Here is a 280,138-nt window from a genome sequence, read left to right on the forward strand (position 1 = left end):
AAAAGTTGAGCAATGCCTAAACAGAAATATATTTATTGTAGTATATATTTCTTCCGAAGAGAAGTGTTGAACTTGTATGGAAAAAAAACACTCGTTATTTCTCCTGTGCATTGCAGCATCCCTGCAAAAAAATGTTGATTTGAATTGTTATAGAAAAAGAATTCCATATGTGATAAGTATTCGACTTTCCTGCTACACGCCTTTTAACCATTGAAAATACTTTTATAAATAATAAAAACAATCATGACATTCATAAAACATTTATTTTACAGAATACTACACCACAAGATTCCAGCTCACCGTGTTTTTACAGTGTTAAAAACAGATTTATCATGAAGTTCCTATATAAAGATACTAAAAACAAATGTATTCGTGTTTAATCTCAAATTATATTTTAAAAACTGGATTTTTGTGTAAATCGTAGACAATCACGTAGGAAACATTAGGAATAAGGAATTGTGTTCTAATTATGTAATGGAATTACTTAACTATGTAAACAGAAAAAAATGACATTTGGAATACTTTATCTGGAAATGGGAGCAGCCAAGACATAGTGACATGCCTTCCAGGGGCGTAGGAATGTAATTCTGGAGTCAGGTTGAGCTAGCTTTAGCAGTATTAACAGCAACATCTAGCTGAATCCAACACTTCAGATTTATCACAAACAGTCTATACAGTTCCTTCAGTTTTTATGGAATAGAAAAACGCTTTCCACATTTATTTCGTAAACGTTTTATCAAATTCAAGTACAGGGAAGTATCTTATTTAAAAGATGGCAGGTTTGGCACTTTTATACTGATGTCACCAATGTTAATGTTTCTTGGGATCTCAGGAAGATTCATATTCTTTACTGCAGATACAGCCCGCGCTGGAGCTCCTGCTAGGCCAGCCTATGAAACACAGAGAGAGAAAAGCAAAACAGGATTAATTCTAGATTAAACTACCTGCGGAGTAACATGGAACATAGTGGATGTTCTAAAGGTCACAGTAGCTGCATGGAGTCTCACGGATTGCATGGAATGGATTTTTATAAATTAGGGGTTAGACGTGTCATAAAAACAAAGACATGAAATGTCAGCTTTAATGGCTCCATGATTATGAAAAATCCTTTGAAATTGCAATAGGACAAAATTATTTTTTTCTTCTTCAAAATGGCATTCCAGAAGTGTTCTGTCATTTACAGTTCAACTTTAGCGCTCTCTGCTAGGACAAGGTTTTCTGTTATTATTTCATGTAGCCATGGAGAATTATCTTTGTAACTTGGAGGACTGTAGCTATAAATCAAAACAATATTGCAATCACGCTATTTGCCTCTGAAATAACAATAAAGGCAGGGCTGAGTTTTCTTAGCACTGTTAAACCAAATGGTAATTGGACCATTCTCATAAGAGCAGTTGAACCCTTATGTGAACACAACTATGAGCTAAATACACAACACTAACAAGCTACAGTGCTAAAGTGCAAATTACAGATCCCAAAATCTACTACAGCTGAAAATTCAGGGGCTGATTTATCAAAGGTCGAGATGCTCGAGCTTAAACGCTAAATTCGCTTTTTATTTTTTTTGCATTTATCAGTCTTTTTCTAATGTTATTGCGCTCTTAAATAAAACTGCAAACGGAAACCACTAGCTATCCATTCAAACCAACTGATTTATCAGGAGGTATAAATTGTTCCTGCAATTTACTGTTTTCTTTTTTTTTTACTATTAGTAAATAGCCAATGGTATATTTTCTCAATCATTTTCTCTACTGAAAATTCACTGTACAATGTCAATGATACTTTTCAGGAGCAGTGAAAATATATTTTGCTTCTCGAATTTTGATAAATTTGCCACTAAGAGATGCTGGAAGATGTAGTTAAGCAACAGCTGGAAACTCACAAAGTGGAGATCCATGAGCTATATCCTTCCAACCCATTTCTCAAAAATTCACAGGGAATTCTGTACTAGTTCATCTTCTACATATCTAAGTATTTTTGCTGCAAAGCATATACATGTACTGGCCAATTCCTTTTTTCAGTAAAACATTTTTGCAACGGCCCTGGTCATGTTCTTAAATACGGCTTATAACAAATGAGTCTATGCTAAAATCCAAAGGCACTCCACTTGTGACAGGAATGGTTAATTCATGTATTAATAGCTTAACAATAACAAATACAGTATGAGATACATTGTGGATTACTTGTCAGGTACTTTAGTATTCCTATGTATCACAGGATAAGTACAACAGATTTTGCAGCAAAAGATATTATACTACAACAGATGACTACTAATTAACTAATACAGATGTAAATTAAACTATTATACTTGTCAGTTGGTTAAATATCATTCTTAAATTAACCAGTTTACCTGCCAACGATCTGCCAGAAATATAGGCCTATAACAGAAACCACATTTGGTGACCAAAACAAATTCTACAAATATCTCAATCATGTGTTGATAAATTGACCATGGTGCAGAATGTATATTGCTACTGAAGTTATCCTAATTTTAATTATCCTAATTAACTTAGGGTCCTAGAGTTCTCTGACTTAAGGCAAACACAAAAAACATGGATCATTTCTGCATCTCTAATCCATGTTACTGGTGTATATGTTTTCTTACATCTAATAATTAATTCTTTCTTTGTATAGTTCTAATGAGAAAAATCTAACATTACGGGGTCACACCTACAACCTGGTTTTCAAAAAAATGTTGGGATGCTGTGTAGAAAAAATAAAAATTAAAAAAAGATTGATTTACAAATCATTTAAACTATATTTAAATGCGAATAGGACGAATACAACATATCAAACACTGAAAGTGAAAAATTGTATTGTTTTCTTAAAAATACATGCTAATTTAGAATTTGATGCCAGCAACATGTTTCATTTGGGAGATGGGCAATAAAATACTGAAAAAGATTTTTTTTTTTTTTTTTTTTTAGTTGTAATATATGCAGCCTCTCCGGTCATTGTGCCTCTTCATGTGCTTTCAGAAAGAGTCAGTGCTGCGCTATGGAACTGCTTTCAGAGAGGCTATTATTTCTCCTATGCAATGTAACTGAAGGAGTCGCATGGGACTTGGATTTTTACTATTGAATGCTGTTCTTATATACCAAGGAGCTGTGACCTTTCGTCAGGGAGGTGTTACTGGTTACCTTCCCATTGTTCTGTTAGGCTGCTGGGGGAAGGAGGGTGATATCACTCCAACTTGAAGTGCAGCAGTAAAGTGTGACTGAAGTTTATTAGAGCACAAGTCACATGACTGACGATACCTGGGAAACTGACAGCATGTCTAGCCCCATGTCAGATTTAAAAAGTAAATATAAACAAAAAAATCTGTTTGCTCTTTTGACAAATGGATTTCAGTGCAGAATTCTGCTGGAGCAGCACTATTAACTGATGCATTTTGAAAAACCGGTTATCCCTTTAAGAACAGCATTCATCATTGGGGATCCAGTCATGTACAGTACATAAATGTCATTAAAAGATTCAGAGAATCCAGAGAAATCTCTTTACACAAGTCCAAAAGTCAATACTGGATGACCGTGATCTTCAGGCCCTTAGACGACACTGCATTAAAAAGACACAATTGTGTAGTGGAAATCACTGCATGGGGTCAGGAACACTTTTGAAAAACATTGTCTGTGAACACAGTTTTTTGCTGAATCCACAAATGCAAGTTAAAACTCTACCATGTAAAGAAGAAACCATAAATAAACATGATCCAGAAACACTACTGCCTTCTCTGGGCACAAGCTCAAATGACCCGAGGTGAACAGGAAAACTGTCCTGTGGTCTGGTGATTACAAATTTGAAATTCTTTTTTGAAACATGGTGTGTCTTCCGGGCTAAATAGAAGGACTATCCAGTTTGTTATCAGCACACAGTTCAAAAGCCAACATCTATCATGGTATGGGGGTGCTGAACAATATACAATGTAGTAAGAGAGTCCAGATGCTAAACTGGCCTGCCGTCCAGACCTGTCAATGACTGAAAACATTTGGCGCATTATGAAAGGAAAAATACCAAGAAGACCTTGTTCTGTTCTGCAGCTGAAATTCTACACCAGGTAAGAATGGGACAACGTTTTACTTTCAGAACTCAAGTGATTGGTCTCCTAGTTCCTAAACGTTTAGGGAGTGTTGTTAAAAGAAAAGGCAACACTGTGGGAAACATGCCCCAGCTTTTATGAAATGTGTTGCTAGCATCAAATTTAAACAAGCATATAATTTTGAGAAAACAACAACATTTCTGAGTTTCAACATTTGATAGGTTGTCTTTGTATAATTTAAAATTAAATATAGGGTTGTGCAAATCATCGCTTTCTCCTCTTCTTTACATTTTACACAGAAATGAGGTTGTAGAAAATGGTTAAGTTCTTCTACTAAGACCACTGTTAAATGCTTCTAGAGTTCATCTTTATTTACTATTATGCAAACGATACGCAATCTTTTCAGTGGATGAACAATGTATAATAGTAAATGTTGATCTTTTCAGATAAGCCTAAAACTTTCTTTTTCTGAGCAACAATCCATTATCTGCATTGTCGAAGGCAAGGCTCATGGGAAGCAGGCATTTGTTATGATTGTGAGAACTGAGATGATGAACATGCCCATCTCCATTTGCAGCCACTTTTATTTTATGTGATCAATGTGTTCATGCCCCATAAACTAAAAGGTAGGTTAAAGAGATACTGTCATCAGAAAATATTTTTTTTTTATCAACACAACATTGTCTTTGAATGCTATTGATAATTTTGTCATAAAAGTATTTGCCTGATGCTTTTACGTGACCTTTCTTACTACCATGTCCCTCTATCAGGGGGCTGCCATATTTGTGCAGCAGGAGTCCGTTAGCATTAGAAACTCTGACCGGTTAAGAAGATGCAGTCAGGTTGGTAAAAGTCAGGTTTAGGAACTTCAAGTGACAATTACTTACAAAAGCAGAACTATCAGCAACAAAATGAACAACATGACCTATAGGTAACTTTTGATGTAGATTAATATTTTGAAAAGTGAATTTTTAGTGTCAGTATCACTTTAATAATACCCTCTAGTTGGATAGGCATAAAAATGACATCGACTATTTTTATTTCAGCATTACATAACAGGAGTTGGTGGCATCTGATTTGTACAGCGCACACAATATCCCTAAATGAAATCAAAACAAAAAGAATCTGAGAAAACAAAATGAAGTCTGAATGCATTTTAAAATGCGCCAAACTGATTGCAGACTTGGACACTCATTTCATTTAAAAGATGTTGAATCACAGGGATAGTAATGCAAGCAGATGGAAATTTTAGAAATTTTATATGCCAGGCCCACAAAATAAAAAAAAAAAAAAAAAAAAGAAAGGAAAATATAACAGCAAAAACTACAAGCAAAACTCAATGTAAAGTTGAAGCTTTAAAAAAAAAAAAAAAAAAGAAAAAAAGATATTTATATATAAACTTCAAACAGGAACTTTTTAATATTAAGATTTTTTAGCTTGTACGGTATATGCAGATTTTTAGAAACCTCCTCAGTAACATTTAGCGTTCGGGCACCCAATGGATACAAGAAAACTAGTTAATCTAAAAGCCAAATGCTGTACTTTTTCAGGCTTAAGCTAACTTTTAAAAGGGCATATCATTATATTACTGAATACGCATTGTATATATTAACTGTGTTTGTAACTTTGTTCAAGCTATATGTTAAAACACAAGCTGATATTTAAGTTGAAAGTTATCATTAAACATCAGCAAATGAGAAGATCTTTGCACGACTTAGGCATCCATGGGTTGGGCCACATTTGGTTGAGCAAGGGCCAACAATAAAATAGCATCATAATGCAGGATTATGAGGAGAAAACACATTAATGGAACTATGCCGCTCTCTTCCCGAAGATTACAGAAGAGAAGAAGATGGCATCCGCGAACACTGGTGCCCTGAATCTGCAAGGAGGGGTAAGTAAAGAGTTAGGGGGATTTACCCAGGGTAACACTTAAGGTGGCCATACACGGACAGATAAAGCTGCCGATATCGGTCGTTTGGACCAATTTGACAGCTTATCTGCCCGTGTATATCGATCGGGAAGGTTTGATTTTTAACCGACCGACCTGTCGAAGCCCCTTGGCGTATCGTAATTCGATCTTTCGGCCATACGACCCACTCTGGTCAGACGAAAAAAAATGTTCATTCTAAATATTCGGAAGGGGTTCTTTACAGCGAGAACTGTGAAGTTGTTGAATTCTCTCCTGGACTGTCACACTGGCTGATAAATTAGATTTTATCACCTTCCTTATATTTAATGTATTGTTTTACATTTAGTTGTGTTTAAAATGTAATAATTAACAGTTCTCTAGAGGTTGTGTGCATACATCCATGCACCTTAATCTTGAATTGGGTGCAGAGCAGTCAAAACCTTGTGCCAGAGGTTACGTATATATTGTAGAAAAATCATTACTACAGCACTCCTGATTGCAAAGGTGGAAAAAGTGAATTATTTAGGTCACATATAAGCTGACTGTATGTGACATTAATAAATCACCTTTTTTTTCATCTTTGAAACCTGGAGTGCTGCAGTATTGCTTTTTCTACAGTAAAATGTAATAAATAATTAAAGCATGACAAAATGCAGATAGTTAGGATAGATTTGCTTCTATGATATCAGCAAATTACCAAATTATTAGAACAGTAAAAGTTATGTTATAAAAATAGGAGCTATCCTTATCCAGAAGCTACATATTTACATGACTACATGAGGTGTTCCTAGTAAAACAAATCTATTTGCATCCCCGAAGGCAGAGCATGGTGCAAATAATTGGCGCAAGCCAACAATTCTTTAGCACCCTCTATCCCACCCTTATCTTGTAAATCTGGTTGGACTCATTATATTCTTGGAAACGGCCAATGGAACAGTCATCATAAATGATCACTCTGGCTTCATCAAGTCTACAAGCAGAAGATTTTTGGAAGTGGAACTGTGGCTTATCAGCAATGCAGAATATTTTGGAACTTTATATACAAATATAAAGTAAAAATAAAGCTTGTAGCTGGACTACATCACCTCCAATCAGAGGAGCCATATGTATGAATCCAACACAGGCAAATTTGATTCCGATTATATATGTTTGCAAGAGCTCCGATTTAGTATATGAAAATGTATTCTTCAAAATATAATCAATTCTTTAAATAGCTTACAATTACAATAATGATAATTATCGTAACTTCATACTTGTTAAGTTCCTATTGATATACACTTTCTAATTCCTGCTAAGAAAAATATGAATAATTGGTGCCTGTCAGTAAGAAGTACTAGGCAATACAATGAAAGCAGTTGAGCTTCTTTTAAATCTATGGTCTTTCTATGCCTGTGAATGATAGCCACTCATTGACCTGCACCAGGGTCGGACTGAGCCTGCGAGACACTGGGAAAAAACCCGGTGGACCCCGCCGGCCCAGACCCGTACCCTGAGGGCGCTCCCCCAGGCCGCTGATCTCCCTCCCCCAATGTGCTAGCGGTAAGTTTAAAGGGATCCTGTCATCGGAAAACATGTTTTTTTCAAAATGCATCAGTTAATAGTGCTACTCCAGCAGAATTCTGCACTGAAATCCATTCCTCAAAAGAGCAAACAGATTTTTTTATATTCAATTTTGAAATCTGACATAAGGCTAGACATTTTGTCAATTTCCCAGCTGCCCCCGGTCATGTGACTTGTGCCTGCAAGTTAGGAGAGAAATGCTTTCTGGCAGGCTGCTGTTTTTCCTTCTCAATGTAACTGAATGTGTCTCAGTGAGACATGGGTTTTTACTATTGAGTGTTGTTCTTAAATCTACCCGGCAGCTGTTATCTTGTGTTAGGGAGCTGTTATCTGTTACCTTCCCATTGTTCTTTTGTTTGGCTGCTGGGGGGGGGAGGGAGGGGGGTCATATCACTCCAACTTGCAGTGCAGCAGTAAAGAGTGATTGAAGTTTATCAGAGCACAAGTCACATGACTTGGGGCAGCTGGGAAATTGACAAAATGTCTAGCCCCATGTCAGATTTCAAAATTGAATATAAAAAAATCTGTTTTCTCTTTTGAGAAATGGATTTCAGTGCAGAATTCTGCTGGAGTAGCACTATTAACTGATTCATTTTGAAAATTTTTTTTTTCCCATGACAGTATCCCTTTAATATACGCATGCTCGTGGGAGGGCAGGTGGCATCAGCCCCTGTAGGGGTTTTTAAGGGCCCTGCACTCACCAGTCCGATCCTGACTTGCACTCTCTGTGCATGTACTCATTTATGTCTACTACAAGATGTGCCTTATGTGGAATTTGGCTACAGTGACTACAGTGATTATTTACTACAAATTCCAAACAAAGGACTGGAGGTTTTGGCTTCTAAATATAGGTATGGGACCTGTTATCCAGAATGCTCGGGACCTGGGGTTTTCCGGATAACGGATCTTTCTGCAATTTGGATCTTCATACCTTAAATCTACTAGAAAATCATGTAAACATTAAACAAACCCAATAAGCTGGTTTTATTATCTTAATTTGGATCAAGTATAAGTTAATATTTTATTATTACAGAGAAAACAGGATAACAGGTGTCAGGATAACTGGTCCCATACCTGTATTTTTCCTATGGTTTTCATGTGATTCTTTGGGTCAATACTGAACTCTAAATGTTCATGTGTTTAACACTCTACTAACACTGATGGCTATGTATAAACTAACAATAACCCAAGTTAAAAACAGTGTTTGTGAAATTATATATCAATCAGTCTAAATCACATTTACATCTACTTAATACAGGAATTTCTATTCGATAGCAAAACAAATAAACAATTTTCACATTTATGAACAGAAAAAGCATGGAATGCTACAAAATCTAGTAAAGCGTGGGTTAATAAAATATAACTAAAATAAGAATAAGATTTGCACTAATAAAATTGTGTGGCTGGCACAAAATTTTATATTAAGAAAAAGTCTTAAAAGTCTGGCCATAATAAGGTATAATGTCAATGACATCATTTTGCTTTCACCTTCTCAGCAGTACACAAAGTACATGTGATCGGCAGTACCTTTGTCTACCTGTCCTGTCTGGGAGACTGAAAGATAAAACTCTGCAAGAGAGAAGAATGGAAAGAGCTAAACATATTAGAAAATAGTCCTTCTTTAGGATCAGTAAAAGAAATGTTCCACAGATAAAACAGGATTTCAGCCCATCCTCGTTTTCCTTATGGGTTTACATTTGCATGTTCTTATTCCAGGACTATGCTGCAGTGTTATTCCACTTATAGTTTTGAGGCCTTTTGAGCCTAATTAAAGTGCCTTGTAATATTCTTCACACGCGTTGGTTTTCATATTCTACTGCCTAAAATTCCATTTCCAAAAGCACCAAAACTGGATAATAAGGTTTTGCACTTTTTCTCTAAAAATACAAATTGTTTCACGGAGCAAGTGAGGATTTAGGTTTCTGCTAACTTGTGTGTCATTCAGTCAAAAGGTTGTGGGGGGGGGGGACTGAGGCAGCTAAAGGCCCTGTACTTACAAGTACAAGGCTGGCTTGAGCCCCCAGGTAAACAATATGCAAATAAATAATGAAGGGCTGGCACAAACCGGGCAACGCTCCATAAGTTGATGCGGTTAAAAAGTATTTATCTTAGCATAGCCTTATGCGTTTCGTGCCGTACAGGTAGTCATCGGCTCACACACTCGACACTAAATGTTTTTCTAGAAGTTACTTGATCCCCCAGGTGTTGCACACTCGTGCCAGGGCAAGGTGCTCAGCACAACCATTAGCCCGGGCAGAAGTTTTCTGTAACGGCACTAAGGGGTGCACTATTGCCCAGGGAGAAACGTAAATGACCCCTTTTTCCTTGATCAGGCAGTGTTTTTAAATCATCAGTTGAACTACACAGGCCTTTGGTTTGGCATGGTAGAAAGAAAAACATCAACTAAACTTTACAATCATAACCAATATCAGTGTGTGCTAAGATGGCAGACGTCACAAAGCCTCACAGGTGAACTACCTACCGTGAAAATAGTTTAGTGGCCTGTTGATACCAAGAAGGGACCCATTATCCTGGGAATAGCACTACTACAGTTATGTGCCTGATGGAACCTGCAGCACTGGGAACAGTAAAAGCATATCAAGAGTATTAAAGGAACAGTAATATCAAAAAATTAAAGTGTTTTAAAGTAATAAAAATATTATGCAGTGTTGCCCTGCACTGGTTTGCTTCAGAAACACTACTATTGATTATATAAATAAGCTGCTGTGTAGCAATGGGGGCAAGGAGAAAAGGCTCAGATTACACAGCAGATGGGAGCTAAACTCTGTAGAACATAATGGTGTTATAGGTTATCCACTATTTAACCTGTGCCATATGGCCTTTTTTCAATTTCTGCCATTGCTACACAGCAGCTTGTTTATATGAACTATAGAAGTGTTTCTGACGCAAACTTAGCAGTTTTACCAGTACAGGGCAACATTACATGACATTTTTATTACTTTAAAACCCTTTCATTTTTTGGTTTTACTGTTCCTTTAAGGTATAGACAGCTTATTAGGAGAAAACCCAGTCCCGTTTGGCAAAAACCCCCGAAGCTTCAGACTGCAAAGACACTAAGGAAAAGTGTATGCCCTTCAATGGCTGAGCTAAATGTCAAACCTGGTTTAATGGAGATTTTACTGACTGCAGCCAAGTTGAAAAAGCATGGCTTAGTCTTGGAAGAATCATACGTAGAAAAATTTCATTTGCACTCGAAGGCTGATTAACGTAGGGATATACCCTTACATTTTACTCTTAGTCTTGGAAGAATCATTATCATCATGCTGAGCAAAGCCAATACGAACTAATGCTGAACTTACAGCAACTGATGCTCAAAGGAATGACCCAGTTCTAGTTTAGGCAGAGAAATCTGAAAATTCTCCAAGCGTGTGAAGTCTTTCACGTGGCACTGAATTAAGGGTTTTCCATGAAAGCAACTCCAGCGTTGTCAATATAAGTTGCGTGACTTATTTTTATAGGGTTTATAGGTTTATGATAATTTTAGTAAATCTCATTATTACAAGGACCTCAAAATCAGTTTGAGCATGTTTATAAATGCCACCATGAGGTGGATGAGATGAAATGTACTGTTTCACGGACAGACGACCACTGAAATACTGTACAAGAAGCCTTGCCTATAGGAGCCAAACTGTGCAGTGATTTAAATAGAATTTGCAACATTAACACACCACAGCAAATACCTGATAATGACATTTTTGAACTTATGCCTTGTGTTTGCATAATTTGTAAATTCCAACTCTTTCAGAGATTTACTGGTAAGCCATTACTGTTATCACAAATATACAGCGTATAGTTTATATTTAGGCATAATTGAAATTATATCTGGTAAGGAGCATCTTAAAGCAATGTCCTCGGAAAAAGCAAAACATGAATGCACACATTGACATAAATGATTAATGAATGAGCTGCTACATATCATCTGTGTGTATACAGTGAGAAATATATTGCTAAAGAGGGCTAGATTTTCTTTAAGGGTAATGAGAGAACTATAGTTTCTTGTCATGTAAATCAACATAAAGCAGTCATGTTCGAATTAAACACCTCAAAATGTGTATATGGAATACAAACAGGCATATTTTGAGTCTCAATTTACTGGAATATGTGCTTAGAAAATGCAAAGACTGGATATGTACACAAGTCAAAAAATATACAGAACTGTGTTATTACAATTTTAGACTATAACTTGTGATTCATTTATTTGAAAATGCGTGTTTAAGAAATAGAGGGATGTGTACAATGCACCAAAAATTAATACAAATTACACCTTATGATAAAACCTTCATCAATAATAATGATTTTTTTTACCTATCTATATAAATAACCTGTACACAGAAAAATAATTAGAAAAGCAGATGTTAACACATTTTTTTATATTCAAAAAACAGTCATACAGTATGTATAAAACAATTACAGTAGAACCCTGATTTTACTTCCCCTGAATTTTATATTTTCCCGGAGTTGACACGGTCTTGTTGTGGTCCCATTCAGAAAGCTGCTTTCTTTCATTCCTAGATTTAACGGTTTCCCAGAATTTACAACGTTTTGACATGGTCCCCTGGGTAATGGGTAAATGTAAAATCATATTTCCACTGTATCTGCCTTTGGCTTTTCAATGTGCTCCTATGGGTACAATCCCCATAGGGAAGAATGGGGTCAGTTCTGAAAGCCAAATCAGAGCAATACCAACATTCCAAGGAAGCTAAGATAGTTCAACGCATAGATGAGTAATGTGGCATATTCTGATGCAGTTCCCAAATGCCCTTTTGGTGCTTAATAGGAAAAAAAATTAGCCTTGTTCATCCATGCGCTAAATCCCATGAATACCATTAAAGGAAACAGCCTTTGGTATTTGGGACACATCTCTGCTATAGCCCCCTCCACAAAAATACTGCACAGTAACCTTAATCATTGTGCCTTAACAAGTTATAATCATTAAGCTGTAATTGGCAAAAATATCAGACATTAGGAGGCTGATCTATTCATGTTTTAATTGAATTTGAAACACAGATGATGGTTACAAAAAACCTTGAATCAAGTTGAAGAAAAAAACCTGCAATGGAATGCATCCAGTCCCAAGGAATAATATCAAAACCCTATTTCAAGTGATGTGGTTATTCGTTTGTTTCAAATGGTGTACACTGAGCGGTGTATAAAAAAAAATAATAAAAAAAAACAAAGTACAATAAAAAATGTATTATAAAGACAATGTGTTTTAAACTTCCGATTCAATGGACTCCGAATACAACAGGGAATGTCATATAAGGCCTCTATGCTGTGAAAAGCATTAACCGAGATTCCAAACAAAATGGATAGTCAGGGGAAATCTAAAGGGCGTATATATATTAACACTGGAGACAAACATCACTGGTAAAGTTGCCCATAGCAACCAATCAGATATTTTCTATTGTTTCCTAACTTGTAGGTGACTGTTGAAATCTAATAGCTGATTGGTTGCTATAAGGGATGCACTGAATCCACAGTTTTTGGATTCGGTAGAACCCCCAAATCCTTTGTGAAAGATTCAGCCAAATATTTGCATAGGCAAATCAGGAATGGGGAGAAATTTACTTCCTTGTTTGATGACAAAAAGTCACATGATTTTAAAATATTCTCTTTCAGTTCGGACAGGCACAAGGATTAGTTTGAATCCTGCTGAAAAAAAGTCGAGTACTGAAATGAATCCTGGATTCGGTGCATACCTAGTTGCTATGGGCAACATCACCAGTGATAACTGTCTCCAATGGTAATAAATATGCCTCTAACTACATATTAACACAGTACCTAAAAACATGCAGTTCTACTGTTCAATAGGAATGGTCATACAATACCTAAAAACGATGCTGCAGTGGGTGTTAAATCAATTGGTTTCATAGTCTACTTTAAAATTCTTTAAATTAATAAGGATTAAAAGTTGAATAGATCATCAAATACAGAGGTAGCCACAAACAGTTAACCTGCAAACAGTTTACCCGCAGCTTAACTTGTGTTGGTGTAATGCAGTTAAAATAATGAAAGCAACAATGCTCGCTAATGTTAAGGGCTTAACAGAATAACAAATAACACACACAACTTGAAGTGAAATACTGATGAAAACAAAAACTGCTTGAAAAAGGTCCCGCTTAGTAAAAACACATTCCTGACTGAGGAAAATGTTTAAAAACTGTGCAAGTAATAAGCTTCACTTTAGATATGCTAATGCATTTGGGATCAAATATTGCTGATATTAAGTGATGCCAACAAATGTTTTCTTGATATTTATTTTGTACTTGACCAGTGGGGTTCTCCACCCCGGTTTACTCCCTAAAACTCTATTTTTCCCTATCATTTTTATATCAACCACAATGCAGCTTTTCATAATAATTAATGAATTAAAATATTGTGTGCTGTACACTTTGTTACAATGATGATTAATGAGCTGCTCTCTTGCTTTGAGGAGAAATAAAAGATGCAAAATTATTACTTCAGAAATGAAATAAACACGCAGTTAAAATAATTATTGTAATACTAACACAGGAAAATATACCATTTATATGCATATGTGAAAAAAATTTATTGTCCCCACAGCATAACTATTCTTATTCTCACCTCTGACTTTTCCATCTTTGTCTGTGCATCAATTTGAGTGACAATTTCATTCATGTTAGTTTCTAGTACCATCCCTCCCATCACCATTTCTGCAAGGATGTTGTGAACCTGAAGGAAGCACAAAATATGCAAGGCATTTATTCACAAAACTATAGCTTTATTTTGATTGGTGGGTGCCATAAGCACTTCAACTTTTGTCGATCACCCACGACATTTAGTTTATCTTGGGAAAAGTATCCAAGACCAAACATCATGGGGATTATAAAACACAAGATGCAATGTTTTATACTGGGTCTAGTAACCACAGCAACAAATCAGCAGTTTGTTTTCAAATAGGCAACTTGTAAATGATGCTTAGATTTTACTAAAACATTTGATACAGTTCCACATAGAAGGTTAATGGTTACATTAAAGGGGAACTATCACAAAAATCTAAATTTAATATAAGCTTCCTCATACTGAAGTAAGAGATTTTCTAAATACAATCAATTAAAAATTCTGCATTGTTTCTGCAATCGAGTTTATATTCACTATTCCTCTTTCGGCATCTGTTTCTCTTCATTCTGTCTTCATTCAGGAGTTGGGTGTCGGATGAATGATACAATATATATTATAGGGGAGACTCCTTTTCTAGCAGATGAATTAGAGCTCACTCAAATAACATGATTCCAGTACAAACAAAATAACTGCCTTTTGCATAAATTTTACACGTAGCGAGACGGGATTTCTGGTGAATAGTGTGAGCTCTATTGCATCTTATAGGCAAAAGGATCCCCCTATAAGATATATTGGATCATTCATCTGACACCCAAGTCCTGAATAAAAACAGAATGAAGAGAAACAGATGCGGAGAGGAATAGTGAAGATAAACTTGATTATTTCAAAAACGGAATTACTGTGTCCGAACGGAATGTGAGGGTCTCCAAAAATACGAAAACAAATGTAAAAAAGTAGAAAATTTATTAGGACATGATACCTAACGCGTTTCGTGCCTATTGGGGCACTTATTTCAGAAACAGTACAACATTTTCAATTGATTGTATTTAGAAAGTTTCCTATTTCACTATGCTGAAGCTAACATTACATCTTCTTTTTCGCAATAGTTCCCCTTTAAGGGGTTTTGGATTGAAACATAGTATTTGTACTTGGATAGAGAAGTGGCTGAAGGATAGATTACAAAGAGTGGTAAATGGAAGGAACAAGGAACTGTTAACCTTCTGCTACGGTCACCATACCTTGTCTACATGGAATATTAAATCCAGCTCACAGACATTTTCAAAGCATTTGTCCAGTGTTTCTACGAACACCTGTGGAGATAAAACAAGAATTTCACATTGGGCCAAACAGCTAAACAACAGAAACCAATGAACGTAAAGGGGACATATACCTTTTTTTATTTCACTCAGCCTAATATGATTTTACATGTTAAAAAGTGTAAGTAATGCAGTTTTTAGCATACCTTTTGGATCTAGTGTCTATATAAAAACATTAACAATAATATATTCTCATTAGCATAACTGATGATGTAAGTGAGTGACAAGCAGAACCAAGTCCCTCCCCCATATCTCTCTGATCCCAGCCTAAAGCTGGCCATAGATGAGCAGATTTTATTCTTTGTGCAATAAATGCTCATTCTTTAAGTCTAACTATCTACCACTTACCATTCAGATATGTTTTTCAGACAATGTTTTGGCCATTAATTGACAGACAGCATTCATATGAAAGTTTTGTCTGACAAATAGTAGTGACAGTCTAGGATACAAAGCACTGTTCACACACGCCTGGTGCACAGGTGATGTAGGGATCGGCACCCTCCAAAATAGATTCAAAAAGAATTCACTGGCACTGGTTTTATCCCCGAAATGTTGCTGTTTTCTGCTAATAAACACGCAAGGGTTGTCTCTGCTTGTAATTGCCTCGGAGTACCAGTGAATTCTTTTTGAAATAGTAGTGACAGTCTCCCATTGATATAGTCAGATAGGCAATACATGCAGAGATATTCTCAGTAGCTAATATAAATCTTTTAACTTATTAGGCAGTTAGTGTGCAGGAAGAAGTGGAGAAGGATGCAACCAATTAAGAGCCATATAATGGTAACAAATTACAGACTATTTGGGATAATTATATAGATGTTAAACATACAGAGTATTATTCCCATTTAACTGCATGAGAAAAGTACTCTGCTAACCCTACACCAACAAAAGTGATCCAAAATGTTTCAGGGTTGTGTTACAAAGGCGTATTCCCTGCAGCTGTAAACACTTACAGAAGTGCCAGGAGTTACTGCTCTTTGTTCCAGAGGTGGTTTATCCATAAACCAATCATAAATAAACAACGTCTATTAGGCAGCTATTGAGTAACAGGGAAGAGCTGAATGTTACAGAGATATTTCAAGCCAATATTTTACTTGCCCTAAAATTACGTTTTTTAAGGACAACTCCCTGTTCTTGTAACATTATTTACACGGGGGACTGATAGAAGAAGAACAGAAAAAGAATGAAAAGAAAACACAGAATCCAAAATTAATAAATAACTGTGGTAACAAGAAAGGACGAGTTCAAAAGCAAATGTACAAAAAAAAATGAAAGGAAGCTCAAAGGACACAGACATGCAAACCATACTCAAATTCAATTACAGACAGATGTGAAATAGGAACCAAATGTGATGTACAGATGCTAGACACGAAGTAAAGAAAAGAAAAACAATGGTACTAGTGAAAAACTCATCTGTAAAATAAATAAACTGGATAGCAGGAACTGATTTGGGAGTTTTCTTTATTTGAACAAAAACAAAATAATCTAATGAACGTTAGAAGCTATAGGGAATAACATACACCCCACTTTAAATTCTAAGAATATATCTTATGTTATTGAGGCGTTTCATGACCATATGTAACTAAACTAAAAAATAACTTTACATAATTTTTAAGTAATAATGGCACATGTATGTATATTACTGTTCATGGGTTTTGTTAAAACTTTCTGTTATGCTAACAGTGAGTAGTGATGTCATTTTTGTCACGACTCACTGAAACGTGTGTGTGTGTGTATGTATGTATATATATATATATATATATATATATATATATATATATATATATATATATATATATATATATATATATATATATATATATATATATATGGTCATGGAACTCTTTGTTGACTTATAATATCCTTATAATACACAAAAGCCATGAGTATCTTGTAAATTATATCCGTATAAACGGTGAGTTCTGATGCCATTTCTGTCACATGACTCACAGAAATTTGTGTATTATAATAATAAAGTACCCCCAGATGCAAAATATGAGAATATTAGAAGTTACCTCGGGGTTTCATGACCTGTATAAAAACACGAGGCCGAAGTCATGAAACTCCTTGGTAACTTATAATATCCTTATATTTTACAAGAGGGGGTAATTTATTCACTATATATTTTACAAGAGGGGGTAATTTATTCACTATATATTTTACAAGAGGGGGTAATTTATTCACTTTATATTTTACAAGAGGGGGTAATTTATTCACTATATATTTTACAAGAGGGGATCATTTATTCACTATATATTTTACAAGAGGGGGTAATTTATTCACTATATATTTTACAAGAGGGGGTACTTTATTCACTATATATTTTACAAAAGGGGGTACTTTATTTACTATATAAATTGATCAAGTTAAATATCTGTTCATTTCAAGTGTCTTGTGCATGAATTTTTCAGAAATTATAATGTGTCTCCAAAACAACAAATAAAGTTGTAGAGGTCCAACAAGTCATGCTTTTCAATGGATGGTTTTGATTTGGGTGCAAATTACTAGAGGCTACTGATATGAACGGGGGGGGGGTTGGGATCTGGGTGACCTTTAAATTAGCTTTTAGTGTGTTATAGATGAACAATGGCAAAATGAGCTAGACAGGCGTTACCCATCCAAAACTAGTGGTCACAGGAGGAACAAAACACTTTCTACCTAGTATTTTATACTTTATACCTAGCATTAAAGGAGTGAAGGGGGTACATACAGGCAACCTGAGGGAGTGCGCACCTCTCAACCCATAACAGGTTGAGGCCAGAGGAAGCCTGCACACCCAGATGGCTTCTCGGTTCCCAGGGGCGCCCCACTACTCCTCCCAAAACAATATTTACCAAAGGTAGTGGCATAACAGCGGGCACCTACAGACTGCCTGATAGCTGCCCACATCTATAAACCAAGCATTTTTGGGCTACGGGCTGGTTCCCCCCCCCCCGGAGTACCACTGAAGGCACACATCTACCTATCACATAAAGCACCTCCGTACGGAGATTGAGGCACAACTTATATTTTACAAGCTGCCACGAACTGCCCACGCCAAACCACCCTGGCTACTCTAATGTTATGCACAACAGGTAGAAATGTGATGTGACAGCATGAGACCATAACAATTCAGGTGTCCAGTGCATTACAATCGGAGAATAATCGGCCTGCCCGAAAGAGCAGAGTGCAACAACCCTGTGGCCTTTATTGAGAGCTGGATCAATGCAAACCTGGGTACTAACACACTATCTGACTTCTTTGTGGTGGAACAAGCTCATCGGGTCCCGGGTAGACCCCCGATTACTAGGGCACCCCCAAGGCCTTTCCTGCTCCGCCTTCTGAATTATAGAGATCGGGACGCCATATTAGCCATGGCGAGAGATAAGCGAGATCTCACTCATGAGGGCAACAGGATAGCCATATACCTGGACTACTCCTCAAGTCTGCAAAAGAAGCGATACACCTTTGTGGGAGTCAAGAGACAGACGAGGGAGCTACAGCTGAAATATGCGATGATGTATCCAGCGAAACTGAGAGTGACCAACGGTTCGCAGGTCCACTTCTTCACCTCCTCGGAGGAAGCAGGAGCATGGCTGGATCGTCGTCCACAACAGCCCTCTCGTGCCAGTTCTAATCACTAAAGGTAACGTGACAATACTCCTGACCTTTAACCTCACAGTATGTTGGGTACAATTAACTGCACTGAGGAACCATTTCTACACTTGCCTGGAAGTCACTTTTAAGGCAGGCCAGAGGTTAACTAACGGGAACCCCACGATATATTTTAGTTCTGTTCTCTTTTCTGCACTTACAAGCATGTAATGGTCGAATAGTCTAACGATTTTTAGTTCGAATCCTTCGATTCAAAGTCGTAGTCGAAGGTCGAAGTAGCCCATTCGATGGTCGAAGTAGCCCAAAAAAACTTCGAATCCTTCACTCGAAGTTAGTGAATCAGCCCCTAAATTTTCATTGCTTTGTTTATTCATGTGTAACTTCAGGTGGAGCACATTCCACGCTCAAGTACAGTTTTGGGAAGAAGCCCGCCAGGTTGGGTGGTCGGGCAGGATGGGTTTGGGAAAGTTTAATTGTGTTTAATTTACCGTCTCCTCTCTCCTGTTCATTCTACTTCACTCCCCCTCTCTCCATTCCCCTCCCTACAAGGCCGTTGGGATCTTTATGGAGCGCACTCTTGGTCACATGGAATAATTAGAGAACCCAAGGGGAAAAGGCCCGTGTTGACAAGACTATGCATGTCTGTAGGAGGTATGTGCTGACCCGCTGGTATCGATTAACACTCAACAGTATTCATGGCTCACCTTAGGCTTATTTCCTGGAATACCAGGGGTCTAAACTACAAAATTAAAAGGGGACTTGTCTTTCAGTACCTTAGAAAACAGTCTCCAGATCTGGAATTATTCCAAGAGACTCAGTAGGGTCCTGGCACTGAAAAAGGCATGGGTGGCATGGGCGGCAGGGTACTTCATGCCTCCTATTCCACATACTCCCTTGGGGTAGCCATCCTCATTGGTAAATATACTGATTCAGCACATATGTACTGACCCGCAGGATAGATATATACTTATGAGGTGCTTATGGGGAACCAAACTCTACATTATCGCCAATGTTTACCTACCTCCACCAACTAATCTAGAGGTTCTCTCCCTAATACGGTCTAAAATTAGCAGCTGGGACCTGGTGCCACTGATATTAATGGGTGACTTGAACCTAGTCCTATCTCATACGTTGGACAGGCATGCCTCAACAGATATGACCACTAGTCCATTAACTAACTGGTGTAATACGTATAATTTTATTGACCCATGGAGAAATACATTTCCAACTCAGAAAGTGTATTCATGCTACTCGACCTCTCACAATGCAGCATCTAGAATTGATATTGCTCTAGTTTCCAGGCCCTTACTGGCAGAGATAACCAATACCGCTTATCTTCCAAGTGTTATATCAGATCACGCCCCCCTCCCTTACTTTACGGTCCCAGGGTCTAACCAGCCCAGTGCAGTGGAGACTTCACCCCAGGTGGCTACAGGTCCCAGAGGTGAAGGATCAATTGATTAAAGAAATGGGGGAATATTGGCCTCTGAATGAAGGTTCAACCTCTGCTCTAACGGTGTGGGAAGCCGCTAAGGCATTTATTATATATATTATATATATTATGGCTGTATCTAGTCACAGGAAATGGCTTAGCCAAAAGTTGGTGGAGATGGAGGAGGACATATGGTTGGCAGAGGGAGAATTTGCTAGGGATCCCTCCCTGAATCACCATCAACAGGCGGCACAGGCCCATCGTCAGTATTATCTTCACTTACTTGACAAAACAAAAAAAAAGCTCTTGTATACAAACTACCTCCTCTTTGAAAAAGGTAACAAGGGGGGCAAGCTGTTGGCCTTTCTACTTAGGGAGTCCACTGCCCCCACCCCAATCACACAAATACAGTCTCCTTTGTGAGACCTGCAGGATACCCCTAGAGGCATTAACAAAGTCTTTGTTCAATACTACCACAACCTCTACAAGTCCACAGTCACTATGCCGTACCAAACCCTAAATGACTTCCTGAGTAACATTCCCTTGGAAATTTTGACACCACATGTAAATACCACATGCAATATCAACCACCGATATTATGGATGCTATCTCATCCTTCCCACCTGGTAAGACACCGGGGCTGGATGGCATCCCGATAGACTGGTATAAGATAAATCTTGACACTATAGCCCCTAGACTACTTTGCTTATATGAAACTGCCCTGGAGGCTGGTTTGCTACCCCCCATCCCTTAGGGAGGCACTTTGATACCCAAAAAAGATGGTGACCCGCTGGACTGTGTAGCTTATAGGCCCATCTTGCTCCTCTGTAATTATGTTAAGTTCCTAGCGAAAGTACTAGCCAATCGCCTCACTAAAGTAATTTCCTCTGTAGTGCACCCTGATCAATCTGGTTTTATGCCTGGGCGGGCAACCGATATTAATATACGAAGATTACACATTAATATTGACTTAGCCAGACTGGGCGGTTACCATGGGGTAATGGTCTCTCTTGATATAATGAGAGCTTTGGATTTGGTTGAGTGGAACTTTTTGTGGGGTGTGATGGCAGCCATGGGCTTTGGCCCTAAATTTATAAATTGGACATAGCTGTTAATCCAACAGCTAGAATCCAAACTAACAAACTGGTCTCTGACCCTTTGGCTTAGGCAGAGGTACTAAACAGGGTGTCCGCTCTCGCTATTTATGTTTGCGCTGGCTATTGAGCCTCATTTGAATGTCAAGTTGGCAACTATTGCTGACTGGTTGGTAAAGAAATCTTTTGATATATTTGAAACCGTATTTTAACTGTAGGAGTCCCTGTTTGGGACCGCAAATAGGGTTTGAACTGTATGAAGGGGAATTTTGAAAATTGGTTATATGTGCATAAATCAGATTTATATGCAGGTGTATTTAGACCACTTGGACATAAAATTGGATGGATGGATACAGAAACATTCAGAAATCACATACTTACTTGTGACTTCTGACATATTTGGTGTGGTTTAATTCACATACATGATTTTTCCACTTACCTCTCTTAACTTATCTTTCTTAAAGGGATACTGTCATGGGAAAATATTTTTTTTTTTAAACACATCAGTTAATAGTACTGCTCCAGCAGACTTTTGCACTGAAATCTATTTTTTAAAAGAGCAAACAGATTTTTCTGTTTTTAATTTTGAAATCTTACATGGGGCTAGACATACTGTCAGTTTCCCAGGGGCCCCCGGTCATGTGACTTGTGCTCTGATAAACTTCAGGTCACACTTTACTTCTGTAGAGCAAGTTGGAGTGATGTCACCCACTTCTTTCCCCGCCAGCAGCAACATAACAACAGAACAAAGGGAAGGTAACCAGATAACAGCTGCTTGACACAAGATAGCTACAAAAATTCAAGTCCCATTGCGACTCCTTCAGTTACACTAAATAGGAGAAGCAATTGCTTGTCTGAAAGCAGTTCCATCAGGAAGTGTTGACTCTTTTGGAAAACACAGGATCAGGCACAATGACCTGAGGTCGCTGCCTAAACGCCAATATTATTACTAAATTTAAACAGTGTAATTTAGAAATAAAAACGACACCATAAAAATCATGACAGAATCCATTTAATTAACATAAACCATAATAACCTGGTTATAAAGTATTTAGCGCCATCTTCTGTTGACAAAGCAGCAGTACCTCATCCTGCAGGTCAAAGACTTTCATAGAAAAGCATTCATTCAAATCTGGTAATTTAATGGCCTTTGGTATGTGTCTGCTATTTGATTGTTTGACTGCTTTAAAGGAACATTATCATAGTGTGCCAAATTATGTATTATGTAAAAATGTGATTGTATATCTCACAGTAGTGAAGCTAAACTGCAAGTGTTTTTTTATGAATAGACTTGCTCAAAAGCTTCTTTATTATTTGCTTAGGGTAGCATGCATTCCAGGCAGTCATAAAGTGGTGCAAGTGTATGAAATCATGTAAAGGCATGATCCTTTAAAGTGGACCCGTCACCCAGACATCAAAATCTATATAATAAAAGTCCTTCTTAAATTAAATATGAAATCCAATTTCTTTTTTTTATTAAAGCATTCATAGCTGTTGTAAACTCATTTAAAAATATCAGCTGTCAATCAAGTATTGCCTACCCCGCCTCTATGCCTAGGCATAGAGGCGGGGCAAGCAATTACTTTCACTTTCCATTCAGCACTTCCTAGATGTCACCGCTCTCCCTACATTTCCCCCAGCTCTCTTAACGATTTAATTGTGTAACCAGGGCATGGGGATGGACATCAGGTCCCCCATTCTGGTGCACAAACAAGATTCTGAGATGATACAAGGCTTGCCTTAATAACAGTGTCCACAAAATGGCTCCTTCCTGGTTGCTATAATTATGAATTCCCAGACTGATGGAAACAATATTCAAATAATTTATACAGTGTAATTAAAGTTCATTTTGCTTGACTAACATGATAAAATAGGATTTGGATAATTTTGTTTGGGTGACGGGTCCACTTTAATGTATTTGTTCATAAGCATTACACATTGCAGAAAAGCCAACTACGGTGTATCAGCAAGAATGTATAGATATCTAGGCCAAGCCAGAATTAATATTTCATGCTAGCTTTGTGTTACTCAATGAATATTTTAATAGCCAAGATTTCAGTAAATTGATATTACAACGATCAACAGCAGCAATGTGAACAGCATTTGCAGCATAATTACCCTGCCTTCAAATAAATTAAAAGAGAAAACATTATCTAAAGCTAGCACTGTCCAACCCTGAAGTGAATTAGTCGACATACAAATACAGAAACCCTTTTACTGAAAGCCAGCAGCACAGTTTAGCAGCTACTACTTTATATGTATTGTCACTGCATATAGAAGAGTTTACATGTACTGTTAAGCCAATGGTAAGGATAAGCAGAGCTGAGCTCCTAGAAAGTACAATTGTGCTTTCAGCAGCAAACAGCACATATTCTAATGACACAAGAGAGGAATGCACATTTACAAAACAGCATGCTTTTATCTTAAAGTAAACAAATTGTGTGAAAAACAAGAATGTTCCAATGTTCCAGTACATACTCTTTTAAATATGGAAGGAATGTGCTTTAAAGAGTAGTGTTTTGGGATGATTTATTGAAAATTCTTCAAAACCCTCCTAGCCCCGCCCATCAGTTCCACTTCCTGCTGCCTCCTTTTCCTGACTGTGCAGAGGTCCAGGTGGCACTCAGCACATTGCACTTTAGGATGGGAACCAATCAGCTGCTAGGCTGACCTAATAGGCAACTGAACGCCACCTACAGTGCTTCTGGCAGGGACCATTAAGACACACCCACCCCTCATTTGAAACAAGAACATGGACTGTAGCAGATACAATAAAGGGGACATTTTTAAAGAAAATACATTTTTAGCTGTATATAAAACCAGCATTATTTAGTATTTATTATTGCCTACAAAATTAGGGTTTTTTAACTAGACTTATTTTGACCTTAAATACAGGTAGTATTGCAACCAACAGAAACAACAATGGTTCTCATACAATTAGGTCAGCTAAATAGGCTTAAAAGCCATTCACGACACTATTATTAACAGAAAGTCTGCCACATACAATTTTCCAACAGGTACAGTGGAAATACCATTTACAGTATTCGTTTTTACTTGGGAACCTGGTTAGCTTCCTATACTACCTTTTTAAGCCCGCAACTCTAAGCTTTAAATCTTATTATTGATGTCCCAATCCTACACTTGCTGTTTCATATATGGATGCACTTTTTACATATAAGCATTACCTTCCAACACTTTTTTCCGTTCAGTTGGTTTCGGATAGTTCACCAGAAATAAACACTTTTTCCAATCACTTTCTATTTTATATGAGTATTTTTCTAACTTTCTTTCTTTCTTTTGTCTTTCTAAAGCAGCTCTGGGATGGGGGGGGGGGTTGCCGACTCTCTAACTGTTCTAAATTGATACATTTAGTTGCAACATCTCTTATCTTTGTCCCTGCTTAGCAGAATTCCTGGGTTTCATTAAAGGAGGATAAATAGGATAAATTAAAAACCCTTTTTTTGTAGGCAAATATGAGTACGGTAATATATGGTGTTGCTTTTATATGGTGCTAAAAATTATTATCTTTAAAAACAGCTCCTTTATTAGAGCTCCCTATAGATGTTCTCTGGTCCCTGTCACTGTTTCAAATGAGGGGTGGGTCCCTTCTAGCAGCACAGTAGGAGGGGGAAAACCAATCACAGTAATGATAATTAATTTATTTCACACTCATACAGAGAGTTGTAAAATCCGGTATAAGCTTATTCGATAATATTTGTTAACTTCAAATTTTTCTCACCATTAAGTTAAACTGGCTCAGGTGCCAATTGCCCCGAGCCTCTCACTTAAGGAAGGGGGGGAGAGAGAAAAGTCGTCCCCAACTACGATAACCCCAATCTTCAATTTAGCTTACCGGATTTCTGCTGTGACCCGGGTGCAGCCGCCCCGAGTCCGTCGCCAAGAAATAAACGCCAAGTTACGATTATTGATGTATGGCAGCGCACTCCAGACCACATTCAATAGTCACCAAGACTCTCTGAGGAAGTGTGTGAACACGAAACGCGTCAGACCTCAGACGCTTTTTAGCCTAATGTTCAAATAAAATTTATCTTTTTAACAAGCAACTGCGGTGTTGGTGACTATTGAATGTGGTCTGGAGTGCGCTGCCATACATCAATAATCGAAAACCAATCACAGCCCTGCAGTCACACAAACACAGACAGGCTTCAGTTCGATATCAGGTCCTGCTAGCTGCTGATTGGTTCCTGTCTTACAGTGCAGTGAGCCGAGTGCCGCTGGCTCTCTGCACAGTCTGGGAATTCAGGGAGCAGGAAGTGAAAGAGAAGAGAGGGATCATTAGGGTTTTTGTAGAATTATTCAATAAATCAGCCTGAAACTCTACTTTTTCTAAGCACAATTCTTCTATATATAAATGAGTATAACGCACTGGTATGTTCTTATTTTTTACACAAAATGTCTCCTTTAAAGACAGCTGATACAATAGTTGCTAATGCTCCACAGATGCTGCTAAGAAATGTATCAACCAATGTAGCAAATTGTTACAGTTCAGAATCTGCACATGAATTACTGAGCTGCCAGACAAACGCCACAGACGAACAAAACCAGTAAAAATAAAAAATGGAAAGCAATTGAAAAAGTGCCTTTATTTCTGGAGAGAAATCTGAAAACAACTCGACTGAAAAAGTGTTTGTAAGGTGAACAACCCCTTTAAGTCTGTATATTTAATATAAAAAATACTTGTACTTACTTGTATAAGATCTAGAATGCCAAGTTCACTTTCTGAAGAATCAACGCAAAAGACAAAATATAAAGTAGCATAATGCCGATATATGAGTTTGTTGTCAGATCCACCTATTAATCTGTAAAAAAAAAATCAAAAAAAAAAATCAGATATACCGGAACAGCACAAGCACTTTAACAGAATCTGCTTTTTAAATTGTTTAATTATAGAAGAAATCATTTGTATTGGTTTTTAACAGCCCCAGTAGTCACAAAACCTACACAGCGTAAATACCCATCCTTGGTTTGGACAGAGAGAACGGTAAAGTTGTTAATCAGAATTGTCCTCTATGAGGTCTCTGTAATGCTTGCCTAATACGGGAGTTGCATGTTAACAAACGGCTGCTTCTGACAATTTTCTTTTGTGGGAATGTTTTTTTTAAAAAATGTGTGCATACAAACTTTAGAGTTGACGTGTTGTCATGACTTGTGTGTGCATACCCCATTCAACACAGATTAAAGGAAACACCCAGGACTAGAACTTCCTTATGCAATAATCAAAATAATAAAATATCCATGTACAGGCAAAACACTTACAAGCCTCCTTCTAAGAAATTGCAAACATTTTCATCTCTTTTGGATACAAGGTGGAATGTTTCTCGAATAATCTGTTGTTGTGTATCTTCGCTCTGCATATAAAAAATAAAAATGAACATGTCACTGTGAAATTTTCACCATTCAGTATGTACAATTCTGGATGGGTCAGTAAAACAAAATGCTTTATATGCATTACATTATCATATCTACAAATAAAACAAAATCTTTCTTTCAACTGTAGAAAAAATTCTACAGCAGTAGCCAAACAAATCAATAGCACCCCATGTATTGTACTGGATGCACTATATTTAGGAGCATTAAAAAAATTTATCTTTTTTTTAATAGCGCTAGCAAGTTTTGCAACGATTTACGCTAATTTATAACGAACAGGGGTCTTAAGACAGTTTAAGGGTTGCAGAGTAAAAAAATAGGATCAAAGGGCCTTACTCACAAGAGCTTACAACGTAAATGGTATTCTTATTTAATCATTTGCTATGTAAACTGAGCCCTGTAAGGGTGGCCATGCACATGCCAAGTCAGCAGCTTATGGCCCAGTGTATGGGGTCCTCCAATGGGTTTCCCCAACCGATATCTGGCCAAAAATTGGGCAGATGTCAATTAGGCAAGTTTAAAAATCCCATCAGATCAAAGAATGCATTGGTTCATTGATGTGGTCTTCACACCTGCATTACTGATGTGGTGATCTGATTGCTGGGTCCTAGGGCCCACAATCAGATCCGCCCGCTATCGTTCACTACATATTGGGGCAAAATCTGCTTGTTTGGCGACCTCTCCAAACGAGCGCATCTGCCCATATATGGCCACCTTAAAGGAATAAAATATACAAATACAAATATAATGCAGTGTTGCCCTGCACTGGTAAAACGGATGTGTTTGCTTCAGAAACACTACTATTGTTTATATAAATAAGCTGCTATGTTAGAAATGGGGGCAGCCATTCAAAGGAGAAAAGGCTCAGGTTTCACAGCAGATAAGCTCTGTAGAACATTATGGTGTTATCGGTTATCGACTATTTGTGCCGTATAACCTGTTTCAATTTCGGCCAGTGCAGGGCAACCGTACATTTTATTTTCATTACTTTAAAACACAATTTTTTGTTGTTACTGTTCCTTCAAGATTCTATAAAATACTGCCCACTGCAACATATGAGCTCATCCGTAAAAAGTATTTAAAATAATGGGGTTATCACAATAATCACAATTGCAGACTAACGTACATTGTGTTTTTTTATATTGTCCATTTAATTATCCTTGACAGGGAGGGCCTCTAGGACTTTCCCAGCCTAGCAGAAATGTAAAACCACAATGTTCCCAATCTGGTACAGCCAGAATTAATATTTCCCAAAAATATCTTTATACAGACATGCATATGCAGCTATTACATTAGATAACTGAGCATATAATAAATATTTTTTGAATATTTAAAACATGTGTGTATTGAACTCTACATAGGGAAGCAACAGAAAAACAGATGTTATAAAGTCAGATGGTTTCAGATTCCAGAGCCTTTATCAAGGATACTGTACACTGTTGACCGTAGCTGAGTAGGTTTTCATAGAATCTCATTGCCAATAACATGAATTAATCATGTAACCACCAGAAGGCTGCAACCAAGTGTAATATGATTTATTTATAAACTGCCAAGAGGACTTGCGACAGCAAAAGATTAAAAACAGCTTTTATTTTATATGCAATGCAATGAACTTGTCCTGTTTTAGCGATAATTACTTTTGGAAGGTGTTTACCCAGCACAAGCACAAGCACAGCTGGGTAAAAAGGATGTTATGACAGTATAATGGCACTGCTGACTACAAAGTCTCATTTAGTAGAGATGCAATGAACAGCACAAAGAAACAACTGTCATGTCAACGCTGGTCACTCATCCATATCCATTAAAACAAGGTCCATTGGAGAACAAATAGCTAAGACTAATGAATGGCTCAGAAATCATTATTGTCCCTATAAGAGCTTTTTCATTTTCACAATCCATTCAAAGACCAAAATTACAATACTTCTTTGTGAATATTGTTTCCTATTATGTCCTATTATGTCTGTGTTGCCTTCTTTCGCATTCACATTGAGCATAACCAGGATTAGTAGTTTCCTTTGGACCAAATAGAACTATTAGGGCAAATACACATACACTGCTTCTTCTGCTCTTCATTTAAACTGCAGTGTGTTTCACTTTTACATGTATAGCAGTCAATGGCTGCACATAGAAGTGTAAGAATTGATTTTTTTTTTTTTGCACTGGCCATAAATCATAATCCCAGAGGAAAACGCATATTCAGTATTTTGTGTTCATGAACTCACAAAATCCTTTTACAGAGTCATGTGAGAAATAGCAGCTATGGGGATGTCTTTACAAGCCCCTCAAGACAAAGCACCATTTGAATGTTTGGGTTTTAACTGGTTATTCATTTTCATAGGAGCATCAGAGTGACAGATAGATGATAGATAGATAGATAGATAGATAGATAGATAGATAGATAGATAGATAGATAGATAGATAGATAGATAGATAGATAGATTTTTAGACCTCTCAAGGCTAATAAGAGTTGGTCTAGAATACTGTAACTTGGATGGTACATAGGGGGTTTACATAAGGGGGTTTACATGGGGTGGCACAACAATCATAAGTATACAAATAAAATAAGCAGATATTTTGCTGGTCCTTCTCTAGCCATTTTACTATTGGTCTGACAGTTCCAATACAGTTTCAGGGTTGTTGTTTGCAGCTGAAACGATAAACATGCATGTTCCATACATGTTTCTATATAGAGCGATTCGTCATTTTTATGCGAACAATAAGAAGTTATTTAAAGACCAGGGGACACTTGTTGTTGACTTTGGTTCCCTCTCCGTCCACCTTTCAGGAGGATGGAGGGGATGGAGTCACATGACCAGGGGCAGCTGGGAAATTGACAAAATGTCTAGCCCCATGTCAGATTTCAAAATTGAATATAAAAAAATCTGTTTGCTCTTTTGAGAAATGGATTTCAGTGCAGAATTCTGCTGGAGTATTACTATTAACTGATGTGTTTTGAAAAAAACATGTTTTCCGATGACAGGATCCCTTTAAAGAGGAAGATAATCAGGAGTTAAATGCCATTAAATGGCATAAATAACTATACAATAAAAACCTCTCCCATATAAAATAGCACATATGTTATCAAGGTACAGTTTATTAGCAGGTACTGGTGGGACAGATACAAACATTACATTTGGGTAAAAATATTTACACTTTATAGGCTACACTGGTCCTTTAAATGGGCACCCACCACCCCCAGGCAATGCCGAGCTGATATTAAGGCACGTGACGTCTGCAGCAAATATAAAGGGGAGGGCAGGTTGTCCATTGACCCCAGGGAAGGAGGAGACAGGACTCACATAGTGCTGGTAGAACTTGCACAGCCGGGGCTTGCCATGGTTGTTGAAGATGAGGATAGCTTTTATCATGATGCTGCGTTGCAGGCGCTACCACAGACTAGCACTGAAGATACAGTCTCAGCACTCGGCTACGGATAAGGGGTCGTTTAATGCTCGCCTGACACACGAGCCCTTATGCCCCAGCTTGGTCTCCAGGGCTGCGCATTAGCGAGTCGCCCTCATATCGATATCAGCACCAGCTGCCACTTCCCGAGACACGTCACTGTGTCACAAGCCAATCCCTGTGTTACTGGCAAAGCTTTAGTCATGACAGCCGCTGCCTCGCGGGATTTACACGTCACAGGAGCTTAGACGGGGAGAAAGACGGGTCAATCTACCAAACTGGCGCAAGACAGGAAGCTGTGCTGTTGCAGCTCTGATGCGTCGAAAGCCTTTTCAAACACGTATAGCAGCCATGCAGGACTAGTGGCAATAAAAAATAAATAAAAGTATCCCCCCGACTTGTGCCACATATGGTTCTACCCATTTTAATAAATTCTTTTATTGAATCTGCATTATTAGGGTTGCCACCTTTGACTTTTGAAAAAACTAAACAAGGGAGCAGGATGATGGAATCGGGAGGAGCAATGACATATGGGGAGGAAGTTATGATATTTGGGGGCACGTTTGTGCATCATATGGGCGGAGTTAACCCTCGATATTAATTAACCCTCGATATTCGACCTTAAGTAAATTTGCCCGTTGTATTTTGGAATTAAAAAAACACAAGAAAATAAGAGACGTACAGAAAATAACTCAGGATGAAAAGTGTGTTGAAAGAGAGAGAATCAGATTAGGAAATTATTTAAATTGGGTTAAATAAAGAATTCAATTTAATGGCCTTTATTTATGATCTGTGTTTTTATTTATTTTAGATAATGTGGAAAAACAACAAAACGTAAACAATGATTTACAGTGCTATAGTGCTACAGTGTAGCAACGGCTATTTAATACTTTTTATTATCATTATTACGTCTTTATAAAGTGCCACCATATTCTGCAGCGCTGAACAATAAATAGGTGTGTACATTGAACATTTCAAAAGCATTCCCAATAACCAATAGAAGAGATATAGATGGATACAATGAAATTAGGTTAAGAAATGTAACAGTTTAACTGAGCCACTAGATGGGACAAGCTATGTGGCGTATAACAAGAAAAGATGTCAACTGTGTTTAGATTGATAAAGGGCATGTTGCAGATTTCGGCCCATAAACTGTTTAAAAGTTATAGATGGCGCTGTCCAAGTCATTGCAATTGGTCAGTGCACTGTTACCTTCGCCTCTTACTACTTACTGCAAGACTTCTCTAAAGCTTCAGCCTGTCTCTGGAACTCTCTGTGTTGATCTATCAGTCTCATACTTCCAAACTTTCAAAACACTCCCGAAAGACCCACCTGTTTAGAAAAGCATATCCATCTTGATTAATCAGACATCCACTTACCATAAATCACCAACTGTTTTGTGTTCCATATGTTTCGAATTCAAAGAGAGCCCTCTGATCCTATTTTTCACTCTGTAACCCTTATTTGTTAAATCCTTGACCCCTGTTTGTTTTAAATTAATAAAGTACAGAGGATTAAAGTAAAGTACAGAGGATGTCTTATGTTTGCCATACATGGAAAACCTCTTTTTTAAGGTATAGTTCCTTCCTTTACCTGTGTTTATTCTGTCTCTACACTCTTAGGGCTCTTACTGACGAGCGGTTGAAGCTGCGCTCCCCTGCGTTCCGTTTTCAGTGTTCAGCCACAGTGGAGCGCAGGAATAGACGCATTTAGCTTTTTTCAATGGGGCTGTACTCACACAGGCGCGTATAGGCGCCGAACGCAGGAAAAATGCAGCATGTTGCATCTCAACCTGCGTTTGGCACCTACACGCGCCTGTGTGTAGTTGACTTTTTCCAATTCCTTTCTATTTTCTATGTGTGACTATTTTTCTAACATTGATGTTTAAAGTTTCATTTTTAACTTTCTAAAGCAGCTCTGGGAGGGAGGGGTCACCGACCCTGTAAACTGTTCTAAATTGATACCTTCAGATCATACATTTCTTATCTTTGGTCCTGCTCAATAGAATCCCTGAGTTTTATTAAAATGTAATAGTTGCCAATACTCCAAAGATGCTGCTGAAAAATGTATCAAATAAATGTTGCACAATTGTAACAGTTTAGAGTCTGCACCTGAATTACTGAGCTGCCAGACTCAAACACCAGAGACAGAGGGACATTAAAGTTAGATTTTGGAAAAACAGTAGAAATTAAAAAAAATGGAAAGTAATTGGAAAAAAATCTTTTATTTTGCAGGTCTATCCTATTCACCCGAATGGGGGAGTTTATGGGAGTTTTTATAAACTCTCATAAACTCGAAATTCAACCCTTGATAAATCTGCTAAAAAAAAAAAATAGCAACAAAACCTACAGCTGTAGTGTTTCCTGGAAATTTGGTATTACTAAGCTATTGCTGGTTCCACTTGGGCGCTGTTAAATTTGTTCACACCCCCCTCAAAGGAAGACCTGGTCCAGGCACTAAAAGACGCTTGCAGCACCTTAGTGCTAGTTACGGAAGCCTCAAAGTGATTTACTGATTTGCACAAAGTTCCTCTCCCGTTACTAGTACTTTGAGGTGGGAGCAAAAGATAACAGCAACTCTTGCATGCAGGTCTCCTTGTGTATCGGCTGATACGGAAGACTAGCAGTCAGCAGCATAGTAGTAGTTCTTTTATAACAGTGATTTCCACAAGGGTCATTGGAGGAGATGCTTGCTTTCAACAAATCCATCACATTAAGGGCAGGATCCTTTACATTCTTTGACATTGCTATCGTGATGCTAGCCTTTTTTACATAGCACTGTGTCATGTATAGGCTCTTCAGGGTTTTCAGGTTTACATTTCAAAACTAGTCAAAGACTATCAAAAAACTAGCCAAAAAGTAGCCAAAAGCCATTTTAAAAGTAGCCCAAAAATAGCCCAATTTGTACACTGAAAAATCTTAAAAAAATAAAGTAAAACCATAAGGTTCACAGAGACACTTGGAAGGTGAGAGACAGTCGATAGTACACAGGGAATTTAATTAATATTATTAGTGAATATGATGCTGGGCAGTGCCGGGCCTTAGGCAAATAGCACCCAAGGCAGTTCCCATACCTCCCAACTGTCCCGTTTTCAGTGGGACAGTCCTGCTTTTAACAGCTCAGCCTGCAGTCCCGCGTTTATACTAGAAAGTCCTGACTTTCTCTGCACTGAACAGCCAGAAAAAGAAACAAAGTTTCTAACTTAATTGGCTCTTGGCAGAGAGCCCAGAACAGCTAACAGGTGCAAATAAGATACTTTGTAACAATTTTGAGATAAGTATATAAGTAATTGTAACAATTTAGATAAGGAGGTCCCTTGGGAAATGTTAGACTCACAACTTAAAGGGCAATTTACCTTCATTAACAAAACAGTAATAACTGAAAAAAACACAGAAATATGCTCAAACTTTCATAAACTGGCAAATTTTGTAAAATTAACATGGTAATTAGGGGGTGTAGCCACAAAAATGGGCATGATCAAAAAAATTGTCACGATATGCGCGACAAATTGTGTGGTCCCTCTGTTTATTTCCAAAATGTTGGGAGGTACAGTATGAGTTCCAGATGCTTATCACACCTCCCCATCTACAAAGAGTTTCCTGTTTCTCCTCACTAAATTAAAAGCAGAAATGACAGGGACAGGGCTACAGTGATTAGCGAGTCATCGGGTGGAATAGCAAGCATGGAGCTAGAACCGTAAACTATCTGCTGTCAGCCAGCATGGACACATAAATCCTGCATACCTGCATACCTGCAACCACTCCGCTCCACACCCCTTGCTTATTACTCCTCCCCCTCCCCAATGAATTGCCCCCACACTAACAACAAGAGAAGGGGGATCGCGGTGGGGAGGGGGAAGCAGAGACAAGCAGGTCAGGGAAAGCAAGAGAAAGCAGGGATAGCAGGGCTGATAAGTGAGGAACTAGGATCAGAACTCAGGGAAAGCAGGCAGAAGAGGTACTGACTAGCACGAGAACACAGCATTTCTCCTGGTTGCAACTGTCAATTGCTTCAGCAGCCGGTTCACAGCAGCCAATGAATGAGCCGACTCAGCTTCACCACATAGTGGCATGGCAGCCAATCTTGCTCTCAGACACAAAGTGGGACATTCACTAAGATTCGTTGTTGCGCCAGCGTCCGCTTCGCCGCACTTCGTCAGGCGTATTTTCGCCAGGGCTACGCAAATTCACTAAAATCCGAAGTTGCGCTCAGGGGAAGCGTAAGGTTGCGAAGTTGCGCTAGCGTTAATTCGCCAAACAAAGCAAAGTTACGCTAGCGATGGTTAAATTGCATACGGCGCCAAATTGAAGTTACAATGGAGGTATATGAAGCAGCACTACACAAGCCTGGGAAACCTTCAAAACAGCAAATACATTTTTTATTTTGCCCTACACATGTGCCCACTGTATAGTTAAGGTGCCATGAGTTAGGAAATGTAGGGGGGAAGGAGGGTAGCCCCAAAAAGATTTTCGATCTTTTTCAGCCTATCACCCATAAAAAATGAAAAAATGCCAGCGTTTTTTAGGGCTTAGAAAATTTTTTAACTTTTTTTGAAGCAATCCCTATCTACTCTATTGCACTTCGCCTGGTCTGAGGTGGCCAAGGAAGTCTGGCGTAAAAGGTAGCGTTCAGAATAATTTGCGCGTCAGTGAATTTGCGTAGTTACGTCCCTTGCGCAAATTCGCCAGGCGTAAGGGTGTGAAGTAACACTAGCGAATTTACGCCAGCGTCCGTTAGTGAATCGCGAATTAACGAAAATGCGCTACGCTGGCGCATTCACGCTAGCGTTAGGCCCTTCGTCAAGCCCCTTAGTCTCACTGTCAAGTTGCTATAATTTGCATTTAAAAAAAAAAAAAAAATTGGGCAGGTTTAAAAGTCCAATCCTGCGGCAACCCCCAAAACTATCCCAAATCCTTATGTTGGCAGGTTTGGGCTTTTAAACCCCACCACCAACTTTTACAATTAGCCCAATTTGGCTATAAACCCACCAACCTGGCAACCCTACAAGTATGTATAGGTCAGCAATAGAAAAGAGAGCTATATGGCACCTTTTAGTCAATCGGAGGGTAAGGTATTCATTCTAAAGTTGTCAGGTATGAATCAACTTCTGGGTGAGCTTTGTCTTTTCTCCTTGTTATGTTAGTTACACAACAAGCCAAAGGCCAATTACATTCTAAAATGATAATTATCTGATAATTATCACCCGAAGTGAGCAAAATGTTAGTGGCAGTATTACACAAATGCAAATATTAATTATTAATATGGACCTGATAAAGGTTCCCTGTAGTATAAACATATCCATGTATATCCACTAGAGGTCACTGATAACTCATACAACAATCTGCTTATATGGAGACTGGCTACAGTGCCAAATCTGTGGACAAATCATAACATCTTAATTTATTATCTGTTAGTTATTGAATATACAGGTAAGAGATCCATTATCATGAAACCTCAAATAATCAAATAATTCAAGTTTTTTAAAATGGTTTCCTCTTTCTCTGAATAATAAAACAGTACCTTGTACCTGATCCTATCTAAGATTCAATAGTGATGCCACATAATATTGAACACTTGCCAGCTACTGCTTTTTGGACGCTGATTAATTAAATATTCTCATGTGTCTGGTGGTGGGGGGTTGCTGCGGCCAGGAGCTGCTTGTGCGTGATAAAGATTTTTGAAGGGGGAAGCGGCACTTGCTTGGTACGCCACTACATGTCCTGAATGCTTACTACGCATGAGCGTTAGGAATTTAAAGAGAACCTGAATAAAAAATTGGGAGAATGCTCAAAATTCAGGAGAACGCAATAGGATGACAGGAGACCAGGAGGAGAGGCCCAAAATCGTGTAACTCCTGAAACAATGGAGGGGGGGGGGGGTTTGACAGCTCTTAAAAGGGAAGGAGCAAGAATAGGTCTGCTCAGTGCTAATTAGAGACATCACAGTAGAGTACAGGAAGGGGAGGATCTGAACATGTGGGTCAGATTTTTTACATCTTACATTCCCTTATCTTAAAGATAAGGGAATTTTTCTTGAAAAGAGCAGAAATGTAAAAGAAATGTGCATGTGCATTTCAAGTTGTAATTGTGTTATAGATAAACTAAATAAAACGTTTCATAAAATCAATGTTTTAGGAAAAACTGATCAATTAACAGAAGTAACAGGAGAAGAGACTACAGTATAACATTTTTACTACCAGTAAAATAACATTTATTATGGGAATAACCATTGCAGTATGAAGGAAGACTCATTAATAGTTTCAGAAATATAAAAGTAAGAGAATGTCTAGTTCTCCTTGGGTCTGGGATAATGATTCAAAAGTTTGAAAGGTTGAAACCAGGGAGAAAACAAGAAGAATGTATTAGATAATCACAACTACTAGGAAATCTGGAAGGAATTGCAATGCTATCCCTAGAACAAATGTTGTTTGCAGATCATAGATTCCATGGAAATTGCTACCTAGAAACAGCTCATGGGAGAGTAGCACACACTTAGGGGCCCAAGTGAATTTTCAAATTCGAAAACTTCGAAGTAATTTTGGGTACTTTGACCATCGAATAGGCCAAAATTCGATTCGAATTAAAAATACTTCACAAATTCGACCATTCGAAAATCGAAGTGCTGTCTCGTTAAAAAACTTCGACTTGGACACTTCGCCACCTTAAACCTGCCGAATTGCTGTTTAGCCTATGGGGGAACAGGAAGGTATCAATATTTAAAATGTATTAGTGGACAGAAATCTACAAATCATGTTTGTTTTGGCAGTCATTAACTGTGAGGCATCTAGCTGGACACACAAAAAGGGATCATTTGTGTCTTCTTATACTATGTGTAATGAGTGCTCTACGAATAATAACCAATAACTAATAACCAAGGGTTAGAAATGTATATTATTTTATATTATTTTTATTATTATATTATTGCTTATTTTACTGTGAAAGCTCAGGCTCAAATACAAGTTAATGTGATGGATAATGAGTTCAAATCTGGCCTCCAGAAACCTTTCATAAGAAACATAATATGAGTTTGATGTCCTATAATTTATTCACAGCAAAGATCAGCCAGACTCGGCAGAAAATACACTCTTCATAGATTGTTGTACAATCAGTGTTTTGTAACTTGTTGATATAATAAAGCCATTGCAAAATGATATCTTTCAGAAAATGCAAGATAACAATTCTAAGACTGATTGGAGATATTGGGACATAATGAATTCCTTAGCTGAAAATATTTATTCCTTTTAGGGGCTGCTAATCACATTGAATAGGTGAATTTCTGTAGAAACTCTTAGGGCATTTTGTTGTAAACCTAAGGGAACTTTGGGAAGATAGCATTTCTTGCAGGATATCATAACACATTTTGGAAAGCTAAATGGAAACACTGTAAGTACATCTGTTGCCATTCCTTAATGTACTGTATGTTCACAAGTGCTCTGTGAATCAGTGCTAGGTGAGGAAAAGTACAAGGCACATCAGGATCTGCCAAGTGAAATAGAATTGTGTAATTCAACAGGCCCCCAGTACAATATCCATGTACATATCTAAGTACATAGCTGGCTTGGGTTGACGTTGGTAAGGCTTCTCTGAGATGTTTGTGGAGGCAGATTACATATAGAATACTTTATACTCTCCATAAATAATATATATCTCTAAAGCAATAGTCTGTCTGCTAATTCTTTTTGCATTGCTGGCATGTATTCTGCTCTGAGCAATATGTTTCTTTTAAAGACCTGGCACCAAAACAAAACTGTGTCTTGGCACAGAAGTGATTCAGCTGTCCTTTTGCCTGTCTGAAAAGTACTCTGGCTGGATATGGGAGAAGTGCAATTTATTGAACTTCTATTTTTGGTAGCCTAGTAAATGTATTGGTACTGTGTCTGTATTTGAGATCAGGACCTTCTTACTGCTCTGTATGAAATTTCCCCAAATTGACAGATGTTTCAGTCGGGACTACAAGTCTGCAAGCTCTTCTGTGATGGAATTGGGATTGGGTGTGGTTAAGGATAGCCACTGAGTTAAGACCTTGTTTTGATCCAGTATGTTGTCTTATAAATTCTGTTCATAGAAAGTTAACCTCATGAACCTCACATATGCCCATTGTTAAATATTGCACTGCAGGATTGAGATATAGAAAACTGTACAGGAAATATCTTTAAAGTCAAAGGAAAGGATCCTTTTATACTACTCTCAATACAGAGGGATCTGATGTTACAGTATGTGTAACCAGTGCACAACCTTTCCTAAAATCTTTTTAGAGATTGTGCCTATGCCAGGAAAGAAGGGTTTGTTGCGTTAGTAGAAGCAGTAGCCCTATTTATTACATTTACATGTTTTTTTTTTTTGGAACATCCATTTTTACTAAAGGGCTTTGCGAAGTGAGGTTTAATTAATGTCTGCAGAGGATTTATTGGACTTGTATCTTGACTTAACTTCCTGGATGAAAATTGGACCATAGAAGTGGGAGGAAGATTGTGAGGCTGTCAGCTAGTGCTGCTGAAGTGAGACTTTCTTCAGCTGATCACATGGTCAAAGGTTTAGCCAATAAATAGAGATGCTATGAGCTAATTAGAAAGCAATAAGAGAGGTTTAAGTCAAGAATTTATCATCCACGCCTGTGTCATGTATGGTGTCCCAAAACCCAGAACAGACCCATGGTTCCGGTCACGGCTCAGGCTTCCACCTATAACAGCTGCCTTTCACTATAGGAGTGGCCCTCGGATGCCACCAGGTCTTAAAGTGAGTGAACCAAGGTGAGCGTGAACCGTAACATGTGACAGGAGGAACAAGGTTAGAAGAAAGCGTAGTCATAGGCTGGGGGCTGCACGATCCTTCCATAGGCTTGAGTGCTTTCATTTGTAATTAGCCTATGGAAGGATTGCGCAGCCCCTAGCTCAGCATGACTAAAACAACCACAAAAGATCCCTTAGTTGTGTTGGAAGGGTCGGCTTCATTAAGGTTCGCCGGGCTGGGCGGTTTTGGGGGCTTTTGGCTGCAAATATTTGGCATGTAGTATCTCTTCATTGATTCAGGCTCGTTCCTATAATTTTTATAGAAACCTGTCAGTATCGCTTTAAGTTTCGAGTTGTGTTTTCCATGAAAATTCGCATTTTCAAGGGTTTTTTTTCCCAAAAATCTATTTTTCTGCTTAAAAAAAACTCACATTTTTCAAGATTTATTATACCCAGACCCTGGAAATAGCTCAATCTGAAAATACACCATCTGAAGCCTGTCAAGGTCATGTAGGAGTCAATGGCAGAGGTCCCTTGAACCATGTTAATAGCCTTCGTGATATTTTGGGTTTTTTCTCAGAGGGTTTTGCCCAAAAACTCATTAAATCCGAATGATTTGAGTTTTTCCCGCCTAAAACTCAATTAATTTGAGTTTTTGGGTTGTTAATCCCGATCTTGCTCATTTGAGTTTTTCTTACATCAGAAACCATTCGAATTGTGAGTTCATTCAAGTTATAAAAACTCTAAAATACTACCTTTGATAAATAACCCTCTTATTGTTGTGTCTTTTGCAGTCTAGATGAACTTTTGCATCTTTTTGCTGACATTTTTTTCCAGATGGGGCTTATCCTTGAAACCCTCTCAATACAGGCTCTTGGTTTGTCTAATCAGCCTTTAGGAAAATTATTCAGGCACAGGTGTATCTTCATTATCTCAGACTTAAAAGCTTCCTTGCTGGTCTCACAAGTGTTTCTGAGCAATGAGTAAGTGAACATGGCTCCACCACTCAGTTGCACATGATGCACATTGTTACTGGGGGCTTAATAATTGTAAAAACTTCTATAAGATATGAGTAAAAAGCATAAGAGAACACAGTTCTAACACTCACACATAATGCACATTGTTGCTAGGGGCTTAATGTTTTTAATGTACTGTAATATACATTACACAGTAGGCAGTGTAGGACTCATCTAAAATGATAGGCCTTGAGGTGCCACGTGAGCTTAAATATCTTGGCCAAAGTGTAGTACTAACACCTTGGTTTTATTAAAATGTATTTAAAGAGATTCACACTGTAATGTGATGTATGTATTTTTCCTCTGTGTATGCAAATAATGGCTGTAGCAGGTTGGTAGCAGTTAGTCAACCCCAGAGTGCAGGTTAATCCGAGTGCTGAAAATGTAGCAGCTGGTCAACACTACAGTGTTTCGATCTTTTCCATTATCCACTTATTTCTTAGTTGGAATCAATCATAGTTACAGTATGTTACTTTGGAAGTAATTTATGCTAACTTGACATATCTTTAGGGATTTAAATAGTTTTGGTATGTAAACACTAATTACTTTTAGTACATTGGGCAAATGCTGTGAATATTGTACAGGTATGAGACCTGTTATCAGAATGCTCTGGGCCTGGGGTTTTAAGAATAACGATCTTTCTGTAATTTGAATCTACTGTACATACCTTAAGTCTACTAGAAAATCATGTAAACATTAAACTGGTTTTGCTTCCAATTAGGATGAAATATATCTTAGTTTGGATCAAGTACAAGGTACTATTTTATTATTACAGCGAAAAATGAAATGGCTTTTAAATACCTGGATAAAATGGAGCTTTCTGGATAATAAAATACTTATTAATAGTATGTGCCATTGGGTGATCCCAAATTGCCATTTTAAGGGCCACCCCCTGGGGTCATATGCTTCACGGTGCACACAAACAAACCAGTGGCACACATACTTGCTTAGTCACATCAGCCTATTAACAGACTGAAGTCTGTCTTTTACTCCCATACTTATTATCTGCAAACATCAGGGACGGCTATGGGATCTAATGTGGACCCACCTATGCGAATGCCTTCATGTATGCTTATGAAACTCGTTATATTTTGAGCAATCACATTTTTCACAAATATGGTGGATATTATAGGCGCTATATTGATGACCTGTTTCTCTTATGGTTTGGGTTAGAAAATGAACTGTTAAAATTTTGTGAAGAACTCAGCTCTATCAATAGCACAGTACGCTTTACCATACATTATAACTGGGAAAATATTGACTTTCTGGACGTCACAGAATATAAACAGAATGGCCAATTACATACAAAGATTTTTTTAAAACCCACGGACAAGAATGCCATGTTGCATTTCCAGAGCAGTCACCCTAGACATATTTTGAAGTCTCTTCCAAAATTTCAGATATTATGAGCTGTACGGATCACCACTGAGATGACAGAAAGACAACAAGTAATTGCAGATATGGCAAATGGCTTCTTAGAAAGAGGGTACCTTTTAGCTTTGATTAATGGGATGAAGGCTTGGGCATTATCCTTAGATAGAACCTCAGTGGACATCGTGAGGATAATAAGTACAATGAGGTTGGCAAATTCTTTTATATGACCACATATGGCCCACATACACTTTTAATCAAGCAATCTGTTTTACAGAACTGGCCAATTGTTGAGACTGATCCTGATCTGAACAAATTGGAAAGTTATGGTTTCACTTAAAGAATTTCGGTTGATGATGTCACAAAAGGGGCAGGGCAAGCAGCAGCCGGCATTGTAAGATCGCGGGCGGGGAGAGCAGGCAGAAGAGCTCAACCCAGACCCGTGACACAGAAAGGGGGGTGCGAGGTCAGCACAAACCAGCCCGACCCGCAGTTAAACTTGTGGGTCCTGCTGGTATCGGGCCGGCTCGCACATCACTAATGCAGAGGGATTATCTATGCACTGGTAATATATAACTCAAAAGGACCAAACAGGGAGTAGCTTAAGTTAGAGTGTTTGCCCTGTTTAGCACAGTTACACAATGTTTGCCCAGGAGCAGAAACCCATAGTAACCAATTAGATGTTTGCTTTTAAACAGGTAACCAGTTAATGGTCCCTGCTGATTGGTTGCTATTGGTTACTGCTCCTGGGCAAATTTAGTGCCTTTTATTACATAACCCCTTAAAATGTATTTTTAAAAAAACTGATTTTTCTTGATTAAAAAAGTAGGCATGAAGTATGTTCAGCACATTGAACTCAAGCTGATGAAGGGGTTGTACTGCACCTTCAATCTTATATAATATATTTATCTATATCTAAATTTATATTAATCTGTATTTTAAACCCTTATTAGCCACTTTTTTTATTTTCCCTTTTTTATTTTTCCTATGCTGTACGGTATTCTTGTGTAGTGAATATATAACCACTAAAAAGGATGTTTGTATGCTGTGCTCCTATTCTTAATCAAATGAAAGACGTTTTTTTATAATTCAAGAATATATTGAAATGCCATACATTTTTGCAATGTCTGTGGTTTATAAACAGGTCCTTTTGTGACATATAGTTTAAAGTAAGCCAATATCTTCTCTAGCAAATGCTTCTAAATCATTCTTATATTTGTCCATCCATTTGTTTAAAGTGTTCATCTAGTCTGTACATTTGCCTGACAAGTGTTACAGTGTGTGCCTTCTCAGAATTGCGGTTTCGTAATTAAGTCCCCATTTGCACTCTCCTTGACTAGAATCATTATATCAAGTGGCCATTTATTGAATAAAACAAGTATGGAATACTTATACCAACAGTCTGTATATCGTTGTTGTGAAACCTCTTTTCAGTATTCAATTTACTTGATAAATAAAAAGAGAAGCCTCTTCTGTCTCACAACAAATCAGCACCTAAATTTAGATTTATACATATATGGCACACAGAGTAAATACAAAGGGGCCAACTCCTGCTTGTTTAATCAGCCGTGATGTAACGTTTTGGTGGCATGCTCCTGATTAAGGGGCATGGCCACAAAATGTTACATTATGGCTGATTATACAGCAGTGCGTTTATTCTGTGTGCCGTGATTTTTTGTTTTATGTCATTAATTGGAAGGTGGGCCAGTCCCCTCTTATACCTGGCACTGAGTGTATTGGATTGAGAGGCTTAGGTGTGCTGACATGAACATTTCTGCAAAGTAATTTCACAACCATAATGCTGAGTTGCTGTGTCCTTTGATATGGTATACTTTGTGTTTCTTTGTATGTCAGAGTGCAGCCTGCACACTCAGCACAATTCTTCAATTCTAATCAATCGCTGGCTGGAGATTGTGCTCATACTGTATGCACGAATGAGATAATATCACAGGGATACTGTACCTAGCACCTTGTAAAGATGAAATACATGTAATGTGCAAGGCCTGGAATAACCTACCTATGTATAGTAAACACAGATGAAAGCATGTCTCTATGCAAACAAGGCAATATTCTTATTATTATTCCACATTTTACCTTACAGACTCAGAGGAAGATTTTATCAACACAAGTCAAACAGAAAGTTTGAAGGAGAAGTCAAACTGGCATTAAAAAAATAGGAAAGGGCTTGTATTTGTTCACCGATGGATATTGTTGAAGTCTATCGCATGATTGGCAGAAAATTGTATGCATTGTAAGTAATAATGTACTACTTACTACTTACTACTTTAATAAGAGGGTAGAAGAAGTCATCTTGGAGTTGATTGACCTTTATAACACTTAGGCCTTAAATCATACAAAGGCCTTATGCCTTTATATGATCACAGAACTCCTCACAGCCTTCTAATAATAAAATGATGTTGGGTGCTTGAAAGCATGTTTTTAAGTCGCCCAAAAACACAGTGCCAAAGTTACCAAAACTACTTCTGTTGACCTGTGGCCTGTAATTATTATGTTTCAGATAAAAGTTAGCTACATGGATGGCACATTGAAAGAGTAAATCTTTTCTCTAGTTGAAACTAAAATAAAAATTCCAGTATTGACTCTCACAGCTGATGCCAAGGATTGTTTGAGCTGTGTTTCTTCCAAACACAGTACAGTACACAATAATGACTTGTCTGCTAAAAGAATGCTTCCTCAATATGAAAGTCTATAAAGATATTTGTTTTCAAAAGTTCATAGAACTCTGTAGCGATTTCTCAGAACAACTCAGTGATATAGCTTTATTTTTATGCTTTATTTATACACAAATTCTGCAGTGCTTTACAGGAGTATACATTATTCACAACAGTCCCTGCCCCAGTCAAGTTTCCAGTGTTAGTCCCTATCACATTCACAAACACTATGGTCAGTTTTAACAGGAGCAAATTAACCTGTCAGTATGTTTTTGGATTGTGGGAGGAAGCCAGATCTAGGAAAACATATAAACTCCTTGCAGATAGCGCCCTGGCTGGAACTGAATTGAGGACCCCAGCGCTGCAAAGCAGGGAGAATATAGTCCTATATCGATATTCAATGTGTTGAAGCTGTGCCTTTGTACAATACAGCCACCAATTGTTTATGCAGTGCAAAGAGCATGCACATTAAATAGTTTAACTATCACTCAACATGACAGGTCTTCCAAAATGTGAAATGTTCCACTGTTTGATCTGTTATGCTAGTCATTGTTTGGCAAGTACAGTAATTCACATTGCATGCATGAAATATGACAGTTTGGAAATACTGCTTCATGAGGACATCAGATCAATGGCACTGTACATTAAAAAGAGCACATGCACAAACAAAAAGGGTGGGGGGGGGGAGACGGCAGAAGCAAGCCAAATGTGAGTGGGCAAGTGCACCGCTCAAGTTCTGCTCTCTACATGTCCCAAGCTAGAACAGAATTCAGCCCAAACTATATAATATGCCTCATTTAACAAATGCAAAGTTTAAAAAAATCGTTTTCTCCACAATGCAGAATTTTTCCTGAGTTCATATTTGGGCTTATTACTGTCTGCAACTGTCGAGCAAATTGACACAGACGTTGCATAACTTCACAGATTAAAGGTACTTGCATTTCCACAAGGAGCTGCATGTAGCACCACTGCATACGTTGTGCATTCTGCTGACACTGGAGAACTCCAGCAGCCTGCAATCGATGCACCATAGTTGCACCTAAAAAGTCATTCAGATTTTCAGCACAATTGCATCCAATATATAGTGAAGCACAAGGACAATCACACACTTTGACACATCACCAGCCACAAAAGGCATCAGGCACATCAACCCCTTGTGGCTGCAATTGCACTGGAATTATGTTGGAAAGTTGCTGTATGGCAACTTGCATCCAAAATTTTGCACTTTGCACACTGCACTTGTTCTCGTAAATGAGGCTTATTGGGGCAAATTCACTAAGCGCCGAACGCTAGCGTTAATTCGCTAGCGTTTGGCATTTTCGTTACTGCGCAAATTCACTAACGAACGCTGGCGTAGTTTCGCTAGTGTTACTTCACACCCTTACGCCAGGCGAATTTTCGCTAGCGACGTAACTACGCAAATTCACTAACTTGCGCAGTGTACTGAACGCTACCTTTTACGCTAGACTTCCTTCGCCACCTCAGACCAGGCGAAGTGCAATAGAGTAGATAGGGATTGCTTCAAAAAAAGTCAAAATTTTTTCTAAGTCCCAAAAAACGCTGGCGTGTTTTCTACATTATGGGTGATAGGCTGAAAAAGATCGAAAAAATTTTTGGGGCTCCCCTCCTTCCCCCCTACATTTCCTGACTCATGGCAACTTACCTAGACAGTGGGCACATGTGTAGGGCAAAATAAAAATTTTATTTGATGATTTGAAGGTTTTCTTGGCATTTATAGTGCTGATACGTATTCCTCCATTGAAATTTGAATTTGGCGCCATATGCAAATTAGCCTTCGCTAGCGTAACTTCGCTTTACATAGCGAATCAACGCTAGCGCAACTTCGCAACCTTACGCTACCCCTGAGCGCAACTTCGGATTTTAGTGAATTTGCGGAGCCCTGGCGAAACTACGCCTGGCGAAGTGCGGCGAAGTTGCGCCTGGCGCAACTTCGAATCTTAGTGAATTTGCCCCATTGTGTCTGCTGCAAGTTTTAGAAATTAGTAGTCGTTAGTCACAATTTGCTACTACAACCATATTGGCAGGATATGGGTGAATAGTTTTACACCAACAATATATGTGCATCATTCCATGGTCAAAAATAAATTAAACACTGGTTCCTCTTCACCTTGCACTTTATTCACATTAATAGCTGTAAGAGGTGCATTGACATGAGGTGGAGGAAAACTGATCCACAACAACTCAATATAAGGCAAATTAACATATACCTGGGGGGACAGGTGTACTATGGTTGAATAAAAACATGGTGCGTTTTTGGCTCCCTTTCAACTCGTACAGCTATATTATTGTTAGTTATTTACCTTATTGAGCTTGCTTAAACCTGTCTGTTATCCCATGTACTGTATACCTGAAACTTGCAGAGCAGGCAGATAGAAAAAAGACACGGTGTTCAGGTTATATATAGAATCTTGTCTGGCCAGCTTAGTGGCATTGAATAAAAACACAATTTTTCAACTAAAACGTTAAAAAACAGAACCGAGTGTAAGTATTGGCAAAGATTATTTTATAAAGCATTTGTTACAGTGATTTGAAAATCATACTTTGGCTAGAAATATTTTGTAAATGACTTCTTATGATTTTGAAAATTAAAAAAAAAATCAACACAAAGCTAAAGATTCAAGGTAATCAATACCTTTGGGGTTGTTGTTTGTTAAAGTTAGTAAAGAATTAGTAAAGTATTTAACTGACATGTGTCTGATTCCCATGAGGCAGCATTGTCTTTTCTTCTTCCCAGTGCTCAGGGGACATTAGTTTAGTATATAGGTACATGTTTTGAATAACTGGCGTTAATAGGAATGGAGAAATGAATAGGAATGCATCATAATCAACTTTAATAACTGCCCCATGTCTGAGACATACAGGAGGAATATTTATCAAAATTGAAGTTTGTGAACTTTTTAGTATTTTTTTTTGAAAAAACTCTAAGGGGCCGATTCACTAACTTCGAGTGAAGGATTCGAAGTTTTTTTTGGGCTACTTCGACCATCGAATGGGCTACTTCGACCTTCGACTACGACTACGACTTCGAATCGAAGCATTCGAAGTAAAAATCGTTCGACTTTTCGACCATTCGATAGTCGAAGTATTGTCTCTTTAAAAAAAACTTCGACCCCCTAGTTCGGCAGCTAAAAGCTACAAAAGTCAATGTTAGCCTATGGGGAAGGTCCGATATTCGAAGTCGAAGGATTCTAATTCCTAGTCGAATATCGAGGGTTAATTAACCCTCGATATTCGACCCTTAGTGAATCGGCCCCTAAAACTCACCAAAATCAAATGTGCACCTATTTATTAAAATACTCGAATCTAGAAAACTTGAATCGTGATCCAAGTTTTACCACGAAAATTACGCCCATAGATTCCAATGGGTGAAAAGAATTGTTGCACGTCAAAACAAATTTGTCACCCATTGACTGCATTTCGGCATATTTTCGCTGTTTCACAAAATTTCCCGAAACAGCTCAGATTTGCCCAACGCTAAGGACTCAAAATTGAATGTTGATTAATTTGCCCCACAGAGTAGCCCATAGAATCCAATAAGATGTGTGTTTTCAATCAACAGACCAGTAAATGCTACCAGCTGAATGGATGCCATTGGTTACTAGACCAGTAGCAAATGTTTCTCCGTTCAGTGGCGTAATTATAAAGGAAGCACTTCCTCTATAGCTGTTAAGAAAACCCCTTCCTCCCCAGCCGCTCTTTTACTGGCGAGAAAGGGGACGCAAGTTGGGACGTTGCCAGAGTTGGAGTGGAAAGTGAGAGGAGTGGGAAGTGGGCAGGAAGATGGGTATAGCAGTCAGGCCCCTCTGAAGGTTTTTATGCAGGGGGGGCCCAGCGCACTCTAATTAGGCCACTCCTTTCCTTAAATTGCCCCCTATCAGTTCCTATTGTTCCTCCTTATTTTTATTTGTATCATCTTCTTAGTAGCTGTTTACTCAGTCACCACTGTCTTTCTCCCCTGTTCACTTTTGTTTTCTTTCCGTATCTAGAATTCTATTCCCCGTTTCCCTGTCTCCTCTACGTGTCATCCTCTCATTTTTTCCCTTGCTATACCCATGTAATTTCCACTCTATCTTTTTTCCCCCTGATGTACCACCCTCCCCTTTTTCACTTTTAATTCCCCAAGTGTCATCCTCTCCTTATATTCCATCATGTACATTCCACTTCTCAATGAAAATTCTTTTCATTCATTCTGTCCTCCAGCTCCATATGAACTACAAATTCCATGACATTGGTTCAGGCACGGCATCACTGGTTTGCCAATAAATTCTAAGTCCATCTACTTAGATCTGGAGTTTTGGAATGGCCAAGTCAAAGCCCTGACCATAATCCTATAGAAATGTTGTGAAAGGACCCAAAAGGGACAGCTCATGCGAGGAAGCTGTTCTGTAAGGAGAATAGATAAAAATACAGTTACCAGAAAGGTTTAGTTGAAGTTATTGCTGCCCAAAGGGGGCACATTGGTTACTGAAAGCAGATGTTCAAATACTTTTTCGACACACAAATATGTAACATTTTCTCAATATACAAATGAACAAACATATTTATGCACAAGTATTTCATTCAAACAGGTTCACTAAATTTCAGGGAGCACAATGTATGGTGACATTACTCTACTATGATTTATCCCCTGTACCTAAAGCATTGCCCCTGCCCCTGTTTAGATTAGGTTGCTATGCATTGCTAAATATATACACCGGCAATATGGTCTTGGTCTCCCTTAGCAGTGCTTCGAGTTTCAGTTTCATCCATTTAAAGAATGTTACATATGATCACAGACAGCGCCATGGCATTGGCACTTCTGACAGTGCTTAGTCACTTCTGGGAGTCTTCCAGCTGACCTGTCCCACAGACTGAGCTTTGAAATTCAGCCTTCTCCTCATAGCTGAGATCAGCAAGCGTCTTCTTCCTCAGATCGTCCCTTGGCCAAGGTGGCAGCTTGAGATTTTTTAAATCCTCATTTTTTTTTTCAAATTCAGGTGGCAAAAACATAATGACGTATAAAAAGTTGTATAAAAAGCAGCAGAAATCACAAAAAGTTTATTTTCAAGCTAATGTACCTCCTCCTACACCAGAACACCCAACATTGTACTCTAACCCCACTTTATAAATATGTCCCTTGATTCATCTAGTGGAGTCTGTATTGGTTTAGATTGACCATTATTACCTATGAAATATGTAAGGCTGAGAGTACTTGTGTTCCAATTTGTTTTTTTAAAAAAAAAAAAGATGATATTATAGTGCTTGAACTGGAGTATTTGCCTTTGAGTGCCTGCCAACTAATTCCGACTTGCATTTTTCAACTAAGTAGTTGCAAGTTGAAATTTAATTATAGTGGTGAAACTGGTTAATCCGCTCTTGTACATAGAGACCAGTTTACAAGGCATACTTGTTTGTTTTCTAGCTTTTTACTGTATATAACAAGTTGAAATGTACAGACACTTAGGGGTATATTTATTAAGGGTGGAATTTCGAATTTCGAAAAAACTTTGAAATCCTAATTCAAAAAAATCAACCGAAATTAAGTCGAAGTTTTTTTTTTTTGGTCCAATAGGTCAGTTTTCAATCGAATAGGTCCGTATTCGGCCGAATTCGAATTCTACAAATCAAATGAATAGCGCATTTGATCTAATTCGATTCGAAGTTTTCCCAAAATATCCTTTTCAAAATCCACCAATTGACTCCAAATAGGTTCTTGGAGGTCCCTCATAGGCTAAAACAGCAATTTGATGGCGAATGGTCAAAGTCAAATTTTTAAAGAGACAGTACATGATAAATTTCAATATTTAAATTTTTGAATTTTTTTCAAATTCTAATTGAATTTGAATTATTCCCTAGTCGAAGTACACCAAAAAATAGCTTGAAATTAAAAAAATTTTCATTCGAAAATTCACCTCGATTTTTGATAAATCTGCCCCTAAGAGGCCCATTTATTAAACCACATTTTGTTCTGGTCAGGGTTTTTAGGGGGAAAACTCAAAATTTTTGTGGAAAAAAATCCTCGAATTTATCACACCCCAAAGCTGCTAAAAATCAGAATCTGGAAATACACCATCTCAAAACAGTCAAGATCAGGTAGAGTTCAATGGCACATGTCCCTGAAGTTGTTTCTTGATATTTTGATCTGCCCTGGATACTCCAAAAATATTTTTTGTCTGATAATCTGAAAAAGTCAAGTTTTCCCTACGAAAAACAATCGAGTTTTCAGAGCACCAATCGTTCAATTCAAATTGACGCTTGCTTTTGTCATGATGTTTTGAAGAAAAATTATTGATAAATGAGTTAGATTCAAGAACGGCGGTTTGGTTGAATTTGTTTCATTAAAAAATGTGATTAATTTGAGTTTTAGTAAATGTGCCAATAGGGGTTGAAAAGGCAGTGTGCATAGAATTACTGCAATTGGCTGTTTTTTGCTCGACCTACTATACCTGCTATCCCACAGCCATACTCTCTTCCCAGAGACTATTATCCCACTGCTACAATAGGCACCATCAATTTTTTGCTCGACCTACTATACCTGCTATCCCACAGTCCTTTCCTAGAGACTTATCACCACTGCTACTATAGGCACAATCTCACCCTACTATACCTGCTATCCCACAGTCACAGTCCCTTTCCAGAGACTATTATCCCAACTGCTACTATAGGCACCATCTCTCCCTACTTTACCTGCTACCCCACAGTCACAGTCCTTTCCCAGAGGCTATTATTTCCACTGCTACTATAGGCACAATCTCTCCTTACTATACCTGCTATCCCACAGTCCTTTCCCAGAGACTTATCTCCACTGCTACTATAGGCACCATCTCGTCCTACTATATCTGCTATCCCACAGCCACAGTCCCTTCCCAGAGACTATTATCCCAACTGCCACTATAGGCACCATCTCACCCTACTATACCTGCTATCCCACGATCACAGTCCCTTCCCAGAGACTATTATCCCTTCTGTTACTATAGACACCATCTCTCCCTACTATACCTGCTATCCCACAGCCACAGTCCCTTTCCAGAGACTATTATCCCAACTGCTACTATAGGCACCATCTCTCCCTATTATACCTGCTATCCCACAGTCACAGTCCCTTCCCAGAGGCTATTATCTCCTCTGCTACTATAGGCACAATCTCTCCTTACTATACCTGCTATCCCACAGTCCTTTCCCAGAGACTTATCTCCACTGCTACTATAGGCACCATCTCGTCCTACTATATCTGCTATCCCACAGCCACAGTCCCTTCCCAGAGACTATTATCCCAACTGCCACTATAGGCACCATCTCACCCTACTATACCTGCTATCCCACGATCACAGTCCCTTCCCATAGACTATTATCCCACTGTTACTATAGGCACCATCTCTCCCTACTATACCTGCTATCCCACAGCCACAGTCCCTTTCCAGAGACTATTATCCCAACTGCTACTATAGGCACCATCTCACCCTACTATACCTGCTATCCCACAGTCACAGTTAGGGTTGCCACCTTTTCTGGAAAAAAATACCGGCCTTCCTATATATTTATCTTTTTTCCTATTAATGACATTGGGATCAACCATAATTTTTACTAGCCATGCCGGTAAAATACCGGGCAGATGGCAACCCTAGCCACAGTCCATCAGTCCATTGTAATCTGGGAACTGTAAGCATCCAAAGTCTGGCAAACTGAGATTCAAATGCTCACAGAATAAGCACTCCAATTGACATTCAGGGCTATCCCTCTTCTTTTTTATATTTTATAGTTACATATTACACAAAGTGCAAATAGTATTGATGTGCACAATGGTTTGGGTGGCTGCCAACTGTCTACAGTTGCAATGACAGTATGCACTTTGTGTAATGTGAAGCTATATTATATTAAAGGGGACCCGTCACCCAAAAAAATTATTCAAAATCCTATTTTATCACATTAGTCAAGCAAAATTAACTTTAATTACACTATATAAATTATTTGAATCTTGTTTCCTTCAGTCTGGGAATTCAAAATGATAGCAAGCAGGCAGCAGCCATTTTGTGGACACTGTTATTAAGACAAGCCTTGCATCATCTCAAAATCTTGTCTGTGCACCAGAATGGGGGATCCGCTATCCATTTCCATGCCCTGGCTACACAATTAAATGATAAAGAGAACAGGGGAATGCGGGGAGAACAGTGACATCTAGGAAGTGCTGAATGGAAAGTGAAAGTAATTGTCTGCCCCGCCTCTATGCCCATGGCATAGAGGCGGGGCAGACAATATTTGATTGACAGCTGGGATTTTTAAATGAGCTTACAACGGCCATGAATGCTTTAATAAGAAATAGAAATTGGATTTCATGTTTAATTTGAAAAGAACTTTTATTATACAGATTTTTGTGTCTGGGTGACAGGTCCACTTTAAAAAGTAGGGGAAACCCCTAAATGTTTACTTGAGTACTTGTCTCTGTTGTGTGAGCACCTGTCAACATAGGCGGAGGTGCCCTCCAGTAGTGTAAGGCAGGGCTGGGCAGTGTAAGGGGCTAGAAGGTCTTTGTTGCTCTGGGCTTTGCCCAGTGAAGGGGGCTATGTTGAGCCTCTTTGAGTTCTTTGTGCAGCAGCTCTTCAATTTGTAAATTTCACAGCTATCCAGTTGCTAGGGTCAAATTTATCTTAGAAACTAGTGCAGGATTACTGTCGTGATCTCCATTTTAAAACTGAAAAGAGACAGAAGAAGAAAGCAAATAATTGAAAAACTATAATAAACAAAAAAAGACCAAACTGAAACCTTGCTAAGAACATGTCATTCTACAACATAATGCAATTTCATTTATAGGTGGAATAACCCCTAAAAAAATCAGCTTTTAATGCTGCATAGAAGGGCTTATTTTAGTTTCCATACTTAACGGTTATCTCCACCAAAAAAAAGTTTTGTTTTGTTTTTTCACATAATGAAAGAAAATATAATTTCTGTTATACATCAATTCCACATTTTCCGTTCGTTTTAAAATGAATTGTAAATGTTTAAACTAATCTTTGTCTGACTGTTTATATTCCCTGCTCTCCTGACTCCTGGAAAAATGTAGCAGAAGCAACTGATTAGCAGACCGTAGGAAACTGATCTCTGCTACATTGTTTCAAGAGTCAGAACCAGAGAAGAGAACAGAGCAAACCTTGTTTTTTTGTCTGTAATTTTATTTACAAGACAAAACTTTACAGATGTAATACGTTTATAGTGGAATGTTGCTTAGCATTATATCAGTTTATTAGTGAGTTACCCTTTAACGAACAAGTACATGGAGAGTTGACACTTCTATGTTATATTCTATGTTTTTCTCAGGTCTGTGCACCAGGGAGTCCTGTTGTTGTTGAGACTGCAGCAGGGAAGGGGTCTGTGTTTGGTGTTGGAAGTTTATTGAAGCACAGCAGCAAGAGCTGGACTGTGGGACTGCGACCAGACATAGGCATCATTGCATGTGGGGAAGGTGGATGTCTCGCAGCAACCCTCATTCACGTGTATTACCATGCAATAAAGAACAAATTGATCTTTTCAGAACAAGCCCAGTTGCTAGCCAAGGAATGTGCTTTTCTTGCCAACAGAAAGGCATAACCGCAACAAGAGAAAAACAGTGGATTTATCCTCCTTTCCACCCCTTGGAAACTTGGTACAGCCCTCTGTAAGTGTGAGAGCATAAATAGTGAAGAAAGCCTGCAAGGCAGCCCAATTGTTCCATGTGAATGAGCTTGTGCAAGTTCCCTCTCCCAGCAGCAGTGCAACATGGACCAGACAGAAGTGCTAAAGCCCAACACCCTAGAAGAACTGATCCAGATCCTGCATGAGATATTTGCCAGTGATAAAGTGAATATAGAGGAGGTGCAGAATATAGTAGAGTCCTATGAAAGCAACCCAAGGGAATGGATGAAATTTGCCAAGTTTGACCAGTACAGGTAATTGCACTAATCTAACTAAGCCTTCTACATGTGCATGTGTGTAATGCATTCCCTAAATCAATGGGGTGTCTGTGAGTGTGACTTGTCTCTGTGCAGAAGCTGCCATATGGGCTGCATTATTTATTTTCTTTGTTTAATGTTCCATTTTGCCTGCAATGCTCTTCGCACATATGAATTAAATAGTAAATACTATGGCATGTGCCATTTACATTTTATGGTGGGGGGGGGGCATCTTGGCTGTGGTCTCTGGCAATCCGCTGAATGAACTTTATAGGCACAGGCTTGGCAGGGGCGCTAGAACAATCCACCAGTGTTGGATACAACCAGGGAACAAAATCTGATCCAAACAACAAGTATTGGGTGTAACTGCAGAACAGGGAGGCTGAGGCACAACTTGTTTGGCAGAAAATGCTGCTTGTTATTCAGTTGTGGCTCCATGCTAGTCCCACAGATAACTATTTTAATTGTGAGTCTGTTTTCTCCTTATTAGACCCATTTGCACAGTTCTGCACCTGTTCTAGTGTAACTTGCGACCTGTGTCAGACAGTCTGACCGCCCTGTTAATTAGTAGACTATTAAATCAACTACTTGTGCAGCTGCTGACCCGTGGGTGTCTGGGATCATCTGAAGGCTTATGTTTAAGGTGAGGCAGGATCATTGATTCATTTAATGAAAATCTAGGGCTCTTTAACCTGTTGTAGTGAAACTCCCAGCATCCTATGCCACAAAAAAGGAAACAAAACGTGGAGAATAACTGCAGTAGCTGCAACAAATCGCAAGTCGCGCTCAGACACTTGTTTTCCCCTTTTTGGCTGCCACGCAGAGTCTGCGAATTCCCGGCCGATCCGGGGGTGTGTAGGGGGCGTGTGCGTGCGAGCCAATCGCGCGTCTCCGAGGCCTGACAACAGCCACATCAGCCCGACTTCGTGGTTCGATTGCATAACTTTCTAATGACAAAACGCAAAGGATGCTGCGACTCCCATTTCTGCAACGGCGGCAGATTCTTTTTCTTTAGCCTGAAGCCTAGAAGTAACAGCGTATATTCCATGGCAGCAATAATGAGCACTTTTCTACTTGTGATTTATGTAGTACAAAAATACGTTTGATTATTTATTTTTTTATCCACTTATTTAGCAGCTGCGACTCTCAAAAGCGATGATACCAATCTGTAGCATAACTTCACTTTCCTGGTACCAACCTAGTGATTCACCTTAAGTTAACTGTTAGTATGTTCTAGAATGGCCAATTCTAAGCAACGTTTCAAATGGTCTTTATTAACTATACTGTATTTTTATAGTTTTTTTAATTTGACTTCTTCTTACTCTTTCCAGCTTTCAAATGGGGGTCATTGACCCCCATCTAAAAACAAAAGCTCTGTTAAGCTACAAATGTGTTATTGCTACTTTTTATTATTATTTCTGTTCAGACCAGGGGTGTAACTACAGAGGAAGCAGACCCTGTGGCTGCATATGTTGAAATGAGCAATTTCAACATATATTGGTAAAAAAAAAACCTCTGGATTTCTTGGGGGCCCTAAAATAGATTTGCTGTGGGGCTCAGTAACATCTAGTTACACCACTGATTCAGACCTTTACTATTCATATTCCAGTCTCTTATTTTAATCAATGCATGGTTGCTAGGGTCATTTGTACCCTAGCAATCAGATTGCTGAAACTACAAACTGGAGAGCAGCAGAATAAAAAGCTAACACACAAAAAAATAACAAATGAAAACCAATTGCAAATTGTCTTAGAATATCACCCTCTACATCATACAAAAGTTAACTTAAAGGTGAACAACACATTTAAGCCACTTGATCTGATGATGTGTGCTAGGGGAAGTGCTACATTTCAGTGCTAGGTATGTCTACTTTCTGAAAAAAAAATCGGAATTCCTATATTTTTCCCTGTAATAACATTGGCATAAAGCATTATTTTACTGGACAGACGACTGTTACCTGAGAGGTGGCAGCCCTATGCAATGCTATTGCTTTCATTCCATATTACTAAAGGTGGCCATAAACGGAGAGATCCGCTCGTTTGGCGGATCTCTCTCAGATATGCCCACCTTGAGGTGGGCAATATCGGGCTGATCCGATCGTGGGCCCTAGGGGGGGAACAGGCGGTCAGATCGCGGGACTGCATCAACAAACAGATGCGGCCGCGATCCAACTGGATTTTTAGTCCCATCCCATCCAGATCTGACCGACTTTCGACCAGATCTCGATCGGGGAAGCCCGTCGGGGGGGGGGCCCCCATACACGGGCCAATAAGCTGCCGACTCGGTCTGTTGGCAGCTTTTATCAGCCCGTGTATGGCCACCTTAAATTGAATTTAACTCAATGTGTTATGAGGTCTGGTTTTCCTATGCAACGGCACAGCAAAGAACCTTGCCCAGGCACTCCGTACATTTTATATGTTACAGGGACCCACAAAAACCTTTCAAAATGAGACATAAAAAAAAATTATCTCTATCGCTATATCTGCTTAATGATTCCGCTGGTGGCCATCTTATACATTACGGGTATGGGACCTGTTATCCAGAATGCTTGGGACCAGGGGTTTTCCAGATAATGGATCTTTCTGTACTTTGGATCTTCATACTTTAAGTCTTCTAGAAAATCATGTCAACATTAAATAAACCCAATAGACTGGTTTTGCTTCCAATAAGGACTAATTATATCTTAATTGGGATCAAGTACAAGCTACTGTTTTAATATTACAGAGAAAAAGGAAATCCTTTTAAAAAAATGTGGATTATTTGATTATAATGGAGTCTATGGGAGACTTTTTTTCCATAATTTTGAACTTTCTGGATAATGGGTTTCCGGATAACGGATCCCATACCAGAAGTAACTTGTGTCAGAACCCAGGGGCCCTTTTTGTTCCTTTTCTTTTAAAGTTCAGACATGTTTTCTCTGTCTCAACCAAGTTTCTCCTCTGCTATTCAGTGTAAATCTAAAATCACTTTTTGGCTAAAGCAGCATTAATATGATATGAATCAAGCAAAGATTTTGCCATACAAGTGATTTTCAAGATGGAAAATCAGCACATGGATGTGCTGGTTCATCATTTTCTATGCTGGTCGGTAAGCACCAATGGGTGTCCTCTGCTAGTCTAGCTGTCCATTTTGGCCACTTAATCTTCTTGCACTAGTGCCTCATCCAGGAAATGTCCCGCACCCAACTAGAATAGTGATAATACAAATCATCCTTCTGTTGCTTTTGATTCTAAAGACAAAATCAAACTAGATCTTTAATAATGCAGTTTGTGAAACCTGAAAGTAAAACTGCATAGATGCTACTGTGTTTCACATGCGTGATAGTACCCATTTAAATTTCATTGGTAAATCATTCACATATTAATACAGGTATTTATTGATTTTCACATTAAAAGGTATCCTTTAATCTTAACTGCTTTTCTTAATCATCCTTTTTTTTGCTCAGGTAGCTTAAATAACCTTTATAATGAAATCTGGTTCTTATCACTAGTTCATTGGCACGCCACCTTGTAAGGATATCTCTTATGCAAGTGTTACACTGTGCCAATGGGCATTCTTACAGGCAACTAATCTTTACTTTAACCCTATACATTTTCTTTTCTAACTGTCGTGATACGTGCACATGAAGTCAAGCTTCATACACAGGAATATATCAATGATATATTAATAACCATGTCCATAATCGCACACAGTATCTGTTGTTTAGAAACAATATGCAGTATAATTTTCCTTCTGAATTGTGCTTTGTACAGAGGAATACCCAGCCTGGATTAGTTTGATGGTATGACTCCATGCGCAAGCTGTGATGTTTCTGCCTTTAGCTATTTAAAGGGAACATCAATCACAAAATCACAAGATCTATATCACATTTCCATTGTTTTAAAGTTTGTTATACATTTTCAATCTGAAGCTTAAACTGTATTTGTTTATCTTTGTTGCTCACCTTTGATTCAGGCCCTTGAAAAAATGTAGTAGAAGACGTCCATTCTCCTACAGATCTGTTAATCGTCTGTCTTCTGCTACATAGATTCACGAGTCCGAAACACCATTGCAAAGACTATAATGAGCCAGGCAGACACTGCTTTCAATAGCAATTATATGCATGTAGGGTTAGTGGGTGTGGTTTTTCTGTCGTGAGCTCTAAGCTCACATTTGGATAAATCTGCCCTTTTGCCTGGGGAAGGTATGCAGAGAAGAACTGGAATAAAAGATGATGATGATGATGCCACACTAAACTACTTATTGTCTAATTTGGAAGAATAGCGGCATCACATAATATCCCGTTTAAAGTATAACCAAAGTACAAAAAAAATTGCTTCTCCTCTTTAAAAACCAATCCGGCCAGGGATACTTTCTTGCAGAGCGCTGCCATGTTTAGACTTGTCCCTGGTATCCCTGTGACATTTTTTACTTTTTGTTGTCTTGGAATAAAATTTGCAAAATCCATTAATAAAACAAACTGTATCTGTTTTGCTTTTCGCTCGGCAGTTTGCCAGACTACAGAATAAATGTATCCGAAATCCATAGGAAATAATACTCCTGTTAGAGATCGGTGTGGTTCTCGTCTGGTCGATTTGGACCTGACCTGTAACCCACATTTTTACCTGCTCTCAGATCCAACTCACAACTGGTTTATCTGCATCCTGACCCATTGGCCAACATACCACAAGTGACATCATCAACTGAAGGCAGGGGAGGTGAAACGTTAACTAAAAGGCGTAAATTATTGAGATCCTCCCTAACGCACACCTTCCCTCTAACACCCACATTTTTGTGAGTACTCCACCTGCTGCAAGACTTTCTATTCATTCCTATGGGATTTTTAAAAACATATTTATCAGGGAGTGTAAGTCAGAGTTCACCAAATGAATAGAAAGTGGGTCTGTTTTTCTTTGGTAAACTGTAATCTCAAATTTTGATATCCCTTCCTTAATTCATACACACCCAATGGCAGTGAAATGTGCCAAAATAAAGACTTGGTTTGCAGTGCAATAAGGCAGTGTATAAAAATACCTTTTTATCAGGTAATTAAGGTGTGACAAACAAATGCTTAAAAATGAATTGATGTACATTTGTGTCCCCTGAGCACCTCTGCAATTTCCATTAATGTTCTATTTGCGGTTGTTAATGAGATATTGGCAATTTTATACTGATAATACAGGTGTTCAGCTTAACGGCTCTCTATGCACTTCCTGTGTTTAGTTAATCCTAGGGTTGCTGACTCTCAAGTGAGTCAAATGCCTGGTATTTAGCAGTCTAAAAGAGGAGCACTCTGAGTACACATCACATCATTTGTTGGCTTGTAGATACCTTTAGAATGGAAAACATTATTTTTCTGCAAATGCTTTATTTTCATAGTTTACATAGGACTTTGAGCATTGGATTGACGTTGACAGCGGAGGGTGCTGTCGGTCACATGAGGGGGCAGTGCACTAGCACACCGCTAATAAGGCTCTCATATAAAGGACCTTTACCCACCTCTTTGGCCTAAACTTTACGTTCCCAACCACAGACCTCATTGTTGTGTTCTAGAGGCTCGTTTGTTTTGGCACATATCTTTGCTCCAGTAAGGTCAGATGTATTTGCCTGACAGAGCTAATGCTTGTTCTTCCACTATTTTTCACACGAAGAACACAAAGTTCTGCTACAAGCTGGGCATCCATTGCAGGGTCATAAAGCTACAGAACTGAAGACATGCCAAACAACGTCTGTTAGAGTATTCTATCTCATAGCACATAAGTGCCAGAAAAACAGGGTATTTAAGCAAACATTAACACTGAAGCAAAAATTGAAATGAACGTTAAAATGCCTGTACTGAACCAAGCAACATGCATCTGCCTAAATACCTACATTTGAGCTTTGGTGAATGAAAAGTAATCCTATTTAGTTGGCCAGTACACAGTGAACTTGGCTTGCCACTTGCCACCTTATCCTGATAAAATACAGGTTTTTCTATTTGTTACCTTTCTTCCCTATTAATAGCATTGGCATCATAAACCCATTATTACAGAAAGTTCTAAGGATTCTGCCAAATGTGAATCATGCAGGATAAAAAACCTGCTATTCTGTAACTGGAAATGATGACCTTCTATTATTGCCTGCTGGCTATACTGAGTGTATGCCATATCAAAACTGGCAGCTGTGGAATTGCATTGAGCCAAACCCTGTGCAAGACATGCCTGCTGTGTTTCTGTGACTTCTGCCCGTGTGGGAAGGCCAGGGGGCAATGCTGGGAACAATGTTTTCAACAAAAACATTAGCTAATATGGGTATTACATTTGGAATAACTGTTCTCTCATGACTTGATTAAAAAAAAAAAAAAAGCCATGAGTTATAGCACTAGCCCTCTGATGTCTGTGCTTACACACCACTGTGTACCCAGGCAAAAATACAGGCTGATAGAAAGCTACTTTCATCTTCTTTCTTCCTTCTTCTCCTCCTCCTCCTCCTTCTCTCCCTGTGTTTTCTTCTTTCTCCCTGCTTCTTCATCACCCCAGTGCTTTGCTGGAAAATTGTGGTAACATGACTTAAAGCCCCAACTCCCCCATATGTTTGCCCAGTAGCAGTAACCCATAGCAACCAATAAGATATTTGCTTTTAAACAGGTGACCTGTAAATTCTACCTTCTGATTGGTTGCTATGGGTAACCGCTTTTTGGCAAACTTGGCGCCTTTTTATTACATAACCCTATTACACTGGTCTAGACCTATTTCTACACCAGAAATGTAATGTGTACCAATGTTTCCTGATAAAGTTAATTCTTAAGCCTCTTGGTGCATAAATAGGTGGATGGCCAGAGGATAGACCACTCTTCTGTGCCAGGTGTAAAATAAAAATACAGTTTACAAAAACAGCTGACCGTTTTATTTTGGTGCAAAGACTCATATCATCACTGCAGATCAGATGCACTAACGGAAGTATGACCAGTATAAGGGCATTGGCACACAGGGAGATTCCAAGTGTTTTGCAATTACCAGCTCAGCAGGTGGGTGACGCATGCTCAGAATTGCCTCTTGTTGTTAATTGGCTGGACCCTGACATGGACTCCCAGGTCAGATAATATGGCTAGGAAATTCACTACAAGGTGCTACTGTAGCTTATCCACTTGCTATCTCTTTCTCCATGTACAGCAATCATCTTGACCATCTCTCAACTCCACTGCCTCGTAAACAATTTCAGGTCAATTTATCTTTCGCTGATTCATAAAATGCCATTAATCCTGTACTTGAGAGACTTGCGCCTTGATAGTGCATGATATTGCACAGATACAAACGATAAACTTGTTTTCTTTTTAGCACTTTAATCACATTTCACTTCCTAAATCTGTTTGGAGTATCACTTCTGGCACAGATGATTGACTTTTTCTTTAATAAAATCATGTTGCATAACCATACTGAATTTTAAAGGAATTCTTATTAAATTAACTTATTCTTCCTCTCGGCGCACTGGAAGATGATGAGCTATATGGTTACTTAAAGACCAAAATCCATCAAAATGAACCGGTCTAAATGACCCTTGGTGTCGGATAGATTTAAGGTTTGAGGTTTTTTTCATGAAAAATTTGAATTTTCAAGATTTATTATACCCAGACCCTGGAAATATGTTGACTCTAAAACCTGTTAATGTCATGTAGAAGTCAAGGGCAGAGGTCCCTTGAACCATTTGAAGATGTTAATAGCCTTCATGATCAAGTTTTTTTTTTTGTTTTTTTTGGTGGGTTTTGCTCATTCAATTTGAACTTTTTTTTTTCACTGAAAACTCAGATCTTTTCAGATTGTTAACCCCAAATTCCCTGATTCGAGTTTTTCCATTCAAGTTTTTTCATAAATTCGCAACCATTCAAGTTGAGTTCATTCGAAGTTTAAAAAAGCTCACATTGCTCTAAAATTTGACCTTATGATAAATGTAAATCACCCCCTAAATGTAATATTTTAATACATTGCTTCTTGTTGCTTAATGCATGATCATCTTATCACCTAACGTTTGCACTACATTCTACATGCTTTCCTTGAGTAGTTGACAAGTATTTCTCCAATGCCATCTGCTTCTAGGTACACCCGAAATCTTGTGGATGAGGGAAATGGAAAGTTCAATCTAATGATCCTATGCTGGGGAGAAGGACATGGCAGGTAATTTCAACCATTCAACTTGCATTCAAAAGTTGCCTTATATTTTGTCTTGAGCGGCTCAGTGCCTCAGGTGCATTCCTTCATTTACACCTCTCTCTCTGTCTCTGTCTCTGTCTCTGTCTCTGTCTGTCTCTGTCTCTGTCTTTCAATCAATCCATCGAATTGCTGGTGGTCCACTTTTTTCTTTAACTTTTCCCTTATGTCCAGATGACTATGGCCGTTCAAGTGGAAGATCAGGTTCCATTTATAAGTATCCACTTGCTTGTTTTCCTTGCCACCCACTGAATGTTTTTGCCAACACCAAAGTTCAAAGGCTTCAGGGTTAACTTAATAAAAGTATTAATGTATCACTCAGAAGTGTTTATAAAATCGGCAATGTTAATCTCATGATATTTAAAGAGACGGCAAAGCTTAATAAAACCACCTAAAGGTTTTTAGAAAGGCTTTTACCCTTTTACCCTGTTATAGTATTCACTTAAAGAGATGCACTTAAACATTCAATTTAACCAAAGGTGACTCCAGGGAGTATACAGCACTGTACATTTAAAACATGACATGAATAGAGCATGCAGGGGGAACAAAATGGTAAAGTGTACATACTTGAATTCAACATTTTAGGGGCAGATTTATCCAAGTGTGAGATTAGAGCTCACCACAGAAAAACTCACCCACTTTGTACTCATCCCTATGGGATTTTAAGAAGTGTATTTATGGATGGGTGAAAGTTTCACCATTTGATAAATACTCTTCTAAAAATCTCATAGGAATGAATATTAAGTGGTTGAGTTTTCCTTTGGTGAGCTGTAATCTCACATTTTGATAAATCTGCCCCTGGGAGGACCATTTATTAAAGGTTGAATTTTAGAGATATTCGAGCCAAGTCCAATAGGATCAGTGTAGCTAACTTTGATTTGTATGGGACCTTGACTGCTTTTACTTGGCACAGTTGTGTGGTTTTTACACACATTTTAAGAGAAAAAATGATTCCAGGTTGAGTAAAAATAATGACTTTGTATTGTAATGTCCTCTGTAAATACTGAGCAGATTATTATTTCCCATCTACAGCAGTATCCATGACCATGCAAACTCCCACTGCTTCTTGAAAATCCTTCAGGGAAGCCTCAAAGAAACTCTGTATGAGTGGCCCAAGAAAAAAAGTAACACTGAGATGGTGAAGAAGGCAGAAGGTGTTTTGAAGCTTAATCAGTGTGCCTATATTAATGGTAATGTATATCAAGGATTCCTAGTAAAGGGACATGTTTTTGATAGTGTTGAATGTCTAAAAGTTGCTCTCTGAACTCCCTTATAATAATAATATCTTGGTGCTTGCATATGGACATAGATTGATAGATGGATATAAAAATCAAAAACTCCAAAACAGTTTTTAAGGCCCTAGTCATTACTCTGGTTGCCTGCCACTGACATAAAGGGCAACTGCCTGGATTTTTGCCTAAAAATACTCCAATTCAGAGACCGGCTTTCCTTCATATGTCGGGCAGTTTGAGCCAACACAAACCTTAGGAGGCCAATTAAGAGAGTTTTCAAATCTATAAATTGTGAAAAAAGTTTCACAAGGTTGTTTTTTTATTTATTTTTTTTCAAAAACAAATTTAAGAACTCTGTCGCATTGAAGGGGATCTGAATACAAACATTAATTGATGAAGGCAATAGACAAAACATTCTGATTTTAGTGGTTTTCGAAACCACAAAATAAAACCTCTTTCTATAAAACCCACGAATGCCAAGTAATTTATTAAAATGGCAAATATATAAAGCACGCACCAATAAAAATACACAACTAACCCGAATACTAATATGAAAACCTTATAATACTCGTGCAATTACAAACTGGGAAAAAAATCCTGAAATCCTCTAAAACCTGAGTTGGAGAAAGATTTTACAATTGGAAAAGGACAACTCCCATTGACTTCTACATGAACCTGACCGCTTTTAAATGGCAAAGTTTTTTGTATAAGTGTTAAGTGGATTTATTGCTTAATAAATGAAAAAAAAACATGAACATTTTTCATTTTAGATTAATCGGTAGAATTCACGGTTTTTAGTGCTAAAAAATAAGATTTGTGGAAAAGAAGAGAAAAATTTAAAATTTTATTAAAGTGGACCCGTCACCCAGACACAAAAATCTGTATAATAAAAGTCCTTTTCAAATTAAACATGAAATCCAATTTCTATTTTTTATTAAAGCATTCATAGCTGTTGTAAACTCATTTAAAAATCTTAGCTGTCAATCAAATATTGTCTGCCCCGCCTCTATGCCTAGGCATAGAGGCGGGGCAGACAATTACTTTCACTTTCCATTCAGCCTTTCCTAGATGTCACTGCTCTCCCCACATTCCCCCAGTTCTCTTAACCATTTAATTGTGTAGCCAGGGCATGGGGATGGACATCAGGTCCCCCATTCTGGTGCACAAACAAGATTCTGAGATGATACAAGACTTGTCTTAATAACGGTGTCCACAAAATGGCTGCTGCCTGCTTGTTATAATTATGAATTCCCAGACTGAAGGAAATAAGATTCAAATAATTTATATAGTGCAATTAAACTTCATTTTGCTTGACTAATGTGATAAAATAAGATTTTGAATATTTTTTTCCGGTGACGGGTCCACTTTAAATCAATCACGAAATTAGAGTGCTCACCCCTCCAGTATCTGCTTTCGCAGTGCCAGGTGCTGAACTGTGAGACCCACTCCTGTCCTTGGGCCAAAATATCATTCAAGGAAAAAAACAGCAGCACACCGGATCCAATTGAAGTAATGTGCAAAATTCCAACTTTTATTAAGCCCATATGTCCACTTTAAATGGCCCCATTAGTGATCACTTCTGCAACTTAGATTTCTATTTTTAGAGGTTTCTGGCATTTTAGACTTCTAATACTAGGATTTTGTTAGGGTTAACTTAATCCAGGAAGTACAAAGACAGTCAGTGGCAGATTTATAGTGTGAAATTTAAACTCACCACAGCACAACTCGCCCACCTTATATTTATTTCTATGGGATTTTACATGCAATTTATCAAAAGGTGAACTAACTTTCACCCATAATAAAATACACTTCTAAAAATCCATAGGAATGAGTAGAAAGTGTATAGGTTTTTCTGCGGTAACCTCTAATCTCAGATTCTCATACATCTGCCCCTTAAGGTCCCCATAGACGCGACGATTCCTCTTGCCGAACGACCGATTTTAGGGAAGTCCGACCAATCCTTCGAAATTATCGTGCGGTTAGTGGTATTCGAACGATCGTACATCGTACGATTTTTCGACCGACATCTGTCGGGAAATTGATCGGCCAGGTCAAAAAATCTTTGTCGGTCCCAGTGCAATCTCTCTATGTTTGCAGGGCCAAGCAGGCAGCTCCCCTTTGTTTTCCTGGTAAATTGGTCTTTTTAGTTGATGGTAGATTCGTACGATCGTTCTGAGAAGATCGTGGTCTCACGATCAGGATCTGATCTTTTAAAAATCTCAACATCTATGGCCAGCTTTAGAGTTGCTGGCCTGCTTAATAGTAAGTACTTTAAAGGGATACTGTCATGGGGAAAAATAAAAACATTTCAAAATGAATCAGTTAATAGTGCTAAATCCATTTCTCAAAAGAGCAAACAGATTTTTTTTTTTATATTCATTTTTGAAATCTGACATGGGGCTAGACATTTTGTCAATTTCCCAGCTGCCCCTGGTCATGTGACTTGTGCCTGCACTTTAGGAGAGAAATGCTTTCTGGCAGGCTGCTGTTTTTCCTTCTCAATGTAACTGAATGTGTCTCAGTGGGACATGGGTTTTTACTATTGAGTGCTATTCTTAAGGTGGCCATACATGGAGAGATCTGCTCGTTTTGGCGATCTCCCTCCCTCCCTCCGATATGCCCACCTTGAGGTTGCCTAACGGGCGGTCGGATTGCGGGACCGCATCAACGAATAGATGCGGCCGCGATCCAACGGGATTTTTTGTCCCATCCTAAAGTCGGCCAGATCTTGATCGGTGAAGCCCGTCGGGGGGGGCCCCATACACGGTCCAATAAGCTGCCGACACGGTCTGTCGGCATCTTTTATCGGCCCGTGTATGGCCACCTTTAGATCTACCAAGCAGCTGTTATCTTGTGTTAGGAAGCTGTTATCTGGTTACCTTCCCATTGTTCTTTTGTTTGGCTGCTGGGGGGGGGGAAAGGAAGGGGGGTGATATCACTCCAACTTGCAATAAAGAGTGTTTGAAGTTTATCAGAGCACAAGTCACATGACATGGGGCAGCTGGGAAATTGACAATATGTCTAGCCCCATGTCAGATTTCAAAATGTTTTTGAGAAATGGATTTCAGTGCAGAATTCTGCTGGAGCAGCACTATTAACTGATTAATTTTGAAATTTTTTTTTTTCCATGACCGTATCCCTAAGTTGTGATAAAAAGCTCATAGCTCCATTAACTTTCAAAATGTGTCTGTTTTAGAAAATTACCTATTTCTATCAAATGTTGACAATATACCTCCCATTGACTTTTATCGAACCGTGCCAAGGTTTAGTTAGTGTGTTCATGAATGTGTCTTGTTTTTTGTTGTTGTTTTTTCAATTTCATAAATCTCCAAGCTTAAATTTTTTTTAAATGGCCAGGTTTTTTTTTGTACCTTTTTTTTGTGCTAAGAGGCATAAAATATGAAATTCTATGAACATGTTAAACAACTTGTAATAAACTGCCCAGCAATACCCTTTCTGTTAAAAGAGGATATACAGTCTCCAGACCCAAACACCAAACATTTTAATTCTCCACTACTTAACAAATGATTTTTGCAGTATATCTTTATTACTTTGTGTGCAGGTCCCTCAAAATTCAGCTTCGTTTAGTGATGCTCCTTCCCTAACCCCTATCTAGAATAACTAGACCCTGAGTATTTCTGGATAAGGGATTACTCTACAATATGGAGTACCATGACTTATACATTTTAAAAAGCAAAAGGATTGTTATTATTGACATGGATTTATGCTAGTTTAGTTGCTATGGACTATAAAGCAATGTCTTATAAATAGATCCCATACACTTACTAAATATTACTAGAAATTAAATGTAGTAGAAACCCTAATGGGAATATTCCTTTTTTTAAACATCGGCCTACCAAGGGCAATACATTATATTCAGCAAAAAAAAGTACAATAATTATTATTTGCTCATCTCAGAGCTAGATATGTTGATTTACAATTAAAATCTTGAGTATAGATTTCTCTCTATCTTAACCTTGAACTTAAAGCATATTACCAATGATTATTTTTCTTTCAGACATTCCTCACTAATCTGTTATGTACAGTAAACTTGCACTTTGTTACGAAAAGTGTCTGTACTTTGGGGCATATTTCTCCAGTTGCAAATCTCGCACTAATTGACAAATATCAATCACATTGTTTTCCCACAACCCTGGTTTTTTTTTTTTTTTTTTTTCCTTTGGTTTTGACCTTTATTTATTAAAGATCTTAAATGGGTTCATCACAATCTCATTAACTTATATTGGCAAACAAATGGGAATTGCATTTTTCGATTAATTTTGAAGCAACTTGCTCGAATAATAGTCATACTTCCCAATGACTTAAATGGCATGGCTACAGGTTTTTAGGAGGCAAGATTTACATTTTTTAAAATGTTTGGTATAAGCCCTCAGTATTTATGATTGAATTGGTAGTCAGGCCAGTATTTGCTCATACAAGGTTATGGACACGTTGCGAACAGATTTTTTTTTAGCAGGAACACTGCAGCAAAGGTTTTAAAATGCAGGAAACCTGTTGAAGTGGAATCTTAACGAGAAGCCGGTTTCCTTACTTCAGCAAGCATATATCACAAACCACAACCTAACTGCCAGTCAGGTTGGACTCCATTACTTTGGATCTTGTATTTGTTTGTATATTTCTACTTTGTCTGACATGCGACACAGGGCTTCAGCAATAGAGGCTCTTCTGTTAGTAACCTTGAGTCCAGCTGCCAGCCCATACTTATCATTGTGAATGGGGCTGATACTTCATATTAATATATGCAGCAATTCCCACTGTAGTTCTTGCACCTTGAAAAGTAAATGCATGGGTAGACCACAAATAAAAACCTAAACTCAGTCTGGCTTGTGGTTAGATTCTACTTCTATTTACCACTGACCTTCAAATGTTTGCCTCATCGCTTTCTTTGACACTGTGCTTATTTAATATTCTTTCACTGAGCAACAAAAATGTGTGGTTATTCTGAATAACTGTGCAAAAGGAGCACAAACCCCATGAAGCCCCTCTTTCTCCTCTCACAATAACCATGCACAAAGTCCCAAACACAGGCTGGACTCTGCAAACACAATTAATTATTCATGCCTTCCTTTTATCAATTAACTCCTTTTATTCATTAAAAACTGAATTCATTTTAAACACAATTGTGTATTTATTTCAGTCAACTGCATACACATGTTTCTGATTTGACATTTTTTTCTATATGACAACCATAGATTCCATTGGCCTCCATCGTGTAGAGAACCCAAGCCACACAGAGACTGCTGTAAGCCTCCATTTATACAGCCCACCATTTGGTGAATGCAACACATTTGATCAAAGAACAGGACACACAAATTCAGTGAAAATGACATTTTGGAGCAAATACGGTGAAAGGACTCCCTTTGTAAGTAGATCACAGGCCTATTGATAGGACATTTTACGTTTGTTAGTATGTACCTTTATGCATGAATGAGTGGGCTTATGTCTTCTTAAATTGTTAAAGATTTTCAGCCAAGGTTCGGCTACTTGTTGACTTGCTATCCATTACAGCATTTGCTCATTGGTTATCTACGCCCTGCTTACAGCTAGCCTGTGAAGAAACTAACCACACTTATTATTACCATTCATGCACCTGTATGTACCTGTACCACCAGAGCTCTTCTTGCAGTCAGGAAATCCTATACTCCACTTACTTTAGCACATACCATATTAGTATGCCAGGATAATGGGCCAGTGGCAATGCAGAAGGTGGGAAGGAAGAAGATGAGATAATTGTGGCATATCATGCTTACTATTTCTGGTAATAACTGTGCAATAACCACAGGCATCTCTCTCCTGTATGATGCTACATTTCTGCTTGTCAGTAAATTAATGCTACTGGTGCTAAACAATCTGAAAGCTACAAGACCTCTAATTCTGTTAGGAGCTCTTAAGGTAATAACAAAAAGAGAATTAACAAAATGCTTACCCAATAACCTTAGTGTGCAAGAAGTTAATGAACATTTACAATTTCTGGAATCGCCAGCCAGAGGGCAGAATGAATATCTGCTAAAACAAGCAGACAGAATGAAATAAAGGATAACAAAACTTAAAAAGATTTAGAAAAGAAATGCCCAAAATCCCACTACCTGTACAAGAGAATAATAAATGCCAGGTTGTTCACATTTGAGTTAACTTTTAGTATGAGGTAGAAGGAGATATTCTGAGACAACTGGTTTTCATTTATTTGTGTTTTTTAAGTTATTTAGGTTTTTATTCAGCAGCTCTCCAGTTTGCAGTTTCAACAATGTGGTTGTTAGGGTACATATTACCCTAGCAACTATGTATCGATGTGAATAAAAGACTGGAATATGAACAGGAGAGGACCTGAATAGAAAGAGAAGTAATAAAAAGTAGCAATCACAATATATTTGTAGCCTTACAGATCGTATTGGTTTTAGATGGGGTCAATGGCCCTCAGTTTGAAAGTTGGAAACAGTCAGAAAAAGGGGAAATAATTTTGAAAAAAAAAAAAAAATGGAAGACCAATTGAAAAAGTTGCTTAGAATTGGCCATTCTATAACATATTAAAAGTTAGCTTAAAGGAGAACCACTCCTTTAAAATACAGGTTCCATATGGGGCACATTTATCAACATTCAATTTCAGGTTTTTACCTTGCTAAAACAGACAAACTTCAATTAGATTTGTGGAAAATCTATTTTTGAGATTAAGGGGCATATTTATCTAGGGTCGAATTTGAAAAATTTTGAATTCAAAAAAACCAACCAAAAATATTTTATTTTGTTGTGTGTTTTTTTTTTTTTTTTGCGAATAGGTCAGTTATCAATCAAATAGGGAATTCAAATCAAAGTTTTCCCAAAAAAATTTGATTTTTCAATCCACCAATTGACTCCAAGGAGGACTAGGAGGTCTCCCATAGGCTATAACCGAAATCTGGCAGGTTTTCGATGGCGAATGGTCGAAGTCAAATTTTTAGAGACAGTACATGATAAATTTCGATATTCAATTTTTTTTTTTCAATTTGAATCTAATTTGGACTATTCCCTAGTCAAAGCTGAAATGTAAAAATTCGGCCTCTAAAAACTATAGAAGGCAATGGGAGTTGTCCCTGGCAAGATGTAAGCTATTTTTCTAACTTGAGCTTCTTTAATTTTTTTTTTTTTTTTTTTTTTAGCTGCTACACTCTTTGAACACAGCAAAATCAATCTGTCAAGAGTTCAGAGGCAACCCTTGAGTAACTGCTAGTGAAATAATTGTAACTTCCAACTGCAGCCTTTTTACAGAGCTATTATATTTCATGAATACATTGTGTATATTTTCAAAATTTCCTGATAGCCCTATAACTACTACCCATTTGCTTCTAGTATCTGCACCACAAAGTAGAAAGAAAATTATCACTAAATGTTTGTAATAAGGTAGGCATTGCTACTGTCTTAGTGATTATATCTACTACTGTTGTTTTATCATCCCTCAATCCCATCCCATCCCAATGCAATGGAAGTGGTGAGTAATTGATGATATAGTAATATGATTGTATTAGTAAAAGTCCAAGCAAGATTTACATCTGTCATTGTAGTGTCGTGTCAATGTAATAACTTTATTTGTACATTTTTGTGTTGATTTATAGGCAATTGCACAGTCACAGGAAAATAACTAAACTGGATCCAAATCACTGGAAACCATGAAAAAACCTGAGGAATGTTGGAAATATTGTAGATTTGCCCAATGTGACCAAACTGCACCTGTAGAACTTGTAAAAAAAAAAAAAAGAAGGAAATATGGATCTATTGGCGGCATTTCTAAAAGAAATTAACATTTTAATTCCCTGTTTAAAAATGAACTGTACAGTTATGCGATGCTTTGAAATTAGAAACCTCTGCATTCAAATTGGAAATTAATGTTTTCATTTTTGTAAAGCTGCTTTCCTGTGAAACTTTGACAATTTCTGCTGAATATCCTTGAATTTTTGTAATCGTTTTGAATGCTTTCGTTGCAACATGTACATTTTCTGATCAAAATATTTTTAGACAAAACCCCGATCCTATGAATTTGGCATGCTCATCCGTGTTATTTTTTAAAGTCTCTTTATGAGTCTGTTTCCTTGTACTGTTGTTCATGTTAAGTTCGATAAGATAACACTTATCATCATATTGTAGTGATTTAACTAACAAGAAGGAAAACAATCCTCCTTCCGTGATTCAGCAATTCATTTAGCAACTTTGATTTGATGTTTCTTGTGTGTGTGTGTGTGTGTGTGCGTATGTCTCTGTTTTTAAAACCATAAAAACGTGTTGACTCCAGTAATCGTAGAGATTTTGATCAATTCTACTTTTTTTTTTCTTTATTTACAACACGGTACCTTGTACTTGTTAAATAAGCCAGCGTAAAGCAATGGCACAAATAATCCTACTGGTTGTTTTTAGTAGCCTTTAAAGCATGGTGCTCCACAATACTGCAATAGCCATTATATGGAACACAGTGGGCCCAAGCATTCCAGATAATAGATCCCATAACTGGACTGTTAAAAAAAAAAAATGGTTGAATGTACTAAGTTTCAATTTAAATATTATATGCTAATCACAATGTTTGTTCTTTTAGAGCTACAGGAAATAATTGTCATGTAATAAATCAACTTTTTAAAAAAAGTGACTTACTGTGTTTTTTTTTTTTCTCCAAATCAGCTTCTAGAAACTCCTATTTCTGCTATTTTAAAACAGTCTTATCTAGAATGTATTTTTTTTTTTTTTCAGCCACCAGTCATGTTTTGCCATGCCCCTTGAAGGGCAGAAAGTGAAATAAAGTAAAACATTCTATGCAAGTAAATAGAAAGCAGTCAAACTGTGGTGGTTTCTTTTTTTTTTTTTTTTCATTATTTTGATAAATATAGTTCATAAAGAGATGGTTCACGTTTAGTTAATGTTTAATATGCTAAAGAATGGCAACTTTTCAATTGTCTTTATTTATTGATAGCTTATTTACATTCTGACATTATCCAGCTTTCAAATGGGGGGGGGGGGGCGCGGGGGCCGGGGGGGTCCCATCTAAAAAACAAATGCTCTGTAAGGCTACACGTGTATTATTGTTGCTACTTTTAATTACTCATCTTTCTGTTCACAATCCAGTCTCTTATTCAAGTCAATGCTGGTTGCTAGGGTAATTTGGACTCTAGTAACCAGATTGCTACAAACTGGAGAGCTGTTGAATAAAAAGTTAAATGACTAAAAAAAAAAAAATTACCCCATAATAATTAAACCAGTTGCACATTGTAAACCATACTAAAAGTTCATCTAAAGGCAAACCACCCCTTTAAATTCAGAGTATTACAAGTCCATATGCTATATACACAGTATTCTACCTATAATTACTTTTATGCGTAAAATAAAAAGATTTCCTCCACTATTCTGTTGCTAATATTGTCTTCCTGCATGCATCTAGCTCATAGTGAAATCATTGTTTATGATCACAAGGCATCACATTCCTCCTTTTGTCTGCTTGCCTCACAGTGTAGGGCTGCTAGGATGCAAGCCAAAAAAAACCCTAATGACATTATTAACAGTCTTGGTTGAGGGGATCTGGAATTTTTGGTTAATTTCCATTTACCATTAGCAGTGCAGTGATTGTGTAATGCTGAATAAGCACAGAGCAAACAAAAGTTTTCATGAATGACAAAGGTCTGATTTATGAAATGTTTATGCTGCAAAGTGTGTTTCATCTAAAATGACCTCACAGACATATGTGCTGCAAGAGTGACCGCATGTAACTGATCTAGAATGTTTGTGCTCCACAGAGACATGGTTCTCTCCCCAGTGTGTTCATTAGATTCATGGGAGGGTAATCCGTTGTTTGACAAACCCATAAGAGGCACCATAGTTGTTAGCCCCACTTAGCTTGGCTTGTCTTAAATTGCATTATATAAAAAAAAAAAGAGGCAAACATTTCATTGCGGAGTTACATTCCTTCTATTAAATATTTTATTGTAAGTTTTATCGTGCAAAGTTTCAGGAGGGGGCTCCTACCTCCCTTCCTAAGGTGCACAAAGTGCAATAAACCCATGCAAACTACAGGGTGTAATGTAATAAATGGTGCAACTTGTCTAGTAGCCAATCGCAACCAGGGCTGTATTTAGGGCTGGTGCCCTTGGAACTTACAGCACCCCAACGTACAGAAGTGACATCACATACACTGATGTGTGTCATGTCTCTTCTGACATATGCCATTTACAGCTTTCAACACAACCAGCCCTGTACTCTTCAGCTCCATCACATCATTTATGCAGGATCCTGTGTGTGTGTGTGGGGGGGGTTTTATTCATTTTTTTAAAGTAATTATATAAGCACTTGAGGGCCACCCCCGAAAAGGGTGCATATCTATATGGCCCTGATAACAACTAATCAACAAGGATCATTTACTGGTCTTCTGTTCTGAAACAAACATCTGATTTGCTGTGGCGTGCTAGACTTGGGCGAATGTGAGACTTTTTAGTACATTACCCTGTTAGTGCTTTTTTATTATATGTCGGGGTAACCCTGGGTTGATTGAACCAATACTCTTTAGCATATATTTTTTTAGGTACATTGGTAAGTACCTATTATTACTACATCCTAAGCAGAAATGTATCAAGTCCATAGCAGCTTCCCAAAACTTCCAAAAAGTTTCCAAGTCATTTGGTGGGTCACTGACCCTGGTTACTTACACTTTTGCAGCATTAAATAACTGGTCACTATTCAAATGTCATAACAGATTTAATTACAGCGTTACTAAGGGTGAGGTATTGAAACTATTTTCAGTTATATTATCAAAGGTAATTTTCCATTTATGAGTGAGTTTATGGAGGTCCATAAAGTTTTGGCAGTTAAGCTGATTGTGGTGCCAAAAAAACAGAGCATGTTTAGTGCCTATGTTGCTCCCTAATAGTAACGTGTGTAGCTCCCATGCAGCACACTAAGTTTCCTTTCAAATGCAATTATTATGCATTAAAGCTGTTGAAATGTAGGGTATAAAAGTCACATGACCACAAGGTAATTCTTTCTGACTGAGCAAATCCCAGCATAATCCTACATTTTCATCCCTAGTTTTCTTAAAGTAATCCTAACATTTTACTCTCTAAAGAATTTGATGTCCCGCGGCACTTGGTTTTTATTGAAAAGAAATCTTGAACTGCATCACCTTCTGGGAAAAGTAGGGTAGTACAAAATTCAGTTAGCGTTTTGGACACACACTGGTTGACAAGATATGAAACCCGAGTTGCCTTACAACTTACATTTATGGTATATAAGTTGTTGTTGTTTTTTGGCAGCTGACCAAAGCTCTTTAAAAGGATTATGAATTCGGCCAATAAAAAAAATTCAATGTGTATCCCTAGGGAAGTCAGCTGAGATATTTGCATGTGTAGTGCAACCCTGGGATACTAGATAGGATTGGAATTCTTCTGAATAAAAAATTAAGGGAAGTGGGGCAGAGTGTCATGCTTTTTTGTCATGCCACAATAAAGCTTTTTCAAGAATGCCAGAGTAAAATTCCTCAAAAGCCATTGCAAAATTTTGTGAAACACAAGCTATGCAACAACAAGGTCGCAAAACTTGAGCTTATTGAAATGTTGCATTGGCATCATTAGGAACACAACATGGGCTGGGCACTGGCATAAACTAATTTATTGCAAGAACTCACAGGAGCAAAGAAAGATTACATGTGTGAAATGCAATGTTTATCTTGCAAGTTCATGATTCAGGGCAGGGCTAGAATAACAAATGATCTGCAGTTACCTTCAGACATTCAGGTTTATCTTCTATAATTTGCTACAAACCACGCACCATCCCACCATAAACACACACTTATAGATACTGTCAATATGTAGGCATTTAAGCCTATGCTGCAAAAGTTATTTTCAGTTGCAAAGGGCCCTTTATTAAGTGGGAAATAGGAAGACATAAAGTGCATAAAAGGCTGCAATGTGCCATTTAGCATTTTTGCACTTTGCACACAGTGTTCAGCTGTGTACACATTTAAATATATTGCCATTATTGGTGTGCAAAGACCTGCAGCTTCCACCATGAATTCAGCACTGGCAGTAAGGACAGTGCTCAGCTGTGCCCACCAAATTTTAGATCAGGCTCTCCGTGCAGAGAGTAGCATCGTAGTTTACAATCTACACCCTCCAATCCAACCAGCCACTTGTAGCCTTGACCATGAAATCACTAAAAATATTGACAATCCACAGTAGAGGGGTTCCTGGTAAATACTTCAAGGGCAGATTTACTAAGGGTGGAAATGAATTTTCAAATGTAAAAACTTCGAATTTCGAACTAATTTTTGGGTACTTCGACCATCGAATAGGCCTAAATTCAACTTAGATTCGAAGTAAAAGTTCGACTTCGAAAATCGAAGTACGGTCTCTTTAAAGTAGTTCGACATCGACACTTCCCCACCTAAAACCTGCCGAATTGCAATGTTAGCCTATGGGGACCTTCTAGAACCTATAGCCAACATTTGGCTAAGTTTTTAGAAGTCGAAGTAAAAACGTTCTATCGATCGATGAAATCATTCGAATTGTTTGATTCGAAGGATCTCAGCGTATGATCAAAAGATTTGACTTCGACCGAAAATGGCCAAATAAGATTAAAAAAAAACTTTGACTTCAACATTCGAAGTCAAAGTAATCCAATTCGATGGTTGAATTTCGAAGTTTTTTCCACTTCGAAATTCGACCCTTGATAAATCTGCCCCCAAGTGTTGTTTTGCAAATTTCAGGGTAGCAAGCAGGGTACAAAGTGTAAAACTACCACCATGTAAGGCACTTTGCATCCAAATGGAGGACCGTTGCTCCGGCCATGAATACAGTGCTGTGGGCATGATTTTGCATCCTTTAGTGCTCCTACACGCCTTTGTAAATGACCCTTTTAAACTACTAAATATTGCAATCGTTCATTATTACAAGTGTAATGCAATAAAAGCTGTTTGATAATTAGTATTTCTAGAGAGCTATGGTTAGTCTCCATGCTATTTTAACTATAAATGGCAGCTGTCTCTTGTATTTAAGGATACACCAAATCCAGGATTTGGTTCAGGAGTCAGCTAGAATTTAGCATATTTAAGCAGAATTCAGTCAAATCTAAGAGCCTGGGTCAAACGAATCCGAAACGTTTAAGTCATGTGACTTTTAGTTACGTGAACAAGGTCATCGCACTGGGGTATCTCCGTAGCATAACTTCAATTCTGCTGATTTTAGCATGATGGTCACCAATCACGGACCCTCCAAAATGAGAGGGGTTTAATATGGAGTGGGTGGATTTTTTATGTCAGAACAGCCAGGTAAGATCAGGGGTGTCCAGATATTTGGAGGTATGTGCTAGGGCCCTGATCCCCAACCAGTGGCTCGTGAGCAACATTTTGCTCTCCACTGCCACGGATGTTGCTCGCAGACGTCTCAGAATAAGTGCCCATTTTGAAATTCCTAATATTAATCAAGAATATAGAAACAGTTTTACTCCAACAGAACCTTCTGCGACCTTCCAGTCAACATGGGGCTGTCAATTGACCCCCAATGAATTCTTTCTTGCTTATGTGGCTTTCCAGCAGTTTTTACGTTTGACTGCGGCTCACAGATAATAAAAAGGTTGGAGACCCCTGTGCTAGGGTCTTGGGAAAGCTGATGGAGACTCAACAGATAAAACCACAGATTCCAAGGTAATTTAAGGGATCAGTATGAAAGATTTCAAACACTCCAGATAATAGATCCCATACCTGAATCCTCACATAACTTGTGTAGTATAAAGTAATACATGTATTCCCAGAAAATTATCCCACTTTTAGAAGAGGTATTCATGGATATTACATTTGAAGTTTACTGTTTCTAAATCATATGAGTATGTGTAGTATACCGTTCAAAAGTACTGCAGTCTTGTTTATATTTCCAGTCCTGCTTGGTGCTTTAAAAAAGACAAGTAGTTGCACAGCTTCAATGAATACTGTAGATTTCTACTGTACAACAGAACATATACTCTACTATATAACTTGATATAAAATTGCCCAGGGAGATAATATTATGAATGTGAAACCTGAACTCCCATACTGGGTCTCCTTAATTGTTATGCCACATTTTATATAACATTATAGGCCAACATTTCCACAAGCCACACCTGAAAAGGAGCCACAAAAGTAACATTTATGTTGTACTATTTAAAAACCACACATTTTGTCATGGTGGACTGTCCTTTTGCCTGACAGATGAGTGGGTGCTATGTGAAATACATGTTGCTAGACAAAGCATAGCTTGCCTTAACCCAGAACTATAAAGCTACAGTTCCCTGCCTACTGGGACAATGCTACTGTCTTCACTAGGTGTGTTGCCTCAATATCTGCTGGAGAGCACTTCCCACCATTATACTGAAAAAACGAAATAATTTAGAATGCCCTATTTACATTACATACATAAATTGACCATATTTAAGATATGAAGACCTGTGTTAGTTTTGATATAGAATAAGGGAATATCTCCAAATTTCCCTCTTTGGGACAACAGTAACCATTCCCATTTCAAGAGCTTTGAATTACAGAAATATTGGCAGGCACTGGGTGTGCAAGAGGCAAGTAACCTTTTTAAAGATGGTAGATCCAAATGGGGGTGGAACATCACAAAACAACAGAGGGCTGGTTACAATATTTTTTAATTTAGGCACACTGATAATGGCCAGTGGCCTAACCCTGACATTTTAATTTTAAAGTCACATCTGGATAGTATCTTAGACCACCACCAAATATTTCACAATGCCATACATCCAAGTGTGAAAAATGGAAGGAGGAACAAAAAGTTCTACCATGGACATCCATTTTATGACCAAACCCCCTATAGCACCTCCATTTTACAAAATTTGGCATTTTAAGATAAGTGTGAACACATTTCTGAGCCATGTTTAATGTAGTATTAAAGTGTTGCTTACAAAGGTGAAATTGCCCTTTAAGCTGCTTTTTTAGTTACAAATTTATTTTTTTAGTTACAAATGTATCTAAGTGCAGGTGCTTAGTATTCTTTATATAGTATAAAGTATTTATAAAGTATACTTTGTGAGGCATCAGTGCAGGAGATGAAAGGCAAATGCAGGACATAAATAATGAACTGGGACTTCCGGCTAAGCTGTCAGCATGGGGACTGTTAGGAGGTATGCAATACAACCTCTGTCTTGGATTAACCCTTTCCTGCTTAAAAATAACAAAACCAGTGCAATTATATAATAAAACAGGATTCATACATACCAGATTTGACAGATAAGGACTGAGAGAAAGAGTTAGAAGCCCCAAGTACAGTATCTATTAATGTTAATGTCGATTCTGCCAAACACTGATTTTACACTATTTATATTACTTTTACAATAATGCAAAAAAACAAAATATGCCTCAATGATTGATGACTCAAATGCCAACAAGGCAGATTTTTTTACATCTAGGGGCAGATTTATCAAGGGTCAAATTTCAAAGTGTAAAAAACTTCGAAATTCGACCATCGAATTGCATCACTTCGATATTCGAAGTCGAAGGTTTTTTTATCGAAATTGGCCATATTCGGTCGAAGTAAAATCTTTTCATCATACGATGAAATCGTTCGAATCAAACAATTAGAACGATTTAAATCGATCAATCGAACTATTTTACTTCGACTTCTAAAAACGTAGCCAAATGTTGGCTATAGGTTCAAGGAGGTCCCCATAGGCTAACATAGCAATTCAGCAGGTTTAAGGTGGCGAAGTGTCGAAGTCGAACTTTTTTAAAGAGACAGTACTTCGATTTTCAAAGTCGAACTTTTTTACTTTGAATCGAAGTCAAAGCTAGGCCTATTCGATAGTCGAAGTACCCAAAAATGAGTTCGAAATTCAAAGTTTTTAAATTCGAAAATTCACTTCGACCCTTAGTAAATGTGCCCCCTAGTATAAAATAGTATAAAACTGTCCTACAATTACCTCTACTAGACTACAGTCTGCAGGTAGCTCAGCCAAGCCACCCCAGAATTTGTGTGAACTAAATATATAGTTCATCAATACATTTAAGATGTTCTCAGTGGAACTCTCTTTGTCGTCTGTGTAATCTTTCTGTAAGCTGTATGTGTAACCAGTCCTGTTATATTGTATTACAGTTACCAAACTTGCTTTATATGCAACAAGGCCTTATCTGGGAGTCTGCTATTTGCAAAGGCTAACGTCACACGGGTCCAATTTCCAGCTGTGAATCAACACTGTGGGATGTCACTGACCTGTGACCTCAGGAATGAGTGGGTACCGCTGATAATATCTCTTTCATCCCCGAGACCTAATGTCCTTACACCTTTTTCTTAAAAACAAAAACATTTTACAGGTAAGTAGCTGGCAGTATTTATAGGATGCAGGGCAGCTGATGGTATCAGATAAAGCAGGTCAACTTCTGTTGCTGAGGGAAATCTAGACTAAAAGTTTGTTTGGTTGTACCGATAGAAGAACAGCTTTTTCTTCTAGGGGAGATCCTACAGGTACACCATTAGCTGAAACAAATCAGTGTCCCATTGAAGGTTAAAGGGATACTGTCATGGGAAAAAAAACATTTTTCAAAATGAATCAGTTAATAGTGCTGCTCCAGCAGAATTCTGCACTGAAATCCATTTCTCAAAAGAGCAAACTGATTTTTTTATATTCAATTTTGAAATCTGACATGGGGCTAGACATATTGTCAATTTCCCAGCTGCCCCAAGTCATGTGACTTGTGCTCTGATAAACTTCAATCACTCTTTACTGCTGTACTGCAAGTTGGAGTGATATCACCCCCCTCCCTTTTTCCCCCCAACAGCCTAACAACAGAACAATGACATGGTAACCAGATATCAGCTCCCTAACACAAGATCTAAGAACAACACTCAATAGTAAAAACCCATGTCCCACTGAGACACATTCAGTTACATTGAGAAGGAAAAACAGCAGCCTGCCAGAAAGCATTTCTCTCCTAAAGTGCAGGCAAAGTCACATGACCAGGGGCAGCTGGGAAATTGACAAAATGTCTAGCCCCATGTCAGATTTCAAAACTGAATATAAAAAAATCTGTTTGCTCTTTTGAGAAATGGATTCTGCTGGAGTAGCACTATTAACCGATGCATTTGAAAAAAAAAAACATGATTTCCGATGACAGGATCCCTTTAAGAGCAGATCATCAGTGTGAGCCATCATAACATAAACATGGATGTCCCAGCAGGAAAGCAACTACTGATGCACGTACTGTGCAATGTAGTTACAGATTATTTTCAGTATAATGCAGGGTTTGGACTGCTCCATCTAAAGTTTCTCCTAGTGGCCTAAGCTTTAGTGGATTCCAACCAAGGACAATTTCCATCAACCTATTCTTATTTCTACAATAGACCTCTATAATACCTATAGTATTTACCACTCTCTACCTCAAATTGGTGAAAGCATGGACCTTGGATACATCAGTAAGGATAAGCATTTTCTTCCATTTTCTTCCGTTAGCTGAGGTTATTGGCAGCAAGCCTCTCTACAGAACATGCAAACCTATTAGCAAAAACGAAATTATTTAGCGATAAATGGATATCAGCTTAGGCACATAAAACTTTTAAACAATTAAACAATTAAATAAAAATACAATTCTGGCTATGATGAAGTCATCACCTGAACCACACCATGTACATGTTGTATAGTAAACTGGAAAAGGTTAATAGAAGACACGTACTTTCATTAAAGGATGGGTTGCTCAATTTATAAGAAAATGATGTTATGTACATGTGTATATTTTGTGTATATATACAATTAAAAACAAAAATCTGTTTAATAAACAAATGTGTAGGCTGGGGGGTAGTCACAGTTCATAGTTTAATGCATGAGACATAACTTCAGTTTTTAGGCAGCTCCATGTCACCCAGAAGATATTGAGACATGTTTAGGGCTTATTCTATGCTACAATGTAAAGTGAAATAAATTAGTTCAGTTCCAGCACTGGATAATGATAATGTGGAGGCTAGCTGATGTCACAATGGCTATCCTCGAAAGTGGTACAATTTCAGTGAGATCAAAAGTATAACAGTGGCCTACAGACACTTGTGGTTCAGAATTGATGTACTTCTATTATATAATGCTTTAGCCTATATAATGCTATAGTTAGAAACATGTGGATTAGAACAAGTGCAGTTTTTTGACAGATGAACGTGATTGGTTACTTATTAACATAAGCACAGTGGCAGTCACTTTACTTACATGTTTTATTGCTGGGACTATACAAACAGACATTGCATCAAACAATGGCCTTGTGGCTCAACGCTATTAATGTGTTCTAATGAAGTATGTACGGCAATATATTCTCTGTGCAGTCAGTCATAACAGAGCTTTGAATTCAAGCTAATAGGATGCAGATCCACATTTTCTAACAGCTTCAATTACAGTAACAGGAACATGTATTAAACACAGGAACATGTATTAAATTGAAATATTTTAGCAGAAATACTGTATATTTCATTGATATACACCATGGGGACTATTTAACAAATGTTCCCACTGACTGAGAAGTTTACATCATAAATATGAGATAAAATAATAACATTAAATACAGTGATTGGGGGGTCATAAAAGAAAACAGGCAGCTTTAATATGTCCCATTTATTTTACACCATTTTTCTCATGTACTTAATAGTATTACATACCATGATAAATAGGCCCCTAAATGTTTGTGTGTGTGACAAAGCAAGGATGCATTTCTCACATTACAAAATTCAGCCTCTTACATCCATTCTACAGCTGCTGTGAAATGTATACAGCTGTGTCCCCCAAAGTGACAGTTCAGGTGGAACATCCCAACCAGTTGTCTCTGGGCTCCTGTTCTGTACCTATATTCACATTATCCCACAGTTGTAAGTAAAGCATTTATTGAAAACTAAAACCATATGATATTGTAGTTTTTTATGTTTCTCAAAATTCCAGGGAACCTTTTTTTTTTAAAGTGTATAGGTAAAGTGTTTCACCAGTTAGAAACCAATAAAAATGTTGGCTTTCATAACCTAGCCAAACCCTTTTTCTCTACTGGGACCAGACATCAGGATTTTTCCAGAGACAAATGATTGTCAATATGACTGTTATCAGTATCAGTCTTTCCATACAAACATTAAAATATAATTCAACAGTTACAAGACATTGTGACCATAGTGACAGGAACCAGATTTGGGATCCCAGTGCCAGTTCAATATCATTACAGATATAATTATGCAGATGAGCTTCATATTATAACTTCTAAAAAAGTTTTAATTATTTTCACTTGTGATTAACTTTTCATTCTGGAAAGCAGACTGCATCAGACAACACGATAAGAAAGGACAATTGGGATCTTCAAGAAAATTAATCAACTCAAAGGAGGAGTCATCCAGTATAAGTAGAGGTTTTAAGTAAGGATTAAAATCATCAAGGCTGGTCTCAGCTGTCAACAGGATAATATAGCTAGGTGGGGTTGTGTGAATAAACTGCATTATCCCTCTAGACTTCAAACCAGAGTCGGACTGGGCTGGTGGGACACCTGGAAAAAAAACAGGTGGACCCCGACCTTCATGAGCCCCAGACAACCCAGTCCTGCTCCCCATGGCACTGCGGACACTCCCCCCGCTGTTCCCTCTCACCTGATCACAGCTGCGAGTTGAGAAAGGAGGTAAAACATATGTGGCAAGGCAAGGTATAGACAAGGCACGGTACAGACAGGGCCAGAGCAGGGAGCCAGAGCTAAGGGCAGTGCCACAGTGCTAAGTAAGGCCAATGCTCAGTCAATGGTAGTTTTGAGGGCTGGCCTTATATACTGTAGGAAATGAAAGTCCAATTAGGGGATTAGGTAGAGGCCCTGGCCTAGCCACTTGCCAGTAATATACAATTTGAAAAAGATAGACTGTGAAGTGTCATGAGCACCATGGAATAAAGATGGGAACCCCCCATTTGCAGCAGACAAGGTATTGGCGTCTATCTTTTTGAAACTTATATAGTGTAGGGTCGGCCCTGATGGCTGACCCCAGCCCACCAATGGATGCTGGGGTGAAATGTCTAAACCTGAGACCCAGCAGAGGAGCCAATGAGAACTTGCTGGCTGCTCTGTTGGCCCGGTGGCTAGGGCGAACAGCCAGTAACCAGGAAATCTCAGGATCAAAGCCCGACAGTGGTGTGGCGCGACAACAGCAACAGGGGAGGGGTAGGAGGGCGGGATGGAGGACATTTGGAAAGGGGGTCCCTTGATATCACATTTACATTTAAAAAGTCCTGCCTAGACACAGCAGATATATGAAAATGATGTATTTGAACGGTGGTTAAAGAACTTGTGTTAAAATATACCAAAACTAGGATTTTATCTGAACATATTTGGTCAATAATTTAGAACTTTGCCCTTATATAAGCAAACAAGTAATCTCTAGAGAACTGAACATATGGTACTTGTGGAAACATTAACAGCTATGTCAATTTTACATTTTTTTTTAGATGGCGTTAGGAGTAGGAGCAATACCTTAAATTCAGACTTTGAGCTGATCTATGTGGCTTACTGTTCCCATTTCTACAGTGTTTCATTAGTTTAAGTCGATAATGAGTGATCTTCACAATGGAATGGGAAAAATTAAAAAGCGAAGTAAGACACAAGTTAGATGACATGACTAAAAAGTTAATGAGGTCAAGATCTTGCAACCCAAATATTATAACATCTTCCCTTTAAACCACTCTTTATATCTGAAAATAAACAAAGATCTCTGTTAAAGAGAGCAGACTAATACAATAATATTTAGAAAAATATGAAATATATGGAAAAAATATGCAGTATGAGGTTGGTTAGTGCAACGAAGATGAGCATGAAGATCTTATGTAATAGGATTTGTTTAGCAATATACAGTAATTTAAATGGATTTAGAATTATAATTTTAGCACAGTGGGAGGCTGTATCTTACAGTGAATATCTTATGACACATTAAAACCAACAAAATTCAACTGAAATTTAAGTGATAAATGCCTGGGAATCTTTTACTACTAACTTTATTAAAGCTCTAACTAAAGAGTTTCAAAAATATCAATGTTTTTGCATAACTTTAATGTTCTTTCTTCATGTGGAAATATCTTGGTATGATGACAACTGTGGACAACTGTAATTAATATAATATTCACCCCTTTCATAGTAAAAGAGTAAAAGGTCAATAATGGAACAGTTCAATAACTTCATCTTGAGCTTTATAATGATCATTTGTTTTGCTGCAAATATCCACCAGGGGAATTAGTTCCCAGCTATTTGAAACTCAACAATTTAGCAAAAGAGAAAGATAAGCTTTACTGAACTTAGAGGCACATTTATCAAGGGTCATATTTCAAATTCATGTGTTTTTTAAAACTCCCATAAACTCTCATAAATTCAACTGAAATATATTAATAAAATCGAATTTATCCAACTCAGACTAACTGAAATGACCCGAAAACTCTAATGGAATTCGAATGGAATTTAAATAGAATTCGATCAAACTCAATTCGAGTTTTTTCTCAGAAAGAAAATGTAAGGAAGGCTGCAAACACCTCCAAATTGATCCCTGCACCTCTCCCATTGACTTAAACAGTAATTCTAATTCAAATTCTTAAAGGGCCAGAGTATGATAAATCTCGAAAATCTAATTCGAATTTTTTAAAAAAACTGTAATCCCTAGTCGAATATGACTATAAAAAATCGAAAATTTTCATTCTAAATTTTCAATTCGACCCTTGATAAATCTGCCCCTTTTTTTAATAAAAATTTATGAAAATTCTGAAAAATCGCCACTAAACTTTACATTTTCAAGTTCCTATCTCCCACATAGCTTTGGGTACCAAGAAAAAACATCCTAAATGTGACAGTTTGATACCCAATGTGTACAGGATTACAAAAGTACCTGGCGTTTAGAGACCCCAAAATGAAGTCAGTGCATACAACTTGTTGAATAATCATCACATTTACTGCTTTTTTTGTGGGGTAAAAACACAAAAAATACATCGATCCCCCCAAAACCAATTATTTTTGGAAAGTACACATTCAGATGAATCCAGAATGGTTAACCATGTCTTTCTACTCCAAACTACGAGTCGTAACGCTTTTACTCAGCTTCTAGCATCTTATCTCCCTCATAACTCGTACCAAGAAAATGCCAGGGGTCCACTAAACAGTTTGATGGCCATTGTGTATAGGATTACCAAAGTATCCGCATAGATCTACCAAACTATGTGGTGTACAGGGTCCCCCAAATACAAATAGTACATATACATTTTCGCAACTGACACTCTGGCTGCTGTAATATAAGCACCCGGTATGTGTATTATGTACCATAAGACCCCCAACTGTAAGGAGACCCTAGAAAGCCATACATTTTTGAAAAGTACACATTCTGACTAATTCAAAATCGGTAAATATGTCTTTCTATTGCAGAGTACCAAACTGCAAAGCTATGCTGAACGTAGTGGGTTTTTATGAAATTTCTGAAAATCTTCACAAAGCTTGCATTTTACCCCACTATATGCCCCACATTATATAACGTATCAGCATAAAACATCCTAAATATGAATGCCATGGGTCTACTGAACATTTTGATGCCCAATATTCATAGATAGATATACTATGTGGCGTACAGAAACCCCCCATACGGATATATAGAACACTAAATTTCCATGGGCAAAACGAAGTAACAAAGAATATTGTGAAATGCAATACAATCACTAAAATCGAATAAAACCAGAAAAATCAATGCTTTTTTTTCCACCTAGTGTAATCAACAGTCAGAATCACAGTTTGAATATTTTATCTTGGCCAAATAGGTTTTACGGACAGAAAAAGGCGTGTAACACAGGGGTGTGCAGCCTGCGGCCCAGGATGGATATGAATGCAGCCCAGTTTGAAATGCCTGGTTCCCGTCGCAAAGGATTTGGCCCCCCTGGACCTAATGGGCCTACAGGCTGCCACTACTTGGTGCCTGACATTGGAAATTCAGCTTGTTGTTACTGATGCGCTCTGGTTGAGTGCATATGTCTGACTTCTTCACGTGCAGGAGAATCAGAGAGAGGCACAGAGAGGTTGAGGGAGCAGCTTTGGAGCAAAATCAGTGCATTTTCTGGCTGCTTGTGCTGAGCACTTCACTGAGTTGGGGCACTGTATTCTCCTAAGCTGCTGCAACATTTAGCATTAGATCTGCCTGGCTCCTCTACTACTTTGGTGAGCAAACAAACATGGGGGGGCAGTGATGGTGAGCAGGTTTGTGGGCCTTAATTCTTTTTTCCCATTCAATCTGGGGGGGAGGCCCGGACTGGCAATCTGTGGGTTCTGGCAAATGCCAGAGGGGCTGCTATAAGGTCCCATAGAAAGTCAGTATTTAGTGGGCTGGTGGAGGCTGTTTGGGCCTCTATGTGGGCTGATTGGGCCTTTGTGTACCTGAAATGCCAGGGCCTATTTTAATTCTCAGTCCAGACCTGGGGGTGGGGTGCCAGTGAAGGAAGAGAAGGGGAAAAAAAAGAAAGAAATTAAGATTAAGAAATAAAGGTGTGGAAATAGGAGAAAACAAGAGAGTGAAATAACACTTTGTGCTCTCTAAGTCCAGACACATTAACCACCTCAGTCTGTCGTCTTGTTAGGAACAGGGTTACTATACCAGGTTGTAACAATGTGGAGACCTATGGAGCTGGGAAGAGGGGGGGACTCTGCCCATTGCCCAGTTATAATAATAATAAGTCTATTTAATTATCCTGCCATATTCTGCCATTAAAGTTCTAAAGTCAATAGCATTCTCACTGGCACTGCGATTCCCCTGCCAGATTTGCAGGAGCCGGGAAGAGGCACAATCGACTCGCCCAGGGGCGTCAAAAACAGTTTGGAACGACTGGAGGAAAGCCTTGACATCATTGATCAGAGGGAAATTTTTTTCCCACAAGGGGGTTGCCCACTCAAGTGGTTTGCCTTCCAGCCAGGTGATTACGTACCCCACCTTTGCCCGCTCAGAAGTATATTGCAAGGGTTATTATTATTATTATTATTATTATTAACATGTATTTATATAGCGCCAACATATTGCGTAGCACTGTTGAAAATCAAACTGTATAAGGCACTGGTTAACAAAGCCTCTGGATCCCCACTATAGTGATTCAGTGGAGGAATGCGGGGCTCACCAGCTGGAGAGACCACAGGCAGTAGTAGAGGTGCAGCGGGGGAACTAGGGATAACAGAAGGCATCCGAGAAAGGAGAACCTTAAGTATTTGCCCAATGTGGTTCTGCAAAGCTTCATAGGCTTCCATGCGGGACACTAATGCACGGAGAGTTCTTTCCACATCAGATGGAGCTTCCTCAGTGGGGTCCATGGCCCCATTATAAGGTATGGGGACTTTTTTTATGCTCCTGTTTCTTATGTTTCAGTCTGGCAGCTCAGTAATCGGGGCAAATTCTGAATGGTTACATTAGTTGATACATTTGTCAGCAGCATCTGTGGAGCAACTATGGTATCAAATCTAACAGCTGCCTTTAATGAAACTCAGTAGTGATGTGCGGGCCGGCTCGATACCGGCAGGATACCTATTTGCGTCTCGCAGACGGGTTTGGGTTGACCTCTTCTGCCTGTCCTCCCCATCCGTGACTTTACTTTGCCGGCTTCCGGTTTTATAGGCTAGCACCTGCCCTATTTTTGACATCATTGGTGGGGCTGGTCTATAAAAAGAGGACAGAAATCCGGTGCAGACTGATTCGGGTTGATTGCGTCGGGTTCGGGTCGGGTGTGGGTCAAGACCCACACATCACTAATACTCAGGGATTCTGCTAAACAGGGCCAAAGAAAAATGTATCAAGTCATATATCATGTTAGAACATAATGATGATAGGTCTGTATATGTATGTGTATACATAAAAAGTGAGGGTTATTTTGAGAGGTTAAACTTAATGCACGCTTGTCTTTTTTCAACCCAAATTAACTACATAACTCTTTATGTGGTAATATAATAAGAAATGCCAGCTTTGTTGTAGCTCTAGTAACCCATAGAAACCAGCAAGTTGAGACTCATTTCATGAATATGCATTTAGGCGTTTCAGCCTTAGAGGATGAAGGGGCATAATGATATAGGAACAATTATCTGAAAGAATGCTGCACTCATGTTTCAGAAGCACTGCATCTACCCATTTGTTAAAGGACACAGGTCTTTCTTGGCCAAGAATATTACTTTTATGCACATGTTTAGGCTGTTACACCAGCCTTTCTCAAGCAGGGTATTTTTTAAATAATGTCCAAAAAGCAAAAAAAGATGTTTGCCCCACTCCGGATCCAGAAGTTAAAAATATATATTTTATTAAGTGGTTAAAAACTGAGTATGGGACTATGGCCTGACGTTTTTCATGTTAAAAACCCTTGATCGTGGGCTAACAATAATGTCTTTACAAAGTTGCAGTGCCATCTAGTGACAATATCATACTATTACACTATCTATCTAATTAATACGTTTGTGCTAAATATATTACAGTTAGTTATTAATACTTTTCTTTTCAAACAAAATGTGAAAAATCCCATCTGAAATTTAATCCCTGGGGGATTTGTGGACCAAATTATCTGTTGGTTAAGTATTCATGCTGAAGGTATAGTTTTTGTTTTAATTGTTACTAGGCGTGTCTTTTCAGCGACAATTTATTTACTAAAAAAAATAATGTTTTTGACAGTAAAAAAGGTGAACATGTCTTTCATGTCTGGGTTATGCTTTTATGTATTAGAACCTCTTCCACTGGCTGTAAGAGACAAAGGAAGGCATGGAAGCACAGTATATATTTAAGCCACTGTTCCAGAGGCAATGGATTCTGGGGCATTCTATGACCTTTTAATTGACTAAAAGACACTGGAGGTGACTAGGGGGAAAGAATAAAATTCTGTGTATGCAGATTCACCCGTGAGCCCCCCTGACATGGATGGATTCTGTTCTCAAGATAGCCTTTGTCACTAGTAGCCTGGTCTTGAAGCAAAACCACCTTTTTTGGCTGTAAGGGCAGTTATTTGTTTTGCTGTGCTGTAGAGCAATATCTCCTTGCACTCCCACCAGTAACTCCCTTTTACTCCTGTACTCTCTCATGTCATATGTTCCCAAGTCTATAAAACTGTGATTCCTTTGTTTTGCATTCTGACTCTTTGTGAGTTCAGAATCCACAGAGCTTGTGTCAAATAAATGTTGTCTTTGCACATCTAGGGATTTCCAGTTCCAGAATTTCCATGACAGTAGTGATGCCCAATATTATTAAAAATGTGCCTTCTATTCCATTTGCTGTGAAGCACAGTTCAGCTGGCAGTTCTGCTTAACACCTCTACCCCACTGCATACTTTTCATCTGGAGACCTGAGGGATGGGTATAGCCTTTCCAAGGCTGTGGCATTAGCCACCAATTGACTACAGTTACATATATGAATGACTAAAGTACTTTAGTCACTTACATGTGAGCAGGTCTGCAGTTACCCTCGTGGTGGCTTCCCGCTGCATGGTCATAATTTGTATAGTTTAGGGCAAGAGCAGAGTAGTTGCTTCTCTCCATCTGAGGAATATGAATGCGACAGCGAGAATTGAATGCATTGAAATCAGCAGCTTCCTGTATCTGCACTTAAAAATACAGTTTCTGTCTGTGCATAGCTAAACAGAGCTGAGCAGAGATCGTCCTGAAAAAAAGCGAAAGCAGCCATTTTCAAGCCAATCTCCACTACGCTCTGCTCTGTGTATCAACACACAGGCAAAAATAACAAATAAAAAAACAAACAAATGCAAAAAGTATTGTAGAAGTGATACCCTATATTGGCTAACAATAAAAATACATTGCAAGCTTTCTGAGCACCAATGCCCCTTCGTCAGGCAAAATACAAATGAAAGCTAGAAAGGCACAGCATATATACTGTTAGATCAGTGAAAGGTATTCGTGGGCAATAAATTAGGAAGTTACAGATAGATATTACAATGAATTAGGGTGGGTTGTAAATAGTCCATGAGTCTGGATTCGATCAGGTCACATAGTGTGACATGAAACCGGACCCTAAATTAAGGCCCTGTCTTAAAGGAGAAGGAAAGCTACGGAGACATTTTATTGCCAATAGATTAGCTGCAATAGTGCAAGCTAGAATGCTATATTTATTCTGTAGAATGTTTTACTATACCTGAGTAAAAAGCTCTAGAAACTCTCTGTTTGTTTAGGATAAGAGCTGCAGTATGAATGTGGTGTGACATCACTTCCTGCCTGAGTCTCTCCCTGCTCTGGGCTCAGATTACAGTAGAGAAGGGAGGGGTGGGGAAGAGGAGCAAACTGAGCATGCTCTTGCCCAGGGCAATGAGGTTTAAGCTGAAGGCAGGAAGTCTGATACAGAAGCCCATGTGTACACAATAGAAAGAAAGAAATGCAGTGTTTCTTTTGACAGGGGACTCAGAGCAGCACTACTTTGGGGGTTTACTGGTATATTTAGATGGACCTTTCTGATAAGGCTTACTTCGTTTTAACCTTTCCTTCTCCTTTAATGTGTTAAATAACTCCATACATTTGAATTCATAAATCTTCCTTTCCCGTTCAGTTTTAAAGTTCCCTTTTAGAATCAAGACCTTCATGTCCTGAAGACTGTGATTTTGATTGCAGAAGCATACCTCCCAACTGTCCCTTTTTTGGAGGGACAGTCCCTCTTTTGACAGCTCAACCTGCAGTCCCTCATTTGTACTGGAAAGTCCCTATTTTCTCTGCACTGAACAGCCAGAAAAAGAAACAAAGTTTCTAACTTAATTGGCTTTTAGCAGAGAGCACAGAACAGCTAACAAGTGCAAATAAGATACTTTGTAACAATTCTGAGACACAAAAAAACAGTTAAGATAAGGAGAAATATTTTCGAAGTTTCATAACCTGCCAAATTTTGTAAAATGAACATGGTAATTAGGAGGTGTGGCCACAGAAAGGCGTGTGGTCAAAAGATGCACTGCGCTACGTCCGAAAATAAATTTTTGTCCCTCTTTTTACTTACAAAATGTTGGGAGGTATGCAGAAGTGTTGCCCCACTGGTGTATCACATGATTTGGTGTTGATTTTATGTCGGTGATGGTTCACAATCGGTTGATTTTTGTCGTGTTTCTCCAATGTATATGCCTCCTGTAGAGCACCTAGTACATGTAATCATGTATACCACATTGGATGAAGTACACGAATAGTGGTCCAGAATGGTGTAGACTTTTTGTGTATTCGGAAGAGCAACTTGATCTTTGCACAGGATGTATTTGCAGGTTTCACATCTGTTGCAGGGAAATGTACCTGTTTTAGTAGTATTAGGAAGAGCACTTCTGACAATCATTTTCCTCAGATTAGGTGGTTGTCTATAAGACAAGAGAGGTAGTTCCGGGGATATTTGTTTTAGTCGGGTATCTGTATGGAGCATGGGTTGCAGGTGTCTGGCTAATTTTCTAATAATGTTCAGTTGTTGGTTGTAGGTAACAATAGGTACCCTGTTGTTTTCTGTCTTTTCTTTGTAATCCAAGAGTGTGTCTCTGGGTATTTGAGATATAGTTATCACTTCTACAATACTTTTTGTATTTGTTTGTTTTTTTATTTGTTATTTTTGCTACTGGCTAACACGGTACCACAGTTTTTGTTTAGCGCTTAACACACAGGCAAAAACTGTATTTTTAAGTGCAGATACAGGAAGCTCCTGATTTCAGCCCATCTGCTTCTCTCCATATCATTAATATTCCTCAAGCGCAGAGAAGTGTCCAATACGCTTGTCTTGTATAGTGAAAAGCAGGCATTTTCGAGGTAACCTCCGCTACGTAACACACAGCTGAGAGAAGCGGCGATCAACTTTGCCTGCTTTTACTTTTTTTCAGGCTGTTCTTCCCTTCTCTCTGTGTAGCTGCTAACAGGCACTGGAAGTTGCTGATTTCAGTGGATCCGCTTCTGTTTGTCGCATTTATATTCCTCAGGTGGAGAGAAGCATTCAATACACTAGTCTGCCCTTGCCCAAAAGAAGTGTATCCTAGTCCGCTGAGTAGAGCAGGCATTTAAAGAGCAACCCCAAGCAGGCGTACAAAATAGGGTTGCCATCTGGCCAGTATTTTACCAGCCTGGTAAAAATAATGGCTGATCCCATAGTTAGTAACAGGGAAAAAAGATAAATATATAGGCAGGCCGATATTTTTTTTCAGAAAAGGTGGCAACCCTAGTACAACATCAGAGTGGAAGTTTATTGTTGAAAAAAAACTTGGTTTTATACACTGGCAAATAGTTGCTCTTTAAGCACCTGCCTAACTGCACATTTCCTTGGGCAATTCTATCACCATTAGGGTTGTCACCCTTTCTGGAAAAAATACCGGCCTTCCTATATTTTTTTACTTCCTTGGCATAAAATACTTTCCAGGTGACAAGCCATATCAATGTTTGTTGCTAATGGCACCACTACTAGACAGTATAAACTGTATTTAGAACCAGGCATTCAGTGGAATTACACTTCCCAGAAAAGTTTCATAAGCACTGTTGATTGCGAACTCCAATGAGCAGGGCCTTCCACCACCCTCTATTTCCCTCTTATGAAGAGAAATTTAAATGGAAACTATTGTAAAAATTAACATTTTAATATGTCATCATGCTAAAATCCAAATTTTTCTTAATATAATAAATGTAAAGAATTCTGACATGTCTCTGAAATAATCTAATTAATATTTGAGCATCTGTCTCTCTTCATGCAGGAGTTGGGAGTCTGATTTTGAATGGCAATTGGTCTAATGCAGCCTTTGGGGGGGAGGGTTGCCGCCATTTAATAAAATTTCCACGGGCCGGTGGTGGGGACGGGAACAAAAAGGGCGGGCCATGATGTAAAAGGGGGAGGGACATGACATAAAAGGGGCAGAACATGGTGTAAAGGGGGAGGAGCAACAGCACACAATGGCCAGAATAAGGCAAAAAGGTAGGCTTTGGGCGGATAGGGGACAGCCCAAGGGCTTTTGTTAGGGGTATTACAAATTTACTGGCAGCTACATTGCCAGTAAATTGCGATACTGGCCATGGCAGGTGTTTTACCGGTTAGGCCGGTAAAATACCATCCGGGTGGCAACCCTGGGGGGAAGGGGGGGACACTTTTTGCCTAGAAGATGCATTAGACCCGTCTTTTATAATCACCATAAATATTTTCTCTCTACATACAGCATCTGTGCCAGAATCAGTTATTTTAGTAGATTGTGTTTGTGCTAGGGTTGCCACCTGGCCGGTAAATATGATGCTTTATGCCAATGTTATTAAAGGGAAACTATACCCCCAAAATGAATACTTAAGCAACAGATAGTTTATATCAAATTGAATGACATATTAAAGAATCTTACCAAACTGGAATATATATTTACATAAATATTGCCCTTTTACAACTCTTGCCTTGAACCACCATTTCATGACTCTATCTGTGCTGCCTCAGAGATCACCTGACCAGAAATACTACAACACTAACTGTAACAGGAAGAAGTGAGGAAGCAAAAGGCAGAACTCTGTCTGTTAATTGGCTCATGTGACCTTACATGTGGTTTGTATGTGTGCACAGTGAATCTTACGATCTCAGGGGGCGGCCCTTATTTTTTAAAATGGCAATTTTCTATTTATGATTACCCAATGGCACATACTACTAAAAAAGTATATTATTATGATAATGGTTCATTTACATGAAGTAGGGTTTTACACATGAGCTGTTTTACTCGGTATCTTTTAATAGAGACCTACATTGTTTGGGGGGTATAGTTTTCCTTTAATAGGAAAAAATGGCAAGAATGCAGAAAGGCCGGTATTTTTTTCCAGAAAAGGTGGCAACCCTAGTTTGTGCTGGAATCAGTTATTTGAGTAAGCTGCTAGGAAAGGGAGTCCCCCCTGAAAATCATATTGGATCTATCAATGGAAATCTAACACCAAGCTCCTGCACGACACGCTTTGAGTTGCCAGCTGGCCGGTATTTTACCAGCCTGGCCAGTAAAAATGATGGTTGATCCCAATGTTATTAATAGGGGAAAAAACATAAATATATAGTTGGGCCGGTATTTTTTTCCAGAAAAGGTGTCAACCCTAGACACAATGAAGAGAAACAGATGCAGCAAGTGAAGATAAACTTGATCACTTCAGAATTTTTAATTGATTGTATTTAGAAAGTTTCTGATTTCTGTTTGGTGAAGCTTATTTTGCATTTTCACAACAGAAGAGGATTATGGGAATAATATTAGCGGTACACAGAGACTTGACACGCACATATTGAGTTTCCTGCCAATAATTTATATTTCAGTGCATTAAAAAAGCAGTGCCATTTATTTCAGACACTTGAGGTATGACAGTAACTATGTATCTCTATTTCTCTTATTCCAACGTGAACCTTCTCCTCTGCCCTTTCATTATGTGAAACTAAGAGATAAGCGCCATCCGGCTGGCACACAACCCCACCCAGCTGTTCCCCGGATGTGACGCGTTACACACGCTCCTTGCGCACGCCTCTTCCCTAAGCAACACGTACACACTGAGCTGAGCGTTTCCGGGGCAACCTTACCGCTTTCCGGCTTTGTGCCTGTACCCTTCTGTCCCAGTCATTCTCCTCCTCTGCCACGACAACAGCGGCTGCCTGTTATCCGTACATCCGGGACATTGCCGCGGTGAGTGACAAGCGGGAGCTGGGGGATATAGTGCAGTGATCAGGCTCTGAGAGGCCCGCGCTGTGTGCGGCAGGTGCAGTGTGATGTCACGGATTATACCTGTTTGGCCGGCAGCGCCTGAATCTCTAGGCCTGATGTGCACAACGCGCTAGTCCCTTGTAGTTCCGCATTGTGTTTAAATTACACACATTTCGCTTTTGGCGCAACAAACTGGCGCTTTGAGTTGTTATTTAGACTGCACTACTTGGTCTATCTATTCCTGCCTTGGGGGAAGTTTGTGAATTCCCACAACAACTTGCTGTACATTAGCAGCAGTCACAGCAGCCCAACAATGCAGTTCTTATCACTTGTATGACACTGGGAGGGAATGTTGTGGGCCTGGAATAAAGAGGGCCCTATGGAAGAATGGTTTATGCCTTACTCTCCAATGTGTTTTACATATACAGACAATGCTACTTGTGATTTATGGGGTCCTAAAAAGAATTTGCAAATGTCCCATTGTGTCACCCTCCCCTGTGGTCTAGATGCTTTGTATGATCTCTATTGTTCGCTGCTAGATCACGTATGTGCGTGTAACCTGTGTATCAGCAGATGGACGTTGATTTTCCATGGGTGATATATCAGATGCCACATACAGCTATGGGATCCGTTATCTAGAAAGCTCCGAATTACAGGATGGCCATTTCCTATAGACACCATTTTAAACATAAATAAATTTTTTTCTGTAATAATAATAAAACAATACTGTAAAAAATAACTGCAGGTTTTAAAAAATCCCTTACTTTGTCAAATGAGTACTTTCACTGAGGGAGTCCATACCGAGACTATTACATGCAAATTTCAGAAGCATGCTCAGATTGAAGCACTGCCTTGAGTATTCTACCCATTTCTTGAGCTTACAGATAGTGTATTTACTTAGTAAATTGTTTTAGTTATGATTGGTGCCCTTTAAGTAAAACAGGAATTAAAAGCAGTAGCCTTGGTGGTTGCATATTCTGTGTTCTTGATACTCTTACATTATCTGCCCTTCTCTGAACACTTTTTTGTGCCCCATAAAGAATTTGTGTTTGAGCATAAAATCTGCTACACATTCTGCAGTTTTTCCCATGTATTCAGCTCAGAAAAGTAGAAATACTGCACATACCGTGTATAAATATTCCTTCTACTTTTGTGCACTGAATGCACTGGAGAATATTCTTTTTAACTGCATTAGTTGTAGCCTGTTTTACAATCAAGGGTTACACCACTAAATTCTGATCTTTTTTTCTATATGCCTGCTATGTTTTTGCCATAGGGTTTGATTTGTATAGCAAATACCCAATTTTAATTTTGAACTGTAATTGTAACCTTGTAACAATGTGATGCAGTTATGGAGACTACAAGCACTTTTCTCTGACTTTAACATAGCTTTTTACCTACAATAGAACATAACATTCTGCATCTCCTTCCATAATTATATACATGCAATAGTCTACAAATGTGCATGCGTAAACCAGCCCCAAATTATGTGTACCCTAACTTATTAGGGGCAGTTCAGGTTTGCTTTAGCATTAGTCATTACCTTAACTTTTTTAAAAATGTCTCGCATTTGTTCATTCTCTGTATCCTTCGTTTTGTTTTAGCTGGTCCTTGAGGCTGTGGAAAGGGGCACCATGTGGAGGTTGCAATATCTAGTGAAGGAGTTCAGGTGGTGGTCATTCCTCTCCTTCATGCTGTTTAGTTTAGGATGTGTCACAGCCTCAGAACTCACTTTTGAGCTGCCTGATAATGCCAAACAGTGCTTCTATGAGGATATCACTCAAGGAACCAAGTGTACACTGGAATTTCAGGTAATATGGATAAAATAATTTGTAATCTTTCTCTAATACCTGCTTTTTTATTATGATTGGATTAGATGATTCTCTATAGCAATAGGGGGATGAAAACTGGGTTAAAATGGATAAATAAATATTTCTTGAGGCAACCTAGAATTCAAGTATGATCATAAGTACAGTTATACACCAGCTATGTGTATTGGGTAAGTTTGATTAGTACAGTAGACCTGTTATAGAAGGGTATTTAACTATTTGCATTAAAGGGCATGTAAAGGCAAAAAAATAAAATCCCATTTTTACTTTAATGAAAAAGAAACCTATCTCCAATATACTTTAATTAAAGTACCGTTTTTATAAGAAACCTGACTGTATGCAGTGAAATTCTCCCTTCGTTTACTGCTGTGGATAGGAATTGTCAGATGGTCCCTAAATGCTGAGCAGGGATACAATCAAACTTATGAACAGCAGGGGGAGCCCCCGCCTTACTTCCCAGCCATGCAGAACTCAAGCAGCTTTGTTTATGACAATCCCTAAGCAGCCCAGACCACACTGAGCATGTGCACAGTCTTAATCTTGCAAAGATGTTTAACAAAGTTACAAGATGGTGACCCCCTGTAGCCAACTTTGAAAGCATAAATTATTTGTTTGATTAGGCTTGTGGTGCAGTAAGTTCAAGTTTATATTTAGTGTACAAAATACAGCATTTCTAGCCTTATTCTATTTTAGACTTTACATGCCCTTTAAGTGATTATTTGTGCACATTACGTAATGAGTTTTATTCTCCTGAAAATGTTGTCTTTGTCCCAGCATGGCATATATCTATCCAATATTAGCATGGGCAAATTTAGGTGTTTGAGCCCAAATGTTGAGATTGTTTTGCACAAGCCTGCAGATCTGTGCTTTAGGGTTATGTCTTGTTAGATTTTTTTTGTTGAGACATCATCTTCGGGATATGTTATGACTAGCAATCTGTGAATATTTTCAGGAAAGGAAGAAGTTGCAATACAAATTCTTCTTCTTAAAGTGTAAGAGACCATAGACAACTGTACTATCTTTCTGATTCAGGGAGGAGGGAGCACCCATGAAACCATACTTTTAAAATATATAAATTTAGGAAAATAGGATCCCTTAAGTACAGCACAGTGCAATGTAAGGGCATTTGCACATTTAAATGAAATGCAGTAATTGCATCTCTTTTACTAAGTAAGCATGAAATGTGGAGCCTATCACCTTCTAAGGTGTGTCTCAGTTGAGTAAACAGAGTGATGGTAGTGACATTTGATTGTAAAGCTGCAAAAAAACAAAAGTACATTAGAGAAGTGCTTGTAATAGGGCGGCGGCACATAATCCGCACTCTTATTAGTCCCTCTAGCATTGTATAGCTCTCACAAAGCAAATTCATATTAACTTATGTTTAGGCTAGTCCTCCGTCCCAAGAACTATCAGTTTCATTAGTTGCACAGTGATGCAGCAAATGCTGAGCTGTCCTTTGCATATTAAGCACCATTAGCAATGGTCATTAATTGTGTTTGAGAATAACCAGTCAAACTGGTTATACCAGAGAAAACCATCAAGCATTATGTGATTATATTGGTCTATTAAAAGTAGGTATACTTTCAAAGGGTTTTTCTCTTTTACATATCTGAATAAAGAGTCGAGTGTTTGCTAAATGAACCTGTCAGCATTTAGAAACTGCAGTTATAATGGTTTAGTAAACTGCTAGAAACTATATACTACTTAAACATAAATTCCAACAGGTTGGACATTCTTATTGTTTGCCAAAATGTGATCTGTATAGTAACAGATGTTCAGCTACAGAACACAATTTGTACAAAGTAACAGGTGCATCAGGCCTTTGTTCTTTAATTTATACAGTATATATTTTATTTAGAGTTAAGAAGACTTGCATGGCTTGATGCATTGTATTGTCTGATTATGGTGACACTGCAGCACAGCATTGTGTTTTTACAAGATACAATGATATTACACACATAGCTACTTTATGTTTTAGTCAGTTGTCTGCATACTAGTCAGTCTTGTTATATCTTCCCAGACTGATTGTTTGTACAACTTGTATAGTAATTTCTGCTTCATTTATCTGATGTTTACATGACTCAAAATCCACTTCTCTATTATAACAAATATCTTGTGAAACAAAAGTACTTCAAGTACTGACACCTGAAATAAGTAGGCCACATCTAAAGGTACATAAATACCTAAATATTTACCTTGAAATTGCCAGAGAAGTTAAAAAAAAAGTATAAACTGACAGTACAGGAGCCTCCCGACTCTGCCTCGGAATGGGTGAAGAGATTCCTATCCATAAGCAAGCATTGCTCGGCTAACAAAAAAAATTCTTCCCAAGTTTGTTTTTAACACAAGAATGGCAAAGTTCTTTGAAAGGATCTCTCGGCTTGCTTTAACGCTTCCCATGCGTGGCACTCCAAACAAGGTGCTGCTGCCGCCATGTAAGGATACATTTGTATTGCTTTCAATATGCAACATTACTAAACCTAAAATCATTTACTGTATTTTTATGACAGTTACCTTTTATCACTCCCTACGCTGTATAATCGTAAGTCATCAAGAATGCCTCATATGTTTAAAACTCTAAACACTACTTCCTCAAGTCAGGACTAAAAGCATTAAATATTAAGCTTCCAACAATCTCATGGGCTTATACCAGAAATGACACAAAGGGGTTATTTATATCAAAGGTCGAATTTTAGAGCTTTTTATACCTTGAATTAACTCACAACTCGAATGGTTTCTAATTTAAGAAAAAACTTTAATCAGTGAGTTCGGGGTTAACGACCAGAAAACTTGAATTGATGCAGTTTTCAGGCAAAACACTCCAAAAAAAAACCCAAACATCATGAAGACTATTAGCATCTTCAAATGATTCAAGGGACCTCTGCCATTGACTCCTACATGATCTCGACAGGTTTTAGCTGGAGTATTTTCGGATTCAAGCTATTTCCAGGGTTGAGATATAATACATTTTGAAACATTTAAAAAAAAAAAACTCAGAAAATTCAAGTTTTTATTTAACCCGAAAAAATTGATTTTTGACCAAAAAATAAACTTGAAAACTCAAATTTTTGTGGAAAACACAATTTGATCCCTAATAAATCTGGCCCAAAGTATATGACATGATATATGTTGTTTCTAAGCAACGATGTTGTTTTACCAAACCTCAATCATTGCCACATAAACCCACAATATACCTACAAAAAGCCTGTGACGTATGCACCGCTGTATTTTTATCCAAAACACTGGTACATACCCTGTGACCATGATCTCAAGAAATATATATATATATATATATATTTTTTTTTCATGGACATTGAACACGGTTTGTGGACACTGACATCTACTGGTGGCAAATGGAATTACACACAGACACTGAAAGAGCCAGCAAATGAAAAAGACTTTGTTCTGATTTTGGTGCCATTTTCATTAATGGGGGTGGGTATTTAATGAACACATCAGTGTTACCCAATATCCTTGAAAAAGGTCCCAAGGTGGGATTGAAACGTCGGATTAAGATGTAAAATCACTTGAATAAATACTATTTTCTTCATCTACAACAATGTGAGTTCTGATCCTCTCTACACTATCGATGCAACTTTGATCGTGCACCACCTGCAAAATAATGATCTGAGTGCTGGTGCTGTGGGATAACATATATATATATATATATATATATATATATATATATATATATATATATATATATATATATATATATATATATATATATAAGATTTGATGTATGTGTGTATATTTTTATATATATATATATATCATGTCTTGAGAAAGGTCCAGACTGGACCGAAACGTTGACAAATAAACTTCACTTTTCTTGATCTCATTATGAAGTCCTGGAGTGCGTCATTCCTTGGAACACGACTATCTGCACTATATATGACAGCACCCAGGCAGTAAAATTCTGCTGGATTGGAGTGCACCACAGCCTGAACTGTGTGTGTGTGTATAGATAGATAGATAGATAGATAGATAGATATGCATTGAAAAGCAAAATAATTTTTTTAATGTCGCTTTGTTTGATGTCAAATAAATACACTTCAGCTTTGGGGCTGATCAATGGTTGATCAAGGCAAATGTGAGCAGAAGGAATCACTGCTATGTTAATATGTGCTAATATATACGAGGCCTGATATTGTCCTGCAGGCAATACAAGTGCTAAAACTTGAATAAAGCATATCATTGCAATGTCAGACCTCTCATTGTAATCAGTTAGAAGAGCCCTACAACATAAACTTGATGAATAGCATTCATTTCAGTCAGCCCTTTTATTTTATTTAAAGCTTTATCATTATAATCTTCACTGAAAGCTTCTTTGTATCTACTTTTGACAGGTGATCACTGGTGGGCATTATGATGTGGACTGCAGACTAGAGGATCCGGATGGAATTGTATTGTACAAGGAGATGAAGAAGCAGTATGACAGTTTTACCTTTACTGCGACCCGCAATGGGACCTACAAGTTTTGTTTCAGTAATGAATTCTCCACATTCACACACAAGACCGTCTACTTCGATTTCCAGGTTGGAGATGACCCACCTCTTTTTCCCAATGTGAACGGGGCGACTGCTCTTACTCAGGTAAGTGTAAATGTGTGCGAACGCTAGTCTGTTGCACTTGTTTTATTGATTTATTTTCAGACATTCAAGGTCGCATGACTTTGAGCAAAAAATTCATTTTTAATTTTTTTTTTGCATCCCTAAACTTTGTAATCTGATGCAGGAAAGCATTCATGTATGTACAATTTGCAGTCTAGTGGATCTTTTGTGTGCATGTGGAGATTTATCTATTTTATGTCTCATTTTTGGTTTATTTATTGGACCTTTTCTATTTTGACAGATGGAATCTTCCTGTGTTTCCATCCATGAGGCACTGAAGTCTGTAATTGATTACCAGACACATTTTCGACTGCGGGAGGCGCAGGGACGCAGCAGGGCTGAAGATCTGAATAGCAGAGTAGCCTATTGGTCTGTAGGGGAGGCCGTTATCCTCCTTGTTGTAAGCATCGGACAAGTATTCTTGTTGAAAAGCTTCTTCTCAGACAAAAGAACCACTACAACCCGCGTTGGTTCATAACCAATGTTTCAAAGGAAGCCCTGCTTGCGATACGATTTGCACCCAACTGCAAAGGTTTTTTTCTTTGTTGTTTTTCCTGGTTACCTGTAAGTAAAGAACTGTATATATTGGTAAAACTATAATTTACCTTTTAGATTCCACTGTAGCTGACCCTTTAAAAAAAGACAATAAAATGGAAAAAAATATATAGGTTTTTTTTTTTGGAAAGGGTGGTAACTTTTATTTGTAATGTTTTGGGGATTTTTTTATTTCTAAATTTTGATTTCCACGTTGAGCATTTAACTCTTAAGGTTAATATATTGTCAGTTTCTCAAGAACACTCATCTCTGCTCTTTATTTATTAGTCCCACATACTCCGAAAATATGGCTGTTCACGTTATGTTCGCAGTTAAGCTTTCGAATGGCCAACCTGACTGAAATTTTAGTTTCACTGTAATCTTATCCTGTTTGCCTTAAGCATCACATACTCCATAGCCAGACAAGCTGTCCTACACTGAGGCGTCTGATAGTGACCGCACTGCATGTTACCCTGAACAAATGGTAACACGTATGTTATTTATTCAAAATATATGGCTCTAGACAAAAACGTTTTCTCAGGCCCCATTAAAAGTGCATGTCTTATTTCAGCAGTGAAATTTCCCTCTCCAGGAAGATTCTTCTCATAACTGCCATCATTCTGAAACATTCACTGAATATTTGCATTTGAGCACCAATATAGGTGACCGAGAGAGAGAGGTGTGACTTGCACAGATTTTTTTTTAAAGGAAACTAGAAAGTATTTTACCAGTTGTGAAAAATATAGCCTAGAGTTTGTCTTTTGATATGGAAAAAGATAATTTTTTTTATTGCAGTGCTTCATGGAATTTTTTGTTTCCTGCTGCTAGAGACCTGGAACTTCTGTTCAGTCCTACACCCAGCAAACACAACTATAAAGGTCAGAGCCACTGAGAAAAAAACAGTGGAATTGTAGTCAGTGGCATTATTAAGGGAAGAACTTCACAGGCGATTTTAAGTGCCATATCATCCGCCCCGACGCACTGAGATGCATTGCAGGAAACTCTGCATGTTGCGTCTTCATCCGACGGTCATGTCGGATGCACGCAGCAACATCATCTGACATTCCTATTACTTACCTTTGATTCAGCGCATCCGACGTGATGCCTGCGTTTCATCTCAGCGTATCGTAACAGACGGTATTGCACTTAAAATCGCCCGTGGCGTTCTACCCTAAAAAGGCCTGTTTAAAAAAAGAAAAGAATGTGAGTCCCTAATGCCTTTCACTACATAAGAAAATAACTTAAATGTGAGTTACTTTGTATAAAATAAAGTACGTTTTCTGTCTAGTTTGACGTTTTGTTGCCATAAATAATGACGCACAATGATTTCCGCTAACCTGAAACACACACTGGGGCTGATTTGTGAACATAGGTGCTAAATTGCACCAGTGCAGGTAACCAGAGTAACCAATCGGATCTTTTTCACTTGTAGTTGACTGTTCCAAGCAAGTTGCTAAATGTTTGCTATTGGTAATTGCACTTTGGCGCCTCTGTGTAAATAAGCCCTGTTTGATCTCACAAACCTGTATTTTTGACCCATTGTCCATGTTGGCAGCATCAGTTCACTTTGAGTTTCAGATCTGTATAAAGATATTTGCTACAGTTGGCTCATTCAATAAATCTGCTAAACCCTAAAACCAAAGTTTTCATATCCATTGCTTGATTGACCCTCTTTTTGCACATCCTTTATCTAGTATGATTGTTACTTTGTTGGACCAACCCATTTCTCCTTTTATTTGATAACCTCTTTCCACATGTGGAAATAAATGTAAACAAACACAAGAACGTTGCCAAAAATTCTATGCAGGGCCCCCTCAAAGACTTCCATCACTTGAGCAAATGTCAGCGGAGACTTAACCTGGTGAGGGTAGCAGCAAATATTTGCTCAGGAAACCCCAAGCTCTGGATCTGTAAAGTAGGCCTTGGTCAGTGTGATGCAAAGTGCTGTCGGCTGCCCTGCAGTCTATGAAAATGCTGTGCTGATTCAGCTAATCTAGATTTCCCTCTAAAGCAAGAATCCTCAAACAGGGAAACACAACTGGGTTGTCCATGTGGTCCAGTAAGTAGGTAGTGGCAATTAGCAGATTAGTTTCTATGATGATTGTCCCCTCACTAGTTTGTAATCTTTAAACAAAACACATTTTGAATTAAGGGGAATTTTATTACCCAATAGCTTTCGTGTATGTACTCTGTATATAAGATAGGAATTTATTAAGTGGCCATTGTGCCCAACTGAGATCACTTACCTCTTGGTCATGTCTTATTCTATGTAGTGGCAAAGAAGCAGAATTATTTTGAATTGTGAATCAACTACTAAAGCTGCGCCGGCCCCATCATTTCTACAACCTCCCTATCTGCATATAATGTTGCATCGATCAATTTTAACTCTGTGGGTGTTTGCAGGGTTGAGAACACCAATCTTGGGGGGATCACTTTATTTGTTCCACACTTGCTGCATAGGTGTCCTATTCTTTTGGCCATATGAAAGAAACATCACCTTTTTATTACAATAAACATCCTAGTAAAAATATCTACATTTGTGGACACAGCAACATGAATATCTCAAATTATAAACGGAGGCATCTATAAGCTGGTACCAAAGTGAATTAATGGCAGCCAAACATGCATTATGGATATTAGAGCTGATATGTATGTTTCTCTTTTATAGTAGTGTGTTCAGTGACTGGTCACACAAGAGGGGTAGTAACTGGTTGTAGTAGTGCACTTAAGTGTGTTTTCTTCATTGTTTACATCTATACATTATCTTGTCCAAATAGAGATATGGAAATAAAGGCAACGATTGTGCAGATTGGTGTTTGAGCCTTTTCATATTAATCCATAAAACTTTAATTTTGGACCTGTGCAAAAAAATCTCACCGATCTGCTGTTGTCTGAAAAAGTATAGAGCTAGGGATGATCATCTTTGCACAGAATATCATGCTTAAATGAAGGCAATGAAATAAAAACATTGAAGAAAATTCTTTGAAGCATTTTGTGTATTTCTGCTGCTTACTACATATATGTCTGGGGTATCACTAGAAGGATACTTAAAGGACATGTAAAGCCTACATTTTCCTACCATGTATATACAGTACGTTGGGCATATCATTTGTACTTAATATATACCCTCCATTTGCCAGCGCCATTACATTTTCCTAAAACAAATAGCAGCTTTCACACGGCAGCCATTTTACCTCTGACACATCATCAGTAACACTGACATCTGCAAACAGGACATGTATGCTGTAAAGTTCATGCAATGCAGAATGCAGGTTTACACAGGCACAACATACTTTGATAAAAAGTTCTGCTGGGGTTGAGCACTGTAATGGTTAAGCTGAGCTCAGGGGAGGTGGTTGGGAGAAAAAGAGCTAGAGTTTGTATGGGAACCAGCAATGCTATATGTTCATTGGCTGTTAGACTGGAGGGTGTGTTTAGTAATCTGAACTGAGAAGAACGGAGCATGTTCATGAGCCAACAGCCAAAGTAAATTCCTGAGGGAGGGGGCAGAGTGGGTTAGAGGAGGAGAAGGAATTCCAAGTGATTAAGGGGATGTTGCAGCCTTACTGTTAACCTTTTAACAACCAGAGTGGCAGTAATATAAAGATTTCAAAGAGGTTGTTCACTGATTACATTTTTGTGTGTGTGGGAGGGTTACATGTGCTTTAAGTGACAAAGTAATGATATCACTTTGTGCAATATTAATATGTCATAATCCCACTGTCTATGTGTTGACAGTGATAAAGTATGTATTGAACTCCACATTACAAGGTGCTATTCAATGTCACGCACAATATATGCAAACAAATTAATGTTCATTCTTCTGAAACTAGAACACTGAGACTGATGCGCTCTTTATAGCTAGGAAACCTGCTTTAACAGGGCCTTAAGATATATGGACACCAGAAATTAATTTTTTTATATCTATCATAACATTATCTTTGCATGCTATTTATAATTTTGCCAGAAAAGCATTTGTCTGATTCTGTTACATGACCTATCTGATCTCCCATGTTTTTCTATGTGGAAGCTGCCATATTTGTGCAGCAGTAATCCATCAGCATTAGAAACTCTTTACAGTTTGAGAACGAACAGGTTCAGGTTGGCAAAACAGTCAGGTTTAGGAACTTCAAGTACCGATTACTTATAAAAGGAGCCCTATCCTATGATGTGGCAGGCTATCCTACAAATGTAAAGGCAAGACATAGGCATATAATGTTAATAACAGTATTGGAGTGCTTCACTTTAGATCTGAAATAGAACAGTTTACATAGAAGGACTCCAGGAGAAAATGTCCTGACGACGGCTCTCTGCGAGTCGAAACGCGTTGAGATGCACCATGCACTAATAAAAATATTTTGATATATATATATATATATATATATATATATATATATATATATATATATATATATATATATATATATATATATATATATATATATATATATATATATATATATATAAACATTCACAAAGTACCTGCACTCCTTCCTTGTTAGTCGAATGTGGGTGCTTGGTCAATCAGCGTATACAGTATTCAAAGTGGACCAGCAACTTCGGTGTGCTGGTCCACTTTGAATACTATATATATATATATATATATATATATATATATATATATATATATATATATATATATATATATATATATATATATATATATATATTAGGGTTGCCATGACAACCAGTGTTTTTTGGCGCCATTCACTTCTGGGGGAGGGTATTTAGCAGTTTGTGTTGGTCACAATCTGGTTTGTTATCCTTGAGAAAGAGCACAGTTGGTGTTCGAAATGTCGGATTTTTTTCACAAGTATTCCCGTTGAGTGCGGTACTATGTTACTTTATTTAACTTATTTACCATCACCTGGGCAATTTGCTAAACAAGTTTAGGGTGTGTTCCTCCATGTTTTTATATATATAGATATAGATATATAGATAGAAAGCAAAAAAACTTCCGCACACATAGGTCTTGATAAGTGAAAAAAAGCTGGTAGATTTATTTCAACGTTTCAGCTTATAAACTCAAGCCGACAAGCCGTCCTGATGAAGGCTTGAGTTTGTAAGCCGAAACGTTGAAATAAATCTACCAGCTTTTTTTCACTTATCAAGTCCTATGTGTGCGGAAGTTTTTTGCTTTATAGATATGAATTTTTGTTCCAGCACCTAGGCATCACCATGACTATCTGAGTTCACCTATCTAGTTATATGTCTATATATAGATATATATATATATAGATGTATATAGATATAAAGATATATATGAAACGCCTCCCAATCAATTTGACTGCATTTAGCTGGATTTGAGCAGACAGTGTCTCTGAACACCTCAGAATTAATTTGGCTGCTTCTGTCCTGTGTCACATCATAGATAAACACTAGTGTCCCAGTGTCACTGACAGCCATGCACGCCCAAGCCATCACACTGCCTCCACCATGTTTTACAGATGATGTGGTATGCTTTGGATCATGAGCTAACTGTCACGTCTTCTCCATACTTTTTTCTTGCCATCATTCTGTTGATCTTGGTTTCATCTGTCCAAAGAATGTTTTTCCAGAACTGTGCTGGCTTTATTTAGATGTTTTTTTAGCAAAGTCCAATCTAGCCTTTCTATTCTTGATGCTTATGAGTGGCTTGTACCCTGCAGTGCACCCTCTGTATTTACTTTCATGCAGTCTTCTCTTTATGGTAGACTTGAATATAGATATACCTTCCTCCCGGAGAGTCTTGTTCACTTGTTTGGCTGTTGTGAAGGGGTTTCTCTTCACCATGGAAATGATTCTGCGATCATCCACCACTGTTGTCTTCCATGGACGTCCAGGTCTTTTTGCGTTGCTGAGTTCACCAGTGCTTGCTTTCTTTCTCAGGATGTACCAAACTGTAGATTTTACCACTGCTAATATTGTAGCAATTTCTCGGATGGGCTATCCCCCTGTAGACAAACATGGGGGGCCTTCTCCCCCTCGGAGAACTAATGAAACACATGCTATCCAGCACATACTTCAAAACGTTCTGGAAACAGAAAGAGGGACAAAAAGATTTGCCACGTTATGACATTTTGAACACATTTTTATTTTTATGTTATTACAGTTTTGCTAATGAAGGTGAATTGCTTTTAAGAATTCTTTTGCCTATCCCCTCCAGTCCCCGGCGGCCGCAGCAGCTAGGAAACTTTCAGCTCTTTCCCCTTCTCACTCTGCTAGTCTGCTGCCACTTTTGTTTTTCACCTTGTGAAACCAGCAACCTGCATCCCAAGCTTCCACCCCGCAGCCATTGTCCTGCCACTGGGAAGCTTCGTGTGAGTGCTCAGCGTAGGGAAAGTTCCTCTCAGCCTGGCCGCCCAGGAGGCGCTCACTCCCACACTCCCTCCAGTCTGTGCATGTGATGTCACTTCCGGGTTCGCGCGGTGCAGCGGTGACCCAGAAGCGGCGGCTGTGGCAGGTCCCGGCAGCTTTAAGGTGGCTGGGCCCCCCCCATTGCAGGGGAATTAAATATGCCACTGTAAAGAGGTGGTTCACATTTAAGTTAGCTTTTAGTATGTTATAGAATGGCCAGCAAGGGAATCTTCTTTTTTGTGCCTTATTTACTATAGTTCTTGAATCAGTTGCCATCTTCTGACTCCATCTAAACACAAGTGCTCTATAAGGCTACAAATGTATTGTTATTGCTACTTTTTATTACTCCTCTTTCTATTCAGGCCCTCTCCAGTCTCATATTTAAATCAATTCATGGTTGCTAGGGTAATTTTGGTCCATGATTGCTGAATTTCAAACTGGAGAGCTGCTGAATAAAAAGCTAAATAATTCAAAAACCACAAATAATAAAATCTGAAAACCAAATTGTTTGGGAATATCACTCTCTACATCATACTAAAGTTTAATTCAAAGGTTAACGACCCCATTAAAGGAGAACTAAACCCCAAAGTTAAAAAAAAAAACCTTCCCCATACACTACATAGACCGTGCCTTCCCCATACACCCCCCAGCCTGGCTGCTACCCTGGACAAATGCCCCTAACTGTTACTTACCCCCGCTGTGCAGATTCTATCCAGTGGTGTTCACAGGCGTCATCTTCAGCCGCTTTCTTTGGAATGAGGCTACGCTTAGGCAATTTTCGTGAGTCGGTGCATGCGCCAACTGCGCATGTGCTGCTACGCCGGTCTCATTCCAAAGATTACCGAAGAGAAGAAGATGGCGCCCGGGAACTCTGTAGGATAGAATCTGCATGGAGGGGTAAGGAAAGAGTTAGGGACATTAGCCCGGAGTTGCCCGGGGGGGGGGGGTAGCAGAGAGGGGGGTCTATGTAGGGTAGGGGGGTAGGAGTTTTTTAGGGTGTGCTTCTCCTTTAAGTGCATATGCATCCTCTTTGCCCTACTTATATGCAGCTTTCTTTTATTGGACATGACACCACCATTCATCAGCCATCATTCAGATGTAGTTCTCAGAATGGGCCACAAGAGGTCCTACCAGATCAGCAGAAAGTCACTCTAAGGGCACATTTATAAAGGCATTGTAGCAAAGCAATAACAAAGTTAAAGTTGCAAAACAAAATTTGCAAGATTAAAGGAAAAGTAACCCCTCAGAATTTTTTCCTTTGCCGATCTTTTTCACAGTTCTTCCACTGAATCAGGATAAAATTATAGATCATCGCCACAGGCTATGGCAAAAAAACAAATAACAGAACCAAGCGCCATATTTATATTCAGTGCAGTCACCAGGGTGTTGCAACACAAATCTGTGTGTGTCTTGAACTTCTACAGAGGAAAAAGCTGTACTTGGTGAAACAGGTCAGGTGTGACATCATTTCCGGCTGCAGCAGTGAGTGGATGTACAGGTGGAACACATGGGAGAGGGAGATCCCAGCAGAACCCATCTATTTGTATTGCAAAGGTTCCCCTCCACAATCTGCACCATAATACTGGAGAAAGTGATTGTTTGATATATGCTCAGAAGTGTGATTTATGTAAGTGCAACAACTTTTAAAAATAAAGGTGAATTACACTATGTGCACTGTTTCTGCTTTTTAATGTCTTTACATGCCTTTCGGCTGTGCACTACAGTGCGCAGGCGCAAGAGCGCTGACGTGAAAGCGCCGGAACACTAGGGAGCAGTGCGTCCCCAGCGCTCCCTAAGGAGCGGCTGGCGGCATGTAGCCCTGAAAAATTTGCTACCCTAGGCCCGGGCCTTACTTTAATTCATTCTACCTTTTGAAGAAAGCACTGTAAGCACCTTGTTTTACTTAATTATAATTTTATTATGGAAATAGATCTTTTTAAAAATCACTACAGCACTTTAGAACGCATAAGAAAAAATCTGTACCTAGAATTTCAATGGTTCAAGACACACACAGATTTGTGTTGCAACACCCTGGTGCTGAATTGAATATTAACAATATTGCGCTGGGTTCTGTTATTTTGTCTTTTTCTGTAGACTATGGCGCTGATCTATAATTGTGTTTTGATTGTAGCTAATCAATATTAGCTACAATTTAAGGAGTCTCCCTTATAGAATCCAAGAAGAGGCATATATACTATGCCCTTTGTGTGCCTTCTCAGTTTTACTTTTCTTGTGTTTAGCAGCACAAGATCTCTATGTCAGGCCTCTTTAACATTTTCTGAAAGTGGGATCTGGTTCTACAGAATGGGGTGCAGAACAGCATTAATACATTCTGTTGGGGGCATCTTTCCAGGGCAGGGGTTCCCAAGCTTTTTCACCTGTGCACGAAAAATGTTCCTGGGGGTTCCAAATAAGGGTTTTGATTGGCTATCGGTAGCCCCTATGTGGACTGACAACCTACAGGAGACTCTGTTTGGCAGTACATCTGGTTTTTATACACCCAAAACTTGCCAACTTGGAAAATTTCAGTTGGTCAGTATGGATGTCATGGGATTTAGAGCTATGAGGTAGGGAGGTCAGCCCTAGTCCATGGGTAGCTCAGGGTCTCTTTCATTCTTATACTCCCAGGGAGATTACAGTGATCTGGAATGCTTTGTCCCTCTGTTTATCAATACTCTACTTTTAGTGAGACTAGGGAGGATAACCACTGTTCTTTTGAACCAGTCAGATCAATCAATCAGAATCAGTACCTCCTGTTTATCTTGGGCATGGTTTGGAGACAGAAGGACATCAGAAGGATACGTTTAGCATTGCAATCTCATCCCTTGAGTGCTGGTGGCATGTCAAAGCACATGCTGAATGTAGTTTAGAAGTTGTACACCTATTAAATGACTGGCCTTTTACTTAGGGAAGCTGCTGTTAGAAGAAGAAAATTAAATTCAATAACATTAGCTTTGTTCTAGAATACGAGTATTGCTTTCTAAACATTGGAATCTCCGAGTCCAATTGGTCAGTTTCGATGGACACAAATCTGAGACAAAAAAAAAGGAACTGTCCTTGGGAATTCAAACAATGATATTAGTGAAACAAAAAAAATCCACAAAAAAGTATGGCAATATGATGTGATATAGTTTCATGATGTCACCCCCCCCCCCCACAACTTCCAGGTCACATGGTGCGTGAGTTAAAAGTTCTTCGATTTTGTGCTGCACTTGTGTTTCAGCATTTCTTTGACTTTCCTTTGTTGAAAGTGGTATTTTAGTTACGTGTTTCTTTTTACTTCCTGTTTCACTGCATTTAAAGCTCAAGAGCCCTGTCCTCAGAGTCAGTTGCTATTAACACATCACAGCGGTAACTTCCTCCAACAAGAGCCGCACTAAGGTAAGTGGAACCTTCCATTGCAGAAAAACGACATAGGTGTGCATTATACACAAGCTACTGGGATCAAGTGCAATATTTACTTTCAGAACTGCCATGCATCTCCTCCCTTTCATGGCAGCCACATATGAAATCCACCTGCTCCATGGCTGATCAAATATGAATGCATTCAGCAGACTGCACTGAATTTAAAGCTACGTTGCAGCCTGAACAGATACCTAATCACTCACACTGCAGGTGGAAGTCCCATATGGCTGCTTTTAATTAAATATGTAATAAGTACTTTCTGCTATTACAGGTTCATGTGCATAATATAGATACATATGTTAAAAAAAAAGAGTCAGGGAAGGGAATTGCTGCTCTCTACACTTCTCTCCTATGTGTTTGGTTTCAGATATCCCTTTTTAATAGGCAAATGCACTAAAGGGCAGAACATGCGTCATAATCAAATACAAGCAGGAGTTTTGAATAGGTGAAAACTAGAAATTAAAACAAAAACTGCGCTGTACACTGGCAATGCAGTATTCGAGATCTCTGTAACCTACAAACCAGACTTTCAGGTATGAGGGCTTCCATTGTTTTCAATGTGTGGGGTGGAGTGAGTTCAAAATGAAAGTAAAATAGTTGCTTGAAGCAGGAAATCAATAAAAAGCAAATCACAACACAAAACTACCAGGAGGATCATCCCATGCTTGCAGACTCAACGCCTAAGTGATCGGCATTCTTTGTAGAGGGGGTGAAGCTGGGTTGGTGTGATCAAGAGCAGTGCTGTACTAACTTGGCTGCCATTCCGCTGCAGTTTCTATCAACACCCCAACAACCATGTCAGCGGTTCTCCGGGTTTGCTGGTCGGGTCTTCTCCATAGCGAGTTTTACTCCTTTTTTTCTGATCACGCCTACTTCTAATGATGTCACTTCCGGTTTACAATGACAGCACTTCCTGTTTCTTGATGGTCAGCGGGTTGCAGAAAAGGTACTTGTGGGTCGGGTAGCAGATCCAAGCAGGTCAGTATGTGGGTTGCAGTTCGCAGTTCGGGTTTAACAAATTGGTTCCACGCAGGACTCTACCATAGACTCCATGTTAATTGAATAATTCAAAATTTTTAAATATATTTCTTTTTTTTCTATATTGTAATAACAAAACTGTATCTTGTACTTGATATAGTTACATAGTTAAATCAGGGTTGGAAAAAAACAAAGTCCATCAAGTTCAACCCCTCCAAATGAAAACCCAGCATCCATACACACACCCCTCCCTACTTTTACATAAATTCTATATACCCATATCTATACTAACTATAGAGCTTAGTATCACAATAGCCTTTGATATTCTGTCTGTCCAAAAAATCATCCAAGCCACTCTTAAAGGCATTTACTGAATCAGCCATCACAACATCACCCGGCAGTGCATTCCACAACCTCACTGTCCTGACTGTGAAGAACCCCCTACGTTGCTTCAAATGAAAGTTCTTTTCTTCTAGTCTAAAGGGGTGGCCTCTGGTACGTGATCCACTTTATGGGTAAAAAGGTCCCCTGCCATTTGTCTATAATGTCCTCTAATGTAAAGTGTAATCATGTCCCCTCGCAAGCGCCTTTTTTCCAGAGAAAACAACCCCAACCTTGACAGTCTACCCTCATAATTTAAGTCTTCCGTCCCTCCAACCAATTTAGTTGCACTTAGTCTCTGCACTCTCTCCAGCTCATTTATATCCCTCTTAAGGACTGGAGTCCAAAACTGCACTGCATACTCCAGATGAGGCCTCACCAGGGACCTATAAAGAGGCATAATTATGTTTTCATCCCTTGAGTTAATGCCCTTTTTTATGCAAGACAGAACTTTATTTGCTTTAGTAGCCACAGAATAACACTGCCCAGAATTAGACAACTTGTTATCTACAAAAACCCCTAGATCCCAACTAAGATTTAATTAATCTTTATTGCTGGAAAAACAATCCTATCGGGTTTAGTTAATATTTAAATGATTTTCAGCAGACTTATGGTATGAAGTTCCAAATTACGAAAAGATCTGGAAAACCCCTTATCCCGAGCATTCTGGATAACAGGTCTCATACCTGTACTTGCAGCTGACTGATAAAATCGAATTATTGTTTGTAGGGATGCCACCTTTTTGGCCCATGGAATCCGGGCAGGGGACAGGAGGGTGATTTGGCGGATGCGCAGTTGGAGCAATTTTCTGTTTCGCGACAACTGCACATGCGCCAAAACTCACGGAAATTGCCCAAAGAACCGGTCTCATTCCGAATCCGCACAGAGGGCTAAGTAAAGACTTAGGGACATTTGCCAGAGGTAGCAGCTAGGCTTGGGGGGGGGGAGGAAGGGGGGTCTATGTAGGGTAGGGTTTTTTAACTTTAGGGTTTAGTTCTCCTCAAGATGTTTATTCATGAAAGATACTCAAACATGCTCATTCCGCTTCCCTGAACTTGTGGCGCCCAACCAGCCTGCTCTGCTACATAGTGTGCAAGTGTCCCTATTTCTGCACCCTTAATATTGCAGTAATTCCATAGTTCCCAGGTTGTGTCAATAGCTGCTACAGCCGTGCACCAGCACACTGCATGCCAACGCCATGGTCAGAAGTGATGCCATTCCCACCATGAAAATGCTAGTCACAATTTATGTCCAATTCACAAATATAATGGGCCTTTCTGTAATTTGGATCTTCATACCTTTTATTCTACTAAAAAATATTTTAAACATTATTTAAACTCAATAGGATTGTTTTGCCTCCAATAAGGATTCATTATATCTTTGGATCAAATACTAGGTACTATTTTATTATTATAGAAAAAAAAATGTTATTTCTTCCCTTTTCTAAAATTTTTATGGAGCCTCTGTAATTCAGAGCTTGTATTTGTTTTTGTAAATACATTTGTTTCTGAAAGGCATGGAAGGAATTCGATGTACTGCAGTATGATGAACACCATCTAAATATGCCTACATAATAACAGTTGTGTGCCAAACTCAACCATATGTGTCTGTACCCACAAATCCAAATAGGCACAGGAAAATAGATGTTGACCTATTTTTCCTACTTTCTATGTTTGTGTGCATGTTGCAATTAAAGAATTTAAGGCCCCCTGTAAACTTAGTTTTGAAGTTACTCCAAATTACTTTATTCAATTTGCACTTTAACACTCCAAAACAAATTGGTACATTTGGTTCATTTTAGCAGTTAGCAAACAGTATGTCAGAACTGGTAATGCCTGCAGATCTCATTCCAGAACAGTAATGTAGAACGTGGAGTGCACTCTGGTAAGCTCAAACTATTTCTGGACATAGCAAAGAGCTAGCAATTCTACTCCTCGGGCATGAACTTTGCCACTGAAAATCAATTCATCAGACACTTGTAAATAGACTAGTGCAGATTTATGATCGTGGAGCGATGCTCAGATTTTGCCAGACTTGCTACATGGAAATATCTGTGGACCTTGCATGTAATGCGGGTGCAGGGTCTAAATGGAGGGGAAAGGCCTCTCAGACCAGCACAGTTATGTTGTGCTAAGCTTTATAAAGAAACCTTTTTCTCATTCACTAGAACAAGGCGCAGCTTCCTGCAGTACACATACCTCCCAACTGTCTTGTTTTTCACGGGGCAGTCCTGATTTTGACAGCTCAGCCCACAGTCCTGAATTGTTAGTGACATGTCCTGACTATCTCTTTGATCTCCTGCACTGAACAGCCAGAAAAAGATACAAAGTTTCTGAAATTAAATTAGAAGCTTTTTGCCAGAGAGCCCAGAACACTCAGGACCTGCACTTTGATACATTTGTAACAATTTAAGATAGGCAAAGATAAAATTGTAACAATTTAAGCAAGTCTCTTGGGAGAACTGAGATTCTTCCAAAAATATTATCCCCAACCACAGGTGCAGGCTAAAAGAGCCCGCACTCCATTTGGGGGTAACAGTAGTTTGTGTTTAGAAAATTGTCCCCCGCCAGCGCTAGGACACTCGCACCAGAAGGGAGCTCCTGGAAGGATCAGCCATGTTGGGGCACATGTATGCACATAAAGAGCGAATGCCACAACTTGCTCATTATGCACATGCACGTGATATCAGAAACACATTATGCGCATGAGCTATGATGAGAAAACTACTGTTACCTGCCAAATATTGTAAAATGGACAATGGTATTAAGGGGTTTGCCCATAAAATGGAAATGTTAAAAAAAATTATTTTTGTTCCTCTTTCCTTGTTGAAATGGAAGGTATAAATGTGTGTAAATAACAATGATTGTCTCTGTTATAGGGCCCTGCCTGCGCGTAGGAGTTCCCTAATTTGCCCCATCATTCAGATGCACAAGTTAAGAAGCACTGGTGGGCACGAGGGCAGGCCCGGGTCTAGCGCAGCAAAAATTGTTTGAATCTCCCACCCACTCAGTCCCCAGTGCAAGAGATCACAATGGGTCCAAAGATGCATGGAAAGGGCCTGGGAGGAGATGTTGGGTGTGAGTGGTGGAGCGGCTTAGGGGAGAGCCATCTTGAAATCCAGCCCTGTTCAAGGGGCAGCAGAGCTCTGTACTGTCTAATTGCCTATTGCAGATATTATGGACATAGCTGCTGTCAGCTTTTTTTTGTTTAAATAAAAGTGTGGTGTATAGTACAACAAAGCCTGAAGGCAAGGGCTGTGTACATGGGCACCAAAACATGCAATTTGGAGCATCTTACTACTCTTGTATTTACATCCAGGCATACATAAATGACCCTTAGGCCACTGATGGATAAGAGAAGAATCACCCCCCACTGGCAATAATAAACCGATGGGAAAACATACAAGTTGCTTTAGCTTTTTGAAGTTGCCCAAAGTTTCCTTGCAAGGCTGCTACACAACATAGTTGGTTGTGATTACACAGGTATTATACTGTATACGTTGAACTCCTGCAAAATACCCTTTTAATGTCAATATATCAAGGAATGTGGAAACTGATGTTGAAGTCTGTTATGAATGCATGATGGTCTCCCATGATTATAGTCGTAACATAATGTCCTTACTACCAGATCAGTGTCACCTAAAGGATATTTCCCTTGGCATAAATACACCAGCAGAGAACATTTTTGGACTAGACAACACGCGTATTCTTTCAGGAGTCAATTAGTCTTTCTGAATATCCTTTGTCATCAGAAACCAATAAACATATTTTAGTTGATCAGGAAACACCAAAACAAACTTGAATTTCATTAAACACTCACCTTTACCTTTACCAACGCACATTAGTATTAAAGTGCTTTGCCTGATATGCTATGACATGATATGGTATCTGTGGCATATGGATTTATGACAACAACATCAACCAACCACAGAGCTTCAGAAGAGTATTTTAGTTGGTGCCTAAAGCTGGCCATAGACGCAAAGATCCGATCGTACAAATCGAGGTTCGTCCGATTTTCGGATCGTGTGGAGAGTCCCGACATTTTTAGTCCGGCGGAGATCGGTCATTTGGTCGATTGGACAGGTTAAAAGATTTCTGTCGGCTGCCAATAATTTCTCTGCGTGTATTGCCGATCGTACGATTTTCAATGCTGTCAGGGGCAGAACATCGGCTGATCTTTTCTGTTCTACTTTATTTGATCTGAATGGTAAGTGGTAGGTCAGGAGATGAGGAAGTCGAGGATTCGAACGATCGGATCTTTGCATCTATGGCCAGCTTTAAACAGGTAATTGCCAGGAACAGTGTCGGACTGGGATCCGCTACTTAGTGGGGCGGCGCGACCCCACTTTGTTTGGGGTCGCGGTAGAATAGAATGTCTGCGCATGCGCACAAATGCGGCACCGCGCGCATGCGCACAAACGCGGCACCGCGCGCATGCGCACTAGCCCCCTGCAGCACTCCGGAGCGGCAGCAGCGGCTGGAGGGGGGCCCTGGGGCAGTAGCTCCGGTGGGCCCCATGCCTCCCAGTCCGACCCTGGCCAGGAAAATAGGGGGAGCTGACAGATCTGCAACCAGCATGATTTCATATGTAATTCAAGTACTGCTATGACGTCTGTCCAGATAGTTCTGTGTAACGTCATTTCCATATTATTTTTATTTCTAGTGTTCCAAGAATCTTTGCACTTACTGGTAACTATCGCAATGTGTGTCGTATGATGGAAGTTAATATCTGCCAAGGAAAATAGCCAGAGAAAAAGAAAAACATTCTACTAACATACTAAACACCAGAAAAGTCCATTGGTTCTGCCTGGCTTTCAAAGTCAAGATGTCAAATGGGAAATGTCATCTGGAAATAAATGAAAAAGAGACCAACGATGCCGTTAAAGACGTGTTTTACAAATTCGTCATCCTTCACGCGGCGACTGATGATAAGGAAGCAGAGAGAATTAAAAACATGTTTCAGGATGAGTTTGATATCAAACCTGGATTTATATTTGCAGAAATGGCTGCTGGCCAGAGCATTCTCAAGACTTTGGAACATGCTATAAATGGTTCCGCATGGACTATTATTTTATTGACTGAAAACTTTCTGTCAGAGGCCTGGTGTGAATTCCAGTTTCATGCTACACTAACTAATTCTTTAAACCTGCACCATAAATATAACTCTGTCATTCCAGTAAGGCCACGGACCAATTACCTGCCCAGGGAGAAGACCCCCATTCCTTTAAGAATCTTTAATGCACTGGAGGAAAATAACTCCGCATTTGAGCATCAAGTGAGGAAAACATTCCAGGAGTCCATGTATCAGAAGCAGCATGCAATATGGAAGGCTGAAAAAGTAAACAGTGGATAGACACTGACTATCTATGTCGCTCACATTTTAACTGTACTTATAACTTCTATTTTTAATGCATGTTACCTAGATTTATGAATATATTTACATAGTTAATTCAGTGCATACATATACACATAATTATACAGATCTATTCCTATGTATATATATATATATATATATATATATATATATATATATATATATATATATATATATATATATATATATATATATATATATATATATATATACTGTCGGAAAATGAACCTGTGAATAAAGACACTTTTATTTCACTGAATTTGAACGAGTGCGGGTCCTGCTTACTGAATTATATATATATATATATATATATATATATATATATATATATATATATATATATAATATAAGGATATTATAAGTCATCAAGGAGTTCCATGACCTTATAAAAGGCACAAGGTCAAAGGCAGAGTTATTTTATGTAGGTCGTGGAACTCCAAGATGATTTCCATGCTAGAATACAAGCAGTTGAGAAATAAAAGTACTTAAATAAAAACTAGGGCTAGTTCATCTTCTTTTTTTTTTTGGGGGGGGGCTAGTTCATCTTCAAGTTCACATTTAATAAGTTATAGATGGCAACATTTTAGTTGTTCTTCAATTTTTATTTTTTTTACGTTTTTGAATTATTTCCCTTCCTTTTCTGATTTTTTTTTAGCTTCATGATGGGGGTCACTGAACTCAGTAGCCAAAAAACCATTACACTGTGTCACTTGTTATTGGTACTTTTTATTACTTATTTTTCTATTTAGGCTCTCTCCTGTTTACTGTATATTCAAATCTCTCATTTAAACCACAGCTTGGTTGCTAGGGTAATTTGGAACCTAGCAATAAGATAGTTGCTGAAATTCCATTGTCCATGTGTCCCCTGTGGGAGAGTATACCCACTGTATAAATATAATGGCAGTGCAAAGGAAAACCTTGATTCTGTTTCAATTCCCTTGGCATTCCCTACCACATATATTATAAGGGCATATTCATCAAAAGGTGAAACAAAGCTGAACTCAGGGCCTAGAGGGGAGAGTAATGGGAGCTGAGAGCAGATAGAGAGAGGAGCAGAACAATGCAAGGATCTGAAGGAAAGGATATAAAAAATCTTTGAAATTCTGTAATTTTTTCTTTGATAAATAGTGTTATAGACAGGGCAATGTTTGTCTCTTAGATCCTCCACATGGAATAAAGGTTATCCCGATTTTGTACTCAAAAGCCAAAAGAAGACAATCTAGGAAATAAGTTCCTGGCTGGAAATGAGTACTAGTAAATATAAGGCTAGTCATGCGGAGAGTACATAAGGAGTGAGATTACAGAGCAGACAGCTGCCTGTTGCCTGAGCTTAGACATCCTAATGATAGGTAATGGCCCTATAAAAATAAGAGCTACTGCATGTATTAAATGTTGCTAAAGAAGCTGTTAGATGGTCATTTGCTGATCAAAAAAAGGAGGAAGATTGCCAGTGCAGTTTGTTTGAAAAAAATGAAAAAAAGTGTTAGTACCACACTTTGGCCAACATATGTATGCTCATGTGCCACATCAAGGCCTCTCATAATACATGAACTCTATCCTGCCTATTAGCATTCTGTCTGCGGTGAATTTAAAATCATGTCCCCCAGCAAACAGTGTGACTGAGTAGTAAGACATGTTGCACCAAACACAGCATTTCTAGTGAGAGAGCAGGGAGCTTTTAAGCCCCAGCCAGTTAACATACACATGTAAATAATTCCTTATTCTAAAGGCTAAATGGCAGCTAGAGGCAATATTTGGCTACATTGGTCTGTAAGGCTACAAATGGTATTGTTACTTCTCTTCTATTCTATTCAGGCCTTTCCTTTGTATTTTGCAGTCTCACATTTAAACTGCTGCCTGGTTGCTAAGGTAGACTGGACCCTAGTAACGAGACAGCTGCTAGATCAGAGTCCAACTGGGATGTCTTGGGCTCACACCAGGACTAACTTCAAGGGCCTGGCACCCACCACTACTCTTTCCCCCCCCGTGCTCCCCAAATGTTTTTACTTAACTTTCCTCCTATCATCAGGAAAAGGGGATGATCCAGGTAGGGAGAGGGGACGGTTTGGGCTAGTCCAACCTGCTAACATTTGTATCCTCTACAATTCCTGTCTGAGAGGCCACAATTTTACAAATTAAGGCAATCTAAATATACTATGCATGCATACCTCCCAACATTGTGGAAATAAAAAGAGGGACAAAAAAGTTGGCACGCATATCGCGGGAAATTTTTTTTTGACCACAGACATTTTTGTGACCACACCCCCTAATTACCATGTCATTTTAAAAAATTTGGGAGGTTATGAAAGTTTGAACATATTTCTGTGTTTTTTTTTCAGTTATTACAGTTTTGCTAATGAAGGTGAATTGCCCTTTAAGGGTAAGGACACACCTGGAGATTCGGGGAGATTTAGTCTCCCAGCGACTAATCGCCTCTTCTTTGGGGCATATAATCTCCCCAAACTGCTTCCCCGTGTCTTCCTCCAGCTTTAATGAAAAAACGACTGCGGGTGACTTCAGAAATTGATGCATTGGCACAGGCGTTTTTTCATTAAAGCTGGCGGAAGACACGGGGAAGCAGTTTGGGGCGATTAGTCGCCCCAAAGAAGAGGCGATTAGTAGTCGGGTGACTAAATCTCCCTGAATCTCCAGTTGTGCCCTTACCCTAAGCTGTGAGTAACTTTCCCCAAGGGGCCTGTTATCTTATCTTGTTACAATTACTTATTTGATTATCTCAAAATTGTTACAAAAGTATCTTATCTCCTGCTGTGGCTGTTCTGGGCTCTCTGCCAAAAGCCAATTAAAGTTAGAAACTGTTTCTTTTTCTGACTGTTCAGTGAAGAGAAAAACGTGACTTTCCAGTACAAATGAGGGACTGTGGGTAGAGCTGTCAAAAGACAGACTGTCCCTCTAAAAACAGGACAGTTGGGAGGTATGTGCATGAGTCGTGTACATTAGTGCAGTCATCAACTAGAAGGCTTCCTAATATCACAGGGTTGGTGGTTCAGGTGGCAGAAAACAATGATACTCTGTGCACCCTACAGCAAACTAGCACCATATTTGCTCTTATAAAGGTGCCGCAACAGTGAGCTGCACATGCACCCGCAACACCTTTGTAATAGATCTCTCTCCTCCCATCAGATTCCATCCATTCCTGTTGGTCCTTGGCCTAATTTGCTGTACTTGGCAGAGTTACAAATGCCTGCTTATGTTGCTTAGCAATTGATATGTTGTTTATTTGCAGGTTCTACAAGGTGTTGCCTGTCCAGCAGCTTCAGGCCTATTTATGGATACCTAAAAATATTTCAAAGTGCCTTGCTTCATTGGCAGCTGGCTTTACAGTGACCTTTAAGCAGGTTGTTTTTTGACTCACTAGACCGTTATTCATATGAAAACAAGCAGATTACAACAGTGGAGAGTAGTCAGGGAAAAAGGGTCCTGTCTGTCACTGGGGCCCTTAATTTGAGAAATTTTTATGCGGATCCCATAAAGTTCAATAAAATAGTGTTTCCTTGGCGTAGTGGCTGAAAAATGCAAATAATGGCGTTGTGTGGCGGATGTTGGCTGGAAAGTGCCCCGTGGGAATTGATATCATGTATATTCCATTATTTTCAATAGTGTGTGTATTTATGCTCTTCTGCACATTAATAAAAACGCAACGTAAATACGCCACGTATAACCTCGCCCTAAGGGGTCTATATATTATGCTGTGTAAAATGAAATTCTCGGGGAAAACAGTATAAAAAGCTGTGTAAAATAAATGCCGAACTTATCAAGGTGTGTGATATTTTAGGCCACGTGAACACCAGATTTTCTGCCGTTATTTTACATTGCTTCAGACCAAGTAAGCGTCAGTTTCTCAAAAAAAGCGTATAAAAAATTATATTTTTTTTCAAGCCGAGGAAAATATTCCAGCATATTTGACTGTCGCACTTACTGATCTCAATGGAACAAATATGGGTTAGAATTGTCGCCTAAAGATAGTACAGATAATCGTACAATTTTATTGGTACAGGTATGTGGCCTGTTACCCAGAATTCTCAGGACCTGGGGTTTTCCAGATAAGGGATCTTTTCTAAACTCGAGTGAAGGATTAGAATTAAAAAAACTTCGAATTTTTTTGGGTACTTCAACCATCGAATAGGCTACTTCGACCTTCGACTACGACTTCGAATCGAATGAATGGAACTAAAAATCGTTTGACTATTCGACCATTCGATAGTCGCAGTACTGTCTCTTTAAAAAAAACTTTGATTACCTACTTCGCTACTTTAAACCTACCGAGCATCAATGTTAGCCTATGGGGACCTTCCCCATAGGCTTTCTAAGCTTTTTTTGATCGAAGGAAAATCCTTCGATCGAACGATTTTTCCTTCGATCGTTCGATCGAAGTATTTGCGGTAAATCCTTCGACTTTGATATTCGAAGTCGAAGGCTTTTACTTCGAGGGTCGAATATCGAGGGTTAATTAACCCTCGATATTCGACCAAAAGTAAATGTGCCCCTTAGTCAACTTAAAACTAATGTAAACATTAAATTAACCCAATAGGATTTTTTGCCTCTATTAAAGGAAAACTATACCCCTCAAACAATGTAGGTCTCTATAAAAAGATATTGCATAAAACAGCTCATATGTAAAACCCTGCTTCATGTAAATAAACCATTTTCATAATAATATACTTTTCTAGTAGTATGTGCCATTGGGTAATCATAAATAGAAAATTGCCATTTTAAAAAACAAGGGCCATCCCTTGGGATCGCATGATTCACGGTGCACACAAACAAACCAAGCATGTTAGGTCACATGAGCCAATTAACAAACAAAGTTCTGTCTTTTGCTCCACGCTTCTTCCTGTTACAGTTAGAGCTGCAGTATTTCTGGTCAGGTGATCTCTGAGGCAGCACACAGACCATCACAAATGGTAGTTCAAGACAAGAGATGTAAAAGGGCAAGATTTACTTAAATATATATTCCAATGTAGGGACCCTGAGGCGTAAGTTCCCCTTTTCATTTGGAGCCTCATGGGATAAAAGGAGATTGCCATGTACTTGCAGCTATTACTGCTGGAAAATTCCTACTTTCACTTTCATGTAGGAAGGTGGACAGAACTCATGCAAAGATGTAAGGGGCTAAAAGGAGTTTGATAGCCATGTGGGCTGATGCAGGGTACTCCACAAAAACCTGGAAAGCTCAACCATGCAGGTATGGAGTTTTACTGGACATCTTTTGTGCTCGCGCTATGGATAGTGCTGGGAGCTGTAGTTCTGCAGAGGAAGATATCTCAGTGCTTGCACTATGTACAGTGCTGGGACCTACAGTTCAGCTTTGGATTTAGCAACAGTGTGCTCGCGCTATAGACAGTGCTGCTTTTGCAAATGGGCCTAGAGATGGAGCTCCATCTGCCCCATCAATAATCAAGCCTCAGCGAGGCCAATTTATGGAGGCCAGCATTTTGGACACATGTAAATACAAGTAGACTGTCACAGTGGTCAAGCATTCTTGAGCCAGCAACCATCTGCACCAGCAGCTTTAAACTTAAATGTAAGTACTAACTCTACAGTATATCTGAAAATTCTTCCTTGTGGGTATTGCTATACAAATAACCTCTAGAAATAGTTTCTCAAAGATGGTTATGTGGAGTCCCAAGAATGCATGTCATCACTCAAAATAGCACTGGTAAATCAATCTGAAATGCAAACATTCTGTCTGCTTATACATTTGTATAAAATATACATTCTTGAAGACAAAAATCTCTGCCCTATGAAAATATTTATGTTACAAAAGGATGACAATTATAAAAACAGGTCCTAACAGTTTGACTCAATCTTCCTATTCTAAGAAAAACAAAGGATAAAAGTATTACTCATGAAAATGGAATTTATTGAACTGGAAAAGCTTTGGCAGGCTATTCCACAATCTCACAAAATCTTTTCTGCAAATGTAGGGTTATTAACAACATTGTAGACTAGTGGCACGTTCTGCATTTGCTCAGAACACACAGAGTGGATTTTTGTGTTAAAATAAATCCTCTGTTAAGCAGTCTTTCCTGCAGCTCCATTGACAGACACCGTTGTTGGCTTGAGTGAAGCTACACTGAGCAGATATCTGTGCAGAAACGTGAAAACGTGCAATATCTGCTTAGTGTAGCTCCATATAAAAAAAACACAGGTTGTTTGGAGCAGCGCCTTAATTAAGTCTGGTGTCCCAAAAAGCCTTCACCAATTTATGGCAAAAGTGCCTACTTACAAGATTACAGCAGGGTTATAGCTTGTATATAGTCAAGTCTAGTATTCCAACAAGCCTTGTCACGTTCGGCACCCTATATCCAGAACCCAAGCTAAGCTCCCTGGTCTCGGCTTTCACTTCTGCCTTTAACCAATGCCTCCCCGGCATCCAATTAGCCGGGGAGGAGCCCCCGGCTAATTGGATGCCGCCAGGTCTTATTTGAGAGAGGAGCAAAGCAAACGATTCTGGACGAGCAAAGGGGCACGATTGTCTCACCAGGATACTGGAAGGAAGGAAGAACACCACCAGGAACAGGCAGGCCGGGCCAGCACAAGTAGAGAATAGTCAAGACAGGCCAGAATCAGGATTGGAAAATGTAGAATAGTCAGTGGACAGGCAAAGGATCAGGATTGGAGAGGTCAGAATAGTCACAGACAGGCAGGATCAGGATTGGAGAGGTCAGAAGAGTCAATCAAGCAGGCAAAACACAGTAGATCAGGATTCAAGTTATAGAGCACCCAGGAACAAGGCAAATTGAACCTAACAACGGGCAATCCTAAACACACTGAATTCCCTTTTTAAACTGTTTGAATTTGGCGCCATTGCACGCTGACGTCACTGCACCTTTAAGAAACGGACGTGCGCGCGGCCGGCACCGGAGAGAAAGGAGCAGCGCAGCGGGCGTCCACGCCGAGGCGCGGTGGTGGACCCCGCTGCCCACTAGACCACCAGGGTAACTTTTCCTTACAAGCCTTCACCGTTTTATGGCAAAAATGCCTACTTACAAGGTTACCATAGGGTTGTTGCATGTAAAATACAATAGCTAGTATCCTTCCTTCCTTCTCAGGTCCTTGTTAGGATTTTTCCATGAGTTATCAGTCATATATATGCAAGTCCTTTCGCAGTTATCACCAGATGTTCTTTTAGGGAGAAGTTTTTTTGCCGGCGTCTCCTTCCTCGTGGTGTTTCCCCGCAGCTTGCTCTGATGTCACTTCCACCTGACGCGTTTCACCAATTGGCTTCCTCAGAGGCATGAAGTGAGAACTCTGGAGCTTCCTTGAAAGGCTGTCCGTTTTTAGTTGTCAAGGGTTCAGGTCCGTTCTAGCTTGTATTCCACCATTTCATTTGGGTTCTAAGTCACTTCCGGGTTGATGAATTGGACAGGTTTCCATGGTGACATTGCATTCTTATATTATACAGAGGTCTATATGCAAACTACACATCCTGCACTAAGTGTCACATAATAAGATATATGGATGTTTTTTTAGGGAACGTCTAACTGTATATACGTAGAAATTGGCTAAAGGAGAGTTAAATGCATAAACAGTGATGATTTCTAAAACAATATGTGATAAATGTGATAAATTAACATTTGGTCCATTGTTATTGTTTTCTTCCTTATGATAGCATATACAATTATACTCTTAGGTGGATTTCTTTATATTAATTAAATATATTACCAAAAATAATTTCTCTCTAGAATAACTAGTTTGTTAAAAAAGGTCTTATCTAAAGGAAAACCCACACTAGAGCCCCTTCTTTCTGGACACAGGGTGCTTCAAGAAGAACAAAAAATACTACACCATATTATTACTTTTGTTCCCTTTTTTTCCTGTTTTTTCACTCTCTTCGCTTGCTTTAGGCGCTGGTCCAAAAAAACTGTGTTTTTTTATGTGACATTTTCGTACAGCTGGGAGACTGCAAAGGAACGGCAGGAGAGAGCTAATTTAAAGGACTAACTTATCCGCATTGTCATTATATTTAGTGTAGCTCCACACAGACCGACACCGTATCTGCAATAGAGCTACAGGAACCCATTACTGTAAATGCTATTTCCTCTGGCTGCAGACAAAACACAGGCGGAGGAATGCAAAGGGTCCGCTGGGTGTGCCCTTGCTCTTTGGGAAGATAGCAGACAGTGGACAAGGTCCACTAAACAGGCCAGACAAGACTGGGCCAATCTAACTAGGTGCCCTTGACAACCTGTCTCCCCTGACCCCCCTGGGTGCACACACATGCGCCATGATGTCATGCACGGTGGCACAGAGGAGAGAGACAGAGGGTAGAGCAGAGGAGGGTGGCAGAGGGGAGCCAACACAGACTAGGTGTAGGCAGAAGACCCTTTTTTGCACCCTAGGCAGGTGCCTATTCTGCTTACCCCTAGTTCTGACCATGAGGCCAGAGGCTAGGGGCAAGTCCAAAATCAGGCTAAAGTCAAAAGCAGATGGCGAACAAAGAGTCTGAACAAGGACTATGGAAGGAACTCACAGTTTTCATGTTTAATGGCCAAGCACAGAGGACAGATTAATTGGAACATCATCTGCAGTTGGCCTTATATGTAGTTGGAAGTGCACTGCCAGCTGAACAAGCACATTATATTTTTAAATGTTGTAAGGGATTCTGTAGAAGATGAGTCCTTCAGGCAAGGACTGGTATTGTGCCAATGGGTACAGAAAAGGGGTGACAAAGGTACAGGAACAAAGTCAGGGTGATGAAGGCAAACAGTCAGGATAGGAACAGAGTGGGCGAAGAGAACAGGAGAGTGCAGGCGGAGACAGAGCAGGACAGTGTGGGTAAATATATGGTGTCTGGAACAGGACTGGAACAAGAATAGGACTGAGCAGCGACAGGGTGAGAACAGGAGCAGGGACAGTAGACGGAACGAAAAGAGCTGGAGAACTAGGGACATTCCACCGTGCTTGGGCCAATAATCAGGCACAGGAAGTGAGGAAAACTGGGCTTAAATAGGGCTGGGTCAGCTGGGACCAGATAGGAAAGGCAGGTGTACATGCAACTCTCACAAGTAACACCTCTTTCTAGGAGTTGCATAACACATTGGATAATCTTATCACAGTAACTACACAGAATCTACACCTCTGTGAATTTTCAGATGTCACTTCTTTGAAGAGTTACAATGGGCCATTGTGATTGGATTAGTGGAAGAGTTTATATGCCGAGAACTTCCCACACCAGCCAGTTGAACTGAAGAAGCTGCTTGGATGAGTAGTGAAACGTCTTCAATGATTACTCAGCAAGTCCAGTTGTTTTTAGATTTCACTTATTGTTGTTACTGTTTCTTTAAACATGAGCTTATTCCCTGAACAAGTAGAAAACACAAAATAAAAAAACAATATTGTAATATGTTTGTAATCAAGGATATTAGCAGCCATGTGTTAAGCTATTCAATGAAATCTCCAGAAAAGCAGAGAGAATCTATTTTCAGGTTTACATACCATGGAAAAGACACTCTTTGCATACATTCTGGCATGCTGTCAACATCATATTTAAATCAATGCAGAAACACAGAGGCAAATGAGTCCCTAACATAACTGAGTTGGTCTAAATCTATGCCCCCCTGTAAGTAAGTCTTGTGGGCCCCTAATTTTTATGAACCTACCTTTTAAAAAGGGCCCAAAGTTGTAACTCTGTCTGCTCTGTTGTTCTTCCAGTGTATGTATCAGCCTCTGTCATGCTCTACAGATTTAATTGACTCCTTGTATTAAAGATAAATGGAAGTTTGTGAATCTCTTTTCCTTAAGTGATCTTCCAAGATTCTAGGTCACTTTCTGACCTGCAGAATATCCTGAATGAAAACCCTGGGGGTCACCCAAATGATGCCTCTGAGCTCTACCACTCTAAGTACAATGCAGATCTCAAGCCTGTCAGTTCAAAAGCTCAGCTCTAATCCTTAATGTCAAGGCATCATAGGTAAACTTAACATCAGATCTTTGAACGCTTGCTGACATTCCTTGGAGATCTTGATCCAGACACAAGAGAAACAGTACAGTGAAATGGAGCTGCAGATTTGCATCTTGTGTTTCCAGCAGTGAATATCACTGAATAGAAATGGAAGATTTAACTGACATTATGCTCTATTTAAAGTGATTATTTTCATGGAATGTATTTTTCTATTAGCACAGTAAAGTGTGTAGGTTATCTTGTCTTGTTGTTCATATGCATTATACATTTCTTTCCAACTCGACTTTGCACTTTTATTGGTAATTGTGCTGCATTATTCATTATTTCCATCTCTGTGGCCCTGCAGATTGCATTTTTGCACTTTGCTTGTGATTCTGCTGCTTTGTTTCTGTTCTCTTTACCATCTTTCCTATTCCCTGGCAAGTTGTAGATTTTATAAACCCCTCATAGACTGCTGTTTTGTAGATCAGACACTGCTGTCTTAGTGACTATCTTCTTGCTTGCACTTCTCTCTTCTATGACGCAGTTGGGTGAGCAAATGGTTAACTATCTTTAGACATTATTTGGAGGAAGTAAAATTGACTGTCTATGAATGAGAATGCTATTGAGGCTGCTCTCTCTTTGGTAGCCTTGCTCACACCAGTCATTCAACCAGCAGAGGTTACAGAGTATGTATGCTCCTATCTTCTTCTTGTCATTTCACATCCCTCTCCACTATTCTTGTTCCCTTCTTTTGAAGCACATAAAGTCCATCTGTTCCACCATCTCTTGCATGCATGTGCATGTGTGGCTTTCATTAAGCGAACCCCCCCCCCCATACACACATTGCATTCTCTGTTATAATAATTTCTGATACAATAATCTCTGACTTTGAATCCTGTTCTCCTTTTTCGTCTCCTCCGACTGCTCTGCAATTATCTTGGCTGATTTCAACTGCCATACTGTTGACCTCTCTCAATTACTTTGAACTAATTCATGATTTTTCTTAACTATGCACAAAATTGCAATTTTTTTTTTTTTTGCTAAAATGAGTCAGATCAAAGTGAGTTAGAACTGGTCATATCAGATATGAGTATCATACATTTGGCCAGCTATAAGGAAAGGACATAGTATTTGCTATTGATAAGGGTAAGGATCTGTTTTTCTAAACAATGTGGTCACACCCTGATTGCATCCCTGCTTTATATTTTAAGGGTGCGATCTACTAGCTACTAGATTACTCAGAAGTCCCAGACAACCCCTTGGTAGTATGTGTTTTGATGTGTGTGGTCAGACAACGGTGTGTTCAGGAGATGTCCTTGCCTGTTTGACTAATACCAACAGCGTTCAGTGACCCAGCAATGGGTTACTTACATGTATTAAAAGCGATCTAAATTCAGAAACATAGTGTTCTTATTTTGCTACCATACAGCAAAATAATATCCCACTGTGTAATATGTTTCCATTATTTCTTCTGTAGCAGAAGAATGTTGTCTGTCACTGAGTTGCAGTGTAGCTAGAGGCTTGGTAGCACTCATTTATGCAGAGCAGAGGGGAAGACATTTCCCTAGCACCTCTTCATTTTCAATTATCTACTGTGCTGCTGAGAAGACAGAAGTACTAGCAAGAGGATCAGAGTGTCTCTCTTTGTTTTTTTTAAAACACAGCTCTAGTATTTCTATGGGTCTATTATTGCTATAGAAAAAAAATAATTATATTATATAGTGAATAAAGTACCTCCTCTTGTAAAATATAAGGATATTATAAGTTATCAAGGAGTTCCATGACCATATAAAAACACAAGGCCGAAGGTCGAGTGTTTTTATACAGGTCATGGCACTCCAAGGTGACTTCTAATACCCTCATATTTTGCATCAGGGGGTGCTTTATTATAATACACAATTTTCAGTGATTCATGAGAGATGACATCACTAAGCTCTGATTATAACCAATGACATCACTAAACACCATTTATATGGATATAATACACAAAAGCCATGAATATCTTGTAAATTATATCCTTATAAACGGTGAGTTCTGATGTCATCAGTTATAAACGGTGAGTTCTGATGTCATCAGTTATAAACGGTGAGTTCTGATGTCATTTCTGTCACATGACTCACTGAAACTTGTGTATTATAATGAATAAAGTACCACCAGTTGCAAAATATGAGGATATTAGAAGTTACCTCGGAGTTCCATGACCTGTATAAAAACACTCGGCCTTTGGCCTCGTGTTTTTATATGGTCATGAAATTTCTCGGTAACTTATAATATCCTTATATTTTACAAAAGGGGGTACTTTATTCACTATATAATTTACAGGATATTCATGACTGTTGTGTATTATAATGATAGTACTTTGTTCTTTAGTAGCAAATTTAACAGATAGGTTTGGTAGGCTTGACATGGTTGGGCATTAGGCATCAACTTCCTCTAACAGTACTTCCACTGTAATGGTGGATTACCTAGGAATGGGTGGTCTGTGACTTCTACTGTTGGGCAAAACTGTCAGCTCCTGTTCAAAACACACAATGGTATAAGTAGCTCCTCTACCACTATAGCAGTAATCCATGGAACTGCTGGTGGTCCAGGGTATATGTTGTACCACCAGATGACTTGCAAATATGTGTGTGTGGAGACCAGGCCACAGAATCAGACTATAAAACTGGTAGGTCAGAGGGGCATTTAACTGTCCATAAATCTTCACTTTAAGTATTTATTTAGTGAAATATTGATCCATGCATGTATTTAATCTGTGTAATAATAAAACAGTACCTTGTACTTGATCCTAACTAAGATAGTATTAATCCTTACTAGCAATTGGGCTTGATTCATATTAAATTATTTTGTAGTAGACTTAAGGTATGAAGATCCAAATGACAGAAAGATTCCTTATCTGAAAAACCTCAGGTCCTGGGTATTGGAGATAACAGTCCCATCCATGTACAGTATATCATTTTCTTTTATATTTTCTGCCCAGGAAAAAAAGAGCATCAGGTTGCTGTGTTTTACTGAGGTGTCTTTTTATATAAAGTAAATAGGTTTAGTCCACTGCACTGCAAGATTTCTTTGTCCCTAGGTAAGATCACAAACAGACCCAATTAACCTCTAATAAAGTCTTGATTACCTTTGTGCACTATACCCAGGATGTATCAACGTCAGACTGGGAGCCGCCCCTGGGATGCACGGTTCTTTTTTAGTAAAAAAAAATCAGTTGGAAAATGGACATTGTTTGGTGGTTTTATGAAAGCATTTGTTTACACTTCAACCATCCTTGCTCATAAGTAATAATAACAGTGATGTGTTAATTGCAAAGGTACTTAACTCTACACAAGTAGTTCAGCAGTTTTTCCTCTAAAACCACAAAAATTCTCCTCTATTTATTTTATTTTTAAGTAGCCCAATAGCCACCTAAGCAGGGGGAAGCACATTGTAGTAGATATGAAGTTGAGATTTATCAAGACACTTGGCATCTTATGTCCCATTTATCTGATACTCCTTGATTTACCTTATGTAACCCCTAGTTATATACCTTTGCTCTTTCATTGGCCTTTTCCAGGATCAGCAAATATGATCTGGTGTTACCAACGAGCAGTGGGCATGTAACTATTTCTGAATCCTGAGAAAGTTCCAAGGACTGCACTGTATAAAATTCACAGGCTGAAACTCTCCCAAGTCAGCTATTGGCACAATATCAAGCTCAGAGCTCAATTTGTATGTATAATAGGAACCTCCTTCAAATTAATTACCGTTTTGTGGTAAGCTGTGCTCTAGGAAACACCTAATTATCATGGGCACAGATGCTTGCTTCTCCTTTTTTCAAAGCCCTATGATATCTTGTATAGGACAGTTTTTTCATATGACTTCTTGCAACAATCTGCAGTGCTTTTGTCTGTGCTGACACAAATGGCTGCATCCATTTTATTTCCAGAGCCTCTGTATTAGAAATAAAGATATTTTTTTCCAAGGCAGAAAGCATTATTTGCTGTTCATATAAATGCAAAGAATATTTTTCAATCAAAATGCTTTTCTAGTGGTTTCCAAGGCCAAACTAACAATTCTTACTAATTATAAATGCCGGTTGATACTGCTTCTTCTTCTCCGCCGCCACTGTTGAAAACATTTTAACCAAATGCCAGATGGCTGACATTTCCTTACAGCAGCTTTGATGGCCATTTGCTGCCTGCACATTTCTAAATAGTGTAAGTAAATTAAGTAAGCTTAAAATTAAAAATGCTCATTATCCCACTTTCTAGCCTCCTGGCCAACATACATATATAAATGGATGACAAAAAAAATATTCAATGTTGTTTGGGTACAGAATCAGACAATATAACATATTTATTTATTATTATAAAATGACTAATGCCTGGGTTCTGCGTGACTCTGGGATTGCACTTGCAAAACAATATTTATGGGTTTTTGTTTCCAGTGATTGAGCGGAACATCAGTAACACCATTAAGTGAAAATAATTTGTTTACATTTAAATGTTATATTTAAATATTTCTTTGCAGCAATAGCCTCATTTTAAATTACAAAAGATTTCATGCCATCGTTGGTTAGAGAGCCTAGAATAACATTTGACTGCTGTTTATTTCCACTAAAGCAGTTGTATTTAGGGAGATTCGGCCATTTTCAGCAGGACTCGGCCGAATCCAAGTGCCACTGCGCTATGCTGGGAGGTATGGATTTGGCAGAATCTTTTACAAAGGATTCGAGATCCCTAGGTTGTATTGTATTCTTAAAAGCTTATCTGTTATGTTCTGTACAAATGCTGGCCTTATGGATAATTGCTCACATGGCCCAAAACCAGACAGGCCACCTGCCAGTTACTAATTGGCAACTGCCTGTCCCTTAACATACAAGCTCATTTTGGCCTGAAAATGTGCACTGAAAATTTCTTGGACTCAAGTACACCTTGAACAGGAATTTGCAGCATAGATGATCAAAGGTCATATATTATTTTTGGTTTGTGGTGTTAGGGAGCAACCATTTTCCCTAAGCTGATATACTGCAGGTGGTGTGGGCTGTTTTTAGGGGTGGAGGTTTATAGTTATTACAGGTATGGGACCTGTTATACAGAATGCCCGGGGCTTTCCGGATAACAGATCTTTCTGTAATTTGGATCTTCATACCTTAAGTCTACTAGAAAATCATGTAAGTATTAAATAAACCAAATAGGCTGGTGTTGCTTCCAATAAGGATAATTATATCTTGGTTTGGGTCAAGTAGACCCTACCTTAGTTTTATTACAGAGAAAAAGGAAATCATTTTAAAACATTTTTGATTATTCGGATAAAATGGCATATATGGGAGAAGGCATTTTCAGTAATTCTCAGCTTTCTGGATAGGGTTTCCAGATAACAGATCCCATACCTGTATTTATTTGCTTTGTCTGCATCTGCATGTGTGTTTTGCTCTCACTATTTGTTCACTATTATTTTTTTTATCTATTATGATACACATTTTAATACGTTTCTCCAACACCCAATAAGGAGATACAATTAATTTTTCATTTCTATCCAACAGATAGATCTTTGGTAGGTTTGATGTTGATATGAAACATTTAGTGCACAAGTATCCGTTTCTTACAAGAAAAATGGATATATACCTGATTGTGACAGTGGAGTAGATAACACACTGCTGAGCCAGCACTAGGTTTATATCCAGTAAAAATGTGCATTGCTTTTTGAAAAATTCCTTTGTATTTTATAGTATAGTACAACATGCTAAAGGTTCAAAGGTTTTGTTGTAGAATTACACTTTCTCTAGCAAGCAAAGTAAACTTTGGGTTAATGTGGAACAGTTACCTTAGAGACAGTTGGCGTGTGTCTGGCATGGGACTGGGTACTTTCACAAAGTCCTTAAATGAACCTGTCCCTTGCTTATTGGCTAGTGCAGTGATCCCCAACCAGTAGCTCGTGAGCAACATGTTGCTCTCCAACCCCTTGGAGGTTGCTCTCAAGGTCCTCAAAGCAGAGCCTTATTTTTGAATTTCAAGCTTGAAAGCAAGTTTTAATTGAATAAAAACCAAGTATAGTACCAAGTAGGCTGCCAGTTCTCATAGGGGCTACCAAATAGCCAATCACAGCCCTTATTTGGCATGCCAAGGGACTTTTCATGTTTGTGTTGCTCCCCAACTCTTTTTACAATTGAATGTGGATCACAGGTAAAAAAGGTTGGGGACCTCTGGGCTAGAGAGTGACATAATGTTAACAGAAACACCCGTCAGCCCAACAGTAGTATATTCCCTTCAGTTGGGTGGTGCTGTGTTGTAAATTAGTACCAGAAAACAATGGCTAGAAACACTGCATGAGAGCGGAACTGTCGCAAAGATGGCGCCTGGCAAAACATACCTTGTGCATGGCAAAGCTGAAATCTGGGCAGCTGCTAAAAAGTTACATTTCACAAGTGCCCCCTTTAAAACAAAAATGTAGGCATGTATGATCCAAGGTGTTTCGCCAGGATATAAGATAATAATACATAGGGGCAAATTTACTAAAGGGTGAAGTGACTAACTGATGTCATTTTGGGACTTTGCCGATTTACTAACGAGTGCTGGCGAATTTGCTAGTGAAGGAGATAGACTGCAGTGCTACTTCACACTCACGTCAGGCGAATTTTCGCTCTGACAAATGGAGGTAACTACGTAAATTCACTAAGATGCGGATTCTACTGAACGTTACTTGCGCCAGACTTGTTACCTCAGACCAGACGAAGTGCCATAGAGTAGATAGGAGTTCCTCATAAAAAGTTTGAGCATTTTTCTTAGTCCCAAAAAACGCTGGCGATTTTTCAGTTTTTCAGGGTGATAGGCTGCAAAAGATTGTAAATTTTTTTTAGGGTACCCGGCTTCCCCCCTAAATTTCCTTACATATGGCACATAAACGATATACTGGGCTCATGTGTAGGGCATTATAACACCTCTATTTTCTTTTATTTAAGGTTCCCTGGGTTTGTGTAGTGTAATGTATTTGCTGCAACATATACGTCCATTGAAATTTAACTTCCTGCCGTATGCAAATTAGCCAACGCTAGCGCAACTTTGCTTTGCTTGCCGAATTAACACTAGCGAAACTTCGCCGTCGTTTGGCGCCCTGGAAGGAAATTCACATTTTAGTGAATTAGCGTTGTCCTGTCGAATTTTCGCCTGGCGAAGTGTGGCGATGTGAGCGAAGCCGTTGCTGGCAAATTTCCGGAGGTTAGTGAATTTGCCCCATAAAGTCAATGTAGGCCAGCCATTAGGGGTAAAAAAAATAAAAAACAACAGGAAAGAAAATGCTCAGAAATAAAAACAGATGTTATACTCTGCATAGAATATGTTGTAGATCTGAAACATCTGTCTAGAATCCAACAGTGCGGATGACTATAAAGAAGAACATGGGGACGGCTAAGCAATATATATATATACAATGTCACAGACACTGATTGATGCAGTTGAACTAAAAAGCTAATTCCCTAACTGTGAACTGAAACTACGCTGTAACAAGTGGGTTCCAGTAAGAACAGGCAGAATTGCCCTTCACTGGTATCTAAATTTAATTCTGCTGAACTGGGAGGGAGACAGTGCTGGCAAGTTCCCAAGGTTTTGCAAACTCCTAAACAGCGGTGGTGCTACAGATATAACAATGAAAGAGCGTTCCTATGAAAACGAACGTTCTGATCTTCGAAAACCTCTAAAACCCACAAAGATCTTTGCAAGAAAATAAGGGCAGCTTTCACTAATTTATACATAACCTTGAAAGCTTTTACTTGGCTTACTTTTATATTCCTGGATTTTATTGATTTTATGCTTAATAAATTACACAAAAATGGATTAAGGAACTATAACAAATATGCGCTAAAAAGCCAGAATTGGAGAAACCAACTTTCCCACAACATTCTAAATTTGGCCCCATAGAGTACAAACACTTGATAATGTCCTTACAAAAATATATAATGCAGGATAACAGAGCACATACAGTTCTGTACATATACGTAAATAACTAGGCATAAAAAGCTAATCGATTTATCCGAAGAGCCATGAAATATCAGAAAAAAGAAATGGCAAAACCACTTCAAATAGCATAATACAGATCTGAAGTTGAAAGATGAGTATTTATGCACACACATACTACTTGTGAGGACTTAACTATGTGCAAAACACTTCTATAGAGGTACACAAAAGATTATTTTTGCTTGCACTGCCTATACAAATTAATTTGTCCTCAAAATGGTCAAATATGCACCTCCCCCCTTCCATCTTACATGGAGTGCTGCCTAACAGTGTTCCATTGAAATTGAAGTAAAAAGGTCTCTAAAATGGTGCACCAAGTCCTGCTGCAATTTGAAAAATGCCCCTGGCAGTAACGAGTAAAAAATGGCTGATCTGCAATTTGTACACTGCATGGGGCATTGCGAATTAACTTTAATAATCCTTGCTGAAATTAAAGACAGTGAAAACTGAAGATAGGAGTCTCCCCTGAAAGTTCATGCTGCTGTTCCTGCTTCTGCACAAGAGGCTTTAAGTGATAGCCTACATTTAAGATCCTCTGCTTCTTCACATTTATGAACAATTATTAGAAATAATGCAAGAATCAGACCTAAAGTAACTTAATATTGTTGGCACCTTAATACTGGCACACAAGCTACACTCCTTCACGGGTCTATTTTCTGAGACTTGTACCTACAACCCATAATTTCCCCCTATCAACCTGACCCAGTCAGCAGCAGGTTAACCTGGTTAATAAGTTTATTCAACCTGGGACCCACAAAACTGGAAGTGACGTTGCAGTGAACCGGTAGTGATGTCACTCAGGAGCTTAATAACCCATATTGCATGGGGATAGGGTTGCCACCTGACTGGTATTTTACCGGCCTAGCTGGTAAAACAACCGCAGGGGCCGGTATCACAAATTTACCGGCAATGTAGCTGCCGGTAAATTTGTAATATCCCTAACTAAAGCCCTTGGCTTGCCCCAATCTACACAAAATCTACCTTTTCTTCAGGCGCCTGGCCATTTGCACGCCGCCCCCTTTGACGTCTTGTCCCGTCCCCTTTGGCATCACGCCCAATTGCACGCCACTCCCCGCCCCCATATGACATCACGTCCCACCTCTTTTTACTGCCCCCAGCACCGGCCGGTGCAAATTTTATTGAAAGGTGGCAACCCTACATGGGGATGGTGGGAGATCAAGCCGCACTTTAACCCTGCACCCATGGACTGCCACTGCCTCCAGGGTCAGGGAATCAGAAATTTCCTAGCCAAAGTCAACCACTTTGCAGTATTCTGCAGGTACCCGACTCAATGCAGGTCTTTAATACAAGCCCAAACAGACCCCCCACTAGGGTTGCCACCTGGCCGGTATTTTACTGGCCTGGCTGGTAAAAATGATGGTTGATCCAAATGTTATTAATAGGGAAAAAAGATAAATATACAGGAAGGTGGTATTTTTTTCCCGGAAAGCCTCCTGGCAGGTAAAAATGGTGCTTGATGCCAATGTTATTAATAGGAAAAAACAGCAAGAATATAGGAAGGGCGGTATTTTTTTCCAGAAAAGGTGGCAACCCTACCCACAGGCCCAATTAATGGCATCTACCGGCCAGATGGCAACCCTAACAGCATCTTACAGCAGCCCTCTGGCATTTGCCTGGATAAAAGGCCTCAATATAAGAAACAATAAGAATATCCATATGTCTCCACCTGTAGTGCCCACAACAATATCTGTAGCACCGACACAGCATTTTGAGCAGCAGGCCAGAAAGTGGCACAAACAATTAAGGGATTATTAGCAATTAAACAATTATATAAAAAATAATAATAACACAGATGAAAATAAACTTTGAGTTGTTTAAAACAGAAATAAAACAAAAGGAGTTTATTTAAGGCTAAATTTTCTCGTCCACAATGAGAAAGTTCCAAAATCTCCCTCTCGGTGACGTCACACACTACCAGCTTCCCTGCCCCGCCCCAGCGCCATTATCCGACCCACCCAACCACTCGACGCCGTTGCTGCTACAACCAAACTCATGATGATGAGAGAACGTCACTCCGGGCCCAGTAGGAAACTAAGCAAAGCGGGGCACAGTTAGGAGCCCGCCCCCGATCCCTGATTGGCTAAGCTCCGGTTTGTTGGTGAGTAACGACGAGCAGCAGGCTAGGTTCACTCCCTATGAGGAGACAGAGAGCTGTGGCTGTCCCGTCACACTGATCGCGGCGCTGCGGAAGCTAGCGCCGTGCTGTTCTTTCACTTTGTGGGGGTTTAAGACCGGGACAGCGAACATGGCAGCGGTAATGTATAAACGGAAGCAGGGACTGCTGGTATTGAATGGAGCTGCTGTGGGGAAGGACGGAGTCTGAGGGCACACACCCAGGAAAGGCATATTTCTTATACAGCCCTGTCAGTCGTGGGAGCTTCGTGCTGAGTTTAGAGTTGTATCTCCCTGTACTCTGGGGAGGCTGACGTTTTTATACTTTGCTTCCAGCCATACGGCTAATAGGTCGCGTCTCCAGTTGCTTCTGGTGCACCCTCACCCCCTCCTTCCTCGGCGCACTCTTCTCTTCATTACATTGCCTGCCGGGACTTGTAGTTCACTTCATGTTTCTGAAGGAAATCCACACGTTCCGTTGCTATATGTCCTGCATCTCGTATCAGCGTCAGGGCTTCCCTACTCTCTAGCATGCCTGGGGCCCAGGGACCCTGTTCTGAATATGGGGCTGCCTTTCCTTCTATCTGTCAGTTCTAAACTTTCCCACACTAAATAATAATCCCCTTAACACCCCATCCCTTCTCTGCCCAGAACCTCATGCCCTGCTTCCCAATACATCACTTTATTGGCTTATCTCTACAGTCCGTTCTTTTTTTCTCTCCTTGGTTAGTTATTGGCTATTTATTATTATTATTATTATGCTGCCTATATTCCTGGAGAAACCCTACTTTCCTTCCAAGTGTTCCAGCTGTATAACATACACAAATACATAAAGCCTGTCATGTTCAGAATGGGATCCAGTTACAATCCCTCTTCATTGTGTCTATGTATTGTTCCACACCAGAGTCACGTGACAGCCTCAGAGGGCAGTTTCAGGCCCGCCCCTTTTCACAGAGCAGTTGCAGCCAATACCAGGGGGATTGTATGTTACACACAAACATGTCTGGATTCATATTTATTATTATTTTACATTTTTTTTAAATGATATTTAATCATGTAAGATGCATTATTAGTAGAATAAAATAAATGGCTTTAACACAATGAGCTTCTAAAGTCAGTTATATAACATAGTAGTAAGAAGGCTTAGTGTAAGCCAGTGGATATAGGGATAGGGCCTCCTGTCCAGTCAGCAAGTTGCATTTCTTTAAATCACTAGGTTTGTTAAATCAGCATTGGAGGAATAGCACGTTTCCATGGGTACCCCCATTTTTTCAGCACCGTAAAATATATACATGTTTTCCTGCACTCGACAAATCATTAACATTTGATCTGTTCCTAGTGCAGACGTGCTTTAGTGAATTATTGTGCTGCAGATGCAGGAGCAAGTGGTTTTTCATTTGTTTTTTTTTTGTTTTTTTTAGTCTTCATATAACCAAAAATGAGTGGATTCTTTAAATGGCATTTTATGTGAATGCTGTTTGATTGCAGGCTGTTTAGGGAAATAGTCTTCTGAAGTATATGCATTACGTTCATGTTTGTTTTACATTACTTATTTCTCTAGTAATACCTCGTTAAAGGCCTGCATACACGGGCCAATAAAAGCTGCCAACAGACGATTCAGCAGCTTATTGGTCCGAGTGTGGGGGCCTCTGGTGGGCTTCCCCGATCAATATCTGGATGAAAGTCGGGCAGATCTCGATCGGGCAGGTTAAAAAATCCCGTCGGATTGTGGCGGCATCTGTACGTTTATGCGGTCCCGCGATCCAACTGCCGGTATTGGATGCATTATGATCTGATCATTGGGCCCTAGGGCCCACGATCTGGTCAGCTGAAATCGCCCACCTAAATGTGGGCATATCGGGGAGAGATCCGCTTGTTTGGCGACATTGCCTATGGCCACGTTAATAATAATGATAGATAGGAGCTGAGATGGCCTTCAGGGAACAATCATATCCGTTATATTAGAACCCAAATGTTTTTCACACTAGACCACATATTCATTATACCACGTGGTCGTGTTTGAACTTTAATGTTCTACAAAGAAATCTTTGGTGGACAATCTTGAGGACATAAAACCTTTAGCTTGGAATATCAGACCCATGAGCCCTAAATTGAATTAAACTACTAAAGAGATTTTGCTTTGGCCTAGTGGAGATTGTATTGTGAGTGTTTTTTTGTATGCCTGTTTACTTTGCAAATCAGGTCCAGTCGCTGACCTGTTTACCCTAAATATCGCATCCATAATGTGCAATTATATTAGACCTGTTTTAGTCTGACTGGTTATATTGCATTCAGCTCCTCGTGTAATATATGCAATTTCTATTGTAAATGTGTTAGAAGCTGGATCTGATTTTTTTCTTTTTTTTTTTACCATATGGGAAGTTGGTTGTGTCAAGTTTGCAGAAACATCATAAAATATGTATGTGACATAAGTTTTAGGGAACAGAAGTGAGTTTTTTTTTAGATATTGCAAAATAAAGCATAGTTTGCACATGGGCACTAGAAGAAGTAGCCTCTGTGTCTGGAAACCATGCAAAATGTCCTCATTTATTTAGCCATTATAAGGTATTACATTGTGATGTTTTGCATAAATGCTAGAATGTGAAATAATATTTTGTTTCTATTTTCTCCAGCTATCTGCATCTGTGAGGCAATATTTATGCTTCTCCTGAAAGGATCTCCCTCACTCTGCTCTTCTGTGCCTTCCATAAATATTTCTAACTGTCCTTGAGGCTTATTTTGTTTCCTTCTGGTTCACACAAATTACTACAGCAGAGCAACCATGGATCTTAAGACAGCAGTGTTCAATGCAGCTCGTGATGGCAAACTTCGTCTACTTTCCAAGCTCCTGGAAAACAAAGCAAAGGACGATGTTGTCTTGCTGATGTCAGAAAAAACAAATGGTGCCACCCCTCTGTTAATGGCAGCTAGGTATGGTCACCTGGATATGGTGGATTACTTACTGGATCAATGTAGTGCCTCTGTTGAGATTGGGGGCTCTGTTAATTTTGATGGTGAGACAATAGAAGGTGCTCCACCTCTCTGGGCTGCCTCTGCTGCTGGGCATTTAAAAGTAGTCCGGTCGCTGCTCGTCCATGGAGCTTCTGTGAACAATACAACACTTACCAACTCCACACCATTGCGGGCAGCCTGCTTCGATGGGCATCTAGAGATCGTTAAGTACCTGGTAGAGCACAAAGCTGATTTGGAAGTAGCCAACCGCCATGGGCACACCTGTTTAATGATTTCTTGCTACAAGGGTCACAAAGAGATTGCTCAGTTCCTCCTGGAGAAGGGAGCTGATGTAAACAGGAAGAGTGTTAAAGGTGAGAGTATTGTGTAATTTGTATAGAAGAAAAAAAATCTGAGTTGAAGATTCAGTGGGATCATGCACCCTTAGAAATAAACTGTCACTGTGATTATAATGCATATCATACTAAACTGGTATAATCATACCTTGAATTCGGCTCTCATGAGGTGTCTTAACCATACTGTCAGGGAGAAAACCCCCTGTCTTTCCTCAAGTGAGATTCACAGTCTAATAAATAGGAAACACTCTGACAGTGGCAGATGCTGACTGTCCCGATATCCAATGTACCATAGTCCATATTCCTACTAACACAGTGGCCAGAATGCACTAGTGTTATTGAGGCCTAATTAAGATATAGTACAGGTAAGGGATCCGTTAACTGAAAACCCGTTATCCAGAAATCTCAGAATTACGGAAAGGCCGCCTCCCATATTTTCCATTATAATCAAATCATCCAACATTTTTCTCTGAAATAATAAAACAGTAGCTTGCACTTCATCCAAACTAAGATACAATTAATCCTTATTGGAAGCAACACCAGCCTATTGGGTTTATTTAACGTTTGCACGATTTCTTAGTATGCTTAAAACATGAAGATCCAAATTACGGAAAGATCCCTTATGCGGAAACCCCCTGGTCCCGAGCATTCTGGATAACCGATCCCATACCTGTATTGTGTGAAATGTAGGAAGTACACTTAAGTTTGTGGGAAAATGTATTTTGTTTTGTTTATGATTATGGCATGTGCAGTGTTTTGATTACTGCTATCCTCTGGAGCTCCTTGAACAAGCATTATGGTGTTTTATGCATAATGGTGTTGTCTAGTTGTGCTTTCCATACATGTAAATGAAATCCATAATAGGCAGCAGCATTTTCTTCATCACAATTGCACGTGTCAATCACATGTATAGCTAACATTTAAAAGGGCATTATAGCAGAACGTTCAGACCTGAAAGATCTATGGTCCTATCAGTATGATTTTTAGTGGATATACTGACGGTGAATCATTGACAGAAATAACCAGACTCATCCTAAATATTTACAAATTTACAATATATTGGTTGAAGATTTGAAATATACTGAAAAAGTGAGATATTAAAATATATCTTGCATTTCTGCCATGTTTCTCAATAATCTGGACACTCGGTTGCACTTTAATTAGAATCCAAGGTTAGGGGCCGATTCATGAAGCTCGAGTGAAGGATTCGAATTAAAAAAACTTCGAATTTCGAAGTGTTTTTTGGGCTACTTCGACCATCGAATGGGCTACTTCGACTACGAATCGAACGATTCAAACTAAAAATCGTTCGACTATTCGACCATTCGATAGTCGAAGTACTGTCTCTTTAAGAAAAACTTCGACCCCCTACTTCGGCAGCTAAAAGCTACCGAAGTCAATGTTAGCCTATGGGGAAGGTCCCCATAGGCTTGCCTGAGATTTTTTGATCGAAGGATATTCCTTCGATCGTTGGATTAAAATCCTTCGAATCATTCGATTCAAAGGATTTAATCGTTCGATCGAAGGAATAATCCTTCCATCGTTCGATCGCAGGATTTGCGCTAAATCGTTCGACTTCGATATTCGAAGTCGAACGATTTTAGTTCCTAGTCGAATATCGAGGGTTAATTAACCCTCGATATTCGACCCTTCATACATCTGCCCCTTAATGTTACTAATGTTAATGTCAGTGCATTCATGGCTCCTTCGAATTTATATAAATAATACGTGTGCCACCACCATCATCAGTAATTTCTGGGTGTTCCGTTTTTAATGTTAAAGGAGCAGTATACCTCCTTCTTCAACATTCGTTCAATAAATAGGACTTGTGCAGAACATACTTTTTGCCTAATTAATACGTAGAATTTTTGTTGTTTATTGCACTCTATCTTATGCTGAAAGTAAAGCCACGTTCTATTTCATGTTGCACAAGTGCACAATCAAAAAGTTCAGTGAAAAGCCCTCTGTATAAACAGACCACCACTTGCAGCCTGATGGGTTATACGATAAAGACCAGTTCATTGTACTGAGGGCTTGGTACTGAACTTGTGATTTGTTTTGCTTGTGTTCATATGAATAAGATAAATTTTGCCTTTCATGTGCAAGGAATAAGAAAAACCATACACACACACAGTTGCAAGCAAAAGTTTGCACTATTGCATTTCATGAACTGTAAAACTTAAGAACAAGGAAATGAGTAATTGCTACCTGTGCATAATTTTGGTCACCATTCCCACTGGCCAATGAAAAAAAAAATGTTTTTGCCAAGTTCCTGGCCCTAATTACCGTATTAGGCCTCAATAGCCATAAAGAGTTGTTACCTAGCAGGGAAAGGCTATAAAAAGATTGCAAAATGCTTCCAGCTCGCAATTTCCACTGCCTTAATTATGGGAGTGGTGTTGCTCCATTCCACTGAGCAGCGTTGCCTGCACAAACATGATCTGCATGGAAGAGTCATCAGCAGGAAGCCTTACCTGCAACTCCCCACAAACCTCTATGTCTGAGCTATACATCATTTGTACGGCATCTATACAGCATTAAGACAAGCCAGAGGCCTTTTGGAAACAAGTTACTATTTAACTCTTTAGCCACAGTCACCAAAGCTTGGTTTGAGGAAACCTTTGATGAAAAATGAATGGTTTTTACAACAAGACAATGGTCCTAAACATACTTGAGAAGCCACCATGAGCTACTTGAAAAAATAGCAAGCTGAAGGTTTTGGAATGGCCCTCACAGTCCACCGACTTAAAGGAAAAGGAACGGTATAATCGCTGTGGTACTCCCTAGTAATTCTATTTGCTTACCGGAAACCCTAGGTCAGTGCTTCTGTTAGCTTAAAACTGCGCTGACCCAGGTAATTCCCACAATGTTGCGATCATCTTGCACTTCTTTGATTGCACCAGTTCGCTCCTGCCTTAAAGTGGACCTGTCACCCAGACATAAAAAGCTGTATAATAAAAGTCCTTTTCAAATTAAACATGAAATCCAAATTCTTTTTTTTTTTTTATTAAAGCATTCATAGCTTTTGTGAACTCGTTTAAAAATCTCAGCTGTCAATCAAATATTGCCAGCCCCTCCTCTACTTCCTAGATGTCACTGCTCTCCTCACATTCCCCCAGTTCTCTTAAACATTTGATTGTGTAGCCAGGGCATGGGGATGGACATCAGGTCCCCCATTCTGGTGCACAAACAAGATTCTGATATGATACAAGGCTTGTCTTTGTAACAGTGTCCGCAAAATGGCTCCTGCCTGCTTGCTATAATTATGAGTTCCCACACTGATGGAAACAAGTTTTATATAATATATACAGTGTAACCAAAGTTCATTTTGCTTGACTAACATGATAAAATAGGATTTGGAATACTTTTTTTGGGTGACGGGTCCACTTTAAGGTGGCCATAGACGTATAGATACGTTAATTTGGCAATGTCGCCCAACGAGTTGATCTCTCCCCAATATGCCCACATTGAGGATGGCTGATCTGATCGTGGGCACTAGGGCCCAACGATCGGATCATAATGCATCCAATATGGGCAGTCGGATCGCAGAACCGCATAAACTGGATTTTTTAACCTTCCCGATCGAGATCTGGCCAACTTTCGGCCAGATATCGACCGGGGAAGCCCCTCGGTCTGTCGGCAGCTTTTATCGGAGTGTGTATGGGGGTCTTTAGGAGCCCAGTAGTGATGTGAGTTGTTTCCCTCGACCTTAACCTGCCCCCTCCCATCCTGAACCTAGCCTGGCCCTCACTGTCCCTCTATTTACAGACCCGTGCCTGCCCCGCAGTGACGTCCTAAAAGGGGCGGGCAGAAGTGAGTTTATAAATTCAGGGAACAGAAGCCGACAGTATGAGATCGCAGGCGGGGAGAGAGGAATTTTTTACTTTTGCGGTAGCCGGGGTCTGCGGGTTTCGGGCCGGCCCGCACATCAATAAGCCCCTGGTCTCAGGGAAATGATTATGATCCCTGCAGGGGGGAATAACATTTTGTCATGCTCTGGTGATTATACCTTTCCTTCACCTTAAACCATCATTGAAAAGCTGTGGGAAGATCTAAGACAACTCAAGACAGCCCAAGATGTTTGTTGTCTGTGTCAGAAGCGATATACAAGGAAGAGTGGGCAAAAATCCCTATAACAAGAACTGAAATTCTCTCTGAAAGGTGTCTACAAGTGGTGACCTCTACCAAAGGGAGTGTTGCCAAATACTGAACTTTTGACCTATTTTCTTTGTGGTTCACCTTTAAGTTAGCTTTTAGTATGTTCTAGAATGACAAATTCGAAGCAACTTTTTAATTAGTCATCATTATTTATTTTTTATATTTTTTAAATGTTTGGCTTTTTTTCTGACTCTTTCTAGGTTTCAAATGGGGGTCACTGACCCTAGCTAAAAAAAAAATGCTCTGTAAGGCTACAAAGGTATCGTTATTGCTACGTTTTAATACTCCTCTTTCTATTCAGGCCCTTTCCTATACATATTCCAGTCTCTTATTCAAATCAATGCATGGTTGCTGGGGCAATTTGGACCCTAGCAATCAGATTGCTGAAATATCAGAATATCACTCTCTTCATCATACTAAAAGTTAATTCAAAGGTCAACATCCCCTTTGTTTCTGAGTCTCTCCCTGCTCGCTCATAGCTCTGGGCTCAGACTACAGCAGGGAGGAGGGAAAGGGAGGGGGAGAGAGGAGCAAACTGAGCATACTCAAGCCCTAGCCCTAGAGGTTTATTTTGAAAACAAAGTCTAATACAGAAGCCCATGTGTACAATATTACCAAAGAGTTAATTCTTGGGCTATTTGATCGTTGCTTTCCTTATCAGTTCCCATGGGCCTCCTGTGGCTGTCTGATATCATCTGGAGCACAGCAAGCAATGGATGACACTATAAAAAGCGTTAAAAGAACCCTACGACTGCTCATAACCCGCATAGAGAGATGCCATAATTATGCCATCATATGAATCCCTATGTGCAAAGCATCATTAATCAGGAACATTTTTAGTGTATGGTGGACATTTAGGGGGTTGTTTATTAAAGGGGTTGTTCAGCTTTAAATGAACTTTTAATATGCTGTATTGATTGATATTCTGACATAAATTGTAAATGCTTTTTATTTTTTATCATTTGTTATTATTTAGAACCACTTCTAGGTCAAATTACTAGGGATGCACCGAATCCACTATTTTGGATTCGGCCGAACCCCCGGCCGGGGTGGGGAAAACTTTTTTTACTTCCTTGTTTTTTGACAAAAAGTCACGCGTTTCCCTCCCCACCCCTAATTTGCATATTTTCCAAAGTTGATTTTGGTCAAAACTCACATTTAAGGGGTTAAAAAAAACCTTGAGAATTATTATACGCCGACCCTTGAAATAGCTTGAATCCGAAAATACACGATCTAAAGCCTGTCAAGGTCATGTAGTCAATGGCAGAGGTCCCTTGGACCTTTTGAAGATGTTAATAGCCTGCGTTCTGAGGGTTTTGCCCTGCGGAAAACTAAGTTAATTCAAGTTTTTTGGTTTTGCAACTTGAACCCAAACAATCAAGCTTTTTTCCATTCCAAGTTTTTTCTTAAATAAGAAACCATTTGATTTGTGAGTTCATTCGAGGTGTAAAAGGCTCTAACATTCGACCTTTGATAATAACCCCCTAAAAGTCAAGCACATCAGTATAGTGCAAGCCACATCCACCTCACGGTTTCCAGCAATATCACAGAATTTCTGTACTTTTTTTTTCGTGTCACAAAAGCTAAGTGAAAGTCTTTTCTTGCTCAATGTTTCGGCGCTCCAAACGGTCGGTCTCTCTCTCTCTCTCTCTCTCTCTCTCTCTCTCTCTCTCTCTCTCTCTCTCTCTCTCTCTCTCTCTCTCTCTCTCTCTCTCTCTCTCTCTCTCTCTCTCTCTCTCTCTCTCTCTCTCTCTCTCTCTCTCTCTCTCTCTCTCTCTCTCCCTCTCTCTCTCCCCTCTCTCTCCCTCTCTCTCTCCCTCTCTCTCTCCCTCTCTCTCTCTCTCTCTCTCTCTCTCTCTCTCTCTCTCTCTCTCTCTCCCCCTCTCCCTCTCTCTCTCTCATTGTGAGCCAGAAGGTAGGATTCAACTGAGCCTTCACTGTGACCTAGCTTTATTGAGATGTCATGTTTCAGAGGAGTGGCTACCTTGTGCCTAGGTCATAGGGAAGGGATAGATTCATCAGAATTCCATGCTGTATGGGTATTTGCCACTTTCTGTGAAGCATTTCCAAAGCTAATTCTTTACCTCATCACACATTGTCGCCACATTTACTCATTATCAGTTTTAAAGCTCAACATTAAATCCGTGCCCTTTCAGATACATTGCACGTATACTCTCTTCATTTGGCTCAGTGACTAGCTTGCATATTTCGAGGACACTAGTAGAATAATCTGTTTTACTGTGAGTCAGTTGCATTGTAAAAAGTCACAAACCCATTAGGACATTCCTATTTCAGTACTGTCAGTCTCGTTTTCAGGCTTGTATAAGAATGTTTAACTTGCACGTATGATGAACTTAAGTACTTTAATTTCTTGGTGTGCCAAATCGGTTATATGACACATTCAAACAAGGGAAAGTTGTGCTCACCACTAGTTTTTAAAAACATTAGGCGGGGGTGCAATGAGGGTGTGACCACAAAATACATATAGACAAATACAAGATTCCTCTGCACTCAACCCATTATCAATATATTTAAGACAGAGACATTTTGTGCATACTGCTACTGAAAAATGCCTTACCCTTTAAACAAAACAGGGATTGTTTGTCCATATATTGCAATATATTTAAGCTGGCCAACTACGTCAAAGTCATCCCATATCTGGCCAGTCCTATGCTCAATTTTCATCTGATTCATTAAGAATTCTATGGTTTAATTATACATTTTATAAAAGGGACGAATACGTTTTACCTGCAACTTACTAGCTGCTTTCAAAGTAAAACTCCCAAACTTGGCTGCCCTTTTATTAGACACCAGTGGGATCACCTGACTATGACTATATGACACATTCAAACAGAGTCTCATTTTAAAACTTCATAATTTAAATTTTCGAATTAATCTTTGCATTTTTTAAACATGTCAAACCAACCCATATTCTGTTGTTTAAAGGGGACCCGTCGCCCAAAAAAATATTCTAAATCCCATTTTATCACATTAGTCAAGCAAAATGAGCTTAACTTACACTATATAAATTATTTGAATCTTGTTTCATTCAGTCTGGGAATTCATAATTATAGCAAGCAGGCAGGAGCCATTTTGTGGACACTGTTATTAAGGCAAGCCTTGCATCATCTCAGAATCTTGTTTGTGCACCACAATTAAATGAGGAAGAGAACAGGGTAATGAGTGGAGATCAGTGACATCTAGGTGCTGTATGGAAAGTGAAAGTAATTTTCTGCCTCACCTCTATGCCTTAAGATGGCCATAGACTCAAAAATCCATTCGTTTGGCGACATCCCCAAACGAGCGGATCTTTCCCCGATATGCCACTAACGGCATGGCTAAATCTGGGGTAATACGAACGTTCGGCCGTATGGTCGAACGATCGTATTACGATACGCCAAGGGGCACCAATGGGTCGGGTAAAAATCAAACCTTCCCGAACGATATCGTGGCCAGATATCGATCGGGAAGACCCGTCGGAAGCCCCCATACATGGGCAGATAAGCTGTCAAATTGGTCTAAATGACCGATACCGGCAGCTTTATCTGCCCGTGTATGGCCGCCATAAGGCATAGAGGAGGGGCAGACAATATTTGATTGACAGCTGAGATTTTTAAATGAGCTTACAACAGCTATCAATGCTTTAATAAACAATAGAAATTGGATTTCATGTTTAATTTGAAAAGGACTTTTATTATACAGATTTTTGTGTCTTTGTGACAGGTCCACTTTAAAAGAGTTGCCTTTGATAAGTTCATGTTGATATCTCCAACCAATCTAGAGCCTCTTACTACCCACTGACAGACTGGAGTCTATCATGTAGAATATTTCCATGTCCTGTATTAACAACCAAGGTTCTCCACCATTAAGTTAACTTTTAGTATATTTAGTATTTTATATATTTAGTATATTATATAGTATATTCAGTATATTTGAAGGAAGCCCAGGACCATTTGCTTTACCCTGTTCTTATACTGGATACAAGAATAACTCTTGGAGAAGGCTTCATCAGGACTTTCCTTTTACAGTTTATTTCTCTGGAGGAGGGAGCTGGATTCACCTGGAATGTATATTACTCTGACACACGTCAAACATCATCTGACTAAGGGCTATTTCAGGACTCTGGAGTAAATGGGAATCACACACCAGTTTGAATATTGCAGTTTTTTTATGGTGTGTTTAAAACCAGATCCCATACATACATTTTGATAGGCACAAATGATTTATATATGTGTGTGTAAAACAGAGTTTCCCAGAATTAGAGATCTCAGAGCTGTGTGTGAGGGTGGGGGTTAGATTGAATAGGGTAAAGTTTGAGGTCTCCTTGTTACTATACTATTAAGAATAAGGGGACCTTAATCCCAAGGCCAGTCAAAATAGAGTGAACTACATCTATGCTGCCCTGAGTACCCCTGAAACTGTAGCAGAGTGGTCCCGTATATCTGCAACTTTGCTATGATCTAAGTGGGGCTCAAGGAATTTTTAGATTCTAGAAGAGGAACTTAAACCCTAAATAAATATGAAAATCTCTGAGCGATATTGTTTCTTTAGAACCTAAAGTATTTGTTGGTGGATAACTGACCCCCAGTCTAATGAGGGAGCAGGTTTGGATATTAGCCAGAGGCTGTATTGTGCAGACCTTAGGGTCAGGGCACATAGGCAGATTCAGGAAGATTAGTTGCCCGGTCACAAATCTCCTCTTCTTCGGGGCGTCTAATCTTCCCGAACTGCCTCCCCTGCCTTTGGAGCGAGTCGTTTTCGGAAGTTGCCTCACAAGGTGACTTCAGAAAACGAGTCGCCAAGCCACTAATCTCCCTGAATCTGCCTGTGTGCCCTGACCCTTAGCCCCTTCCCTCTCTGCTGATAATGTATCAAACTGGTAAATTCATATTCTCTTTTGAATTGTGCCTTACACTTTTCAGGTAGTAAATTGCAGTTTTAAGGAATATTGCCCCACAAGTCATTTTTATGCTAGTTCCCAGAAGCTGGACAGTGCAACCTGACAAATGTTATTACATCTTTTTAGACCACTGCCACATTGGGTAACATTACTTTTCCTTGATCTGAGCCAAACTCTGCTGCCTACGCAAGTCCTGTATGCTCCTGTCACTGTGCCTGAGGCTAGAAACAGCATTGGGGCATGTTGGACTGCAGCTGTATAACTTACATTGCCTGGATGGAATATTTATTATTGTGGAATTAAGTAGACCAGCAGATGCAAATGATTCATTTAGAAATTTAGACTTGGGGCCTGATTTATCATCGCTCTGTAACTGTAAAACATTACCAGTGTGTTCAGAGTGATGATAAACCGGCCCCCAAGTCTAAATGTAACAAGTTGTCCTCCTCTATGCCCCAGTTCGTGAGTATAACCACAGTGTTCCGGGATAAAAGAAATGGCACTAAGCACAGCGAGAGGAGTCAGTAAATAATAAAATGTTTTCTTTCAGCTGTAAAATAACCACTTAATGATTCTTTCTTAAACAAGCACTCTGCGCTTAGGTATGTGTGAAGTTATAGTAAATACAAGTGCAAGTTAATGCTTCTTCCTATTAAGATACACTATGGGGATTATTTATAAAAATCCTAGTTTATCACATTATTTTCTGAAATATACTCCGACCAGATCCACACGGGTTATTTCTCCTTTATTTATTAATACATTTTTCAGAAAATTTCCTGTGCGGGGGAAAAAACTAGAAAAATTTAATGAACTCAAATGTTTACTTATTTAAGAAAAAGCTTGATTCTGCAAGTTTAAGTTGCGAAACCCAAAAACTTGAATTAATCTAGTTTTCTGCGGGAAAAACTTTAAATTATATAAGTTTTCGGGCAAAACTTGAACATCAGGAAGGCTATTAACATCTTCAAATGGTTCAAGGGACCTCTGCCATTGACTCCTACATGACCTCGACAGGTTTAAGATGGTGTATTTTCAGATTCAAGCTATTTCCAGGGTTGGGGTATAATAAATCTTGAAAAATTCACATTTTTTTAACCCCTTAAATGTGAGTTTTGACAAAAAAAAAAACACCGAAAATGTTTCTGAAATATACTCTGACCAAATCTGCACGGGTTATTTCCCCATTATTTATCAATACATTTTTCAGAAAATTTCCTCTGTGGAAATTTTTTTTTGGATTTTTGCCGAAAACCACACCATTTTTGGATTATTGCACGAAACCCAGCACAAATCAGGATATCTTCAGGATTTCTCCCATTGACTTATATACAACCTCAGCAGGTCTGAGATGCCGGATTTTCGGGTTCAGACTTTTTCCATTCTCAGGGTAGAGTCCTGCAGCGGGTCGTGTACCCGCCGGTTACCCGCAAAACCCTGCGGTACTCTGTGGGTAGAAGTGCGGGTATAGACGTGGGTCATCGGTTCAGGCTGCGGGTCTTCTCAGTAGCGTTTTTTACTCCTTTATGCTGATAACGGCTACTTTTGATGATGCCATTTCTGGTTTACAATGGCAGCACTTCCTGTTTTACTCCTTTTTTTTCTGATCACACCTACTTGCGATGACGTCACATCCGGTTTACAATGACAGCACTTCCTGATTTTTGATGGTCAGCGGGTCCGGGTCGCAGATAAGTTACTTGCGGGTCGGGTAGCAACTGTTGATGGCAACTCTATGAGGGAAACACAATAGTATTGGTTATATACACACTATACAAAGGTACTTGAAATACTCTGTAATGAATTGCTTAAACTTGCTACGGCTGATTGCAACCATTAGGAGATGAATTGGCAGTTACTGCGCTGAGGCAAAAACCTGGCACTGGTAAGCACAGCAAAGTGATCTTCATTTGGCCAAAATGGGTAGTGCCAAGGGCTGGCAGAGTGGAAGAGGGCTTAGTCATTTATTACACTTCTCCATGTAAGTACAAAATTCATATAAAGAATGTTAGCAGTATTTCCAAAATGACAGCAGTGATCGTCCCCAACTGTTGAGTAGTTGGGTACTTCATTGGCAATGTCATAGTGTTCGAGTTTAAAGGGCAAATCAACTCCAAAACAAAAATTCTAAGCATGTAATCTAATATACACGTATGAAACAATTGCTATTGAAAGCAGCATCGTCTTAGTCCCCCAGCAAATGCAGATCTGTTTCTTAGAAGCCTTGTCTTACATTGTATCAATAGTCCGAGCCACCAAGGCTGAGAATAGAAAGGGACCAGCACTGATTTCAATAGTAATACATATACAAAAAACTTTAAAACCACAAAAATGTAATTATATGTAATTTATATATAGTGCAACGTTGCTTAAAATTATGTTTTCTTTTATTAAACAAAACAAAATTGGGTTGACATTCCGTTTAATTTTCAGGCTACCAGCAATTGTCAACTTTTGTTCAAGTCCGTCTTCTCTTCATTAAATGGGAATGGTGTGGGTAGGCAAAGGGTACAGTTATTTGTGGGATTTATTCACAGACGCAGTACTAAGGGATAGGGTGCACAACCGTGCATTTTAATTGAAAGGTTGAAGGGAATGTTGCCTGTGACCCATTTTCTGTGACAGACCTATTTATGTAAAACAAAACCTATTTCCAGCCTTTGGAGTGTTTGGATTTCAGTAATGAGTTTACATTTCAATGTGCTCAGTACAGTATGTATTTTGCCTTATATATAAGTTTAACATTAGTTAGATATTAATTTCTAATCTGCTGTGCTTGCACATTGAGTAACACAGTGTTTGGTTAATAGAAGAGTACACAAGGGTGACCTTCCTATATATCTAATGAGCCAAAAATATAATTAATATTTTTCTTTAGCGCAGACAGAGTTGGCAAGGTTGCCAAAAGAGAGAATTTCAATTATTAATCTGATCTGACCACCAGCATGCTGAGCAAAATCAGGTTGTTTTGATCATTCACCCCCCCCGGGCCAATGATCTGATTTGGCTCAGCATGTTGGAGCCAAATCATATTAACATCCAATGTTTTGGGGACCACATTGTAAAGTGTATCGCTTAAAATCTCAATTGCAGTAACAAAATGCTGTTTTCAGTTTTAAAGCACAAGAGAGGGACCAACAATTGGATCATAATGGGGTCACCTACTGGGGCCTGTTAGGAGAGGGCTGCGTCTTTACAACATGTAGTACTCGCTAAATGGGATTTTCAAACCCACTCAATAGATATCTGGCTGTTTGGCTATATATTGGGTGGGCTATATATTGGGTCCGATCACCTACCCAGCCAAGTTTTGGAGACTTCCTATTGGCTGTCTGGGATACTCATTGAAGCCCACCTTGAAGGTAATTTATTGTGACATTTGGGGCAAACCCCTATTTGCTGTCATGAATATTTTAGAAATGATGGTAAATACAACATTCAGCTCCTGCATTAAAGTCATGAGTCTGTCCAGTTTCAAGTTCATCATAATTGTGTAGACTCTTATGGACCCAGGGTCCCTGGCAAGCAACTTAATTCCCTGGGGGAGCCTAATTATCTGGCACCCCCACTGAAAAGTATTCCCTTGTCCTTAACACTAGAGATGAAGAGGCTTAGCGGAGGCAAAGTAATTGAACTGTATACGTGTCTGAAACATGAAGCGCTAATGTGATAGAAAATAACTATAAAAACTTGTATTAAAAATGGCCAATAATACATAAAGGTGGGTAATTTGTATGATGGTCTGCAACAATTCTCTATCTTGCTGAAAGTTATGGCTTAATGCCATGTTTACAATCCTGATGTAACTCACTGAGAAGGTCAGTTTAGGCAAAATCATAACCATTGCAGGAATAATTTAAAAACGATATTGTACGTTTACTCAGGCTTCCATTGTCTTATATTACATTTTATTTGGAGAAACAAATAGGGATGCACCGAATCCACTTATTTGGATTCGGCTGAACCCCCGAATCCTTTGCGAAAGATTTGGCCGAACCCCGAATCCTAATTTGCATATGCAAATTAGGGTTGGAAAGGGGAAAACATTCTTTACTTCCTTGTTTTGTGACAAAAAGTTTCCCTCCCCGCCCCTAATTTGCTTATGCAAATTAGGGATTCGGCCGAATCCTACTGAAAAAGGCAGAATTCCCGAACCGAATCCAGTGCATCCCTAGAAACAAATAAGTGTGACAAATAAGCAGTTTTTGGGAAGGAGGATGCAAAGACTTTTTTTTCCCTGCTCTATTGTTATCACTACTCATTGTTGCTGAAAATGCTGCCCCTCTCATTCTTTTATATGTTGTGTAATCGTGCTACTTATATTACACTGCTTCACATTAATCAATGTGTTCCATTTACATCTGCTTGCAACAGCAACTATGGGATATATTTATCTTGCCCTCTCTAACCGTTGTTTTCAAATTCTGCTTTCTAGGTAACACAGCCTTACATGACTGTGCTGAATCTGGAAGTCTGGAAATCATGCAGATGCTTCTAAAGTATGGTGCCAGAATGGAGAAGGATGGGTATGGAATGACGCCACTCCTTTCTGCCAGTGTCACTGGACACACAAACATTGTAGACTTCCTCACTCAAAACCCACAGACTAGCAAAAATGAGCGCATTAATGCACTCGAACTGCTGGGAGCAACATTTGTAGATAAGAAGAGAGACCTCTTGGGTGCCTTAAAGTACTGGAAGAGAGCTATGGATATGCGACATAGCGATAGGACTAACATTGTCAGCAAGCCTGAACCACAAACTTTAATTATGGCGTATGATTATGCAAGGGAGGTAAATACGGCTGAAGAGTTAGACAACCTCATTGCTGATCCAGATGAGATGAGAATGCAAGCCCTTCTAATTAGGGAACGCATTTTGGGTCCTTCTCACCCAGATACATCGTACTACATCAGGTACCGTGGGGCGGTTTACGCCGACTCTGGAAACTTTAAGAGATGCATCAATTTGTGGAAGTATGCCTTGGACATGCAGCAGAACAACTTGGATCCGTTAAGTCCAATGACTGCAAGCAGTTTGTTGTCGTTTGCAGAGCTTTTTTCCTTCATGCTTCAGGACCGGGCAAAAGGCCTGTTAGGAACGACAGTTACGTTTGATGATCTTATGGGCATACTGTGCAAAAGTGTCATGGAAATTGACAGAGCTGTCAAACAAACGGCACCGCCTCCTGACCAAGTCCAGCTAAACAAGGCCCTCTCCATTATCTTGCACTTGATCTGTTTGTTGGAAAAGGTACCGTGCAGCCCTGACCAAGACCACTTCAAAAAGCAAAATATTTACAGGTTCCTTAAGCTGCATCCCAAGGGAAAGAACAACTTCAGCCCCCTCCACCTGGCAGTAGACAAAAACACAACGTGTGTTGGCCGTTACCCTGTTTGCAAATTTCCCTCATTTCAAGTGACTGCCATCTTGCTGGAGTGTGGCGCAGACGTAAACGTCCGAGATGCTGAGCAGAACAGCCCTTTGCACGTTGCCGCTCTTAACAATCACCCGGATATCATGAATCTGCTCGTCAAATCGGGAGCACACTTCGACTCTACGAATTCGCACAACCAAACTGCCTGTGATTTACTGGACGAGAAAGAAATGGCAAAGAACTTGATCCAGCCTATCAACCACACTACCCTACAGTGTCTCGCCGCACGTGTGATAGTGAAACATAACATACAGTACAAACAAGAAATCCCTGAAAAGCTGGAGAGCTTTGTATTGCTTCATAGATGATGCTTTGCTGGGACCTCTAGTATTCCTGAAGGACGTGCTCTAATACTGTTGGTTTCTTACTCAAGCTCTTTTGACGTGGCACACTAACGCTTCAGCTCGTTTTCTCACAATCTGATCGGCTCCGGCATCAAAATCAACATTTTAAGGATTTAATATCCAGGTTTATACATAAATTTACTATGCTATGTAACATTTTGGTTTTCTACCTGATCTCAAATTACAGTTGCTACATCTGGACTCTCAAATTCATCTGCCAAATTCCATGATTGTTTGTTTTTTTTGCCTGTTGGTGGTAGGGGAATAAGCATTATTATCTTCCGTATGCCTGTGGATTCTTGCTTCTACTTGTTTGTAGATTCTGACATTTATGGTAATTTTTGTTCTCTCTCCAACCCTTTCACTCGGTGTGTGAATGGCTCTCTCGCTCTCTTTCTATGGACCATCGCTCAACTGTAAAAGCTTTATGAACATGTTAATGTTGCAATTACCATAAGTGCTTTATCTCCTCTATGCACTGGCTTAGACATGACTGTTGTGTGTTTGCATACTTCTATGCACCATTCTGAGAACCCAACTAAAATTTACTCTTCACTGATTTGGTTCTTCTCTTCTTCCAAAAAAAAATAGCATGGCACCAGCTATCTGCTTTATGCTTTAATTTATATGTTATTCTAACATCACACAGGCTGTATTTCTTTTTACTCACGTATTCCCTTACTTTGGGATGGAAACGAGAAAGGTGGTTTAGGCAACCTTCTTGTGTGGAGACCCTCATTTTCCTTATTTCACGCAGTACATTAAAGGGGAACTATCACCAAATTGGAAATTTATTATAAGCTTCAGCATACTGAAATAAGTATAACTTTATAAATACAATCAATTAAATATTCTGTACTGTTCTGTACTGAAATACCCAAGTTTATCTTCACTATCCCTCTCTCAGCATCTGTTTCTCTTCATTCTGTCTTTATTCAGGAGTTGCGTGTCCAATATTCATTGACAGTTAGATCCAATATATCTTATAAGGGGCTCCTTTTGCCTAGAACAGGGGTCCCCAACCACCGGGCAGCGGCCTAGAACCGGGCTGCCGACAGTCCTGGACTAGGCCACTGAACAATGAACGTGGTGCACCTAATTTGACTCCGGCGCACCCAAATTGGACTCCGACCCCCTCCAACAGCCTCCCCAACCCCCTTTCCGACCCCCCCAACACCTCCCGACCTCCCCTCCAACACAAATCCCCCCACCCCTCGGTCCTTGGAAAAAAATTGGCTCTTTTTTGGTCCCCAGGCCAAAAAATGGTTGGGGACCCCTGGCCTAGAAGATGTTTTAGAGCTCACTCTGTTAAAATCACCCGACATCATGTCTCTCTACATGCAGAATTTGTGCAAAAGGCCGTTATTTTGTTTGTACTGGAATTAGTTATTTGAGTAACCTCTAATTCATCTGCTAGGAAAAGGAGCCCCCCTATAAGATATATTTGATCTAACTGTCAATGAATATCTCCTGAATGAAGAGAGAATGAAGATAAACAGATGCTGAGAGAGGGATAGTGAAGATAAACTTGATTATTTCAGAAACTACAGAATATTTAATTGATTGTATTTGCAAAGTTTCTTATTTCAGTATGAGGAAGCTTATATTCAATTTTCATTATCACGATACTTCCCCTTTAAGTTTGCGACAACACGTACTGAAATGTAAAGAATAACCCACCAGCACAAGCCTTTTTTGTGACAGGCTGCCTCATCAGTTCCAACAAATGCATATTCAGAGTGACGATTCAGTCTGCTGAGAAGAGTTTCAAGCCAGGGCTTTTTTGTTTTTGTATTTATGACCTCCCTGTTCAGGTAACTTGCATGCCATGCTAAGAAATCCAAGCCTAGGTCCTTTACATGTGTAGCCTCTACAGAGAACTTATTTTTGTAGATCTATACATCATGCGTGTTCTTGTGGGCTGGAAGGGCTCTCTAGATGTGGTCAGGAAAACTGTCTTGTAGAGCGCACGAGTAAGATTCAGGTGATTAACACAGCACTTTATTGTTGGATCTGAAGTAACATTTATAATGGCATATTGGCCCTGCAAATGTCTTACAATAAAATAATTAAAAAATAATTCTTGCTTTTTGGTGCATCCGAGCTATAAATGCATGCGAGACTTGTGTGCATGTGACTTATTGGTTTCTTGACCAATGCAAAATCTGATCCACATAGTCAGCCGTCGTTTGTTGTGTGTGTCCATATGTATGCAATTGTCCAGCAGGGCTTCCATAAGGGATACCAATTATCATTATTCTCAGGCTTTACTTGCCTTTTAAAATGTCTTTCACTTCCTATATGCTCGAAATTATATTTCTGTTGTACAAACAGGGTTCAGATAGGGTTGAGCACATTACTGGCTAAACAAATTTGCACATGTAATGCCTTATAGACAGGTGGCACATGTCCATCAATTCCATTGGCAGAAAACTGCATCGGACATACCTCTTTCCACCTGTCAGCACTCCTAATGTTATTGAATAAAAAGTACCCCACCTGCCATTATTCTGTGATTCCAATATGGCACTTTACTGTTACTGGTTCCCTGCAAAAACCTGTGGTACCCCGAGGATTGCGGGTAGAAGTTCCGGCTGCAGGTATAGACTCGGGTCTGCGGGTCTTCTCAATATCGATTTTTACTCCTTTTTTATGATCACGGCTACTTCCGATGACGTCCCTTCCGGTTTACAATGACAGCACTTCCTGATTCTTGATCGTCAGCGGGTCCTGATTGCGGATAAGGTACTTGCAGGTCGGGTAGCGGGTCCAAGCGGGTAAGAATGCGGGTACGGGTTCCAAAAAATGGACACGCGCATGACTCTACACTCTATTTATAGACCCGTGCCCAACCCACCCATTTCTGATGTCACAAGAGGGGGCGGGGCAGGCGCACACCTATAAATAGAGCCTACTAGAGGTGGAAGCTGGCAGTGTAAGGCTGTGGGCGGGGAAAGTGGAAGAAAAAGCTCAAACCGAACCCACCCGCAACTCTGAATTCTCTTGGAGAATTCAGCCCAACCCTGCAGGTCTCGTCAGTATCGGGCCAGCCCTTACATCACTGCCCTACATGCTCTGTGCTCCATTAGAATGAAGTCTATATCACACATGGAGTTTTTTTCCCGCTGGCAGATGCTTGTTGTGGCCAGGGCTGTGGAGTCACTACATAAATTCTTAGTCTCCTCATTTTATAATATCTCCCAACGACTCCAAAAATTTTAATTGTATCAAAGTAATAAAAATATAATGTTCTGTTGCCCTGCACTGGTAAAACTGGTGTGTTTGCTTCAGTAACACAACTATAGTTTATATAAACAAGCTGCTGTGTAGCCATGGGGCAACTATTCAAAGCTCTAAAAAGGGAGAAAAGACACAGGTTAGATAACCAATAAAACACCATTGTATTGGACCGGGCTGATTTGTTTTGTGCTGTGTATCCTGTCTTTTCTCCTTTTTTCCAGCTTGAATAGCTGCCCCCATGGCTACACAGCAGCTTCTTTATATACATTATATTAGTGTTCCTGAAGCAAACACACCAGTGCCTGCTAACAGTATACAGTATGTTAATTACTTTAAACCCTTAAATTATTTGTCACTGCCAGAGCTCAAAAATATAAACCATATCCTTCGGTAATTCTAAAACAAAATCAAAGTAAGTACATAAGCCAAAAATAATTGGAAAACCTAAAACAAGCTCTATATTAATTGAACCTGGCGTAGAGCTGTAGAATAGCTGCTGCACACAATCCAAAATGAACTAAAGTTTTGTTCTTTGAAACAGAATTGTTTCTGCCAGATCCTCCTTCATAGAAGCTCTTAAATTGTCAGAGCTTGTATGTAAACATTGGGGGTCATTTATCAACACTGGGCAAATTTGCCCATGGGCAGTAACCCATGGCAACCAATCAGATTGCTGCATTCATTGTTCTACTTGCAGCTGGCTTTAAAAAGCTACTCACTGATTGGTTGCTATAGGTAACTGCCCATGGGCAAATTTGCCCAGTGTTAATAAATGAGCCCCAGTGTCTGTACATTTTTGACGACTGCAACCTCAGATACCCAATATTGCTCCCGACTCCACAGTTCTGCTTGTGGATAAAACACCAGTGCTGCAGATTTTTCTCCGAAAACACATCCTGAGACATTAACCTCAGTACAGACATAGCAACAGCAGGAAATCCGATTTGTGTACCTAGCAGCTAATAAAAGCATGTGCTGTCTGTCCAACCTGCAAAAAAAAAAAATGGATTTCCCAGACATAAAGTGGAAAATTCTCGTTTTATTTTGCATACTATACCAGTGTGCAAGTTCAAGCATGGCTTACCAGTGTAAACTGAAGGGGTTGGGAGTTATCTAGATCAGGGGTCCCCAACCGCCGAGCGAAGGACATACCTGAACTGGGCCGCCGAGTCCGCATTTCACGCGAACGCACTGAATTTGATGAGGACACACCGAATTTGACATGGACGCACCGAATATGACGCAGACGCACCGAATTTGACACGGATGCACCAAATTTGATGATGGCGCACCAGAATTTGACGATGCATGCACAAAATTTGACGCTGGCGGGCCTGAATTTGTTGCGGCACGCACAGTTGCCGCTCCCCTGGTCCTTCTGGCCTTACACTGGTCCCTGGGGCAAAAAAGGATGTGGACCGCGGATCTAGATTAAGGCAGGAAAGAAGAAGTCAGTAAAGAACTTCATCTAAAGTGCTCAGTGTGGCAGAGCATTAGAGTCTGGTGAAAAGAGCCCAGCTTTCACACACATTGGCAAATTCCCATACAGCAAATCTGCACAAAAACTCTTACTTCAAAATACTTTCTCAAAACAGCAGGAAATTAATTAAAGAATGAAATTGGTTATGGCTGTTGCTGTATAATATATTGTATAATATATTGACTGAAGTGACACATGGGGCAAATTTACTAAAGGGCGAAGTGACTAACGCTGGCGAAAATTCGCCAGCGTGAAGTCATTTTGCAACTTCGCAAATTTATTATCAGTCACCCTGGCAAAAATTCACCAGCGATGCTGATAGCCTAGCGCAACTTCGCACCCTAACGCTGGCGAAGGGGGTGAAAATACACAAATTTACTAACATTGGTCTTTTTCTGAACGTGACCTCCTTCGCCAGAGTTTACTTCGCCAGGTTAGAGCAGGCGAAGTACAATAGAGTAGATAGTAGTTTAAAAAAAAAAAAGTCCCAAAATAGTTGACATTTTTTCTAAGTCCCAAAAAACGCCAGTGTTTTTTGGGTGATAGGCTGAAAAAGATCAAATTTTTTTTTAGGGTGCCCACCTTCCCCCCCTACATTTGTGGCACCTTAACTATACTGTGGGCACATGTGTAGGGCATTAGAACACCTAAATAAACTTTTATTAAATTTCCCTGCGCTTGTGTAGTGTTCTGCATGCGCTGCTGCATACACATCCATTGAAATTCAAATTTAGCGCCGTATGCAAATTAGCCTTCGCTAGCGCAACTTCGGAGCGCTCATCGTAACTTCGCTAGCGCAACTTCGGAAACAATCTGTAACTTGTGTGGAACTTCGGATCTTCGTGAATTTGCGATGTCCTGACGAATCTACGGCTGGCGAAGTGCGGCGAAGACAACGCTGGCGGATCTACGGAGGTAAGTAAATTTGCCCCATGGGTTTTTACCACAACGATTCAAATGATTGCCTATGGGAACGTTTTTACTGTAATTACAGGAGATTAGTGGCCGTCAGAAGCTGGTGTAGCATTGCCCTAAAGCCTTTGGCAAGCACAGACCTTGTGTTGGAATATTCAGGTTATAGAAAGGATTGAACTAGGAAAAAAGCTGCACTTCAAAAAGAAATGGTGTTTTAGGTTTTTACGAATAGCTGACATTACTGAGTTTTTTTCTACACAGAGGGAGCCGCTCTGGGGCACTTTGGTGCTGTGTGGCTATGAAAAACCACAGTGCTTGAAGCAGGCACAGTAGCCTCATGTCCATGGGATTGGGAGCTCAAAATACTGCAGCCTTAAAAGTCCACATTTGATTGGATGATTTCTACTGTACTCCCTGGCTACCTGGGCATGGTCAGCTAAGGGTCCATTCTTGGCAGAACATCCGAGCAGATCAGTTCAGATTTGAAATTTCAGCTGCCGATTTGCCAAAAGAGGAGTGAATTCATTCAGAGGAGATATGGTTATTGCTCAGAAGTCTCCGTGCAAGCAAGTAGCTGAGACTAAAGGTTGCACCACACACATTCCTCTGTTCAATTGGCTTGACTTTGGACTTTGTTTAATTAAAAATAATTGTCTGGGTCATGTCTAACAGCAGTTCAACTTTTCAAAACCCATTGACACTTCCCACAACGTTCATCTTCATCATATCCAGGTCTGACAGCATGCAAATAGACTCCTGTCTCTTTAAAATACTTACTAACAGCTTCTAATTGCTGGGAAATGTTTTCTTAATTGTACTCAAAGCTTATTCCTGGTCCAGAGCAAATACCACTGCAGCAGAATATCCCAGAAACAAACTCATTCAGATCAAAACCTTAACATCGACTGTATTCTGGGCTCGTTCTTGACCCAAAGTAATAATGTAATGTACAGGTATAGGATCCTTTATCCGGAAACCCGTTACCCAGAAAGTTCCGAATTATGGAAAGGTTGTCTCCCATAGACTCCATTTTATCCATATGATCCAAATTTTTAAGAATGATTTCCTTCTCTGTAATGATAAAACCTTGTACTTGATCAAAACTAAGATATAATGAATCCTTATTGGAAGCAAAAAAAGCCTATTGGGTTTATTTAATGTTGAAATTATTTACTAGTAGACTTAGGGCACGAAGATCCAAATAATGCAAAGATCCATTATCCGGAAAAGTCCCAAGCATTCTGGATTACAGGTCCCATACCTGTAGTAGTATATATACATTACAGGACATTTCAAATTAAACTGCTCTCAAACTGCAAATGCAGCACCCCCCCCCCCAGGCATACTTCCTCCAGTATCCAAATTTCTTCTGGTCTTCTAGCATTAAATACCCTGTCATAGACTGAGAATTGTCTCTGCTAAAACACTCAAATCGCATCATATCCTAAAGATGCCTTTGAATGCAATGTTATTACATGATTTGAGAGTTTTTGCATTGTCCATGGCAGAGTATTTCCTGGCATCCAGTCGGGCGAGGCCAGGGACCCTATGTGAAAGCTGGAAAGAGTCAAATGAAAAGGGCAAATAATTAAAAGATAAAACATGATAAAGACCAATTGAAAAGTTGAATTAGCTATTCTATAACGTACTAAAAGTTAAAGGAACAGTAACACCAAAAAATTAAAGTGTCTTAAAGAAATAACAATTAGGAATGCACCGAATCCACTATTATGGATTCGGCCAAACCCCCGAATCCTTCGGGAAAGATTCGGCCGAATTCACGAATCCGAATCCTAATTTGCATATGCAAATTAGGGGTGGGAAGGGGAAAACATCTTTTACTTCCTTATTTTGTGACAAAAAGTCACTCAATTTCCCTCCCGACCCTAATTTGCATATGCAAATTAGGATTCAGTTCGGCCGGGCAGAAGGATTCGGGCGAATCCGAATCCTGGTAAAAAAGGCCGAATCCCGAACCGAATCCTGGATTCGGTGCATCCCTAATAACAATGTAATGTACTGTTGTCCTGCACTGGTAAAACTGCTGTGTTTGCTTCAGAAACTCTACTATTGTTGATATAAACAAGCTGCTGTGTGGCCATGGGGGCAGCCATTCAAGCACAGGATACACAGCAGATAACAAATAAGCTCTACAGACTACTAGTGTATACTACAGAGCGTATCTGTTATCTGCTGTGTATCTTGTGCCTTTTCCGCTTTGAATGGCTACACAGTAGCTTGTTTATATGAACTAAATTACGGTTGCTGAAGCAAATACACCAGTTTGACCAGCGCGGAGCAACACAAGATTATTATTTTGGATTTTAAATTTTCCCAGAATTTACATCCTTTTCACACTGTCCCCTGGGAAACATAAACTACTGCATATGTATATGGATATATTTAGTTATCCAGGCTTTGATACATAGTATTATATCTATATATACATATGTAACATAAAAATGAGTTTAGGAAGACCTGTCATTTATTCAACCCAAGTGGAGCTTATCCCACTTGTTACAGCACAACAACACTCATATATTTGGGGGCTTATATGTTTTTGCAGGGATTAAGAGACAACTAAGTATTAACCATTGTGATAACTAGGGATTTGTACCAGTTTATTCTGAGTAACAAATATGAGCCCCAGAATATTTAGCAAAATAATTTATTCATTCTTGTGCCTTTTTCAGTGAGTTTGTTGGATACCCCAGGAAAAGAAAAATATCCTCTGAATACAGCAATCATTTCTGTTCTACCCCATAACCTTAAATAATGTTTGTTTTTATGATAGCAATGGTTTCAAACACAAAGGGTAGAGGAGGCTCTGCATACAAACAATTAACACTGTTGAGGGAAACCAAGTTTTTTTTCAAAACACATCAGTTATTAGTGCTGCGCCAGCAGAATTCTGTACTGAAATACATTTTTGAAAAGAGCAGACAGATTTTTCTATATTTCATTTAGAAATTTGGCATGGGGCTAGACATGATGTACATTTCCCAGGTGCCAAGAGTCATGTGACTTGTGCTCTGATAAATGTCAATCACGTTTTACTGCAGCACTGCAAGTTGCAAGATATCCCCCCCTCTCTTCCCCCCAACAGCCCATCAGCAGCCTATCTACAGCACAATGGGCAGGTAATCACCTGGATTTGTTTGCATTGCTGAAAGGGCTCCCGAGCTCCACCTAGTGGTAGACCCCTGCTTTTTTCCTGCTTGTGTGCTATTCTAATGTCTACCACTAGGGGCTTGGGGCCAGAGTGCATGTAAAGTGGTGGGGCGGGCACTAGGACCATGCGGCCTAGGGTACCGCAAAGGGAAATCCAGACCTCAGTCAATGGGAGGTGTATGGTATTGACAGCCAGGGTCCGCTGGGGCCCACTTGGGCTGCTGTCCCAGGGCCCCCCTCCGCCCTCCCTCCCCCACCAACAAGGTTTGTGCCGTGACCTCCCGGAAAAGGGAGGTCGCGGCAGGAAGTAGCCTGCTGATCTTGGTGCAGATCTGGGCCGGCAGGGCCCACTGTTTTTTTCCCGGTGTCCCACCGGCCCAATCCGAGCCTTATTAATAATGTCTGGGGCTCTGCGGTTAGAAATCAATGGGGGGCTTTTATCAACACTGGGCAAATTTTCCCATGGGCAGTTACCCATGGCAACCAGTCAAATTGCTGCATTCATTGTTCTACTTGCAGCTGGCTTTGAAAAGCTGATTGGTTGCTATGGGTAACTGCCCATGGGCAAATTTGCCCAGTGTTGATAAATGAGCCCCGATGTGACTTACTTATATTTAATATACTATACTAAATACCAAACGTTTGTAATCCATGTGGAGAACCAATATTGCTTAGAAATTAGGACAAACAGGTCATTTGGTTTTACATTTCTATTGTGTCTATTGAGGCCCTGAACATTCTGACGGAATACATGTTCCTGAACACATAAGGTGAATTTCTGCCCCCATACATATACAAGAACCCCCAGGGTGAGACCTTAGCTTTAACTCAATTATACGGTACATGTTACAAATACAATCAGTGTGCTCACAAGCAGCAGATGGCTTCACGTGTAATTTTCTATTTTTGCTTAAAGCAGTTCTACATATTGCACATAACCCTTTCACTGCCGGAGCAGCAAAAAATCAAAATCAGTCAAAATGAATTATTCTATGGCAATGTGCAGTATTTCAGAGCTTTTGTGATACAGGTATGGGACCCATTCAAAAAATCATGTAAACATGAATTAAACCCAATAGGCTGGTTTTGCTTCCAATAAGGATTAATTATATCTTAATTGGCATCAACTACAAGTTAGTGTTTTTTATTACAGAGAAAAGGGAAATCATTTTTAAAAAATGTAATTATTTAATTATAATGGAGTTTATGGGAGATAGTCTTTCCATAATTTAGAGCTTTCTGGATAACAGGTTTATGGATACCTGTAGTAGGGTTTTCCCTATACCAGATAGTATACCAGTATAAATGTCTAAAGAACAGATAGTACTTATACAGTACATATGAATGTATACCTACCACACTGGCTATATAATGTATATGTATGTTCTATAATAAACATTAAGAACAACTTGTGTAGAAGGATACTGTTTAGCAAAGAAGCAATTCTGATGTTGCTGATGGAATGAGGTGGATGTACAATACTCAGCAAAGTCTTGGTTGTTTGGATGAATGATTAGTCTAAAGCTGACCATAGATGCACAGATTTGGTTGGGCAGTCTGGCTGATTTTGATTATAATGCCTGACCATTTGGGCATATCTGGCCGGAGCAGGTCTGGACTGAGAATTAAAATAGGCTCTGGCATTTCAGGTACACAGAGGCCCAATCAGCCCACACAGAGGCCCAACACAGCCGCTACCAGCCCACTAAATACTGACTTTCTATGGCACCTTATAGCAGCCCCTCTGGCATTTGCCAGAACCCACAGATTGCCAGTCTGGGCCTGGGCCGGAGGGTTGGTTTTGGTAGATCATCAGATGATCTGTCATGTTGAGAATTTCATCTGCTGATTTACAATGTTGGATGATAGACTGGCAGATGAGGAAGCTCTGCTGGAGTGACTGGGTGTCTGGGAGACTGGGTGTCTAACATAATAACCAGAACACTACTTCCTCCTTTCAGCTCTCTAACTCTGAGTTAGTCAGCGACTTTGAATCTGACCTGCATGCTAAGGTTAAATTGCAAACTCCCTAAACAGTTACAGTATGTCCCATGTGGCCCCCCTTAACGTCACTGACTAACTCAGAGTTAGAGAGATGCAAAGCAGGAAGTTCTGTCCTGTTATGTTACACATTCAGTCACTCCAGCCTTTGTACATTACATTTTTGGTTAACTAACTATATTAGAAGCATTTTAGACAGCCTATCTATTTACCCAGTTTTTATTTTTACACTGAAGTGTTCCTTTAAGGCAAAGTTGTTTTCCTTAGTTCAAGTCTTTGGTCCTTTTCCTAGTGTTGTCATTTTGTAGCTAAACCTCAGCTGGGCTTAGCATGTGTTGTGGATGACACAGGCCCAGGCATTCAAACTTACTCCACTGGCTTGTTGTCCTATTTTCTTCATGATTTTCCACTTATAAAATACTTGAACTAATAGATCTGCTCATTTGACATCAGCAGTGCGACATTCTGGCCAAGTATGTCTGGTTTGTCCCTCAGGCCAATGATTGAATCCTAATATGGGACTAAGTACCAATGGTCCTCACCCAACAGGATTTTACCACTTCATATCAGTCAATCAGATCAGTCAGTCAGTTGCTCCATTTACAGGCCAATAAACTCCCAACTGGGTCTGCAGGGCCAAGCCAGCAGCTTTTATGTTCCAGTGCATAACCCGTTTAACAAGTAAGATAGAACAAGAAAAAGATCATAAAGGCTCTGTTTGACCCATAATGTAGTTTGACCAGCTGCTGTTTGTTCAGCACTTGGACTGACCTACAATCTGGAGTTAACCAGCTACTACAAACAATGTACCGTCATTATTTGCTCAAACAAAAGAGAAAGAAGTTGCCAGTGCGAGTTCATTTAAATGTATTTTACAAAAATTGAGGCCAAAATATGTAAGCTCACGTGCCACGTCAAGGCAAATTCCTACTGTACACTACAAACACATGAAACCCTTAGCAACAATGTGCTTTATATGTGATAGAAAGGAGTGTTCAGGAGCTATAGGAGCATTTACATGCATTAAGCCCCCAGTAACAATGTGCATCATGTGCAACTGAGTGGTGAAACCTTTGCTCAGAAACTCTAGTGAGACCAGCATGGAAGCTTTTAAGTCCAAGATAATGAAGATACACCTGTGCCGGAAACCTTTTGATAAAGGCTGAATGTCAGTTAGAAGCAAAATTAAACTACAATATGTACATGAAACAAAGAAACCAGGGCCGAACTGGCCCAGTGGGACACCGGTAAAAAACCCAGTGGGCCCAGACTTGCTCCCATCTGATTGCAGCTCTAGCGCTCTCCCCCACCTCTCCCTGATCACAACCGCAAGGGAACAGGTACGTGCGAGGGAATGGGAGGGTTGCGGCACTGCGAGTAGGACTCCAGGACTGAGGCAGGGAGTATGTGGGGACCCTGAGCCAGCGGCACTCGGGCCTCCCAATCCGGCTCTGAAAGAAATAGATTGTGAGCTCTGTAGAAATGCTATAGACCAATTATCGAAGCAAACTGCCATGCCACCCCAACTTTTAAAACTGCATCACAGAAAAGCAGAACATCAACGTTCACAAACATTTCTAAAAACAAAACAGAGTAAAGTGCATGATTTTAAATGCAAGAAATGTGTTTTTGTATAGATGTTATATATTTAACAGTTTTTGTGTTTGTAACCATTTGAATTATTAGATGTGCTTTAGCATTCTGGAGCTCTTCTTTCTTCTTGTCATTGTGCTTAGTGGCTGAGCATTGCTGGCTGTGCGTTGGTTAAACAAGCATGGAAAGCACGTTTCATTCCAGTGAGCTCTTTCCAAGACTGTCAGGGGAACAAAATTACTATAATTGAGTGATCTCCTGTGTTTTAAGCATTTGAAAAGGGGAGCTTTCAAGCTTAAGTACACAGCGTGAGAAATGCACATCCTTTCCTGTTTTATATACATGAATTCCTAATCCTCAAGGGGAGCAACATTGTTACTTTTATTCAAAGTGTGAAAGATGTTGCTAAGGAACTGATTATGGAGTGTGATAGAATAGCTTTGCAGAAAACAACGAGAGAAATGAACCCAGCACGGCGTGCGGATCGGTCAAGCAAGGTGAAAAAGTTTTGGAAATAATGGCCAAGGTTCAATTTAGTGGGAAATTCCCGATTTTCTCAGAGATTTCAGTGGAGTTTTGTTTATGTGACAAACCATGCTATGGAGTTTTTCCCATGGAATAGAATCTGACCCAGTATCTGATTATCACCGGTGATAAAAGGTATTGTAGCTCTACAGTGACTGGCTTATTATGTTCTTCTTTTCTTTATCTTTTGACAGGGGCCAGGGGTCTAAGCAACCAAGTAGAAAATGCTGATGTTTTCTTCAGGTGTAGTGCTCACATTCCAGGGAGATGGGTTACAAGGACCAGAAAGGAAGTCATTCAAATTGTAGTGAATTTGTCAGGACTCACCCTGGTGGTCTAGTGGGCAGCGGGGTCCGCCGCGGCTCCTTCGGTGTGGACGCCCGCTGCGCTGCTCCTTTCCCCTCTGTGTTCTGGTCCTGGTTTATGTGCTGGCATGATGACATCATCACGCATGGTGCGAAATTCAAATAGTATAAAAAGGGAATCTAGATGTTAGCACACTCCCTGTTGTTAAGTTCAATTAGCTTGTTTCTGGGTGTTATATTCCTTGTGAATTCTATTGCTCTTTGGTGTTTTGACCCTTGCCTGCCTGATTGACTACTCTGACCTCTCCAATGCTGATTCTGCCTGTCTGTGACTATTCTGATCTCTCAAATCCTGACCCTTGCCTGCCTGGTTAACCCTGAACTCTCCAATATGACCTTTGTCTGTCCACCGACTATTCTACACCCTCTAATCCTAATACCAGCCTATTCTAATCTTCTTGTGCTGGCCCGGCCTGCCTGTTCCTGGTGGTTTTCTTCCTTCCAGTATCCTGGTGAGACAATCGTGCCCCTTTGCTTGTCCAGAGCCGTTAGCTTTGCTCCTCTCTCAAATAAGACCTGGTGGCATCCGATTAGCCGAGGGCTCCACCCGAGGTAAAAGGCGGCGGTTATAAGCATAAGTGAGAGCCGTGACCAGGGAGCTTAGCTTGGGTTCTGGATATAGGGTGCCGAATGTGACAGAATTATTTAGAACCCTCCTTGAATGCAGTCATGAAAATATGCCATTAAAATCGGGCCATAGAGCTGTCATACTCCTTGTGTAGAACAGCAACTCTATGACCATGGCACAGTCTAGAGTCCTGCAGTGGGTTGGGTACCAATGGCTTACTGGCGGGTTGTGGGTGAGGTTGCAGGTCTTTTTCTGTCCCCACCCACTCGTGGTATGCAGCAACCACACTTCCTGTTTAATGGAACAGGTGCAGTTGCAAATAAAGCAGTTGTGGGTAGGGTAGTGGCTGGATCCAAGTAGGTAAAAATATGGTTTGCAGGTCTCAGTGCAGGTTATGGGACGCAGGTCTGGGTCGGGTCCAGGTTTCAAAACTTGGTTCCATGCAGGACCCTAGTACAGTCACTTTAGGCTGGGCTTATAAAGAGATTTGCTTTACCAGTTCTAAGGAAGGTGGGAACCTGGCCGTCAGATGCTATCCCTGCTCTTCAGGACTGTTTTGAGTACACTCACTGGAACAAGTTAGAAGAGGCTGCGACTGTTGAGGATAGTACAAACTTGGAAGAGTGCACATCAACTGTGATGTGCTACATCACCAAGTGCATCGATGATGTCACTATCTCCAAGACCATCACTATACGTCCCAATCAGAAGCCGTGGTTGTCTGCTGAGGTACGTGAACTGCTCAGGTCTCAGAACCTTACCTTCAGATTAGGTGATAAAGCAGCCCTAAGAATGGCAAGGGCAAAACTGTCCCAGGCTATCAAGGCAGCCAAACGTGCATATAGTCGAAGGATAAATAAGCCAATTTCAAGACAACGGGAACACCAGGCGCACGTGGCAAGGCGTTCAGGCTATCACCAACTACAGGATGACAACACCAGCCTGTGGTGATGATGCCTCCCTTACAGACATGCTAAATAAATTCTACGACCGGTTCGATGCAATGAACAACACAAAGGTGTCGAAGACCATACCTCCACACAATGAACAGGTGCTATGTCTAACCAAGACTGATGTGAGGAACACTCAACCCCAAATTCCTTGGGGTACATCTGACGGAGAACCTCTCCTGGACCCTTAACACCAGCTCTATAGTGAAGAAGGCACAGCAGTGTCTCTACTTTCCACCATCTATCCTCACTACCTTTTACAGAGGGTCTATTGAAAGCATTTTATGCAGCTGCATCACTACCTGGTATGGAAACTGCTCTGTATTGGATCGCAAGATCCTGCAGCAGGTGGTGAGGACAGCGGAAAAGATCATTGGGGTCTCGCTTCCCGACATTATGGGTATTTACCACACTCGCTGTCTCCAGTAGGCTACCAGCATTGTCAGGGATAGCTCCCACCCTGCACATGATCTCTTTACCCTCCTGCCATCCGGTAAAAGATACCACAGTATTCAGGCGCTGACTTCCAGAATGCGCAACAGTTTATTTCCACAAGCCATAAGGATTGAACTGAATACATTCATAAGGAACTGAATAAAATTTCTGAAATACTTACATAAATACAATACATAAATGTATGGCCACCTTGTACGTCTACCTTGCCCAGCGGGACCGTGTACCTGTTAGGGTTGTTCACTTCAAAAACACACACTTGATGTACCCAGTATAATCTTATGTATAGCACCATGGGTTCTGGAGGAACGTTATTTAGTTTCCACTATGTACTGTATTACTGTATATGGCTGAAATGACAATAAAATCCACTTGACTTGACTTGGCTTGCCTTTCAGATTTACAGCAATGAAGCAAGGCATTACAAGGGATGGAAGGGATGAAAAACGCTTTGAACCTTGGGCCACTACAATGCAGCTACTGAACAAATGTTTGTGTTGCTGCTAATTAGCAGCCACAACCTTTAGAGCACAGAGGAATGTTCTATAGTGAGGAAACTTCACCACGGTCTATAAATACTTTCATTTAAAGAGCATTTAGCCACAGTGTTGCCTTGCAAGCATTATTCTTTGAGCTGTGTTTAATCATAGGATATTAGGCAGCAATTATAGGGCAGTTGTGCTTGTTAGATAGTATTACTCTTTGCTATCAGTTAACACAAGTGTTTGGCTGACTCCCGATGGGATGGGCAACACAAGATAATACTGTAAATATTGTTCGTACAGTAACTTTTTTTATTCAGCTGGTTGCATTGTATGTAAGGATTCTGCTCTGGGATCTCAGCTTTGTAATGTGATGCCTTTTAACAACCCACTAGAGCAATATAAATTGTCTAGATTGGGGGCCCACAAACCTTTTTACCTGCGAGCAACATTCAGATGTAAAAAGAGTTGGGGAGCAACGCAATCATAAAAAATGTTCTTGGGTGGGACAAATAAGTGCTGTGATTGGCTACTTGGTAGCCCCTATGGGTATTGGCAACCTACAGAAGGCTGGCAGTACACCTGGTTTTTATGCAACCAAAACTTGCCAAGCCTGGAGTTGAAAACTAATCACCTGCTTTGAGGCCACTGGGAGCAACATCCAAGTGGTTGGTGAGCAGGTTTGGACTGAGAATCAGAATAGGTCCTGACACACAGAGGCAGGCCCGGATTTGTGGAAAGGCCACCTAGGCCTGGGCCTAGGGCGGCAGGATTTTAGGGGGGGGCGGCATGTTGCCCACATTGTTTCAAAAACACTGGGGATGCGCTGGAGATACAATCATTTTTTAAATTTCTCCATTGATGATGAAAGTTTGCATGAATTAAGGGTAGGGGAGAGGGGCAAGAAACGGCAGTGGGCCTAGGGGTGCCCTCTATGTAAATCTGGCCCTGCACAGAAGTAAACAGAGGCCCAAACAGCCCCCACCTACCCAAAAAATAGTCACTGTCTATGGCATCTTACAACAGCCCCATTTGCCAGAACCCATAGGTTGCCAGTCATGTTACTCACGAGCCACTGGTTGGGGAACACTGATCTACATTATCCTAGTTGGATAGTTTGCTCCCCTTTTTTGGTGTCTGGAAGCAGCTCAGGTCTACCTCTAATGTGTAAAAGGAAAGAAACTCTGTTTAATCAAAGGCAACTTGGATAGTATCTCATAGGCTTTGTGTATAATGTTTGCTGTGAGTAAGTGAATCCACACGGAAAGTAGTTTCTAGAGCTGAGACAGAGTCCCACTGCAGAGCCGGTGACATTCTTTCCATGGATTTCCTTAGAGTGGGCACATATGCTTTGTTGCCATTACAAAAAAGTTATACTTATATGCAGGGAATGAATGTTCTGGTACAGGGTTAGTTGTACTCTTAGTCGAGATTCTATTTAAGGGAAAATAAATTTCAGACAAGCACAATTTTTTTCAGTTAAAGTTCATCACCCAGTTGTTATAGGTTTGATGTCATCAGAATTCCATGCAATTCCATTTACAAATACTTGATGTGTCTAAGTGATTCCATACACCGTGATCGGCAGCGCAGATAGTCTTGTAAAATTCAGAATGAAGTGTTTGTAAGGAGCCACAGAGTCATTTATAACTTCAAACAGAGAGTTTATCACAATGACAGCAAATACCCAGGAGGAGTACAGGTATGGGACCTGTTATCCAAAATTCTCAGGACCTGGGGTTTTCCGGATAACAGATCTTTCTGTAATTTGGTTTTTCATACCTTAAGTCTACTACATAATAATTTAAAGATTAATCAAACTCAACAGGATTGCCTTCAATAAGGATTAATTATACTTATTTGGGATAAAGTATGAAGCACTGTTACAGAGAAACAGGAAATCATTTTTAAAAATGTGAATTATTTGGATAAAATGGAGTCTATTGGAGGCAGCCTTCCTGTAATTTGGAACTTTCTGGATAACGGGTTTCCGGATAACAGATTTCATACCTGTATATGTACTTCTGCAAGTGAGAAGTCTTAAAATATTCCTTTCCCTATATAATAATACCCTAGGAAAGCAAACTCGCATATCTCCATACCTCCCAACCTATTGGAAGTAGAAAGTTTGAAAATATTTCTGTGGTTTTTATGTTTTACAGTTTCGCTAATGAAGGTGAATTGCCCTTCAAGTCACAGTTTTCCCAAGAGACCTGCTTATCTTAAACTGTTACAATTGTTTCTTTGCTTATCGTAAATTGTTACAAAAGCACCTGCCACATATTCTGGGCTCTCTGCCAAATGGTTTCAGAAACTTTGTATCTTTTTCTAGCTGTTAAGTGCAGGAGATCAAAGAGAAAGTCGGGCCATTTCAGTAACAATCCGGGACTGTGGGTTAATCTGTCAAAATCGGGACTGTCCCACACAAAATGGGACAGTTGGGAGGTATGTTTTTCCAATGGAGCACTAGGTGCAGAGTGTGACCAGGCCCCAGGAGGAAGTACTCGCAGAATTAACACTGAACCACATTTTTGCTCAGTCTGGGCATGTTAATAGCTGCTCTGGGTTACAGTGTCCATAGGTGCAGCAGATCATGATTTGGAATGGAAGGCAGCAAGGACTGAGTGCAGCAGAGTACAACTATATGGAAGTGCAAGAAGCATGTTGTGATGCAAGTACCTTTAATGGGAAAACATGTTTTTTTCAAAACGCATCAGTTAATAGTGCTGCTCCAGCAGAATTCTGCACTGAAATCCATTTCTCAAAAGAGCAAACAGATTTTGAATTTAATTTTGAATTCTGATATAGAGCTAGACATATTGTGAGTTTCCCAGCTACCCCCAGTCATGTGACTTGTGCTTTTATTAAACGTCAGTCACTCTTTACTGCTGTACTGCAACTTGGAACCCCCTCCCCTTCCCCCAGCAGCCTAACAACATAACAATGGGAAAGTAACCAGATAACAGCTCCCTAAAACAAGATAACAGCTGCCTGGTCTAAGAACAGCACTCAGTAGTAAAATCCAGGTCCCACTGTGACACATTCAGTTACATTGAGTAGGAGAAACAACAGCCTGCCAGAAAGCAGTTCCATCCTAAAGTGCTGGTCCTTTCTGAAAGCACATGACCAGGCAAAATGACCTGAGATGGCTGCCTACACACCAATATTACAACTAAAAAAAATACACTTGCTGGTTCACAAATTAAATTTTATATTGTAGAGTGAATTTTTTGCAATGTAAACAGTGTCATTTAGAAAATAAAAACTACACCATAAAAATCATGACAGAATCCCTTTAATGAAGGTGCAACTCCCTGCAGGGAAAAGAGCAAGTTGCCCACTTGCGGACCTCACAAGCCCTAACAAGTGATTGGATGATACAGGTCACTAGGCATTTAGTATCACCCTCTTCTACTACTGTTTCCATCACATGTGGCTTATAACCTGGGAGTGCAGCACTTTGAATAACAGAATGCATAATGTTGTGAGAAAGCACCTTGGAGTTCCATGACCTGAATACAACACTCTTCTCACAGCCCCTGATAATATTACCTACTACTATTTTCTGTGCCTGGGAGAACATTTGGCAGGCAGAGAATATGGCTGTTCTTTTGTACAATGGAGGAAATGGTCCGGCTCCTGTCAGGCTGTCCCAGTGGCAGGTGTTATGAGCTTGTCTTACAACTCACACTGTGTTCTCCATTAGCTGGCACAGATGTCAGGGACGGCCGTGTTACAGTTGTACTATCAGTATCCTCATCCTACAGATCACATCCTATTTATAAATGTGCCTTACCTGAATTTTTCTAGGAAAAGAAATAACACTGTTTTCTAACATAATGTTTTGTTTTGTCTGGAGCTAGAACTTTTGAGGACATTTTGCCAAAATATTCCTTGATAAACTCTGGGAAAAGAAAAAAAGAGGTAAAAAAAAAACACGTGGAAAATGTGTTATTCACACTTTTTTACCTTTAGTAAATCTAACCCTAAAATAGTGGTTCATGAGTGATTTCAGACTTTTACCAATCATTTTTTTCAGCCCCAAATCTCCTCCTGCCCCTGACTTTTTAAATACATGTATATTGGAAAGTTGCTTAGAATAATGTTTTCTTTTATTAGGCAATTTTTATTTTGGGGTTGACTTGCCCTTTAAGCAGTGGGCAGTTACTGAAGACTCACCTCTGCTCAGTAGGAAGGGTATTACGATATACTTGCCAGCTTTCCCATTATTGGGGCGGATGAGCTTTCTTAATAGGGATTCATTTGTCAGTTTAAGTATGGGATCTATTATCTGGAACCCCGTTATCAAGGAAGCTACACATTACAGGAAGGCCACCTTCCATAGACTCGATTTTAATGAAATATTTCAAATTTTTAAAAATGATTTCCTTTTTTTTTATAATGAGAATTCTGTACCTTGTACTTTATCCCAACTAAGATATAATTAAACTTTATTGGAAGCAACACAATCCTATTGTAAGTTTGGAGATCCAGATTACAAAAATCTCCCCAGGTACCAAGCATCCAGGATAACAGGTCCCATGCATGTATAATACATTTCGGTAAATGACTTTAATCGGCATGGTACTGTTGGGAAGGCAGGGTTTTTCAGGTTAGAGTGATACATCTACTTGTCTGTAATAGTGCCTTTGTTACTAGACATACATAAAGCTTTGGTACAACATGCTTAACCCTAATATTTAATATACAAATTCGGGGTTTGGACAAATGTGGTTCTGCAACCAGAGAGTGGTGGTCTACCACCCCCACCCAGTATATGTGGATCTCAGAGCAAGACTATTAGCATGTACAGTGTCGGACCTGGACATCAGGGGCCGGCCCAAAAACCTTAGACCAGGGACCCACTCTCAGTACTATTTTTCTTCTTCTCCTCACTCAATCTCTATTCTCCTAGTCTCTTTTCTTTACATACTATACTCTATTTGTCCAACTATTTAGCCTCTTTGTTCTCATAAAAATAGAGAATGGCCATGAAATAGGCCAAATGTATAGCAGCATGAGGGGCCATTGACACCTGGGCCCACCGGGACTTTTCCTGGTTCCTGGGGGCCAGTCCGACACTGATCATGCAATAAATGTGCCCTGGGCTGTGCAGCAATAGAGGCAAAAAGGTGATCTATTAGGAAACACTTTGTTTTGCTGCTATAGTGAGTCTGTGTGTAATGCAGAGTTGCAGACATGTGAGATATGGAAATACTTCTTTCCATTGAACATCTGTTATAATGTCCAGATCAGCTTCCCAAACATCTCTACTTTTCATGTGAATATTTGCACACTATGATTTCATTACAGATGTATAGTAACATAGTAACATAGTAAGTTAGGTTGAAAAAAGACACACGGCCATCAAGTTAAACCTTTTAACTTTTTTTAACCTGCCTAACTGCCAGTTGATCCAGAGGAAGGACAAAAAACCCATCTGAAGCCTCTCCAATTTGCCTCAGAGGGGGACACAATTCCTTCCTGAATAGATATATAGTGTAGATATATAGATGCAGGAGATCTGTTTCTGGGGCACCCAAGTGCTGCACTTATAGGGTAGGGGGCAACAACAACTTTTTTCACTCGCTCTGTTTCATAAGTGCAAAAAGTGCCCTGTAGTAGTTTGACCCTTGTGTTTGGGGCAGAAGTGGGATACTTACATACTGTTTTATACATTTGTATAAATAAATGAGCGGGATGGTAAGTGAAGGTTGAGGAGCAGAATGAATGATTAGAAGTCAGTGAGGGAGGGGATAAACTGGGGGATGCAAGAACAGACTGAACTGCCTGGAGTTTATATATAAACAGTGCTGAAAGCTTGGGAGAGAGAAACTAGGCAGCGTTCATTCAGAACCGTTCCATATTTTCAGTATTGCTTGATTGGTTTTATTTCCTTGTTTTCAGAAATAAACTAGAGGGACCATTTCCAAACCCGCTCTGAGCACTTGTGTAACTGTAGAGGACGCAGACACTTGTCGCAGGGGGGCTCGTGGGTGACCTGCAATTTTACATGTTTGGGTGAAAAAGAACTGTTTGCGGTGGGGGGCTTGAACTACACCATTGCCACTGAGTTGAGTTTCTCTCTATACCAGGCAGGCAGGGGTGCTTTATGGCAGGTGGTGAAGAGTGGTTTGCACCCTATCTTGCAGCAGATATTTTATCTGACTCAGGGTTCACACTGCTGCCATTCCCCTGGGTAGAAGTGCTCCCTGAATAAGCACAGAGGGCCGTGCTCTTGTACTTGAGCCAGTCATAATTTACCCCTTAGAAGTTTATTTTGGGTAAATAATTGAAGCAAGGGATGGATATGAGCGAAAGCAGACAAGTGGCTGCTTTTGAAGAAGTAATTAAACAGAGATTTCAACAGAAATTCCGCGGAAATGTCACTTATTCTGTAGGAATACCAAGAATGCCTATGAGCGATCTTATTACATTACTATCTGCTATTTCCTTGCCAGGCTTCTTTGATTTTCCAGTGGCATTTAGTTCTAGTAAACCTGTAAATGCTAAAGCGTCGTCAGTCAAGTCACTGGGGGCGTCCGGCCCACCAGAGCTGCCACATCAGGGTTCAGCATGCACCCCCCTGGCCAGTGGCATAACTAAATATTACTGGGCCCCAATGCAAATTATTTTTCGGGCCCCAAAGATGTCTAGATGTCTGACATGTTTTACCAATATTTATTGAAATTGTATATGAATTAGGGCCTAATGGGGCATTAAAATAGGCTCTGGCAGTTCAGGTACAAAGAGGCCCAATCAGCCCACACAGAGGCCCAAAAAGCCCCCACCAGCCCACTAAATACTGACTTTCTATGGCACCTTATAGAAACCCCTCTGGCATTTGCCAGAACCCACAGATTGCCAGTCCAGGCCTGCCAACCAGTCCAGGCCTGCCAACATATACTACATAACTGTGGTGTCCATATAAAACAAGGTTGTGTGATTGGGGCTATACAGGTGTTGTAATGGCCTAGAAGTTTACAAACGTCTGCAGTCCAGTCCAAAAGAAATCTTGCCACCAGTCCATGGGTACAGTATAGGGAGATGCACCACCACGCCCCCTGTGACATCACATCGCAACCCCAATCAGTCCTGTCTCTGCATCACACGCACCCTGAATGTGCTGGTTTTTGGGGTCCCACTTCAGGCTCTGCAAATTAATTTGTGCCAAAAAATGCACAAATGTCATTTTAATGCTGAGTGTCAGGTGTGGCTACAATTACAATGGAATTATGGGAGACAATGCAGCATTATGTGAAAAAAAAACCTTGATATGGATACGAAATTCCACTTTACACAGGGCTCTTGCCACCACCTCAACGCACTTCAGTATATTTTTTTTAAAGCCATTGAGTCACTGTGGTTTTTTTTACTGTTTCACTGTTACTATTTTGTGGCAGTTCCCTTTATAAAGCAGAAGACTGGAAAATACTCTAAACCATTTGCAAAAAAACGGTGCCAAAACTGCTTAAATTGCTCAGATTTGTAAGTGTGACAGATGCTTGTAAATGATGTGGTGGTGGTGGTGGAACTATTACATATTGGATTGTGTGGTAACCAGTGATATAGTATATTACTGAAATATATCCAGACAGGAGAAATGCTGTATGCAGCTAAATATCGCATACCTCCCAACATTTAGGAAACAGAAAAAGGGATAAAAAGATTTGGCGCGTGTAGCGCATCACATTTTTGTGGACACGCCCATTTCTGTGACGACACCCCCTAATTACCATGTTCATTTTACATAATTTGGCAGGTTATGAAAGTTTCAACACATTTCTGTGTTTTTTATATATTATTACAGTTTTGCAAATGAAGGTGAATTGCCCTTTAAGCTGTGAGTCTTCATTCTTATCTTATCAAACTGTTACAAAAGAATGTCAAGTATCTATTCTGGGCTCTCTGCCAAGACACAATTAAGTTAGATACTTTGTATCTGTTTCTGGCTGTCCAGTGTAGTAGATCAAAGAAAAACCCGGGACTTATCAGTACAAATCCGTGACATCGAGTTGAGTTGTCAAAAGCGGGACTGACCCGCTCCAAACGGGACAGTTGGGAGGTATGATATTGTCAAAATGGCCTTTTACTTGGCAGTTCCAATATTCCAATATATATTTGTATTTAATTATATTTTTACTTAGCCTTGGAGTACTCCGAGAACCCCACCTTTTTGGCATTTTTGTATTGTATCAGAGTCTAGCAGTTATACTGCAGGCCAGGCTTCCATGTGGTTGTAGCACCCCCACACCCGTCCCTATAAATTGTGGTCCCATGCCTTTAAAAATGGGTGTTGGTCTGGGCAGTCTCTCTCTCTTAAAAGCCACAAGCAGGGGAGGATTAAGCCTGTGGAATCAATGTTGTGGTCTTGGCAATCTCTCTCTTCTAAGGGCAGAGACACGCTGCTGTTTTGGGAGATTAGTCGCCCACCGACAAATTGCTTCTTCTTCGGGCGACTTATCTTCCCGAACTGCCTTCCTGCCAGCTAAAATGTAAATTGCTGGCAGGATGGCACTTGGATCACTTCGGCTTTCCAAAGTCGCCCGAAGTTTCCTCATGAGGCAACTTTGGGCGGCTTTGGAAACGAATCGTTTGTCGCAGGGCGATTAATCTCCCAAAATAGCCGCGTGTGTCTCTGCCCTAAAAGCTAACGACGGGGGAGGGCCATAGCGGTGGCCATAGATGAAAAGATCCGCTCATTTGGCGACATCGCCAAACGAGCCGATCTTTCCCCGATATGACACTAACGATCATGGCTATATCAGGGGTAATCTGAACGATCAGATTACGATGAGCTTGCAAAGGGCTACGGCGGGATCGGTCGGGAGAAAATCAAACCTGTCCAATCGGGCAAATGACCGATCTCCGCCGGATACGATAGGATAGGATCTTTGCGTCTATGGCCACCTTTAGCCTTGTGACTGAAACCAATGCCAAGGTCAGGAGACACTTATCCCAAGAAATGCTACCATGCAGGAGGAGGTGCCAACCTTTGAATATTATGACCGGAATTAAATAGTTAGTGGGTTTTCCTTGACCTGGTATGGTGGCTTACCAATTTTATGATCATAACTTTGTAACAAAAAAACACTGATTTTGGAAATACATGCACTTGCATACATACCAGATTACTTGTGAAATGGGGGACCATGGAATGGGCATTGATCAATCCCCCCTCTTATTTTTGTATGCCTGTAGTAGCCAGATCAGTAGCACTTCCATTGTATTTAAATATATTTCTACTTAGCCTTGGAATGCTCCCACAACCCCCCTTTTTTTGCAGTTCCAATATTCCCCATTTCTTCTTTGTGAGGATCATTTGTGGATCTGCTTGAGTGCTTCAGGCCAGTATCATGTTACAAGATCTATTTTCAGTCCGTCATCAGCTTTTTGACTGGGCACATATTATCCTCCACCACAATACTTTAGAGATAGTATTAGGTTTTTGCATTAACAGGCACTCTTTGACATTGTATATCGTGGTTAAGTACATCAAGCTTGCCAGTGAAATCTGATTTATAACTAAGTTATCCCTAGCAAACTTTCTACTTCTTCACCTCCATATTGACCAGGCTTGTGCATTTGTCCATTGACAGTTAAGACATGAACTATGACACTGACTACAGTAAGAGATGCATGTACAGTAGATCCTTGACCTTGCCCTGGTTAATGGGCAATATTAATAATTCGGCTGACTTTGGTGGCAGGATCTGTCCTTAGTAGTGACCTGGAAATATTCTCCATTTATTTTATAACCACATGGTCATCAATAATTTGTATTCAGGGAAAACTGCAGGGATTTCTTGATTTTAGTATAGTGAATTAGCAGGAACTTGCAAAATAACAGGCAACCCCAAACCACATTCGTAATTATCTGCACAGGATAGAAATTCTGTTCATTTTAGGAGAAGACATAGGCAGTGTGTTGCACTACTCTAAATTATCATTTGAATGAAGAGCAGATGTCTATAGGTCCAAAAAGGCTAAAAAAAATGTCCTTATTGCTTTTTAATATTACAACAATATTGGGCAGGTATGCCATTACATTCATAAATAATGTATGTGATTCAAGTCAACTTCATATGATAGTGGAAAGTAGTAGGTATTGTACTGCATGACGGATCCCTTATTCATCTGCTTCATTCCATTCCACTTGAGTTTAATGAGTGTATTTTCTCCATTGTCCGGCATTCAAACATAAATATAGACCTCTCACTGCATCAATCAGAATCAAAGCAGCTGCCATTAGAGTTGTTGTGAGAGAGATAAATATATTATCTGATCCTTCATAACTCTTAAGTAGGGAGGGTGGAATCTGAAAACATTATTTGAGTAGGTGCCATTGTCTGCGCCCATTTATGAGCTTAGGCTGAAGGTCAAAATAATATCTAAGGAGACCCACATCCCTACATACGGCTCTTCTCATCTTACTTACTGCACCTTCTAACAAAATATATATATGGCTAAACTAAGTCAGAGCTTTCTGGATAATGGGTTTACAGATAATAGATCAGACAGCTCATATGTATGCAGAGATATTTGCTTTTGTAATCTTTTGGGTTGGTAAAATAAAATCATAAAACAATAAAATTCAAACATTTACAGAGCGATACATTTTTATGTCACTTTATTATTAAAATAAAAGAAACCACACACACACTTTGCGGTATGTGAATCACTGAATTTCTGCTAATGAAGAAGAAGCTTGCAGAAGTCAAATAAGTGCAATAATCATGAGCTCCAGTACTGTATGTGGGATGGGAGAGTTTTCTCCAGAGAAGAACACAGAACAGCCTGTACTAGCGGGTGCTTAATCAGACGTGCCAATCACAGCCCACTCCATGCCTGCCATATGACCAAACCACTTGATAAGTGAAAAGTACGGGGATCTGTTATTTCAATTGTTCTGAAACTTAACGGTTTGGAATACAAAATGACAAATAAACAGAGAAGAAAATCAGCACCATTCTTCTTAATGCTTTTTTTTTCCCTTGCAGTTTTATGGTAAAGGAGATGTTCTGTTGTTTCTGAGGATGGGGGTGACATACAGTATGTCAATCATATCACTTCTGCCCCAGTGGAGCTTCCATTTTATGTCCATACATATGGTCAGTTTTATCAGTCAATTAAACTGCTTGTATGTTTTTGAATTGTTGGTAGATATATATATATATTTAAATATAGGAAGGCTTGTATTTCTTTCCAGAAAAGGTGGCAACCATAATTGTGGGAGAAAACCCAGACAGACATGGGAGAACCTACACATAACAGCGCATTCACTGACCCTGACAGAGTGAGCAAAGATTTGCTGGGTGCAACTGCGCTGCATCTACCACAATTGCATCTGATTGGGTGCAGTTACACCAAAAAGTTTCCAAAGTCCATGATCTGCCGTTATTTCGGGTGTTCAATGCCACCTCCTGACAAGGCGGTTGGTCCAGGTTTCCCCGAGCACCATTCATCAATAGGTGATTTGGAACGGAAGTCAGGAAGGACTGAGCAGTGCTGAGCACAATTACAAAGAAGTGAGAAGAGTGAATTTAGATGCAAGTATATATAGTGGATTGAGATGGAAATAAAGTAGGCAAGTAGGCAAATAAAGTAGATGGAAATAAAGATGCCTTCCCGCCGGCAAGAACACGAATCACTAGCGGGATGGCATACGAATCACTTCAGATTTCCAAAGTCGCCTGACGTTGCCTTACGAGGAAACGGGTGACTTTGGAAATCCAAAGCAATTTGAATGCCATCCTGCCAGTGATTTGTGTCCTTGCCGGCGGGAAGGCATCTGGGGGGATTTGTCAACTGCAGTAGAGAACATTTGTCTCTGGACGTCTAATCTCCCCCCGTCTGCCACCACCCTAAATCTGTGGACAAATATTCTTGCAGATAGTTCCCTGGCTGGAATCAGATTCAGGATCTCAGTGTTTGAAGGCAGAAGTGCACATGCCTAAGGCAGAAGAGTCGGGAGCTCTAGGCACTTATCTCTTCTGTCTGCCTACCCCTAGTCTGGAACTTCACCCCCCACCACTGCTTATCATCATCCTCACTTCAAAGTCCAAATTTATCTCAATATTTTCTGCTAGAATGGGGTCTATTATCCAGAAACCCGTTATCCAGAAAGCTCAGAGTTATGGAAATGCCATCTCTCCTAGACTCCATTTTATCCAAATAATCAAAATTTCAATATTTTTTTTTAATAATGATTTCTCTTTTTGTAATAATAAAACACTACCTTGTACTTGATCCAAACTAAGATATCATTAATGGTTATTGGAGGCAAACCCAGTCCATTGTTTTTTTTAATTTTTACATGATATTCTAGCAGACTTAAACTATGAAGATCCACATTACAGAAAGATCCGTTGTCTAGAAAACCCCAAGTCCTGAGCATTCTGGATAACAGGTCCCATACTTGTACTGTGTAATATGTCATCACTGTATTAAAAATAAGAATAATAACACTGTTCACAATTCTTTTTTCTGGCTTATCTTTTATTATTTTCAAGAATTAGATGGACAACAATGACATAGTTGATACCAATATATACATATTAGGGTGCAAGGTTCTTCTTGTTTGTCCTTGGTTATGTTGCTATGTGCTGTTTAGTTCGTATGATATCTAATTTAGCAGTGACATTTTTTTGGCTCCTGCCACTCCCAACTCCACTCGATGACAATGTAGTTCAGAGAAAGCCACACTGGTCAGGTGCTTGAAATAATCTGTGCGGTTCTTGGAAACACTTGAGGACACTCTGAGCTAAAGTGACAGTAAACTGAAATGGACAAAATGTCAACTGACTGTGTAATATTAAGTCATCTGAGTATGTAATTACATTCCCCCCAAAGTACAAAGGTACTAGACACTCACCAACGTACTAATGGTATATATATATATAATTGTATACAGGTATGGGATCCATTATCCTGAAACCCGTTATCCAGATTCTCTGAATTATGGGAAAGCCATCTCCCATAGACTCCATTTTATCCAAATTTTAAAACTTTACTTCCTTTTTCTCTGTAATAATAAAACAGTACCCCGTACTTGATCCAAACAAAGATATAATTAATCCTTACTGAAGGTGAAACAAGCCCATTGGGTTAAATTCATGTTTAAATGATTTTTTAATAGGCTTAAGGTATAGAGATCCAAATTATGGAAAGATCCCTTATCCAGAAAACCCCAGTTCCCAAGCATTCTAGATAACAGGTCTCATACCTGTATCAGGAAAACATGTGCCCACAAATATGGTTTCTCTGTTTCCTCATTTAATGACAAGGAAAGTGTCATTCAGTGAAGGTGGCAATTAGTTGGCACTATATCCCTCACCATTAGACAATGGTTTCCAGGAAGCTCCCACCATCACCTGTATATATATGTTTGGCACAACAAATAGTAACATAAAAAATATCATCAATTATATCTCTTAAAAACAAAAGTAAAACCTGCAAAAGTTACTTAAAAATTACCACTTGTCTAAAAATATTTAAAAAAAAGTTGTAATGTGTACAGACTTGTATCTTGCATTTACAGGTATGGGATCCATTATCTGGAAACCATAGGCTCCATATGATCCAAATAATACAAATTATTAAAAAGTATTTCCTTTTTCTCTGTAATAATAAAACTTTACCTTGTACAGGTATAGGATCCGTTATCCGGAAACCCATTATCCAGAAAGTTTTGAATTACGGAAAGGCTGTCTCCCATAGACTCCATTATAATCAAATAATACAAATTTTTAAAAATGATTTCCTTTTTCTCTGTAATAATAAAACAGTACTTTGTACTTTATCCAAACTAAGATATAATTAATCCTTATTGGAAGCAAAACCAGCCTATTGGGTTTATTTAATGTTTACATGATTTTCTAGTAGACTTAAGGTATGAAGATCTAAATTATGGAAAGACCCGTTATCCGGAAAGCCCCAGGTCCCGAGCATTCTGGATAATAGGTCCCATACTTGTACTTGATCCCAACTAAGATATAATTAATCCTGATTGGACGCAAAACTAGCCTATTGGGTTTCTTTAATTTTTACATGATTTTCTAGTAGACTTAAGGCATGAAGACCCAAATTACACAAAGATCCAGAAGAAAAAAAAACTGGTCCCGAGCAATCGTGTGTGTTTAGAGTCCTGTAATTGTAAGCTCCACTGGGGCAGGGACTAATATGAATGCTATACAATATCTGTAAAGTGCTGTGGATTGTGACAGTGATATATAAATAAAAAATAATATAAACTTTACTTTTACTTAAATTTCCTTTATATAAATACATGTTTTTATGGCTATGAAGGTGCTGGAAGAAACCCATCCTGATCTCCAATTAAAGTTATTGACACATTCTGTGTAATTAACACCAGGGATCACTATTAGTATTTGTTTTGGACTGTTGTAACCGGTATCTCAATGAAGGGTGATAATGACTTTAGACACTTCATAGCTATTACGTGTTTAACTAAAAATAGCATTGTTCATTGGCAGCCATGGATACTGCCAGAAAGACCACGTTACATAAATGTTCCAGTGGAAGCGAAAATGTTGTTTTATGGATTTTTGTCAAATGTGTTCTTCAATATTGTTTTCCCCATTATTATATTTATAGTCACCTGAATATACTGCATTTTGTAACTGATTTATCCACCAAACTTTTCCAGCTGTAATAGCCTCTATTTTCTTTTATTTCCATTGTCTGTAGCTGTATATTCCTTTGGCTGCTTCTCCTTTTTCATCTGTTGGGTTCCTCTTTCATTTCCAAAGTTGTGTCAGAATGGAACATGAGCCAGATATCTGAAAAATCAAAGGGCAGTTCTAGTAAACTCTTCACTTTTCCTGCTAAATTGTGCTTAGCAAAGACCAGCCGTATGGCGGCACATTTTATGGTATCTCAGAATTATCAATTTTCGGCCATATTTGTCCACTCACAGTGCCACCCAGCAATCCCTTGCCCCACCCCCCCCTGCTGTATTATTTATAGGGGTTATTCCACTGCAAGAGAGTTATTGTTGGAGACAGTGATGTCTGTGGGCACAAAAGCAGTGAACAATCAAGCTTCATGCAAGGATGAAAATGTAGCGGCAGAATCATCTTCTTGATAAAACCTAAGGAAACAAATCACAAGGGAAAACTATATATTCACCTCTCAATATTTCCATTATACAAATTTAAATGGAACAGTTACATTAGAATCAGTTCTGGCCTGCTAAGTGCATTATTTAGCATAGGAATCCTCTAGCCATCAAATGTGGGTTAGGTTAATAGAGACTGCATCTTGGCGTAGGACGAATTATGGAGATTTGGTAGATCTTCCTATGTAAGGCATATGTATCCAGTGAGAACTGTGGCAACATTACAGAGGACCCACCTTCAAATAGGCCCCACTGCCCATGATTCATTACCGTTCTCATGTTCCTCTTGTATACTTGGCTTCTCCTCCAGCATGATGCAAAAAGAAATCTCATCGTTTTCATTCGGAAAACGAACGAGAGCTATGCCGCCAACGATTTACATTTTAGCTGGCAGTGGAGGCAGTTCGGGGAGATTAGTCGCCCCCAAAGTAGAGGAGATTTGTCGCCGGGCGGCTAATCTCCCCCAGAATCTGCTTGTGTCCCCTGACTCTTAAAAAGGTCGTATAATGGGCATTGTGAATGCCTGTTAGAGGCTCAGAGCTTTGCAAACTATTTTTCATGGCCACTAATGTTACCTCCACAAACACAAGCTAGCACTTTTTGGTACACACTGATCATATAATCTTTTCACAGTAAAGCTGGGTACACACTAGCAGATAAAGAAAGCTAATTTTTAACCAACCTGTCCGATGTTTACTTGTGTAAATTAATTCCCTTTCATGTTCTCATAATATGTGTGGCCTTGCCAAACTGGCTATATATTCATATATAATTCAGGTTTCTGATTCTGTTTTTGCCCATTATCTCTGGGCAGCCACACTCTCTTCTGATTACAGTTCTGGGCCATTACTTTTCTTTATTTTCTCTTCTGATGTGGTAGAAATCCAAGTGATCATTTACTAACACAGGTTCTAAATTGCACAATTAGTAGTGCATGGCAAATAATAGGCAATTAACTCTGCAGGTTTATTCTACTGGTGCAATTTAGCATCTATGATAGTAAAGGTGCAATCTGTTCTTGGTTCTGACCAATCCTCAGGGTCTCTGCTACTACATTCTTTCTGCAAGGAGTACATTATGAGTTTTTTCTTGGCCTGCTTTATATTTTGGTGTTTGTAAAATGTAGGCAATTAGTTGTAGGGACATATTTGAACATGGAGAGAAAAGCTAGATCCTGCTGGTTGGTGTGTATAGAGGAGTGACTGAAACTTCACTATAGCAGTGCCCAGTTGGTTACTGCCAATCTATGTGTCCGCTGCCAGCATCACAGAGAAATCTGGATCTCATGAGACTTTGGTGTGTAGCTGTCACCACCCAAGCTGCATTTTAGCCTTAATCAGATAAACCTACTTTTCAATGTAGGCAGAGATATTTGTGCAATACGTTTATACCACATTATCATTGCACATTGGTTGTCTTGTCAGAGTAAAGTTAAAATAATTTTTAGAAGTTTTGAATTTTTGGATTGAGTTTGGCTAAGGTGGATGGAGAAATCACACTCTATATAAATGTCATGAGTGTCTGCCTGGTTACTGGATACTGTCCATCCCAGTTTTCATGGCTTTTCCACTAATGAAATGCTATTCAGGTGACAATATATTTAACATTTAAAGTATACATGCACAAATTTGGTTTATTTTGAATTACTGGAGGATCAAACATACAAGGGAATAAAGATATAAAGAAGCAAGGCAAGGAAAAGACAGCATAACATTCTCAATGTACTTCTGGCAGAAGGCATAGTATAAATAACATCAGATTAAGTTACCAGTGAAGAGCCAGAAGGCACAACAACGCTTAAATGATGGGGACCAGGGATATCAGCAGAACAGCTGTCTTTCTAACTAGCGTCATACATTCTTTTTCCTTATGTCATGCTCTTATAGTTGGAAAGGGGAGCACTAAGAAGAGCCTTTGTCTTTTTATTTTTCCTATGCAGAAAATGTGTCCCCTACACAAAGTTGCAGAGCACAGGAACCATTGACTTATGCCTGGAAAATATATATTGGCCTTCGCTGTTTGAAAGAAATGGGATCTCTGCAATGCACCCGTTATAAATATTTCAATGATTCACTTCCCTCAAAATAGAAAAGCCTCCTATACTGTCTAAATAAATGGCTTATTCTTCATATGGATTATGTATTTGCACTTTCTGCATATCTCTATATTATTGCTACTTATTTAATTTTTGTTCTTACACTTCTTTATAGTTTCACTCAGTGTCAGTGTGCTCTGATGAATGATTAAGAAGTAAACCTATTGATTTGGGAAGCTCTCATCACCCTGAACATGGCAGTAATTGTCCAGGGTTGCAGTCACTTCAGAGCAACTCATCAATCAGCTAATAATAATAATAATTTTTAGAAGTTTTACAAAAAAAATGTCTGTGCTGTGGGGAAAAAACATTGGTTTGCTTCCAAAAATTGCACTGTGTTTTTGTGAATAAGGCTTATGTGTTTATACATGAGGAATAAAGACTCGCACATGTGGATTAGTGTAAATTTTCCACTTTTACTGTAATGTGCAGGTTTGAGTCTTTGCGAGGATGCCTAGGAAAGGTAAGGAGATGGTGCTTCGGAGCTGCTAGAATAATCCTCAGGATGGAGCATTGTTGTTACAAAAAGAACAAGCCCAAGGAAAAAAGTATCAATTCATGCAATGGGAAGCCTTATATTGGCACCTGCCAGTGATCCCTTGTCCTATAAATATCACAGGTTTCATTTATGAAGGCACGGGGAACAAGGGGGCAAAGTGCACCAACCTGGTCTAACCTGCTCCCACCAGTTGTTAGGCTAAGGCCACACTAGGCGATAGCGCCGCGATTTGACTCGCGGCGACTTTTCGCCGCGACTTTTAAGCGCAATCGCTGGGGAAACTTTTGCGCTGGCGTCTATGGGGAATCGCGAAAAATCGCCAGCGTAAAAACACACGCGGCAATCTTTTTTCTATTGTCGCTCGAAATCGCCTAGCGAGGCAATTTCGAGCGACAGTAGAGAAAAGATCGCCGCGTGTGTTTTTACGATGGCGATTTTTCGCGATTCCCCATAGACGCGAGCGCAAAAGTTTCCCCAGCGATTGCGGCTTAAAAGTCGCGGCGAAAAGTCGCCGCGAGTCAAATCGCGGCGCTATCGCCTAGTGTGGCCTTAGCCTAAGACTACACCAACCAGCAACCACAAACAACCTTTGACAATGGGACCCCAGATCAGGCACACTCTATACTGAGCTTCAAAAGAAATCTATATTTTTCACACTTTTCATCACACACTTTGCAGATAGATTGTTGGGTGCCAGGATACAGAAAACATAATAGGCATCATTTACTTAAATCTGGGGGAAAAGTGCAAAAAGACTAAGGCTATGGACACACAGGCTGTTGTCAGCGGCTGCTTTCAGCCTGCGTAATTGGATTGACCACACACAGGCTGAAAGATTCAAATCAATGGAGCAGGGGCCCTGCTTCTCTCAGCCTGCAAAATTCGATTTCTGATCAGCCGCTGACAACAGTCTGTGTGTCCTTAGCCTATGGGGCACATAATCATTTCCCTTTGTGCGCCATCAGGGAGCACTTCTTCCCAACATCTGGCTGTGGTCTACATCATTACACCCAGCACGAGGTACTGAGATCAGGATTGGTGGGCACAGGTCAGCCTGTAGACTGCATTGAGCAGGCAGTAAGTACAGGGCCCCATTGTGGCCTGCGTCCATCGTCCAACATTTCCTAACTTCCGTGTCTGAATGGGGTGGGAGAGTGGACATTCTCCCTACCAGCTCCTCACAGATACAGAGCTGCCAAATTATATTCAATGAAGTGGCAGCAAATCTCTGCGTTCAGAAAAAGAGTTCAAGGACCTGCTCCAAATTTTCAAAGCAGGAATACAATGTATAAATTGCAGAAAAATGGCAGCAGGTGCCTACATTTTGCTCTTTGCCACTGCCTTTCTGCTTGTGAATGACCCCTACAGTGCTTGCATTTCCCCACATTTCAATGTCTTACAGGCTATATTTATCCTACGTTCATCAGGTCACCTGCATATATTAATCATAGTGCTTGACTGCTTGTGACCCAGTTTCAAAGACTTTGATAAATCATCTGAAAGTAGATATCTCTTTGCTGTACATCCCCCTATGGAATCCTTAGCATTTAAGGAACCAGGTCATTGTAATTTCAACAAGCAAAGTGTTGGTCTTTCTGTTCCCTGGCTTGATGGAATCAGTTTGACTTTGAGAAAACTTTCATTGGCTTTTCTGTTTTTTTCTCTTTATTTCGTGTTTCTGTAATTAAACTGCATTCAACTGTACAGCACAATGGCTTATGTGTGTAATAAATAAATTAGATACAAAATTTTTCATTGGTAGGGGTAAATATAATTGATCGTACTAATTGAATCACCCTTATTTATAAGAAAAAAAAATTGTATATTCCAAAATCTACCATTTAACACTCACCGCCCACTTGCTCGCTGGGGTGGGGTCCTGCTCCCTTTATAGTTACACTATTGAACCTGAACACCAGAACCCAGTGCAAAGCCAATTTTCCTACCAAAACCCATCAGTGATATCCAAGAAGGAAGAAATAATGTTCAACAAGGTTGATGGATCCTTCTGTCTTGCTGCTCCTTATATTTGGAATGCCATTCCTGAATTTCTCCGGAGAGAAACCTCCTTCAATGTCTTTAGAACTAAACTCAAAGACTACCTCTTGTATAACTTGCTTAACACCTGAACTGGGAACTGGCACTTATATGGCAGCCACTGTAAACTCGGGATGCCCTGAATCCACTATTTTGGATTTGGCCGAACCCCCGAACCCTTCGCGAAGGATTCGGCCGAATACCGACCCGAATTGGAACCCTAATTTGCATATGCAAATTAAGGTTGGGAAGGGGAAAATATTTTGTACTTCAAAAGTCATGCAATTTCACTCCCTGCCCCTAATTTGCATATGCAAATTAAGATTCAGATTCGGTTTGGCCAGGCAGAAGGATTCAGCCGAATCCGAATCCTGCTGAAAAAGGCAGAATCTGAACCGAATCCTGGATTCGGTGCATCCCTACTGTAAACTACAGCACTTAATATGCCCCAATTTGTGTCTGTAAGTTACTCTTCCATTTAGACTGTAAGCTCTACAGGGCAGGGACCTCCATAATTTTGTCTTCTTGACACTAAGCATTTAATCTGTATTGTAATTGTATTTTATATGTATCTGTATTGTATTTTTGTACTTATTTGTACCTGTTTGCTCTACTAATTTATTGTTTTGCTGTCCAGTGCTTTGCCCTCAAGGAAAGCTATACAAATATAAATATACATACACACATACAATACTAAGAAAGAGGGGTCACTATCACAGTCTTTACAAAGGAGCTCCATTAACTGCACTTATTGCACTCTGAACCCACCATCCATTTAAACCCACACACTTAAAACCAAATACTCACTGTGTCCATAGACCCAGTGGTCAGGTTGCCATCACTAGTACCGTGAGTCACACTGGATATACTGGAATCACCACAAAGCAACTGGAACAAGGAATGCCTATATGCACATATCATAATACCCACTTTGGATTTATCCCACACATACTATAGATATAGATACAAATATACAGAAATGGTCCATGTGTGTTCATGAGAGTGTATCATGCACTTTCATCTGCAGCGATTTACACACAGTCTATACGGCATTCATAAACCAATATTGCTGTATCTAAAAGAAGAACAGAAGAAATAGAGCAAATCCCAGCAGTATTTAAGTACAATGCTTCTCAGCCTACTATTTCATGCGAGGTGTGGAGGTGGCTTCGTGTTCCTATTTGCACACATAATTATGAACAAAAACATGTTCAAAGGTTTTTATTTCAGCTCTCCTGGATAACTTGGAAAACTCTAGTAATGTGCTTAGTTATCACAAAAGATATAGTTCACAAGATCTTTTTGTCAGGTTGTGGTTCTTTGCCCACACATAAAAATATAGATTATTTAGTAAGAGAAATTAAGTGCCATAAAGTAGAAATTACATTAAAGGTTTTTGTTAAAGGCTACCGGACCAATGTGAAGTTTATCAACACAATTGTTATGATGTGTATTTCTATTGGCCTACAGTCCCCTTCAGAAACAGGATGGATGATAGGAATCGGTTTTATTCATGCAATAAAGGGAAACTTTACTAAGACAGGTTTAAACACTGTATTGTAGGATTACACACATTTTAGTGCAGAGCCTATATCAGTTGCATTAATTTTGCCAGACAGACTGCTAACTACAGGATGGTTATGTGAACAAAGTTTGAACTGTCTCTGGTTAGGAAGGAAATACTTTTTAAGTAAAATTAGCAGAGAAAAAGTTAATACAGATAAAGGGGATAGTGTATATATTATGGGACAACTGAACAAAGCAGTTGGTCCTTGTTTAAAGCAGACCACATATATTATTAATTATGGCTTGCTTCAATAGATTGCACAGAAACTATTACAATTGACTCTACTGACTGCTTCTATACTGAATAAGTGATATGGCAACAGAAGAACATAGGAAACATCTTTAACTACTGGGCTTGCTGGAGAGCCAAACAGAAAAACAAAAGGAATGCAGTTCATGCTCTGAAGACAAAACTAAAATCTAAGAGGGTGATTTATTAAGCCACGACTTTTACGAGTTGGGTTTTCTGACGCCAAAAATCCGGAAGAGTTGGCTAAAAAAAATCATAACTTCTTCAAGATTTATTATGCTATAAAACTGTGACAATTCCGAATTCGAAAATACTCCAGCTAAAAATTGAATAAATCATGTAAAAGTCAATGACAGATGTCTCTTTTCCAACTGGAAGATCTTTCTTTGATTCATGGATTTATAGGTTTTGGACTGTTTTTGACCCTGGCTTTTGTACAACAATACAAAAAAAGGTGGGTTTTTTTGTGACTTTTCCTCGTCACGCTTTTTCAGTTCAGATTTTTTTAATACATTTCATGACATTCATAGTTTTAGAGAAAGTGAGTTTAGTTGTGGTTTCCAAACCTCTAAAACCGCTAAAATTGGATGTCAATTACATACAGGCATGAGTAGGAAGGCAATATGTGGTCTGATTCACAATGTAGAGTGGTGCAGAATAGAGTAGAAAGAGCATATACTTCACATATACTGATCTGCGAGGTATGGTTTAAACTTTGTCTTGAGGGTGATTTCTTTAATCTGGTAGTTGGGAATGGAGGCCAAGAGCATCAAAAGAGAATGGGTAGAAGATTCCAATGTGTTTCTGATATGGAAAGATGGTGATGCCCAACAAAATAAAGTAAAGCCCTGCAATTGGTTGGGTACTTGCAATGCAGCGCCAGCAATGGGCCAGTAGCTGTATGTAAATGAGGGTTGAATTATCTGCAGGTTGGTTGGAAAACGATTTTGCATAACTAACAGCAGCTCTCTCCCCTCTTTTCTTTCTTCCATCCAGACCCTTTTGATCATATATGTGTTTCAGACAGGGTAGTTTTGTAAGTAAAGCTGTTGCCAGTCAAGTGCTAGGAGCAGGTACAATTATGTGTATCAGGTTGGTGAGGGTTTGGGGTACAGGTCCAGTCTGTTAGTCATGTACATCTCTCACATAAGAAAACAGAGAAGTGAAGAAATACAAGTGACAGTCGACAGAAAAAGGCTTTAAACATTAAAAAATAAAATTTATGTTCTAAACAGTGATATAAAAATACACGTGAAGAGGGAAAGCTCAAGTTATCTGGGTCATGATATTATTATGAGGGAAAAGCAAGATTTCATCAGTGACTTGTCAAGGACTTGTCATGAGTCACACTCACACTAAGAAGAAAGGGAGGTAAATCTAAAAGGTTTAGCCTGGTTTGAAATAACACACCTATAAGGGAAGATCCAAAGCAAATATAATTACAGATATTCATGCTCCCACTCAATGTTTCAGGGTATCTTTGAAAATGACATTCACAAAAAACACAGGCAAGGTCTAGACAAGTAACAAGAGGAAGAGCAAAAGTCATATGACTACCCAGCATTCCTTGCAGACTAATATTGTGCAATTTAATACTAGCACTGGTAATCTTGCCCCTGCAGAAATCATCCTTCAAGATAATCCAGTCCTGCCACCAAGGAATGTTGGCAAGGATGGAGGAAATGTAGGTTGCAATGTGTTTGTAGCGCAATGAAAGGTCAAACTAACAGGGCCGAGAGGAGCAGAGAAACTGAACCTACTGATGGATAAGATACAACTATTCAGCGCAGAGAAAGAAGAGGAAGAGAAACCTGAAATGTCTTACATACAATACAAATATATGAATCTCAGGGCTCTCTGCGGGCAGAAAAAGTTCAGCAGAAGATCTGCTCTCGCCTTAAAGGAGAACTAAACCCTGCAAGAGAATATGGCTAAATATGGCTATTTTATATAGTAAACCTACTGTACCAGTCTAGATTTCCAGTGTCCCTATGATAGTAATGAGTCAGGCCTTCAAAGTTGTGCACAGCAGCTTGCCATCTTGGATTGTGTTAGGCCATTTTGTGAGAGTTCGTGACACTGCACATGCTCAGTATGCTCTGAGCTGCTATTGAGAGGCGAAACTTAGGGGTTGGAAAAATTGTCAAGCAGAAAATTAGATTCACATGTCATAGAAGCTGCTCTACATGGCTGATTGTTACATTCTGATGCAGAATGCAGTGGTTTCTGATCCGCCGTGTAATGAATATCTAAATTAATTACTAATAAGCCTTGCATTGTAACATTTTTGTTGCATATATACAGTATATTGTGAGTGGGTCCCTAAGCTCAGTAAGTGACAGCAGCACAGAGCATGTGATGTGACTCATCAGAAAAGAAGATGGGAAGCTACTGGGGCATCTTTGGGGCACAGATCTTCACTGCTAAAGGGCTGTGACGGCCATGGGCTGATACAGAAGCTCAAAGCATTATGTGCAGAATATCTACCCTAAATTTTTACTAAGCTTTAGTTCTCCTTTAAGTAATGTATGTTTATCTGTTGCTTATCTAGAAGGGAAAATGCCGAGAGAGCAAGTTTTATGAATGCTTGCAAGCAAGAATTTTAGAAGGCAATGTTCTCTGCAGAATAAATCTTCTAATTAAGATCTATTGATTGGGTTACAGATATTCTCATGGATAAAATAAAAAATAATGAGTAAATAGAGGAAATCCTCACAGTTAATGACACTCCCAGATGTTCTTGTGTGTTAATTATAGTATTTATTGCATGACGCCTCTGTTGGGTACTTAATGATAGGCTTGCCCAACATTGACAAATCCTATACACAAATCTTATGTAACAGGTACAAATCACAGCACTCCTCTCTTAAACTTTCTCTATTGGCACCACTTTAATAAATGTACAGTCTCTGTTAACTTAACATTTTTTCAAATACCTCTCCCTCAGCATCTTCCTTATCCTTAAAGGGGAACTCCACACAAACATAACTTAAGCTTTTTGTAAAGTAAACATAATTTCAAGCAACTTTGCAATATACATCAATTAAAAAATATGCAGACTTTTTATGATTTTTAATGGTTTGAAACAGTTCCCTAAGCCTAGCCCCCTGCTCTCCTGATGATCTTTCTGACTACTTTGCTGAGCAGGCTGACTACTGTTACTTTGTATCAACAGCCATCTGTCCTCATCCTCCAAACCCCACAATTCCCTGCACACCTGATGTCAATAAGGAATGAAACATCACAGTGCAATAAATTGTGGGTTTTGTAGTTTTTGGATGCTGTGGAGAAGCATTAGTCCCTCCTTCCCTGCCAGTATTTCAAATGAATCAGGAAGAGAAGAGCTGTTAAACAGTGTGATTTCAGCATAGAAAATGGCATTTATTTATACTTTTTGAAGAAACAGGTAACTGTGATATGTTTATTAGGGGTTTCTGTGTTATGTGGGCCTTTTTATCAAAATTTGGTTTAGAAGCCGGAGTTCCCCTTTAATGTATTTCGTGCTGACATTATTAAGCAGTGTGACCTAAACAATTCTGCATCATTCACATCAGTCCCTGCCCCAGTGGAGCTTACAATCTAAGGCCAGTGTTGGACTGGCCCACAGGGATACCAGGAAAACTCCCGGTGGGCCCAGATGTCAGTTGGCCCTTATGCTTGTAACCATTTTGCTTATTTCATGGCCATTTCTTATTTCTTTATGGGGGAAAAAAATGTAAGACTATAGTAGATATCAGAAGAATACAAGTAGATATAAAAGACTAGCAGAATAAAGAGGTTGAGTAAGGAGAGGAGGAGTAATAGTTTGGAAAGTGGGTCCACGATCTAAGGTTTTCTGGTGGGCCCTTGGCATCCCAGTCCGACACTGTCTAAGGCCGTATCAGGTTCACACACACTAACGTCAATATCCTGTATCTTTTTGGAGTATGGGAGACTAAAAATCCCAATTTACATTAATTATAATTAATTTATGGTTCTGACAATGTATATGAAGCAGCATCCAGCTCTCCTCCAGCCAAGACTAACAATAAATGCTTTGCGTGCTTCTTCATGGTTCTGTTATCAGCTGGATTCTGATACATTGTTTCTGTTTGGATAGTGGATTGTGCTGCATTGTTTATTTATCAAACTGGATAAAAAATTGCACATTGGAGCGATGGGAATCATGAAACAGCCGCACATTACTGTAATCAGGCCCAGTGCTAAGTAGACAGCTATGTAGACTGCAGTGGATGTTAGTTCTACTGACCCAAACAGGAAGATGTTTTGCTGACTGTGATAAAAACAACTCAACTAGAAAAAGCCTGCATTAACTTTTGCATTTATAGATGAGCACATTTGCTAAAACAGCACAAACCATGATGTATCTGGAAAGGACTGGTAGCTTGCCTTTCCTTGCATCATGCATCTTTAAAAATATAGTAGCAGTGCTGTTTTTATTTGGCTACCAATGGAACACCTGGTATTACAGTCACATAGTGGTACATTCCTATATTGCATCAATTTGCTTCAAGGTCAGAGCTGCTGGCGTAACAGGGGTGCAGCAGGGGCAATGTAACAATTTTGTCTCTTTCCTTACAGTACATATTAGTAATGATGTTTTTCTCAAGTCACAGCAGGCAGGCTATTTTCCCTCTGGACTGAGGCACTACTACTAACAATAATTTCCCTATTCAGCAGTCTTTAACCCACCAGCTATGATAGGATCCTTGTCATAAGATCAGCCATGGTACACACACACACTGCAATCTAATCAATTTACTGCTTTGCTGAACAGCTCATATTTCCTAGAAGAAGTAAAGGTAAAAAAAAATGTGTATGTAAAATAGTATGCTTTGTAACTTTACGTTCCGCTGTACCACCTAAAACTGATGAAATTTTTTCATAAATTATGTAAAATATTTGAAATCTTTACAGTGAAAGCAGAAATTTAAAATGTACTATATCTACAGCATGGGCTCTGTTAAGCATAATAAATGACCAAATAACCAAGCAGAGGAAACCTGTTAGGAAGGACTAAATGGAGGAGGAGCTAAATGAAACTAAAAACGGATAGATTAATGTGTTTGGGGCACATTTACTTATGTGCAAATTTTAGTTCTGGAAGGCTCGTCCAGACTTCGCTCAACTACGTCAGATGTTATATTGTGAAGAATAAGCAAATGTGCAATTACGTCTCAGCAAGAGAACGCTGGTGTACTTTCATCAATGATGATTCATTGGCGCGAAAATTTAATTGAATGAATTTTCTCTGGTGTTACTTTCTTTCTAGCGAAACTTCATTAACTTACTGACACTTACATCAATTTCAATTAAGTGGGCATATAAAGGTCATATGTATGTATTTTTTAGTGATGCAGGTGAAATTGCTGGCTGCCACTTTTTATTAAAAATGAATAATGGGAATGATAGAGATCATCTATTGTCCTAGGCCATAAAACAAATGTGGCATGAGCTTCATGTTATAAAAAAGTGTAAATAAGATATTTTACATACAACTTGTAAACATGATCCCACTATAAATATGAAAAAAAAGGTCAGCGTTTTGACTTTTGCTTATGACTTTTTTGAGGTCACTGACATAATAATATTGAGGATGTAGCTTCATTTAATTAATTTTTGGTGAAGGGTAACAAATTTTACCAAATAATTTAGCAGATTTATGATCTTTCGACTGAGCGAAAATTCACCTAGCAAAACGCAGTGAATGTTCTCCAGTGACAAGGTAATTCGCTAGCAAAGTGTGTTGCTTATCTTTTAGTAAATAGGCGCTGTTGTTGCGAATTGCCTTTTAAGTGGAAATTCATCTGAAAAACACAATTTGCCCCTTTGTCTTGGATGTCAAAATCATAATACAAAACCCTTAATTGAACAAATAGTTACAGCTACATAGTAAAAAGATACAGAAAAGCTAACCTAGACCCATATTCAAATGCAGTCATCCAAGCCATTTCTAATGCTTCATTCCACATACTTGTTGGTATGGCATCATTATTCTTATATAACACCACCAGTGAATTTGTGCTATGCTGGATAATTGGCCCGCTGCATGGAAAAAGCTGGGCTGCACTGGAATGGAAATGTAAAGGTGGAGTCTGTTGCTTTGGCAAGATCACAACTCAAAGTGAAAACACATGTATAGTAGCACAGAGTTGGGGCTTGTAAGCTTGTCTCTATATATGTCAGGGATACAGGGATTTTCAAAGGACAGGGTACAAAGTAGGGATGCACCAAATCCACTATTTTAGGATTCGGCTGAATCCTGAATCCTTTTTGAAAGATTCGGCCAAATTCCGAACCTAATCCAACCCCTAATTTGCATATGTAAATTATCGAAATGAGGTGGAAAGATAGTAAAAAAAAAAAAAATTATATTTTGAAGTTCTTGTTTGTGTAATGAAAAGTCACATGATTTTTTGGATTCAGGATTCAGGCCAGGATCTTAGATTCGACAGAATCCATATTGTGCTGAAAAAGGCCAAATCTTGGCTGAATCCCAAACTGAATCCTGGATTTGGTGCATTCATGGTACAAAATAACAAGAAAGATAGTGTGCACAAAAATGTCGGAATGCATCTGTTTTTTTGCACTTTGCATTTCCCTGACTAATACTAGCCCTACATGCTGACTGTGTACACGGCTTCCCAGAAAACATGACATGGAGAAAGTTGGATTTTGAATGCACACAAAAAAGACACTCAAAGTCAATGAAATGGTAGTATATTGGGTGCCTTGTTAATTTAGAAGGATTTGGGGATTTTTGTGGATAACAAAAAAGGGGCATTAACTCAAGGGATGAAAATATAATTTAGCATTTTTATAGGTCCTTGGTAAGGTCCCACCTTGAGTATGCAGTAAAGTATTACTGTATGTAAAGTATTATGATCACTGTTATAAGTATCCCACTAGCATTTACTGGTCATTAAGAAAGGCTGAATGCTACCAGAACCCTACCATGTACATCCCCAAAACTGCTCCCATCTGTATCATGTGAAAATAATGATTACAAGGCTACATTACAGAATGCAATTTAATACTAGGCGAGATGTGAGATAAAGCATGACTAATATATCTTCCAGCATAAATTTAATTATTTTGTTCTGTACTAGTTCAAAGTATTATTAAGGCCGATACACTTATCTACAGAGCAAGCTTAAGGTCTAATCTATGTAAATAATAATAATTTGTTATTCACTAATGAATAAAGTGTAACCTTTGTGCTCTCTGTGTGTGACTGTCAAAAATATATATAGCAAAGCCACTTAGCCCGCAGAAAGCTCTCAGAACCAAAATTAAAGAAAGGATACAAGAGTCAATGTGAAAATGCCAGTCTGTTGCTATGGAGATATCTAGCAAATTCCACATTTTATGACTTGCTTGATAGATCTGCGTAAAAGCCGTTCAAAGCTCAAGAAACTGAATGAATGTCAATAGCATTTAAACACAAACCTCTCAAAACGGACACATGACTTGACAAATGGAAGTGGCAAAAACACACTGCATTTCCAGACAGTGGCAGTGTTAATATCCATTCTGTATAAAGCTGTCTGCAAAGCCACACCGGCATGTGCTTTTCATGATTTCTTTAAAAAGAAAATGTTTTATATTTTCATCGTGTTTACATTGGTTTCCTTCGGGTACTCAATTTCAGACTTCAAATTTCTATTCCTAAACCTTTTCCATAGTCCAAATGGGGCAGGCAATAGGAGGTGCATGAGGGTCCCCTGTGTGAAGTTTTTTTCTGCTTTGTTGGTGGCTAGAAAGGTATAGTGGCCTCACTGCCTTGGAAGCCTCCTGTATCTATGCTGACAAAATTCTACATAAAATATCAAGGTGGCATTAAGGGACATAAGAGCTATATTTGGTTTGAGGGAAACTACCCAGTCCTCGAAAACCCAGCAAAAGAAACAAGGCAGCACAGAAGAAAAACTAGAAATAACAAGGTCCATAAGCAAACTCTATTAAGTCTTCCCTATTCAGACAAAGCCATGTTTTTTTCCACAATGCAGTGTTATTTTTTACCCCAGAATTCTAGCATAATTCAAGCACATTGTTGCGCATGCAGGTTTTTGTGAATTGTGGACAAGTTGCTACTAAAATTTGGGGTTAAACCTGGGGATTGTGTCAGTTCCAATGCACACGGCATTAATAACTTCACTAGCATTGTGCAAATCAGTTGCAGCTATTCATGCTACCGGCACATTTATCAAAGGTCGGATTTCAAATTCTTGTGAGTTTTTTTAAAACGCCCATAAACTCGACCAGTCAAAATTTATTGATAAAATCAAATTTTCTCAACTCGGACGAATTCAATTGACCTGAAAACTTGAATCAAATTTGATTTGAATTAGAAAAACTCGATTTTTCTCCCCCTTCTGTCTGAATGATGCTCAAGTTATGGATGGGTAGGAGGCAGGACACCTATATGCCTCCCCCTCCTGCCCCTCATGAATACACAGGGGTGCTGCTGCCATGAGGCGAGTTGAGAAACTCTCCTCAGGCGGCAGCAGAACACAAAAAAAAACTGGTAACTTTTAAAGTTGAAATTCATATTTTGAAATCATAATTTTGGCTGTTTTAGTGCGGCGTAACTACCGGGGGAGCAGGGGGTGCACGCTGCAGCCGGATGGAGTCGGCTGCAGCCGCAAAGAAAACTGCGCACGGATGAGGGTGGGGGCGGGGGGAGGCGGCTGCACGGCCCGCACCAGGGCCCACCCCCACCTAGTTCCGTTACTGTGCAGAGAGCAAAATTGTGCTCTTTGAACTAACAATGCTGCACTAGCGATGCGCCCCCCTCAACTGGCTCCAATGCTAAGAAAGGTACGTACTGGGTGCGAGGTGGGGAGCAGCATCTGAAAGGCTGCTGAAGGATGGCAAGGACCCCAGAAATACACCTGTGAATACAGGGCTGCTGAATGTAAGAGCTGAAACAGAGCTCAGGACCAGAGGAAAGCACTTTGCAAAAGTTAAAAAAAATGGTCAATTGTGTCTGGTTTTTTTTTCACTTTGCACAACTTGCTTTATATGGGTATAATATTGTAATTTTGCTAAGGAAGGTGCAGTGAAGTTAACATGGAAAATATTACAGCAAGGTTTGAGATGATATCATGAAGGGAGCCAACATTGACATTATTCAAGAAAATTGGCTGTGTAGTGATTGGTGCAACCAAGCAGACATTTATACTCTAGGGACATCTAGTGGTTAAAACTATAAATGCAGATACAAAAAACTGGCAGCAAAAACAAGTGCTCAAACCCTATGAAATGCAACTAAAACAATGCATCTCTTTGAACAAGTGACTGCCTACATTCAGATATAGCTCTTTCCTCTATTCAGACTATTGAGTCACTCCCCCCAGATGACCATGACTTGACACATAAATGTTTATACAGAGAAACATGGCACAGCCTGTAATGTCATATAAGATGCTTTACCACAATATTATGTAGCAAAAAATAAACCAGGCTTACACTAAATGACATGATTATAAGAACATTTTGGCCGGGTTGGCCAGAATCAGCTACATTCCACACCTCCCAATGTTTAAAATCTGAAAGTGGGACACAGTAAAGTGCCACACATACCTGGGAAAATGTGATATATCACCAACACCATGACCATAAAAAACAAAACTTTATTTCTTTTTCTGGTGTCAGTGCAGGAGATCAAAGTGACAGTGGGGCATTTCAGTAAAAAACCTGGATTGCAAGCTGAGCTGTCAAAATCGTGACTGTCCCGCAGAAAACGGGACGGTTGGGAAGAATCAAAAAACAGTATTCTACAAACAGGTTTTTCTTTCCCAGTGCTCACATGCTGCTTGTCTCTCTATTTCCTCTGCCTGGTTTAAAGGAATTGTTCAGTGTTAATATTGATAAAGGGCCGGGGGCAGGCCAGAAACTTAATAATGTAATTGTCACAGATCAAAAGTCATGTGTTTAATAAAGGCTTTTTAAATTTGACCCTGTAACCGTGCTGTGTTATACATTGAAGTACTCAATTTACTTAAACAATATAACAATAAAAAAGGATCTGATGGTATATCCAGCAGTTTACAAAGTTTTACATGGAAACAATCATATGTAATCCATACCACTCAGCCATAGGACAATAAGATTACCAGAAAATAGATACATTTAGCCAAGTGAGAACCCCCCTCTACATTTTGGTACAAGGGGAATTCTAGGAGGGAAAGGTTTATGGGTATTTGGAAAGACTTTGTATTTTTTTTTTTAAAGGTTTTTATTTTGCATTTTAAACAAAAACAAAAAACAAACAATAAACAGCACATATATGCTTTACACTTATTCAGCAATGTTTACAAGTATCTTATGTATAGCGACAGTATGAAGAAACAATTAGCAGATAACCTCAATTATTTCAGAGTGCTTCTTATAAATCAATCATCTGAAGGGGCTGCATGGGGGTTGACGTCTATCCAAGGGTCCCAAATTTTCCCAAATTTCCCAGGTGTTCCCCTAGCATTGTATGTCAGTTTGATAAATGGTAATGTACCATTGATTAAGTCAATCCATTGCTGCAGTGAGGGAGGAATAGGGCTCATCCATTTCATAATTACTAGTTTTTTTGCGTAGAAAAGGATTGACCGTAGAAGTGTTCTGGATTTCTGTAATGGCACTACTTCATCTATGATACCTAATAGGCAAAACTCCGGGGACTTGATTCTTGGAAAGGAGAGAAATACATTGATATATTGTAGGACTTCTGCCCAGTATGTGGATACCTGAGGGCAGTCCCATATCAAATGAAGGAAACCAGCCTCATCCCTGCCACATTTTACACAGTTGGCTCCGTCTAGTCTACCCATGGCTTTGAGCCTCAGTGGGGTGATATAAATTTGGTGAATCATTTTAAATTGAATCATTCTGTCTCTGAGTGATATTAAGCAGGGATATAGGTTATCTATAGCCTCTTCCCATTGGTCCTCCTCTAGAGAAGGAATAAGTGACTGCCATTTTTGTTTGGCTTTGTGGAATGGAGGTAATTGAGTGGATTGAATTAAATTATAAAGCTGAGATAATAGTTTGTTGGGGTCTGGAGTCCAAAGTCTGGCCTCCCACCCCAGCAATGTGGGTGCAATTTGGAAAGAACTGAACTGTGCACGAAACGCATGTCTCAGTTGAAAGTATCGGAAGAATTGTATATCTTGACGATTCAGTTTGGCGTTTAATTGCTCCAGGGAGACAAAGCTATCCTCCATAATCAAGTCTTCAATGTGTCGTATACCCATTTGTGGCCAGTAATTAAAATCTGTTAGAGTCTTCATATGGGGCAAGTTAGAATTTCTCCAAAGAGGAGTTTTGCCAGAAACATTAGGTACCGGGGTCCCTGCTTTGGGTTGTAGCCTCGCCCATACTTTAATGGGGGTGGTAATTACTCCTGGCAACTGAGGGAGGTCACATAGTCGCCTATAGGGAGAATTGCGTATGGCCTCCAAAGATCCCAGAATTGTGGCATGTACAGCAGTTAAAGAGTTACCGTTATCTGGGTTAAACCAGTTGTGAATGTAGGATAATTGGGCGGCCCATATGAAGGAGATTAGATCACTATTGATTTTTTTAAAGAAGAGATCAGTGATATAGATAGGTGAGTTCCATAACGGGTACAGGAATCTAGGTAAATACAGCATTTTGAACAGATTGATTCTACCCCACAAAGTTAGTGGTAGTTTAATCCAGTGTGGAATTGCCGTTTTGAACCTTGTTAGGATGGGTTCCAAATTTTCAGCTACATATAAGGAGGTGTCTGATGTAATAATGATACCCAAGTAGCGGAATTTCGTTACTACAGTGAGTGTCGCGTTCTCTTCGACATCAACCGGGTTCCCCAGGGGAAATAGTATTTATTTATTCATATTTACCTGTAGACCACTTATTGTGCCAAATCTTTCTAATACTTCCAATGCTGCCCTTAAAGAAGGACCAGCATCTGCAAGGAAAAGTAGTAAATCATCTGCATATAAAGCCACTTTTTCATCTACATTACCAATTGATATACCTTTAACCAAAGGAGTCCGTCTCAGAGTTGCTGCCAGCGGCTCGATAGCTAGGGCAAATAGCAGGGGCGACAAGGGGCAACCCTGTCTAGTTCCTCTACCCAAGTTGAAAACCCCTGATAAAGTGTTGTTTACTCGGATTTGGGCTGTGGGGTTCTTGTATAACAGTTTTATCCATGAGATAAAGTTCGGTCCAAACCCATATTTCTCAAGTGCCTGCCAGAGGTATTGCCAACTGACTGAATCAAAGGCTTTTGTTATATCCAGCGAGGCAACAGCTCCATTGGATTGTTGTTGATTGGCTAATTGGATGTGTGTAAATAACCTTCTCAAATTAATGGCCGTAGTCTTGTGAGGCATAAAGCCTGTCTGATCCGGATGAATGAGTGATGTAATAACCTTAATTAACCTATTCGCCAGTAATTTAGCAAGTATTTTAGCGTCTGTGTTAATCAGCGATATAGGTCTATAAGAATGACATGAATACGGGTCTTTCCCTTCTTTAAGTATCAGCGTAATTATTGCAATATAACATGAGAAGGGCAATTCTCCCCTCGTGGATGCATGAGTGAATGTATCTAGAAGTTTGGGGGATATTTGTTTGACCAGTAATTTATACCAGGCGGCCGGTAGGCCGTCAGGGCCTGGGGTTTTATTGTTCGGAAGGCCTGCTATAACCGCATCAATTTAGGCTTTAGTGAGTGGTTCTTCTAGGAATTTAGCTTCCTCTGCCGACAATTGAGGGAGATCTGAGCCTGTCAGAAATTGGTCTAGTTCAATAACCGTGCTATTAGGTTGCGGAGAGTAAATTTCTTTATAATATTCTGCAAACATATTAGCCATAGTAGTGGGGTCAGTCACCAGGTCCCCTAAGTAGTTCCGTAGCCCTGGAATCACTGTGACCTGATCTGTCAGTTTTGCCATATATGCCAGTGTTTTGCTGTTTTTATCCCCTATGTCAAATCCCCGCTGCCTGGAATATAATCATTTTTTCCTAGCAGTATCTGAGAGCAAAATATCTAGTTCTCTTTGAGCTGTAGATAGTGTGTCCTGATTCTCCTTAGATTTAGTCTGACAGTATACCTGTTCTGCCTCGAATAGCGCTTTTTCTGCAGCTTTGACACTAGCCTTTTTAGTTTCCCTGGAGGCATGTATGGTAGTTATAAGGGTGCCCCTGGCCACTGCTTTAGCTGCATCCCACACCACTATGGGGGAGGCGGTGTTTTGGGTAATCTCCCAGTATTCCCCAAAATCTTTTATGCAGTTGTCCGCCACTGTGTCATCTGTGAGCCATAAGGGAGAGAGGCGCCATAGTCGCTGGCCCTGGGGCGGTCCTACTTGGAGTTCTACCTTTAAGGGGGAGTGGTCTGAAAGGGCTCTTGGTAAATATAAGATATTTTGAACTAGTTTAGCAAAGTCTGCCGACCCTAATGCTAGATCGATTCTTGAGAGGGAACCGTGACTGGACGAATAACAGGAAAATTGTTTTTCATGTGGATGTCTCTCCCTCCAAAGGTCAGTCAGACCTAGGGCTTCCATCCATTTAAGTAGATGTTGGGATGATGGATCCGTCTCAGAGGTTCTATCTAACTTGGGGTTAGTAGTGGCATTAAAATCTCCCAACAAGCATATAGGATCTGGAGAGAGGGCAGTGACTTTTTGAAAAATTAGGTGCAGTACCTCTATAGAGAACGGTGGCAGAACATAGACATTCACCAGAATCAGAGGTTGGTTATTAATTTCACAATGCAGTATCACATAACGACCATAGAAGTCTATATGTACGTGTAAAAGTTTGAACATCAACGATTTCTTAATTAGAATGGAGACCCCCCCGAGAGTATGTTGAGAAGGGGGCATGGTATACGTGGCCCACCCAGAATTTCTTTAGAGCTAAAAGTTTCTGCCCTGTGAGATGGGTCTCCTGGAGTAACACTATGTCAGGTTTATATTTATAAATGTGATTAAGTATTAAAGCCCTCTTAAATTTTGAGTTGAGCCCTCTCACATTCCAGGACACTAGTTTAACTATCCCCATTGCATAGATATATATATAGTACTGACACCATCCCTATCATGGGGCTGCGAAGGATTGACGAATATGATGAATAAGTGCAAATAAATTGACTACCCAACCCTTCCCACCCTGCCCACCCCCCAAACACGGGTGAGCCTATACCCAAAACCTATTTCTAACATGAGGAGTGGTGTTGTGGAGGCCTAGACAGCACCCCTATTCAAACCAGAAGTAAACACATGTTGATATAAACCATAAATTGGTAAACTAAAAATTACACACTAATTGCTTCAGTTAGCAGTTCCCCATGCGCCCATATTAATGTCTGGAAAGACTTTGTATTTTAGTTAGCTTTTTAAACCAAAAGAACTTTTAGTATGATGTAGACATTCATACGATTGGTCTATATTTTATAGTTTTTCAGTTGTTTGGCTTTGTGGTCAGCAGCTCTACAATTTGGCCTTTCAGCAAATATCTCGTTGCTAGCAGGCCCTGACTGGCAATCTGTTCGTTCTGGCAAATGCCAGAGGGGCTGTCATCAAGTGCTATAGAAAGTTAATAGTTGGATGCTGGGACCTGTTTGGGTTTCTTTGTACTTGGAATGCCAGGGCCCAGGCCTGGACTGGCAATCTGTGGGTTCTGGCAAATGCCAGAGGGGCTGTTATAAGATTCAGTATTTAGTGGGCTGGTGAGGCCTCTGTGTGGCCTGATTGGGCCTCTGTGTACCTGAAATGACAGGACTTATTTTAATTCTCAGTCTGGACCTGCCAGGGCCTATTTTGGCTCCCAGTCCAGACCTGGTTGCTAGGGTCCTATTTACCCTATCAAACAGGCAGTGGATTGAAACAGAGAAAGGACTATGAATAGGTGAGAGACTAAATATAAAGTTAAGTAATTAAAAATTACATTAATAAAGTTACAGCCTCACAGAGCAACAGATTTTTGGCTGCTGGGGTGAGTTGACATTTGAAAGCCTGAATGAAAACCAGTTGCAAAGTTGCTAGGAATGGGATTTATACTTAATGTTAACTTAAAGGTGAATGTGAATTGTGCTGAATTCACTGAAGTTGGAGCACAAGGAGGAGGAGCCTAATGCCGGCCACAGAGTAATGAATGGGTTACTAATACGGATAAAAAAGAAGGAAATAAAAGAAAGAAATAGAAAAAAAGTGATGAAGGAAGGATGGGAAAACGGGGAGGGAGAGAGAGAGAGAGAGAGAGAGAGAAAGAAAGAGAGACACTTTCTCCTCTCTTCTCTATAGCGTTACTCTAAAGCTTTTCCCTCCGCGCGCGCCTTCCCTCCAGTCCTAAATACCCTCCCACACTCCTCCCCAGACTCCTCCCTATTTCACAGCTCCTCCCACGGCTGTGTTCCGTGAGATGCCTGGCGGACTGGGTTACGCCGGTTAGACAACAATATGGCTGCCTTAGCAACGGGCTTGTGTGAGACAGAATGTGAGGAATCCGCGGTACAGGTACGGAACAATTAAATCTGGACTCTAGTGGGGTTAGCGCTACACAAGCAAAACAGCGCTGTGCAACTGCTATGCACCGGGTAGAGCAGAGAACTGGGTTTGTGCGCTGGTGTTTTTTCCCCAGTCAATAACACGGATACATTTCATTGGTGTAAGACTGACTATACGAGCCTCGGGTCAGTTTCGTTGATTTAATCATATACCGACTTGTATATGAGCTGGGGATCTCATGGATTATGGATATGAGCAGCAGCAGGTGCATGATGGGCAGAGTTAAAGGGGAAGCTGCAGCACCTCTTTATTTCCTGTCTCGTCCAATGGAACAGCAGTATTTAGCCAGTCGTGTGCATGGGCAGCAGTGCAGTAAATGCTGGATCTGAGGCGTAATCATATTTTTATTCTAACAGAATGAAAGCAGTTTTAGCCACGTTGGTGGGGAGAGAAACTTTCCTACTCAAACCTGGAAGATAAAGGCTGATCAGGCGAAAAAAGCCGAGTATTTCCGTGAATTAGAAAAGTACAAAGGCCAGTAAGTATAACCTCCTCTGGTTTATAGGTTAGATAAATTGCTTGAACATTCCACAGCATTTTTCTTTTATTAGTTGAGATTTAGACTACACTTGTCTCTTACTTCTCTTTAAGCACCTCTAATCAACTGGGGTCTGGTATTGTGATCATGACTGGGGTTAAGAAATTTCCTAACTAGCTTATTAAGAGCACAAGGGAGACATCATGAATATATCTAGAAAAATGATAGCAGCACACTGAGTCTGGTTGTAGTAGTGTTCAAAGATGAAAATGTATTAAGCCCATATGCAAGAAGGCTTCCCCCTTCCTCACTTTAAAAGGCTTCTGTGTGGTGTAAAGGTGGTCATACACGGGCCGATAAAAGCTGCAGACAGACCGAGTCGGCAGCCTATTGGCCCGTGTATGGGGGCCCGCCGACGGCTTCCCCGATCAAGATCTGCCCAAAGGTCGGCAAGATCTCGATCAGATGGGACTAAATATCCCGTCGGATCGCGGCCGCATCTGTTCGTTGATGCGATCCTACCTCCCGTTCGTTAGGATCCGATCATTGGGCCCTAGGGCCCACGATCGGATCAGCCCGATATTGCTCACCTCAAGGTGGGAATATCGAAGAGAGATCCGCTCGTTTGGCGTATGGCCACCTTTAAGGTCACAGGGCTTGATAAAGGGCCTGGTAGGCTCGAAACGTTGCCTTCTTGCATATGGGCTTAAAACATTTTCATCTTTGAACACTACTACAACCAGACTCAGTGTGCTGTTGGCATTTTTCTGGATATTGATTTGACCCAGTGACAGGAGTGGGTCTCGCAGGACAGCACCTGGCACTACAAAAGTGTGATTTGGGGAGGTGAGAGCTCCACATAAGTGAGCCCATCATGAAAACAGCTAACAAATAATGCAAACAAAATAGTTGTTTGACATACCATGCTTTATTCTGATTCTAACATTTAGGAGTCAATGGGGCTCATTTATCAATACTGAACAAATTTGCCCACGGGCAGTTACCTATAGCAAACAATCAGCGATTAGCTTTTTAAAGCCTGCAAGGAGAACAATGAATGCAGCAATCTGATTGGTTGCCACGGGTTACTGCCCATGGGCAAATTTGCCCAGTGTTGATAAATGACCACCAGTGAGTAAATCCATACTGTGCAGAGGGTGACCTGTAAGAAAATGTACATATATTATACAGATAAAATGCAGTTTCAATCAATGCTAATATAGTGAAACAGAGACTATATATACTGTCAAAGTATATCGTTGATGTCAATGTTAAAAAACATTTTTAAACGGCAGGCAAAAAGTATGTTCATGATAAGCTTAATTAATTTAACTAATATTAAACATAGGGTGCATTTATTCTGGAAGAAATGCCTTCTTAATGTCTCTCTCTCTCATGGGGAAATCCTGAGAGAACGGTCTAGTGATACAAGGGGGGAGAAAAAGGGGGATATTTCAAAGAAAGGGGGGCAAAATGTCTAGAGAAAAGGAAGTAAGGATGGAAGTAAGGATACAAGGGGGATAAGGGAACGAGTAAAATAAATGAAAGTAGGAAAAGGTGAAAGTTAAGAGGAAATTAATGGAGAAAAGTCTCTAAAAAGAATAAGACAAGTGAGATAAAACAAGAAAAGAAAGTATTAGAGCAGAGATCATGGAACAACAGTAGAAAATGAATTGAGAGGGACAGAATGACCCTTATATGCATCTGGTTTTATACACACTTGGATCATAGGATGCACAGCATTTTTAGAGCTTCCTTTAAATCACCGTTTATTAATTTTCATGTGTCCATATGTTGCTGAACACCCACCATACATAAGCCATATTTACATGTTTACATGGTTAGAGCCTTTGTCTAGCAATATTTGTGGAGCTAAGAATAAGGGGCAGAGTTGTTGAAAATCACACAACCGTTATTTTGCGACAAAATGCATGCTTGTCTCAAGGTTTTTGTCGCTATTAGGATTTATTGATTAGTGGGAACATTTGCAGTCAGAATTAATATCATTATTTTCTTTTATGCAATTTTGTTTTATAAATGCTCCTACATTTTTTTCAGATTGTAGTGTGAATGTGTCCGTTCATTTGGTTTCTTGTCAGCTAATGATCCCAGTCTGACCTATCAGCTGTGGTTGTAAATACTGTTGAACATTAATGCTTTCTCTTTTTAGGATTGCAAATTTAGAAAAAGACAAAAATGGGAATCTGTACAGTAAGAAGAATGATTTTCGGGCAGAGTACAGCGCCCTTGAAGAATACGAGCAAAAATTGGCGTGCAGCAGGAGAACAGAAAGTAAAGGATTTATCTTTAATTAAACACATATGAAATTAAAGAGGTTGTTCACCTTCTAACATGTTTTCATTTCAGTTTTTCTTTTTTGGATAGATCGTCCGAAATAAAGACATGCTTCAATGGCTTTCTATTTTGTAATTGTTACCATTTTTGGAATATCAAAGTTTAAAGATTCATTCATCTTCATATGTTTTTCTGAAGCAGCTCTGGGAGAGAGGTCACCGATTCTGAAACTGTTATAAATTTTTACATTAGTTGATACATTTCTTATCTTTGGCCCTGCCATTGGAATTGATACAATAGTTGCTAATATTTCACAGATGCTGCTGAGAAATGTAGCAATTTGTAACAGTTCATAATCTGCCCTGGATTACTGAGCTGCCAGACTCAAACACCAGAGACAGGAACATTCAACTTTGAAGGGGGTTGTTCACCTTCAAACAACTAGTTGTTTTCAGATAGATCTCCAGAAATAAAGACTTTTACCATTGACTCTCTATTTGCTATGTGTGACCGTTTTCTAATATTGAAGTGTAATTTTTCACCTTCTGAAGCTGCTCTGAGAGGGGGGTCGCCGACCCTGTAAACTGTTCTAAACTGAATACATTTCTTATCTTTGTCCCTGCTGAGCAGGATCCTTGAGTTTCATTAAAGGCAGCTGTTAGAATTGATACAATAGTTGCTAATACTCCAGAGATGCTTCTGAGAAATGTATCTTGTAAATGTAAAAAGTTGTAACAGTTCAGAATCTGCACCTGAATTACTGAGCTGCCAGACTCAAACACCAGAGACAAACATTCAACTTTAAACTTAGATTTTGGAAAAACAGTAAAAGATAAATAATGGAAAGTAATTGAAAAAAAAACATTCTTTTCTGGGGAACAATCTGAAAACAACTGAATTGAAAAAAGTTTTGGAAGTGAACAACCTCTCTAACCTTCAATTTTGGAAAAATAGTCAAAAGTAAAACAAGGAAAGTAACTGAAAAATGTTTTTATTTCTGATGAACAATCCTTTAACAACCGAACTGAGCTGCCAGACTCAAACACCAGAGACAGGAACATTAAAACTTTTAGCTTCTGGAAAATGTTCAAAAAGTATGAAAAGCAAGTTCTGGTGAACATTCCAAAAGCAACTGAACTGAAAGAGAGTGTGAAACCCCTTTAAAAAGATTACATGTATTTGTTTTGAATGATTTAAGCAGCATTTCCTAGGAGACCCAGATTTATATAAAGGCTGCTATGAAACAGCACTTTTTTGGGGGGTTTATATTTATATATAATCTTGATCTATTCCTTTTAAACCAGAGTACTAGAATGTGTTTTAGGGGTGAGGTGTAGCGATGGAGTGTGAGGCCACACATTACTACAGGGCATTGCCACAACAAGGATAGGCAACATATAAAGGACATTATAAGTAATAAATGGAGACCTGACTTATTTGCAAGGGATACATTTTATAGGACAAGGAAAGTCAAAAAAATAAAATCCCATTTTTACTTTCTTTAATGAAAAAGAAACCTATCTCCAGTATACTTTAATTAAAAAATGTGTACTGTTTTTATAAGAAAGCTGACTGCATGCAGTGAAATTCTCCCTTCATTTACTGCTGTGGATAGGAATTGTCAGATAGTCCCTAACTGCTGAGCAGGGAATCAATCATACTTATGAACAGCAGGGGGAGCCCCCGCCTTACTTCCCAGCCATGCAGAACTCAAGCAGCTTTGTTTATGATGATCCCTAAGCAGCACAGACCACACTGAGCATGTGCAGGGTCAGGGTCAGGCAAAGATGTTTAACAAAGTTACAAGATGACAGCCCCCTGTGGCCAACGTTGAAAGCATAAATCATTTGTTTGATTAGGCTTGTGGTGCAGTAAGTTCATGCTTATATTTAGTATACAAAATACAGCATTTCTAGCCTTATTCTATTTTAGACTTTCCTTGTCCTTTAAAGGAAGCTGCATGTAAATATAATTATCCAGCTGAATGTCAGCAACATGACACGTTCTAGTAAAGCATTACCCCCAGGGTTAGGCAATTGGCCCCATATCCATTCATACCTGTAACACATGATTCTTGCTCAAAGGGGGGGGGGGTCATAGTATTGTACCAAGATGCTCAGTTTATTGAAAAGTATTCAAGCTACTGGCAGTTCACCATCACTTGATGTGTGCTGATTCAGACTACATTAACACACCATAGTATCAGTCTAGGTGTAGCACCTCAGTGTCAAACAGAAGACATATTCTGCAAACTCAAAACTTGTTTTGTAGTTCTACACTGGACTCCCATACAATAGGCACAGCACAAGCTACACGTTGCTTTTTCTGCATCTTTTTATACATACAACGGAGCTGAGGCTTTGCTTGCTTTTTCTTCAGACCTTAAAAAGGTACACTGTACAACCAAATGTTATATTTGATAATTTGTTTACATTTGTTTAAAGCCTTGTATAATTACTGATAGAAACGCATTCTTTATGTTTAACAGAACTTAAGACGGAACAGCAGCTTTCAAAAATTCATAATCATGTTAAAAGACTGCAGCGGCAGCTTAAAGATGTGAAACCAACTCCAGAATGTAAGTTTATTGCCCGGGATGTGCAATGCAGGCTTCATTTTAACCATGTATAGATCATTATTATTAGCCTAATTATTCTGTTTTCAATTCTTTTGTGCAAATGCTAATGTGAATTTGTGGGTTTATCTAACGGATAATATTTCTCATTTGAACAGGATCTGTATAGTAAAAGAACATGCAAGTTTTAAAGAGGTGGTTCAACTTTAAATTCACTTTTAGTATGTTATAGAATTGCCAATTCTATGCATCTTTTCAATTGGTCTTCATTATTTATGTTTTAATAGTTTTAGAATTATTTGCCTTTTTCTTCTGGCTCTTTCCAAATGCTCTCTAAGGCTACAAATGTATTGATATTGCTACTTTTTATTATTCATCATTCTATTCACGCCCTCTCCTATTCATATTTGAGTCTCTTATTCAAATCAGTGCATGGTTACTATTGTATTTTGAACCATAGCAACCACATTGCTGAAACTGTTAACTGGAGAGATGCTGAATAAAAAGATAAATAACTCAAAAAGCACAAATAATAAAAAATGAAAACCTTTTGCAAAGTGTCTATACTAGAGGCTGCCCTCAGTAAGGTTGCAGCACATGGTACAATTTTTCAAACCTGTCCAATCCCCAGACTGATAGATATTCTTAGTACATGTTTATTAGTTGTCAGGCCAGCATAAATCAATTGTACAAAGCTTTCTTTTTTATGATATTGTGTGACTGTGTATGGCCACCTATAGTTTAAAACCAGCAGCCCCATCATATGTCACTGGAAACCATCAAACCATCATAGTCGCAAGTTTCTAGCAAACCATGAACAAGAGTCATATAAAAATAGTTTAATTTTGTCATTGATGAAATGACCTAATATGATTTTTGACAGAAGTTCTAAATGTAATCAAATGTAGGTGAGATTTCAAGGTACAATTGAGGAATGGATAAGAATGTTTTTTTTGGGCTACTTCAACCATCGAATGGGCTACTTTGACTCGAACGATTCAAACTAAAAATCGTTCGACTATTCGACCATTCGATAGTCGAAGTACTGTCTCTTTAAGAAAAAACTTCGACCCCCTAGTTCGCCACCTAAAACCTACCGAAGTCAATGTTAGCCTATGGGGAAGGTCCCCATAGGCTTTGCTTTCTTTTTTTGGTCGAAGAAAAATCATTCGATCGATGGATTAAAATCCTTCGAATCGAATGATTCGAAGGATTTAATCGTTCGACCGAACGAATTGTGGTAAATCCTTCGACTTCGATATTCGAAGGATTTAACTTCGACAGTCGAATATCTAGGGTTAATTAACCCTCGATATCCGACCATAAGTAAATTTGCCCCTAAGAGTTGGATATATATTATAAAAACAACAACACATGTGCTTTAGGTTTTGAGTCTGTTCCTAGTTAAAGGGATGGTTTACCTTTAACTTAACTTTTAGGGGCATATTTATCAAGGGTCGAATTTCTAATTGAGAAAACTTCTAAATTCGAATTCAAAAAGACCAACCGAAATTAAGCCAAAGTTTTTTTTTTTTTTGATCGAATAGGTCTGTATTTGGCCAAATTCGAATCAAATGAATATCGCATTCGATCGAATGCTATTCGATTTTTTCCGCAAAAAAACTTTGATTTTTCAAAATCCACCTATTGACTCCAAACAGGTTCTAGGAGGTCCCCCATAGGCTAAAACAGCAATTCGGCAGGTTTTAGATGGCGAATGGCCAAAGTCGAATTTTTAAAGAGACCGTATATGATAAATGTCGATATTCGAATTTTTCTAATTTTTTTTCAAATTGAATTTGGACTATTCCTTAGTCGAAGTACACAAAAATAGCTTGAAATTCTAATTTTTTTCATTCGAAAATTCACCTCGACCTTTGATAAATCTGCCCCTCAGTATGTTACAGAATGACTAATTCTAAGCAACTTTTCAGTTAGCCTTCATTATATCTTTTTTTTATAGTTTTTGAATTATTTGCCTTCTTCTTCTGACTCTTTCCAACTTGCAAATGGGGGTCACTGACCCCATCTAACCCTAGGTAATTAGTACCCCAACAACCAGATTGCTCAAACTGGAGAGCTGCAGAATAAAATGCTAAATAACTCCAAAACCACAAATAATAAAAAATAAAAAACTATTGCAAATTGTCTCGGAATATCTCTCTCTACATCATACTAAATGTTAACTCAAAGGTGAACTACCCTTTAAATAGAGTCTACTGCTAAAAGAGATTTGTACGTATATGTCTTTAGTTATGCTCCTTGACTCTTCCCCAATGCTTTACAAAAACAGCATTTATTTTTGCTGGCAAATATTGAGATGGGTCACTAGTACATAAAGTAAATGAACTTCTTAATAGTATCTTTGCTGCAAATTTCACCACTTCTGAAACTAGCCGAGTATATTTGTTCAGATATAATAATAGCAGTAATTATAGTTTCTACAGTATATTACATACTCCTTGTTCAGCGTTTTAGCTGGTAGGCCTCATAAGTGGCAGGTTATTTTCAAAATAGAACAATGGGTCGGGCATATTTCAGAACCGGATTCTCCCTATGTTTATCCCATGCTTCTAAAATTAAAGCTGGCAAAGTATTGTTATGCATAAAACTATGTATATATTGTTTTATGGGTCATTCTAATGTGATGCACATGACTTGAAATAGACACTTAAATATTAACATTCACTTTTCTTCTACATCTGGCAGTTGTCGAGAAGCTTAGAGTTATGATGGAAGAAGTAGACAATGCTATCTGTACTTTTAAAGAAGAACAGCGAGTAACGTAAGTAGATTCTAGTAGGATCCAGTGTATTTACATCAAGAATATATTGTTTTCTGCCACCCATTTGTGTATTATTCCTTCCTGTCTCAACATCTGTTGTCTGTGTTTAATTACACATTTATGTTTTATAGTATGCTGGAAGAAGCTGAGGAACAAAAATGCTTGACATTGTGCCTTGGCTTGGTAGCTGGACAACAGTTATGAGCTGGGACTCTGTCTTGTAAAAACTACAGGCATAGTTTCTCTTATGACAATTTTTGTCACTGTGGAAATGCTATGGCGCCAGTAACCATTGCAATACTCAATGGTGCAGCCTATCATTATGAACCTTCTTGTAATATCAGGATTTACACCATGGAGCCTTACAAACATTAGATCCACTCTGGGTATTACCTTAAAGTGCTTGAAAAGCTTTTGGCCATTTGAACTGCCTAGATATTGGCTGGTTATCCGTTATTATGGTGTTAGTGTCATGTGAGGGTCAAAATACACACATATTGTAATATATCTTAAAGGGGCTGATCACCTTTAGTATGATGTAGTGCAGGGCTCTCCAACTGGCCCACCCTTGTGTGGCCCCCTCATGAAAGTCTGCCTGCTGTGTCTGTTTACCATGTGAAATCTTTAAAAGGTATCACTACAGAGATTAAAGGGCCCTGCATTGTTTAAACCTCAAATTTAGACTGTAATCCCCTGAATTGTTTACACCTGTGACACCTCTATTGTTCACACCCTAAAGGCCTGTACTGTTCACACCTGAGACCCAGACTGAAACTGCCCACATTGTTCACCTGTTCACTCATACACATTATGATAGATATGATTGCCTTTATTTTACCGATTGCATATCCTTGTTTAGCTATGAAGAGCTTTTGAAAGAGGAGAAAACTACAAGCAACGAGCTGAATGTACTGGAGAAAAAAATCGAGGCATCATTAAGTACAGCACCAGAGAAGACCTTCAGAGCACCAAGTGGTAAAACACCAGCAGAGAAAATGACATCACGTCAACTACCAGAAGAAGTGGTGGAATTTGAAAGGTTTCTGCAGCAGACAGGGGGGCGTCTAGGAGGGTGGGATGAATTTGACCACCAGAGTTTTCTCAAGGTGTGGACAAAGCACAAGGGCAAGGCTGCTTATCTAGAGGAGGCCTTGGCTTATTTGCCTAGCAGGACAAGAGAGGATGTTCAACAGCATGAGACCTGGTATCAGGAATTTCTCTTTTTGGAGGAGAAAAAGAAAGAGGTGAGATAAAAAACAGAGTAAATACTGTACATTTTAAGTAAACATGTATGTAAGGTAGTGGTTCCAACACTATGGAGCTGCCCTCCCACTGGGTGAACTGGAGTAATAGCAGGATTGAGCTCAGCCTTGGGGTAACATTTTAGGAGAATTCTTTCCTAGACACAATTGCAAGGCCAGCTTGAGTTCACTCTGGGTAAGATTGGGTGAAAAGGATTTGCATTCCTAGATATTTTTGTAACTATGGCTGAATTACTAATATACAAATGTTTTCCCAAATCTGTAGCCTTATTATTAGCTAAGCAGGTCCCTCACTAAGGGTAAGGCCACACTAGGTGATAGCGCAGCGATTTGACTCGCGGCGACTTTTCGCCGCGACTTTTAATCCGCAATCGCTGGGGAAACTTTTGCGCTGGCGTCTATGGGGAATCGCGAGCGTAAAAACACACGCGGCGATCTTTTTTCTATTGTCGCTCGAAATCGCCTCGCTAGGCGATTTCGAGCGACAATAGAAAAAAGATCGCCGCGTGTGTTTTTACGCTGGCGATTTGTCGCGATTCCCCATAGACGCCAGCGCCTCGCTAGGCGATTTCGAGCGACAATAGAAAAAAGATCGCCGCGTGTGTTTTTACGCTGGCGATTTGTCGCGATTCCCCATAGACGCCAGCGCCAAAGTTTCCCCAGCGATTGCGGATTAAAAGTCGCGGCGAAAAGTCGCCGCGAGTCAAATCGCGGCGCTATCGCCTAGTGTGCCCTTAGCCTAAAGCTTGGCCCTCCAACTGGAACTTGAACTGAAAACATACGCCAGCCACTGACAAATGTGTATTGGAATAAAAGACTGACCGTAGAGTAATATAGTGTGCTTAAATATCTTAATTTTTTACTTTAGGAATATTAAAAGCAGAATATACATTTTGCATTTGCTTTATTTCTTGAAAAATGCTATGAAGTTATTGCTGGCTTACTTTGTTACCTGGGCAAAATTAGGGGGTTATTTATCAAAATCCTAATTTTTCTGATTTTTTTAAGTAAAAAAAGTGCAACCAAACTAGAATCGACGATTTGACCTTATTTATCATTGAGAAAACTCGATAATGTCAGTTCAGGAAAAAAACTTGAAACATTTAGTTTTTTGCTAATAAACCCAAATTTTTTGGGTTTATGCCTGAAAAGCTCGATTTTTTTTTTTTTTTTTTGTGAAAACGATGGGAAAACCCAGATTTTTTTTTTGATTTTTGGCCGAAACTCAGCACAGACCACAATATGTTCAAATTTGAAATGGGACCTTTGCCATTGACTTCTACTGGACCCTGACAGCTTGGAGATGTAGTATTTCCAGATTCTGACTTTTAGCAGCCTCGGTGTATAATAAAACCCGTTAAATGTGGGGGTTTTTCCCACTAAAAATAGTAATTTTATAGTAAAAAACAACTCGATTTTATCAAGTTTTTGACATTTGGACTAAATAAACCCCTTAGTGACTTATTATATATAGAGGTAAACATTTGACAGCCTTTTGCTTTTATGCTGTTCTTCAAGTAAGATTAAAGGAAAACTATACCCCCAAAATGAACACTTAAGCAACAGATAGTTCATATTATATTAACTGGCATATTAAAGAATCTTACCAAACTGGAATATATATTTAAGTAAATCTTGCCCTTTTACATCTCTTGCCTTGAGCCACCATTTCGTGATGGTCTGTGTGCTGCCTCAGAGATCACCTGACCAGAAATACTACAACTCTAACTGTAACAGGAAGAAGTGGGGAAGCAAAAGGCGGAACTCTGACTGTTAATTGGCTCATGTGACCTAACATGTATGGTTTGTTGGTATGTGAGTACAGTGAATCCTACAATCCCAGGGGGTGGCCCTTATTTTTTAAAATGGCAATTTTCTATTTAGGATTACCCAATGGCACATACTACTAGAAAAGTATATTATTATGAAAATGGTTTATTTACATGAAGCAGGATTTTACATATGAGCCGTTCTATGCAATATCTTTTTATAGAGACCTACATTGTTTGGGGGGTATAGTTTTCCTTTAAGAGTATAAGGCCCATTTATTAAAGTCTGAATTTATCTCATTATTTTCTGAAAAATACTCCGACCAAATCCACACGGATTTTTCCCCCTTATGTATCAATACATTTTCCTGAAAATTTCCTGTGTGGGGAAAAAACCCTGAAAAAGAACATTAAAAAAAACAATTGTACAAATTTTTCGCATTTTCCACCCGAAAAACCACAATATTTTCGGATTATTGCATGAAACCCAGCGCAGATCAGGATATTGTCGGAACTTCTCCCACAGATTTATACACAACCTTGGCAGGTGTGAGATTCCAGACTTTCAGATTCTGACTTTTTCCATCCTCGGTATAATAAATCCCAAAATATTTGTGGGGTTTTTTTCCACTAAAAATTTGGATTTTATAGTAAAAAAACACATTTTCGTGTTTTTGCCATTTGGAGTTTAATAAATAATCCCCTAAAAGCAGGGCCGGTTTTGGATCACAGGCGCCCCTATGCCGCACGGTCCTAGCGCCCGCTGGTGGTGCAACCATGTAGTCCTAGTGCCCGCCGCCGCACAATCGTACACACCGGAGCATTGGGGAGCTGCACGTCACCAGTGCTCCTTAGCAAGTTATTTGCCATAGGCCTGGGCCTTTGTGGCCTCGCCACAAATCCGGGCCTGCCTAAGAGTATTTAGAGTACATGCAGTGGATCACATTTAACTGAAACAATTAGTGCAGCTTTTAATAAAATTTGTATTTTTAGTTGAGGTCAAATGTAGCTTGTATGCCGTGTATTTGAAATTAAATGATTTACTCAAAAATCTTAGTATTTTTACTTACAAGTGCCATTCCAGAAGAGAATATTAAAATCTCTGCTCACATCTATCTGCATATATATATTTTGTTATATAAGTGGCATATACCTCTTAATTATGTATACGTGGCATATACCTCTTAATTATGTAACTTTACTTAACTCGAGAAAGCACTGTGACAGCTTCCGTTGCTTTTTATATAATGATACAGAGAAATTAAGTTCACTGTCCAGAATGGTCTGTGTTTATATGTTTTACCGAAAATCCAGAAACCCAATACCCAAGAAAGCTCAGAAATACATGAGTGACATTTTACAGAGCCATACAATTTTTTTAATGATTAAATGTTTGCCAGCTATGCTAACAAAAATGTATGTTGGTTGCAGAACAATCCTTTTTTTTTTTTTTAATTGGTTAAAAAAATGGAAAGACCTCAGGTCACAAACATTTATAGATAACAGAGTCCTTACCTGTGAAACCTAAAGCTGAAACAGGCCCTTATAAATACTGTAATATGCTAATTTATGTACGAAGAGTTGAAATATCCTATTGTATGCAGAAATGTCTGATTGCATAAGGGCTTTAGCACCCGGGCAGATTAGAGGAGATTTAGTTGCCTGGCGACTAATCGCCTCTTCTTTGGGCGACAATCTCCCCGAACTGCCTTCTCCCTTCCTTCCGCCTGCTAAAATGAAAATCGCTTGCGCCAATGCAGTTGCGGCGCTTCAATTTCCGAAGTCGTCCGAAGTTTCCTTGTGAGGCAACTTCGGCAGTTCGGGGAGATTGTTGCCCTGAAGAAGAGGCGATTAGTCACCAGACGACTAAATCTCCCCGAATCTGCCCATGTGCTAAAGCCCTAAAGGTCATTCCTACTCCTTTCTTCAGGCTATTCATGCATGGAAGACCAAAAAACAGCTGGAAAAGGAGATATCAAAGCTTCAAATCAAAACAAAGGAGGTTAAGGAGTTTAATCAGCAGAAACAAGAAGAATCCCAAAAACAGAAGACGGAGGAGGAGAAACGCAAGAAGCAACAGGAGTTGGAGGCTTGGAAGAGACAGAAGGAGATAGATGCAGCTGCACAAATACAAACCAGATTAGAAGAGGAAGAGGAGCAGCTCAAGAAACAGAGAAAGGAGCGCCAGCGCCAGCTTGAAGTCAAGCTTTTAGTAGAAGAGCACACACGATTTAGGAAAGAGAAGGAGGAGTTTTTGTGGTTGGAAAAACAGATGCGAGAGGAGGCAGAACAAGAAGAGAGAAGGAGAATGGCAGTGTTTGAAATATGTAGATTCCAAGACAGGGTGAGTGATGCCAAAGACTAGAGTGTGTATTCTCTATATTTGCATGCTAAATAGAGGGTCTACATTTAAATGTGTATCAGTCTTTACCTACATATGTATCGTGACACTCTGTAACCAAGGGTATTTGTATTTTATTGGTTTTAAAAGGGGTGTTTTATCAGAAATAAAAAAAACATTCAGTTATTTTCCATGTTTTATTTTTAACCTTTTTTTCAAAATTGAAGCTTTGAATGTCCCTGTCTCTGGTGTTTGAGTCTGGCAGCTCAGTAATTCAGTGCAGATCATGAACTGTCACAATTTGCTACGTTAGTTGACACATTTCTCAGCAGCATCTCTGGAGTATTAGCAACTATTGTATCAATTCTAACAACTGCCTTTAATAAAACTCAGGGATTCTGCTCAGCAGGGACAAAGTAAGAAATGTATCAACTAAATGTATCAATTTAGAACAGTTTACAGGGTTGGCGACCCCCCCCCCATCCTCCCAGATATACTTCAGAAAGGCATAAGAGAGTGAAAATGAAACTTTAAACATCAATATTAGAAAAACAATCACAAATAGAAAGTAACTGAAAAAACTCTTCATTTCTGATGAACTATATGAAAACAACTGAACTGAAAAAAGTGTTGGAAGGTGAACAACCCCTTTAACATTTCACTCTGTCTTGTGTAAATTTGGATGTGCAAGAAACTTGTAGCATTTATTTGTAGCAGTGTTTCTCAAACTATGAGGCTTCGTCTGCATTCAGCAAGTGCCAAAACATTTCATTCCATATTGAAATGCCAGTACTTACTCACTGCCCCTTCTGATGATTCTATTGTTGCTTTTTAAACTGTAAATTTAAATGACGTATTAAAAGGAACCATATAATGTTTTTAATTTTAGGATCTGAAAAAACTTGAGGAAAAAGCTCAAGAGAGAAGAGCAAAGGAAAAATCTGAAGCTGAAAAGGAGAGAAGACTGGCCAAGTTAAAAGAAAAGGTAATGTCTGTTGAGCAAGTAGCAGTATTTTTCTTCTGTAATATACGTGAGTAAAAAAAATGTCTCGTATCCAAAGTTCTGTTGACTCCTTTTAAGAGTTTGTAAGTTAAAATAGCTGAATTGTCTCCATTTACCTACCACTGTTTTCTTCCAATAATAGGTCCAGGTTCATGTTGAGCGAGATCCTTCCAGGCTGTGTAAACTCACTAAGGGATGGGAGGAGAGGTGCAAAGAGATTGGACCAAGTGGATCAGCTCCATTACAGCACATTCCTCACCGGTAAGGCAAATGGCTAGGTTTATAGTTTTTACCTATCGTCATAAATACGAATGATTGAAATCTTTATCATTTTTAGGGACACACCGAATCTAGTATTCTCTTTAGGATTTGGCTGACAACCAGCACTTTTTGTGCGGTTCAATCCAAATCTTGTAATTACAAACAAAATACAAAACCTAAAAAGTCATGTGACTGTAAAGGTAAGGTCATACCTGGAGATTCAGGGAGATTTAGTCACCCAGAGACTAATCGCCTCTCCTTTGGGGCGAGTAATCTCCCCGAACGGCTTCCCCATGTCTTCCACCTGCTAGAATGAGAAATCACCTGCTACATGGCACTTCGTTTTCTGAAGTCGCCCAAAGTTTCCTTGAGAGGCAACTTCGGAAAAGAAGTGCCGCGAGTGCCATGCGGCAAGCGATTTCTCATTCTAGCAGGCAGAAGACGGGGAAGCCGTTCGGGGAGATTAGTCACCCCAAAGATTAGTCACTGAGTGACTAAATCTCCTCGAATCTCCCAGTGTGACCTTACCCTAAAGCTTCAAACAAATAAAAATGGAAATTTGTGTTGGCAGATTCTCTTTTATTCTTTGCACATTTTAATATGCGAATAAGAGTTTAGATATGTTTTGGTATTTAGCCGAATTATTTACATTTAGCCGAATTATTTACATATTTACAATATACACAAGACTTCTACTCCAGTCAATATAGTTGCATCTGTTAAGAACAAGGAAAGCCAGATTCACTGGGCGATGCCTAACAGATTGGAATCTAACCACTAAGCGCACACTCGGGGGCAGATTTGTTCAAATTTTCTATTTATTTTGATGGTTAAAACTCTCAAATTCAAATTGTAAATTATCCAAACTCTATTCGAATTTTAATTCCAATTTTGAGATTTATCACATTCTGGACCTTTAAAAATTCAAATTCGGCTGTTCGCCACCAAAAACCTGCAGAGTTCATGTATAAGTAAAAAAATATATACATGCACAGAATCTCACATCAGAGCATTTAATTGTTCAAATTCACCACAATATATAAACAAATATATCAATAAACAATTTCATAGCATAATACACCACATGGCTGTGTCTCCTCCCTGTCTGCATAACTTGTGTTAGCCACTCCCTCCTGATGCGTTTCGCGCCATTGGGCGCTTCATCAGAGGAGGTCAATGGGAGAGGTCCAGGGACCAATTTGGACATATTACTAGCCTTCCTGACAAATCAAGATTTTTTCGGAGAAAAAACTCGAATTGAGTTAAGTCGAATTCGATTTGAGTTTTTTCGAATTGGTAAAATTCACGTGTTTTAGATATTGGATTTTTCTTATTAAATAACCCCCAATCAAATTTTGAGTATATTCGAATTTATTAAAAAAAAAACTTGCATGAATTCGAAATTCGATCTTTCATAAATATGCCCCAGTGTGTTGACTTGGAACATACCCAGGGCCAGTGTGTTTTTATAAATAAGGAGCACCAACTAGGGGTACTTTTCATTTCAGTGTGCCAGCAGGTTTTTCATGTTTTCAGGAATCCCTTGTGCCAGTACATGAACAGTAAAGTCAGAAAAATGTAGTATACTGTTACTGTTCCAGTCCTGGATCAGCGCAAGGATCCACTGGAAAAAAAAATATGCTGGTGCAATAGATCCCTGGAAAATGAAGAAATATGATTGGGAGGTAAGGAGATAGAAAGTGATTAAATTTGTTCGTGGGTGCCTAACAAATTGGCACCACCTGGTTAATTTGTGTGGTGTTGCTATATGTATCCATACACATGATCAAAATACATTGTGGGATTGTTGCAAAGTTCACTACAGAGTCCAGTGTAGTGAGGACTGCACTGATTTGATACATTGGGGAGACAAAACAACTGCTCACCAAGCGAACGGCTCAGCATAGGAGGGAGAACTCTACAGGGCAAGACTCGGCTGTCTTTCTACACCTAAAAGACAAGGGACACTCCTTTGAAGACAGCAAGGTCCAAATCTTGGATAAAGAAGACCGCTGGTTTGAACGAGACGTGAAAGAGGCGATTCATGTCAAGGTGGAGAAACCATCCCTGAACAGAGGCGGGGGCCTTCGACACCACCTGTCTGCTACATACAATGCTGTTCTAACATCTGTACCCTGGCGGATTCAGAACACTTCACACATCCATTCATGCAACTCTCACAATTAACATCTCTTTCTAGGAGTTGCATGACACATTGGATAATCCTATCACAGTAACTACACAGAATCTACACCTGTGAATTTTCAAATGTCACCTCTTTGAAGAGTTACAATGTGCCATTGTGATTGGATTAGTGGAAGAGTTTATATGCCGAGAATTTCCCACACCAGTCAGTTGAACTGAAGAAGCTGCTCGAATGAGTAGTGAAACGTCTTCATTGATTACTCAGCAAGTCCAATTGTTTTTGATTGACCTATACTAGATATACCATGACCTGGATGAATGAAAATCTTCATAGTCCTAGTCACTACCACCAATATTGAGTTCTTGGATCAGAATAATATCTTTGACAAATGGAAAAAAACATGCCAATTAAATTGTAATTGTCTACCTTCCTCAGCCCAACATGCACCCTCTCAAATGTAATCTTAAAACCCATGTTTTACCAAGATTTTGCCTACAGTTAGGGGGCTGACTTGATAAAAAAAAATCGGGGAGATTTGAGTACATCCCTGCCAAAAAACATGATTTCAAATGAAGCCATTTTTGAGTTTTAGAAATGTAAAAATGTTAAGAATATTTGTGTAAATGTATTTTTTTTGTCTTTACTAGGTCTAAATCTAATAATTTTTTGTTTTCTAGGGCTGTTCCCACATGGAGACAAGGTTTATAGACGGAATTAGTCATTTTTATGATACTTTTTAAAATTAGAAGCTTGTGGCATTTGAAGACTGGACTGGAAGAAGGTCACATCTAAACGTGTATTCTTTTATACTTTGTATAGAAAAAGACCTTTTGAGACTCAAAAAATTGTAAAATGCTGGTATTTATATATTGCACTAGGTATATATTAAAGGGGAACTATCGCAAAAATGAAAATGTAATATAAGCTTCATCAAACTGAAATAAGAAACTTTCTAAATACAATTAATTAAAAATTCGGTACTATTTCTGAAATAACCAAGTTTATCTTCACTATTCCTCTCTCGGCATCTGTTTCTCTTCATTCTGTCTTCATTCAGGAGTTGTTTGTCATTGGCAGTTAGGTCCAATATATCTTATAGGGGGCTCCTTTTGCCTTATATAAAATTTTCATTTGTAATATATGGACAGTCTAATCCCATATGAATTTGATATAAACAAACAAAAGTGAAGAAAAAATTCCTTTGCATGCATATTTGATCTTGAGTGAGTTTTTGCAGACAATTCTCCATATTGTCTATGGCAGGGGGATTTCTGGTGTTTTGTAGCAGTGACAAATCTCAGGCAATAAATAGCACTGTGAATCATTGCCCTTACAGATATAGGATCCGTTGTCTGGAAAGCTACAAATTGTAGGAAGGCCATCTACCATAGACTCCATTTATATCAAATAATTCTAATATTTAAAAAATATTTCCCTTTTCTCTTTAATAATAAAACAATACCTTGTAACTAAGCTTCATGAATTCATATTGGAAGCAAAACAATCCTATTAGGGTTATTTAAGGTACGGTGATCAAAATTACAAATAGATCCCTTATACAGAAAACCCCAGGTCTCAAGCATTCCAGGAAATAGATACCCATACCTGTACTACAGCTAAACCTAAAAATTTGAAGGTGACAAAAATAAACTGAATATTAAATTGGGATTAAAACATGTCTCAAAAATCATTCTATTCAGACTGAACTGTAAAAGGCTATATGGTGTCAAGGTTAAATTATTTATATATAAAGTAATATGAGCTGATCATTGTCTATGGTCATGCAATTGGATAGCCCTGTTAATTGTCTATGCCTGTGTCTTCCTGCTGTACTGTATTATACAGTAAATATCCTCAAATCAATTTAAACAACTACAGAGCTTCCCCAGCAATGTTTTTTCCTATAATTGGAATTGAGAGGAAAATTGAAAACACCATGACATGTAAGTTACAATAAAAGCATTTTAAATGATGGATAAGAGCCGTGTCTGCATCATATTTGTATTGTTTCTCAGCTATGACACATTAAACATGAGACACAGGCATGACACATTTATGGCCCTCACCCTTTGCCTGAAAACTTACCATCTCAATGTAGGACATTTTTCAATAATATGGGACTCTTTACCAGTTCCCTATGGAATAATAGCTAATGTGCTGTATATGAGCTTACATATTGTGGCCAAAAAAACACCTCATTTTTTTGTAATTATTTTTAAAGGCAAACTGTGCGCTGGCAAATTTTCTCTTACTCTTTGTGTACAAATAATGGCTTTTTATTGTTTATAGCAGCTGCTCAACTCCAGAATGTGGGTTAGACCGAGCGATGGCACAATGGTGTTAATAGCAGCTGGTCAACACCACAGCGTGAGTTAGATCGAGCGCTGGCGATTTCTTTCTGTGTTTCGCAGGGCCGGATGTGCAGAAAGGCCACCAAGGCCAGGGCCTAGGGTGGCAGGATTTTAGGGGGTGGCACAACCACAGCCACATTGGTTTGAAAACACCCGGAGATAACAATCATTTTTTAAATTTCCCGTGCCTCAATCCCCATTGCTCCAGTCCTGATGATGAAAATTTGCACAAATAAATGGGAGTGGACAGAGGCGACGAACAGCAGTGGGCCTAGGGGCGTCGCTATGTAAATCCAGCCCTGGTGTTTCGTGTACAAATTGTAGCCAAATATTGCCAATAGCTGCCATTCAGCCTTAAAACAGGGAATTATTTATAGATGTATGTTAATTGGCTGGGGCTAAAAAGCTCCAAGTGCATCATGGTCTTATTACTCATTCACATTGTCTGCCAGGGGACTTGATTTTAAATGCACTACATACTTATAATTAGGGATGCACCAAATCCACTATTTTAGATTCGGCCGAACCCCCCGAATCCTTTGTGAAAGATTACAGAACCCAAATCCGCATATGCAAATTAGGGGTATAAAGGGGAAACCGTTTTTTATTCCTTGTTTTGTGACACAAAATCATGTTATTGCCCTCCACACCCCTAATTTGCATTTGCAAATTAGGATTCGGTTTGGCCTGGCAGAAGGATTTGGCCGAATCCTGCTGAAAAAGTCCGAATCCCAAACTGAAACCTGAATAGGGTGCATCCCTACTTATAATGCTAATGGGTAGTGTAAAACTCACGTACAATGCAGCGCCTTGACGTGGCACGTGAGCTTACATATTTTGGCCAAAGTGTGCTACTAACACCTCATTTTATTGTAATTATTTTTAAAGGCAAACTGTGCGCTGGTAAATTTTCTATTCATGCTGTATACAGAGCCTAGCAAAAGTACACGCCTGTGCCTACTTTCAGCTTGTTATTGAATAACAAATCCTACTTTTAAATTATATTTGTAAGCATTGAAAATCAATTCATGTTAAAGGGGCATTTTTTAGTTAACTTTTGGTATGTTATAGATTGTCCTATTCTTAGCAACCTTTTATTTGGTCTTTATTTTTATAGTTTTTGAATAAGTTGCCACTCTCTTCTGCTCCCATCCTGTTTGCAATTTAAAATGCTATCTGGTTGTTAGAGTTACTGACCCTAGCAACCAAAAGAAAAACCTGTTGCTCTGTGAGGCTACAGTTTCATTACTTTATTATTGTTTCTTTTTATTACTTATCTTTTTAACCATGGCCAGGTTGCCAGGGTAAATTGGACCCTAACATCCAGATAGATGCTGAATAGTTTAAAAAAAAAAACACAATGAAAAATGAAGACCAGTTGTGAATTGTCTAAAATATCACTATCTACATCATACTAGAATTTAATTAAACATTACCCCTTTAAAAAGAAACTGCAATAAGCTGTTCACATCAGTTTTGCATCCTTACACTTTAAAATATTGTAGAGCCCCCCCCCTTTGCAGCAATAACAGCTTTATGTTCAGTACCATCTTCTGGAGAGGTTTTTACTGGTCTCATCTACCAACAAAACCATTTTCCGTATCAGTGCTGGAGACTGTCATGTCTATTTATTTTGGAAAACTACAGATATTCACATTTATTTTTAGTGATGCCACCCTCCCATACAGCTAATATATCAAGTTCTTGACACCTACAATGAAGTATGAACAAATAAAATGTGTATGTCAAACTTTGCTAAACCTGCTGCTGTTGCGTGAATTCATATGACTAAAGTAAAGCTGCAGTTGTGTGGAATTTAATATCTAAGAAGCACATACGTGTCTTACCTCATAAATACTTTTATTAAATGGATTGTTATTACAAACTGTAATAAGATTTCAAAAACTCCCTATTCCATATACCAATACAAACATCAATGCATTGAAAAGAGTCACTATCCCTCTACAACAGTTTTAAAGGAAAACTTTACCATCACAATAAATACTTGACCAACAGTTTATATCATATTAAGTGGCCTATAAAAGAATCTTACCAAACTGGAATATTTTTAAAGGAACAGTAACGTCAAAAAATAAAAGTGTTTTAAAGTAATGAAAATATAATGCAGTGTTGCCCTGCACTGGTAAGACTGCTGTATTTGCTTAACAAACACTACTATTGTTTATATAAATAAGCTGCTGTATAGCAATGGGGGCAGCCATTCAAAGGAGAAAAGGCTCAAGTTACACAGCAGATAGTAAATAAGCTGTCTGTCTCATGGTGTTATCTGTTATCCATTCGTTAACCTGTGCCATATAGCCGTTTTTCAATTTCCGCCATTGCTCCACAGCAGCTTGTTTATATGAACTATAACAGAAAATCATATCATACTTACCGAGATTTTTGTTTCCTGGACTGTAACATGGCAGTGGGCACACAAAGGGTTAATCCCCCCTGCTGTGAGGAAGGTACAGGAAATGATGTAATAAAAGGGACTCCCCCTCGCATTGGCGCCCATTCTTAATGACTGAGTAAAAATACCCATGGGAGGGAAGCCCCTGCCCATTGCCATGTTACAGTCCAGGAAACGAAAATCTCGGTAAGTATGATATGATTTTCTGTTTTCCTGTTCCTTTCACATGGCAGTGGGCAAACAAAGGGACTTAACAAGCTTATATGCAGGGTGGGAAAATCATCATCATCATCATCATTTATTTATATAGCGCTGTCAAGATACGCAGTGCTTAAATGAAATAAAAACCATACTCCCAAACGTAAATGCAGAATTATTTAATGGAAGTAGCCGCATCCAAAATTGAGTGACCGAAACTGGCCAGCTCTTTGGAGTAGGTATCAAACCTATAATGCTTTGAAAATGTACAGAATGAAGACCAGGTCGCAGCTCTGCAGATTTCTTCTGCGGATACCTGGGCTCTGAGTGCCCAGGATGCTGCCATCCCTCTAGTAGAGTGTGCTCTTGGTGCTGGCCCAGGTGTTGTCTGCAATGAGTAAGACGTCTGAATGCATTGTTTTATCCAACTAGCAATAGTACTTTTGGAAGCTCTGTTTCCTGCATTACTGCCTCCAATTGTAACAGATAGTCTGTTTTTCTGAAGGTTGCCACTTTATCCAGGTAAGTACAGAGGCATCTGACTACGTCCAGGGTGTGTAGTTTCTCCTCTTGTTGATTTTTTGGTTCAGAGTGAAACGTAGGCAAAACTAAATCTTGACACTGGTGAAATCTGGTGGAAACTTTAGGCAAGAATCCGTCCGCTGTTTTCAGTACCACTTTGTCTGGAAAGAACGTCATTTTTGAAGTTTTTATGGAAAGTGCATGTAACTCACTTATTCGCCTTGCTGAAGTAATGGCTAGCAAGAAAACCGTTTTTAGACATAGAAATTTAAGTGATGCCTCTTCGAGTGGTTCGAAAGGACTTTCCATCAGAGCCTTGAGAACCAAGGACAAATCCCATGGAGGTATTTCAGGTCTGATAATGGGCCTGAGCTTTTTTAGACCCTGAAGGAATTTTTTGATAAGCTGGTTAGAAGCCCATTGATTACTGGTGTATGAAGATATAGCCGTTATTTGCCCTTTTAGTGTGTAGAGGCTTAACCCTCGGTCCATTCCTGATTGGAGAAATTCTAGAAGGGTGAATTATGAAGTCATGACAGGGTTATGGCCTTTTTCCTCACACCATTTTTTGAAAACTTCCCATGATTTTGCATATTTAATGTGTGTTGAATTCTTTTTTGAAGCCAGCACTGTTGTGATTGTAGCATAGGATAACCCTAGCTTGCTCAGCCTGATCCTTTCAGTTTCCATGCTGTTAGTGCCCAGTTGTTCGGATGTGGGTGTAGTATTTCTCCTTGGTGGAGTATTGTTGGTAGGATGGGAAGGTGAAAGGGTTCCTCTTGTTTCAATTGCATCAAGATAGGAAACCATGCCCTTCTGGGCCACCAGGGGGTCACCATGACCACACTCGCTCTGTCCATCCTGATCTTCTGTATTACTTTCGGAATTACCGCCAGAGGTGGGAAGATGTATGCTGTTTGGAATTTCCAGGGTAATGAAAAGGTGTCCCAATATTTCGTTCGATTGTCTCTCCTCCATGAGCAGAACGTCTGTATTTTTCTGTTCTGGAATGTTGCCATTAAATCTATCGAGAATGGCCCCCATTTGTTGGATATCATTTCGAATATCTCCTGACTGAGTTCCCATTCCCCTATAGCAGGGAATTTTCTGCTCAGGTGGTCTGCTAGAGAGTTCTGGATTCCCGGGATGTATGTAGCTGAGATGTCCTTCAGATGTTCTTCTGCCCAAGAGAATATAGTTATGGTCGTGTTCAATAGAGCTTGCGATCTGGTTCCTCCTTGTTTGTTGATATAATTGACTACAGTGAGGTTGTCTGATTTTATCTGGACTTCTTTCCCTTGGATGATCCTCAGGAATTTTGGCAGACTCAATAGTACTGCATTCAACTCTCTCCAATTGGAACTTTTTCTGCTGTCTTCCCGTGAACATGTACCTTGGCATGTCATGCCCCGGCAGTGAGCTCCCCAGCCTAATCTGCTGGCATCCGTGGTGATGATTTCCCAGATCCGAGGTTTCAATGAAATAGGTATTTTCAGATTCTGTTCTTTCAGCCACCAAGCTAGAGACTGTATAGTATTTCTCGACAGGCTGATAGTTTGTTGTGGTCTTTGCTCCATTGTGTCAGAAATTCTCTTTGCAGTGTTCTGGTGTGGATCCTGCTCCATCTGACAGAGACCATAGTGGAGCTGAGTTTCCCCAAGATTTGTTGACAAGTTTTTGCCGATGGATTTGGGTTTGAACAGAGTCGTTTTATTTGACTCTGGATATCGGGTATCTTTTCCTGAGGGAGGCTCAGGTACCCTTCTTTGGTATTTATCAAAGTTCCCAGGAATACTATTTTCTGGGTCGGTGTTAATACGGATTTGTCCCAGTTTATCAACCACCCCCAATCTGACAGGGTGGATTCCACCTTCTTTAGGTGTTTGATCAATGTCTGGGATGTTGGAGCTTTGATGAAAAGATCGTCCAGGTATCCGAAGATTTGAACTCTTTCTGGATCTCCAGGGTTGTCGAAAAAACGTTTTTCCTGGCTTATACTGCTTTGTGTCACGAAAGGAGGGTTTTTGGTCCCGGGACCAATTCCTGTAAGTCTTTCTGTCTTTTCTATCCTGTGGCAAGAAAGCAGATTTTCCTGCAGAAGCTTTAGAGATGATCTGGTCTAAGCGTTCTCCGAAAAGGAATTTCCCTTTAAATGCTAAAGAGCATAAATTGTGCTTAGACTGGGAGTCTGCTTGCCAATGACGCAGCCACAGTGCCCTTCTGGCTGCCACTGCCATTCCCATTGATTTGGCTGCCATTCTTGACCCATCAAGTGAAGCTTCGGCAGTAAAGTTATTGGCTGTCTTTATATCTTGGACAATATCCAGTAGATTTTCTGTGTCTGCTCCTGACTTGATGGCATTTTCTATGTCTAGTATCCATATGCTATTAGCTCTAGCCAGTGAGGTGGTAGCTACCGCAATTTTACATGCCATCCCTCCTACCAAAAACATCTTTTTCAGTATGGCATCCTGTCTTCGTTCCATGGCATCTTTTAAGGATACTCCTTCATCCACAGGTAGTGTGGTTCGCCGGGCTATTCTGGTGATCGCAGCATCTACTTTTGGTGTAGACACCCAGTTTTTCACATCCTGTTCCGAGAAAGGATACATTTTAGTGAAGCGTTTGGATTCCCCCAGTTTTTTATCTGGATTTCCCCATTCTGATTGAATCATCTTGGAAATGACCTCATGTACTGGGAACATTTGAGCCCTTTTACTTGATTTGAACATTTTGTCTTGTTTAGGTATGGGATCTTCCTCATCCAGGTCCAGCGTAGCCCTCATGTGTCTTATTAGAGGTTCAATAAATTCAGTGTTGAATGTGGTATCCTCTATCTCTTCTGTTTCCGAATCAGAGAGAGGTATCTCACCCTCCGAGGTGCTTGAGTTTTCCAACTCTTCAGTTTCTCTAACTGAGCTCTTGTCACTGGGTCTGGGTGTAACACCCTGTTTAGTCAGGTTTTTCATGACTTTACCCGTCACTTCATCCACCATTGTAGCCATGGACTGTTTAAAGGTGGATTTCATCCAGTCCATCATGTTTGTCATTTGTTCTTGAGCTGGTTCGCTCGCATCTGTCAGGCATTTTTTACATAGCCTTTTATCTGGCATGGCAGGATTGTCACAAGCCATGCATTCTTGAGCTTTTGCTTCTGCTAGGTTCATCTATGCCAATACACACTTGTTCTGCCTTCAGAAGCAGCAACCAGCCACATACAGATTCAGTGTAGCAGCTTAGGGGATTTAAAAAACATTTTTTGGCGCCATCCCGCCCCTTTAAGGCTTACCCGGAAGTTCGCGCATGCGCATAGCGCATCAGGATGGACTTTAGTAATGGGCGCTTCTGCGTCTTGTTGCGCATGCGCCGCTCAACGGAGCGGCATTGCGAGTTATCGCGCTGTTGACAACGGATGGCCATGAGCCCGCCGGCTCCTCCTGGGGCACACATAAGAATCCAGTCTCGGCTCAGGAGCTTCAGACAGAGGGAGAGCAGCTCTGCTGGGTAAGAGGGTATTTTTCCACGACAGGAAGAAAAAGAATGGGCGCCAAGGCGAGGGGGAGTCCCTTTTATTACATCATTTCCTGTACCTTCCTCACGGCAGGGGGATTAACCCTTTGTGTGCCCACTGCCATGTGAAAGGAACAGGAAAGTAATGTTTCTGAAGCAAACAGATCAGATTTACCAGTGCAGGGCAACACTACATGATATTTTCATTGCTTTAAAACACTTACATTTTTTGGTGTTACTGTTCCTTTAATAATGGTCTGTGTGCTGCCTCAGAGATCACCTGACCCGAAATACTACAACTATAACAGGAAGAAGTGTGGAAGTAAAAGACACAGAACTTTGTCCATTGATTGGCTCATGTGACTAACATGTATGTGTGTCCTTGGTTTGTTTGTGTGCACTGTGAATCGTATGATCGCAGGGGGTGGCCCTTACTATTTAAAGGGGTTGTTCACCTTTGAGATAACTTTTAGTAGAATATAGAGAGTGATATTCTGAGATAATTTGGAACTGGTTTTCATTTTTTATTATTTGTGCTTTTTGTGTTATTTAGCGTTTTATTTAGCAGCTCTCCAGTTTGCAATTGCAGCAATCTGGTTGCTAGGGTCCAAGTCACCCTAGCAACTATTCACTGATTTGAATAAGAGACTGGAATATGAATAGGAAATGACTAGGGTTGCCAACTTTTCTGGAAAAAAAAAAATACCGGCCTCCCTATATATTAATTTCTAGCTATTTTTTTGTGTACTTCGACCAGGGAATAGTCCAAATTCAATTTGAATTCTAAATTCATCATGTACTGTCTCTTTAAAAATTCAACTTCGACCATTCGCCATCTAAAACCTGCCTATGGGGGACCTCCTAGAACCTATTTGGAGTCAATTGGTGGACTATGAAAAATCAAAGTTTTTGTGGGAAAAAAATTCGAATGCGCTATTCCTTCAATTCGTATAATTCGAATTCGGACCTATTCCACCAAAAAAAACCTTCAACTTAATTTCGGTTGGTCTTTTTGAATTCGAATTGCGAAGTTTTTTTTTATTTGAAAATAAATATGCCCCTACAAGTTATTTCAAAGGTGAACAAATCCTTTAAGTGTTTAGTGTCAAGGAGACAGAAGGATGGGGGCCCTTGCCTGTAGAGCTTACAATCAAAATGTTTCTTATGTGTTAATAAATCGCGCCCTCAGTCATAGGATTATCCTTTATTTATTTTATTTATATATAGCGCCCACACATCGCCTAGTAGATCACAGAGATCAGTACATACTACACTCACCATTATGTCTTGTCTACCCTTTACTAAAAGCAGCCCTACGCAACAGTTTCCTTTCCCTCGCCATTTCCTGTCTAATCTCCTCACTTCCTGCCCCGCACAGTCACGTGATTGTGACATCTAGTGCCGGGTTCTCGAGTAGAGTGCGAGTTTATCCGCTACAGTAGGACGCGGGGATAGCGGGATGGCAGATGATGAGGATGTCTCGCCCGAAGAGAGGCTCTTGTTCCTGCCCGATCGCCATGTTCGCTATTTTCAGCGTAGCCTGCAGCTCCTACCAGAGCAGTGCGCGTCTTTAGAGACAAACAGGTAACGAAATCAATGGTCATCTCCCTACGAACGCAGAAAGGTTCCTTCACAAGACTGCGTTTCGCCCCCTATCAAGTAGCTACTGGGACTTTTTAATAGCGGAGGTTTTTTTTCGCCTGTCGACTGGAGTGTCGGTGGCGGAGTGATTGTATTTTGTGCTGCTCCTGTAGTGTGTCCCAGTGAAGTGGTGCTTGAGGGGAGGGTTTCCTCACTTTGTGTCTGTGCCACTGGCTCTGGTGCAATGGTCAGCCTTGGCCAACCTTGTCATTATAAATCACAATGAAACAACATAAAGTAGTCATTCAGGTGGCAGGAAGGCTGCTATTTCTTCACAGAAAACGTGGCAGCCTTTTTTGTAGGACAGGACTCATGTGACTAGTTACACATATACACAGTGTGCCATTTTCGTAAAAGTGGTGTATCACTTTTAAATTAACCGTTTAGCACGTTAATGGCTAATTCTCAGCAACTTTTCAATTGGCCTTCATTTTTTCTTTTTATTGTTTTTGAATGATTTGCTTTCCTCCTCTGAATCTTTTCAGCTTTCAAATTGGGGTCTCTGACCCCATCTAAAAAAAACGAATTCTCTGTAAGGTACCAAATGTATTGTTATTACTACTTATTATTACTCATTAATCTATTCAGGCCTCTCCTATTTATATTCCAGTCTCAAATCAATGCATGGTTGCTAAGGTAATTTGGACCCTAGCGACTAGACTGCCGAAACAGCAGAGAAGCTGAATAAAAAGCAAAATAACTCAAAACCCACAAATAATAAAAAATTAAAATGAGTTGCAGATTGTCTCGGAACCTTACTCTCTACATTATACCAAAAGTACCTAATACTAGAAATTGCCTTTTTAAGGCCACCTGTTGGGTAAAAATGTTATCCCCAACCAAAGGTGCACGCTAATAGAGCCTACATTTCGGTTTTGGATAACTGTTTAAATAAAACCCCCCCCCCCCCGCGCCAGCGCTAGGCTACCCGCACCAGGAGGGAGGTCCCAGTGCATGCAGCCATGTCTGGTCACTCGCATGCACATAAGGAGCAATTCTGGGCAGCTTTTCAATATGCACATGCGAGTGACATGAAATGGCTGCTCGCACCACAGCCTAGCGATGGCAGGGGGACATTTTTAAACAAAAAAACGACTGTTATCCCCAACCGGAATGTAGCCCGCACCTTTGGTTGAGAATAACATTTTTACCTAACAGGTGCCCTTTAAAGGGGACCCGTCACCCAAAAAAATTATTCAAAATCCTATTTTATCACATTAGTCAAGCAAAATGAACTTTAATTACACTGTATAAATTATTTGAATCTTGTTTCCTTCAGTCTGGGAATTCATAATGATAGCAAGCAGGCAGCAGCCATTTTGTGGACACTGTTATTAAGACAAGCCTTGCATCATCTCAGAATCTTGTTTGTGCACCAGAATGGGGGACCTGATGTCCATCCTCATGCCCTGGATACACAATTAAATGGTAAAGAGAACGGGGGAATGTGTGGAGAGCAGTGACATCTAGGAAGTGCTGAATGGAAAGTGAAAGTAATTGTCTGCCCTGCCTCTATGCCATTGGCATAGAGGCGGGGCAGACAATATTTGATTGACAGCTGAGATTTTTAAATGAGCTTACAACAGCTATGAATGCTTTAATAAAAAATTGAAATTGTATTTCATGTTTAATTTGAAAAGGAATTTTATTATACAGATTTTTGTGTCTGGGTGACAGGTCCACTTTAAATTGGTTGTTCATCTTTAAAGGACGTCAACCTAAAAAATAGTTTTTTGCCTAATAAAAGAAAGCACAATTACAAGCAACTTTCCAATATGAATGTATTAACATTTTTAGCGCTTTGCAAGTTTTTTGTAATTGTCATTGAAATCAGCATTTGCTTAACTCCTGGTTGTTACCTTTTAAACAATGTTGCAAAAGCCTGTCTCCTCCAGCGAGACAGGTCTGTGAGTCCATTGGCTTCTGTTACATTGTTTCTAAAGCCAGAGCCATCAGGGCAGAGAATAGAAATGGACAAACACTGCTTTTAATAGCAATACAAATCCAGATAACTTAAAAACAATAGAAAATGTGTAATGAATGTATATTGCAAAGTTGCTTAGAATTATATGTTCTTAATTTTTAGGAAAAAAATATATTTGAGGTTGACGTCCTTTTAAGATGAACAACCAATTTTAAGGCCATTTCTAGTATTTGCACATTACATAATGCTTGTGGTTAAAGCTATTGCATAGAGCTGGTGTATGCTTCCACTTTCACATCATCTCTGCTCATATAAAGTGATGCCTCCTCTTTATGTTGCTTATTTATGTAGGGAGATATCACCTTCATTTGTTTTTGGAGGCTACACTTTTGCATCTGAGCTACAAGGGTTACTGGTGTGCATTTACACATTTTTAATGGTTTGCGGCTGCATATCTGCATTTTGTAAAGCCAAGGGTGAGGTAAAAGCAACTGTGTTTTATTTATGAATAAATACAAAAATTATATGTAGTTTAATAATCCCATCAGCTCTGAGCTACCAGCAAGCTGTAGAAGTAACTGGAAATTGCCCCTCAATTTCACTATGTGTCACTATGAATATTAATCGCACTTATTGTCAAATATTGATAAATGTTCTCCTAGGGGTGTTGAGCTCAGCTGTAGGACATCATTAGGTATATTCATTGTGGAGAAAAAGAACACACCAGCTCTTGAAAGATTATGCGCACTTGAACTTCCCGACATACCTGATTCTCAACTGAATGAGCTCATGTAAAACAGTGGGCTATATTCTCTCTATTTATGACCTAAAAGCTGCATAAATAGAAACACAATTGCAGATTATATCTGGTTGATTCTAAAATTAACTTTCATTTTCTGTTCTAGTTTTATGAAGTATATGTCATTTATAAATGAGGTGAGATTAAACACCCGTTTCTTTCCAGGTTAACAATTGCATTTTTTGCTCTTTCTGGACTCGATATGCTGGATTCACTAAATGTAATCAACAAATCAGAAATAGTCGAATGGATTTACTCTCTTCAAGTCCTTCCCACTGAAGACCGTGAGTACCGTGTAATGTTTCTTAAATGACAATCGCTTTTCAGGTCTCGCATTGTTTTAGTAATGCTGTCATCAAAAGAGGTTTTGTCAACCATGTAGATTTATATATGGATAAAAGAGATATTAGTCCAACAAGTTCAACCTATGCCAGAATAATATATTGTATAAAGCACATGTGGTAGACCAAATTTCCTAAACGCTTTAGCATACATTTATATTTAGATTTCCTAATCGGTGCCATGTTGCAGCAGTTGGTGGCTAAGGCACCTTATTGGGCATATTTTTTATCGAAGGTCAAATTTTGAATTCATGGGAGTTTTTTAAAACTCCCATAAATGTAACCCAATCTATTTGAATTTTAATCGAAAATTCATAAAATTGAATCTTTACAATTCTGATGGATTGAATCGACCTGAAAATTCGAATCGAACTCAATGCCAATTTAAAAAACTTGATTTGGATAGTTTCTCCGAAAAAAACCTCAAATGTTAGGAAGGCTGCAAACAACTCCAAATTGATCCCTGGCCCTACCCCATTGACTTAAACAGCAATTCAGCAGGTGTTAGGTGGCGAATAGTCGAATTTGAGTTCTTAAAGGGCCAGAGTATGAAATATCTCAAACATTTTATTAGATCTTTTTTTAAAAAACTCGAATCGAATTTGAATAACTCCCTAGTCGAATTTGACCGTAAAAAGATTTGAAACTTCGAATTCGAACCTTCAATTGGACTCTTGATAAATCTGCCCCTATGTGTTTCAAATCAAGTTACGATGGTCCCATAACCCTTAACTAATGCAAGACTGTAAAAGTCTAGAGCTGTGTGACCAGTATTTCGATGTTACCTGAGGCCAAAAGAAATGGTAAGCAGAAGTTCATAAGGAACAAGTAGTTTATATAGAATTTGACAGCCACATATTGGTAGGTGCATGGCTGAATTTTGTTCTGTTCTGAAGCGGCAGTTTAGCCCGTTATTGTGTGGCCATTTATTAAACAATGTGTTTGTTCTTTTCATGCTGCTCACTCCTGTGCATGGTTTTGATGCTCTTGATTGTCTTAAATGGCAATGGAAGAACTCCAGAGTATAGTGATGAGCAGAAGAAAGAAACCGAGCCTTAAGCTGGCCATACACGGAGAGATCTTCTCATTTGGCGATGTCGCCAAACGATTGGATCTCTCCCCGATATGCCCACCTTGAGGTGGGCAATATCAGGCTGATCCGATCGTGGGCCCTAGGGCCCAACGATCGGATCCTAACGAATGGGAACGGGCGGTCGGATCGCAGGACCGCATCAACGAACAGATGCGGCCGCGATCCGACTGTGTTTTTAGTCCCATCCAATCGAGAACTCGATCGGGGAAGCCCCTCGGGGGGGCCCCATACACGGGCCAATAAGCTGCCAACTCGGTCTGTCGGCAGCTTTTATCGGCCCGTGTATGGCCACCTTAACTCTTCATTATTAACCTGCACTGGGGTCGAGTTCTAAGATCAGGCGGGAAGTGGTACGTTTCTACATACATAAATGCAAGTTATACACAAAATGGCAGTATGTTGGGAGTTTCCTTAAATGAGAAGGATCTAGGGGTCTTTGTAGATAACAAGTTGTCTAATTCTGGACAATGTCATTCTGTGGCTACTAAAGCAAATAAAGTTCTGTCTTGCATAAAAAAGAGCATTAACTCAAGGGATGAAAACATAATTATGCCTCTTTATAGGTCCCTGGTGAGGCCTCATCTGGAGTATGCAGTGCAGTTTTGGACTCCAGTCCTTAAGAGGGATATAAATGAGCTGGAGTGAGTGCAGAGACGTGCAACTAAACTGGTTAGAGGGATGGAAGACTTAAATTATGAGGGTAGACTGTCAAGGTTGTGGTTGTTTTCTCTGGAAAAAAGGCGCTTGCGTGGGGACATGATTACACTTTACAAGTACATTACAGGACATTATAGACAAATAGCAGGGGACCTTTTTACCCATAAAGTGGATCACCGTACCAGAGGCCACCCCTTTAGACTAGAAGAAAAGAACTTTCATTTGAAGCTTTGTAGGGGGTTCTTCACAGTCAGGACAGTGAGGTTGTGGAATGCACTGCCGGGTGATGTTCTGATGGCTGATTCAGTTAATGCCTTTAAGAATGGCTTGGATGACTTTTTGGACAGACATAATATCAAAGGCTATTGTGATACTAAACTCTATAGTTAGTATAGGTATGGGTATATAGAATTTAATTAAAAGTAGGGAGGGGTGTGTGTATGGATGCTGGGTTTTCATTTGGAGGGTTTGAACTTGATGGACTTTGTCTTTTTTCAACCCAATTTAACTATGTAACTATGGCTTCCTGATCTTCAGTGTGTAAGGGTGGCTGCTAATGTCTGTTTAAATGTGACAAGAGAACAGTGTTTATTGGGGTTGTATTTAGCAGTTGTATTTGAGGTGGCCATATAAAATTACTGCAAGAAATTGCCCTAAATGTGACTGTAATAATAGAATAATACAAAATTAGTAAAGAGAACAAATCACACGATGCTCTGGCCAGTAATTGACAGACAGCAATTGTTCGAAAGCTATGTCCAACAACTAATAGTGACGGTCTCCCATTGATATCATCAGATAACATAAATCTTTTAACCTGTCCAACCGACTTAACGAGCGATCGTCATGGTATGAAAAATGTCGGGCAATAAAGGTTCATACAATGGTGTCTTTGCATCTATGGCCAGCTTTAGTTTCAGGTAAGGCTGCAGCGCAAGGGGCTGTATAGGGATATTTAGGTGTATGTGGATATTAAATTCCATGGTCTGTTTTTATCTCAGTCCAGACATTCCAACAGTAGTTTTCTATAATCACACCTCTAAATCATATAGCTTGTATTTTCACACTGACTTCTTCTCTGGATGTGGATATAAATATTGTTAAATGAAATGTTCACAGCAGATAATGACTAGCACTTTTTATACTCATCGTATCTTCTCACTTCATTTGCCGCTTGAGAATCCCAGTAATTGTTGCCATTCGTTACAGAGTCAAATCTTAATCGATGTGGCTTTCGTGGATCTTCCTGTTTGGGGTTACCATTTAATCCTTCCAAGGTATGTTGGCATGCACACCCCTGATTGTATTGATTTTGTAAATGAGAAATGCCCATACAGCTATTGAAAACATTAGCATTGCACATAGGTTTATAGACGCATTCAACTAACAAATAAATTGGCTGCATAGTAATGTTCTGTGCTAAATTAGTCCATAAGAGCCCTCTAGTGACCAAGAGAGGTAATTAGCAAAGCGCATATACTCATGCAACCTGTTTATTTCCCGAAAAATTAGAGGGCAGCTTTTAGTAAAAACTCAAATTTTCTGGGTAAAAAAAACCCCTAATTTTTCAGGCTTAAAAAAAAACTTTTTCAAGAATTATTATGCCCGATGGTGGAAATAGCTCGAATTCCAAAATACACCAGCTTAAACCTGTCGAGGTGATGTAGAGGTCAAAGGCAGAGGTCCCTTAAACCATTTGAAGATGTTATTAGCCTTCATGATGATTGAGTTTTTTTTCAGTGGGGTTTATTCCCCCCCCCCCTGAATTCACTGATTCAAGTTTTTTTACATTTGACTTTTTCCATAAATAGGCAATAGTTGTGAGTTTATTTGTGAGTTTATTTTATAAAAAAAACCTCACAAACTCAACTTTCGATAAATAAATATTCTTTTATTTCCTGCTTTGAAAATGGCTTGTTAAGTCATGTGATTAAAAACAAAGTAATAACCTTTCATTTTTCATCTTTTTTAGGGCCATGGACTTCATCACCCATACGACAGTGGCCATATAGCAATGACTTACACAGCTATAGCAAGCCTTCTTATACTGGGCGATGATTTAAGCCGTGTAAATAAGAAAGCCTGCTTGGCAGGACTGCGTGCTCTTCAGCTCTCAGATGGAAGGTAAACGCAAACTAGAAAGTTCTACTATGTAGTGGGCTGCCTCGCTGTTTTCAGCTCACTGGAAGCTTTGCAGTATTAATATGTCAAGTATACATTTTTGCCTATCTGTGAATGTTCTGTTGCAGCATTTAATTCAGTAAATGTAGTTGAAGTGTGCTTCAAAAGTGGATTAGGCTCCTTGCAGCCCCGGGTGCAAGCCGTACCCCCTGCCAGGGCAAAATATGCATTGGCTTGACAAAGGGCCTGCGTAGCCCGAAACGTTGCCTATGGCATTTGAGTAAAGTTTTTCACCTTTTCAACGATACCGGAGTGCTGCTGCTTTATTTGATAGTTGCAGCATTTAATTGGGACATAACAAGAAACCAGAAAACGAAAACAGAAATTCTCTGCAGGCTTAAAAACGTGATTCAACTTTTACTGCTATTGCAGCGCTTCCAACTTTGAGTCATGGATGAATCATCAGTACCATGATAGCCACAGTGCTAAATGTTTCCTATGTCTGACAAAATAAACAGAACTGAGCATTATGTTGCTAATTACATTGCTGTTGGGGACATGACAGTAAATCTGAGTTTTTAAGTGCAGCTAATGATTTTCTGAACTGTTGATAATTTACAGATCTTTATATTTTCTCAGCTTTTGTGCTGCGCCCGAGGGAAGCGAAAATGACATGCGATTTGTATATTGTGCTGCCTGTATTTGTTACATGCTGAATGACTGGTCGGGTATGGATATGGAAAGGTCGATTGATTACATTAGGAGGAGTATGGTAAGAGCTGTTTCACATCATAAACACTTGAGGGCCCATTTACTTAGCTCGAGTGAAGGAATAGAAAAAAAATACTTCGAATTTCGAATGGTCAAATATGGCTACTTCGACCATCTAATAGGCTACTTTGACTTCGAATTGAACGATTCGAACTAAAAATCGTTCGACTATTCGACGATTTGATAGTCAAAGTACTGTCTCTTTAAAAAATACTTTGACCCCCTAGTTCGCCACCTAAAACCTACCAAGGCCAATGTTGGCCTATGGGGAAGGTCTTCCTAACAATTATCTGATCGAAGGAAAATCCTTTGATCGATGGATTAAAATCCTTTGAATCGTTCGATTCGAAGGATTTAATAGTTCGATCGATTATTCTTTCGATCGTTCGATCGTAGGAATAGTGCTAAATCCTTCGACTTCGATATTCGAAGTCGAAGGATTTACATTCGGCACACAGGATTTACATATATTGCACACAGCATCTGTACAAATGGGATACCATGAACATGAGTGTTTTAAAGGGGTGCTATTGGTTATGTTTTGTTAGCTATACATAGGGGCACATTTACAAAGCTCGAGTGAAGGATTCGAATTAAAAAAACTTCGAATTTCGAAGTGTTTTTTTGGCTACTTCGACCATCGAATGGGCTACTTCGACCTTCGACTACTACTTCGACTTTGAATCGAACGATTCGAACTAAAAATCGTTCGACTATTCGACCATTCGATAATCGAAGTACTGTCTCTTTAAGAAAAACTTCGACCCCCTACGTCGGCAGCTAAAAGCTACCGAAGTCAATGTTAGCCTATGGGGAAGGTCCCCATAGGCTTGCCAGCGTTTTTTTGATCGAATGATATTCCTTCGATCGTTGTATTAAAATCCTTCGAATCGTTCGATTCGAAGGATTTAATCGTTCGATCGAATGAATAATCCTTCGATCGTAGGATTAGCGCTAAATCGTTCCACTTCGATATTCGAAGTCGAACGATTTTAGTTCCTGGTCGAATATCGAGGGTTAATTAACCCTCGATATTCGACCCTTAGTAAATCTGCCCCATAAAGTCACAGATCCTATCAAATTCCCATTTTAAATAAACCACTGCACCATGAAGGAATGTTCAAGGAAAACTATACCCCCAAAATGAATACTTGAGCAACAGATAGTTTACATCATATTAAGTGGCATATTAAAGAATCTTACCAAACTGGAATATATATTTAAGTAAATATTGCCCTTTTATACACCTCTTGCCTTGAACCACCATTTTGTGATGGTCTGTGTGCTGCCTCAGAGATCACCTGACCAGAAATACTGCAGCTCTTACTGTAACAGGAAGAAGTGTTGAAGCAAAAGACACAACTCTGTCTGTTAATTGGCTCATGTGGCCTAAGAAGTACAGTTTGTTTGGTATGTTTGCGTGCACCATGAATCATACGATCCCAGGGGGCTGCCCTTATTTTTTAAAATGGCAATTTTCTATTTATGATTACCCAATGGTACATACTACTAGAAAGTATATTATTATGAAAATGGTTTATTTACATGAAGCAGGGTTTTCCATATGAACTGTGTTATGCAATATCTTTTTATAGAGACCTACATTGTTTGGGGGTATCGTTTTCCTTTAAGCAATTTCTAATGTCTTTAAAATATTTAATTTGTGTATTTTTTACTTAAAACTATGCATGTTTTTAGATCTGCTTTCCCTTTGATTTAGAGAGAAATTATACTTTTGTGAAAAGCAGTTCCCATTCTTCTGCAGACAACACCATCCCTGCCCAGGGAATCAGAACCTCTGTGGATTGGAATATCTGCAGAATATTCTGGCAGATTAATTTTTGCTTTTATTCTGCTCTAGACATATTATGAGGTTGGACCCAAGTCAGTCAAAGTAGGGCAGAAGTTCTAATCTTGCAGGCCAACTACTTGGGCCTTCCTAGGTTTCCCCTGATAGTAAGGGGCAGTTAATGGCATGTAATGGCTTTTTTTATTATTATTATTATTTATTTATTTTTATTTATTTATTTTTACACAGAATTGCTATGTGTAAAATGCCAGCACAGGGGAGTATTGTGTTTCAAGTGAATAAGGAGGACTGATTAGGGAAATTTGTGCTTCCCGTAACTAACGGGTGACATTAAACAGAACGTAGAAATGTGGCAAAGTGAAGAAACTGAATCAGATAAAGTCACACTGTGCATTTAAAACATTTATTTTTATTTTAAAGTCTAAACTCTTTTTAATTGTTTATAAAATGAAGCGAGATTGCAGTTCTATGTACTGCTCTGAGAGCTATTCCCTTGTCCATCTGGAACAAATGGAGCAATACACAACAAGCTGTCCTTGCAGACATAAGTAATGACTATGATTGAGCTTAGGTTTTATTCCTGCAATCAATTCCTTCCTGGAAGGGTCAGCACTAGTCCCTGTCAGCAGGTTTTGGCCTGACAATGCGTACTAGAGTATTTTCAAGAGGTAATCATTGCAGATGCCAATTCTGGCACTTTCAGGCAATTGTCACTCTGTGATGAAGGGGTCAGTTTCAGGCCAAAAAAAACTAAAATCCACCTCCTCTGCCAGAGGCCTAAGTGAAGCTTCTTATGCTTTCTTGGACCAGTTTCAATATGGCAATGCAATGTTTTGCAAATAACCTTTGAATGTTTTGCAAACATAGCATAATAAAAACAACCCAATTTCCATATTCCAACATTTTCATGCTATACATATAACATCACTTCAAAAGCCCATTTGATAAATTGTTGGCATGCGAGGGTGTTATTTGCTTGTCTCTACCCACAGTTCCTCAAATGAGGGCTTATTGTTCATTATCTAGTTTGTGAAGCAATGCTATGTGTATTAGAGGAGGCAAACAAAGACTTTCAGGCTGATGGCACACATTGCATTGGAGTTGGCATAAAAAGGACCCATACTGGGCATCACTCCACCATCCTATTTCAGCCAACGGATGCATCTGAAATAGCCTGTGCCACCTCCCTTTATTTTCAAAGAAAACCTCCCGACTGCTGGCACAGAGGACTCTTAAAGGATAAGTAAACCTTAAAAATAAGTGAATGTAAAATTAAAGGAACAGTTCAGTGTGAAAATAAAAAATGTGTAAATAGATAGGCTGTGCAAAATAAAAAATGTTTCTAATATAGTTAGTTAGCCAAAAATGTTATCTATAAAGGCTGGAGTGACTGGATGTGTAACATAATAGCCAGAACAATTCTTCCTGCTTTTCAAGTAGTATTCTGGCTATTATGTTAGACATCCAGTCACTCCAGCCTTTATACATTACACTTTTGCCTAACTATATTAGAATTTTTTTTATTTTGCACAGCCTATCTATTTACCCAGTTTTTATTTTTACACTGAACAATTCCTTTAATGAGGGTGCTATGCTACACTTTTGCAATGCACATTCATTATTTATTATTTTTTAATTCCAAGATATAAAAGGATGCATGTACTGTTAACATGAATTATGTTATAACAGCGCCACCTGCTGATCATTTTCTGACCACCAAGTAGTCAAGAAAGTTATCAGGAGAAGGAAAGAGGCTGCTCTGATGTTCTTTTGCTTAGGAAAACAATTAGAAAGCTTTCTCAAATCCTTTCCTAAGCAGAAGAACATCAGGGCAGCCTCTTTCTTTCTCCTGACAACTTCCTTAATTACTTGGTGGTCAGACTGGTTGGAATTTTATAACATTATTCAAAATTCATTCATGTTAACAGTACATGTATCCGTTAATATCTTGGAATTAAAACTAAATAAATAATTAATGTACATAGCAGAAGTGCTTAGTATAGCACCCTCATAATTTTTGCATTCACTTATTTTTAAGGTTTACTTATCCTTTAACTGCAAAATGATCTGCTGAGCATATCCATCCCAAGAACCACCGCCTGTACTTGCAGTGCTAGTTGCAAGGGGAATGCTGAGTATTTTCTTCTACTTCTCCCCCTTTCCTTTAATAAGTGTGGTAAAAACACTCCATAACATTTTACTGACATTTTTTTTTCTTTATCTTTTTCAGTCATATGAAAATGCTTTGGGACAGGGGGCTGGATTGGAAGCGCATGGTAAGCATGTGCCCCTTTACACCTTCATTGCAGAACAGCATGTGATAGGTGCTACATGGTCTTGGATAGGAGCAAAATTCTAATACAATTTAGTCTACATTTTTTGAGATGGAGATCCATATATAATCTAATTTAGATGCTGGAGAACTGACCAAAATAGATGGGATGGCCTGCCATATAACATGTGCTCCCACCGCCACCATTTTTCAAGCCAAATATGTTTCCGCCCTACCTCTTTCTTCTGCAAAACCCCTATTGTTTCCCTGCTGCACCCCCTCTATTTACATTTTAAGTTACTGCTCCTTTTCAATTTTAGTTGCTGCCCCTTTAATTAAAAAAAGTGCACTGTTTCTATATCTGCAGAACTTTTGCAGCATGTCTTTCTTACGTGCACTAGTATTGGCTCAAGTACAGAAGGAAGCCATTTATAGATCACTGGATATGTCAGTGGCTCTTTAAAGCTCCTTCTGTTTTTCCATCTCCTTGCAGAACTTATTCAGTACTTTTTACTTTTCTTATCCTTCCTGCCCTAATGTCATTAGTTCTTTGATTTCATTGTTTTAGGCTGTTTAATACTGCTAGGCAGTGCCCATGACTCCTGTGCCCTTTTCATGCACTTCCTGGATCCAATGAACTCTTGGGTTGCCGACTCCCACTTGAGCCAAAAGCCTGTTATTAGCAGTCCAAAAAGCACTAAAAATACAAAGTAAATGTTGGTAAAAATGTAATTGTAAAAATGCAGAGATGCACCCTGACTAAGTTTACATCAAATCATATTTTGCTGCATTTTTCTTTACAGGAGGCTCAACCTTTTGTGGAATTGCTTCCCTTTGCTTGATGGGGAAGCTCGAGGAAGTATTTTCAGAGAAGGAACTGAATAGAATGCGAAGGTGGTGCATAATGAGGCAGCAAAATGGTTTTCACGGAAGGCCAAACAAACCTGTTGACACTTGTTACTCCTTTTGGGTTGGAGCAACGCTAATGGTAAGGCACAGACAGACGTGATAAGACAAAAGTAATACTGATTGCAAAAATAAATAAAAACTGCTAAATAAATGAAGGGCTCCATACACAAGCAGATATAAGCTGCCGGCAGCTTATTGGGCAGTGTATGGGGCCCTCCTACTGGCTTCCCCAATCGATATCTGGCTGAAAGTCGACCAGATGTCGATCTGGCGGGTTTAAAAATCCTGTTGGCTCGAGGACTGCATCAGTTCACCCGTATTCTCCTCATTGTGTTCCAAACATTGGGCCCTAGGGCCCATGATCTGATCAGCTTAATATTGCCTACCTCAAGGGGTACCAAACGATCGGATCTCCGTATGATGACCACCTTTAGAATTGTAATTATACAGACATTTGATACTCTTGAAAATGGAAACCTCGTGTAAAAGAAAATGTCTGCCTTCCAATTAGTTCCATTATTTATTAAAAAGTCATATTCTCCCACTTTATGACCATATACTGTAGATAAATTGCACAAGTACCAGTGAGAATCTTGCCGTGTTGGATAATTATTTGTATAAATTGAACTTGGATACAATACTTATTTATACGACTCATGTTTTACATACAGATGTAGTGTTTCTAACCAAGAAGCAAGCACAGATGCTGTTTTCCTGCTGAAGAAGCTCATTTATGCTTTATTACTATAAGTGTTTGGGGAAATGCTTTCTTTGGCTTCCCAGCTGTTGCAGAACTTCACCTTGCACCCCAAAGAGGGAAACACTGGAAACTTCAGTTCTAAAACATATGTTGTGCTCATCCCTGCTGTAGGGTGGTGACTGCCCATATGGTAATATAATTCAGCATATTGGAATGCCTGTGTGCATAATGGTGCATCTTTATTGTTTTTTCCCTCCTGCTGACTTCTTTACTGATATTAGTGTGTTTGTTTCCTGTACAGCTCTTGGACATCTTCAAATATACAAATTTTGAGAAAAACAGGAATTTTATATTGTCCACCCAGGATCGCATTGTTGGAGGTTTTGCAAAATGGCCAGATAGCCATCCAGGTATGTGTGTGTGTGTGTCTATTTGTTTTTGTTACATTTTTGCATTTTCAGTGTAGATGTTTGCATTGCAGTACTGCACTGTAGATCATAGAGAAAGAGTGGGGTACTGTAAAAAAAGTGTGTGCTCAGAAGCAAAGGCATTCCCAACTACTTTATAAGATAAAAACAATTATATTTGGACTCATTTGTCAGACGCAAATATACTGAAGTCAAAAGGACTGTTTCTCAAGATGCATACTCCCTACACTCACATAAATTCTATATACCCATACCTATACTAACTATAGAGTTTAGTATCACAATAGCCTTTGATATTCTGTCTGTCCAAATCCAAGCCATTCTTAAAGGCATTAACTGAATCAGCATCACAACACCACCCGGCAGTGCATTCCACAACCTCACTGTCCTGACTGTGAAGAACCCCCTACGTTGCTTCAAATGAAAGCAGAGTGATATACTGATATTCTGTTTTCATTTTTTATTATTTGCGGTTTTTGAGTTATTTCGCTTTTTATTCAATAGCACTCCAGTTTGCAGTTTCGACAATCTGGTTGCAACCATGCATAGATTTGAATAAGAGACTGGAATATGATTAGGAGAGGACCTGACTAAAATGATGAGTAATAAAAAGTAGCAATAACAATACATTTGTTGCTTTACAGAACATTTATTTTTCAGATGGGGTCAGTGACCCCCATATGAAAGCTGGAAATTGAAGAAGGCAAACAACTATAGACAATAATTAATGTGGACCAATTAAAAAGTTGCTCATAATTGGCCATTATATAACGTACTAAAAGTTAACTTAAAGGTGAACGAACGTTTTAAGATGTCTGCATGGGGTTCTGTTTGACATTGCTCAGGTGTTAATGACCACTGTAGCCATTTTATTTCTATCTATTCAGCTGTTATTTTTGGTATTATTTGTAACCTACAGATGCATTGCATGCCTACTTTGGGATCTGTGGCCTGTCTCTGATCGGAGAGGCTGGAATCTGTGAAGTCCATCCTGCTCTGAATGTAAGTTTAACAACATATAAACGTCTCCAGCAGCTGCACAACACTTGGAAATCAAAGGACTGTGAATGGAACTCGGATAATATGCACATCGGAACTTGAATGACCCACATCAGTGTTGCGTTAGGTGGCAAAATTCTAGGCCGCTATAAAAAGCCATGTACTACCAAGTGTACTTTCACCTACTGGAGTCACTCAATCAAAGTGTTCTTGACTAATCTCACAGCAATGCTCAGCAGCCAGTTCTCTTGTACCTCAATAAAAAAGATTGTTTTTTTTTAATAATAGATTGTACAAAGTGCATAGTATGTAATGAATGGTTAAACCAAAACTTTCCGTTAATTAGACTGAAAAAATGAAGAATATCAAGTACTTATCCACTGAAAATGTGTTTGCTACACTAATGTTAACTAATACTATATCCAGAAAGAGTATTCTGATTCCTGAGTTTGAGGTTGTGCTAATAAGCACTCAGCCATATACTGAACGGATGCTTTAAAGGGGTTGTTCTCGTTTAAATGAACTTTTAGTATAATGTAGAAAGTGATATTCTGAGTCTATTTTCAATTGGTTTGTATTATTTGTGGTTTTCGAGTTATTTCGCTTTTTATTCAGCAGCTCTTCAGTTTGCAGTTTCAGCAATCTGGTTGCTGGGATCCAAATTACCCTAGCAACCAAGCATTGATTTGAATGGGAGATGACCTGAATAGAAAGGGGAGTAATAAAATATTAGCAATAACAATAGATTTGTTGCCTTACAATGCATTTGTTCTTTAGATGGGGTCAGTGATTCCCTATCAGAAACTGGGAAAGAGTCAAAAGAAGAAGGCAAATTAATCAAAAACTATAAAAAAAATGAAGGCCAATTAAAAAGTTTCTTAGAATTATCCATTCTATAACATACTAAAAGTTAACTTAAAGGCGAATTGCTCCTTTAAAGGTGTGACTAAAGCTGGTCCATACAGCTATAATATTGAGACATCTCCGCATTTCCCAGTGGTGGGGTTATGTTGTATTGTATAAACTGTATTGATCGTGGAAACTGTGTATCAATGTCTGCATATACATCATTACACTGATATATTCCTAATTATATTAGTATGCTACAGACCTGGCCCATTTAGCTGCTAACAAGCACAAACAAAGAGTTACTAAGTGCACATGTTTCCCCCATGTCTCATAATTATGATTATAAAAATGCTAAGCTCACTACCCACATCACTAACACACAAACATCACATACAATCGGTCAACTGCACGGCTTCACTCCTTCCAAGTTCTAGGCTTCGACAACAATGTCTCCCAGGCCAAGTAATAGGAGGTTGTAAAATTAACAGCCATTCTGTAATTCGGCGCTTTCTGGATAACGGATTTCCAGATAATGGATCCCATGCCTGTAGTTGCTAACTTGATGTCCCCCATCTAGGACTTGTTCTAACTGGCTGCTCTGGCAACAGTTTCATTGCAGGAAAGTTGCTGCAACTATTTCCACCTGAACACTGGTGGTTTGGGCCTGATTTCAGAAGGAACAATCGTTTGGAAGTACAGGCGTGAGATCTGTAATCTTGAAACCCGTTATCTGGAAAGCTCCGAATTATGGGAATGTCCTACCATATACTCCATGGGGTATATTTATCAAACGAGTGAAGTTAGACATCACCACAATCTGCTACAGTGAAATACCGCCACTCTGCATTCATTTCTTTGGGATTTTAAAGGCGTAATTATCAAATTATGAAAGTGAAAGTTTTTCCTTTTATAAATAGGCCTTTAAAATCCCATAGAAATGAATAGAGAGAGGCGGTATTTCACTCTAGCAGACTGTGGTGATCTCTAACTTCACTTTTTGATAAATATACCCCCATGTTATCCTCCAAATAATCCAGATTTTTAAAAATTAGTTCCTTTTTCACTGTAATAATAAACCAGTACATTGTACTTGATCCAAACTAAGATATAATGAATCCTTATTGGAAGCAAAACCAACCTATTGGGTTTATTTAATGTTTACATGATTTTCTATTAGATAAAGGGATACTGTCTTGGGAAAACATGTTTCTTTTCAAAACACATCAGTTAATAGTGCTGATCCAGCACTGAAATCAATTTCCCAAAAGAGCAAATAGATTTTTTTATATTTAATTTTGAAATCTGACATGAGGCTAGATAGACCTATTGGGAGATTCCCAGCTGCCCCCAGTCGTGTGACTTGTGCTCTGATAAACTTTAGTCACTCAAGTTGGAGTAATATCACCCCCTCTCTACCCCCCAGCAGCCAAACAACAGAACAATGGGAAGGTAACCAGATAGCAGCTCCCTGACACAAGATAACAGCTGCCTTGTAGATCTAAGAACAGCGCTCAATAGTAAAATCCAGGTCCCACTGAGACACATTCAGTTACATTGAGTAGGAGAAACAACAGCCTGCTAGAAAGCGGTTCCCTCCTAAAGTGCAGGCTCATTCTGAAAGAACATGACCAGGCAAAATGACCTGAGATGGCTGCCTACACACCAATATTACAACAAAAAAAAATACACTTGTTGGTTCAGGAATGAGATTTTATAGGGTATTGTAAATTATACATAGCGTAAACATTGTAACTTAGAAATAAAAACTACACCATAAAAATTAGGACAGAATCCCTTTAATTTATGAAGAGCCAAATTACACAAAGATCCATTATCCGGAAAACCCCAGGTCCCCCAGCATTCTGCACAACATGTTCCATACCTGTACTACAGTTTCTTGTATATTCATCTGGCTGTCACTTCAGTATCAGTGGATCAGCATAGAGCAGCTTGTGTCTCAGTGAAAACAGGTCCAAGTCCCACTTGTGCATAAGGTTTCATTCATACTAGATGTGATTGTAACAAAGCCAGTGATGGACATTATGGGGCAAATTCACTCAAGGGCGACTTTTCGGCAGCAACCGCTGCGCCACACTCCGCGCCACTTCGACAGGCGCTGATTCGTTACCACTACCCTAATTCACTAAAATGCAAAGTTGAGTCTCAGGAGCCAAACGCTGACAAATGTTTGCTATTGTTACTTCGGCAGTGCGAGCATTTCATAACGAATTTTCACTAGCATTCCTTTCTGCCAAGCGAAACCTCGCTAGCACTCTTGCGCTTAGGTTAATTTGAATAGAGTGGGTACCTAAAAGTCATATGGACTTCTTTATTATTAATGTTGGTGCAAATGCTTGAAGTGGCCACTTTTTCAAGCACATGTCCAATGAGCCATAATAAAGACAGAAGAGATCCTCCAACGCCCTAGACATGAGCCCACCCTGAAACAAATGTGGCATGTTTTAAAAATTCCTCACACATAAATCTTTATTAACTTGGACTTTTGAAGGCAATCCCACATTAAAAAAAGAAAAGTCACCAGCGTTTTTTATAACTCTAGTGCATTTCCGGCATACAGGATATGATGTCACTGACATAAGATTAAGGAAGATGTAGCTTAGTTTTATCAATTTGCCTGGTCTAAGGTGGCGAAGTAAACTGACAAAAGAGGTAAAGTTCAGTAAAATTCGCACTTTAGTGAATTTGCGGAGTAACGACTGTTCACCAGAGCGAAAAGTCACCTGGCAGTAGAGTGCAAACGAACGCTCTTATTCGCTTATGCCCCTAAGCCCTAAGTATTCACTGTAAAAACTCAATGGCATGTTACATGACTTTCAGCTCCCAGTAGCAGTGACTGGCCTGAATTAGCTGTGAGTAATAATGAACACTAACAACAGGAATACTGTAGCAGCTTCTAAGTATGATAAAAGTGTGCTCAGTGTGATGGATCCCAGAGGCCTATGGCACATACGGTTTCTGATCATTAATTCACCACGTGGAAATGCTACTGTGCCACGAATGCTTCTCGTGTTAGATATGACAATAGTTGTATGATGCTTTACCAATTTCTTCTATTAAATTGCCAACTTGACTACTGAATGTCTCATAACAGCTGTAACTACAGAAATATTTAGCCAAGTAATGTAAGATGGTTTAAACTATTTTCTACAATAAAATGAAAAACATGTGACATTGGCTCCTCTGTGTCTTACATTACAGTTATGTGATTTGTACATACATTTGACTGTGCTCTGACTCATGTAAAGTTTGTTGGATTCTATAGAGCAATGGTCCCTAACCAGTAGCTCCTGGGCAACCCCTTGGATGTTGCTCACAGCAAACTCAAAGCAGGTGCTTATTTTTCAATTCCTGGCTTGGAGGCAAGTTTTGGTTGTATAAAAACCAGATGTACTGCCAAACAGAGCCACATAGGGGTTACCAAATAGCCAATCACAGCCCTTATTTGGCACCCCTGGAACTTTTTTCATAAATGTATGAATTACATGAAAAAGGACACAATAATAGCCCTCCAACATCCCACAACCAAAGGCAGTTGCAGATGCTGGTAGATGGGGCAAAGATTTTTCTCCTTTAGGGCAGAGACAGACAAGAAGATTCGGGGAGATTTAGTCGCCCGGCGACAAATTGCCTCTTCTTCGGGGCGACTAATCGCCCCTAATTTCTAGGGTTTTGTAGCTGCGACAAGTAGCTACTACTGTGTCTTCATCCTAAGGGCAGAGACAGATTCGGGGAGATTTAGTTGCCTGGAGACAAATCGCCTCTTCTTCGTGCGACTAATCTCCCCGAACTGCCTCCCTGCTGGCTAGAATCGAAATCACCAGCGGAATGGCACTCGGATCACTTCGTTTTCCGAGGAAACTTCGGGCAACTTCGGGGAAAAAAAACGCTCCGAGTGCCATCCTGCTGGTAATTTAGATTCTAGCCTGCGGGGAGGCCGTTCGGGGAGATTAGTGCCTGAAGAAGAGGCGATTTGTCACCGGGCGACTAAATATCCCCAAATCTTCTCATCTGTTTGTGCCCTTAGGATGAAGACATAGTAGCAGCTACTTGTCACAGTCACAAAACCCCAGAAAATACCCTGCCATAGACAATACTGAGAATGGACTCTGCTAAAACACACATAAAATCATCAGCATTGTCTATTTGTGTAGTTGTGACAAGTAGCTGCTGCTAGCCGCTCTGTGTATCCAGCATTCCTGCATGGCTTTAGTTCTCACTCTAACACTAGCCCAGTTAGGTGCTGTAGTGTGCAATATCAGGCGAACAGTAGGAGGAATGATGGAAACCCAGGCTGAGGGATGGAACTTTCAACTGATGCCCAGTAACAGTAGAAGGAATGATATCTGCAACTCAGTTGATAAGACACAGGACCAGGCTGCTCATTCTCTAGTCCTCTGACTGTGGGTGATGAGAAACTTGGGCTGCGGTTGAGCAGCAGCAGAATAGGCAATGTTTAATTTAAGAAAAGCCAATACAGGTATGGGATCCATTATCCGGAAACCCGTTATCCAGAAAGCTCCTAATTACAGAAAGGCCATCTCCCATAGACTCCATTATAATCAGATTTTTAAAATTGATTTCCTTTTTTTCTGTAAAAAATAAACAGTACCTTGTACTTTATCCAAACAAAGTTATAATTCATCCTTATTGGAAGCAGAACTGTTGGGTTTATTTAATGGTTGCATGATTTTCTAGTAGACAAAGTATGAAGATCCAAATTACAGAAAGATCTGTTTTCCAGACAACCCCAGGTCCCGAGCATTCTGGATAACAGGTCCCATACCTGTATATGCAGGTATTACAGTATATGCCTTCTGTTACATGGACTGAGTGGACCATTAGTTGTGTCAAGATTTCCAAACTATTCTAATATATACTGTACTACCATAATTTATATAATATAAACTGCCAGTATCCTTTCAACAGTTCAAGCAAGTCAGTCATTTGCAAGGTGACATCAATTAAGGTGGGTCATTCAGCCCAAAACATGAATAGGCACTCAGACTTTTTATAGCTATTACACATTTAACAATTTTATGAAAATAATTAGCCTTCTTTCTATAAAGTTTCCAAGCATGGATAAACAGTCAGCTGAAGGAGAAAAGGTACCTGGTAGTATATAGTGGAGCCTGGGTCTTGACTAACTCCCTTATAAATAGGGATGGGCAAATTTGACCCGTTACGCCAAAAGTTCGCCGGCGGCGAAATGTCACAGACGCCCATTAAAGTCTATGGGCGTCAAAAAATTCTTGACGCGCGGCAAAAGTGTATTTTTTTTTTTTACACACAACGACATACAAGTCTATGGGCGTCATTTCCGCTGCGAAACAAGGCGAAAAGATTCTCCCATCCCTACTTATAAATGCTGTGACCCTCTTTGGTGCAGGCAGAATCTCATTCATTTCAGTCTCACCTATAGCAGATACAAGAGACAAATTGGGCAAAGTGGCTAACGCTAGCGACTTTTCGCCAGCGTTGCCACTTGCAGGGACATCGCCAATTCACTAACAGACTTGATAAAACGTTGCCCTGTTTTTGAATGTTTTGGATACAATAAACTTCACACTTCTTCAAATCTTCAGAGTGCTGCTGACATCTTTCTTCATTGGATTGTCAGACCCTGTTAGCAGGTGTGGCTTCTTCAGCATAGCACCTGATACTTATTATTTAAGCTCTCTACCTTTGATATTGCAATTCACTTACAGGCGCAGGCGCCAATTCGATAGCGAACTGGACCGTCGCTAGCGGTTATTCACACTCTATTGCCAGACGACTTTTTGCTCTGGTGAACGATAGTCACTCCGCAAATTCACCAAAGTGCCGATTTTACTGAACGTTCGCTCTTTCGCCAGAGTTGACTTCGCCACCTCAGACCAGGCGAAGTGGTAAAAAGACGGTAGATCTTCCTCAATCTTCTGTCACTTACATCATATCCGGTGTGCCGAAAATGCATTAATGTTCAAAAAATGCTGCCGACTTTTCCTTTTTTGAAGCGCAAAAGTCCTTACTTGGACTTTTTTTGGGTAACTGATTTTCTCAAGACATTTAATAACATATGGAACATTCATTTTACAGTGGGCTCATGTGTAGGGCACTATATTAACTCTCTTGTCTTTATTAAGGTTCTCCCTGGACATGTGTAATAAAAACAAGTAACTTAAACCATTTTGCAGCAACATTTATTATAAAGACGTCCATACGACTTTAAATTCCCCCCCCCCTATGCGTTCGACAAGTGGGGTGAAACTTTGCATTTTAGTGAATTCGCATATTGGTAGCGCATCTATGCTTGGCGAAGTGGTGCGAGGGGTGCGAAGCTGACCCTGGCGAAAATTTGCCTGTTAGTGAATCTGCCCCAAAGCCTGAAAGTTATTACTTAGGCCCCTGCTGTAGTTCCTAAATCTAATTCCAAGTCAGCACTTTTTGTAGTACAGCTGCTTGGTTGGTAAGGAGTCACACCAACAAATCCACCCATATTTGTGTCTAGTCACATGCGCTTTAAATATCAACATGTTTTAATTAAATGTCAAAAAGGTTTATGGCAATAATACACAGCAAGCTGGATCTGGCAGGCACCATAAAACCTGTCTGCCCAGTGAAAAGGAATGATAATGTTTGGTTTGCATTAACAGTATGTACAACTGCATGTCACAATGAGGGTGTGTATATGTGACTGTTAATATCAAAGGAGAAGTACCGAAATGTGATGTGTGTCTTTGATTTTCCCCTTGCTTGTGTTTCAGTGTGAATGTGGCAATGTGCAAGTGTGTGTTTACACCCCTGTTGTTCTTATGTTACGTCTCAAGACCATCAGATGAGTACACAGTGTTGTCCTTCTCACATGCACAGTGAGTATCCATGTTATACAGGTATGGGATTCATTATATGGAAACCTGTTATCCAGAAAGCGCCAAATTACAGGAAGGTCATCTCCCATAGACTCCATTGTAATCAAATTATTCAAATTTTTAAAAATTATTTTCTTTTCCTCTGTAGTAATAAATCCTTGAACTTGATCCCAGCTAACATATACTTAATCCTTATTAAAGGCAAAACAATCCTATTGGGTTTATTTCATGTTTAAATTATACATTAGTATACAAGGAATGGAGATCGAAATTACGCAAAGACCTGTTATCCGGAAAACCCCAGGTCCCGAGCATTCTGGATAACAGGTCCCATACCTGTATAAGTTACACATACTGTAAACCTGATGGTCAATGTTCTTGGGATGCAAGGGACTGGATGAAGGAAACAAAACTAAAGCAAATTCTGTATCATTCAGTGATGATGGCACTTATTATTAAGCAAGTAACCGGAATGGCAGCTTGCATTTGAGCAGCTTCATGAAGAAGACATTTGGCTCATGTCCCCACACACCTCCTTTGTTGACAAAGCAACTCACCGGCTGCCTTGTTACTGTAAATATACTCTTGCTTCCGTAACATTCATGTAACATGTATCTATTAGCAGGTATGCCCTTAGCAATCCCAAGGACAGCTCTTGCTTACGTTTCACGCAGTAGGTGAATACTTTACAGACCATTATCAGTGGAGCTTTATACACAATCAGGCATGCCATTATTCATGCTCTTGGCTCTAAGTGGATAACTGTGCACTTTCCTGCACTTTGCTATTTTATCCAAGTCTTTCCCTGCATTAAATGTATCACTGACGTTTCTCTTTAACTGTTTTCTTGTCCAGTTAAAAATGACTAAGCTTATTTACTTTACTGCATAATATTGATGTGGACACAATGCATTGACATGGAAATGGGACATACATAAGAAATAAATCCTTGTCGTTGCTTTGCAAGAAGATATTTAGCAGGCTTGGTGTTGTTTTGAGCCTATTTGAATTTCATTTGGTTATTCTCAGATGCAACATTTGCATTTCATACCATTCATTGTTTGGTATTTGTAACAATGTAAGTTTATATTTGAGCTTGAATAGCAAATTGGTGCCATTCATCTCAAATGACAGAAGGAAGTGAAAGTACTGGCACAGGCATAGAAAATAAACTGTTCTACTAACACAAAAATCTTCTCTCCTGGCAGTTGGCAGACAGTGTGGCGGAGTAAGCAAAAACTGCCAGTGACTCTAGGGTTACAGTCGGGCAATCAGGTGGAATTGTATGAATAAAGCAGAAGCTGCTTTGCCGCCAACTTACTTAGCCCCCTCTCTCTCTCTCTCTCTCTCTCTCTCTCTCTGACAGAGGATCTGATGTCTCTCAGCAAAAAGAGGAAAGACAAGTGTTGCTAAAGTGCTGAATATTTTCTTTCCTGTTGTAAAGTGAGAGCAAAGTGGGTTGCAAGTTGAATCCAATGTTTAGTTTTTCTCCAGACAGAAATAGGATTTATTATCTGTTTTGCTTATTTTTGGGCTTTTATAGGACCAATAAAATAATGAGAACTCCCTGGGGGCAAATTTACTAACCCCCGAAAATTTGCCAGCGACAGCGCCAGGCGTAGATTCGCCAGGACAACGCTAATTCACTAAAATCTGAAGTTGTGTCAAGGGCGCCCGAACGATGGCAAAGTCACGCTGGTGTTACTTCGGCAAGCAATGTGAAGTTGCGTTAGCGTTGCCTCATTTGCATACGCCGAGAAGTTTAAGTTGAATGGACGTATATGTTACATTACACTACACAAGCCTGGGAAACCTTAAAGGAAAACTATACCCGCAAAATGAATACTTAAGCAACAGATAGTTTATATCAAATTGAATGACATATTAAAGAATCTTACCAAACTGAAATATATATTTACATAAATATTGCCCTTATACATCTCTTGCCTTGAACCACCATATCTGTGCTGTCTCAGAGATCACCTGACCAGAAATACTACAACATTAACTGTAACAGGAAGAAGTGAGGAAGCAAAAGGCAGAACTCTGTCTGTTAATTGGCTCATGTAACCTTACATGTGGTTTGTATGTGTGCACAGTGAATCTTATGATCTCAGGGGGCGGCCCTTATTTTTTAAAATGGCAATTTTCTATTTATGATTACCCAATGGCACATACTACTAAAAAAGTATATTATTATGATAATGGTTCATTTACATGAAGCAGGGTTTTACACATGAGCTGTTGTACTCAGTATCTTTTAATAGAGACCTACATTGTTTGGGGGGGTATAGTTTTCCTTTAATAAAATAAATAAAGTTGTTATATTGCCCTACACATTAGCCCAGTGTGTAGTTTATGTGCCAAATGTTAGGAAATGTAGGAGGAAGCGGGTTACCCCAAAAAAATGTAACACTCTTTTTCAGCCAAGCACCCTGAAAAAGGAAAAGACGCTAGCTTTTTTTGAGACTTAGAAACATTTTCAACTATTTTTTTAGGAAGTCCTATCTACTCTATTGCACTTCGCCTGGTCTGAGGTGGCGAAGGCAAGTCTGGGGCAAGGTAACGTTCAGTAAAATCCGCATCTTAGTCAATTTGCGTAGTTACTTCCATTCGCCAGAGTGGAACTCCGCCAGGCGTTAGGGAGCGAAATACTGCTCGAGTCTATCTCCTTCGCTAGCAAAGTTACGCCAGCGACCGTTAGCAAATCGGCGAAGTACCGAAATGACGTCATGCAAATTTTCGCCCGCGTTAGTCACTTCGCCCTTTAGTAAATTTGCCCCATAGCTCTGAGCAAATTCATGATTTTTTTATATTTCTTTTGGGAATTTATGGTATCCAGTACTTGCAAATTTCAGCCTGAAGTTTGTTTGTTTAATTTATCCTACTCTTCTCATGGCTCCATCCTGCCTCCTTTCCTCAGACCTAGGGTTCATCACCTTTTTGTAAGAGGCAGGGGTGTTAGAGTCATGATCTCATGGGACAGAGTTGTGTTGTAAGGTGGTTCAGATTTATAATAGACAAAGTGGGTCAGATTTTGGTGAGTAGACAGGGTTTGGGGACATAAAATTGGAGCAGACAGAGGGGATTGGGGCAGGTATGGGGCACAACAACTAGGGAGTACAACCTACTGGAAAGGACATTGTCAGTAAATTTGTAATACCAGCCTTGGCCTTTGCTGGTGTTTTACTAGCCAGGCCGGTGAAAAACTGTCCAGGTGGCATCCCTACCTGTTGGGGCGAATTGTGTTTTTCTGCTGAATTTTTGCTAAAAAGACAATTTGCAGCAACATTGCCTATTTACTAAAAGACAAGCAACACACTTCGCTATCAAATTATCTTGTCGCTGGAGAACTTCCGATGCGTTTAGCTAATTTTTCAAAGTGTGAGCATTTCAGTTTGTTACCCTCTTCACCAAAATCTGTTTAGCCAGTTTCTGCCTGGCAAATGAATACGACACTACATCCTCAACATCATTATGTCTGTGATATCATATCCTGCATTCCAAAAAAGTCATAAGCAAAAGTCTAAACGCTGGCGTTTTCATTAAAGTGGGATTATGTTTACATTTGAGTCTCATGGCATATTTGTTTTAGGCCTAAGACAATCGAGGATCTCTGTCTTCATTTTGCTTCCTTGGACATTTTAATAAGAAGTGGCCACTTTCAGCAATTTCACCATCACTAATAAATACCTTTATATACCCACTGAATTTAAATTGATGTAAGCGTACTTAGTCAAGGACGTTTCACTCAAAAGAAATTAATGCTAGAGAAAATTTGTCTAGATTTTTGCGACAACGAATCATCACTGACGAAAATATGCCAGTGTTTTCCTGCCGAGACTTAATTGAGTATTTTGATGAATATGCCTATTCGTCATGAAATAATATCTGGAATAGTTGCGCGAAGTATGGTGGAGACTTCCAAAGCAAAATTCACACTTAAGTTAATGTGCCCCTTGGTTTGGTGTCAGAGAACATTCTATCTGCCTGTCAGTACACTAAAGTATATGATCTGTTGCTTCAGTGATATTGTACAAACCTTCCGTTAATTATTAAAAAACTTTTCAGTCTTTTTACAGATTTATAGCATCTTATGTTATTGCTCAGCAACAGAAGCTTTCCTTCAGTTATTTTTATTTTATTTTATTTTCAGCAAGGGCTCGGCTGAGAGAGAAGATCACAGTGTAGCTATTCTCTACTATACAGCAGCTGCAGTTAATAGGAGAAATATTTGACCCCCTTCTACCTGTTCCAACTGTATTATCCAAGCCCCAACCCACTGACAGTAAGATGTCAATCTGTAGGTTCTGAAAATTTCCAGATTGACTTAATTGGTTAAATGTTACTGTGCCTTTAAGCTACTAAAATTACCTTCCCCTTTAAACAAAACAGTGATTGTTTATCCATATATAGCAGTATATTTAAGCTGGCCAACTACATCAAAGTCACCCCTGGTATGGCCAGTCCTACACTCAACTTTCATCTGATTCATTAGGAATTCTTCTGCTTCATTATACATTTTACACAGGGACTAAGTTTTACCTGCAACTCACTTGCTTAAAACTTAAAGTGGAAGGGTGGGAGCTACAACATGCAGTTGTCACTGCTCTTATATAAACTATAACAAACAAGGGAAAGTTGTGCTCACATCTAATATTTTGAAACTATTTTGTAGTTACAGCCTCATTGCACCCCTGCCAAATGGTTTAAAAATTAGTGGTGAGAACAACTTTCCCTTTTTGCTACAGTAATATATAGAACAGCCTCATTAATCTTTCATTCATGTGCACTTTATTTCAAAATATGTTTGTTGTTCATAATGGATCAATTGCTTGTTAATAATGTATTCACAGTAATCAGCAGTCTAGGCCAATCTGACAATCTCCACACACCCCGTACAACATTTGCAGTTATTATCCATAACATATGGATTGGATCTGGATTGTTGGATTTTAGGGTCCTTACACTTGCACCTGTATTATTATGGGTGTGGCCTGCATTTTGCACCTTGTGCCAGATTGATTTGTATCAGTAATACTGCCCAGACCAACCCTATATTTCACCTTACTCTTCCCCATACGCCCATCTTATTATTCCCCAGCTACTACAACTCATTCCTGCTCCCGATCTTCACTCCGGAGCTCTTCCACACCTTTCTAACCTCAAATGTTCTTCATGCTTTTTTGTCATGGAAAAATTGGAAATTGTACCCAAGTTGCTTGTTGCTAGCATTGAATCAGCTGTGTTTTGCTTTCTGGTTGGTAAGTTTTGTTGTTACTGAGGAAGTTGTGCACCACAGACACGTCCGCCTATACATCTCAATTATATTTGTAATCTTACACTATGTATCCTGCAGAGCACCAACAATAAAATGCAAATCCACATGATGTTATTTCTGAATAATGCCTGTCATCAAAGAATAAGATATTGTTCTTATCAATTTACATAATTTGCAAAAAAAAAAAAAGATTGTGCGGAACATGATAGTCTCCTTCTTTGTTGCCTCTGTAATAATAATGGCAGTTACTATCAGTTTGGTGCCACACCATCCCTGTATTACTTATAGGGGCCCTTATAACACATAGGACTTCTAGAGCCACATCATACAGATCTTGCCCTGTGAGGCCCACTCCCCTGCTGCTCATCTGTCTGCACCTGGAAAAATTACCTTCACTTGAGTGCAGGCACATGTGGTTGATTTCAGCGCAAAATGCAAAATCTCACTTTTGGCACTGAAATGTGCTGCATCTGGCTTGCATCCAGATTAAGGTAATGTTACTGGGAGCAGGTAGAATAGCAGCTTGGTGTTTTGCAAAATTGCCTGAAATAGACCCCATTGCTCAGTTTGGGAATCACATACGATTTTCCTGCAGTTCTTGTCTGAGCAAAGCACATGCGCTGACACACACTGGACTCAAACGTGCACCATGTGCCATTACTCTTAAAGACTAGGGATGCACCAAATCCAGGATTTGGTTCGGGATTTGGCCAGGATTCATTCTTTTTCAGCAGGATTCAGATTTAACTGAATCCTTGTGCCTTGCTAATTTGCATATTTACCACTTTTTCCCTTCATGTCCCTTATTTACATATGTAAATTAGGATTCGGTTCGGCATATGCCCGAATCTTTCATACAGGATTCAGGGATCCAAATAATGGATTTGGTGTATCTGTATTAAAGACATCTTCTAGTTGAGCCTGAAAGTTTGGGCAGCTGTACTGCCACATACAATTACTGTATGTTGTGATTCAAAAATGTGTGATCAAATCCTGTAGATGACATCTATGATACTTCAAATCATGTCAGTAACACGTTAAAAGGGAAATATACACCCTTTGTAAGCACCCAAAACACCTAGAGCAGGGGTCCCCAACCTTTTTTACCCGTGAGCCACATTCAAATGTAAATAGATTTGGGGAGCAACACAAGCATGAAAAAGTCATTTGGGGTAACAAATAAGGGGCTGTGATTGGCTATTTGGTAGCTCCTATGTGGACTGGCAGCCTACAAGAGGCTCTACTTGGCACTATACTTTGTTTTTATGCAATTAAAACTCGCTTCCAAGCCTGGAATTCAAAAATAAGCCCCAGCTTTGAGGACCCTGGGAGCAACATCCAAGAGGTTGGAGAGCAACATGTTGCTCACGAGCTACTGGTTGGGGATCACTGACCTAGAGCATAGCCTTTTCTGATTGCATGTCTGATTGCATGTCTATATATATATGAGACACTCATACTTACACAGAACCAGCTTTCTCAGGGCAAAAAAGGGAACTAACACTGTATGGTCGAAATCAATGCTGTCCGACTTCTGTGGTACTGACTGCAGGAATTTTTCTGGCCTATGTGGTGGAGGGTCGATAATGGAAGCCATTGTTGACAACTCCCTGTTTCTAAACCACACCCACTTTAAACCACACCCATGTTACGACAAGACCATGCCTACATTAATGGTGGTAGCACAACCAAAAACCAAATGGCTGGTGCTCACTACAGGGATATCACTCATACAATATGTGAAAAATTCAAGTCATATTAAAACATAACTCAGAATTCAACCCTAAAGTAAAAAAAAAACCCTACCATACATAGAGACCCCCCCCTCCCTCCTCCCTGCCAGCCTAGCTGCTACCGCGGGCAAATGCCCCATACTCTTTACATACCCCGCGGTGCAGATGCTATCCAGCAGAGTTCACGGCAGCCATCTTCTACTCTTCGGGAAGTGGTGTATCTGTGCATGCGCAGTCGGAGCAATTTACTATTTTGTGAAAACTGAGCATGCGCTTAAAGTCCCGGAAATTTCTGAAGCACCACTCTCATTCCGAAGATTATCAAAGAGCTGGAAGATGGCTGCCATGAATTCTGCTCGACAGAATCTGCACCGAGGGGTAAGTAAAGAGTTAAGGGCATTTGCCCAGGGTAGCAGCTAGGGAGGGAGGGGGTCTATGTAGGGTTTGTTTTTTTTTTTTTACTATAGGGTTGAATTCTCCTTTAAATCAATATGCCTCCTCCTCCCCTGTTGATAACACAGCACCCCCCAGCACATTATTAAATACCTAAGGGACCCTAACAACAATTTCCAAATGCTAACAAACCCCACAGATAACGTAGGGCAGGCACAATATGTCACACACAGTGAGCATAGGGCAGGCAGAGTATAGAAGTATTGCAGGTGTGAACAATGTAGGAATCTAATGTGTAAACAATGCAGGGTCAGTTATTCTCAGTACTGATACCTTTTAAAGCTTACACAAGGTTAACAGTCACAGCCAGCAGACTTTCATAAAGGAGGCCACACAAGGGGGGTCGCCAGTTGGACAGCACTGGTCTAAAATATACCAGTATACCCTCTTGTTCAACACATGTGCAACCTTACTTGCTAATTTACTATGTAAAACCCTTGAATGATTACAGTTATGAAAGGGGTTTGAACTGAAGCCTATTATTCTACAGGAAATGTGCTTGTCACCGTTTTGCTTGCTGACAAATGAAAAATTGGGATAATACATAATCCTATTAAATGTGAAAGTTAAACCCTTCGAAAACAAACAAAGCCTGCATTTAATTAGCCCTGCAACACATTTGTCTCTTATAATAGTTATTTTTCAGATTAGAATGTTAAGCTTTTGTGTTTTATTTCTCATTTAATAAATTAACCTACATTCTTGTGTCCACCCAGAGCTGGTTCTCTAGAAATGGATTTCCTTGTATTTCTAAAGCCAATCCACAAACATTTTTTCAAGGCTTTACTACATTCTCTATACAAATGGTACGTATTGATATTCCTCTGAAAGTACTATACTTTCTTTTTTCCAGTACACATTTTGAACACTCATTTGTATTCTTCTTCTGGCCCCAAAGAACCTTGAATCCATGCCGTCAGGAAGACCCAGGCTTGCTGTGTATGTGAGGCCCCTTCCAAGAGAAGTTCCAGAGCACATTGCTAGTTCACACAGACATATCTATTGACCCGACAGTAAAAAAGGAAGATTGCTATTGCAAAATGACATTTCTTTATATGGATTTTGCTCCCAGTGGCCTCAAAGCAGGTGCTCCTGTTTGAATTCATGGTTTGATTTGGTTGTATAAAAACCAGGTGTACTGCCAAACAGAGCCACATAGGAGCTAACAAATAGCCAATCACAGCCCTTATTTCCCCCCCCCCCGGAACTTTTTTCATGCTTGTGTTGCTCCCCATTTCTTTTTACATTTTAATGCGACTCATGGATAGAAAAGGTCGGGGACCCCTGGGTTTGGGCTTCTGTGTACCTGAAATGCCAGGTCCTATTTTGAATCGCAGTCCAGACCTGCAAATGAGAACCTCTTCCCAGCTCCGATCAATGACAGTTACTTCAAACAGTGCGCAAATCCATTCAAACAATGTAAGAAATGTTACAGATCACAGGCTACAGGTTTAACATTATTTTGTGTGTCTAGAACAGACACTACCTTCAAAAAGCTCAGGAGATTAGTGCCTAAATGTTATAATACAACCCTTTTTATTGCTTGGATAATGTTCATTATCAACCTAGTGAGAACTTGTCATGCTGTTGCAGTAGAAAATAAAGTTTTGTGTGGGGCACTACACTTGCAGAATCCTTCCTAGTGACAAAGAGAATAGGATAATATGCCTTAAAGGGATGGTTCACCTTTTACTTAACGTTTAGTATGATGTAGACATTCATATTCTAACACTATTTGCATTTGATTTTATTATTTTTTGTTTTTTGAACTATGTAACTTTTTATTCAGCAGCAGTTCCGAGGCTCATTTTTAAACATTGTACAACAATTAGGGATGCACTGAATACAGGATTTTGTTCTGGATGTGCCCAAGATTTGGCCTTTTTCAGAAGGATTCAGATTCAGCCGAATCCAAGAGCCTGGCCAAACCGAATCTGAATTCAAAAAAATCACATGACGTTTTATCACACAAACAAGGAAGTCAAAAAATATTTACTCTCTTTCCCCCCTCATTTCCCTAATTTACATATGCAAATTAGGAATAAAATGCAAAACATGTAAGCTCTACACTATACTGCATACATTTATTATAATAATCACCAATGTAAGCATAAATTCATGGGGGCAAATTTACTAACCTCTTGCGTCCAGGGCGCTGAATGCTGGCAAAGTTGCGCTAGCGTTACTGCGGCAAATAAAGCGAAGTTGCGCTAGCGTTGCCTCATTTGCATATGGCGGGAACTTAAAGTTGAATGGACGTATATGTTGCAGCAAATACATTACACTACACAAGCCCAGGGAAGCTTAATAAAATAAAATAGAGTTGTTATATTGCCCTACACATGAGCCCAGTGTATAGTTTATGTGCCATATGTTAGGAAATGTAGGGGTGAAGCCGGGTACCCCAGAAATAATTTATGATCTTTTGTAGCCTATCACCCTGAAAAATGAAAAGTCACCAGCGTTTTTTGGAACTTTTTTTGGGAAAAATTTTCAACAATTTTTTGAGAAAGTCCAATCTACTCTATTGCACTTCGCCTGGTCTGAAGTCTGGCGCAAGAGGTAACGTTCAGTAAAATCCGCATCATAGTGAATTTGCTTAGTTACATCCATTCGCCAGAGCGTTAGGGATCGAAGTACCGCTAGAGTCTATCTCCTTCACTAGCAAAGTTACGTCAGTGACCATTAGTAAATCGGCGAAGCACCAAAATTATGACACTCTGGCGAATTATAGCTAGCGTTAGTCACTTCGCCCTTTAGTTTCAAAATCTGAATCCACAATACCACACATATATATAGCGTATTTACACATTGATATCTAATGAGTTTGCTTTAAATTGGGTTTAGTTTTACCTCTTAGGGAAGAAAAACATGAGAGGTATTTTTTTAGAAACAGAGTTGCAACAATATAGATGAAAATAAATTAAGCTCTTTGACCTTTGCACAAGGTGTGGTATTTCAGCCCATTACTGAGAATAAAGACTTCATTTATTGACAGTGAGCTCACACTAAGCAGTAAACATGCAAATACATTACGCCAGCATATCTGGGGAGGTTTCAAATGGAAATGTCATGTATTCATTAAACAATGTGGTGCAGTGTTGGTAACATTATAAGACCAAGTCGTAAAAAGCAGGAGTAGCACCATATGCAAAGTGGCTGTACTGTACTCACTGTACACATACAAACATATAACAGTTTAGAACATGCACCCACATGCCTTCATTTAGCTTGTACATATTTGAGCTGTAATCTATATATATATATATATATATAAAAATTCTTGTGTATTTAAATATTTATAAAACATTCCCCAGAAGTTTTTGGCTGGGCTCCCTATAGCTTTTCTGGTCCCTGCAGTGTAATTGAAACCATGAGCTAGGCAAAATTCCAAGTAAATAATCTGATAAGAATGTGTATAACTAATCTGTTAACCATAGAGTATCATATACAGTATGATTTTTGGCTCTCATTTTCACCTGGGCCCTCAACACAAAAAGGGTGTTTGGTCTACCTTAATTAGATAGCGTTTCCCTACTGGCACTTGCTTGTTGTTAGGAAAATGTGAAACTGCCAGATGAACAGATACACTACTCTGTGTTAGCCCAGATGCTTCACATTGGGTTAGCTTGGCCCTGGGGGCTTCCCTAGCCCACCCCCACTTCCCTGGATTTTGCACTAGAACATGCTCTGCAAATTTAACTGTTTGTAGATTTCTACATTTCCTTACAACTCAGGCCAAATAACATGTATCTAGCCAGACCGCACACATCATTTGTTTGGCACAGAAGCAAGTCTGGTGAGGGCCCCATGCAGATTTGATTTATTTTTTGCTTGTTATGAATGATTCCATGTAGCTCTATACCTGGGATGACTGTCAGTTTGATCTAAAATGTGCAAATTGGCTGGCATGATCTGAGCTTTTCTGCCAAGCGTTAGTCAACCGTGTACCCTGGCCATGGGAAAATGAGGGACAGCAAGTGATATTCTGGGAAACTGTTTGTGTAGCTGAGCCTTAGGGGAATGAATACGCATATTTTTGTTAAACAATTCAGGTTGACAAAGTGAAAGTAGGTCACAGTCTAGTATCAGGGTTGATCATTTTTGTGATACTGGGATAGTTCTGTTGATAAGGCTTTTGATGTAAGGCTACCTCTTTGTAACTAGGGCTGCTCTCCACCAGAAAGTGCTTTTTATACAGCAACAAACATGGCTGTTACGATAAATGTGTAACAAAAGAGCTGGTCACTTTATCCCAATGTACAGTATCTTCTAACCAACAGAAATAGGAGATCACATGACATGTTCCACCTGAACAAAAACAGATCCAGTTTCCCATTATGACTCTTATGAAGGATGCTCAGATGATGTTACCTCCATATAATACAGTAACATTATCGGCTGAGCAATGGAAAAAGAGTCCTGTATGAAAAAGGACAATTCATGCTATTAAGCTAGCCTTTGCTTAAACCCATTTTATTTGTGTTAATAACTACATTGTTTAGGTACTGTAATCTACAATTACAGCCTCACTTGCTCCTCTGATCCGAAACACAAGGAAATATTGTGCTTAATCCGCAGAAATAATGCATGCTCTTGAGTAATTACGTTATACGTTTAACCATATAGAGTTAACTCTGTTCACAATGGTGCTTCAACTATTCTTGTTTACGCACGGAGACAATGGAGATCTATGTGGGGTAACAACACTGATATTATTTAAGGGATTGAGCTACAGTATGGTGTGACCTACTGTAAAAAAATAAACCACAAAGTCAAATGAGAGGTTAAGGTGGCAGCACTTTGATGGAAATAGCATTAAATTTTTTTTAATAAAAGTAAAAAAATAAGAAGTGACAATTTGCACTGATTTGAGATGAAATGAGATTATACTAAGGTTCTTTTTGCATTCATGCAAGCTATGGTTAGTTTTAGCAGGAGACAATGAACTGCTGCACGTATATTTGGAGTGTGGGAGAAAACCCATGGAGACAGTATTGGAGTAACTGAGATAAGGGTGGTGGCACATGCTCTGATTCGGGAGGGGTTTTTGTTGCCCACTGACAAATCTCCTCTTCTTCGGGCGACTAATCTACCCAAAATGCCTTCCCGCCGGCTAGAATGTAAATCTTTGTCGGGATGACACTCGGATTGCTTCGTTTTCTGAAGTCGCCCGAAGTTGCCTCACAAGGAAACTTCGGGTGACTTCAGAAAGCCGAATCAATCCGAGTACCACCCCACTGGTAAATTACATTCTAGCTGGCATGAAGGCATTTCAGGGAGATTAGTCAGCCCGAAGAAGAGATTTTGCACCACCACCCTAAAACACCATCTGGCAATATTCTTTCCTTTGAATTGTGTCCCCCTACTGAATACTGTAACATTTGTAGTCAGGCCCCGACTGGCAATCTGTGGGTTCTGGCAAATGCCAGAGGGGCTGCTATAAGTTGCCCTAGACAGTCACTATAATTTGGGCTGGTGGGAGGCTGTTTGGGCTGCTGTGTGGCCTGTTTGGGCCTCTTTGTACCTGAAATGCCAGGGCCTATTTTGAATCTCAGTCCAGGCCTGTTTGTAGTAGTGACTTCATGAACATCTTTAGCAGAACTACGGCAGATCTTAGCAAAATGTCCTACTTTTTTGCATTTGTGGCACTGTAAAGCTTTTGCAGGACATGTAACATAATTTGCAGTGTGTTGTGTTGAACCGCAGTGAAAGCAGTATTTTCTATTTGTACTTGCTGCACGGTATTGCAGTGAATCCCTTTCCTTAGCACTGTATTTTGCCTGTGACTGTGCATTATTAGGCCACAGTGTTGAATTCACAATCTGTACATTCCCAGCAGTTCCCTGACTGAGAGTTTTAACCTCTGCTACTGCTGTTTCAATTTGGCTAGCAACTGTAATAGCCTTTGTAAGGGTTAAATCCTGCTCTAGGAGCAGTATTTCGCGTCAGGCTATTATTTTTTTATACAAGATGTAAATAAAGCTTTTTGTACTACTTTTAATATTTTGAGACTCCTGGAATTTACTTAATTCAGTCACATTTTTTTGGGGGTGTCGGTATGGTGCCAGCTCTATTTTTCAGGTTTTTGTATGAATTTCTCCCCCTGCTGAGGGCTTGGAGCTAGAGCACCCGGACCCCATATGGAAAGCAGTAAGCTTATCCTTACATCCTTAAATGTCCATGCTTTTTATAATCTCCCATTGTATCATTTGTATAAACACCACAAGTAGCAACCAGTCAGGCATTTTCTTTCATTTTCTAACTTGAACTAATTGCTGATTGGGTGGCATTGCCAACTGCACGTGTGCAATTGAGCACCTAGGTCATGAATCATCAGCCCCTCTGCTTCTCTTGATTTTCATATTTCCTTTGTCAAACTCAAAATAACATTAGATGACATCCATTGGTCACTAGTCCACACCCCTTGATGGCTCAGGGCATTATCACACTACATGAGGGCTATATGGACCACAGGACCAAAAAACAATGGAATATTGTGCAATACAGAACCCACAGTAAGTAATTTAAGAGACAGTGTCTTTTGTTATAATGCCCATTTATTATACAATGTATATATAGCATTTCTGAGGAATAGCAAGACAGGGGTTTCTCTTTATAAAAGTCAACTGGGAACCAGGGAATGTCTCTATGTAAAAATAAGAAGTAAAAAAAGTATTTTACAGTAAACCATTTGCTTCAAAAACTACCCTAATATACAATATTATAAATTACACAAAAAATAAAGATATTTTATTATAACCGTGTACCATTTATAAAGATACTTTATTATCATAAAAGTGCACCTATTATGGCAATGGTACATGTAGAAATTTCAGGCAATGGAAAATACAGTTTTCCATGTAAGGACGATGACTGGCCCTACCAGTTTCAGGGACACTTAATTTTTCCCCCAGAGCCTCCCAACTTTACATATAATTACACATTAAGGCTCATTTTCATAAGCCAAAGTATAAAGACTAGAAATATGTACAAAGTTATGTCTATCCAAGCTATTTCCGCAGGTACTTGCACCAATATACTCTCCTCTATACTTGAACAAAAACACTATTTTCTTCAGCTTTGACAAATAAGGTGCAAATAACTTTATACTGTTTCTTTATCTGTTGCATCTCCTGGCACTGATATTTTCCATTGGATGACTTTGCGCACATTGAAAAAGTGCCTTTGTTTACTAATACTGCTACTAATCACTGCTACTAGGATGTAACAGAAAACACCTTCTAGCATAGCCTCTAATAGTCTTGTATTTATATTTTTATTCTTGTTAATGTGCATATGTTCACAGGTAGTACTGTGTTGTTAAAAGGAAATTCTATCATTGATTTCATCCTGGCAATGCTGTTATGCTTAAGTTAGTGTATTGCTGACATCTAAATACAGTTTATGAAAAAATACTTATAATAATAATAATAATAATACTCTATTATTATTATTATAATGTAATAATAATACTCAAAATTCACTATCACCCCCCCCACAGATACTGAACTCCTTTTATCAGATACTTATATTACTCGTTTCACCCCCTACAGACACTGAGCTCCTTTTATCGCATACCTCCTCCTGCGAAGCACTGACCCTGCAGGCACTGGCAATACCCCTTTCATTCAGAGCTTTAAAGAGACTTGCACTGCAGGGGATTATAGGTCATATGACCCTTGGTACATTAGCATTTCTGAAGTTCTTAATCACTGTAGGCAAATGAGAGTTTAGCACCTATTAGTCTGGATCAGTAGGCAAACTCCTCGTTGCAAGGAAGCCTATTCCTCATATGGAAGGAAGGTGCATACAAATAATCCAACACAATGTCCCTGCTCATAGACTCATAGACCAGTCTGTCCTGGTGGCAATGATCTTAAATCAAACACACATTTACCTGCGTCCACTCTCTTTATGCTGGGTACATACAGTCATAAAACGTTTGGGAACCCCTCTTAATTCTTTGGAGTTTTGTTTATCATTGGCTGAGCTTTCAAAGTAGCAACTTCCTTTTAATATATAACATGCCTTATGGAAACAGTAGTATTTCAGCAGTGACATAAAGTTTATTTGATCAACAAATTGTATTGTAGAACAATGTACAGATACACCATCTGCAGCAAGATGTTCTTGGCCTAGGTCTTTGGAGGTGATTTTTGGGTTGTCTGTAACCATTCTCACAATCCTCCGCATACAGTATACTGTGCCTGTGGCCTTCTATTTCCTGATTACATTCCTTACAGTTGAAACTGAATAGGGCCACACGGGAAGATTCAGGGAGATTGGTCGCCTGGCGACAAATCGCCGTGTCTTTGAGGCGGCGATACGTTTTTCAAAGTCGCTCGAAATTGCCTCACGAGGCAATTTCGAGCGACTTTGAAAAACGTGTCGCCGCGTGTGAATAGGCGCAGGCGACTTTAGCGCTAGCGGGTGCAAGATACCAGCAAGCCATTCAGGGAGATTAGACGCGACGATTAGTCGCCAGGCGACTAATCTCCCTGAAATCTGCCCATGTGGCCTAGCCCTTAAACCTCTGAGATAGCTTTTTGTAGCCTTTCCCTAAACAATGACACTGAACAATCTTTGTTTTCAGATATTTTGAAAGTTGCTTTGAGGATCCCACTCTTCAGATGAGAGTCAAACAGAAGCACATCATGCAATTGGCCACCTTAAATACATTTTCTCATGATTGGACACGCCTGCCTATGAAGTTCAAGGCTTACAAACTAATCCAACCAATTTGGTGTTGCCAGTAATCAGTATTGAGCAGTTACATGCATTCAAATTAGCAAAATTACAATTTTTGCACAGCCAGTTTTTCACATTTGATTTAATTTCATACAACTGAATACCGCTTCACTTAAAATCTTTGTTCAGAAAACACCCCAGTACTCAGATGTTCCTGGGACATAAAATACATACCACTTTTATCTTTTTTGTTGAAAGTGGAGTAAACTATTATGCAGGCTGAGAGGGGTTCCCAAACTTTTTCATGACTGTATGTAGATTTACATGTCATGTGGGTGACCCAAAAACCCAGACAGTGAATGGGTTAATTCTTAACAGACTGGCTGACATTGTCTGCTTTAATTAGTGGGCTACTAATTCTCCCTATACTCTCCATGCATTATAATGGTGCAGAAATGTAGAGTTTAGAAAGAGTGGAAATTATGCAGTAAAATAAATTTCCATTCTCTGTATATGCAGTTATCATGGCAGTTATCATGATGATCATCTACTGTGCAGAAATCAGCATTTTTCTATATTTTTGGATGAGCACTATGATATGCATTCCTTATATTATACAGGCATCCTTACATTGTTTCATAGTGTATAGAAATTCACTTTTATTATTCACTATTAATGAAGGTTAAAGTCAGTGTAGGACTGGCCAGGCCAGGGATGATGTATTTGGCAGGCTGGAAAATATTGAAATATATGTACAATCCCTGTTTTGTTTTAAGAAGGAATTTTTTAGTAACTGTGCACAAAATGTCTTAGTGTTCCTAATTAAGGGTGAGTGCAGAGCATCTCTTGACTGTATGACTTTTAGTGGTGGGCACAACTTATCCTTTTCTTATATAGTTTATTCATTATTGACACCATAAATACAGTATGTGGTTGTTCATGGGTTATGCACATCGGCTTAGTTAACGGATTAACTCTGTGCTGTTTAGCTGGAACCTAGCTAGCCAAGGGGGCAGGGGGTGCTAACACACTCAGGCCTGCCATCCAATATGGCCTGCAGGCTGCAAAGGATACTTCAGCATGATCTCCCATAAGACTGGGCCCACATTAAACGTTATTGCACATGGGTGGAAGGTACGTGCTTATGGGTTGCATAGACTGCTGTGTGAGACATCATCATTTCAATAGAACCTGGCCACAAATCTGTAATATGTCAGCTAATTGGACTTCAACATTAAAAAAGCTGAACAGTCAAACTTGCAGAGCCCCAAAGCAAAATCTTTTTTAGGGCCCCCATATCTGAAATCTTGGACATGATTTACTTTACTAAAATATATTTATATTGCCAACCAGTCAAGGCCATTATAGGGACCATCAATACTACTGGGCCACCAACAGATGCTGATCACTAATAGTAAACGGATAATAAACGGTAACTGTCTGTTCTGTAGATCCATAGAGCTGAACACACACAAAGGGTTATTCTTTTAAGGGTTTGGGATATCCATAACATTAGGATAATGCACTGAAGATTCAGATGGTGACAGGTGTCGGTGCTTGAGGAACACATTACTAACTGTCAGGGTGCTCTAGTTGAAGCCCAAGTCTATGCCATATAATACTGGATTCTTCTAGAATGTTGTGAGTGCAGTAGGCAAGACAGCTGAAACACACACATCAAGAGCATCTCATTATCCTCAGCCCACAGAAAAACAACACAGAAGCACTATGTATACAGGTGCAAGGCTAATGTGTTTATTTTGCTTGACATGCCTTACATTGGTAAGATAGCATTAAGTGTACTCAGGGGAGTTTTTTTTATGCGATAGGGTTAAAACATTGCCTCAGGCACCACTTTAGCACAGGTAGCAAACAGCAGAACCCAGTAATTTTTCAAGAACCATTAAATCCTTTTTTGGTAGAAACTCTGCTCTTAGTGTAGGGATGGCAATTGTACTCTCTGCACAATCAGTCCCACTCCAGGCAGGGTAAGGGGGGAGCAGCATTGGAAAAATCCCACACCGGACTTCTTCCTGCCTGATACACAATCTGTACACAGTATTTTGGCTTTATACCTACTGAATACAGACACACAGGCAACTCGTTATATGTTGCTTATCCCAACCCCTCTACTGCTGTAAGCCAATCTTTTGTATATAACAGATACATGAGTTAAAAGGAACTGTAAAGTTTATAAACAAGATTTCTTTATACAGGTGAATTTTATTTACAATAGAATGTAAAACAAGCATCATTTCCACAGTGAAAGTTGGCCAGAAATGATCTTCTAGACTAGACAGCGTGGCACACAACTATCACGGAACCTACAAGAGAGATTGGCACATAAGTGAATGGCTGCTTTGACATTACAGTGATATTTTGGGAGCTTAAGTGACAGCATGCACTTCTCTCTCTGGGGACTAACAGCAAGAGAACCCTGCAGCTCTGGGACAATGACTGTATAGGTATAGGATCTATTATCCAGAAAGTTTATAAACAGATCTATTACCCAGAATGCTTATAAACTTTATTTAGTGATGTCATCAGTTATAATCGATGCTTAGCGATGTAATTTCTGTCTCATTACCCACATTAACTTTTGAACAGTATTATAATAAATAAAGCACCCCTGTTGTAAATTACGAGGATATTACAAATCATCATTGAGTTCCATGACCTTTATAAAAGCTTTTATATGCTTTCCTGCAGCCCAAAACAACTTTTTAAACCCCCTATTCAATGTTCCCTCTAATTCAGGGGTGTCCAACCTGCGGCTCGAGGACCACATGTGGCCCAGGATGGATATGAATGCGGCCCAGCTTGAAGGAGAGAGAAAAGGAAGAGAAAGGGAAAAAAAGAAAGAAATTAAGAAATAAATGTATGGAAATACAGAGAAAACAAGAGTGAAATAACGCTTTGTGCTCTCTAAGTCCAGACATATTAACCACCTCAGTCTGTCGTCTTGTTAGGAACAGGCTTACTTTGCCAGGTTGTAACAATGTGGTGACCTATGTAATAGGGAGGAGGGGGACTCTGCCCATTGCCCAGTTAGTAATAATAATAAATCTATTTAATATCCAGGTGTCCCATATTCCAATGTATAGCTCCATCTGGTTATCCAACTGGTATTGTAGTTATTTTCTGTGTAATTTCTCTACTTTTACAAATCAAGTGTTTGTGTATTTCATGTGTGGCCCCAGACAATTTTTCTTTTTCCAATGTGGCCCAGAGAAGCCAAAAGGTTGGACACCCCTGTTCAAATTTCTTCTCAGCTATGTGTGGAAAAAATTTATTTTGTGCGCACATTTTAAACTTGTGAGCAGAGGTCAGAATAAATGCACATAAAATTCTTTGTGTGTATCACAATTTGTTGTGTGCTCTGGTATCAAAATTTGTGTGTGCACGCACAAACGCACACAGTTTAGAGGGAACAGAACATAGCCCCTATTGCCCAGTTAGGAGTCCTGCTGGAAATCCAACATGACCAAATGCCCTGCAGGTTTTCCCTGTGGATGATGTGCAAGTGTATTCTGAGATGCTTATTGGGGTTTGGCGAATATTGCCGCTAGCATGTCCATTGCTGGCCAACAGCTATTGACTGAAAACTGGACAGGTGGCAACCCTGGACTGAAGTCATTGGGGCTTGTGAACATTCATTCATGCCCACCATGTTCATATAAATGATGCTTTGATTTGCTAATAATTGGCTCCTTCCTGTAACAAATTAGTTCATATAAGCCAATGTTGGGCCATTTTGGTAACCCCAAAAGTGGTTGTTAAGTTGTTAAGATAATACATCATTTAATGAAAACAGGATACAAAAGAATTAGATAGGGCCATGCAGAACTCATTTAGCATTCACAAAAAAAGGTAAAGACTAAGAGAGATTCTGAAATAATAGGGTTGTTATGGGATGATGATATTCTTTTAACTGGTGGGAGTGCTTGGCTTGTAATGTAAAGCAAACAGAAGCTTTCAGCCATAGACATGCCGGTATTCTGCCATTGTTTCCATGTGTATGGATGTTTGAGAAGTAACAAAAGCCTTCAGAATGATTCTGTCCTTCTGAGAGATATTTATGTGCCTGCTGACTCACAGATACTCAATCTAAAACCTGCTTGAGCCAAAATACTATCACATACCTGCACATGACACACACAACATGGATTCCCTTTATTGTATGATGTTGGCCTGTTAACCCCTTTATGACCAGATTTTCCAATACTTCATAAAGCACTTCAAGCTGTAATTTTCAGATGTTATTGTAGGTAGAAATAAAAACATTGCGTGTTTCTTAGTACTATT

General features: G+C 39.4%; 7 protein-coding genes across 11 annotated transcripts; 6 read left to right on the forward strand and 1 right to left on the reverse strand.

Annotated features, from left to right (window-relative positions):
* Positions 1 to 244: 244 nt before the first annotated feature.
* On the reverse strand, positions 245 to 30,570 carry LOC108717342 (AP-3 complex subunit sigma-1). Of its 3 annotated transcripts, none has more exons than XM_041568316.1 (7): positions 30,235 to 30,569; positions 26,825 to 26,916; positions 26,256 to 26,367; positions 15,350 to 15,421; positions 14,115 to 14,222; positions 9,036 to 9,077; positions 774 to 890 (listed from the first exon to the last, which is right to left on the reverse strand). In XM_041568316.1, the coding sequence occupies exons 1-6, from the start codon at positions 30,301 to 30,303 to the stop codon at positions 9,042 to 9,044; spliced, it is 489 nt and encodes a 162-aa protein (XP_041424250.1). In that variant the 5' UTR covers positions 30,304 to 30,569; the 3' UTR covers positions 774 to 890; positions 9,036 to 9,041. The 3 variants fall into 3 exon arrangements, with proteins under 3 accessions (XP_018119781.1, XP_041424250.1, XP_041424248.1); XM_041568314.1 differs by lacking the exon at positions 774 to 890 and adding an exon at positions 2,356 to 2,378 and having other exon boundaries at positions 30,235 to 30,570; XM_018264292.1 differs by lacking the exon at positions 9,036 to 9,077 and having other exon boundaries at positions 245 to 890; positions 30,235 to 30,563.
* A 23,264-nt stretch (positions 30,571 to 53,834) lies between these two features.
* Positions 53,835 to 71,956, forward strand: cdo1.L (cysteine dioxygenase type 1 L homeolog). Its single transcript, NM_001090037.1, is given in 5 exon segments — positions 53,835 to 54,044; positions 62,099 to 62,176; positions 63,242 to 63,399; positions 68,655 to 68,824; positions 71,049 to 71,956. Coding segments are annotated over 5 exon segments (606 nt in total). The 5' UTR covers positions 53,835 to 53,874; the 3' UTR covers positions 71,079 to 71,956.
* A 23,012-nt stretch (positions 71,957 to 94,968) lies between these two features.
* tmed7.L (transmembrane p24 trafficking protein 7 L homeolog) lies at positions 94,969 to 105,020 on the forward strand. Its single transcript, NM_001093965.1, is given in 4 exon segments — positions 94,969 to 95,046; positions 96,669 to 96,875; positions 101,243 to 101,488; positions 101,748 to 105,020. Coding segments are annotated over 3 exon segments (660 nt in total). The 5' UTR covers positions 94,969 to 95,046; positions 96,669 to 96,698; the 3' UTR covers positions 101,985 to 105,020.
* A 5,599-nt stretch (positions 105,021 to 110,619) lies between these two features.
* On the forward strand, positions 110,620 to 118,620 carry LOC108717343 (TIR domain-containing adapter molecule 2). Its single transcript, XM_018264299.2, has 2 exons — positions 110,620 to 111,757; positions 117,803 to 118,620. Exon 2 carries the CDS (start codon positions 117,965 to 117,967, stop codon positions 118,490 to 118,492), a length of 528 nt encoding a protein of 175 aa, XP_018119788.1. The 5' UTR covers positions 110,620 to 111,757; positions 117,803 to 117,964; the 3' UTR covers positions 118,493 to 118,620.
* A 19,764-nt stretch (positions 118,621 to 138,384) lies between these two features.
* fem1c.L (fem-1 homolog c L homeolog) lies at positions 138,385 to 157,256 on the forward strand. 2 transcript variants are annotated; one of them, XM_018250834.2, is made up of 3 exons: positions 138,385 to 138,536; positions 141,184 to 141,876; positions 155,352 to 157,256. In XM_018250834.2, exons 2-3 carry the CDS (start codon positions 141,333 to 141,335, stop codon positions 156,659 to 156,661), a joined length of 1,854 nt encoding a protein of 617 aa, XP_018106323.1. In that variant the 5' UTR covers positions 138,385 to 138,536; positions 141,184 to 141,332; the 3' UTR covers positions 156,662 to 157,256.
* Positions 157,257 to 209,376: 52,120 nt separating this feature from the next.
* On the forward strand, positions 209,377 to 227,485 carry ccdc112.L (coiled-coil domain containing 112 L homeolog). Its single transcript, XM_018264313.2, has 10 exons — positions 209,377 to 209,532; positions 209,940 to 210,061; positions 212,232 to 212,353; positions 214,845 to 214,934; positions 217,641 to 217,716; positions 218,576 to 218,960; positions 222,678 to 223,091; positions 223,978 to 224,073; positions 224,234 to 224,352; positions 227,176 to 227,485. The coding sequence occupies exons 1-10, from the start codon at positions 209,476 to 209,478 to the stop codon at positions 227,204 to 227,206; spliced, it is 1,512 nt and encodes a 503-aa protein (XP_018119802.1). The 5' UTR covers positions 209,377 to 209,475; the 3' UTR covers positions 227,207 to 227,485.
* A 9,333-nt stretch (positions 227,486 to 236,818) lies between these two features.
* pggt1b.L (protein geranylgeranyltransferase type I, beta subunit L homeolog) lies at positions 236,819 to 253,906 on the forward strand. 2 transcript variants are annotated; one of them, XM_018243804.2, is made up of 9 exons: positions 236,819 to 237,076; positions 240,022 to 240,140; positions 243,157 to 243,224; positions 243,920 to 244,071; positions 244,708 to 244,840; positions 248,880 to 248,925; positions 249,725 to 249,909; positions 250,832 to 250,940; positions 251,878 to 252,242. In XM_018243804.2, exons 1-9 carry the CDS (start codon positions 236,952 to 236,954, stop codon positions 252,057 to 252,059), a joined length of 1,119 nt encoding a protein of 372 aa, XP_018099293.1. In that variant the 5' UTR covers positions 236,819 to 236,951; the 3' UTR covers positions 252,060 to 252,242.
* Positions 253,907 to 280,138: the final 26,232 nt, after the last annotated feature.

This window comes from Xenopus laevis, chromosome 1L (assembly GCF_017654675.1).
Source record: "Xenopus laevis strain J_2021 chromosome 1L, Xenopus_laevis_v10.1, whole genome shotgun sequence".
Lineage (NCBI taxonomy): Eukaryota > Metazoa > Chordata > Amphibia > Anura > Pipidae > Xenopus > Xenopus laevis.

What these genes read in the sequence shown, in the direction of transcription:
- pggt1b.L (XM_018243804.2), top strand. Translation starts at nt 236,952, where the DNA reads ATGGCAGATGATGAGGATGTCTCGCCCGAAGAGAGGCTCTTGTTCCTG. An exon ending in GGGTTGGAGCAACGCTAATG is followed by an intron (nt 249,910 to 250,831) that starts GTAAGGCACAGA and finishes TTTCCTGTACAG; the next exon opens with CTCTTGGACATCTTCAAATA. An exon ending in ATGGCCAGATAGCCATCCAG is followed by an intron (nt 250,941 to 251,877) that starts GTATGTGTGTGT and finishes TGTAACCTACAG; the next exon opens with ATGCATTGCATGCCTACTTT.
- fem1c.L (XM_018250834.2), top strand. Translation starts at nt 141,333, where the DNA reads ATGGATCTTAAGACAGCAGTGTTCAATGCAGCTCGTGATGGCAAACTT. An exon ending in AAACAGGAAGAGTGTTAAAG is followed by an intron (nt 141,877 to 155,351) that starts GTGAGAGTATTG and finishes TCTGCTTTCTAG; the next exon opens with GTAACACAGCCTTACATGAC.
- LOC108717343 (XM_018264299.2), top strand. Translation starts at nt 117,965, where the DNA reads ATGTCAAATGGGAAATGTCATCTGGAAATAAATGAAAAAGAGACCAAC.
- ccdc112.L (XM_018264313.2), top strand. Translation starts at nt 209,476, where the DNA reads ATGGCTGCCTTAGCAACGGGCTTGTGTGAGACAGAATGTGAGGAATCC. An exon ending in TGTGAAACCAACTCCAGAAT is followed by an intron (nt 214,935 to 217,640) that starts GTAAGTTTATTG and finishes TACATCTGGCAG; the next exon opens with TTGTCGAGAAGCTTAGAGTT. An exon ending in AAAGAAGAACAGCGAGTAAC is followed by an intron (nt 217,717 to 218,575) that starts GTAAGTAGATTC and finishes ATCCTTGTTTAG; the next exon opens with CTATGAAGAGCTTTTGAAAG.
- LOC108717342 (XM_018264292.1), bottom strand. Translation starts at nt 30,303, where the DNA reads ATGATAAAAGCTATCCTCATCTTCAACAACCATGGCAAGCCCCGGCTG. An exon ending in AATTTCTTAGAAGGAGGCTT is followed by an intron (nt 26,368 to 26,824) that starts GTAAGTGTTTTG and finishes TTTTTTTTACAG; the next exon opens with ATTAATAGGTGGATCTGACA. An exon ending in TAATATTCCATGTAGACAAG is followed by an intron (nt 14,223 to 15,349) that starts GTATGGTGACCG and finishes TGCTTCCTTCAG; the next exon opens with GTTCACAACATCCTTGCAGA.